The sequence below is a fragment of the Amblyomma mixtum genome, chromosome 3 (assembly GCF_055824585.1).
Source record: "Amblyomma mixtum isolate Tamu chromosome 3, ASM5582458v1, whole genome shotgun sequence".
NCBI lineage: Eukaryota > Metazoa > Arthropoda > Arachnida > Ixodida > Ixodidae > Amblyomma > Amblyomma mixtum.
Window position 1 is genome coordinate 116,811,293 of NC_143014.1, and position 254,412 is coordinate 117,065,704.

Consider the following 254,412-nt stretch of genomic DNA (forward strand, 5'->3'; position numbering starts at 1 on the left):
GCTGGGCACGAATACCTTCAAATGATAAAATATTACAGCTAAGTAATGATGGCGGCCTCAAAGTAAACCGCTTGAACTCCCACTTGGACGATGTCTTTCTCCGTATCAGCTTATTTTTACGTGTTGATTGCAAGAAGAAACGATAAGGAAAAGCCTTAGCCATCGCGGATGCAGCTCTCGACCACGCGCAGGTGCTGTGCTTCTAAGCTGCTGTGTCGGAAACAGTAATCATGCGGGCGCATTGCGCGCTCTGGGAACCCTGGGAACGAGGCGGCTCACATGAATGTTCGAGGTTTCGTCAGCCGAGTAGGTGAGCCGGAAGTTCCGGGAAGGTCCACGAAAGATGGGCTGGTATCCTTTCATGACATTACTAACCATTTCAGACTTGAGCGGAGGATTTACCCACCCCCGGACAAGCAATTGGTGAAGGCACAGGAATGCGTCTGGCGACGATTGCAGACTAGATGTTTCTTCAACCCATACGTGTTGAGCAAAATCTACCCGGACATTCAGCCGGAGTGCAAATGGTGTCAGGAATTGGCAACCTATGACCACATATTATGGAGCTGCAGCATAGCACCGCCACCGGCGGATATTATGCGTGATCCTTCCCTCGAGCAGTGGGAGGCCGTGTTGGTCAGCTCAGACCCGGTCGTCCAGACCAGGGCCGTGGAGTGGGCCACCCAGGTCGCCGTAAGCCATGGGCCATCTAACACGGAATCGTCCACACATACTCTCTGACGAAAATAAAGTTTTTCCATCCATCCATGCGCGCTCAGTACGAAGTAGCAGACGACGCGGCGAAAGCCGCGCCTATGGATTCCACTGCGCCTGCGCGCTAGTTACCCAGGCGCCCGAGAGAGGCGCTGCGCGGACGCCGGCTGTAGAGTTACTGTATATGCTACCAAAGGTAGCATATGCAGTAACTCTAGCCGGCTGTGGGGTGCCTCGATGCCACCCTAGCCGGCTGCCCTGAGTCGTGTTCAAACTGAAAGTGGACGACATCAGCTATCGGGAACCACGGGGGGGGCGCTGCCCCCCCTCCCCCCCTCCCACCCCGGTTCCGGAGTTCCTGATATAGCTGTGCACGGGCTCGGGCCGGCCCGAAAGCCCGTACCCGGCCCGGCCCGCGGGCCGGGCTCGGGCCTTGCCGAAGTCTATTCACCCGGGCCCGGGCCGGGCTCGGGCCACGGTATATTTGACTTGGACGGGCCGGCCGGGCTTCGCGATCGCGATTGCTCCTGCGTGGCTCCAGCCGCCCTACTGTTGCAAGGTTCGGAACTAATCTCCACATGAATGTTCTTACGAGCCCAAATGACACTGAATAAAGGAAGGTGAGGTGTGTCGAACCGAAGGCACTCGCAAATGTACCCTCCGCCACGCGTTGACGGGGGCCGAGTGGGAGGGGTGGGGGTGTCATTATCACATGTACGGGACAACAGGATTCTCGCTCGTGTGGCAACAACGACGTGTTGTGACCATTATCTTCTTGCTCTCCATGGTTACCTGCGTAGGCGCATATTTTAGTTGCCGTCACGTGAATGCACGGAGGTCGCGTGACTCGATTCGTCACGGAGGACAGCGAAATCGGGCATCAAACATGTCGCTGGCGACTCATTGGGGTCGCCCCCTCCGTGACCATTCGAGTGCCTCCGAGAGTCACCAGAGTGAAATTATCTCTTTCTGTTTCATCGTCACTTCAATTTCTGTTTTGCAGGTCGGGCCGGGCCCGGACCGGGCCTTAACTAACTCGGGCCGGGCCCGGGCGGGCTTACGTTTCTTCAGTGTCGGGCCGGGCCGGGCCTCCGTCAGTAGTTTAGGGCTCGGGCCGGGCGCGGGCTGAAATTTTCGGCCCGTGCACAGCTCTAGTTCCTGATCCCAGGGCTTGCTATGAACGTGAAGAAATGATACTAACGCATTTTTCTTACGCCGACGGCCGGCACTAGGCAGGTCGGCCCCGAGAAACGCGCCCCTACGTCACCATGACGCTGGCTCTCTGCGAGCTGGTATGCATTGTGTCCCTTGTCAGTGCGACGCGTAGCGTGCGGCCCGTCGTTGACATCGGTTGGGCGCAGGCGGCGAGCTGCTGTCGGTCGTTGTTATGCCGTTCGCAACGGCGCGTCGTGCTCCGGGCAAGTATACCAGTCGCGCCGAGAGCCCGTGGCACCTCTGCCTGCGAAATCACCGACCGTGAACCTCCCAAACCCACGTCGTGGACTCGACTCCTCATCTCCATTGCAAGAGGTGGGTTGACTAGCAGTCCCCTCCGCAAATTATGCCTATTCCCCTTTCACGCTAGGGGTGAACACTTTTCTGCAGCGAAGAACATAAGTGCGGAGCCGGTGCGCGCAACGACAGCTGACTAGTTCGTATCGAGTTCATGTAAAGAGAGAGTGGTCGAGATGGGCTGACCTTAATCAGCTCGATTCCCTGATTCAAACCACCGCTGTCGGGTTGCTGGAGGCACGGAGGACGGAGAAGAACCGAAACCGGTCCCAGGTCAGTGATTGATCTATGACCACGTGATGCAGCGTAATAGAATACAATTGCGTCTGCAAATCATTGACAAACTTTATTTTACTTTCTAACTTTTGCATAAAGCTGTTATTTTAGGGCAAACGAAAGTTAAAGATATGTCTACGTTTGTAAACGTCTTAAGATAACGTAGTCGAGTAATGCATGTGCCGGCCGACGGTGTCGCATGGTCGTTTCACGAGCGTAAAAAGACAACGATTTCAAACGGGCTTTACTAAATGCAGACTCAATACTGCGCCGTAATATTTTGGAATCAGCTTGCCTAAGGTATATGGAAGCAGTAAAAATTAAAACTGGGCAACTTCATTTTCTTTTCACAACCCCTTTAAGGTTGCCTATGATTTGGTAGGGAACGCCCGAGCACTGATGTAGGAGGGCTCCCAAGTGCAAGGGAGGGTGGGGGATAGGCTTCCAGAATTTATGATTGAACTAGTCATGAATGGTTAGTCATTAACCAGTCATGACTAGTTAGTCATTACTAACTAGTCATTAGCCAGTCATCAACTAATTAGTCATGACTAGTAAGTAATTAAATAACAATGACAAATTAGTCATGGGCAATGACTAACTAGTCGTTAACCAATCATCAATTAGTCATGGGTCATGACTAACTAGTTGTTAACCAGTCACCAACTAATTAGTCATGGCTAGTTAGTCATTAAACAATCATGACTAGTTAGTCATGAGGGAAATCCACCCCCCAGAAAGCTCCTGCCATATCCCTCAGCTGATAGCTGGCAAATGATCATACACAGTGAAGACAAACAAGTACAAGCCAACATCGCAGATTGGATCCTCGAGTTGCCCCTTCATGGAGGTCACCTGGGGCGAAAGTGGGCTAACGACGACAGAAAAGCCTAATAAAATTTATTCCGCCCCCTCCGCTAAAAATTAGTTTTTGGTGGGTTTAAGGGAGACATAAATGGATGAAGACATGAAATTAAAAAGCTGTTGTGCACTGAAGTGAATGGCATGGCGAAAGAGAGCGGGTGCAACTAAGTACCGTACATTCTAAATTCTAAAGTCAGTATATTAACTTATGAGAGCAGATGACAAGATATTGTCCACCATTTGTCCATGAATAAGAATGATTGACCAATGAAATGCTTACGGCTCCTCCCACCTCGGACTGCAAAAAGAAACAAGGCTGCAGAGAGGAACTCTAAAAAACAAGGATATGCGCATAGTTTTGCATACCCCTCTTCGTCGCTGCAGGTTTTTGCACTAGCAATGAACCAACTTGCCAATTTACCTTTCCATCCTGGTGATTGGCTTCGCTGACGGAAAGTGTAAATGGGCCTTGATTTTAATTTTCATCACCCATCAGGGCACACATGGCCTCAATATTTTCAGAGAAGATCATGACAGCCCAATTTATACAATGGACTTGTTTATTTGAAATGGTACACCTGGTCAAGGGCCCTTTAAAAGACGTATTAAGTCTGCCACTCTGGGTGTGGCACTGGTGAGCACTCTCAAAGTTAGGCTACCATTGTCCTATAAGAGTGGTTCTCAAGCCTGGGGGTGCCAAAGGATCCTTATTGGACCAACAAAGACGAGTGGCACTCCCACAGTTACGGGGGGCAGGGTGTTAAACTGACCAACAGTGCTGCAACTATTTACGACCATGATATAAACTTGCCTCGTCATGTAAAAAACAATTTTTTTTTTCTTTCTTCCCACTCTATTTTCTTTACGCTACTTTGTTGGTCAAATACAATTATGATAACAGCAGTAGCGGTGGCCACGGAGATAGAAGGCTTTTAGGAGGCGCAACTCCAGGCCCCTGCGGCCGGCGCGGGCGGCCAGAAAACGTCACAGTGGAGGAGAGGAAGGGAGGTCGGTTTCCGTGGCGCGCGGTAGATGGCGCTCACGCGCGGTGCCCGTTTGGGCAGCGGGAGGCACCGCGCTGCGCGGTGCATGGCGCGGTTTCGGGACGGTTCTATCTCCGTGGGGACGGCAGAGGGTGGGAAAAAAAAATCAGTGCGGGAATATATTGGCGGGGTGTTACAGGGAACCCCTCCGTTTGTGGTCTGGGGCCGCTGATGGGGTATCAAGAATGTTGCCATTCCAGCCGGCTTGCACGGAGAACGGCGGCTAAGTAGTTGTAGACGCCGTGCTTGTAGCTGTGGCTCAACTAGCCAGCTCACGGACGGGCTCACAATTTTTTTTTTAACATTGCACCGCTCCCTTTTCATCCCCTGCGGTCAGAGGGACGCCGAAGCGGGCTTCCAAACGCTGTACTTTCCCTGTAAGGCGGGTCGAATCCCACGATGGACGAGCCCAGCTGGCTCCTTATCTCCCCTGCCTCTTTAGCTGCAAGGACACCACAACGCTGTCACTGCTAATTGGGCACTGCACGTATCGGTACGGCTTCGTGTCACCGAGCGGCCTCTTTCATCTTGTTGTGGAGAGGTTGCCTGAGATGTCAGGCTCTTCTATTTGGGTCTTCGGGTCAAAATAGGCTAACACAATGCGTCGCTGCCCCGGTCAGACTGTCTTGAGAACGGCGAGGAAGACAGCCCTGGTTGTGCACAGTGACGGCTGGGAAACGCCCCCCCCCCCCCCCTCCCTGCAGAGGAGCTCCGCCAAATCTTTTAGCAGCTTCGGACACAAACTGGCGGAAGACAAGAAACCAAGAAAAAATAAATAAATAAGGAATACACTGTAACACGTAACACCCTCGAAACAGCGAGTGGGGTCGTGTGCTCTAGTCTCCAGAAGCTGTGTGACCGGCGTGGTAGAGTGCTCGCGCTCGAGTCCTGGTCTATCTCCGTGGACCTGGTACGTCTTACTGCCTCGCTATAGCATACGATGGGACGTAAGTGCTTTGTTCCGAACTGCAATAGCGGATACAAGTCCTGCAAAGAAAGTGTCATCTCCTTCAAGGCTCCCAGTGACCAGCAGCGATTGGAGGCATGGGCTAGGGCGATTCCAAGAAAGGATCGGGAGCTGAAGCCCTCTGACTACGTCTGCGAGAAGCACTTCACAAGTGATATGATCAAGCGCAGCAAGTATTACGCAGAGCTTGGAGGTGTAGCAATCCTAGACCAGCCAAAGAAACCGGTACTACATCCTGAAGCCGTTCCATGCATTTTTCCTGGATGTCCTCCCTACCTATCGTCTGCAAGGAAAAAAAGGAAGCCACCGAAAGTCCGGCAAGACACCGAGAGTCCCGGGGAAAAAACGAAGCGGGCGAAAAATGAAGTGTCGGATGATCAGTCTGGGACATGGGGGAATATTGCCGATGCTTTCAACTTCGACGAATCAGAGACAGAGCATCAGGTACCATCTTCCTTTCATGGTTTTTCCGAGCCTGCGGCAATTCCTTTGTCTCGGCATGCAAATCCTGAATCCTCTGCAAATGCGAGTGCCAACCAAACAAATCAACCAAACGCCCAGAGTACCGTGGTCCCAAGTCCAGCATGCAGCGCTTTAGTTCAGCCTCACACGGACCTACAATTTCAGACAGAAGCACAAATATGCAGCTCATCAACGGTGACATGGTCGGTGAGCAAACTTCTGAAAAATACGCAAATTGCATTGCCGGGCCCAGATTGGTATCGCCATGATATCAGCATAGAAGGCATCGAAAGTATTTGTTTTGTCCAACTGAAGAAGGTTCCAACAACACCGGTTTTCGTGAACAAAAGTCTTGAACTGGTTGCGTGTCCAGCAGGCGTGAAGGTGAGCCACTGTGTCCTTGAGCGTGAAGTGAGCAGCATGGTTGTCCCAGTTGATGTCAGAACTGAGAATGCCGGTGGCGCGGGCGCACTAGACGTCGCAAGCATGGTGGAAACATTTAACCAAAAACGGGTATGTCGAGGTGGCCCTGCGAAGCAAAATTTTCCTGGAATTGTACTAGAATGCGCCTCTGTAGACAAGACTGGATTCTGGAGGCACAATAGGTGCCCCCTTCTCCTCAGTGATGCGGAAGCACAGTGTTCATCATGCCAGGCGTTATCAAACACGCTACGCGTCCACAAGGCGCGAAAAGAAAAACGAGTGCAACATTCACGCGTAAGACTTCTGTTGAGTTCGTTGAAAAAAGAGAAATTAGACAGATTACGGAAGCAACGCATTGCCTGCTACCGCTCAAAAATGAGGCTGCAAAAAAGGAAGGAAGCACTAGAGACTGAACTACTTAAGTGCAAGGAGCACGTCAAAACACTAACAGATAATGAAATTGGAGACCTGGCACAGAAGGCGAACCTTCCTGAAACGCATCGCATGCTCCTGACGGAGTGTGTAGCAGCTGCAAAGGCTGCGTCAAAGCACGGTAGGCGCTATAGTGACAACTGGCTCCTACTGTGCCTTCTTCTTCATATCCGTACACCATCGGGCTACAGATTCCTTCAGGAGAACAATATACTACCTTTGCCCTGCGTTAGAACCATAAGAAAATATATTGCCATGGTAGGAATGAAGTGCGGATTTGATTCAAATTTTTTTGAGGCACTCAAGAAAAAAATGGCGGAAAAATCAGAATTTCAGAGGCATGGAATGCTCCTCTTTGACGAAATACAGGTGAGAGAAAGAAAATGTGTAAATTCCACAACGCTGACGTACACTGGCCTCGTTGACCACGGAGAAGGTTGTGGAGAGAGCTCTGCGCTGGCGAATCACGGGCTTGTTTTCATGTTTTGTCCGTTTGGGGAAAACTATGCGCAGCCAGTGGGCGTGTTTGCCTCGAAAGGAGCCACAAAAGGCACAGTTCTGACCCAGTTGGTCATCCAAGCCATTATAATGCTGGAAGAGGCTGGCGCCATTGTCGATGGCATTGTATGCGACGGAGCGAGCACCAATCGGAAAATGTGGACCAAGCTTGGCGTAGACGGAAAACTTGAGGCTCCAAAGCACTTCTTTGAGCATCCTTTAAATGATCAGAGGAAAGTCTACGTATTTTCTGACGTACCACGCCTTTTCAAGTGCGTCAGAAACAGGCTGCTGAAGCAGCGACTCTTGAAAGTCAATGGAGAGTGGGTGTACTGGACTTATTACACGGCCGTATACAAGGAAGACAGCAAGAACGCTGGTGGTCTCAAGGTGTGCCCTAAAATAACGAACCATCATATATACCCATCACACATGGATTTGATGCGTGTAAAACTTGCAACGCGTCTTCAGCCGATCTATGGCCTCAGCAATAAAATATTACAGCGAAATGAAAGTGCTGAATGCTGATAAAGCTGCTGGTACGATTGCCTTCACACAGAGAATGAACGACTTGTTCGATGCCATGAATAGGCGGCATCCAGGTGAAGGAGTGCGCAGTGGAAGTCGCGACCTCTCTCTGATCACGGAAAGCCTGCAATGGCTGAACGCGTGGGAAAGTGACCTCCGAAGTGGACTCATAACAAAAGATATGTTTCTCACCCAGTCAACTGCTGAAGGCCTGCGGGTTACGTTGTTATCAACGTTAGACCTCGCACAATATTTGCTCACTGAATGCAGGTTCAGATACGTCCTCACTGCAAAGTTCAACCAAGATCCACTAGAACGATTCTTCGGGAAAACTCGTCAAGCTGCAGGGGAGAACGACCATCCTGATATGCCTACATTTTTGCAGCTGTACCGGATGCTAAGCCTGTATAGCTTGCTGAAACCACCCAAGTTCGGCAACTGCGAAGCCCGAGAAGAAGGACCGGTATTGAATTTTTCTGCTTTCCGGGAAATTTTTAAAAGCGATTCGGAACGATCACCACTTGATGACCTAAAAGAGAAGTTGGACGGCATCATTAAAACCGAAGAATGGGAGTGCGATGAGGTACTGCGCAGTGACAACAACGATGCGGAAGTCGTGAACGCAGTTTTATATTATGTGACAGGGTTCCTGACTAGGAAACTAACAAAAATGTTTCCCTGCTCAAAGTGTAGAGCGTCTCTTTCAGTTGCAGTGCCAACGATGAAAGAAGCCTCTTTGACACTCTGCAAAACGAGGGGTGGACTCCTGCACCCAAACACCAAACTGTATAACCTGCTTCGCTGCGCAGAAGACTTTTTTTCGAAGAATATGGATGACTGCGATGTCTTTTGGCGCACCATCGACCATGTTCTGGACACCTTTAATGTAACGTTCCCTTGCCATGAGCATAAAAATGACGCTATCGCGAAGATTTTGCACTACTACGTCGCAATGCGTATGAGGCAACGTTGCATTGGGGAAACACGGGACACTCAGAAAACAACAAAAGAAAAGAAGAAAATGTCAAGGCTTTGTAAGGATTGAGACCGTGGAGTATCAAGCATTTGTGCGAGTTGTGCCCCACAACGACTTCAAGAAGCTCCCAATGCCAGGCGTCTGCGAACCATCAAAGTGCAGCACAGACACGAGACTGCAGTGTTAACTACTTGTGAAAGACATGTGGAAAGTGGCGCAGAAAAATAACTGATAGAAATGATTGTCACCGTATTAACTGACGCCCTCAATGTATATATGTAAATAGATTTGTACATAGTGTACCACTTTCCACAATCATTTCATGTGGTGCGTCCCCTCGGAGGGAATGTGAATAAATGCGATGCCTTCGTATATTGCTGTTCATTTGTCCTATCTTATATGTAGATTTCACACTTTGGCGCTGGCTGAATTGAAAGCAACATACGAAACCATGAGAAGTTATAAAGTGCAATGATGTATTACTTGCAGCTTACAATGAATTTAGAGAACAACCTGGCACTGAATTTTATTTGACTGATTTGTTCCGACTGAAGAGGACACGCGAATCAGCAGGCTATGATGTAAGTACGTGTTGCCTTATGACCGATGCTTGCGCCTGGAGCATATTCACCTCTTCATCTTTTTAGCTTAGCTGCATGCCTCTCTCTTCTGGTCCCCAGGTCCCTGAAGGTAAGCGCACAAAGCTAAAATGCTTTGCATGCTTCATGTGTATCCAACGAATTTTCTTCACGACCGTCAAGTAAAAAAGGGCAGCCATCGCGCGCGGCACTGCCCACCAATAGGCGGAAGAGCGCCAAGCCGCAGGAAACATCAACGGTTAGAATTCGAATGTAGATTGCCTCCCGTACTATGAAGCCACGTTTTACCGCACGATAAATCAGGGCAGCATGACATTATTGTGAAGAAAATTTTGGTCGCGCAAATGCTCTCCCGCGGAAGCACTGCAATGCGCGCGACGGCGCGAGCGCGCGTCGTCCTCGGGAACCTGACGAGGGCGGCATCCGGCGGCGGTCGAAGGAAGCAGACAGCGCCTGTGACTCTCCGCGGTCGCGGGAGAGAGGCGAGTTTCGCCTCCTAAATGCTTCTATCTCCGTGGCGGTGGCGCGGTGAATAGCACATGAATAAGAAAATGGAAAAGAGGCAGTAAGTGTTGTGGTGATGAGCATGCAGTACCAACAGTGCTGAGAGTTCAGGTCTTTTGTCATGACTGGATGGTGCCCGACATATGTGGCCCACTCTGATCGGCAGAGCTGGGATGCCAAAACACCCAAGGAGCAAACGCTTTGCAGAACCCTATTTGAGAAATGCTGGTCTGTAAACACTGGAAACGCTGGTCAGTGCTGTGCCTGTCTACTTCTTTTGTCCTGTCTCAGTCGTGCTGTGCTTTTAACTGATGATGGTCTAGAGTACCAAACACAGCAAAGAAGCTTTCCGAGCCCCAGTTATTGCAACAGCAGTTGCTAGCAATAAGGATGAGCATATAAAAAATGCGGCCACTAGTATGATTTAGCATGCTGGTCATATGCTGAATGAGACCATAGATCACAGCATCACAAATAACATGCAACTTCCTACACTGCCACCAAATAGCAGTCGCAGTGATTTTTTACAAGATAAATAAAAAATACAATGAGGCCTGGTCGCAGCTGCAATCTTTTATTTCATAAATAACGGCTTAATAAAAAACGCTTGCTTTTCACTTTTTTTTCAATGAAGACGAGAGCAGAGTGAGAAGGAGAGTGAAGGAGAAAGAGAGAGAGAGTGAAAGAGAGAGAGTTGGGGTTTAAAATGATGCTTGTATATATATATATGTATATATATATATATATATTGTGCCATGGGTGGTAGTAAATCATAAATGTATATAACACGGGTAATCCCCATCTTGGGGTGGAATGAGTCCCCATTCCATGCGGCAGGAAAGGGTAGGAGGAGAAGGCAGGGGGCGCCTACTATCGGACCAGCCTCAGGCACTTCTTGAGATTGTCGATGGTCACCTGCTGCTCTTGGCGCTCCTCGTCCAAAGACTTCTTGCTCTGATACAGCTCCTGCAGCGAGACCCAACAACCATGCTAAGCACTTCGAGAATAACAGACTATCTGCAAACAGACTTTTATGGTTAGTCCAGAAAAATAATAGGCTTCGCGATGCAACAGTCAGTGTGAGTATTCGCTGCATTATTAAATAAAAGTTTCGTATTTATGATTTCTGTACCGCACATACGTTAAAAATCAGAAAGTTGAGGTCTGCTTTGGCAAACCAATGGAAAGCACCATCTGTGTAGCAGTGGCACAATCTGCACATTAGGCATCCTTGTGCAACACACTAAATAAATGCTGAATGTGCACCAGTGCCAGTGCTTTTTAATACCTCTGTCACATGGGCAACGGCAATGCCCCTTGAGCTAGTGGTCAATGACTCAATGGGAACTGGCCGGTGCCACACAACGGTTTTCAATGGCTATTGATGGGGATAGACTTAATGGAAGTTTGAAAATGATTACTGGCATCTCTAGGGCCCTTGAGAACAGCCGCGCACTTATTAAATATGAAAAAATACTGCAAAAGCAAATTTTTTTTATTAACGACAAAACTTTAGACTACATTAAGCAGTTTATAAACAAATTTTTATTTAGTACACAAAATGGCAGCTCTGCAGACTGTCAGTTGTAAACAGACTGAGGCTACTGATGCCATTTTTGTTGTGCACCGCGCCTCTCCGTTTCTCTTGGTTGCAACTCTTGGTGCCCTTTGCAACAAACGAGACCAAGAAGATAACCACAAGTGCAACAACGATAGCTGTGAACACAACAAAGAGAGTCACTGATTTGTGGCAGCTTGACCGGCGAAAAAAGAATACTTTGAAAACAATGTCTGTGTTGTTGCCTATTGTCACCTCGCCATTTCTGTCTGTAGATTGTATCTGCTTTTCTGAACAAACTTTCAATTAAAGATAGGACTTATTTCAGTATGTGGCTCTTGGTTTATTACTGCTTCTTATCTTTTTACTAAATGTTGCTCAATATCATCTGTCCGACAGCACATTCACTACTCAATGACTATTGAAACTGGCCGTGTGGCAGAGGCACATCTGGATGGCTCTAAAAATTTTGATGGATATTGACTAACTGGGCACTGAGATTGCCCATGTGACACGGGTACAGCTCTTAAACCTTTCATCCTGATCTAAGCAACATGCATCACTGCTTAGGCTTAAGCACTATACATGTGTTCTATGCACAAAGCTCAGTTTGTAGATCACACAAAGTAGACATCACTCGTTACCCACTTAAGTGAAATTTAAACCAGGTTTTTGGAATTATTATCCCAACTGTGATGAAATTCAGAGGATGCAGCCCATTCTTGGTCTACCCAGCAGTTCTAGAGCACCTGTAACGAACTTCTTTTGCAGGGAGCACTGATTCCCTAGTAAACCTGAGAACTAGTCAACTTGCCCCAGCTTTTTTCATCTGACGATGAGCACATGACGTGGCACTGTGAAGTACATGCACCTACCTACTAAAGCCCAACCCGGTTCTCTTTTGCATGTACAATACAGTGTACAGACAGGTTTTGCAAGGTGTCGGCTAGCTTTTCAGTGACATACAGCAGCACATAGGGAATCTGAAAAGCTTTGTTGAGATGTGCTTAATTTAAAAGCAATGAAATAGGCATCCATTGCTTCAGAACTTAGAACACCAATTATTCAAAAAGTTTCAGGTACCAAGTGCTCCCCAATGGATTTCAAGAGTCAGCTTCATGACCAAGTTGCACTGTAGGTTCCCAATGCCTTATCTCCTGCCCTACCAGTTAATGTGTATGATGTAGAGATCACATTCAATAGTGAACCTTACCGTTCATATGAAAAGTAGCAAAGCTTTTGACAGAACTGCAAAAAATAGTCACAGCCATGCAGTTTTCATCTCAGAAACAGTCGGTGCAGCCGCAGCCCAAGTTTTCCTTAATAAATTTTGGCCATTTCGACGAGTTACGTGCACTGGAGAGGTTGCTTTGCCTGCAAGCTTCTCGAAAGCACATGCATTTTGGCTTGATGTAGCCAAAATTTGTTGGGCCACAGCGCCGAGAGTAACAGCGTTTTCGAAATTCTAAAAACTGATACAGATATTACTTACGGTGGGATACCCGCCTCTCAATAATTATGGAGCCTAACAGCAATGGTTAAAAAGTTAATTATTCAATATTAGTTAACCAGCCCACTAGTTAGCATGTCTTAGCTGTATTCTGATGCACTACAGCACTGACAATGCTATGGCGAAAAAAAATTGCTCTTCTAACTCTAAAAGCCTATTTTTAAAAATTGTGTAAAGACTTAGGTGAAACACCCTGTATATAAGGACGCTTGCAGGGAGGTGCCTGCAGAAGCCATGGAAACAGATAACAGACTTACGGCCATCTGAACGCGCAGCCGCTGGGCTTGCTCTTGGAGCTGCTGCTGCTCAGTGCGTAACTGCCGCTCCCGCTCTGTCAGCAGTACCCGCTCCATGTGGCGTTCTGCATCAGGGACCCCGGACACATTTATTTCGCTTTGCCAACACTTACTTTAGATGAAACACACCAAGCTCGAACATGATAATGAAGGGTGGTCAGTGAGTGATCATTGTGGGAGGGAATCAGTGCTACGACAGAGCACACTAAAAGTGGGTGGATGCCTCCAAAACCACTAGTTCTCATGCCATGCCCTAGAGCTTATTCCTCCCTGTGACCACAGCAGGCAGAAATGAACAAGTGTTGTCATGCACAACAATTAGATATTCAGCGGAGAATTAGGTCTGTTTACAATCATGAGTTAGGCACAGCAATGATTATGCAGCAGCACCCCAAACTTTATGGATAACCCAGAAAAGGTTGTCACAAATAAGGAAAAAGATAAAGAATGCAGTGTGGTCAATAAATAATGAACTACATTCTGGATGAAGGCAAGACAAAGAACAATGTAGCCTATCAGATGAATTTTTTCTATTTGTTTACTCAGAAGGACTTTTGGAGCAGGAGACTAAGCCTTAACAAATGCAATGGACAGTTGTTCCATGAATTAATATTTAGCTGTTCCAATCTTGCAAGAAAATCCAACCAAAAACAAACACATTTCCTTCAAAAGAGCTTTTCGGTGATGGAGAAGAGTGATAAGGCTATCAACATACAGTAGAATCTTGGTGATACGAAATTCAAGGGGCGGCGAAAATTTTCGTATCACCCGAAATTTCGTATCACCAAAAAACGAGCAAAATCCGTTTTCGAACCTTCCAAAACGCACGAAACATTTATTTCCGTTGAAAGAAGTCGCGTATGTCCTTCTGCACCTTCTTTTCCGCGAGATCTGACAGCAGAGAGCTTTGAAAGCTGAAAAACTGGGCTGCTGTGTTCTCCCGCACAGACTTGGAGTTCACGGCGCGCCGCAGAATATCGAGGGCGTGCATCGTTTCTGATGGCGTCGGCGGTGGGTCATCACTGCTTTAGTCGTCGTCGTCTTCGTCACTGCTTGGGATGTCAGGCTGTGATGACGCTTCCTCCGCGATGTCTTCCACTGTGCGGAGACCACAGGTGGCGAGACCGTCGTCCGCGGTGACAAAATCGTCGACGCAACAGTCGACGCCAAGTTGGTCCCAGACAGCGGTCGGAATCGGGTCTGGCACTTGCGAGGCGGCAGCCACGGCGGATTTAAAAATCCCACACTTCGCGAAACAATTGGCGACAGTCGCAGGAGTGACCCTATCCCAGGCCATTGCGACAAAGTGCATGGCATCCAGAAGACTAATCTGGAGATTAGCGTCTTTCCGTTCAATCTTCGCGAGGAGGCGGCACACCAACAAACCCTTGAAATGGTGTTTGACATTTCTGATAATTCCCGCATCCAATGGTTGTAAATGACTGGTTGCGTTCGGGGGCAGGAACACCACCTTAACACTCTGTAACGTCATTTGTTTCGGATGGGCGGTACACTGGTCCAGCAACAAGACAATTTTTCTGTTTTGGCAAGAAATTTTGCGGTCAAGGTAGGTGACAAATTCTGTAAACAGAGAAGACGTCATCCACGCCTTTTTGTTAGCCTTGTAGACGCAGGGCAATCGACCGGCTGCCTTAAAGCATCGAGGCTTTTGGTACTTGCCAATGACGGTCAGCGGCATCTTATCTGATCCGTCGGCGTTGCAACAGAATAAAACTGTTACACGCTGTTTGCTTTTTTGTCCGCCCTGGCAGGCATCGCCTTTAAAGCACAAACTTTTTTCGGGCTGGAGATTGTAGAACAGCCCTGCTTCGTCTACATTAAAAACATCACGTGCCTCATATCCTGCTATGTAAGACGGCAGCGTGGTTGTCATCCAGTCTTCCACAGCGGAGGCGTCGACTTTCTTTCCTTCGCCACATACGGTCTTGTACGAAAGGTTATGCCGTACCTTGAACCGGTGAATCCACCCACCAGATGCCTGGTTCAGGCACCAGATGCCTGAAAGTTATCAATGCCCAGCTTGAGTGCGATGTCCGCTGCCTTCTCGCGAAGCACTTTTCCGTCGATGTTGACGCCGGCCGCCGTGACCTCTCTGAACCACGTTAGAAGAACCTCTTCCAACTTCACATGGTGGGCAGTTTTCGCTTCTTTGGAATTTATCGCGAAGCGCTGCACATTTTGCATTATTTGGTCGCGCTGACCAACGATCGTGGACAACGTTGACAGCGGCAGGCCTAGTTCCTTGGCCATGTCAGTGCGCCTTTTCTTGGGCTCTTTGTCCACCTTATTTAAAATTTCCAATTTGTCCTTAAAGGTCAGCGCCTTCCGCTTCCGTGACATTGCAGTATCCTTTCACGTTGCCGAGATCGATGATCACAAAACGACACGCTGTCAACACGTTGTCTGCCTCAACAAACGAGTAAACGAAACGCACGCTGGCCGCTGCAGCAGAGACTCGACTCCGGAAAGCGCAAGAGTGGGGCGACGGAGAAATGTGGAGAGGGCCGCATCCGGGCCGTGCGCACAACGCCGCCGGGCTGCTTGGCCAATAGGGAGCAACAACGAAATAAAAAAAAAAGTGGCGGAGAGGGGGGAGAGGGAGACTGAAGGAGAAGGGAAACGCTCCTTCGCCAACTTCTCTGCTGCCGCGGGTTCCCGAGCCGGTTCCCCCACCCCGCTGTTTTGTTTGTTTTTTTTTTTCTTTCGCGCGTGTGTGCTTGATCCGTGTTGCTCTGCTGCGCACGCTTTTCTCGCTGTGCGTGTGCGCGGGCCTCGACGGTCATGACACCGAAGTTCGTATCACCCGTCGCGAAGAGAAAAAGTGTTCGGAACATCCGATTTTTTGCCCATTGAACGCAATGCAATTCGGCCGGGGAATTTTATGAATTCGTATCACACCAAAATTCGTATCAGCCGAGTTCGTATCACCGAGATTCTACGATCAACTCAGACAAAAAGTATTAAGACATGCATTCTATCAGCATCTGCCTTTTAAAATATATTTTTCATTTGTGCACTGAAGAACAAAAGCACGAATTTTCTTCTGTTGCTTCTGGAAGGATATTCGAAGATAACACAGTTTCATCTGCGTTGAAAATAGCATGGGGCTGGTAACTTGTAGTGACGTCGCCTCAGGGTTCTTGAATCCACCTATTCACAGTGTCGATGTCTATGGCTCTCACCAGTGACTGCCTTGCCGACAATTTCGTGGCATTCTTTAAAGCGCTACAACCAACCGAAGCCACTGCAGAAGTCGGGTCTCTTGTGAACAAAAGCAAAGTTCTTTGCTTTCTGCTCAATCATGGGGCCGGGAACCAGAATGTTTCGCATTGAACGTCGAGGAACCATTTGTACATAGCTACCTCAACATCATACGTATCTGTGCATAAATCTGGTGCCACAAGCAACGGGTTTCTTCTCCGTTTTAGTCCAAACGTCAGTCTTTATCTTCAAAATGGTAATCAGTGTGCTTCTCGGAATCTTGTACGCTGCAGCAACTTTAGATATCTCCTCACCTCGTTCAACAATTTGCTGATTTCCAGCCTCATGAAGAGGTTTTGTCATTTCGTGGCTGCCATCACGCATGCTCACAGAGACAAAGAAAACCATGCAAAGTTGCCAATGGCAGCAAAATGCACCCTACACGTGAACTGTGTGAAAACGTAGGCACAACCAGTGCACTGGTGTAATGTGCTGAAAACTGGCTGGCTACGCATCTGCCGCCTAGTCATGGAAAATCTGCGTCATCATTGGTCTGCACGCACTATGTAGCACTGTGGCACCCACAGGTCCATGTGAGAAAGCTAACCTCTGGAAATCTGCTGAGGGAAAGCCAGCTTCCTGAGTCAACCGGTGTTGCCTGCAGTTCGATCTATCGTATGTGAGTGGTAATTTTTGTACTATGTAGCCGTACATTTTCCCATACATTCACATTGTAGCTTCACGATGCTCAGAAATTACTTAATATAAAGGATAATTCGATCTATCCGAGTTTGATATATCTGGGTTTGACTGTATTTTAAATACAAACAAGTCAGGCTGTAAGGAAAAATTTGTAGAAAGCTAACCAAACAATAAAACATGGCACCAAAGCTGGGCATGGTCAAAAGAGTGCACTCACCCTGGTTGTAACGTGAGTAAGCTTCCATTATAGCTTCAACACCAGGCCAATGAAAAGGGGCTGACACTGGCCCAGCAGAGCCCTCTCCACCTTCCTCTCCAGGTTCTGCTAACACAGGCTCTTGGACTGGGTTTGGCGCAGCCACCAAAGGTGCTTTCGTGTGAAATATGGAGTAACTCGGCCGCTGACGGCGTTTTTCTGCTCCCCAGCAAAAGACAAAACAGCAAAAAAGAAAAAGGTGGAAGTGTTACAATCAATTCTTGTAAGAAACAACCTCAAAGACAGTTGAAACTGTCAAAATAACAGGGGTGATGAGGAGCCAACAGATGGAAAGAGCCACTCACTGAGCTGGTGCAGCTGCTCGTGCTGTTGCTGCTGCTGGCTGTGTTGCAGCACCGATTCATGGAATTCGTGGACGAAGTCCCTGCCATACTGCTTTCCCTGGAGAGCTGCAGTGCAAACATGCAAACAGTCAAGCTAGAGGTGACAAAATCCTTCTCCAAATTCTATGTGATCCCTGCATCATACTCGGTGTGACTTGCAATGCCCCGACACCAATCATAGTGACAGTTCAAAGCAATGTGAGAGGGACTACACAGATCTTGCTTGCCCAGCAGCCCACTTTGCACCTGCAGACACCTTCACTTTGTTTTATGGTTTATGGGGGTTTAACGTCCCAAAGCGACTCAGGCAATGAGGGATGCCGTAGTGAAGGGCTCTAGAAATTTCGACCACCTGGGGATTTTTCATGTGCACTGACATCGCACAGTACTTGGGCCTCTAGAGTTTCGCCTCCATTGAAATCTGATCGCCGCGGCCGGGATCGAACCCGCGTCTTTCGGGTCAGCTCCAAGCGCCATAACCACTGAGCCACCGCGGCGGGCTCACTTTGTTTTAGTTTGGCAGAGGTATTACTAATGAGACTGACAAGCCCATGCTTAAGTTATGGGCTTTACAATTGCAGGTAAAAATTAGACGCCAAGAGTGAAAGCAAACTGGCAAGGAGGGGTAAGCAGTGTACAAACAGCAAAGTGTCCATACTGCTTGGCAGTGTAACAATGACTGGCACCACTACTTAAGCTGTGCAAGAGCATATCAGCATACACTCATGCATATCACATCACATCTACACTCTTATCCGAAACTATGAAAGAGCTCAACAAGTTATGTGACATCCTTACACAATGACAACAGGACCACTAGGCATGAGGGCACTTCAGTGCAAACATACGAACAGAACCTTAGTAGATAAGTCATTTACGAGACCTACTCAAGAAAAAACAGATTTTTACTGAAAGAGTTCCATGAGATTCCCCCCCCCCCCCCCTACTTTTTTTTACGGTTGTGTTTGCAGCTATTCACTAATTGCCCATTTGTAACTGTCACCAATATAACCTGCCTCACCTAACGTAAGGAAACATATTTCATTGACCTAGAGTAGTCAACTTTTGTTGTCTCTGGATAGTTCAAACTCTTGCTTTTTCCATACGTGAAAGTCCCAGCCATCACCCAAACATTTCTATGTAAGGAACGCCTCACTTTTCCTGCACAAGGTATCTGCTAAGAAAGCATTCAGAAACTAATGCTTCATACAGCGTTTACACAGGCGTGTTACAAGGGTTGATGGCAGCAGATGGTCAATACTTCAAATGTGTATTTCAGTTATACAGTATAATCTCGTTACAACAGATCCGGCTACAACGGATATTCGGATATAACATACCGATTTGCGAAGTTTGGTCGGTTTTCCTCTTTCTTCTATTGACTGAACTTCGCTTACTGCGGATTCGGCTACAACGGACACTCGGATAGAACGGACCAGAATTTGGAGATAATTTGAATTCGCACTTCATTACAGCGGACTTTTTGGCAGTAAATGGGGCTTATTTTCAAACGGTCCTCGGACCGCGGCCGGCAAAAGCAATGATGGCGGGTGCCATTTTGCTATCGCCGTCTACAGCTGCTGCGTACCAACAAACTCCGAACGTAAACTGTCAATGCTCAGCTCGCAGCCGCGACTCGCCGAAAAAAAAAAAAAAAGAAAACAGAGACTGACTTTAAACATAAACCAACACCTTCTGCTCCGCTTTCAGCCAGACTGGCCAAGCAAAAATTGCCTGCTGCACGCACCTCGGTCACTACTTTTTCGTGATCCAGTGCTCACTCACCTTTCTTTTATGGACCACTGGAGCAGTACAGTAAACTTTTCTTAAAGCACTTTTTCGACGTACAGAGGCGGTGAAAAAAATTCAAGCTGTGCAGCATATACGCGCTGCTCGAATTTTCGTTCGTCGCGTTTGGGACCGGGTGGTAACGAAAAAATGCTAGAATCGTCCATGATGCAATGATGGACGACGACCTAGGCAAGCAAGAGCGATGAAAGGAAATTTGAGCAGCGGAGCGCGTAGGCGTCACGCTGTTCACGATTCTTATCGCATTTTTATCTGCTGGTCCGCGGTCGGCTGACATCGCGGCATGCGCCTCAGAAGGCCAACAGCTGGAAGGAGATTGAAAGCGATAAAACAGCGTATCTGCCACACTCGCGTGCTCTGACTTCCGAAATAACTACTCGGTAAACAGTAAGCCGAACAGACAGAGATAAGCAAACTGCTAAAGACAGTGCGCCGCGCGGCTGGATTTCGGACGCACGCCTCGGAAGTTACAGGCTGCTGCACGCTGCTGTGCGGAAGATGGCCCTGATTGCGCACGTTTCGTATTCACGCAGTGGCTTTTTTTTTTTTTTTTTCGCTGTTTCCGGAAGTTATTGTTAGCGCACGTTTCGTATTCACGCAGCGGCTTTTTTTTTCGCTGTTTCCGGAAGTTACTGTTAGCGCACGTTTCGTATTCACGCAGCGGCTTTTTTTTTTTTCGCTGTTTCCGGAAGTTATTGTTAGCGCACGTTTCGTATTCACGCAGCGGCTTTTTTTTTTTCGCTGTTTCCGGAAGTTACTGTTAGCGCACGTTTCGTATTCACGCAGCGGCTTGTTCAGCCTGACCTGCCCTTGTGCTTGCAGCGGCTTCTTTTCACGTTTCGCCTGACCTGCCCGCGTGCGTGGTAGTTAGTGTGTGGACAGGATGGATGCGGAAGATTCAGTGACTGCAGGGCCTTCTCAGGCTTCGCAGTCAAAGAAACGGAAGCAAATATCCCTGAAGGAAAAGCTGAAAATTATTGAGCAAGTCGAAAAGGGGAAGAAGCAGTCGGACGTCGCAGAGGCTTTTGGCCTATCGAAACAGACCGTCCACATGATCATCAAGAACAAAGATGCGATCCTGACAAAGCAGGTGACCGGCGACCTGCAACCTAAGAGGTTTCGATTCCGCGAGGCTTCGTATCCGGACGTCGAAGAGTCGCTGCTGGTATGGCTCCGTGACGCCCGTTCTCGAAACATACCCGTGAATGGTTTTCTGCTACGGAAACGGGCGGAACAACTTGCCTTCGTTTTAGACCACAACGACTTCAAATGCAGTGAAGGGTGGCTAAACCGTTTCAAATCGCGGCACGGAATCGCCTTTAAGTGCATTTCTGGAGAGTCGGACAGCGTCGACGACAGTGTGGTGGCGGGCTGGAAAGACCATTCGCTGCCGGGTCTGCTTGCGGGCTACGCTCCGCGGGACATTTTCAACGCTGACGAAAGCGGACTTTTCTATAAGCTGAGACCGGGAAAGACGCTTGCTTTCTCTGCAGATTCATGTCACGGAGGGAAACAATCCAAAGAACGTGTGAGCATTCTTCTGTGCTGCAATATGGATGGGAGCGAAAAAGTAAAGCTCCTTGTCACAGGAAAATCTAAAAGGCCTTTGTGCTTGCGCAAAGTGCATGTTCCTGTAGACTGGGAGTCAAATAAAAGTGCCTGGATGACAAAGGACATCTTCAACAAATGGCTGCTGAACTTTGACAGCAAGATGAGGAAAGAGAAGAGGAATGTGGTACTGTTCCTGGACAACTGCTCGAGCCATATGCAAGTACCAGAGCTGCAGGCCACCAAAGTGCTGTACTTTCCTCCTGGCACAACATCCAGAGCGCAGCCAATAGACCAGGGTGTTGTTCACTCTCTGAAGGCCAGATACCGCACTCGCCTTGCAGAGCGCCTGCTCTATGACATGCAGCAGAAGAGGGAGTCTGTGATAGACTTAAAATTTGCTGTACAAATAATTTCAGCTTTGTGGGAGCAACTCGATGCAAATATTATAAAGAATTGTTTTCATAAAGCTGGATTTGTTTTGAGCAACAATGAGCCACCAGCACCTCTGGCAGAGGATCCAGACCAGCCAGATCCAGTGCTATGGGCAGCTGTGCAAGAAGCATTCGGCACGCAAGACTTTACGGAGTATGCGGACGTGGATGCTGAATTAGTCAGCACGGAACAGTTGACGGACGACGAGATTGTTGCCCAAGTCAGGAAAGTGCCTGCCATAGAAGAGCAGGAAGATGAAGAGGACGAAGGTGGCACTGTCCCTCGAAAGGTTACCACCTCCGAAGCACAGCAGCACATCGAAGGCTTGAAATCGTTTTTCGAGCAAAATGCTGCACCTGACGAAGTAAATCGCCTTGTGCTAATGGAGGCACGATTAGTGTCAAAAGCTGTTACATATTCAGTTCAGCCAAAGTTGACCAACTTCTTTCAGAAGTGCTAAGTGGACAATAAAGCTTTTGTTGTCGGCAGGCGGTGCTTGTAGTTTATTCTGTTTATAACAGACTGATGCGTGGTTATAGACCAAAGTCTGTTGTAACAGTATTTGGATTCTACAGACTTCCCTTACAACAGACCAAAACCCTGGGCACCATCGAGGTCTCTTGTAATGAGATTATACTGTACTATTTTTTTCCATTGTGTTTTATTTACCCCTTTAGACAACAAGTCATATTTTTCAGCCCCACCAAGGCACAATGAATGCATGTTGACTGTACCTTGCACTTGGACTGATGAAGCAGTATTTCTAAAAGTGTAGCTGCCTCGTTCGGAAACAAACGATTATTTTTTGCCATTATCATCAAGCACAAATGCTGAATACTCTGCTGATGGTGTAGCAGTCTGAAAGACTAGAAGTGTGTTTTTATTTTTCAAAGATGTCATGCATCTGCCAGCTAATCTCTACTAAAATTATTTTTCTTTGTCCGCTTTGAAGTGTACAGCATCTGACAAAAACATCACCTGCAACAAAAGTGTGGCCGGTGGTCAGGCAAAAAAATTTGGTGTGCATGACAGGGACACACCACTTGGCAAACAACAACAAAGTGTTACATGTGCTTATGGCCAACATACTGGGGTAGAATGGCCCTCCAAACAATGTGGCAAAAAGCACAAGAAACACAAAGAAGGTGCACTGCCATGCAGGCACTTTAAGCTGAAGCAAAGATTCCATGAGCAAGAAAAAGCAAGTCGTACCACTTTGAACAGAAGGAAGCTTGCGGCTGGGTGGTCCATCAGCGGCAGCACAGACGCCATTCTGGTGCGACTCCACACTTGCAGCCAGCTGCCGCTTCAGAGCACGTCGCTGCAGGTACCCAGCTGAGGTGATGGCTACCACAAAAAACAATAAGTCTTGTGAGCCACTAAAAGAGACAGCACTTTCTTCAATAATGCGGTACACGACCAATGTGTATTTCAGTATCGTATTTACTCGCATAATGGTCGCACTCGCGTAATTATCGCACTCCTGAATTTTGTTGTCAAAATTCAATTTTTTTAATTCCCCGCGTAATGACTGCACCCCAAACTTTTCGCTGAGATTTGTCATGTGCCAAGCCTAGCCGATGATGACCGTGCTAGCCATCTGCTGAAAGATGGCACATGCAGATGACTATCTTGCTCTGTCAGCCACCATTTTTGTTTTGATGTTCCGCACTGTTACAGCGGCAGCGGCCTGTTTGTTGACCTGCAGTCATCCCGCAGCAAACGCGTTCCGACACATCATGGGCAGTCTAAATGCGGTTACAGTTTAAATGTGGTTAAGCTTAATCACAGTTTGTTGTTACAAGGCTTGCCACAGTTGTGGGTTGCAGTGCAGCGAGCGGAACGATGCGGTGATCTGGAGTGAAGTGACATTTGCAAATATCTCGCAGCGCATTTGGTGCAGTGTCGAGACTGCCTCCACAGCCAAATACATTGCATTGCCGCCCGCAAGCTGACCGTGCCAAGGCAACATCTCTAAGCGGATCCCTGGCGCCAGCGTCAGAAAACCGTGCTTTTCTTGTTCTCATAAATAATCATCCTGGGATAAGGGGATGTCAAAAATGAATCCTTCTTGAGGATCGCTGGCCTGTACTGAGTTAGTAGCAGGAGTAATAACTACAATAGAAGCTAGTTTTATGTTCGCAGACGCGTAGCAGCTGCCGCTGTTGCACCATGGCTGACCCGATCTGCTTGCACACCAGCCCAGCTGCTAAGGCATCACCGACATCGATCATATATATCTTTCTTTTAATATGAAACAATGAGGTTATGGCAGTGCCATAAGCTGGTAAATTCAAAAGCACCGTCCACTGTGGCTTCGATGCGAAACAATTAGGCCTAGTGATGATGACTAGGGAATAGCACACCAGAGCGCCATCGTTCGCCATGCTCACGGGCGGCACCATTGCGGTAAGCTCGTGGAATACGGTGCTGCGAGCATTGCGAACGTGATGATGCGGCAGGGACCGGACATTTTTTGGCGTAACAGCGGTAAAATGCGTAGCTTCAGAACCGAGGGACGCTGCTGTTGTACGCTGTTGCTGCGCCTTCGGACGGGATCGAAGGCTGCATAAAAGCAAAGGCAGGCAAAGGCCATGCTATGGAGCTAGACTGTAACCCATAGAAAAAAGCTTATCAGATTGATACTTTTGCACTTACATACACACCATTGTAGCTCTGGAGAGCGTGCATTTTTGTTCACTTATTTTGCATGCATCAATGCTTTAAAAGGCCTAAAATAAGCTTAACTGCTTGAGGGGGGAACCTGGTCTTGAAAAGAAAATTTTGTTAATCTAGTCATAGTTATGAAACTTTCAGGGCACATGTATTTTTGTGCGCTGATTCTAGATATGTCATTTCATTTCATGTAAAACAATTCCTTGAGCACTTATGCAATTTGTATGCAAGTATTTTACGAAGAGTTTTGAAGACAATTTGCACCAGGAAACTCGCTGAAATGTATGCTATTGGGTTCTCTTGATATCAAGGAATGCAATAAGGGTAAAATTATCATCCTGTCTATCAGAGAACTTGAGTTATAGAGTACTAAAGCTGCCACTTCAGAAACAGGAATATACACTTTTCTTCTCATATCTGAAGCGAAAACTTCAAAACCCTATAACTTAAGTTCTATAACAGGCAGGAAGACAATTTTACCTTTATTGCATTTCTTGGTGTCAAGAGAACCCAATGACATACATTTCAGCAAGTTTCCCGCAAGAAATTTTTTTCAAAGCTCTTCACAAAATACATGCATAAAAATTACATAAATGCTCAAGGAATTGTTTTACATGAAATGAAATGACATATTTAGAATCGGGACACAAAAATGCACCTTCCCTTAAGATTTCTTAACTGTAACTTCATTAATAAAATTTTTTTTTCAAGACCAGTTGAAGGACTATAGACGCCAAATTTTTACTTGTGTGTTTTCTTCTTGCAAATAATGCGTTAGACACTGTTATACATGGAGCACCCTGTGGTATTCGTGTACGACCGCTAAATAATTTACACCTGAATTTTTCCTAAACACTGCTTTGGTTCCATCAGCCAAACGATAACTGAGATGCGTGGTTGGTGTTTAGGCCATATGAGGCATAAAAAATTGCCTATATAATTGCTGACAGGTCATTTGTTGTCATTCCAGGCCTTGGAAGAGGCTGGATTAAATGTCGTAGTGAATTAAAACTACATATCAGCGATTATGTTAGTTTTTCTAGTGGATCACATTGAAAAAAATCAACTTGACGTCATAGTCATCTTTCGGTTAATGAAACCGAAACAGCATGAGAGAAGTTCAATTATAAATTATTTAGGAGTTGTAAGTAAATACCACCCTGCAATCCATGCAGTCTAATGTCTAACAATTCGTTTCACACAACAAAATGCGCAATAAAATTAGGTGTTTAAGTCCTTTTGCTTAAATAATGACTTCAGCAATAAGTTAAGAAAAAGTATACCACTACTGCATGCAGACGACAAAGTCATCAAGTCACAATTTTCTGATGCCCTTGCCAACTAACATGTGACGCAACAAATGGCCGGTCAACTGCACTGCACTGGCTGCAATCCTTTGTAGCAGCCATTCTCTAGTGCCAAGTACAAAGTCTTCAAGTCTTAGTGCACAGTAGGCAAGAAAAAAAGCATGGCAGCATGCCATTAGAGAGACGTCCATTGCATACCTGGTCTGTGACTAGTGTTGCTGAGGGAGCTCTCCTTGCAGACTGCACCGTTACGTTGGGATCGCTCCATTACTATGGCACGCCAAATTGTTTCTCGGTCTGAAATAAAGGTGAGGGACATAGCTTACTCTTCTCTTTTCTGACCTGCACACCCCAACAGTCAGTACAGTAGCAGGGCTACTCCCTGGTAGTATGTTGATGCAACAGCACAGAATATACAAAATCCTTCATTTGACATAACACAATTCAAAAACATCCAGCTGGGAGACAACAGAATTTACAGCATAGAATGATTACTTTGCCCATTGGCAGTTTGGAAATTGTAAAAACCATTTATTTCTAACCCCACCCTTCAAATAATACCCAAAAAGGTCTTTAAAGTAATAAAACGAAATGAAGCATGTCACAATCTGAATGCACTTTTTCCCACCATACCAATTCAGACTTGAATAATAAGAGCACTTTCTTGGCTTTCTTACCATCTGCAAGGAAGAAAGACAGTCTCAGAAACAAAATTTTTATTACTGAAGTCACATTACACAAACTTGAGGTGAATATGTATTTCTTGGTGCTGATTCCAAATAGGCCATTAAATTTAAAGTAAAACAACTCCTTCTTTCAAGTAATGTCATGCAAGTTTTTGTGGCAGATTTCATAAAAAGTCTGTCAGAAAGAACTTGCTAAAATGCATTTTGATTTCCACCGATATAAAGGTGCAATAAAAAAAAAACAATTATCAGCCTCCCGTATTTTGCATTTTTAATGCACTAACCAAGGATTCAGCTTCTGAATGAAACGAAAATAATAAAAATGAGTATGAAAACCAAGAAAAGCTTGGTACAAGATAGTGAGATGAAAAAAAAAATAAACCTGAGAAAGTCGCAAACAAACAAAACTGTTTGCATTGCTCCAAACTGCTCCTAAATCACTAAAAGCATTGCTAAACAAATAAATACTACAGAAGGCATTCGGCAAATAATCTAGCTGCACTAACTGTAGTAAAGGCCTTTGGCACAAGTGTAAGTACAGTGCAAGCAGCTGTCAGTGGAAATTAACAACAGTACTTCTGCATTTGACCTTTTTTAAGGTACTACATGTTCAGCGGGTGTACACCTTTACTGGCATCTCTCTCTGGCAAGTTTGCTTGGTTAAAATGTGAGAACTGTTGCAGCCAGGCAAGTGGCTTTGACATAAGTGCAGGGCTTTCGCATCGCATTCTACACAAAGGCTGGCAATACCAGTCTCACAGCACAAAACAGCGTGCCACACTTGCCTTCATTGGTCCCAGAGGATGAGAGTCCCAACAAGAGCAGGAACTGACGCTTAAGCTGCTGGTCAGGCTCCCGAGCGTTCCTGCGAGGTGACAGCTGGCCAGACAACTGCTGTTTCTGCTGATGCTGCTGGCTAGCTGGTGCTGGTGTCTCCTCCTGATCCACAGGCTTCTGAAGAGGCGGCGGTGTTGTACAGAATCGTTCCTCGTTTCCGTGCAGTCGAGTCCAGTGTCGCACAAACAGCTCCAACTCCAGCTCTAAAAATGCAAGGCAACCAACGTGCAAGGAATCCTGCTATTGCAACTAAATGCAGAAAAGAATGTAAGATGACCGTGCAATGCTAAAACTCCAAATAATGATTTCATATGCTATAGCATCCTCCTAACTCATTCTGGGATTTTGGAGTGCGTTGAGTAAAGGTCAGCTTGCCTACATTAGGGTGCAGGAGTCAGAGATGCTGCTTCCCCTCCATAATATGGCTTGCCTGTCACATTGTGCGGCACAGCACAATGCAGGCAAAATCGGAAACCTAAGCTGGAGTTTGCCCCACGATGCTAGTGCTGGATTTCTCCCCTGTTGGAGAGATGCGACACCACTGATCGCTACAGCTCCGGCCACTGCTGGGAAAGCTGGTGCAACACATCTCAGTGAACACATGCACGCGCTGCAGAACATGTGGGTGGGGAGAGAGAGAGAGGAAAGGCGCGTGCAAAACCTGACCTGCTCGCCAAAGAAAAGGGGTTCTCATGGTTGCATTTTTCGATTCCTGGGCTTACAATAGAGCATCTGTCTTGCATGCGTTTCATGGGGAGGACAGACCCATGCAAAACAAGCACTTTTGCCAACCAAGTGTTTTTTTTTTTAATTATTATTTTCGTATTTTTCAGTTCCTGGGCTCACAAATAATGTAATTGGAAACTTGTTTTTATATGTGCTCCAGAAAGTAAGAAATAATTATTATTCTACAGATTGTGACCAGTGCATGCTGCTTCGCTTCAAGTCCTGGAAAACAAGCTGCCAACACTGTTTTCAAAGTGAGCGTACGGGGCGTGGAATACAGCTAGCGTGGCACGCAGTCCCTTGTTTAAACGGTCGTTCTTCGCTCTTTCTAACGCATATGCTCTCCTTTGCCAAGAGCATGAACATGAAATTTAAAGGCGAACATGAAGTTTTAGAAGAAGCGAGGCCTCAGTGGCTAGCAAAACAAAATCCCATATAGGGTTAACGCAAACTTCAACACACGACCAATCAAGCAATTTTACCGCGCTGGTTCGTCATTCTCTTTGGAAGTGTCTTGGTAGCCTTGAAACTTTGAGTGTGTATCTTTTCACCCGGAAAATGTAATCTACGAAGAAGACTCCTCAGATATTCGGAAAATGTGAACACATCATCAGTCCCCCAAGGCAAGAGGCAAGAGCAGTAGCTGACACAATTAGGCTGGTGCTATTTCCTTGTTTGGCTTTTCGCAAATAAACACGCTTCAATGGAGGCAGCGTTGGGTAATTGAGAAACTGCATAATATCGAGGAATTTGCTTCATGGAAGTTCATTACATCAAGGTTTAACTGTCGGATTATATAATAATTATGCATTGTTTGCTTGGCTGATGATCCAGTGTGAAGAGTAAGCACTCAATTCGAATAAGTTGCTCAAACACATTTGAATGTACAGTCGCCGACCGTTTATTCGGACCTCACGGGGACCGCGAAAATGTCCGAATAAACAGGTGTCCGAAAAAACAAATTCAGAAAAAAAAGAGAAAGAAATCGTTTATTTACATGCACCGGCTGATCCCGGGCTGGCGTTACATATGTCTCCTCGCCCAACGCCGCCTCTCCTCCTCCTCTTCTCCGTTCCTTCTTTCACCACCTCCTCGACTTGCCTCCTCCCCCACATCGTTTCGAGAGCCGTCGGGCCTCATCGCATCTGCACCGCTGCGTGCTACCACGGCGTTCTCGCGGGCTTGCTGCCACCGGCCTGGCGTTGCATAAGTCAATGCTCACGCGTGCTTCAACGAAAGGTCTTGATACTGCTACTCAGGGTTCAACAGACCCCTTTCGATGACAAAACGCCGGCTGTAAGCCGCCCTAGGCTAATATCGCATCTCCAGCGCTGCGTGCTACCACGGCGCTCTCGCGGGCTTGCTGCCGGATAAACAAACAAAGCGGCTCCTGGATTGCCTTGAGATGGCTTACTAAGCTGCGGCCGGAACTGGTGTGGCGCGCCACCATGCGGCGCGCTACCGAACCACGCGGAAACGATGATGATGAGCGGGAATTTGCAGTAGCGCCACCTCGCAGGGCAGCAAGGAGGCTCAGTTCAAAACAAAAATGGCGTTGAGCGAAGTGAACTGCGCGTCGGTGAGCGTCGGTGCGGCAAGTGCTGCCGGTCGAGTTGGCTCAAGGAGTGTCCGAAAAATCAAACGAGAGGCTGCAAGATGTCCGAACTTTCGGCAGTTGTTATACATTACGGTCTATGGGGAGAGTGGCGGTGCCACGAAGCAGTCTGAATAATCGAGCATGTCCGAATTTTTGGAGTCCGAAAAATCAATCGGCGACTGTAAATGCAATTTCAACCTAATAACATGAAATACCCTCATCATTACCCTCATTACATGCAAATGTGATCCACTGAAAATACCATTAAATCTTGTTTGATGATGATGCATTTTTATGGCACAAAGGCAGCTTAGCCAAAGAGTGTCATGGAACAAGGGTCTTTTTTTTTGTCTACACGAGGAGATGGAGTCAGAGCACCCCAGAGAAGCTGCACATCAGGCCAGTGGAAAGCTTGTGTCCCTTGAAAAATCAGTGGGCACCCGACACCAGTGCGGATCAAACCCCCCACCTCCTGCATACGAGCCGTACGCTCAAGTGCCGCTAAGGGCCACACTTTTTTTTGACAGTTTTGGTGGATTTCGACCCCTACCCGAAAACATAGTTTAACATTTCAGTTTTCAAGCTGTAGTCTGGGGAAACTACTTTATTGTCCCATACAGTTTGACATTCCATGTGGTGCCTAGGCACTTATATGGCGCCCACACGAATGCAGCCCTTACCAGCACATTTACGGTAACTAAGCCACGGCTGTGATATCTTTTTTAGTGTACTGTGCCAGGGGTATAACATAACAAGATGTGTAACAAGATGTGGTATAACAAGATGTGGTATAACATAACAGCTTCTAGTAACCTCTCTTCAGTGAGATTCAAACTTACCCTTTTTCTTCAGGTGATTTGTCAGGCCAAAGTTGTTCAGAAATTGTAATTTCTGAAGAGAAAAGACATACAGAAAAATCCTTGTGAATAAAGATCTCAATGTGGATGACGCTCAATAAACAATAAGATTATTCTATATTGCAACAGTGAGCCGCTGCACAGCTGAGCCACTGCACAGGAACATGAAATTAAACACTTAATCCCAGACCTCCTGTTCTCATGAGAATGTAGCAGCAAAAGCTTCCTAGAACCAACTCCATTGTTGGCTTTGCTCACATGGTCACTTTTGTCACAGAAGAAAGTCAACTATAACAGAACATAACATTACTCTGATAAACTTTGATTACTTACTTGAGACTACAGTGACAAACTGCCCTTGAGTGGCGTCACCACAGGAATAGACAAACACATAAAAGACGAAGCACAACGCTGACACTGTTGTCAGCGTTGTGCTTCGCCTTTTATGCATTTGTCTATTCTCGTACTGACGCCACTCAGGCTATGTACCAATTAGCTCAGATAAGACCAGTTTTGCAGTGACAAACCTCATTTATTAAAGGTTTCAACACGTCATTATGGTGATGAGCAAGAACATATTTATTTAAGCGTGTACAATCTACATGCACTGAGATGACAGAGCTCAAGATGAGACAAGACGAGAAATAAAGATTACAGAAAACAGATACATTAATTAATCAAATGAACAGATAGCTTTTCGAGAAAGGAAGACTGAAAACAAATCCCGTGCATAACGAATAGCCAGGGTACTTCTCCGTAGCTTGTAGTTTTCATTAGAATGCTCACTGCATTAAAACAGTCCTGCAACCACAAACAACTGCATCTATATTTTGTCAGCATGAGATCACAAAATTACCAATTAAGTTTCAAAACAGTATCTTGGCACTGGCTCTAGTGCTAGTACTTACACCGATACCATGATATATTAAAGGGACTCTGAAAGGGGCTTTAGGGTATGCCTGTGATGTTAAAGGATGCCGCTTCATGAATATCCTCCAGCAAGAATTTTTTTTATGCGCTTTATAGAAGCTGAGTTATTGGTAGTAAAAATTTGTATTTCAGCGTCTTCGTGCCTTTCCTTCACCTCTCGTCACTTTTTGCATACTGAAAGGTCGGTGCTCCTCCACCTGCCCCACCTCTGGGGTTGGGGCTTCCCGATCCGCCGGAGTTACGCCGCTTATTGGCCATGGTAGCTGCCTGAAGTCTGAAAGAATCTAACCAATAGCCATCTCTGAACTGGTATACGCAGAAGGGGTGCGACAGAGGAGGGTGAGAGCACGAAAAAGTCACCAGAAAGGGCTCGCCAGCCTTCGCGCTTGATTGTGGATTCTCTGCTACTTGCAGAAGTGTATTATTTGGCCCAGGTGTTCATGACAAGACATTGCAGTGATTGAGCGATCTGATGTGATCTCCTCACAAGGTGTTTCAGAGCCCCTTTAAAATGTGACATTTGATTGTAACCAAAAGGCTAACATCAGATAACGAAATTTTGAAAAAACAAACTCATTTCATGTTTAAGTCCATGCATTAAGTTTCAACAAAAGCAGAAGGAAGAAGTTGTCTCTCACTTTGGGATTGAGATCAAGACGTAGTGGGGGACCTGACCAGACAATGGGCTTTTCCTGTACAATTTCCCACTCACCATCTGCAAACATGCATGGAATGAATCACACTGCACAATAACTTCGATAAGGCAACACAACAAGGTACAATGCATGACAGAATTGAGTAAAATTAATGCACCTATAATAATAATAATAATAAAAAAAAACATGGCAGAGACAAACTACAAGTTGTCTAGTTTAAGACTGACTGAATGCAGAGACTTACACATCACGGATGTTTGACACATCGCTTAGATGGCCTCTCGCATTGAATCTGTCACTAGAACACAAATAGTGTCCACTTGTCAGCTTTTACTAAACAGTCATGCTACGCTCATCAAAGTCCTGCCCTTCAGTGAAGGATCAGCTGGACCAGCCAAGCTATAGCCACCTTCCTAAACACAGCCCTCACAAATAAACAGCACAGATTCTTAAATAAACCTTGTATGACTTACTAAGCACAATAGTTAAATGTTGGGGTGTGCAAACAGTACTTTTTCAAAACCGAATCAAATATGAATAGTGCAATTAGAAACCAAAATGAATATGAATAGAATATTTTAACGAATATTCACACAAGTAACGAATTCATACAGAAAGATCAATCACGCAGAACAGCAAAGTGTTAACAATCACGCAGAACAACGAAGTGTTAACAGTGGCACTGCGGTAGGGCACTGTCACTTATAAAGCTACAGCTGTCAAAAGATGTGGCACTGATCTGCATTAGGGGGTACGCAACATGAAGTCAGTGTAACTTTATGACCGCCTTGTTAACATATAGAAAAATTATTTTTGCTACCGGTGATTACAGTGAATGAACTAATGCCACATCTCAGCAAACGATTGTGGCGAGAGCTATGTACGAGCCATAGCTTCTGAGTTCGGGCATCAAGGCATGGTTCACTAAACCTGCCTGAGCCCTGCCGAGATGCCCACTCTTGCAGGCCATGTATGAACATGAACAGACTGTGTCGTGGCATTCAACCCTCAACCCGCGCAAAGGGGTCGTGGCAACATGCCGTGCAGCGTGGGGAATAGGTCGTTTTTGAAATATTTGTAGAAGAAAACTATGGCTTGCCTTATTCGAACATTTTGACAGTTACTCAAAATGTATTAAAAAACTTGAGAACATATTTTATTTGTTTCAAATAATTCTGAAAATGCACTATTTGATTCGTCTGACAAATTGAATAGGAGAGTATTCGATTCACTATTCGAAAATTTCTAATAACCACACTATGCCAGTGAAATGCGGTACTACTGCTGCATGTGAAAAAAAAAAAAAAAAAACTTGCTCTGGAGGCAACTCCCATGATGAATAATCCTTCTTCACACTCAAGGTCAAATGAATGATTTTTAACAATCCATCGTCCACGTGTCCTATCCCCACCTTGCCTGTGCTGGTTAAAAGGAATATTTACCAGTGCCAATTCCGACTTATCCATCTAATACACATGGAATACAAAAATGCTCTCTTCAGGCAACCATGACACCATAGCCCCTTCAGACATGCATTATGTTCCAGTATCGAGCAAAATTTGAAAATCTGTGGGTACATACTTGAACCCCTCTTTAAAACATGAATGGCTCAAAAACTTTAGGAATTCAAGCACATCGCACACTTCCACACTAATGGAATTGCAGCCGTATTTAAAAAAAGAACACATTTATGTCCAATTAATTATTTTCTTTATCATCCGAAACAGTTTCCGCAATGAAAAATTAGCTGCAGTGCCCTTTAACAAAACATTCCACCACGTGAGAGAGGGAAATGACAGCACCAGACAACACTTCCTAGGTGGGCTGTGCAACTTGGCAACGTTCATCTCTATTTCTTGGTTTGGAAAAGCGATTCTTATTTCCAGACAAGAAATGGCTTTGCTATTCTGTTCAGCAGGGATTTCAAATGTCGCCCACATCGCTGACTTCTTGAAAACAATGCTAAACATTTCGAGAAAAATTTTGAGAAGTGCCACCCACAAATGCGGACACCATGCCGCAAGGGGATAGGAACAAAGTTTGCTGCCCTTAAAAAGAAAACTTTATATTGAGTCATATGGCTTATGCTTAGAGCAATGCCATTATTAGCAATATAAGTTATACATATGATGTTCAAAGTCCAGACACTCACCCTCCTCAGAGTCACTTTCGACTGAGCTCCTCGCTCGTGCTTCCTTCCTGCGCTGCTCAGCCAAATCTAGTAAACTAAGTATTGGCGGGTGCTGTTCGGTATGCCGTTGCTCTGATGTCAAGACATCAAGCCGGACAGGTGACTGCCGAACTGGAACAGGACTTGACGCAGAAGATGGTGGCGGAGACTGCGCTAGCGGAAGACTCGACCGCACCGAGGCAGCTAGTGGTTGCCGAACAGCAGAAGGGGCCATGGCAGACGTGAAAGACACTGGCAGTGATTGAAAGTTTTCCTTTGTTACCTGCATGCCCCCAAGACAGACCAATCCCATTCAGAATGTGCAAGGAGCTAGGCAGAAAAGTTGAAACAGCTCTTCATTCAAAAGAGCAGCGACTAGTGCTTATTCATGTTTAATAATGCTTTGACCATATCAGAAAAATAACATTGTGTTTGGCCACTTCTATCTTTATTTAATGTTTATGGCACACTTTCAAATTAAGCATATAAAGTCTTTGAACTACTGTTATGAAATGTCAGTGCATAAACTGTAGCTGTTGGGGTCTGACTAAAATAGTGCAGCAAAAATTAGCAGCGATAATCTACCAGCAACAAAATTCCAGCCCATATAAGCCTCAGGCTACCCTAACACTGCCACTTAATTTTCTGCCATCTGCACGTGACGACATAGCAAAAGATGAAGCTCACTACAAAATGAGCAGAGACCTGCAAGTGGTGGAGAGGTGGCACATCATTGGCCAATGGCCGCCAGGGCTCTGCACTGGCTGGATGGCTCAGATGCTCTGCAAAGGACTGCTGAGGAACGAGGGGACCTGGTGGTTGGGCAGTGGGCCCAGAGTGGCTTGTAGCCAGATTCAGTGGTGTCAAAAGTGATGGGGGGCTCCGCAGTGGCTCTAGGCCTCCTCCAGGATGAGATGAAGCTTCAATAAAGCAGGCAAAGAAGAACCAGCTTAGTGTTTTAGTCAACAAATAGCACAGTGTGCACACGCACTTTTCTGTACCCATAAACCTGGAACCAAACGCTTTACAGACAATGAAAGACTGCAAATCGTGTGAACAAGAAATTGACTGAACCCTTGTCAGTTTCCAGCGGGCAGTCCTAGACACTGCTGATAGTTACCAAATTATGCCCAATTGTTTTTTATAAGCCTTCCAAATACCATGCCTGCATATACCTTGGAAAAAAAAAAAAATTGTGGTGGTGGCGGTTAACTCTGAAATGAGATGGCATTACTGTGCTCATCACAGGGCTTACAGTACAGTAGAAACAAAGTAGGCTGTGGCTCGTCGGGAGCACAGGCAGCACACCAACCCATGATTTGTATACGGACATTACAAAAAACACACATGAGATGTGAGCAGCATCCCGCTTGCACTGCACACAAAACTGCCACACTTTTAGCAGAATCCTTTTACTTTTGCTCCATGAAGCAGCACTAAGCATGAGCATCGCATATCATCGGCTATCAAATGGCCGACACAGGAAAAAGTGTGTACCACACATTAGTACCGAATGCCTATCAAAGAAAGGCAGTGCTAAAGTGATACCCCTGTCACATGGGCATTTTGAAGGCCCTCAAACCGATAGTCTATCTACTCAAATGCCACCACTGAGCACTGCTACATGGGCAGTTTCAATGGCCGTCGAGTCAATATTCTATCGAGTAAACGGAGCAGTGCGGAACTCTATCAAGATTTCGAGGGCCTTCGAGCATTGCCCAAGGTTGCTAGCATTGCTTCGATAAGTGCCAAAGCACACTTTTGTGCATGATGTGTTCATGGTACTAAAGTATGAACTAAACTTCAATTCAAGCAGTAAAATATTAGACTGTACAATAATTTAAAAATTGTATAGGTCTGCTTTAAAGCATATTAATTTATACTATCCATCACAGAAGGCAGAAATGGCAGCAGTATCAGTGTTGCCAGAGTGTTACAAAACTGCAACAGCAAATTGTACAAAAGGCACCGTCTTTCCAGACAGCGCAAGAGGCCTTTAATAATAACTGAAACCTCCTACGACTCCCAAAAAATGTATTTCAACATTTAGTTTAGATTTGTAAAAATATTTTTGTTATTTGCACAAAATTGAAAGTATCAACTGGTGCGACACAAGATTGGCACAAAACACGTAAACCATTTCAATGGCCATTGAGATCTGCCATATAGCAGCGACACAACTCCTTCAAGTTCGATAGCGATCGAGAATCTCAAAGGCTCTCAACTCGATGGTCATTGAAACTGGCCATGTGAGAGGGGTATAAGTCATGCGGAAAAAAGGCAGAGTACCAGATGTGCGCTTCCCAAACATATGAACACCGGGATGCTCAGCGGACACCCTTAATCCTTGCACTGTAGTAAATCAAGTCACTGCTAACTTACAGAAAAATAGCTTTACAAATTAAATAAATGAATTCAACATCAATCTTCATACCCACTCTAAAGCCAATAGTGCAAATTACAAGAAGTACATTGGAGTAGTTTGCAGCTATCATATTCAGCATACATATCAATCATATTCAGATATTGGGCAGTGGGCAACATATGACGCATGCATGTATCAATGGCAGTCGAGATGACAGACAGGGTAGAAAAAAAAAAATGCTCACCAAGGGATGGTGGTGGTGAATCCGAGGGTCTCTTTGCAGACTGAAGCAGCAGGAGCCGTGACTGTTCCTCTTTGGACTCCTCTGTTCGCGGGGGACCCACGGTCAGCGATGGAGGTGGTGGCTGCTGTTGCTGCTGTGGCGGCTGTGGCTGTTGCTGCTGCTGCTGCTGTTGTTGTTGCTGCTGCTGTTGTTGCTGCTGCTGCTGTTGTTGCTGCTGCTGCTGGGATGGTGGCTGCTGCGGGGGCGCCTGCTGTTGCATCGGATACCGGTAGAAGGGAGGGATGGCTGGGGCTGACACCATAGGAGCCCCAGTCCGCAACAGGTTGTACTGGTAGAGTGGGTCCTCCAGCCTGTTGCCCCCAGCAAAACAGTCACCACACTTACAACTTTGGTCTTGCCTACATGAAGCAAAGCAGAAATAGGCTGCAGGCTACCAGCTCTTTGCCACACTTCCTTGGGCTGCCAGCTCACCTGTATGCAGGATGTGCAAGGTGTGGTGGCAGGAATGGTGTCGGGTGGTATGGGTAGGCACCAGCCTCAAAGGGTGACATGGGATGCAGTGTACCCAGCGTAGGATGCCGTAGCTCCTCGGCCGAACCACGGTACGGCTGGAAGCCCCGGGGGCAGTCTTCACCATTTCCCGAAGCACCCTTGTGCGCTGCGCCGCTTGCACCACTCCTGTGAATGTGAACAGACAAAATTACACAGCCTTAAATGAGAGTCCTCACATGTTAGTTGCTTTTCCTAAACTCCTTTTTCTCCTACATTCTAGGCTCCTTTGTGCCCACCTAAAGTGCATTACTTAGTGTTGCTTTCACAAACTGAATTTTCTGCATGCAGCTAACTCAGCTTGCTGTTAACAGCAACAGGTGTTACTATTTATACAGGTATGCCAACAGCACCATTTCCACAGTTTGATATAAACTGCAACTGTCTATTCACCTTTTGTGCTGTCCATAGCAAATGGCAGCAAGAAGCAGTACGCTAACTCTTTGCTTAATAGAATCCTGACAGAGACAATAAAAAAGCTAAAGAAACAAGAGTTTTTGTTCCAGTTCGCAAGTGGTAAAGATAGCAGCAAAAACCGTAACTGTCACAGAAATGCTCTGAAATATTACCTGAAAACCACCAAGCTGTATATACCTTGATTTATACAGTGGACTCATGTGACTCCAACTTGCAGTTTATTCAAACTGACACTTAGGTCCTGTCAACATTATGCATTAAAAAGGTTTCCCTTAATTCAAATTCTGCATAATTCGAACAAATTTTCAGCCCCCTCTGAGTCTAAAACTAAATACAGTCGAGCCCACTTATAAAGGCCGCAGTTATAATGAGCACTTGCTTATTAGGAACGAGGGCGGTGCTAGCGTCAAAATATACATTAGGGCAATGACACTGCATCTAAGGCACAATGAACAAATGTGGCTGCACAACTCGGTTACGACGAACAAGGAGGTACTGCAAACTCAGCCACGCAGGTGAAAACCACCGCTTCTTCCAGGAGCAGAGAGTGTCTCCCAGCTTCTGTGTCATACCCTACCCCCCATCCTACAGATGTAACACTGTGAATTAAAAAGCAAAAATAATAAAAACAAATAACAAGCAAGAAAATACAGGATGTATGGAATGCCAACTAAACTTTTTACCAGATGCACCTGTGAAAAATGCATGTCTTGAAAGACAATGCCTAGTGCTGGTGAAAAGTGCAGTAAGCTTCGTGTTAGCGGTTTTCCGTGCACAAGCACGAACGGCAGCAGCCGGTGGGTGCTGTTTTTCCTCTGGAAGGCTCGCAAGACGCCATGTTTTGGAAGCTATGTTTTTGTACGTTACATGCAGGACAGAAAGGCCTGAATGATGTGCAACTTTTGTTATTTATTCAACGAGTGTGCCACTAGGCAGTAATTTAGAGGGATCATGGGGATGACAGGCAACTTGTTTGCCAAGTGGCTTGTTGAGTTCGACCATGACATGGTGAAAAAAAAAATAGAAAAGTCTTACTTGTGCTTGACAACTAAGCGGCGCGCCACATGCAGCCTTCCCTCACTGCAGTGACATTGCCCTTCTCCCGGACACGACAAGCAAGACCAGCCACTTGATATGGGCATAATTCACGTGTGCAAGGTGCCCTGTCGGTAACGCATTACCACCGCATACCAATAGCAATTGATCAACCAGGAGCCACAATGTCCCAGTTTGAATTTCTCTGCTCCCCACCGTGGAATGATAAGGTCCCGTGGAAAGAACTGACTGCAGAGTGCATTAAGAATTGCTTCCGTAAGGCAGCGTTTAGGGACCTGGGAACAATAAAAGATGCTGTTGTACACGTTATCGCACGCATGCAGATTTGTGACAACACGTCGTCGATGAGCAGCGGTGATGTCGCCTAGGGTGACTTCGTGCATCGTACCAGAACTAGAACCTCTTAGTTAACCTCTCTATTTACATAGAAGCTACATGAAAAGCTATGAAAAGCAATAAAGGAAAAAAAAATGTTGAAAGGAAATTACAAATAAAAAATGGATTCTGCATGGTGTCAGTACTCTGATCAAACCACCTGTATCTCTCAACATCCCATGAACATCGGCATATTTTTTCAAAACAATACGAGCCAAAGCACTCACCCACTGTATGTGTGTGTCACACACAAGCTCTACAGAATTAACAGGAGCCTGTCATGGGTTCTGGGTCCATGCAAAACCAGCAAGTTGCCAAGATGCATGGAAGTGCATGGGAAAACACTGCTACACCACCAGAGGAAAGGGAAATGAGAGCTCACGGAGGTCCAGGCAAGTGCTTGCTAGAGAGGTAGTCTAGGGAGGACAAGGACGAGTCTATCTTGTTCGCATGGTCCAAGCGGTGGCCGTGCTGTGAGCTGAGGCTGCCCAAGTCCAGTGCCTGGGAACACACAACATGAGATGCTCATTGCAAACACCATCATTGAGAGGAAAGCCACACCCCCAGCAGCCCACCACAAGCACACCCAGCATACCCTGCTTGCTTCTACAGCTAAGCAAGCGTCTGCATAATCAGCCACCAGAAGTACAGTTTTCGGTGACAGTCATGCAGTGGACACTCAGGTCTGACGAACTTCCCGACAGCACCTCATGCTTTAGCAGAGTGCTGGCTCCAGATTTCAAAGCACAACATTTTCCAAGCAGTTCCTGCACCGTTCCCTACTTATCAACGGTCAGTAAAATGTTACAAGGCATCCTATCTCACAACTGCATTGTCATGTGGATGGCCATTTCAACAATGACGATGCACAACAGCATCGTCCATTATTAAACAATAGGGAAAGAAAGGAAGGAAGTCTCAAAGTGAAAAGGTCAAACAGAATGCACACACCTTCCTCGCCTCCATAAGAAGGCCAGATGGTGCACCAGACATAACCGGAGGTGAGCCACATGTCATCGGAGATGGTAATCCGTAGGAGGAGCCTCGTTTTGGAGTTAGTGACCTTGAGTTTCCCCCCGGTATGGCAGCCACGGGTGCAGAATCCTTTTCTACAGTGTAAGAAAAATTTGCAATAAGCTAAATGCTGATCTTAAAAAATTAATCAAACAAAATCACTGGCACAGATGCTGTAACAAAATGATGCATTTAAAGAACAGCAGCACTGTATTAGTCATGCATATTAAAAAGCAATTGGGAAGATATAAAAGAACTGAAGGTCCCTCTTTCGTGGATAAAGAAGAGTGTAGAATGAATGCAATGGCTGGAGACAATAGTTTTCCACAGTGCTGTAATCATAATCTACACCATGAGACATCAATATGAAGCTACTATTTGTGAACATTCCCATTATGAGCAGCACTAAAGCTCTACGAAGCACCAATGCATCCTGGAAGCCAATTTGTCAGGCTGAAAGAAGCAATGCAGTGCCCCAGCATAGAGATTTTAAGATGCTGAAAACAAGTGAAAAATGTGACTTCAGTAGTTAAGAGCAACACAAATCAGCAAACAAAACAAGTCATTTTTGTTTCAATTCGAAACAGTGAATTAGGTCCCAATGCAATGATTCAAGTGGCCTGCTCTAAGCATACGGCACCAGCAGGGCACCAAGAACTAAAACCTGATAACAGTCTGGAGTTGGGCTAGTTGGTGAATATTAACCACTTCTCTTTCTCCCATATTCACGCGCTGTTCTCAGTGATGTTACCTAAAACCTACCTTAATGGGGACAGAGCACTTGGCACAGCTTTGACCTCCCTCTACAGTTTTTGTGGGGGTTTCATATGTCTCAAATGGTGACTAGCATATGCACAAAATGCCAGCAGTAACAGAGTTTTTGACTCTGTTGTAATTTTCTTGGTAGTTTAGGCCAAGAATGACACAGTGGAAGCCCCGATTTTGCAAGCTACTACTGCAACATATATTACCACCAATTCATGCGGATCAGCTGGTCAAGACAATCTTCCTTTTGCACTACGACAGCTTTGCCTGACCATCCTATGTGCATCATTTTCTCACTACTGAAATCACTTCTAAAGCACATTGCCCATCACCTTCTCCATAAATGTGCAGTAAAGTTGGTAAATGACAGTGGATGCAATATTTCTTGCATGAAGGAATAGTCATATGCTTCTGCTTCATATGACAATGTAAAATTCCATTTTGTAAGACTGCCCTTATGCTGATACACAGGAATAAAACTTAGTGAATACTGGCAGGAAAGTTCCAACTCTATTACCCTCTACCAATGCAAACACCTACCTGTGGTATCTTGGGCCAATAAAAAAAAAACAGGGTTCATTATTCAAGTGGCCCTCTTACTGTAATCAAACAGCCAAGACTAATGCCACCTAATCATAACTTTGGAATATGGAGGACAATACCACCACTTCCCAAGGCTCACACTAATGGTACATTCTAGCTCTCTGAACAGAAGGCTACGTCGCCAGCAATGCAGATGATGGCTACCTCAACCCACCTCCAATGCTATTTTTGTGAACTTGACAAAGACAGCTCATGAAGACTTTGCATATGTAGGCTGTGTCAGTGCAGGCCTTACTGTAAAATATTGCTAGCCCAACTGATGTTTGCATTTCGTACCACAAAAACCTTGTTTTGTTAACTGAATGCCGTACCGTGCTTTCTAAAGCCCTCTTGAATGCCATTAACATTGTCAATTTGTTCCTTGTTTTACATCTGCGACAGCTTCAAAACCCACGCTTTGATGGCTACCATCTAAAAACTGTGGTGTATTCGCTCACCGTGCATGTGCTTCAATCCTTTCCAGTTAGCTTCCTATGATTTTTGAATGGAAAAGCACACAGCTTCCCATGCTGGAATAAACTGTGATGTGAACAAAGTCTAACTTTGATACTAATGCGAAAGATAACTAAATAACTAAAACTGGAGTATAAACTGACCATGCAAGAAAAGAGAAAAGCGAATTTCTCAAGCCCTGACAACACTACTTTAGGGGGTGTTAAAGAAGGTGTGAAGACATATAAGCTAAATTATATTTTTCGTAAAAATACTTATGGAAAGCTAACAAACACTGAGATTATTTCAACAATGTTCAAAGTCAATCATGCTAACAAGAAAAACTTTACACACTAAAGTGAGTAAACAACTCAAGTAAATAGAAGCAGTAAGAAAAACATAACTGCATAAAAAAAAAAAGGGAGAATTGGGCAATTTCTTACCAAGCACAGGGTCAACAGCCTGTTTTGCCAATTTGCGTAGTGCAGCTGCGAAGCTTGAGGTGCGGGTTGCACTAAGTGCCAAGCTGGTGTGGCCTGGCTTCGTTGCGGCTGGTTGTAGGGGAGGTGGCTTCCCCCCTGGTGGTGGAAAGCCTGCCACAAGGAAATAAAAATCAAAATGTAGCCAAAGCACTGGACAAGCAAGGGCAATGAGAGAATTTTTTTGCTTTACACAGCAAATAGTGCATATAAAAACACCAGCAGGGCCCAACTGCAGCAATTCGTTTCTGACAGCAGGGCTGCCACCACATGCCAAACCTCAGGTTGAACCTAAGCAACGTAATGGTGCAAATATGCTGTGCGTGTAACTGTGTACCACATGTCATGTGTGAAGTTGTGGCCAAAAATCGCATTAGTGAGGACTGCTTCTGCTCATCTGTGATCAGCCTAGGTGGAATCATGCTCGTTTTCAAATTTCATGAGCGACTCAGTTCTCTGCCGACAGCTCCTATGAGACAAAGAGTCATTCACTGCTCAAGAGTGTAAAGAAACAAACAAGATACAATGAAGAAATCACTGGCTGTTTGAAAATGTTTGCCATAAGAACAGCATGGTAGATAGATGATGTGCACTTTGGAGATAATTTAAACTCAATGACATCAATAATGAAGACACCTGTACAGTGGGTGAATGGCAAAACTATAGTGTGTTTAGCCCTAGAGGTGGACAACATCCAACAATTGTTATGCTGCTTGAGCAGAAAACAAGCCAATATGACACTGACTAGCGGACATGCCAGTCACTGTCGCTTCAGCTTTGAATTAAAAGCTCTGCCCTTTTGGTGTTTATTCATGCACATGATATTATCCCTTTCAGGTGCCATTTTTTGTTTCCACCAACAAGTATTTTTTTCACCTTAATATCATATTCAGACCTGAATAATGACAATTTGTTAGTTTTCCAGTGCAAAATACCAGCGGATCATTTTTTACAGGGATGTTTAATATTTTTTACTAATTGTTACAGTAACTGGAAATAGTAACGTCGAAATGCCAGGAATTGCCAGGTAAACAGCTGAGGGATCGTGGAATGTTTTTCTGTTTTCAAGATTCACATTCTTGTAGAAGCAGAGAACAACAACTGATTTTAATACTCATGGCAAAACCTGTGCATACAAATAGCTGACTACGTGCTACCGAGTTCACTGTCATTATGGTATAGAAAACCAACCTATCTGGGACATGAGTGATGCTAAATTCACTTGAAAGAAAGAAATCCTGCTAGGTGCAGCACACGCTCAGAAAAAGAAAGATGAGAGTTCGCTGCGCACAAGATTGTGTACAAAGTGCCTTAAAGGGCTATTACTCACATGTAGCTATAAATATTGGCAGACATTTATAATTATATGTACAGGTTGAAAGAGGGAAAAACAATCGCCTTCTTCTGCACAATTTTTTCTTTAAGCAAGCCTGCCATATGGACTCAGTTTGCTCATATGTGGTGGAAGGAAAGCATGCAATGAATGTAAGGTCGTGATGGTAATTTATTTCCATCTGGTTCTATTCGATTCTTATGAACCACCAATCTAAGTAACTTATTCCAGGGACAGCTAGGGCATGGTACAATGACAAAGGCCAAAAAGAACCAGAATGAAATGGGATTGAACTGAAGTCATTATCACCCTGCCCTCTTTGGGGATAACAAAGCACCACACCTCTGCCCAAGGACTGCCACTACTGAACCAGTCATACACACAGCTGTTTGCACTTGAAATGTGCCCATCATCTATGCCCTGCGTTGTTTGTTTGCAAAAAAAGTCAAGGGTTCACACAGGCCCTTTTAGTCTGGACAAATCACCTTTTTAAAAATGAACTTGGAGCATTACAAGTTATGGGTGGTCATCTTTTTTATGCGTTGACTTTTTCCTTAAGGTATAGTACTGCCCATGCATGCTCTTATTGTTGGTCGTGACTTGCCCGTGAACTATGCCGACGTTGCAAAAAGCAAAGAAACCGCTTACTTAGCCAATTATGAAGATTCCCAAGAAGCTTTGTAATGACCGATTTTTCATGTTCCTTGTTAAAAGCCACCAGCACGCGGCCTTATCGTTCTGTTCGAAACGCGAGAGGCGACCAGCTTTCTCTGGAGCGGAATAGCTGCGCGCAACTGTTAGTTCTACGACGTCGGAAGCCTTATCTCGAAGGTTCGTCGTCACCTTTAAATTCAGAGCGACCGATGGCGACAACGATTCTGGTCTTCGATAACAGTCGAGCGCACTTCCCGCTATCGCCATCGCCGAGCTCCACAGACGTCGCCTGCACGTATTCCTTCCGAACTACCGCCGTTACCACAACGCAGCATCCAGTAGAAGTGCTAGAGCCAGGTGGAGCTTTCCGCCCAGACTAACCCCTGTTTTCCAAAAGTACAAGGAGCCGCATACCTTCCATGGTCTATGGCACGAACACGCAGAAGAACGGTCAGAACGTGCTCTCTATGGGTCCTGATATCGAACACTGCCGCGCAAATCAACGTCACATATCCGGTCAAAAGTTACTGACAGTGACGTCAACATGACGAAACGATAAGACGCCACCGCTTGACGCGACGACGAATCAGTCAATTACAGCACGGTGGCGCCCCGAGGACATTTATTTGCAGGGCAAGAGGCCGTCTGCTAATTTTTAGTTGAAAGATTTAATTAAGAAAAACGCAGCAAATAAATAACCGATGTTTTATTTTGCCAGAAAGCTGGGCTTAAAGTTGAAAAATATTAAGGGAAACAAAAGGGTATGAAATTTTGCTATTAAATTTGTTGGTGGGTAACTTTCGCTGGCACGGGATGCGCTGCTCTGCGCGAAAACAAACAAGAAGGGTATGAAGTTTTGCTATTAAATTTGTTGGTGGGTAACTTTTGCTGGCACGGGATGCGCTGCTCTGCGCGAAAACAGCTGAATTCACGCCTATAAGTTACTGCTTCTAACGCGGAGTCTAAAATCAAGGCACTGTGCGGCTGACTAAATGCGCAGAAAAACCTGAACGAAGGCAGTGAAGGCTATGGGTCTGCCGAGCAAACTTACAAGGAGCGCTTGTTACGAAATCGGCGAAGACAACTTGTTGAAATCTGTGTCGTTCGGCGCTTACGATCGATGACAAAAGTGTCAAGGGTGAAGTGCTGCAGTATGTGATGTGTGGTTGCCTACTTCTTTTCCCCTTGAGAAACAGAAGACGACCACGAAGTGTGATTTGCAGGGCAAAGTAAAGTTCTTTGCCAGCATAAGCGTGCTTTGTTTATATGTAGCTGTGGCACAGGGAAGACCGCGAGAACCCACCCCTTCTGCGCGCCAACTTAGTAGATTTCCTCTGACCTGCGCCGCACGCATTTGCTCACCGACGGTTGTGCGAGGCCGACGTGCGCCTCGTTACCAACGGCAGCTTGAAAGCCGCCGGTGGCAAAGAACCGCAGTGCACACAGCACCTGCCGCTGCACCGACAGCGCACTGGCACGCGCACCTCCCAGTTCATCGGCGACTTCGTCGCACAGCCATCCCACAGTAGGCGCATTTGTTTTTCTCGGGCAGGCCGAAAGCTCCGCCCACCTGCCTGCATCGCCATAGCAACGCGTTCGTTTTTCGCCTATGGCAGCCCGCGGGCTACTTGGGGCTGCGGGGAAGGCAGCAGACGACAGCTGCGCGCCGCGCCGCGCTGCCAGCCATGTTGTGTTAGACTCTGTGTGCATTTTGCGTACTTTTCGTGTTCTTGGAGGACGATATCGTGCGTTAAATTTCACATGAGCTCCGTAGCTGCTCTCTGAGCCATCGTAAGACTTTTATTCTTGCATCTTTGTTATATTTTCTTGAAATAAGAGGTTCTTGTTCGCTTGTTTTGCAACATGCTGTCTGTGCGCTTACCTGAAAGCATCGCATGTGAACCACTCGTATACTGGAGCAGCTATAGCGCTTGTTGTCAACATTTTTGCGAAGGCTTTCGTATATCTGCCTCCGCAACGAGTTGGGCTACTTTGTGCGAACTTGACCGCGAGCAGTAGCGGCGAGCATACCCCCGAACCTGAGTTCTGTAATGCACCTACGCTAAGATGACAGTACGGTCTTCAAATCGACTCAGTATCATGAGCGAGCGCACGGCGTTGCTTCGGCGTCGTGCCATGGCTTGCGTCGTCTGCTAGTAGATGACAGCGCCCAGGTACGGTAACCGAGGGGGAGCCCGGCTCTGGTGGCGAGTCCGCAAGCAGCCTATGGCAAGTAGGTCATGTGACCATGACGCTGTTTCCTGTCAGAGCCGAAGCCGAGACCTGTCAGCAAATAGTCCGGTACTGGAAAAACAAATGCGCCCAGTCTGATTCGCCAGTCGAAAAAGGCGTCGAAACAGCTCGTCCGGCAAGTCAAACGCGTCTTCGTGCGCCCTCCTTCGCCGTTGCTCGCGCCGGCGCAACCCCCTAAAAGCGTACCGCCACCGTAGACCGCCGCCATTCTGTCACAAACGCAACGGTCAAAGTGACCGCCTCGAGGCGATAGCCCCAAAAGCCAGCCTTTTGAAAGTGCTGCAGAAAAACAGCGATGGCCCAGTTCGTTGTAGAGTACGGCATTAGTAAACGGCTGATGGCAGCAATACGTGCAGCTGCCGGCTTGAGTGGCGACTTGACGACCACATGGCGTTTTCTAGCAGCTGCCTTTTGCTGCGGCTGTCTTACTTTATAGTTGTAGGGGTATTCACAACAAAAGTGCACAAAGAATTAATACTTATGAGCGATTTGCATCTAGCGTTGCACTACTGTCAGTTGCCCTATTTTTGAGACTTGGAGAAACCGAAACAACGCCATGACAAAAAGAAATCGGCTTTTAAATCATTAAATTTTTGCAAATTCCTCATTGTTATTCACAAACAGGAAAGCGCGTATTTCACCGTGAACCAGCTTTAGGTAATAAACCTGTGCTGCCATATCACTCCTCACACTCAACACTTGTAAAAAGATCCATCGTCAATCTTTGGCTTCAGAATGCTCTCCGAAAATCATGTACGCATATGATGAATTAAAGTTTTCAAGAGCAGTCCAAAAGGCTGGTTACCCCGTGAATGTACAAGTATCTGTTGAGGGGAATAAGCTTCTCAAGAAGCTGAAACCCGAAAATCAATGTCACCCTCGTCCGGGTACGTCTCGACAGACAAAAGATGAGGTCAAAGGACGAATACAAACGTGGTGTTCTCGGTCCCTAAAAAAACTTGCTACCTTGTGCAAACTTCGAAAAACTAACAGCAAGCCACGTGGATGCACAGTCAAGCACCAGACACCGTACGTAGCGTGCGATGGAGGAGTCGTGTACCAGATTCCCCTATCTTGCGGTAACAAATATTCAGGGCAGACAGGAAGGTGCCTCAATGAGCGCCTAATGGATCATGCTCACAATATCAAGAATAGGAAAGGAGGGAAGCTCGTTGAACATATTCTTTCGTGCCAGACAAAAACATGCAAAGCATTTCTGGATAAATGTGTCGTCATGGCAAAAAACAGAGATAGGTTAACGCGAGAAACCACTGAAGCTGAGAAGATGAATAGTTCAGGGCACACATGTGTTAGCACGCCTTCCATCTTTCTCGGTGATAAATAGCTCGCTTTTTTGCGAACGCGATAAGGTTGCGCAAAACTGACTACGTGCTTTTTCTGCCGTATAAATGTGCTGCTCGAGAACAATAAAGTTTGTTGGAAGTTAGCGCTCGTGGTATTCCTTCTGTTCAATTTTGTCCTCGTCCTTGGTTGCGCTACAGTGTTCTGACACTTTCAAAAGTCCGTCGCATCTGTGTGAGCGGCAACATCTGTGTCAAGACGAATATGTCTGGCATTCGCAAGAACCCGACAAGAGCAGGTCAAGCCAGTCTGTCAGGAGGAAATCTGCCTGCCAGGCTCGTGTAAACATTTGCAGGCCAGGCTAAAGACAGGCCGCTTTCACGGGGCGCGTTGACTAGCCCGACCAGCCCGGCAAAGTGCATGTAAAGGCTTTTGAGTCGAGGTGTCATGTTAACGGCTGGGGAAAGGAGAAAAAATTAGGAGACACTTTGGCGACTAAGGTGATGCAAGGCGAAAGCCTGAGTACAGCATTCTGTCACGAATGTGGTTGTGAATGATGATTCGAGTAAAGTGCCGCCAGCGAATGACGCGTCCATTGGCTGTCTGCTTGTGTCACTGATGTGTGGTTAAGATGTTAAGCTCCGCCTGTAAGAGTGGAACGCGACAGCGTCTTGCAACGCTGCCAGGGAGTCCACAGAACGCCATCACCCATTCGGCTCTGCGCCTTGCTAGACGGTAAATTTGTTTTTGAGGAAAGGAAATGTATATCTCTCGCATACCTCGGTGGACACCTGAACCTCGACGTAAGGGAAGGGAGGAAGATGGGAGTGAACGAAGACGCCGTATTAGCTAGACGCGCCTTTGGTCATTCCAAACTATTGAGCTGGCATGGCGGAGTGACTAGCGCGCTCGTGTCGCACTCCGGAGACCCTGGTTCGATTCCCCAACTCGACGAATTTCGTACCAGGTTTTATTGATTTATGTGGTCTGACTAGAAAGGTATTAAAGGCTAATTGATATTTAGATTATTGCAATTCCATCCATAACGTTCTGTCATTCACCTGTCAAATGTTGGAACTGTCAGAATGTTTGACACAATGTATATGAAACGTGTACAAACGTCAAACTGGTTTATCTGTTTTCCCAGCCAGCGTCCTGTTCGGCGGACGCGGTTGTTGCGACGCGCTTCTCTTGTTTTCTGTTTTTTTTTTTCCCTCTTATCTTCTAAGGCGTCTCCGTTTGCACGTGGCAGCGGCGGGGCCGGTGGTGGTGGCTCGGCTGGAGCCACGAGGCAGGCCCATGCACTTTCCTTTTCCTCCTTCTCTCAGTCGCAACAACAACGTCCAACTATTAATGATAGTTAAGCATGACTCACATTTCGTGATACTAGTTAATGCATGGTTGTGTGGTACTTAACGTGACCTTAACTAGTACACTGATTAATTAGTGTTAGTTAAGGTACACCCGCAGTGCACAATCCCACATGCCACTTAACTGCTACTAACAAGTCTTGCTCACGACAGTATGAGGAATTAAAGGCATTCGGCTTAAAATTCGCGCGCATTGACGTCACGACCATTTCGACCAATCTGAAACGCGACAGGTCTTGGTCACGACAGCGTGAGACATTAAAGGTTTTCGCCTCAATAGCGACCGGTTTGCGTCGGCGAGGTCATGCGAACGCAGAGTCACCGAGTCGGGGAGGCCTTGCACAGCATGACGCCTGAGTCGACCCGCTCGTGTCAATGCTTCAGACGCAGGCGGGCAAAGTACCCGCGCTCCACGAACGGGTGCACGCTGTACAAGCGAAGCGGATTTTGCGCCCGCCGGAGGAGGCATGCGAGCACGCGCGAGCGCAACGCTGAATGCGTACCCCAGCGTACACCCAAGGCCGCTCGATCACGGGAGATCGAGCGGCCGCGGTGCACCACTCGGAGTACGCGGGTCTAGAAAGGTGCGGACCTTTTCATCGGTAACATGCAAATATCAAAACACCTGCTCTCTGTGCTTTTGCGAATAGGTGCAGAGAGCTGCCGCTCCCACCGTGCCAGGTGCACCGGTATTCTCCCAAGAGCTTCGGTCTCGCCGGGGCAAGACATTTGTGAAACATCTGCCGCGTTTCAAAGCAAAGGAAAATTGACATGCACAGCAGGGGGCGTCGCAGACGCGTTGTCGACCCCGCAACACCAAGCTAAATGCCGGGCTCTGAGAAACCGAAAGCACTTGGAGTGAGAAGCACATGACAACGAACAAAAATGCAGTGCAGCTAGGATTATTTTACACTGTTTTCACAGTAGGAAATTACACGTTTATCAGTCTAAAACAAAGGAAAATATTTCATTTTTAAAGTCTCTATTGACTTGGGAGGAAGGAAATATACCACTAAAAATAGTAGCTGCAACATAACACGCCCCATTAAGCGCTTGAAAAGGCTGGAGCGTATCTCGCTCACAAGCGTCCTTCCCACCATTGCAATCGTGGCTGTACAGCTGCAGCGAGATGCCTAGCCCGCTTGAGTCTCGTATAAAAAGTGCAAACCAAACACAACCGTCCTGACCTCGAAAGTACAGCGACTAACCCCGTATAATCGTTCAACCACATACGTTCGCACGAACCCCTCACGCTGTTACACCTCTACAAGCAGCACAGAACGAAAAGTTGATCACGCAAGTAGTCCGCAGCGAAAGCTTCCACACTTGTGAAGTCGGCTAGCGCGCGCTAGAACAGCAAACTTGTAGAGACGCCTTCCCGCGCTCGTCGTTTCCGCTCCACTACTTGCGAGATGGAGCTGAGCTCAAAAGGTGGCTTGACCTTCACCTGCAGCCGCTGGAAACCCCTGCCGCCCAACTGCCAAGCTTCCTTAAAACGTCACGCTCGCGAATGACTGAGGCCCCAACCAACGAACGAAACAGACTGAAAAATTCGGTGGGGCACTTCGCTCATACTTAAGTGCGATGAGGCGAAAACCATTTTATTTTTTAATAACATTGATTAATTTCGCGTTACGACATACTACGCCATGTTAATGACGTCAACAGATGTCGCTTGCCGACGACGTAGCAATGTCATCTGCGCAACGATCCAGATGGCCCAGCTTCGCTCGGATCCACGGCGAAGCGCGCGCTGCCCAGACGAGTCACGCTGTCTGACAGCGGGAGAGCGCATGCGCGGCGGCGGAACCACCGCGGCGAGTGACGTCGCTAGTCACATCGTCGGTGATCGGACGTACACGCCGGCGAGTCATTTCACCTTAAAAACAAGCGAAAATATTCCCAGGTGGACGAATACTATATTGGGACTATAAAAATGAAAAATAAAAGTGTCCCGGACCGCGCCACTAATTTGCCTAGACGGACATAGATTATATTGGGACTAAAAAAAAAAAGAAAAAAAAGTGTCCCAGCCCACACCTGCCGATGCGGACATATGTTAGAAAGGGAAAGGAAGAAAAAAAAACGTTACAGGGCACTGCAGAAACCGCATCGGAGTAATGCGAAAGCATTGACGCCTCCTCGGCACTCGTCGCCTCTCTTGGCTCCTACTTGCATCTTTTTATATAGCACACACAATTGTCCAGTTCATTGGCTTACCGATCACGTATCAGTTGTTTATCGATCACTTATAAGTTACTCATCGATCACTTATAAGTTACTCACCGATCACTTATCCGTTACTCATCGATCACATATCAGTCACTTATCGATCACGTATCGATCTCTAATCTATTGCGTAATCATCTGACTGAGGGAATATGTGCAATTCGTTCAATTCCACCGCGCTTCATCCAAATTTCGCGCCGCGCGTGGCTCCGCCCACCTTTCCGGTCACGTGGGCCAATCACGCGGTACATCACGTGGTACCGCATTTTCGGCGATTCAAATTTCGCGCCACTCCCAGCCCGACCACGCCCACTTTTGGCTCTAACTAATTAACTAATTACCCAATCGGCACCAAAATTTTTGCGCCGCATCCCCACATCATCCTCCTCCGATTATAACCACTTCTGAGACGATATCTCTCTACAGTTTCCCACAATCGCTGCGGACACGGTTTTAATGACAGAAAGCCCTCCGCTAAAATTTGGGAAATCAGTTGAAATTAGCAATAATTAGTATGTGGTGCATTTCTGCAGCTTTAGTCCGAGTTGTAAGAAAGACCAAATCGGAAGGCCTGGGAACAACTCGAAAGACCAGAGACAGAAAACTATACAGCGATAGCTGTTATAAACCCGTTACTTGAGCTGAGAGCTGCTGCCGCAGAAGTTGTCTGTGTAACCGGAGGGTGGTAACCAGTGGAAGGAGGAGGGTTGCACTGACGTCATGCATGACATCAGTGGAACGCTCCTATGGACGCGTACCACGCTGAGTGGTCCGAACCCAGTGACGTTACGGTTGATAGCGTTGTTCCTCTCCCTCGCAACTCCTCCTACTGCAGTGACGACTTCCCGAAACACATGCATAAAGTTCGCTTTCAGAATCGGGCATTGGTCCAACACCTCGAACATATTTCCTGCCATTTCTCAGATCCTATGGTTTCCTTCACGACTTTCAAGGATTGGGAGAGAAGTGCTACCTGAAAAGCGGATATGTCCGGAAAACAATAAAGCAGTCTCTAGCTGTACACATAGGCCTACGCATGTCACTCGCTCCTAAATTCTTTACCTCAATATATCGCAAAAAGAAACTATCTCAACAGGTGTCGCTGAACGTTGCGTTACACAGTGGTAACCATCTAGTGATTTTTTTTTTTATCTAACAAAAGTCTTTCTATTTCTCCGGCAACACCTGAGAGAAAATTCGCGCCCCTTCTTTTCCTGACACAGCTCGCTTACAGTGCTTCCAAACATTTTTATTGGACAGGGCCAGCTGCTGAGAACATGCTCACATCGAACTTTGTATCCATAATCCATGTAGTAATGGACACATGGCGTGCGAACGGTATGTCGTTAATTCTCGACACTGGGCTGTAAGGACCAAGCGGCTTTTCAATATTTCTTCCTCTCGTTTCATGGCTGCTTCGCAGCATAACTACCGATCCCGAAGTCAAAAACGATTGGAGGCAGATAACTGGCTGCGCTTAGTAGCCATAAGTCAATAATATCTGTTCACGTGTGACGACAGCCATGAATGCACCGACGGAAAATGCCCACGTGAAGGCGTGCAAGGTGCAAAAGAGAAAAGATGAGAGCCGCTTTGCAGAGTTCCACAGGAAGTAAATGGAGACCTTTGCAACATGCCGACGAAGTGAGAAGACCATCTCAAATCGATTAATTATTTTTCCTTCTTATTGAGAAGTGCTCTCTTAGTATACCTGTATCACTCATTGAATAAAATTCAAACTTTTTGCACAAGCTTTTTCGAAAGAGAGCTCCAAATGTGATCGCAGGTTTGTGCACTAAGAAAGCAGTATGCCTCAATCACTAGAATTTTTCACCAATAAGAAATATTTAAAATAACTTGGTTATTACTGTATACGGGTTATCGAACGCGCGCTCCAGTCTTCATTTTCGATAACTAACGATGAGTTACCTCTTTTATCGACGTAGTTATCGACGACTTAGCTCTTTTTTCCAATGAGCAATTACTCCCTTGTTATGATCAATCACGAATTATTTTTCAGTAAGAGATATTTTTTTTTTTATTTTTAAAGTTCAGGATTTTTGTGAAGAACATGCATAGGAAGATTCCCAACCTCCCATGAGATTAATTATTCAATTTCTGAAGCGTCCTCATATGTACTCAATGTGACTGTACACTTCTCACACGGCTTCCAATACAGCTGTTTTGACTGCTTTATCTTGTAACAATTCGTCATGCAAACAAATTGAAAATTGGTTTGGTTTTTGAAGAAAGGAAGTGGCGCAGTAAATGTCTCAAATATCTCGATGGAAACGCGAACCGCGCCGCAAGGGTAGGGTGGGAGTGAAAGAAAGAGGTGCCGTAGTGGAGGGCTCCGGAATAATTTCGGCCATCTGGGCACTGACATCGCACAGCACACGGGCAGCTTTTTTCGTTTCGCCTTCATCGTAACGCGGCCGCCGCGGCCGGGTTCGAACCCGGGAACTCCGGCTTAGTAGCCGAGCGCCCTAACCACTGAGCCACCGCGGCGGGTCAAATAATCAAAATTTGGGCCTTCTCCAGCGCTCGTGATTGCAAATCAAGCAAAGAAAAATTCTCCCACGCTCAGTCGTCCATCTTGAAAACGGTTTTAACTGCTTATTTCGCACGCCTGGTTTCAGGTGGCGCCACACAGCTTGTCGCGAAAGGTTCGAAACAAAGCTGCAGCTATTCGCGGCACAATACATCACAGTAGTAACTGAGACCGAAACCAAAAAAAGTTGCGGTACACACAAAACCTTTCTGGTTTTGTCCGTACGTACACATATGGACACGCCGTGACCGAAGAGGATTAAGTGCTTAATCCGTCGATCGTGACGGCAGCACAATGTAGAAGTGTGCAGAAAGGACACGTGGAATTTTAGTGACAACAGAAGCCTCCCGCCCTCCACCTATTTTCTGCCCCCCCCCCAGACTGGTCTAGCGGCCATGGTGAAAAAGTGTCCCTGTGCAGAAAAGCCGACTTCCCGATTGCCGTGCGCATGCCGACGGCTGCACCACCTGTCGGCAATCCCGCGAAGCGTAGGGCGGGCCGCGTCTGACAACTTACGTCTTGTAGAGTACTGATTAATAGCGAATATACGTTTACGTAATCCTCCAGTAACGAAAAGGAACACAATAGAACACAAGGAACACGCACATACACAGAGAGAAAAAAAACGACCCAGAAACGCTGTCCTACGACAACACGCGCTAAAAATTTGTTGACGAATTAATTTACCGCGAGAGCGTCAGTACTACCTAGTCGGAAAAAGCTGTCCGGCCTCGGCGGCCGTTTGAAGCCTCGCGACCGGAACAAACGGCCGCTCCGGCAACCTAGGTCACATGACCTCGAGGCGTCATGACAGCCTTTCCACCGGTTTGTGTGAAAACTGACCGCCATGGCAAGTGGCAACTAACGATTGACCGCGAGCGGTTGCTCAGGGGGAAGAGCAACCTGGGTCGCACAAGCACCACCGGTGGCAGCACCCGCCGTCGCAGGGCAGTGGCGCATATCGCTTGACCGCTGCACCAATGATCCAGGCGTGGTACGACGACTCCCAGGGATCTACGAATGTAAAGTCGAGATTGACCAAATCCGCATATATGGGCATTAACCCACTAACGTTATCCCGCCAAACCCTGAAGGCGGAGCTTAAGTCTCCCGTCCAGATTTTTTTTTTCTTGGCTAGACTGGTGCACGACCTCCAATTCTGCAAATACGCCATGCCCTCTGAAGTAAAAATGAGAAAAGTTTATTAACGTATCTAGTTAACTAGCCAGCTAATTAAAGCCATGTGGTGCCCGCCGTAGCCCCCCATATTGCCCCAGGGCTAAAATAGATCTAAAGCGTTACTGCTTTGTTTTTTTTTTAATTTTGGACACTAAAAAAATCCCAGTATATAGAGGAAGGCTCCGGATTAATTTAGACCATCTGGGGTTCCTTGACGTGCGCGGACATCGATCAGCAGCACACAGCATCCCCCCACCCTCAAAGCCGCTTTGAGGGGAAATGCACAGATCATCGCCAGCCCCATCCTTCACGCTCATGTCGTGGACTTTCCGGTGTTTATTTTTCACAAAAATCGGCGAATGTTTCTTGGTGTTTATTTATTTTCGGGAAATGGTGCTTCCCGGTTGGTTAACGCGCACGGTGTAAACGCTAAAAGCGACGGTGATAACCTGCGAAAAAATGCTCAAAGTTCATAAGGGATGTTAGAAGCAAGGAGCATTAACTTTTTTTTTACCTTATAGGTGCACATGTTATGCACAGTTCGTTGTTGTTATACGCTTGTTGCTGTTGTTGGCATGGATGTGGTAGCATGCTTGTGTTGACAGCACCCAACTTCGAAAATGCTCGTTCAGCATTAACACCTCAGATGTTGAAAGGCGCTCGGAACAACACGGGCTAGTCGCGCACATGTACAGTCGGGGACAAAAGTCTCTGGACCGCGCGTTCGGTAAACGAAGCCGGTACCTCTCTTATTAGCCGCCGGCTGGAGACCCCACTTGTCGAGGTGAAAGAACAGGATTTTGAATTCCACCTCCAGAAGTGTGGAGCTATCGGCTTTTTATACGGAACAAGCGGTCCAAAGACTTTCGTCCACAACTGCATAGTTTTCAAAACAATGGAGCGACGACGACAACACCGACCCTATACGACGGTTGCATTCGCCCGCACTACCGAGTCTGTAGGTCTGATCGTAGTACGCGAATTAATCTGGCAACTCCGTTTTCCGCAGCGGTCAACAATTTTGACATCGATCTGGTTTGATTTATGGTTTATGGGGGTTAAGCGTCCCAAAGCGACTCAGGCTATGAGGGAAGCCGTAGAAAAAGGGCTCCGGAAATTTCGACCCCTTGGGGTACTTAAACGTGTACTGACATCGTACATGGGCCTCTAGAATTTCGCCTCCATCGAATTTCGACCGCCGCAGCTGTTACCGAACCCGCGTATTTCGGGTCAGTAGCCGAGTGCCATAATAACTGAGCCACCGCGGCGGCTGACATCGATCTGGGGTTGGCTATGAAGTGCAACTCATAGTGGTTATTCCGCTGGATGTTCTTCATCCACCTGTCTGAGAACCTAGTAGAGTGCTGTAAAAATGCTTCGAGCTACATCCCTAGGTCCTCATCTGTCATGTTGATTAGGCTGTCCACGCTTGAGTGTCCTGCCGGTGCCTGATTCCACTTCTTTAGCAAGAAGATAGATCTGACACCAAGAACAGGACACATCTCGTATACCAGGTTCTTTTCCGACTCATCTAAGCGCCTTCATGACCTCCAGCAACCGGACCAGATACCTCGCACAGAAAGGCCATTCTCGGAAGCTTCTGCGCATATCCTGAAGTTTTGACAAGTGCTTTGAGCATTTGGCACCTTTCTGTGACGACACCGGTGCCCTTGAGAAAAGGCAAAAATGGGTTCTAATGCTGCACGTCGGCGAGAGCCTGATAGGAAACCATCAGAGCGGCTCACTGCGGAGAGGATCTTTTCTTCAAGACGTCATAATTGATAGAGCTTGAAGTTACGATGTAGTACCTGACAGCTCTCCGTGAGAGCCGCGACCCTGTTTTTTTTTTCAGCGTAACGAGCAATCCTTTTGTCCATGAGATTGGCCAAAACCGAGGTTTTTTCGCTGTTCCGAGCAAAATGGTTCTGCGCATCATCAGTAAAATTCGCTACTAATCACAGATAGTTTCATAGAATCGCGTCGGCTGCCTGGGCTCGGCCTTGCCCACTCAGCTGTCTGAAGGAGGAAACGGCGACCTTCTCACCGACGTGGGTTTCAAATATTGGCAGCGCTGTTCCGAGTGCCTCCTCGGCATTTTTATGCTTTGAAAAGGAATGGAGTATAGGAAAGTTACTCGGACTCGTGCTTTTCGGCTCTAACCAAAATCCCCCCCCCCCCCCCCCCCCCACACACACACACACACACATGCGCCTCCTCATGCGCTGCCGTGCGATGGAGCCGAATAAGTCGTAAGCTAAGAACGCAGGAGCGCCCTCCCACAAGCCATATCGATTCGAGACGCCGAAGTTCGAGCAGCCTCAGCCGCTACCAACGTGTGAGAGTGGCCGCAATCTCTTCGAACATTTCGCACAGCGTTAAAAAGAGATGCTAAAAATAGTCATACATGCAGAAATTGCATCATTTCGGGCGTCTATTGGTGCGCCACTAATTTCCGACACTTCATGTTTCTCCGGCTCATTTCAGGTCAATTCGCCTTAACCTCAGAAAAATGAAGTGAAAATACTGTTGTTTTCCCACAAGCTCTACCTTTTTTTTTTTTTCTTCAGGCCCTTCCCGCACGTTCGCTAGGACGCCACAAAGCTGGCGCGCAGTCGCGACAGCTCGTCGAAAATTGGTTTGGTTCATGGGGTTTAGCGTCCCAGAGCGACCCAGGCTATGGAGGGACGCCGTGGTGAAGGGCTCCGGAAATTGCGACCGCCTGGGGTTCTTTAACGTGCACTGACATCGCGCAGTACACGGGCCTCTAGAATTTCGCCTCCATCGAAATTCGACCACCGCGACCGGGATCGAATTCGCCTCTTTCGGGTCCGCAGCCGAGCGCCATAACCACTGAGCCACCACGGCGGCTCGTCAAAAATTGTTCTACGATTTTTTTTTTTAAATATTGGGATCGATATCACACCAAGAAGGTTCAAAAACTGAGAACATGTGAGTTCTTTTTCCATTTCTTCCTCTTCTTTCACCCTGAACGCTCATGAGCCCGTATGAACTGGACCGGAACCCAGAAGTTTCACTCGAGCCGAACCCGAGAGGCGTGAAGCCGAATGAGAAAAACAAGTCTTGGTTCGACACTCCGGAGTCGACGCATATTTGTGCGCGGGCAGTCGAACTCGCAAGCACAAAAAGCGAAATGCGAGACGGCAAGTCCTTGGCAAAGCTCCCAAGCAGCGCCCAGAGCGCCGGACAAGGAAATTCCCGCACGCAGCGATGCTTGCCCGCCCTCCGACACATGCGGCACGCACCATCGCCTCCGGCGCACCGCTGGCAGTACGTGCCGCCACGTGACGCCACTCGACCTTAGCGCTAAGAACAACGGGGCACCGTCGCGCAGAGACGCAACCAGGTTCCAGCGGATTTGGCGGCGACATCTCGCCAACTGTGCCGTACGCTGTTTTAGGCGCGGCACGATTTATACCGACTCGTACTTCGCGCTGCACGAAGCCTGCAGTTTCGTTCAAGAACACAGAAACACCATCGCCGGAAAGAGGCGCGCACCGTGCAGGTCGCTTGAGAGATCAACCAATTCGCTAAATAAATAGCGCTGATACCGGGGCTATAGTTAGGACGAACGATGGACAGTTGTGAGCCTGGAAAATTTTACAGCAGTGGAGGCTGCGAAGGACAATGACAATTCAAATAAAAGCTGCTCACACTTCCTCTTGGCCTAGCTAACTCTTCCCTGACCGCGAGAAAACCGGGTATTTCAGGGTGGTGTTCGTAAACAAAAATTAATTACCCACAAATTTAGACATTTTGCTTTATTGCAACACATCGGAGTGTACCTAATAGAGCTCCCTCTTTAATCACAAAGAAAAAAAGAGAATAAGTACTGCGCATCAAGATGAAAAAAAAATCTATGATTGGCAAAACTTTAGACGCGCAAAAATAGCAATATATTCAGTTGCAAAATAGGAAAATAAGAACATATAATATACACGTTTCGTGCGTTACTATGTCAGAAATGAGTATTCAAAGCTAGAGAACTCATGCCAAGCTTCCCAATGAGTAAAAAAGAAAAAGCACTTGCTCGCAAGAAGCGCTTTGGGCTACTCCGCAGTGCAGTGACCAGATAGGCCCGAGGCTGTCTTGGAGAAAACTCGACCCGCTACACTGCTGGTGGCGCGGAATCGTCCAGAACATGCGCGGTACCTTCGTAGAGGCTCGGAAAGCCGCGCATCTCCTCGGGACGGTGAAGACAAACGTTACAGACGGGCACCTGTCTAAAGTTCGGGCTGGGCGGGGCAGTCACATCCGTCCGAACTAAAATCAGACGAATGGACACCATCTCTTCAAACAAAGCTGTCGGTTACATTTACAAAGCCAAGCGCCGCTGCTCAGCAGCGTCGGCGCGAGACGAGGACGCCAACCTTGGACGCCATGTTTACCGTGATCATACCGCGTTCACAACTTTCCCAAGAAGTATAAAAATACCCCCCCCCCCCCCCCCCCCCATACGGCTGACAAAAGAACCGAATCCGAAACTGAAGCGCTCTTCTGAAACTGAAGTGGCTCTTTGAAATCCCTGACTTTTCCATGTTTTTCTCTATTCCAATGAAAATTCGCAGACCACTGAAGAGGATTCCCTATTCTCTGAAACAGCAAACGCTGCACTAAAAATAGATTTGTTCTTTTTTGTTTCCTGAAGGAAGTCCATCTTCAAGCTGTGATTTATGAAGCAACCGTTCCTTCTTCTATTCAAGCTCTTTAATCAAGATAGCTATACTCTTCTTCTTCCGAGCCTTTCCAATACGGATTTGCGATAAAAAAAAATCGGTTTTGAAGCGAATAAGCGTAATAACAATTGGTTGCAAACATTATAAAATATTATCGAATAGCTCAAAAGTCAAAACAGTGTAAATTAAAAAAAACGCATTTTCACGTAAAAATCAATAGAAATAAATATTCGCTGTTGTTGTCGTCATAAAATGGCACATACCTAAAGTGGGATTGGTCATGACCACGCGGTGACTACCAGTTTTGTTTGCGGCAAACACGAGATGATATCAAAAATTAGAGCAACTTAGTTTCCGTGACAGAGGCGGAAGAGGGTGGTAAATGGGCTTATATTAAAGGGGTGGAGACACCAAATTTTGAAGCTATAAAAAGCCTGCTATGGGATTCCTATGTATGCAAGGGTACTCAAAGCCAGGTGTTGGACGCAACAAACGTTTAAAAAATATTTTAAGTCGGTTCCAAAGATTACCTAAATGCTCACTCTCACGATCTAGACCCATCGCTAGCGCCATCAACGCTGACGTCACAAGGGGGTAAACAAATTAAAGTTTTAGTGACGTCATACCAAAATACAGTGACGTATGATGAGCGGGGCACAGCCGCGTGAGCGCAGTCGACGCACAAGCGAGCCGCATTTGCTGCTAACCGCCACTCGCTCGGTTTGCGGCGCGCCGTTGCGAACAGCGTCGCAGCGTCCGATTGCAGCTCGTCGCCTGCGTCCGGCCTGCTAGATGTCAACGGCGAGCCGCTCGCGACAAACTCAACGACGGGAAGCGGCAGCCAATGCGAGCCCGGAGAGCGGCAGCGTCATGATGAAATAGGGCGCACTCCTTGGAGCCGGGCGGCCTGCGCCAGTCTTTGTGCCGACCACCGGCATCCGAAGAACGCGACAGTATTGTTTGTTCACGTTCATAGCAAACCCTGGGATATATGAATATTAAAAATGCATCGTTTCTGACGATCGTTGGCAAATACCGAGTTCCTGATAGAAGCGATGACTGCGATGCAAGCAAAAATCATCCCATAGCCGGTTTTGTGCTGCTGCTACCTGGTGCGGTTCGCCTGCCGTCTGCTAGCTCTGTTGCTGAAGACGTCATGGAAATCGAACATATCTTTTATTGTGGGACGAGTTCACAGTAAAGGGGTGCCGAGCGGAGCACGTTTCTGAGCGCTGGCCAGTCCCGAAGCGCCCTCAGCTGCGGAGTCGGATGTGAAACCAGCTTAGGCCTAGCGACGACTAGGGCAGTCTGGGACCAGCGCGCAGGTCGTCGCCCGGCGTTGCAGCAGGCAGTGTCGTTGCCGAAAGATCCACTTTTAGTACAGTCATGCTGTCGTATCTCGAATCTAGGAAGCATCCTTACTGGTAGCATGGCTGTTTTGTGCGGACGTGAAGTACGCCGTGCCTGCCAGCCTGGATACCGTCTGCCGACGTCATAAAAGCGAGCTAAGGAGTGTTCTTAACGTAAATATTAAACCATGTTACAAGCAAAGTGAAAAAAGTGTCATTTATGAGGATCGCTGACCAATACTGAGCTGCTGGTAGAGGTAACAACGGTGATATGAGCAATTTTCTTGCCAGAACCGCCTCGCAGCTGCCGCTGGCCCGACGTTGGGGTCCGGCTCGCCTGGCGCACGCTAGCTCCGCTGCCGAAGGTGTCGAGGAGATTGACCATACTATTATTTTATTGTGAGATGATGCTGTTGACACAAACTATTTGTGAAAAGTATTCTTTTTATTATAGCGCAGGCGACTTCCGAAGCGCCGGCCGCTTGCGAAACAGCTAGGCTATAGGCCTAGCGACGACCACGGCAGCCAGGCAGCAGCAGAGCTCGTCGCCAGGAGCGACCGCGAGCGGTGCCGTTGCCGAAAGCTCCCAATATAAGCAGGCATGCTTTGTCGCTGCTCGAGTATAGCTGGCAGTTCTGATAACAAGGCGATTTTGTCTTTTCTTGTGATATTTGTACACCATCCCAAGCAGCGCTCAGGTACTGCTGCACGGCGGCGAAGTGTGACACCGGTTGTGGGCGCAGCTTGGGTAGAGCGGCGCAGCGATGCTTACTGGCATTTTGCAAAGTGCTTCGCATCCTCACGCGAACCCGCGAAGGCGATATTAGCGTGCGATAAAAAAAAAGTCGATGTCCTCACTCATTGGATTCAGATCCGTCAGAATCCGAGCTGCTGGTACTAGACATGCTGTTGTTTTTTTCATGCGCTGGTCAGCACGTGTGTGAGAAAGCAGACGATGCAGCAGTAGGTGCGTCACAACTTTTGTGGACCCACGTGACCAAGCGAAGTAGTTGATCTTCCCCCTCTGTGACGTCACTGTCCAACTCGGCGTTCCGAAACCGAAACCGAAAATCGTTCACCTAAAAATGCGATAACAAATTATTCACTTTGAATATATGAATCTCTGAGTGTGTATCATGCTTCCTGGAGCCATAAGAAACGTTTGAAACTAAGAACGCGCGAACCACAAATTTGGTGTCTCCACCCCTTTAAACGTAGGCTTTCCAAATAATAAATAAATTTGTGAGAGGTAATGAAAAAAGAAAAAAAACAGCAGCAGACTACAACGCGCTACTTCAACATGGAAGTGTGATGGAACACAGTTTCAACGCCACGCTCTTGATAGAGCTGATGAGGCTGCATTCATGAATACTGTTAAGAAGCCAAGCTTTAAAGACAGGTGAAAGCAAACACTGTCATGCCAAATTACATCCAGTGGTCACATTTTCAACTTCTGCTCCGGTTTTAGTCAACTCTAGCGCATTGCATGACCATGAAAACTGACTGGAAATCCCTTTGCGGCTTCGAAATATTGATTGTAAGGTTACGTCACTTTATCCACGACAACAGGGAACCAAACGAGCTCGCAAAGCACAAGAAGCCGAGAAGTAGACGACTCCTGCCGCCATCGCTACGCCGCCGCTGGGCTTAGAGGCGGCAAAAAAATTGCGAGGACACTTTGGCAATCAAGACGTACTGAACTACAGACCTGCACAAATGGCATTGCTCCAGCGCGCATGTTCTAGTTCATGCCTTTTGCCGCTAGGATAGAAACATTACGGGCGGCGTGGCGCTAATATACACCTTTTGTGAAAATGGCCTCGTCCATCATTTTATTTCAAACAGGGCACATTTGTCGTTTGACGACGCAATCATCATCATCCATTTATCTATGCTAGGCACGGTGGTGCCGACGAAAAGAAAGAGGAGAAAAAGGAAGACGTTTTTTATACTCTTCCAGAACGAAAAAAGTCGTTATTATGGCTATTTTCATTGTTCATGTTAAGACAGCAGAGAAAGACGAAACAAATGTATTAAAAAGCGTGCACAAAATAGAAAACGATGATGATGATCATAGCAGACGAACAGGTCAACCGAGCGCCCTCAATGGCCAAAAAGCTAACGAAAGTTGGCGCACGCTGCTCCATAGGACCCCACCATGTGTGCACGTCTGTAGTTCAGTAGGTCTTGTTGGCAACTAAAGTGTTGAGAGACGAAAGCCGAGGACACTATGCCGAGACGACTTCCGGTGTATGTGACGTCCCACCGTTCCCGTGGTTATATCGATACCGAAATTATACATCTTACGGAGATAAGGGCTAATTACGCTTAATTACACATTTTTACATCTAATTTGACACAAATCCGACGTTTTTCCGACCATTCTGCGACAATTTTCATCATGCCGTGACGACCTCCAGTGGACGTGACGTCACCCGTTCCCGTGGTTATATCGACGCCGGCGCTATTTCGACGCAATTTCGACATTTTTGCCTATAATTAATTAACTAATTAATCTACAGTCATCAAACTTGGCGTCTAGGTTCATTTTTTCCTTCTCTATCTGAAGCAACTATTCGTTTTCTCCTATCCTTTTTAGTTCCTGAGTTTACATGAGTTAAACGCTGCCAAAGGTGTGACACCCTCTGCTAACGCACGACAGTATGAGCCATTAAAGGCTATCGCCTTAAAGGTGCAGTGAAGGGGAATCTGAACCCGTCTTTTTGCTGCGGGAACTCGATCTACACGTTTCGAGCATTCTTAGAAACTTCGCCTTATTGCCCTGTGTGGCCGATTTCCCTAATTAAATCGAATTAACGTCCGGCTCCCGCCTTTATTTTTTGAATTCTCCCCGTACGGTGGGCGGAGTCGACCAACGCGTGGAGTGCCTTTCAGCCAGCTCCATGGAGGCTTTGCTTTCGCTTTATTTTGTTTTTTAGAATAAGCCCGCAGAAATAAAAATACGCACGGACTATTTGCTACTACGGACTACTACGTATTACTCCGCCGATGGCAGACCGGCAAGCCGCCACGGGACTGGGTGAAAGGCACTCCACGCGTTGGTCGACTCCGCCCACCGTACGGGGAGAATTAAAAAAAGAAAGGCGGGAGCAGGACGTTAACCCGATTTAATTAGGGAAATCGGCCACACAGGGGAATAAATCGAAGTTTCTAAGAATGCTCGGAATGTGTAGATTGAGTTCAAGCGGCAAAAAGACGAGTTCAGATTCCTCTTCACTGCCCCTTTAAAAGTACGCATGATACGGAGTCACATGAGAGCAGCTCAGTTGCCCATCCTGAGTTGCCGGCTGCCCCCGTACCTTCCTGTCCGTTTCCGTCGCTGGCACCGCTGCAAGAATGATCCTGAACGAGGATGCATAAGCGTGGCGCCTCGTATGTGCTCCATTTCTGTGGGTGGTAAAAATTTTACTGCCTTACACTCCTGTTTACGTCCCTTCTACACGGGAGTAAATAAAATACTCAATATTTATGGAATAAATAAAACCTCCTTTGGGTGCGCTGCAGGACAAGCCATTTACTCCTATTTGGGCGTTTTTTTTTTTTTTGCTAAGAGTGTATAATTTGGTCACACTTAGTAGCGATGCCTTTTCGCTAGTACGCCTATACATAAAAACTTTTCACTTGTTTAGCTTTGCAATAATCGCCTTCTGTGCGTGCATGTCTCCTGTCACGCGTTTTTTTCTCTGTGTTCAGTATGTTATTTTCTTGAGGTAATCATCATGTGCTTTTTGAGTTGAATGTTTAATTCTCTTTTATTTTGTCTATCTGAGTTTAATGATGACCTTGCTGTCCGCTGCTGCCAAATAGGGGGGCAGCCGCTCGGTCAAGATATTCACCGAAGCAGTCCCCTTTTTTTTTTTTGCTGCTGCTCTTTTCCTTTTGTAGACAAGCAAATATTATTATTAAGATATTAATCTTGTAGTTGGAAGCAGCACGTGCAGAGAAGTCACTAAGCAAGTTTCCGCGCAGTTCCCAAAGCAAGTGGTGCAGGGCATTCTATACTGCTCCTAAGTGTATCGTGGGAAAAGTGAAAGCGTGGGAGCGCGCGGCAGGTACCCTCCTCAAACTCGGCTTGTGGCGATGCCCGGCGGCACCATCTGGGCAGCATTGCAAAGCATTAACGCGGAAAGAAGCTGCACGCAAAAACCGAGATGGGGAGGGGAAAAAAATTGACGGTCGATTTGCGTAGTTAGGCTGAATGCGAATTAGGCGCGCTAGCACTTCGGTTTTTCACTTCGCTTCCGGTGTTTGGATCCACTGTTCAAGGACGGAAGATATTCAGTTACCGACAATGGGTTAATGCCGATACACGCGGCATTTGTCATTCTCGACTTTGCATTCACAGACCCCTGGGCGTAATCATACCACTCCTCGCGCAGTGGTGCAACGCCGCTGCTCTTGGACAGCAGGTGCTGCCACCGGTGCGGCTAGGGTTGGGTTCAGACCCAGGCTGTTCTTCCCGACCTAACTCTCGCAACTAATTGAACTACCACCTGCCACGGCGGGCAGTTTGCTAGGTGTGTGTGTATGTGTGTGCGTGCGTGTGTGCGCGCGCGCGCGCGTGTGTGTGTGCGTGCGTGCGTGTGTGCACACATAAATATCCGTGTCACACACACATGTGCACATACATAAATATCTGCGTGTGACACACACACAGATATTTATCACTATCACAAGGACGCATTGCCGATAACTATGATACTGCTGTCGAAATGTTCCGCATATTGTGTACGTGGGCCGGCAGGAGCGTCAGCAGCTATGCTAACACTGCGCACGCACGCACGCACGCACGCACGCACGCACGCACACACACACACACACACACACACACACTACGAACTGTGAATTCATAAAATGGTCTGTATATCGATGTTGTGCTGCACGCTCGATTAATAACGTACCACAGAATTCTAGTCAATAAAGTCGAGCCAAAACCCTCCCACACATCAGCGATTTTTTTTTAGAAAATGAAACGGCGCAGTAACTGTCTCACTTCTTGGCGGACACCTCAAACAAACCGTGAGGGAAGTGAGGAACGTGGGAATGAAAGCAGAGAGAGAGAGAGAGAGAGAGATAAAGAGGTGCCGTAGTGGAGGGCTCCGCAATAATTTCGATCACATAGGGATCCATAACGTGCACTAACATCGCACAGCACACGGGCGCCTTTTGCGTTTCGCCTCAATTTTGTTTCCTACAGAGACTGTTTTCAGGGCCGAGGGTGAAGCAGGCGCGGCGCGGAGAAGGGGGGAACACGTCTGTCGCTTCCCCATCTCGGCTCGTGCGGCAGGCTCGGCGCATGCATGGCTCAGTAAGGAATCAAATATATTTTCCAGCGCTCTTTCTGTATATTCTCGCCGAGTATAGTTCTTTAAAAGCACATGTCCAACATGAGCCTTCAGTAACTATGCCTTTGTGTCCAGTCTAATCAGATTCGGCTTCTACATTTAGGCTGTGCAGGAACGGTGCAGATTATAAAAAAAAAAAAAGTTACACAGTAGACTTGGGCTGAATGTTTCGGAGCCATATTCTAAAACATTACATAGCAACTCCCACTTCACTTACGATAGTGTATAATGACGTCCCATTGTTTCAGCTCTTTCAAAAGAGCAAAAAACGTACTTTTTTTGTAGTTTTCAATAAGTACGCTTGCCTGCGACATAAGTACGAAATAGCCCCCCTAGTAACAGTCACAACCATCCAAAATAGATGTTTGTATGCACACCATATCAAGCTGAGTGAACACTCAAGGAAAGCGATTACGGAGCCCAACACGCTGCAGCCCAACGCAGCAGGAGCCAGCCGCACAAGCCGGCTTGGGAGCCGAGTAGGCACAGCGGCAAGACTGCGCCACTGTTGTAGAAACAGTGCGAACAGCAGACAAACCAACGGTAAGAACACGGGACCGGGGCTTTGAACGGCAGGCCAACGCTTCTTCAACGCCTATCCTATGTTCTTTAAATATAATTTTTTTTTTTTTTTTGAGGAAAGGAAGTGGCGCAGTATCGTCCGGAAAATCTGATTATCACCCCCGCCCACTTACGTGGAGGAGGGGACACAGTGTGTTAGCGCTGTTCGGTCCATTGTCTCCTGGGAACCAGGGAAGTGAATGGGACAGAACTCTCACCCCCGTCAACGCCTATTAGGGAGAGTGTGCACTAACCATTTGTATCCTCATAGGAAAAAGGGAGGAACGGCAGGTCTTAAAATTGACATGCGAAAGACCAAAGTAATGTTCAACAGTCTCGCAAGGGTCGGCAGTTCACAATTGGTAGCGAGGTGCTGGAAGTGGTAAAGGAATATGTATACTTAGGGCAGGTAGTGACCGCTGATCCGGATCATAAGAGGGAAATAACTAGAAGAATAAGAATAGGATGGAGCGCATATGGCAGGTTCTCTCGGATCATGAATGACAGTTTACCAATATGCCTCAGGACAAAAGTATATAACCGCAGTATCTTACCGGTACTCACCTACGGGCCAGAAACGTGGAGGCTAACCAAAAGGGTTCAGCTTAAGTTAAGGACAACGCAGCGAGCTATGAAAAGAAAAATGATAGGTGTAACGTTAAGAGACCGGGAGCTGGCGGAGTGGATTAGGAAACAAACGCGGGTTAATGAGACATTAGTCGAAATCAAGAGAAAGAAAGGGGCTTGGGCAGGGCATGAAATGCGAAGGCAAGCTAACCGCCGGTCCTTAAGGGTAGCGGAGTGAATTCCAAGAAAAGGCAAACGTAGCAGGGGGCGGCAGAAAGTTAGATGGGCTGATGAGATTAAGAAATTTGCGGGAATACGGGAATACGAGTATACGTTGTCTCCTCTTTCTCAGCAGTTATTCTGTTGAGTTTGTGCACGGCGCACATTTGTGGCAAGAAGAGTGTCGCGTGCTGATTTAGAGACTAACGGGGCGTTTTCAGGACTAAAGTTGTCTTTACTCCCCCCTGGACCGATTTTTTTTTTTTTTTTTTGTAGACCATACTGCGCCTTTTGGGCTGCGAGCAGCTTGAAAACCTGCCCCTCCAGAGTTTCTACCATCGCAAGAATATGGCGCCTCGTGGTATACTAGGTTGCTACTAAAAAGCCTCCTGTATGGCCGAGTGCACATTAAAGAAATCGAGGTGGTCGAAATTAATTCGGAGCCCTCCACAACGGCACCTCTTTCTTTCTTCCTTCTTGCACTCCCTCCTTCGTCCCTTCGCTCGCGGCGCGGTTCGGGTGTACACTGAGAAGTGAGACAGTTACTGAGCTTTTCTTCCCTCAAAGCCAGTTTCCCTCATGGTGCATTTCATCTCAAGTCAAGTCAACTTTATTCCAGACATGTAAAGAAAATCACATGGCTGAGGAGGAGGGAAAAAAAGCCGCAATATTGCGGCTTGACAACGTTCCCTTCCCCTAAACTACATCGGCGGCAGGGATAATGAAAGCATATAAAGCATATACATACAAAGCACTTAGTTCACAATTTGAACATAACAAAAAAGAAATCGAGAAATTAAGAATGTACGGTTTATCCGCAACCGGAAAAGCAATCAACATAATGACCACCGAGAGCGACAGTTATTGCGCCTTTATTCATACTAACCAATTTCCCCCAGTCACCGCCACACATCGGCTGTAGACGGTCACGTGACATTCTCTGCAACGCACGCCGCGCCAGGTATCCGCGTCTTCTGACGTCTCTATAACTGCCGCTAGCAATGGACTGGGCTTTGCGTCTGTGTACTGCAATGCAGATTAAAAAAATACGTGAGGGCTAAGAGCGGCGCACGTGGGCGATGTTCAACACACGCTTCGTACTCAGGAGAGACACGAGAACCCAGAAGGGACGCCGGCGGTGTCCAGTTTGCGACGCAGACGCCATCGATGGCTGCGCACTGTTATGTTCCGATTTTCTAAACCAGCAGAAATGTACCGTCTAGATTTCTGTGCGCTGAATTCGTTTTTATTTCCCACAGTCGGCCTTGCGCATCCTTGGTACGCATTGCCGCCGGAGAGCTGCGGCTGGCGCCAATGGTGCAACCAGCAGCAACGTCACCGCCCTGTCACCCTTACGACGATGCCGAACCAGGTCCTGTTGCTCGCTAGAGTGCGCTGCGACTGCACCGCGGTGCCTCGATGCACGCGCCCCCTCGAGGCACCCTATAACCGCGGGGGTGCACTTCCACGGCGCCCTCATCACGCGAGCTCAAGAGGTCGCCCCCGACTGGAGGAACACCCTGGACTCACCCCAGCCCTAACTAATCCCTTCCATTTTGTGGCAATGAAGTTGTAACCACCACCCACGGCGCATTTTTCTTGTCTCGCACGCTTTCTTTTTCATCCTGAAACAAAAGAAAAAAAAATGGCCTCACAATGGAAAGCCAACCTATGCAGTTTTCCTGACTGCCACACTGACCACGAAACCTTCAGCGCCAACTGCATAAAATCAGCACCTAATCAACAACACGCAAAAATATTCCCACATGCACAACATGACAACCAAGAGACATGCCTGCCATTACTCACATCTTTATTCAAATCGTAACTCACGTTTCGTGGGACAGCCGGTATATCACCCCTGGAGCCACATGCCTCTTGCGCAGATGTCGAGCAACAAAAGCAACGACTTCAGCCTGTTCTTTGCCCTACACCACTAAGAAAACGAACACAAGTATAACTAACTTATCAGTCAGACTTTTCAAGACTTAGGAACTATGGTAGCCCTTTTCAGGTCGCCTTCATTATGGCCTCGGTCAGACAACTCCCCGAAAAGGGCATGAGCTGGGGTTTCACCTCACTGCTCGGCGTGTCCGCGCTGTAGACCTTTTTCAGGTGCGCGCGGCCATCTTTCGACCGCAGCGCCGCCTTGCGTCTGGCCGATTTCTCCGCCATGTTGGCTTGGGTGGCCGCCGCTGCAATATAGGCAGCGAGTACTCGCCGCGCTGTTCAACCTAATCTGAGTGTTGATTTTTGCATGATTTTGACCTGAAAAGTCTTGCACTGTATGCACTGAGCAGCTGTGAACAAAATGGCCCGTGCTTCGGCGAGCGGCGACGCGGATTTTTCCCTGCAAGTTGTGCTGAAAATCGACATTGGAGGCGCGCTTCTACGCCAGTGTGCGCAATTAATTTAACGGCTTTCTGGTATCTATAATGGAGACATTTATCAATGCGAGCACGAAACTTGCTGAGCGCTTTTAAGTTGTACGAGGTCTGTTAGAAAAGTATCCGACCTTTGGCTGTAGAAAAAAAAAGGACGGCAGGCTTAACTTGGTCAAGCCTGGAGAATGCGAAGCATCATCGTGTCGCGTAATTTGGAGGCGCACAACCACAGCGACGGCGCGAGGTGGGCCCCCGTTTCTCCACTGTCGTGACGTCATCAAGTCACGTGGTGTGACGTCATGTATCACGTGATTTGGAGGCGCACAACCACAGCGACGGCGCGGGGTGGGCCCCCGTTTCTCCATTGTCGTGACGTCATCGTGTCACGTGGTGTGACGTCATGTATCACGTGATTTGGAGGCGCACAACCACAGCGACGGCGCGAGGTGGGCCCCCGTTTCTCCACTGCCGTGACGTCATCGTGTCACGTGGTGTGGCATCATCGTGTCACGTGATTTGGAGGCGCACAACCACACCGACGGCGCGAGGTGGGCCCCCGTTTCTCCACTGTGGTGTGACGTCATGTATCACGTGATTTGGAGGCGCATAACCACGGTGAAGGGCTGAAGTGGTAGCTAAAGTAGTATGCTTCGCATAAAACTTGCATAACTGGAGCGTTGCAAACCTAGCCACCTTCAATGTAGTCTACTTGGGACTCCACACACTTCTCCCAGTGGTGCTGCCATTGTGGGAAATATTCCGAAAAGGCCCCTTTCGGAATGGAGTTTAGCTCAGCTGTCGTTGCCGCCATAATGTTCTTCCTTGTCTGAAATCGCGCTCCTTTCAATGGCCTCTGGATTTTGGGAACCAGCCAGAAATCGCAGGGGCCATATCAGGAGAGTAAGGAGTCTGTTGAACAACAGGAGTCTGGTTTTTCGCCAAAAAAGTCAGAATCAAGTGCGAGGAATGTGCAGGAGCATTGTCGTGATGGATGCGCCACTTTCCTGCTGATCTCAACTCCGGTTTCTTGCGCCGCACAGCATCACGTAGGCAACGGAGGACATCCCTGTAGTACTCTTTGGTCATTGTTTGACCCTGTGCAGTGCGCACTCGTGGTCTGCCACACAGAGGGAGTCAAAGAAAGCAGTCAGCATCACTCTCACATTGCTGCGCACTTGGCGGGCCTTCTTTGGTCTTGGTGACGTGAAATGCTTCCACTGTGACGACTGGGATCTAGTTTCCGGGTCGTACCCGTACGCCCAAAACTCGTCACCATTGATTATGATGTTGATGAGGTCGGGGTCACTGTTTGTGGAATCCAGCATGTCCTGTGAGACTTCAACACGAAGCTGCTTTTGCTCCACCGTGAGCAGCTTCGGCACGAATTTCGCCGCAACTCTCTCCATGGCCAAATATTCGGTGATAATGGAATGTGCAAGAAAACTGCTCACCTCCACCTCTTCCTCAATTTCTCGGATAGTCACGCGACGGTCCCGCATCACCACAGCGTTCAGTTCGGCAATGACCTGGTCATTTCGGCATGTTGATGGCCGATTGGAGCGTGGCTCGCTCTCCACCGATGTGCGGCCATCTTTAAATCAGTTGTAGCACTGCTTAATCTGTGTGCTGCTCATAGCATCTTCACCGAAGGCCGTCTGAATATTCCGAATGGTTTCCACTTGGCTGTCGCCCAGTTTAAGGCAAAATTTGAGGCAGTAGCGCTGCTCCTGTCACTCCGCCATTTTCCTTGCAATAAAAAACCGACGAGAGCACTGCGCACTGCCTCACTCAAATGCTGCGTCCCAGCGACTGACGCTATCGGCAGGCGGGAAAAAATTCATGCATGCGCACGAAGGTTCAAGGCCGCCTGATGCAAGCGCGCTTGTTTCATATCCATAAGGTGTTCACAAAAAAAAAAAATAAAGTCGGATACTTTTCTAACAGACCTCGTATTTATAATTATAAAAGAAAAACCGCTCCGTTCCGAGCTAACAGCAGTGTTGCTGTCAAGCGCTCAAGTGGTCTGCTCTGCGTTGCGCCGGTGAAACGAACAGATTAAAACTGCGTTCGACCGCGTCTTTCACTACATTTTTCCTCTGCACTGTCCTAAAAAACGGTACGTTCTGTAGTGCTACATGGAGAAGGCACCGCTGGAGCGCATAAGCGCACAGAATTCTGTTGCGGCTTTTGGCTTTGCATAAATTTCTTGATTACTTCGTACTAACGGTAAAATAACTGGTGAAGCGTGCAAATGTAGGGTGGTCCACTCTTACAGGGTGAACATGCGAGTGTGTGGTCGCGCTCTTCGGAGCGCCAATGCATCCGTCGGCGCCGCGCGCGTCGAAGCAAAGTGTCGCAGGAACAGAGGAAACTGGATTTGAAGCTTCGCGTCGTCTGAAAAGATGTAGTAGAGAGGCATGTGGCCTTCGAACGCGATGTAGTTTATACACTCGAAACTGGTGCACCTGCTGCGACAGTTCCTGAGGGGCGTATCTGCTTGGTCCGTCTCGGGTGCAGCCTCTGATTAATGCCGAAAGAGCGAAAAAGCGCGTGCGTGTGGTCGGGTGGGCACTGCGCGCCTGCTGATTCACGTCCCTAATAGGCACATTTTTTTTAAACAATCGGCACTTTGCATTATGACGTCAGTTTAAAATAGTATTTGGTGAAAGCATGAGGTGTCACGATGCAAGGTGGACACGTCAAAGCTGTGGCCTTCAGTTTTTTAAGTCCTGCTGGTTTATTGATATTTACTGCAAGCAAAGAGCTGTGGCATTTGTGCAATGCATCATGGCTTTCAAGTACTGTCAAATAGCTAAGTTTACAGTGCCGTTGTCGTTAATAATCAGTCGCCAGTGTCGGCAGTTATAACAGAAATGTTTCACGTAACCCGCAGTGCTGCTGCATCATTTGCCCTAATTATTACTTATGTTTTGATTTTGCAAGGGTCACAGACGACACATATCTTAGCGACATCAGCAGTAGATGCTCGCGTGTAAGGTATGTGTAGCTGAAACATCCCGCAACCGCACTGCCGCCGTGGCTCTCTGTGTTCTTCACACTGCTCCGCTTCAAGCCGCCTTCGCTTCCTGTAGTTGTTTGAACCGCAGACGATTGCGCAGTGGTTTCCCGAAGCCCTCGTTTTAGCTTTAATCGCACATACACCCAAATCGGGCTGCTACAGCTAAGCAACCGCATACAGTAAACACGGAGAACCGCAGAGGACGCACGGGACGCACGGACACCGCCTTTCCGAACCAGCCAGAGAGGAGGAAAGCAACATGGCGGTGTTCGGCGCGCTGGGAGCGAGGCTAAAACTGAAAAAGGTCTATACGGGTTCTCTGTTTCAATCATGACGTTGCCAGCGCTTGTGTGTGCTCGCATCGCATCATAGAGCTACGGCTGAGCGTTTTGAGCTAATACAGCGGTGGAACTGACAAGAGCCCTCCTGCAGCAGCTTCTGTAGCAGAAGAAATTGCACTTTGTTGCAGAAAAAGCAGCGCTTTGTACAACGAAAAAAAAAAGATGCATTTTGTAGGAAAACTTCAGCTCTTGCAGCTCTAGCAGCACAAGATTTTTGCAAAATTTTGGCTTTTGCAGCAGACAAGTTCAGACGTCCACTATTATTACAGCAAAAAAAGAAAAGCACCCTAAACAGATATGCCCTCATTATAGCGCTTTTAAAGCGAAAGCATTATATCGCTTATCAGCAGCGAAACGCGATGTCCCATTATGGCAACGGTCGTTAGATAAAACGCATTTTATGGTGAAGGCCTTCCTGGTAAAGGACTTTAGGTTGAAGGCCTCCATAGTAAAAGCCTTTAGGTCGAAGGCGTTTACAGTGAAGGCCTTATGTGAAATGCCTGTAGGGTGAAAGCCTTTAGGGTAAAGACCTTTCGGTCAAAGGATGCTTTCGCCTTCATAGCACGTAAGGACCTTAAGCGCCCACCGTACCTTTTACTTTGAAAGACGCCCTGAAGTCAGCAAATGAAAAAAAGATTTTTGCTCAACACACTGATTTTAATTCAGAGTGAAAGACAATACATGAAAAAAAAATCAACACAAAATGGAAAGAATGACGCCCTTGAAACTAAAGCCCCAGGTACTATTTCTTGTCTTTTTTTTTCCAATTATTCTAGCTTGGACAATGCCACCGGCGGAATGACATCGATAACGCTATTGAACGGTGCACAAACTGGTGCACGGATGGCGTAACAGAACGAGACAGCTCGCAAACCAAGCGAGAGGTGGCAACTCGGGTTGCATGACTTCACAACGCATGGAGAGCAGCGCTGACAGAGGAATTACACCCAAATGTGGCTTTCTCGACGAGACGTAGCCCGCTTGTGCTCGCATATCAGCTTCGCTAAAACTCAGCCCTGCGATGGGATCAGAAATGTCGCATAAGAACAATAATCAGCGGAGTGATTTCTGCAGTAGTATTTTCATATCAGCCCACTAACAACGCTCGACTGATTTTGGCATTTAGCTTTGGCAGTCAGTTAAAACTCCGCTTTATGTTTTAAATCGTTCCCAACAATGGCGGCCACATCCGAAGACATTCGAAGCGTGCTTTCACAAGAGAGCCAGACAGCCCGAGCTTCACAAACGTTCGAGAAATTTGAAAATGATGTTCCGTGTGCTTACGCGCGGCTTAAATTTTATTGCTGTTGCTGTTGATGCAGTTCTATCGAGCAGTGAGGAGAGCGCACACAATGGAACTCGCGAAAACACAACTATACACGGTTTTGTCCTTTACAAACAAACATGAGTGCTTCCGGTATCGATGGCGCGACGTTTGAAAAGGTTAGCGCAGGTGCAGACGACGCATGTCGCGCTGGTCTGGATAAGGCAGCGCGGCATGCGAAGCATTCCGCGCAGTGTTTGATGAAGCGCCGCTGCAGGTCGTGCCCCAGCTTTTGGATGCTTCTCTTTTTTCTGTTGGGCAATTGCTTGCTCGAAATATGCCCCCTCTTCAAACAGGAAGTGTCCTGGGGCGAAATCGCAGTGTTGCCACTACAGAAAACGTTTGCAACGAGAGACGGCGCGCGGGTTGGCTACTAGGCTTTTGTTTCTCGTGTTGCGCTTTTTCTTATCCTAAAAGACATTTCCAATAGACAAATTGTGCAGGGTGAAAGTGTTCAGCGCGAATGTATGCGCACGCGTGCCGCTTAACACCCCCCCCCGCACGCGTGCCGCTTAACCCCCCCTCCTCCTCCTCCTCCTCACACCCCCCTCCCCCCGCCCGCTGTCCTCTGCAAGTTCAGCTTCCTACGCGCGTTCACGGCCATCTGCCGGCTGCGTCGCGGCATGACGCAGCCGGCAGTTCCACTTCCACTTTTAAATCCACAATTCCTCCACTTTTCAATGCACAGGTAGCACAGGTTCCCGCTCCGCTGAGCAAACGCAGCTTGCTGCGTAAATAGAGAGTTTTAGCTGAGCGGGTTTGTGCGCTCGCTCCGCTCTGCGAGCTAGCGGGAGCGCTACTGCGCATGCGCGAAGCGCTCAGGCGGGAGCGCGCGAGCGGAACGGCTCCTCCGCCCCGCTCCCGCGCGAGCCAAGCGGAGTCCGGAGCGGGCCGACGAGCGGGCCTCGCGCAAAGCCTTCTGGGCTCGCGCTAGCCGAACCAAACGTAAACAATCAACATGGCGGCCACCAGCGCGGGTCTTGCCGGATACTTTTTGGCATGGCGAAAAGATTGCAGGCGGTGTCGGATAACTTGCGAACGTAACTCGATCACGATCGACGCTCGCTCGCGTAGAGGATGAATGCACAGGCTAGACAACGCTACAAATGCGTACACGCGCACGCTGCGAGGGGTGACTTGCGTGGTCTTGGCTTGGCTCTCGCAGTGGCAGACATTTAAATTTTTTTTTGTAATACGAAAGCTTCACTGCTAAAACAAAATCACTGTTGTTACCAGAAAGCATACAACAAACGTAAACAGCTATCATTTATTTATTCACGCATATATCAGAGAGGCTTACTTATAACCATTTTCTGGCAAGTCCAGTTACCACCACTAGGAGGCGCAACGAGTCGCCTCGCTTGAGCGGACGGGGAAGACGCTGCGCTAAAACTTTACTCTTACGCGACGCTCCGCTGTGGCTCCGCTGGGAACTGCGAGCGGAGCGGACAGTAAACCCGCTCAGCTAAAACTCTCTATATATGAGGGACGCCGTAGCGGAGGGCTACGGGCAATTTCGACCACCTAGGGTTCTTTAACGTGCACTGACATCGCACAGTAGCTGCGTAAACGGCTTCAGGCGATGAAGCAAAGGACTTCACCAGGCACCAGACACTGTGCTCAGTTCACTTCAAGTGCTTTCGGATACTTCCGATCTCAAATTAACTGCGTGCGTAGCTGGATAACCCCCCCCCCCCCCCCCCCCAAAGCGCACACCCGCCGCGGTGGCTCAGTGGTTATGGTGCTCGGCTGCTGACCCGAAAGACGCAGGTTCGATCCCGGCCGCGGCAGTCGAATTTCGATGGAGGCGAAATTCTAGAGGCCCCTGTACTGTGCGATGTCAGTGCACCTTAAAGAACCCCAGGTGGTCGAAATTTCCGGAGCCCTCCACAACGGCGTCTCTCATAGCTTGAGTCGCTTTGGGACGTTGAACCCCATAAACCAAACCAAACCAAACAAAGCGCACAAAACATCAGAGAAAACAAAAACTTAATAACCAAAAAATCGAAACCGCAGAACAGTCAACAAGCCACCAGATGTCAATCCGAAGCCGTTACCTTCCCGGCATGCCTCGGGCGACCATGATAGATGAAGTGCAGGGCCGCCAGCTTTCCTCAATAGTTTAGTAAGAAACTCTATGACAAAGTTTGAGCTATCGCGATCCGCTCGCTTCGGGGAGCCACAGGTATACCTGCACACGCGCGCTTCCAAGAGGCCCCTAGTGCATGGCCATGAGGTGACGCACATCTGGAGCTGCGAAGGGGCAGTTGGGTCCCCATGTAAGCGGATCATGACAGGGGAACCAATGCCGTTCTAATGAGACGTCGAGACTGTTGTAGACTTCGCGACCATTAAGTGGATGGGGCCTATCCTCGCTTATCCGCATAAAGAAATGCATCTGACGTCATCGTAGTTAGCTTGTTTGAAAACCCAGTGGCGGCGATAGCTGTGCTACTTCAATCCTTGGCCTTTTCTAGCTCATAAGAGCTCCGTTTTCAGTGGAAGCAGCCCTTCTGTCACCACAGGGCAACTTCAATTTGTCGCGGCTGTCTCTCTATCCGCACCGAAGTCGGGATACTCGTGACGGCGGCGCAGTTTCTGTCTTCACGTGTAGTGACCTGGTAATGGTACCCTCTGGATCAGCCTTCTTCGCTTCGTCACCGTCCATCGACACCCGCGAGCACGAGCTAACGCAAGGCGGGTAATGTTACACTAGAATATTCTTTTGCACCGCGATCCACTGCCGCTACTGGATGCCACAGCGTCAAGTGCCGTGGCCGTCGCACCGACCACCGAAAGTGCGGCTTCAATCTGCAAGAGAATTCCGCCGACAGCGAAATCACGTTTTGGAATACCGTTACCGTATATCAGCGTCCCCGTCGGGCGCTCCTTTTGCGCTTGTGCCGCTCGCAGGCGAAGCTCCTTGTATACGATCCCTAACGGTTGCGAAAAGCTTAAGCGTTCTACTTACTGCGCATGCGCGCGGCACAAGTGCGACGCTTGCGCCCCACGGTGGCGGTGACAGTAGGAGTATATGCGCTAATGATATGCTAAGACGATCTAATATACTCGTTTCAGCTGCGCGATGGCGCCTAGCAGGCGAAACTAGAAGGGGGCTCGTTCACATAGCTCTCTCCACTTTGCATCTATCATGGCTGCTATAAGACGTGTAACTGATACTGATGCTATACTACTATTATTACAATTTATTATCATTACCATTATTATGTTCAATATCAAATCATTCGCTCCTTTGTCTGTTCTTACGAAGGTCACTTTCGCCCTCGCCTTCAGCACTGCACGTTACTCCACAGCACTATTTGGAAACTGCTCTGTGCATCTTCAAAAACGCGTTGATGCTATGCTAAAAGGATTTTTAAGAGTGTAGTGCACAACTGCACGTTCCCAAAAGATGTATCCTTGAATTAATTCCTTAGAATGCCTTCTTTTCGTCTTGTTTTCGTGCAGACTGTCATCTCACGCTACTTTTGGAATAATGATGTCAAGAATGTCAACGTCCCATGTCGCACATTAAGAAAATCCTGCGATTTATGTACCACGTCACTTTGCGCACTTTGCTAAAGGACACGAGCGATATATATATCCCGACTGTTTTCAATCTCCTTCCAGACGACTACCTTCCAAGACCAAGCTAAAAAAAATTTCGTTAAGAACTTAAAAAACTCAATTCTGAAATCCTGATATGACAACTCAGATTGCCTGAATTAATACTGTTATCTGATACTCGCTTGTACTGTCTTGTTTATCTTTATTTTGCTTTGTGATATGCATCTCTTTAACAGCACCTTGATTATTTTCCTTCGATGTTTTATCTGTATCTGACTATCGCTGGCTGTGTCTGACTGCATCTGTAATGGTTTTATTTTGGGTCCAAGTCCAACAAGCCTCACGCTGACTTTGACGGGCCTGCCTCATTGTGAAGTTGTATGTGAATTGTGCAAAAAACATTATTATTATTATTATTATTATTATTATTATTATTATTATTATTATTATTATTACCTCATCGTCGATAAAAACGCAGAGAGCGGTGCGCATTCACGCTGTTGGCATACGAACACATTCGAGCAGGAGGCCTTACTGAACTGTCACATCTTCGCTTTCCACCTTAGAGACCCCCTTCAAGAGGTATTACGTAAAGTGTGGTCAGTATATTCAACAATAACAAATGCAATCACTGCCTTGAAATATAAGCGGTTACAGCATCTAAAAATGCAGAAGGACACATGATGCCGGCGATGTCGGTGGGGACGGCGTCCCGGTTCACAACAGTTAGGGGAAAAAAAGAACCTGGAAAAGTTTTAATACGAGACAGAGGACGGGCAATTGGCAGTGCGGTGAGATAAGCGGGTCGGAAGAGTAATGTAAGGTTTTTGATTTAGTGAGCGATGGGACAACTTGTGGAAAGGCTGGCAATGAGGCGGCGAGCCGTGAGGCTTTCAAGACCAGAATTTGTCTTCAGAGATGAAACGCTGATAGCATACGAATATGCATAATGTGCAAAGCGAATGACGCGGTGTTGAACCGATTCGAGTGCGTCTGTTAGGTCTATTTGGTGCGAGTTCCAGATGGGACTGGCTTACTAAAGTTTAGGTCTGATGAGGGTTTAGTAAGCCAGAATCTTCACGTGTTGCCGCAAATGACGAAGATGGCGTTTCATGAATGCAATAGAGCTCTGATGGCAGATGATACGATGCGCCATTAAGCCTGAGGACACCATCATCATCATCATGATTGTGGCAACCTGTGCTCCCCAAGAAAGATGGCTGCAAAGGGTGAAACCTAAACGACTAAACGATATATGAATTAGCAACTTCATTGGAAAAAAAAGGGGGGTTGCGTTGATTATGAAACGAGACGAGTTTGCATTTGTTAGCGTTTAGCATCATTAAGCAGAGGTTGCACCATTCGAGGACACAGATAAGGTGGTTACGAAGCAGCACAGCATGCGACCGCGGTTTGCGGTGACCACGGTGATCGCGGCTCATGCCACTGCCGGCGCAAAGAGCGGCTCGCGGTCGACGGCGCGCCAACACTGGCTCAAACTGCCGCAGGTTGGCCCGCCGAAAACTTGGCTTTCATCCAATGTGACGCTATCTCGTTAAGAGCAGCAGGCACATGAGATACTGTAGGTAACGGTTCAAGCAGACAATGTTTTCGATTGAAACCACGCAACACTGCCTCCTCCGTCGGCAAAGATGAAACGCGCGCTCCCGGACGACGGCACCGGGCGGTCGGCTGGCTGGCACAGGTGCGCAGGCGGCCTCGCTTCCGGCGCTAGTCGGTTGCGCAACACTGGCGGCAGCTGGCGACGGAACCCGCAGCCGCCGAGACGGGGGCGCCTGCCATCGGCTGCCGCAGCATTACGCCGCAGGTCTGAACGAGCGCGTTCTCGTGCGGCCGCAGCGGCTAATATTCTGGGGTCATAGCGCGCGGGGCGATGGCTGTAGCCGTGGCAGCACCGCACTACATGTGACAACAACAAAGTGGGACAGCCGACAGGACGTTCGGCGAGTTCAAATATGCCGAGACCTTCGGAAGCAACACAGCAAGCAGCTAAGACGGTCAGGGACACTTTTTCCCTTCTTGTCTGCTGCCTAGGCTGAGATCAGGCGCAGCAGGTGAGCGTCAGTTTTTGGCTATGACGACGATTATATACAGCTATCGCAGCAGACAAAAAAGGAACAAGTTGGAGAAGCGAAAAGCCAGCGCGACCTAGCAACCACTATGCACCGAAAGCTCGACTTGTGTATAGCTGCTGGCAACCAGCAGAAGGCAGGTCGAGCCTCCAGCGCAGGCGTGCCTCCAGCGGCCTAGAGCATGAAAAGAATCCGGGTGCCAACCATCCCTGTACCTCGGCTTCCGAGTAGACCCGATGGCGTGCGGCTAAAGGCACAGGCAAGTGCGCGCGACTCGAACCTGTTCGGGAAACCTCCACGAAAGAGAGCAAACGAAAGGCAAGTGCAAACGTTCTGCTGCCTGATCCACAGCAGCCTCCGACCACGCGCCACGGCCTCCAGATGCGTACCACGCGATATGTTGCCGTCATGTGCGCAAGACGACTTCGGCGCCTCCTTGTCAGCGTTGCTCTGCAGACACTAGAGAAACCAAAGACGCCACAATCCCCCAGAGACCGAAGGCGCGGGAGGTGAAAGCAGCTCCCGAGGTAAGCGTGCCAGTGGGAGACAGAACAAAAGGGGACACATGAGCCGCTGGGTGCTACGAAACGCACTTTGTGTCTATTGAACATCAAAGGCAGGCCAGATGACAAAGAGGGACGAAAATGCAGTCAAGACACAAACGAGGCGAAGCGCAAGTGTCAGCTCCACGGGTGTTCCGAATCAAAGAAAAGCCCTGAAGACAAAGCGCGGAAAATTGAACACGTGCGTTCAAAGGCTAGACTCAATATCGTCTCCTGTCGCACAACATGTACCCGCTGCGGTGGCCGTGGCTTTGGCTTTCGGCTGCTGATCCTATAGTCGCGGATTCGATTACGGCCGCATTTCAATATAGGCGAAATGCAACGAAAAAAAAAAAAATGTCCGCGCGCCGTGCGATGTCAGCGCACGCTGAAGAACCTCACGTATAAACTAATTCGGAGCCCTCCACTATAAAACATCTCTCACAGCCCGACGTGTCGCTTCGGGACAATTTACAACTTACATCACCTCGAAATTTACAACTTACATGCACCATGTCCCGGATCGTAGGAGCTACTGGTACTGTTCGTGTCGGCGTGTCGATGTAGCAGCGGACAAAACGCGACAGCCTCTTTTCAACCGTTAGGTCTATTTTGGGCTGTGGGCAGGTTCGCGCCTCAACTCTATTTTTCAACAAATAGCAAGTAACAGTTGCCAGGTGTCTCCCATGGCCCAGCGTCAAATATGGCGGCGTCCTTGAACCTACCTGTGAACCACACTGTTATCAGCGAGATCTTAACCTCTCCTCCTCTGATGCGGGCACCAAGATTCGAATAACGCAGTTAAGGGTGCATCGCGTCCCACACGCAGCTGCACTACTAAACGGCACTTCTTTACACATACTTCGTGTTGCGTTGCATGAACATAGAACTGTAATAGAACACAGTTTCAACGCTGAGCTCTTGATTGAGCTGATGAGGCTACATTTTTCCTGAGTAATATTGAAAAGCCAAGCCTTAAAGAAGAGGATATGAAAGAAAACACTGCCATACCAAACTACACTCAGGGGTGTTTTCATTTTGAACTTATTCTGCTCTGGTTTTCAGTCAAATATAGCGTTGTGCATAACCGTGAAAACTACCCAACGACTCCTTTGAACTATTGATACTAATGTTCCATCCCTTCATCTACGAACATAGCCAACCAAACGAGCTCGTACAACAGAAGTTCCGAGCGATACCGATGAAAAGGCCGACTTTCTTGCTGTCCGCTGGCAGGTATTTAATCATCAAAAAGTAATGTCAATTAAAGTCACAGCTATATCTACGTATCTGTCAGCAGGGAGCAATGGGCAGCACACTGCATTGTTCCGTTAGCTGCGACTCCTAACTGAGTGACAAATGATCAATTCACGAGAAATGGGCGCATAACTGAAAACTTTTGAACGACCAAATACAATGCACGAGAGGACCTACATTACAGAAGGTGAGGATTACAGAAAGCACGCGTGTGCGAGTAAAAAATCCTCGCGAGATACAGGAACGCTCAGGTACACGAAACACTTTGGTTCACTCAAGAGAAAGAATTCGACAGAGGTCTGTCTGGTTGTGAAAGTAAATTTAAGTAAGAAATGAACGCCAATCAAGTTAAGGCCCATCTCCATGGGCGCATCCGAGGCGCACGAGCGCAGCGCCTACGCGTACCAGCGTACGCCGGAGCCGGTCTGCGCATGCGCGACGCGCAGACGCGAGCTGGCGCTGGCGCTTGCCAAATATCTGTCCATGTCAGATATTCGCGCCTCGCTCGCGCCGGCGCCGGAAGTGGCCGCTGGTTTGCGGTCGGTGTAACCAATCAGAGAACGCAGTTCTCTCGGCATCCGGTACGGCCCTTCGCGTCGTTTGCTTCGCCGAGCCGAGCTGAACGCGGTAGCAGCGACAGGCCATCGAGTTGTATATGTTTTCCGACGCTTGTCGCGGTGCGGCGCTGGGCGCGTAAGCGCTGCGCTGGTGCGCCTCGGATGTGTCCATGGAGATGGGCCTTTAAGGTAACTTGACGTCTCGAAGCCTACTCGGTTCCTTCATCAGGTGTGACTGGAGGCGAGTTGCAGCTTGGCTTACCGCTCCCTCATAACACTTCCCTTAAATTAAATTGGCTCAAGCTGAATGAGGAGAGCCGCGCAAGGACGACTGTGGCGGCCGCAGCAAAGGTGCGGAAACTGTCAAGTGGAAATTTTCCTGGCTGTAAAGCTCGCGGTGCTCCTTTTTGTGGTACCTAATGTGAATGCTGATTCACTGCAGGCTGCTGATTTGAGGCGACTCACTCGAGCAATTATGGTAAGCTCCAGTGACAGCGCCACCGGAACGGCTGACACCGCGGACTTAATCTGAGTCAGTTCATGGAACGCATTGAAAGAACATTTCACGGCCACGCAGCCTGCAAATCACGTAGTGCACCATTAAATCTCAAGTAATGCGCCCTGGATGCACTTAAACTTCTTCGCCAAAGTCGTGTTCCGCAAACTTATGAGGGCAGGTGCATAGGGCCCCGCATGCGGCAGTGGTACCGCGCGGTCGGTCAATCTCAAAAGGAGGCCCGCCCTATCTCGACGGTGCAGTGTCGGCGTGTTCGCCCAAGCTGCGAAAAAGACTCCCGGACGCGGCGGCAGCATTTGGCCAAGTTCGGAGGAAACGCAACGTAGTTCACCCAGAGTTCATCCCAGGGCCAGTTGGCGAGGCTGGCCCTGCCTCGGCGTATGCCAAGGAACATGACACACACACGAATGGGGGGAACGCCAGTTATCGGAGTCCACCTCGTTTGTACGGCACGGTACGGCAGAGCGTTTTTAACGAGCGAAGTGTGCGCTGTCTCATCGGTCATCGTCTCGCTGACGCCACATGTGACGCCTTGGAGTTGCGATGTTTCAACGCTCAAGTCCCGGAGGTTTTAGCTTTCGTTTCACTACACCGACGTAGCTGTCAAAGGTTGTCGAAACCGCAGGGAAAAACAAGTTACGCAAAAGCAGGGACCGAGTGCGCTCAAGGATGGACGCACGCTGTGCAATACCGCTGGGAGCCAAGGCGGCTCTTTCGAACTGCGACCACGAAGGGGGAGCCCATATTAGCGGCCTCTGAATATAGCACGGCGGCGCCGCCAGCGAATCACGACGCAAATCACGATACTTTGATTTGCACCTGCTGAAGCCCCCACTCGAAAAGTTTGACACAGCCACCGACGAATGTGGAATACTCGACTATGGCACCGTGCAAATTTTGTCTAGCGCATCCCCTCCGTCTGCCAAGAATCACCGTGTAAGCGCTCAACAAATCGAAAAAATTCAGGGGGCACTTTGACTGTCTAAAGTGCGTACACGCGAAAGCGTTTTCCGTACCACCTTGACTGCCTCTGTGGCACTGGTGATGTCACCACAGTATGACGTCAAACATATTTATTTACTAATTACGAAGTAATGACAAATTATTAATTACTAATTACTGATTACTAACTGAAAACTAATTAACTGCTAATTAATTATGCTAAAGCTTCGCCTTTAGCAGTGGAACGCGACAGCGTGTTGTAGCGCTGCCAGGGAGCCCACGGAACGCCACCACCCGTTCGGCGCGATGCCTTGCCCTTTGAACGCAGCGCTTTTTGAGGAAAGGAAATGGCGCAGTAATTCTCTGTCATCTCGGTGGACACCAGCTAAACCGCACCATACAAGAAGGGAGGAAGTGGGAGTGAAAGAGAAAGAGGGGCCGTAATGATGAAAATGAAAATTGTATTTGAGGAAAGGAAATTACGCAGTAACTGTCACATATCTCGGTGGACAACCGTCAAAAGCGTGACACCTCTGCTGACAGCCTTCTGTCGCCAACGATGAGGCATTAAAGGCTTTCGCCTAAAAAAATATGGTCAGGCAGGCTGCCCACGAAATCCGCGCTCTGCAGTCGGTGGGAGACACTCATCTACGACACAGGGAGAGCAAAGCCACGACTTCGACACGCCAAGGTCACCACATTCGCGTGCCGCGAAGCTATAAACAGTCGAACCTCATTATAACGAAATAACGGATATAACGAAGAAATGACGATTCCCCTTTGAAGCTCGGTCAGCACGGGCTATAACGAAGTAATCGCCGGGCCCCTTCAACTTCGTTATAACGAGGTTCAGCTGTACATACAGCCCACTGCGGCTACATTCCGCTCCCCACTATATATATACACGCAAAATTATCAAACAGAACCACGGCGGAAATTATGAAGGCTGAACGGCTAAATACGCTGCAACCCTATTGAGAAAAAAAAAACATGCATATGGTGTTATTAGACATGGGCCATATCGGCCATATGGGCGATATGGGACATATGGGCGATAGGGGTCATATGGGCGATCTTGGTCATGTGGGGTACGCATTTTTCGAAAATGAGGGAGTCATGGCCACATATTCCAATTTAAGTGGTAACTCGTGAATACACGTATAAAATAAGTAGAACGCAATAAAAAATACGAAAAGAAAAACCGCGCCACAAACAGGTTTCGAACCAGCGACCTTGAGAATCTCAGCTGAGCACGCTAACCATTCTAGGTCAATTTTTTTTCTCTTTCATGGTATTTATTCTACACAATTATGTATTAAAGGTATATATATATATATATATAGAGAGAGAGAGAGAGAGAGAGAGAGAGAGAGAGAAAAGCGCACTGGAAAATTTGCCTTATTTCCTCACGCCTATGGAAGATGTGCATTTTCGCACTGAGTAGTTTTTCTGCCAAGTGAACACACTGCAGTCCTAGCTATATCTGCTGGCCTTGCAAATGTGCTATATTTTTGCGGACTATCAGCAGGTGTCACCGATGTCCTGCATCTTTATTGAGCATCGGTTGTGGCAGAACCATCTGAGGATGTCATTTCTCAATGCTAGCTTTCATGCCCCTTCAGAACTCACGTAATTCTTGCTACGCACAGCTGTCTGAGTCATCAATTCCTGGCCTAACGCGTCATTTAGCTTCACATGCGGCCAGCGGAGGAGCGGCGTCGAGAACACACTTCCGACTCAGCATTCAGAGGCGCGCAAATACACAAGAAACCACGGAACGAACCACAGGCTGGTACAGTCTTTGTCAAAAGTAACCAGGCTGCACGTTTTTCTTCTCAGTCGTATATTAAAGCTATTATGCAAGCCCTCAAGCTCTAAATCTGTTTATGGTAAGAAGAACCCCTCTTCTCACCTTCAAATAACTTTTTGATCTTTAGGGAAGCCGTGAAGACTCTGTTTACGAATGCGAAGCAAACCATGGAGCCTGGTTACTTTTGACAAAGACTGTACACGCGCGATGGTGCCACGGTACATCATTGTTCCAGGCCATGCAGATTTCCACCGCAATAAATCAATTGACCCAACAGGTGATTCAAGTTTTGTTAGCCGAACCAGGGCTCATATGGGCGTATAGGCACATATGCCCATAAGACCTCATATCATCGCCCATATCAACTACACTTGCTCCCCTATGCCCCATAAGAAGTGATATTGGTGCCCAGATGGGAAACTCATGTGTGTCCCATATGAATTCACAAGTGTCCCATATAAATTCATGTGTTCGCATACGAATTCATATGTGTCCCATATAAAACAATTTGGGACTTTTTCATATGGAAGATTTTTTCTTGTTTATGGTTTATGTGGGTTTAACGTCCCGAAGGACGCCGTAGAGGAGGGCTCCGGAAATTTCGACCACCTGGGGTTCTTTAACGTGCACTGACATCGCACAGCACACGGGCCTCTAGAATTTCGCCTCCATCGAAATTCGACAGCCGCGGCCAGGATCTAACCCGCGTCTTTCGGGTCAGCAGCCGAGTGCTATAACCACTGAGCCACCGCGGCGGCCCTCAATAGGGAAGAAATGTGCGAGATGTGCGAGTAGGCCTTCGATAATGCTGCTCGAGTGAACACTAAAGGTGTTTCTTCGCACTGCTTCTGCAGTTTAGCCTTTGTCCGTAATGTCATTTCCATCCTCGCGCGTGTGTCCTCTCTGCGTTGCAAGGTACTACCTTCAAACGGCACGCACGCCTATAGAACCGACAACAAGCGCAGCATGTATCAGTAAAGGGCTGTTTCACATGATGCGATTGTAGCCGCAATGCAGCGCGATTTCCGACGTTTTGCGACAGAACGGCGCGTCGGTGTCGTCGCACAGAGTTTGCGACGGCTTCCCGACGAGTTGGTCGCACTGCCTCACCGTCGGCACGATCGTTGCGAACGGCCCAGCCGCCAACCAATAGGATTTCAAGAGAGGCTGGCTGCTCGTATTTACGTATCTGCAGCGCAAAAAAAAAGCTAAAATATTTCACCAAACACAAAAATGCACGACAGCTGAGCAGAATCAGCCACGATTCTAAAATGAATGCATAAGATTTTTGACATTTAAATTCGCCAAAGAATTTTTTGCCGATGGAATGCCGCTCGCGCCGCACCGACTGATGTCGCTAGCATCACTGTGAAATAGCGTCTGCGAATGGCGTCGAAACGACAATGCACCAGGGCCGTATTTTGTCGTGCGCGTCGCACTCTGTGAAACAGCTGCCTTATGACCTGAATGAAATTAACGACCCCAGCACAAATGGGAGATGTACGAAACGCCGACAGTAGAAGGTAAGCGTCGACACCTCCCGAGCAACCGTATACCCATCGAACATATGCATGCGGCCGCAAGTCACGAGAGCGCAAAAACTCGCACGCACGTAACTACTCTGCAGAGGATATTTGCCCGTAGGGTACCAGTAGTTGCTCGTTTTCGTTCCACACAGCTCTGTTGTTCATCGGACATTTTCGCCCAGTTAAGACAGGGCAGAAAGCGGGCATCGGTCCGCCAGCGGCACCCGTGCGGATTACACGCGCAGAGCTCCGAAATCGAAGGGTGGCAACAAAAGCACTTCCCAGCGAGCGGCGCACGCCAGCCCGAGGGGGCGTGTCGCGGTGACGCGAACCGAGGCCCGCGTGCCGGTCCGCGAGAGGGGCGCCGGCCGCAGGTTCACACGCGCGCGGCCCACGAAAGGAAAGGGGGGGAGGGGGGGTAAGCAACCGTCGCTCCAACCAGCGCCGGCCGCGTTGCGCGGCGGCGCGCGGCGACCGCAAGGCTGCCTGCGCTGCGCTGGGACGAGTCAGCCAGCGACCACGTTACGCAAAAGACACAACACCGCGCAAGCAGCGCCCACAAAAACAAAGCCCGGAGGGGAAAAAAAAGGAGGGGGGGGGGGGGGGGGGGGGGGGGGAGGCAGAGGACACCGAGCTCCCGGCGCCGACGGAAACGAGGTTTGCGCCCTCCCGCCCTCTCACCAATATCGATCCCGACCGCTCGCCCTACGACCTGCGTCCGGGTCGCGGCCGCCCATTACTCAAACCGAGCTCGCAGCGCCCACAGGAGGCGACTGCAAAGGAAGTGCCGGCCAGCGCCAGCGGCGTTGAGCGCCTCGGCGCCATGCAGCGATGCGCGAAACAAAGCCACCTCCCTCCCCCTCGGTCGCCGCTGGCACTGACTCCATCTCCGGCGCAGGGAGCGTAATGCGCTGAGCGTCAAGCACCGCCAAAGGAGGCACCCACGCCACGCATGCAGCAGGGCATACGAGGAAGAATCCCGCGAGACACAGGGTTAGACTACCGCGTACGACTTGGACGGAACCCCGAAATTCGAGTGCCCGAGCGAACTATAAGTTCACCCTCGGTAAGGTTAAGAAAAATTGAGGCTAGAAATGAAATTAAAAAAAAACGAAGCCAGAGAATGGTTCCCAAAATTAAATACGATTTACTGTCAAGCAACGCTCCTCCCGTGCTTGCAGAACTATGCACATGCATAACTGCCTCGGCGATGAAACCGTGCAAATCCTCCCTCCGTGTCTGCCGAGTGGAGAAATGAAACAGAAACCGCACCTAGAGAGAGACATTTTATATAAAGGCAATGCACCGGATGAGAGAAACCACGCGGTAAGCTCAGATGGGCGTGAACGGCGCGCCGATGCCACAACGCCGGAACACGAGTCAGTCTCGGAATGATAGCGCCTCGAAGCACGAGACACACCGAAAGCGAGCAGTCACAACGAGCCGCTACCATCAGCCACCGAGCGGCAGACGAACGCTACCCAGCAAGCATCGCATGAGCGTAGCGTCACACGCCAGGCACTGGCGGGGACGACTGTAAACATGGGCGACGGATATGCCCGACCGTGTTTACAGCGCGGCATCGCGCGTCCCGCCGAGGCAGGCAATGCCGTGCGGAGAAGCCATGCCCCCGGGGAAGAGGATGGGAGTAAGGGGGGTGGGGGAGCACACGGCGGCTCACCTTGAAAGGCCAGGTAGTCCCCGAATCCCAGCGGGGCCCGCATGTACAGCCCATTGGGGCAGCCGTACAGGTTGTGCACCGACATTCAACCCAGGGGCGAGCGGTCCGCGATCAGCGCCATGGCTCCCCGTGCTCCGCACCACCACGTCGCCATCGCTTTCCGCATACACTAAGCAGCACGACGCTGTTTAGCCAGCGCGAAGGAAAAAAGGCGAAAGAGAAAAAAAACGGGGAGACGCGGTGGCAAGGGGGAGGCAGAGTCAACGCCGACGCACAACACTTTCTGGCTTCGCTGTCAGCGTTGCGAGTACACGGGAGAAGCCGCACCGACGAATGGAAGGCGGCGCAAGCGTCGCAACTTCCCTTCTCAGGCTTGCGGGGCTAAGTGGGCATGCGAGCCATTTGTTTGTGTGCGCGCCTTGCAACCGCAGCTCCACCTCCCCTCAAAACGTGGGGTTTTCAGGAACAGAAGCGGGTTCCCCAAGCACTCGACAGATGGCGCTCTTCGCGCACCCACGGGAGAGGGCAGCGAGGGAATGGCTCCACGATGCTCCCCAGTGTCCCCATACAGGCGGCGCTATTCGTTCTCCAGAACCTCGTTTCATAAGCAGTAGCCGTTCAGCGCCGGAACCCAAATAAACAAAGAGTTCGTGTGTGGGTGGCGAGTGCACAACAGACACGGTTTTCCTATGTTACGGTGGAAGGAAAATGAATAGCGTGAAGCACTGGCATGAGCTGCGGCACTTTTCCCACATCTCTCGCCACGCAGGGACAGGTCTCTGCAGCTTTCCATAGTCGGATACAACTAAGAACAAAGCGGCAGATGCCTTTCAAAGGGCGCCCTCCAGCCAATGGCGTCGACAAATTTTCATGACATTGCGACTAATCCGTGGTTAATCCTAAGTCACGCTAGATTAATCCCCTGTCGTGCTAGCATGACAGGGGGTTAACCATAGATTGAAAATCATGAAAATCGCTGAACGCCACTGGACGGAGGGCCTCCTTTCAGAGGCATTTGCCGCTTCGTTCTTGAGTTATATCCGACTACAGTGCGGCATAAATGGTCATGGAGGCGAAGCAAACTGAGAAACGAGTATAAGAAGAACTGAGCAAAAATAATCCAAAGCACTGTAACGGCGTCACTTTAAATGTGAACTCCCTTCGACCACTTGCCGAGATACTTCCTTTTATTGCAGAAATATAAGCCCCAGTGCTTATAGCTTCAGCTATAATATGCTTCAGCTCATATTGGAAGAATGAAAACGCGTGCGTCTAGCAGTCGGATCCAGACGGTTACTACGGTAAGTCTCCAACACGGGTTACAGTATAAGCGCACTGGAGCAAAATTCTATCTTCCTGGTCACCAAAGCTGGTCATTGCACTGAAAGTGTGCTGGTTTCACTTTCGACGCCACGACCTCCCGGCGTTCGTCTGTTGAAGGAAGTACAGGGATCTTTGACGAAGAAGCGCAAAACACAACTACGTTAGAAGAGGGACGATAGCCTGCACAAGAGCTTTGTCGCGCCTAAACCCTAATTCGGATTCGATATAGGGGTCGCTTCAGCGAATGTTAACCAGAATTTTAAATAAATAGGCTTTTTCATATATTTTAATGGCTTCTGCGGAGTTGTACTACCAGTGTTGGCGGATGTCAGAAAACAGATGAATTATGTTAACTGGTAAGCTGGTTAATCATTTCCAATAGTGAACTTTCTAACTGTTACAGTCAGGCGCTTGATTACTACTGGATATTTGTAGCCGGCCATTAGTAACAGCCATTTCGTAAACGCGATTTCCCTCGGCGCTACGGCTGAATAAATTTCGGCCACCGCCCGCACTGTCCTTGAAGCGCGCGCCGCGAAGCAAGGCGCATCACTAGGCGTCACTCTGTGACGCACGTGCCACGTGACCTCTGATCCACCTGCACTGCCTTGCTGCAGCCACAGTCCTTCAATGCTTTTTTAGCCCACACACGACAGAGGAAGTCACGTGACACGTGCGCCACGGAGTGACGGCGCAGTGATGGGCCTTGCTTCGCGGCGCGCGCTTCTAGAAAGGTGCACGCGGCGGCCGAAAATTTGTTGAGCCACAGCTCCAAGGGAAATCGCATTCACCAAATTCAAAAAAGTGATATGGCTGTTACTAATGGCCGGCTTCAAATCTACAATAGCAACCAAGCGCCTAACTTCAGTTCAGTTCGGAATAACTTTGTTGTTTCAACCGGCTCCCTAACCTACCCTCTCCGGCACGGCACGCAGGCCTCCGGGAGAGGAGTAGGCTAGAATCCTGGGCTTCTTAATAGTTAGAAAGTTAACCATTGGAAATTATTTAACCAGCTTACTGGTTAGCATGATTCACCTGATGGCTGTCAACACTGGTAATACAACGCCGCAGAAGCCATCTCAATATCTCTACACACCTTCGCTAGAACAAGAGGTATATGTTGTCTTCGAGTAAATGCTCAGCTGCGAGACAGCGCTTGTGTTGCGTCGTCTCTATTCTGGTTTCGCTCCTCTCATATGAATGCTATCCAACTCGCCCTACCCGGGTGAATTGCAGATACTGGCGTCGTCGGCGCCACTCTTCCAGGACTGACCGGGTTTACTGAAACCTCACAGGGGATACGAGCGTCGCACCGTCCAAGACCGCGATAAGGAGGAGATTATACCGGGCTGAATGAGCGGCCGTCGTGTTCATTTTCACTAAATAAAAATATAAATTGGGCTAGTTGGTGCCCACTACCGCACTATTCGTTTAAACTAGGAAAACCACCTCTGCCTGAGTACATCCAAACGAAGGAATGGTCTGAAATCTCACATACGCAACTGAGGCTATACTTAAAAGTTTGCTGCCGACCACAGGGCTGACAACTTCCTCCACCCCAAACAGCGAGGAAAGCTTAGAAACGAGGGGTAACGAACTATTTAAGCAGCGACAAGAAAAGACACCCCATGACAGTAGGGGCCGAGGCCATTTCGCCAGTCCACCTATACTCGCCAAAGAGGCCTGCGAGAGACAAAGTAAAGCAGCTCGACGACACAGCTCAGATCAAGCGTTTTCTCGTCCAATACATGGTATTAGCAAAGCTTGCCCATACAATCGAGAAACTTTGGTATTACCACCAAACAGTGATCATTGACTTTGCAAGCCAACTCAGCCGTCTGTCGCGTTTGGCACACAGGACGTCACATTTTCAGACGCGCAACAAACAAGGCACGCTGAAACCGCAGTATTCTGCGAAGATGCTCTACAAACGCACTCAAGAGCAATTCGCCTCTTGTGCAGAGATGTGAAGGCCTGAAAAAAACACTGCAATTTTGGGGGGGGGGGGGGGGGGGGGGAAGCGGTCTTTTTCGTTTTTTTTTTTTTCAGACGAGAAAAAATGGAAAGAAACATCGAAAATTTCACAATGCAATTTCAAGGTTTTATGATTGCTTGCTTTTAGTTTAGGTTTTTGTTTTTGCTTAGAAAACCATTACAGCGTGCATCGTTGAATGATTGGAGAGCAGTCGTCATCACCAGTGCCAGGTAGAGCTTTTAAAACGTTCGTGCTGCGAGTACGCGCGTTGAAGGCCAGGTCACATATATAAGATCCAGGCTTGACTTAAAAACACACTAATACTTGAACTCACGGCTGAAGTAGACCAAAAATGGCTGCAAATTCTACAGCGCTACACACATCGCATAAAAAACATATGCTCCTGTTCACGCAAGCGGTTTTAGCCAAATACAGGCCTGGCTTCTTGATTTCCAACGTAGCAGAGTACAGGATATCCGCAGGAGTTTGGTCCAGGACAGGTGTCTTCAGCGAAGCACGTGGCCCCATCTACCTGGTGGCAAGGCCTTTGCACCAACCAGCCGCTAACTCGTCTGGCTTGCCGACTGCTGCAGATACCACCATCATCCGCCAGCTGCGAACGAAACTGGTCACGTTTCGGAAACATCCATGCAAGGATTCGCAACAGGCTTTCAGGGGAACGCGTTCGAAAGCTTGTGTATGTGCAGTCAAACCTAGCTGTGGACACAGCTTCAATCCATGCTGCTGGGCGTAGTGCCTCATCCAGCGACAGTGACTCCGATATGGAGTGACTTATAGATCAGTTTTCATGTTCCCTTTCTCGGTGAAATAGAACAAGTTCATTTCACAATATGACATCTATAACTGCATATTCGACTGAACTTCGGAGCATTATTATTGATCGCTGTGCTGTTGCAAATAAATCTGTTTTTGACATTTCCAAAAATTCCAATTTTTCATGAAAAAAATCCTGAAAAAAAAAAACTTTTTTTTCATGCCATTCAAAATTTCTTGAAATTTTACATCTCTACTCTTGTGACCCCAAGCCGGCCCACTACCTTCCGGCCATACTGTCCGTTAGTTCGTCCGCGACTCCGTCCACGCATGAATCACAGCGTTCGCCGCCAGCAGCGGCCCCGAGCTGTAGCACTGCGCTGTTCCGTTTCCCTGCTCTCTTGCCCACACGGCTCCGCACTTTCGCACAAGCTTGGTACAGATCAGCCCCTTTGCATCTCGCATGTAGTCGAAAAAGCCGCCAAGGCGAGAAAGGGGAGTTGCTGGGGACCTAACAATCGTGGCCGTTATTTAGATTTATTTACTTGTTAACATAACATACGTCACCGCGTTCGTGTCGGCCTACGCCGCGCACCGGTCGTTCCCGGGATCGACCGACGAAAGGCGACCGCAGACGATGGAACCATACGAAAATAATCATCGGATTATCTCACTCTCGAGATTCCAGCAAAAAATGGAAGCAGTTCGATGACGTCATTCCCAACGCCACGCCACAGCTCGAGGCGTTGCCCCTCAGAAGCGAAATGAAGATCTCCTTTATCTTGGTTATCTTGCGCGCGGGGGGGTGGGGGGGGGGGGGGGGGGGGGGGCTGTTAGGCGCAGCGCCAGCACGGCAACTCTCTCCTCCTCTACTTGCTTTCTACTTGCTGCGACGCCAATAAACGAGTGGACGCTTCCTGACCTACTCAACCATCCGGCCGAAGGGACGGAACCGAGCAAAGTCGGTTGCGGCCCACGAAGCACCGTCACGGCGTCGAACGCTGCGCGATACCAGCGACACCGGACCACGAATGACGTACCCGCTGGGAGATCATCCGCAGCCGTTTCGTTTTCGTAACGCACGCTCGCCTTTTCTGTTTTGTCCGCTTCACAACAGCGTCAAAATGGCGCTGTTCCAATAACGTTGATTAACCAATTACACGGCACAAAATCGGCGCGGAATACCAACGAGTCAGGCGTTAGCATCCCCCGTCCCACCCATGCACGCACGCACACACGGTTCTGGCAAAGAGAGCGACCCCGCCACACTCGCTGCTGCCCGGCGGACAATGTAAAAGACCGCTCGATAGAGCGCTGCTTAGCATGCCGCTGCGGCAGCCACGACGACGCGGCGCTACACACCACCGCACTTCGAGTTAATCTGAAAGCACAAAACGCATGCCCCGCCGGCTCTGTGCGGCCGCACAGCGGGACGCCGACAGCTGCACGCGAAGCACGAGAGACCGGCACACTCCCGACCGGACACGGTAAAAGGCGAGCATTTAACGAACAAAAAAAAATGCACTTTTCTGTGCCGCAGCCCACGTGCTTTTAACGAGCAAGGCGTCAAGGCCGGAGAAGAAAAAAAAAAGAATAATTACACGTGGAATTTCAAAACTGCACATCATAACCACAGCGGTCGGTGGAAACAGGTTAGTGCTCCTCAGCAGGTTTACTCTGCAGTGGCGGATACAGCGGATACATTTTCGCAGATACAAATCCGCAAAAATGCAGGTTCTCGTCCAGGAAAAAAAAAAATAAAGCAACGCCTTCGCGCCGCCTTTTATTCTATTCGGGGGCATTATTCATACGTCCCCCTCCCCACTTGGGTGGCTCAGCGAACAGCTAGCAAACCGCTTCACTGGCAAGAAAGCCTGTTGTGTCAACCGGTTCCGCTTGGTAGCGAGCCAGGAAAACACCTGAGGCCACTCGGCATCTTCAAACATCATCTCTAACGAGGCCGACAGAGCTAACGCGCTCAAATGAACAGCGACACGCGCGCCGCGCCCGCCACGTTTAAAGCTTGTTCTTGAGCAAGTCATTGCATTGTCTACGGTTCCATAAACTATGCTAAAATGGCCGACACAGGACAACGACACGGACATGCGCTGTCCAAGTCGACCGATTCTCCGAGGCCCGGCAAACGGGCCTCGGAATGAAATCGGCAAACGTGCTGAGCATTACTGTTTGTAAATTCCTGGTTTCGGTTGCGAACGCTACAGCGATGCGGGAACCGACCTAACAGCACTCGAACGCGACGCCACCGAATGTATTTATCAATGCAAGGAAGTAGCCGCCAGGCGAGCGATATGTGATCCAGCTGCGTCGCCGCTACTGCAGGCACCATCGAGCGTAAGGTAGTACCTACGTCGTCGCCTGAACTGACGGCGTGGGAATAGGGAGCGGGCGGATGTACGTACAACAAAATACACAACCAAGCAGCGCTAACAGCGAGGGCACAACGAAGCTAGCTAGCCGGCTTTGCTAGTGCTACAAACTCAAGCAATGGCTTGCCCTAGGGTAAGCAGTTCGAGTGCGCACAACGCGGAGAGAAATCAGGGTGAGCTAGAGAGCTCGGAGGCTTGAAAACTTGGAAAATATGTCCTCGGGATGCCATCGGCATCCTCTACACTGCAAGGCGTCGTCGATCCATGTCCTCGCCCACGATGAGCAACGAGCGCTGGCTCACAAATGACGAGGCGAATCATGGGTGAGTCAGTCGTCGCTACTCAACGCAACTTAACAGCTGACTTAGCCACTCCGGAGAAGTGCTTCATCCAATGGACATCCTGGAGCTCATCTTATTCGTTGGTCCCGGTACATGTGTGTACCTGGCTTTTTTCTTTTTATCCGGCAACTCACACGGCAAGGCGCTAAAAAAATTTACCACATCTCGGTTTTTCAGGTCAATAAATACGCAATGAGCCAAAAGAGACCAGCCACCGGGGACGGACTCGGCACGACACAGCAAAGGATCGCCGCACTTGGTAGGCAGGGGCGGACGGCAGCCGAGGTCAGTGAAGTTTCCGAGTTAGCACACGCGCAAGGTTGTCCCTGCGTTCGTCTCTGTCATGAGTGGCGCAATGCGTTGGATATATGTGCAGTTTTAGAAGAGCGCGCCCTCCGATATCGGCTGCGTTCCTACGAATTCGCACGTTTCGAAGCTATCGACGCGATAGTGGAGATCTAAACCGTCGACCTCGGAAGGTTTCCATCCCATCGAGCGAGCCGCAGCCGCGCCGCCGCACCGGGTCACGCACGGTCGAAGGCAACTGAGGCTCGCTCGAAGGGCGCTCGGAATGAGGCGTTCGCCGTCAGTTTAACGTGGGGTGAGCCTTCAGGAGGCGTAATAATGAAATATTCTGTAGCAATGGTGTAATCAAAGCTACATTAACGAAACATGGCATGAGTGATGTGCAGACGTAGCAGCTACAAAAAAAAATTAAAAAAAAATTACAATTTTTTGTTTTACACATTTGCCCCCTTTTCCTCAGAAATGGCTCATAACAAAGCGCTGACATTGGCAGTAGGGAAAGGCGTGTTTACGCTACATAACTGGAACAAGAATCATAAGCCTATAGCAAAAACTACATTATCTAGAGCTTTTTCTTTTGTTTTAAATGCATTAATTCACTGAATGAAAATGCAGAAAAAATTCCAGAAAATAGTTTTTTCTGTAGGCTTATAATTCTAGTACCACTTCTGAAACATAAATGCATTTTCCACACAGCTAATTTCAGCGCTGTGTTACCAGCCATTTATAAGAAAAGAGGGCAAATGTGTAAAAAAAAATTAAATTGAAATACATTTTGACATATTCTTGCAAATTTTAGACTTTCTAACTACTACTTCTGTGCATTAATGTCCCAAGTTTTCAATAGTGTAGCTTTGATAATACCATTGCTAGAGAATTACTCCTAAAGTTTCACCCCACCTTAACCCTTTCAGGCCTAGTGGTTCCAATTGTGATCGCCAAATTTAGAGGCCAGTAGTCTTGAATTGAGCGAGAAAGTCCTGTTTTTGCAGTAGTTCCGACATTTACAATTCATCATCATATGTTAGAGGCCTTTCACATGATCGACATATGCTAGTAGGTAGGAAATCGATATAGAAACTGCGCATGCTTTGCTGTCACCATCGCATGGCACAACGTCCTCCCTTGCACCATGTAGAAGAAAGAAAACCATATTTGTTTTTCTCTAATCACGAGGAAGGGTACAGTAAGCCTCACGTTACTCCTTCAAAACAGATTCTTTCGGCAAAACACATTTACAAGCACTAAAATATTTCGCAAATAATGATTAAAAATGGAATCACTGGGACCTGGAGGCCCTAACGCAGAATAAGCAGAGTGGTCATATATGAGCCGCCTGTGACTATTTGTGTCATGTAAATATTGCCTCTTCCACAGTCTATACGTAACAATGAGTTTTTTCCTTTGAAGATGATGTCTAATTTAGCACAAGCACTATTCAGGTGGAAAGGAAGAATTAAGATCAGCCAACCAAACGTGTTCAGGTGTCAATTCATCCGATGAAGGAGAAATAGCATTCATCGCACATGTATCTACACATGTAAATAAGAATTTATGCCACAAGGCACAGAGTTGCAATTAAAACAAAAACAGACAAAGCATAACACAAAAGCATTGAACCTTTATGGAATATCACGTATGGCAGCAAACTAAAAACTGCAGGTCGATGCAGAACCACGTGGTTGCACAACTACGCCAAAATTTGAAAGCCATCCAGCTTTCAACCTTTGAAAAGCCAACCAACTTGCCCAACAGTTTGTGCAGTGTGATCAAAAAGGCAACCATAGAAAAATCCGTATTGTGCACGAAGCACGATACTGCTGAACAAGGCAGAAATCATGAATACAAACCCTCACCGCAAGGAACAGTTTCACCGTACAAATACTTCAAATGCTTTTGCATCAACTCAATCTTTGAGAATTTTGCAATACAAATTTTTGTTCCGTGCAGCAAACTAGATGCTGTGAGCTCGAGGCCAGAAATCAGGATACTGGGAGTGTGGTTTCCCTGCCCCTTACGTGGCATCTCTCAAAAGAACCAGTGCTTGTCTTCAACCAACTAAAAAATTCCACTTGCACAGAACCGCATACTGGCCCACGCACAATGAAAAATTAGCAACAAAGGTACAAGCTGTGTGTCATGTCATTCTCACATATTCTTGGTAAGAAGTGTGGCATCCTATACTTCAGGAAAGACAAGCATAGTTTCAAAGCAGTTGATATTTGATTAAATTTTCAAAGAAATCACAAAACTAAGCATTTTGCATCCACTAAGTCCCACTGATTCCATTTGGAATCATGCAAAAAAACTATAAAGAATTGACTAAACTTCTGATCTTTCTGATCTTCTGATTCTAATTTTCTGATCTTTTGGAATTATCCTCCCCCTACACATGCTAGTCTGAATATCAATTTTTTATACTGAACAGTTTTAATCTGGGCTGGAAATGGCTAACGGAACCTGTTTCATGGGCACATAGCTTCCATGTAGATGACCGTTGCAAACATGCATGCCCCTCGGGAAAACATACACAAACCATTTGAAAGCATTTCTAAGCTATGCCGGTGGGGTCGTGTCACCAAAACGTGTCTGCAAAATGTCCGCAGCAATTGTGAAGTTCTCAGAAGAGGAGGTAGCATCAAACGAGCGGTTGTAATCGAAAGAGGATGAGGTGAGGATGCTGCACAAAAAAAAATTATGCCGATAGGATGATTAGTTAATTGGAGCCAAACAGTGAGTGGACGGGAAAACAGCCATGGAGGGCAAGAGTGCAAAAATAAGCAAAGGAGTGAAAATAAAGTGTGAAATGAATTGAAATGTATTTGATGAGTGATAACTAATTGAACAAAAAGTTTCATTGACATAGATAAATTAATTCATTGACAAAGAACGAATGCCAGCGTGTCGATATTTCGGTACACATTAAAGAATCCCAGGTAGTAAAAGTAATCCAGAGCTGACCACTTCAGCATCCCTCATTCTTTCTGCATGAAATCAGCAGCACGCCTTTAGTATGCAAGGGGGGGGGGGGGGGGGGTTGCGCAGAGGCACTTCAAAACGGAAATAAATGCTCTCTTTCTGCACTCGACACCGCCACATTCGCTTCGTTCGGTACCTTCGCCATCCCACAGTTTTGGCACATAAAAATCGATCAAATCGGTCAGTCAGTCAACCAATCAATCAATGACAACCTCAATCAGCTAATAAAGAAACTGTCCAAGGCAAGGTAGTTCAGCCTGTTGTGAATTGAGTCAGCAAATTCCAAAGGTGAACACTGCTGTAGGAAAACTCTGTGTGTGTATTTCCTTATCACTGACGCGACTGCACACGCACTGACGTTAACGGACACATAAGCCCCTCATGGAAGTTTACCCCCGTTAGGCAGCGGAGCTTCGGCGAGGGCAGTGCCACGCACGCCGCGATAATAGATACCTTTAGCATACCATGTACCGTGTTACCGTTACCGCTACCGGAGTACCGGGAGCCCGCCCACCGCCGCTGAGCACGCGCTGATTGGCCCCGATGCTGCAGGTGCGCGCGCAGCTCGTGGGTACGTAGCGCCATCTGGCGCCGTCAGGCGATTTGCGTATGCGCATTGGCTGCGCGCGGGCTCCCGGTACTCCGGTACCGGTAACGATAACACGATACACGGTATGCTAAAGGTGTATAATGCCTGCAGAACAGAGGTCAATTTTGCCATCGTTCTTGTCCCCATCGACGCAGAGTGCCGGTGCGACGTTGGCATCTTTAGCAGGAGCACTCACTGGGGCCAGACTGCTAAGGTGCAAATATGACGAGGTCAGACGCGCATTTTTTTTTTTACTTTCGGCTGTTGCTGCAGGCATCGCAGGCAGTGCCTACAAATGACACTCGTTTCGTGCCGCTGAAGCCAGCAAGCGGGCGCCAACTCATTCCGGCGGCATCGGTATCGGAGACGGCGCCGACGGCGGCCTCCCCCAGTGTACCACACGCAGAGGCAAGCGAACGCCGACGCTAGGACGGGCAAAGGCCGCTCTTGGCACGCGACGCTAGCTCGACACCACAACGTTCACCCCGCGAAACGAGCACCGTCGCTTCCCGCAAATCAATGACGTGAGGTGCGTCAAGATGTTAGGGAGAGTTCGGGGTCTCGTTAGACAGTACGGTCTTTCGCCATATGATGATCACTCACTGCTCTAGAGCGGTTTATTTTAGCAGAAAGGCTGAAAGGAATACACGAGTTCAGCTCAAAGAGCTTCTATATATCACCTAGAGGGAAACCTGGCGCCACCGTCTAAGCGCGTTTCTTAAAGGGCACTTTCGCCCCCATCGAAACGCTGCCGCCGCGCCCTGGTTCGAACCCGAAAGCGGCGGTACCATTTCGGTTTGGTTTGGTTTATGGGGTTTAACGTCCCAAAGCGACTGAGGCTATGAGAGACGCCGTAGTGGAGGGCTCCGGAAATTTCGACCACCTGGGGTTCTTTAACGTGCACTGACATCGCACAGCACACGGGCCTCTAGAATTTCTCCTCCAAAGAAATTCTAGCCGCCGCGGCCGGGATCGAACCCGCGTCTTTCGGGTCAGCAGCCGAGTGCTGTCAGCAGCCCGTGTGCTGTGCGACGTCAGTGCAAGTTAAATGTGCACTGAAGAGGAATCTGAACTTATATTTTTACCGCTGGAACTCTATCTACACGTTCCTAGCGTTCTTGGAAACTTCGAATTATTGTCCTCTGCGGCCGATTTCCCTAATTTAAATCTGATTAACGTCGGGCTCCCGCTTTTTTTTTTTTTTTAATTCCCCGGAAACGGTGGGAGTCGACCTTTCAGCCAGTCCCGTGGCGGCTTGCCGCTCTGCCATCGGCGGAGTGATACGTAGTGATCGGCGAAAGCAGAGTACACGCGTATTTTTATTTCCGTGGGCCTGATCTGCAGCTATGTAGTCTCTGACTAGACCTATTTATTCACGGAAACCTAAAAGAAACAAAATAAATGCGAAAGCAAAGTCGCCACGCGACTGCCTGAAAGGCACTCCATTCGTTGGTAGACTCCTCCCACCGTATGCGGGGAATTAAAAAAAAAGCGGGAGCCGGACGTTAATCCGATTTAATTATGGAAATCGGCCGCACAGGGCAACAATTCGGAGTTTCTAAGAATGCTGGGAACGTGTAGATCGAGTTCCCGCGGCAAAAAGACGAGTTCAGATTCCTCTTCAGTGCACCTTTAAGATGTCCTACAGGGGGTCGAAATTATTCCGGAGACCTCCTCTACGGCCCCTCTTCCTTCCTTTCTTCTCTCTCTCCCTCCTTCCTCCCTTCCCTTACGGCGCGGTTCGGGTGTCCACCGAGATATGCGAGACGGTTACTGCATTATTTCCTTTCCTCAAAAAGCAATTTTATTGTTATTTTTATCCACCGCGGGAATGTCAGGAGGCTTGGCCCTGACACATAACTACAACTGCAAAAATACAAATTTTCGAAAATTATATAATCAATACGGAATCAATTAATATAGGAATCAATATGTCCTGTAATAAAATATGCGTACTGTACACTGCAATAAATGAGCAGAAAAGCAGGAAGGCGTAAACGAGCACCGAATTTACCCATGGCGAGAGAGGGCTTTATCTTCATGCCGCCAAACATAGCGCGTGGAAATTATTTTTTTGCGTTTAACAGACAAACTTTTTAGAGCAAATATTGTTTTAAAAAATGTTACTGCTTAAAATAGTTCTTTTAGAAGCTTCCGTTTTCGCACTGTGAAAAACAAACATTTCATTGGTGTAGTCTTCCATTGCGAGTTCGCGCCCTATGTCCGTGCATAGGCTATGTTCGTGCCATGAGAAACTTGCCCGAGCCCTCACTTTTCTATGAGAAACTAGTATGCACGCACTAAGTGCCGGCTCTCGCCATGTCCTGGCGCTGCGCTAAGATTTTGCTAAGAACAACATGAATTAGGAAGCGCTAACCTGTACTACCACAAGTGATGGCCGTGTTCATGCTGACAAGTGCGACACGCGGGTATCTGCGTGATTCATGAAGTGGAAGTCGTTCCTGCATGCAATGCGTGGCCACTGCCAGTCTTCGAAATGAACCAAACGCAATCCTCGCGCAGACTGCTGAGTTGATGATGATGATGTGCTCAGGTTTAATGAGTTCTCAATACACAAAAAACCTTGTTTCCTTCTTTCACCTTTCAATGCACAGGTAGCACTGGCTCCCACTGAGCAAACCCAGCTTGCTGTGTAAACAGCTCCCAGCGAGAGGGCAGACAGACAGACTTATGCCTAGCAGGCACCAGACACTGATCAGTTCATTTCGAGTCAAGCGCCTTCGGATGCTTCGGGTTTCAGATGAACTGCGTGCGTAGCTGCATGGATAACTACACGACCCCAAAGCCCACAAAACATCAGTAAAAATTACAGGATTGTATTTGACTGCTGAAGAGCGGCAATGCGAAAGCCTTTCCCTGTCCTCTCTTTCTCCCTCCAAATTTTTAGGACATTTTTTTGTTTTTATTATTTCGTTTTTTTTTTTTAATTTGAGCTTTTTTGCCAAGAAAGGACAGTTTAGCCAATGTATGGATTGTCATGTGGCTAGCGTTGGATTGGCTACGGATCTGTCTCGTCGGACGAACGCCACTGATGAGCAAGAAATGCTTTCGCATCAAAAACTATAGTAGTGAAAAAACTGAACCAAGAAAATCCAATCAGTAGCACAGTCAACAAGCCACCAGATGTCAATCCGAAGTGCTGTCTTCCCGGCATGCCTCGGGCGTCCAAGTGGACTTGGAAGAAGGAAACCTCCCTCCATGATGATGAAGTGCACAGCCGCCAGATTTCCCTCTAGTGAATAATAAACTATGGTTCAGATAGCCGAAGTATTTCTCTATCCCGCACCGTCGTTTTGAGGTTCATTGGCGAGGAAAGCAAGCGGACGCTTGTGTGCTCGCGTGACAACACCCGGGACTTCAGAAGGAGAGAGGTAGGTAGGTAACAACCTTATTGACTCATGAGAGAATCATGAAAGGGGGGGGAGGAAGCAGTACGACGATGGGTCCTCCGGACGCTCCAAGTGGCCGGGCACTTTTGTTCTTCGGCACTTTTGTTCCTCCCCCACTCCCCAGCCCCGGGGAAAGAGGGAGAAGGGGGGCTCCGCGCGTTAACGGAGCAGCTGTGCAAGGCCTCAGCCGCTGGCGCTCCGTCTAAGCTCGAGGCTTCCCAAATAGTTCCGGTTTTTCAGCTTTGCTAGTGAAGCAGCGCTTTCGCGCTAAAAAGAGGAGTCTGAGGAAAGGAAATAGCGCAGTAACTGTATCACTTCTCGGTGGACACCTCAACAGCGCCGTGAGGGAAGGGATGACGGTGGAAGTGAAAGCAGAAAGAGAGAAATAGGTGCCTTAGTGGAGGGCTCCAGAATAATTCGATCACCTGGTGATCTTTAACGTGCACTGACATCGCACAGCACACGGGCGCCTTTTGCGTTTCGCCTCTTCGAAACGCGGCCGCCGCTGTCGGGGTCGGACTCGGGTACTCCGCTCAGTAGACGAGTGCCCTAACCACTGAGCCACCGCGGCGGGTAGTGATGACAGAGAGAGTGAAAGACAGAAGAGAGAAGACGCGCCGCACTGGAGGGCTGCGGAATAATTTCGATCAGCTTGCACTCTGTAATGTGCACTGACTTTGCCGAGCACATGAGAGCCTTTTGCACTTCGACTCCATTGCAACCTGAGCGCCGCGGCCAGAATTTGATGACGATGACGCATATTTATGGCGCGAGGGCAGCTTTGGCGCCAAATAGCACCATGGCACATGGTGTTTCGCTCTATTGAAGGTGGGGGTCAAAGACCCATTTCCTCATCATTTCACAACAAAGGAGCCAAGCACCTGGCCAGCAGAAAGCTTGTATCCATTGTTTCGCCAGTGGGTACACAGTGGCACTGAGGATCAACCCCACTTTCTGCATTCGAGGCGGATGCAAAAACCATTAGGCCACTGCTGGAGTGCAAAAACAGCCAGGCATTTTTCCCGCGTCCTATGGCTCAGCAGCCGAGGAATGACTGAAGCAGGAAGTGAATCAAGGAGGGAAGGTACGCCATAGTGGACGGCTGAATAATCTTGACCACTTGGGGTCCTTTAACATACTCACATCATAATGCAGACAGGCGTCTTGCATTTCGCCTCCATCGAAACATGTGACTGCAAATTTTTACGAACGCTGCAGAAGACAGAAGGCCGAATTTCATCCCACATCTTTGTTCTGAGCAGCTCCCTGCTTCAGGAGGTGCTGCCATGGTGGTAGCGAGCTTGGAGTGCACGTGCATAACGCGGACACTAAAACAACCACAATCAATTGCACAGTGCTGGATTAGACATATGGAAACTACCTACATAGTGTCGACTATCTAAATTTAGCAGCATAGTTCAGTTATGTGCTGTTGAGTGCTGTGATAAATTCAGCATAGTCCTGGAAAATGTGTTCGAGCAGTGTGACTCTGTATGTATGTCTGCAGCAGTGCGTGCACTGTCTAGGCTGTCACCACTATTCCTTTGCAAGATACAGCAAAGAATTAGGAATTATAGCAGATTTAGGAACTGTCAACCCAGGAAAAATTTAATAGTCCTTTTTGCCGGAACTAATGCGATAACCTTCAAATCGCGCACAAGACAGTACACTGCAACACTACTGCTAAATCCCTTGAGCGTGCAGCATCGTCGGTGCGGGAACTGGCATATGACAACATCTGTGATCCCCACCCTCCAGCATGCTTGCGCGGAATGAACATCCCATCCCAAAAGGAACGTGCCGCCCATTTATTGGTCGCATTCCACCACCGTGCACAGCTGCAAGGTAGGGTTACTGGGAGAGCTACGGAATTCATGCATGGGGAAACGCTACGAAAGAGTGATAAATACGCGGCTTTACAATTACTTGGAATATAATGATCTGCTACCGGATACCATGTTTGGTTTCCAATGAAAATATCGACACAGAATGTACTACTTCAGCTTAAAGAGGAAGTACCAGAACTGATTACCAACTACAGTGAAAGCATCATACTTGCGACAGACCTCCACGGAGCTTTTGACAGTATCATTCATAAAACGATTTTAAGTACCCTTTGCAAAAAAAATTGCAGAAAGATTTTCAATTTTGTTAAAGCCTTTCCCACGGAGAGAATGGCTACGGTCCGAGTAAGAAACTGCTATACAGACAAGAAAGTCACCCCAATAAGATTACGCTACAAGGTTGTATCGTATCTCCACTGCTATTAAATATAGCCACGATACCGCTGGCTATGGAGGCACAAAGTGAACAAGGTATAATCAAAACAGACGATATTACATATGGAACCAGATTTGGATCTACACAGAAGAAGGAGCAGAATCTGCAAGAGGATACCAATTTCGCATGATGCAGTGTGCCCTGGATAAATCAGAATTTATTTATACACACGCCAAACGCTACCAAGAGAAAGAAATTAACATTGTAATAGATGCCAGAAAAATCAAGCAGACAGACAAACTAAGGGTACCTGGCATGTGGCTTCAGAACTATGGGAAGAGAGATCACAAGATCAAGACAATCACAAAATAAATCAAGCAAATATGCAAAATGATTCGTAGAATAACAAACAAAAAGAAAGGACTCAAGGAGGCAGATGCCATCCACATTGTCACAGCACTCATAATCCCCAGGATAACCTGCAGTCTACCATATCATGCACTCAATCAAGAGGAGATCAACTAGATCGATGCTCAGATCAAAAGCACCTACAAAATCACTATCGGGCCCCACTAGAGCAGCTACAAGCAAGATAATGGGTCTAGAAATTTTCAACATATAAAGAGAATACTGTGAGGCTCTGCTGACAGCACAAATACTCCACCTAGAACAATCCAAAGCAGGCAGATGACTATTAATGAGTCTAGGGTACCAAAAAACAGCTAGGAGAATGGTGTGGACCATAGAGGACATTCCGCAAGACATATGGAAAACCTTTCTGGTCAATCCTATATCCAAAAACATGAGTTCAGAACGTCACGTAGGCAGATGAGAACCGAGGGCCAAGGTGTTCAACTCCAGGCTTAGCCGAAGCCAAAACATTCTTTATGTGACTTCTTCATCATACAAAGAGAAGAGAGCCATGGCCATAGTGGACTACAAGCGCACAGAAGTTGTAAGCATGACTATCAACACCACAAAAGCAAAACAGGGGAGGAACCAGTCATGAACTGCACCGGGAAGAAATACACGATATCTGATTCACAAATAGCTTGTAGAAGCTTCCTACAGGGTAGAATCAGCAAAGTAGCTGCAAGGCTTTAAGATCCAAGTAAATGGCAGACCTCCCATTCATAATAGTATGACTGTCCAACTCTGGTGAGTGGCCCGTGGGTGATGAAAGTTTGATATGCAACTGCAAATGTTGGCCAGGGACATGTGCAGCTGCTATTCAAACAAGTGCAAAACCTTTGTTCTCTGTGTCCTAAATGCTTTATTCTAATGCAAGTTGCTACACATGCAACTAGTGAAAGTACACCAATGAAAACTGCAGTCCTGATGCAAAGTCCATCAAAGCTCACAGGAGTGTTTATATAATACAATATGAAACTCTCAAGGATTTTAAACACACAAGCTTTAATGGACTACGTAAGAGCATGACTCTTGCAATTCATCCAAATAATATTTCTTGATATCTTTCATTGTCTGGCAAAACAAAAAATATATTCAAGCCTTAACTGAAAAAACATATTCAAGCACAAGTGAAAAAATACATATAAGACTTAAAAATGCATGAATTTTTCAATAAGTTCTTTTTATTTGTTTCCCAAAAAGATATCCAGCATTACTGCTCATTGATCACTGGACATTTTGTTTCCCCAAAGAGAAATATACCACTTACCAGCATCGGACAATGTCTGCTCCTGGCCTGTTGGGGACGATCCTTCACTCTGTAAGCAGCAGAGAAAACAATAGTTTAAGTTTGACGACTGTGGTAAAGGTGTCATGCTTAGCCTGGTATTAAAGACACTAAACTGAATTTCAATTACGGCTGCATGTAGCAGCACAAGCTGTACTTGACAATATCAGTGTTTTCAGGCACATGCTGAGCTTTTTATTTGTTTGCAAAATGAGAAACAGGGAAAATCAGTGGCAATATTTTAGGCCAAAACTATAAGTCCTGAATGTCATTTCGGTATTGTTGGTTTTCCCCTGTAATGCCCAAAGTATCAAGTACAGTCGAGTCCACTTATAACGAACCTGACGGTCATGGTGATTGCATTCGTTGTATTTGAGGTCAGGCAAAAGTGCCGTTTCTTTCATGAAAAGATTTATTACGCAGGTCTGCTTCTTCATGCAAGCCCTATAACGCTTTCCAAGCACTCCGGAGTGGTCATGTGCTTCTCGCCAAAATCACTTCTGCCATCGAGCTGCTTTAGGGACACAATATTACTAATTGCGATATGAGCATCTGTGGCAACTGGTGGTGGGTTGGCCTCTATGTCTCCGATCCTTGACAGATTTTGTATGTGAGTGCACAACATATCAATTTTGCTGCCTGTTGTATGCGCTTCCACCTGACAGCAGAGCTAAAATTGAGGAACCGGTTGGGCCAGAAAGCACACCATGTGACTGGCAATCATAGTTGTCGAACTGCTGTCTTTGCTTGATCACCAGCCGCATGCACTTCTGCACTTTAAATGCTGCCCTTGTTTCGCAAGCACCACATGCTTCTGCTTTAGACTAACCAGCACACATACATGCACCGATTGACACTGTAGCCCATTGGTGCGCACTTGGTCGGCGGTTTCAATTCCAATTTTTAGTTGCTTTTCTGATGTCGCCACATTGTTTTAGAAGGGGGTCGGGGATGTCTCAGAGCCAGAAAACGCTTTTCGGTCTGTACACTGGCGGGAAGTGCGCATTTTCAGACTGCGGCACCAAACTTAGGCGCCTCCTCATTTGCTCAAACCAAATGTGTTGTCATGGTCGTTCGTAGTATCTGAGACGCAGTGCCAATGCTATGATACATATCTTGACGGTAGCACCACCCTCATTCACAGTAAGCGAGCGTTCGCTATAACTGTGGCTGTTATAAAAGGGCTCGACTGTACATTTAGGCTCTTTTGTTATAGCTTTTTTTAATTCCAGGAGGTAAATATCATGGGCTATTTTTTTTCTTCAAATTTAGGTACAGATCAGGCATTACAACAAAAAGTACCATAATTTGTTTGTACAGGTAATTTATACTGGCCAAGATAACTGTCAATTAGAGCTCAATTCTTTTTTTGCGGGACATAAAATGCTCTAATTTTTGCTCATCATTTTCTTAATGGCAGGTTGCATCACGAAAGTATGTACCAAACCAGACAATTTTCATTTCTGACTTGTTACATTTATTTTGTTACATACATTATAAGACACATTTCTGGATTTGTGCTAGATATATCTGCCTTTGTACAGTGCAAAAATTTCACTCCACAACATGGCAGCAACTCAAAACAAGCAACGACTGGAGCAAGACCAATACCAACAGCATGGGTACCACTTCACACGATACCACTATGATAACTGGTCAGTAGTGGTATTCCAGTCTGGTTCTAAGAAGTATTTTTCGAACTTATCCTCAAATTAACCCATTCTATGGATAAAGCTTTAGAGGAGGAAGAAAATCATCAGTAACGAACTGATAACACAGCTTTAGAATAAGAACAACACATTCACTAGTTTCTGTGCGATGCTGTCAGCTTTGTGCATGAGTAAAATAAATTTTCGGTAGAAATCAGATTTAATCCATGTTTCAGACAAATTCTCCAGGTGTAAGAATCGGGTAAAACTGGGTTTTACCTGAAAGCAAAGGGTCCTAATTACAGACTGTATTAACATCAACAATTTTCACTTCTGCATAACAATATATAAAATTCTCATAGTATTAAACAAACTGCATTTCCCAACACATTTCTAAAAGCAAAGTCAGCTACCATAGATGCAGAAAGCATGCTGTAAGGTCACCAATAGCAAAAGCCAATCCTCCCAAGGAAACAGCCTAAAATATAAACCAGGGTACGCAATGCTACATCAGCAGGTTATGAAATGATTTTTATTTTTTCGATTTACTCTGTGCACGTGCACAAGTACATGTCCGCAGTTTCATCCTTTTTTAGGATATTCAGAAATTAGCCTAATTTGCTTGCTGTACAGCGACAGCTATATGGGCAACGTTCGGCATAATCACGGCATCATTACTGTCGTCTGCGCCCCCCCCCACCCCAATCTGACGCCCTCTCTAGCTGTGTTTGTCACATCGGATACCTGCCTTACTCTGTATGTCGCACGGTCACGCATGATGCACACCAGAGACACACCACTGCCCTCCGCACTGCACCCCAACCCATACACACTCCGACAAGAACCAATATTTTGCACCACCCCAGCTGTCATTGAAATTCACATTAACACAAAGGTAAATGTCCAGGGAATTTTTTTTAAATTTCAGTTATTATTCCTCTCAACATGGTATCCGGTTATTCCTCTCAACATAGTTCATTTATGCAGTGTTAGAGCCATGCATGTCAGAATACTGGATGTTGAGAGCTTTTATCGTACATTTTTGTTGCCTGGGCATTAGAGGGCTAAGCATGTTGGCTTAGCCAACAGTCCACGCAATCTAGCTACAACTCCTGTCAAACAGGCGTTTTCAACAGCAGTTCAGTTGACCATCAGTTAAAGTGAATGGCTGTTAGCAGCAATACCCACTACAGAGGCTCAGTGGCTTTGGCCAAGTTTGGCTGCTGATCCCGAGGACGCAGGATTGAATCCCGGCTGCAGCTGCCGTATTTCGATGAAGAAATGCAAAGCCAGCAGTATGCTATATAATGTCAGTGCACATGATAGAACCCCTCAGGGGGCCTGTATTAATCTGGAGCCAACTAAAGCGCCTCTCATAGCCCATGCATCACTCCAGGATGTTAAAACCCACATTCCACATCAAATACAAGCAATGGCAACTACCGTTGAGATCTCAAAGGCAGTTCAGTTCAACTGAAGTCAGGAGCCTCAGTGGGGTAAAAACAGAGAGGAGTTGAGGTAACCCCTTGCTGCGCCATCATGGTGCAGCTGACCATGCTTGCACAATGAGACACAAAAATTAACAACTCACTTCTTCAACAAATTTGAAGTCTTAAATCTTTAAAAGCAATATTACACAATAGCGTATACAACTTGTTCGGTCAAAAAGCTGTCGCTGTGACTTAGGATTGACAGGAAGGCCTCATAAACATGAAGGAAATATTCCCAGAGCACTCAAATGAAGAAAGAAATTCGCCGACATTGGGGCTCGAACTCAGGCCCTCTGCATGCCAGGTGGGCACGCAATGCATATGCCACAAAGGGTCGGTTCAAGCGTGTTAGAGGGGCACCAAGTGAACACATTGCAGTGTGTATGCCAGTGAGGTGTGTTGGGGATGTGCACTGATGTTATAGTAAATCTTAAAAAAATAAAACAGAAGGAAAAGGCATTATTGCATCTACTCTTAAGGCAAAGCTTAAGCCTCCTCCTAATTTTTTCACACTTTTCAGTACCCCGATCAAAAAAAATTGCAGAAATCCTCAGGCACCATGGTACTGGAAGAGTAACGGCTAGCTATCAGGGGACGTGAGTGACCAAAATGGCTATTTTTATTGCTGGGACCATTTTCGTAGCGGTTTAAAAACACAGACATTACAACTACGACAAACACAAGGGACACCCACTTCCAGCAAGCGAATACCAACTAGCCCAACTTAAAATTTTAAAGGAATATAGACACCTAATTTTCGTGACACGTTTTACTCTCTACAATGATGTGGAAGACATTACTATGCGTGAATCACCATATGGTAATCGCCTACGACCGCTAAATAATTTAAAATCAAATTTTTCTGTCATGCTGTTTCGGTTTCGGCTTCAACAGCTGAACGATGGCTGTGATGTCAAAGTGTGGTTATACGTGACGTGAGGCATGGAAAAACGTTAATATAATCGCTGCTTCGTCATTATAATTCACTACAGTGCTGAAGCCAGCTTTCCTCAAGAGAATGCAGAAGCAGCGATTATATCGACGTTTTTCCATACGTCACGTGACGTAAACCACACTTTGATGTCACAGTCACCAGTCGGCTGTTGAAACCGAAACCAAAACAGCACGACAAAGAAATTTGATTATAAATTATTTGGCGGCCGTAGGAGAATAGTGCTTGGTGATTCATGTGTAATAATGCCGTACGCATCATTACAAACAAACAAAAAAACATGCACCGATAAGTTAGGTGCCTATACTCCTTAACGAAGGCTATTTTTCGGTTAAAAAAGATGTTAAAAGGGTGTGCATAAAAGTGGGGCCGCTGCTTTCGCTCTGGAGTCAGTAATTTGAGCACCATAATTTTGGCTGCATTTCTTTCTTTGAAATGCTGCGTGAGACAGAGGCTTTTAGCATAGCGGAAGCATACTAGCACAGACATATACCAGTTAACCAGATACTTCTTGCACACACGCAGTGGAAGGGGCGTGGCCAGGCGAGGCCACTGCGCGTGATAGCCAGCGTGTGGTAAACCAGTATTTGTCCCTGCTAGTACATCTTCACAAAACTAAAAGCCTCTGTTAGATAATTAGCATAGCTGAGACGTACTGGCAGAGACGTATACTGGATTATCGTATGCCTGCTGCGTATGCACAGAGGTTGGAACCTGCCACTGCGTGTGCACAGTAGCCATACAGTACTCCGCTATACATCTCCGCTATGATAAATCTCTATTGATATGTACAGATCACCACGCGGGATTTGTCTGGGCCTGATAAATAATTTTTAATTCAATTATTTCTCTCAAACTGTTTTGGTTTCGATTTAAACTGTTGAATAGTAACTCTCATGTTACATACGAGTAGACACAACGTTGAGATTACGTGAGACATATAAAAACTTTAATACAATAGCTGCTTTGTTATTTTAATTGCGCCAAGAGCCGGAATGACAATAGATGAACCAACAGTTATTACATCGCAATGTTTTATGCCTCACGTGACCTCAACATCGCCCATTGTCTGTGACGTGATAGTCATCACTCAGCTGTTGAAACTGGCTGAAAGCAAGATTAAGTGAAAAATTTAATTAAAAATTTTTCACCACGATGTAGCGAAATTCCATGTGACAATTCATGCTCGCTGTCTTGTGCATCATGCCAAAGAATTAACATGCAATCAAATTTGGCGTCCCTATGGGTTGAATGGGTCAACAGACAAAATGGCGGCCAACAGACTCGCCACGCTGGCCAAGTCTGTGGCATTTCGCACTGCCATGTCTGCTCAAATCATTCGACAGTTTCTGTCCTGGCTAGTATTAAACCCAACTTACAGCTTTCACTAATCGCATGGACGTAAATGAGCAAACATGTCTTTAAAAATTGGAGTTCAGTGATATAATCCACGATATTGATCCTTCCTTCCCAGTGCGACAGAAAGCTGGAATAACCTCCCCGAACACATTGTCATTGAGGCTAATCCTTCCATATTCGGACAGCTCCTAATCGACCATCTCAGCGAAAAATAATTTTTCTGCACCCAATGTCAGCTTCCAAGCCCTGCAAACTGACCGGCCTGTTCTACTTCCAAAGTTGTAATCAGTTTTTGTTTATATTCTGCCACACTCTGTCATGACTTGATTATTTGAATTTGTTACTCGTCTTTTTTCGTCCTGTTCTACATTTTTTTTTCTATTCTATATTTTTCGGTATTTCTATATTCCTTCTATATTTATATTCATGTATGACTGCTGAACACCCCTGTAGAACCTCCCCCCCCCCCCCCCTTAAGTAATGTCCTTAACGGGACCTTTAAGGGTTAATAAATGATGATGATGATTGTGGTTAAAGTTAGAAATATTGTCTTGGCACTCTGATATTCAGCTGCGGCACATGCAAAGCACAAAACTTGTGCAGAAATTACAATTCAGTGAACATAATCCACGGAATTATGTTTCAAATTAGAAATACCAAAATGCAAGCATATTGCATTTTCTGCAATGATCCTGAGGCTGAACTTCAGTTTCGCGAATAACTGGTTGTGAGAAAGAAAAAGTAAGTGTTTTGTTCTAGGTGGGCACTTCAACCACGCTTTGAGGGAAGAAATCAAGGAAGTGAAAGAAGGAAGAGAGAAAGAGGCGCCGTAGTGGAGGGCTTCTGAATAATGTCAACAACTCAGGCTTTTTGCATGTGTACAGACATCGCACAGCCTACTGGTGGCTCTAGCTTTCAATTCTAACAAAACTAGACCGCCATGGTCAGGCTTGATCCCACGTCCTTTGGCTTAGCAGCTGAACGCTCCAACCACTGAGCCACAATTTCAGTCTAATGTCAGTTGAAAAGTTTGCGTGTTCAACTGAACATGTAAGCCAACACCACTAAACTGGGCCAAAAGAAACTGAACTTAAATCTTGCCCATCACGCTTTTTTTTAAATGGTGATGGGCAATGCTATGAGTCATGGTCAGGGTGGAAAAATGCAAACGCCTGCATTAAAGGCACTTAGTGAAAAAGTGCATCTAACCATATATGAAATCATCCTATATATGATGTATTTTGGTCACAGCAGTAAAAAACCACACTAAACACCTCAGCTCACATGAGTGTCTTCCATTACTCCTTTTAGCCCCCCAACAAACACAGTTTTAAACTGTAGCAAAATGGTCTTTTAGTACCCACGCTGCCATTTGTTGGCAAACCAAAAGAATGCTTTGGATGAGCCCTACTCACCTTAAACCGGATGCAAAGTGACAGAAAACATATGACACTACGCTGGACTCATGAGCCAGAAATGAAAGTAAGCTGATGACGAGCCTGGCTCGTCCAAGCTCACTAAAGGATTAGAGCCAATAAAAGTGAGACCCCTGGTCACACCTTATGAATAGGAAATATGCAGCACAACACCAGGCTTTGAACATTTCAGTCATGAACTGCTTCAAGCTAAAATTACCAACATCTGGAAGTCATCTACAATCATCCAAATTTCTCTGTGGTTACCATAAATTTTATCACTAAAGATCAGTCGTGCCCTATTTTGTTTCAGTAGATCACAAGAGGCCCCACTGCAATGCCATACTTCAGGAGCTCTTGCTCTCTCGTATTTTGCACCTCTTATTATTTTACACTTGCACTCAAAATATATGGGAACCAATTCAGATTGCTTACTGAAATGAATAAATGCACTTTAAAAATTGCAATAAAATAAAGAACCAACTCTAAACAATGCAAACTGTGCTCTCACCACAAACACAGCTAAAAAATTCCCTGATCAAACTACAGCAACAAGTGACAGTGTGTTTCTAGGAAATTTTCATTCACCTGGTTCTCAGAGTCAAGTTTACACATCAGTCACAGCTAACTATCAGACAACTATCTATCATACAAATGCACCCACCTAGCCTAAATGTACTGGCACATGGTGCATCAAAAGTACTAAAGGGCAGTAGAATGCCCAAAATAGTCGCAAATTGTGGTATTGTTATGAAATGGGGAGGATGCATGAAACAAATCAATAACTAAGTACTCCTCTATATAAATCATTAGTCAGAGACAACTCAAGAACAAAGTGCCTTTTCCCCGTCAAAGCACCCCCTTCCAGAAAATGGCGTCAGCTGATTCTCATGACCCTGCTAGCGTGACAATGCAAGGAGGAAATTATGGAGGGGTGGAACTATCCCCTTTCATCTGCCACTGCCTGCATTGTCACACTAACAGGGTCATGAGAAGGGGGTCCTTTGACAGGGAAAAGCAGCTTCGTTCTTGACTTGTACCCAATGTTTCATTGCCAACGCCATATCTTCTGGCACTCTGAAATGCTCAAATATTGATAACGAACAACCACTCCACTTTTGCAGCAGTTCTGATGAGCTTGTCCGGTCTGTTCCTTATTGATAAAATGATATTTAATGTGATTTGGTAACAATTGATCAGGAATTACACAAATAAATTACTTTTTAGCCATAGCAGCATCAAAAATCCATGCATTGCTTGTAAATCAAAAACTAAAATGCATTTCGAAAAACAAAAGTGAGGCACTTTCCACAATATCTTGTATTACTAATACTAGCTACAAATAGCTGCACTATCGCACATGGTCTAGATGGATACATCTACCCCGATATTGTTGCACATAAATATTCAATTACTGCACATTAACAAATTTAGAAACATTTACTTTAGAGCACAAGTTCATGTTGTAGCACCGAGAGCCATCATTAACACGACTAACCGCATTTTTTCTCTCTGCTGTCACAAGCATGAGATTAGACATATCCACTACCAAATTTACCATACAACCCTCCTGATTACTTGGTTGGAGACCAGCTTTAAGGCCTACTGCATTCCAGTGAACATACAGGCCAGGCAACAGACAGACTACTACGAGTCGCAGTACATTTCGGCATGGCACTGCCTGTGCCAGAAGGATATGGGAGCTTGTGCCATGTCTGCTGGCAAGATGAGGCATACTGCAGGCAAATGCTCACAACGAATATTTTGATGCACATGCTTATTTAGGAATTCGAAAAAAACGGGTGTCTTGCATAACATTAATTACTGACCGTGCAGTATATGCACGTTGTGCACTGCAGTGAGCAGTCCAGCAAAAGCTTCATGGGCAATCATCCCTGCACATTATTTTCAACCAGCTGAAATAAGTACAGCTGCAAAAATAGAACATACCAAAAGCCACAATTTTTCTTTTTAAAATGTGTACTCTAGTCTGTATGAAAAAAAAAAAAAGTATACTAAATAGTTTCACTGCCTACCCGACATTTAGCCCATGTTTGAGATATCAGTGCAAATTTTTCAAGCACATTCTTTAAAACATTTCACAAAGCAATATCAAAACTTGTTTTTTGTAATGTTTTCTTTTTAGAAGCAAGTCAAAAAGCAGATCAACAATAAAATAAAATAAATCACTTAAATAATAACCCCATGTCTTCCTTGGTAGTTCAGCAATAGTAAGTGGAGGGGCACATCTTCCATCCATTTTTAGGATCAGTTCCAATTCAAAGTTGCAGTTCATGTCGTAGTTTAGTGATGTCCCAGCATTTCTCAGCTCAGTCATATGGCCAAGAATATTAAAGGTAGTTTTATGATTGTAGAAGCACTTCTTAAACAGTCACAGCAACCTTCCTGCTGGTCCCTATATGCTATTTCCCAGCTACTCCTTACTACAGATAAAAGCATAAATAGTTCCCATCCAGCCTCAGTATAACATAAGTTTGCCACATTAACTGGCCAGGTGTTTCTGCAAGGAATGGCAGATATATGGATGCAAGACAAGCTTAGCACGCACTACTCAGTTTTAACCTTTAACCAGCTATAGAATTGCAGCTTTATAAAGGACATGTTCATATTTTGGTTGTGCACACTTCTATCTCTCTATTCACCTCAGCCCTTACATTTCAAGGGTTGTTTGTGTTCTTTGAGACGCAAGACAGGCATATACAGGTGCTTCAGAATGTACTAGAATTAAACAGCAATATGTATTGCTGTGCTGGTTGGTACACGTCGAGGGACAAGACAGTGCTCCTACAAACCACAGGAAAAAAATACATCCAGGTACAGCACATATGTCAACTATTCATTCTTGTCCTGGATTTGAGCACTGTCATGTACCTTGACAGCAACACACTTTGCTGTAGTTCGTATTCCTTTCGTTTCTGGCCTCTAACTCAAATTCAAAAGCAAGTTCTGTGTACCCTCACCGTTCTCACTTCCCTCATTTTCGTCCCTGCTATTTTGACAATATCTTACCAATGACTATGCTTGCTTTATTCTATTGATCACATACAGCGTGTTTCACCTAAGACTTTCTGCAATTTTTAAAAATAAGCTATTTAAATTAGATGCGCGCTTTTTCTGGCATAGCATTACCAGTGGTGTAGTGCATCATAATGCAGCTAAGACGTGCTAGCTAGCAGGCTTGTTAACCAATATTTAATAGTTAACTTTTAAACTATTATCGTTGGGCTCCTTAATTATTCAGAGGCATGTAGCCCACAGTAAGTAATGTCCATATCCGTTTTTAGAATTTCGAGAACGCGATTATCCTCGGCGCTGTGGCCCAACAAATTTCGCCTACATTGCGCCAAAATACATGCGGTTTGAGAAGCTTGCAGGCAAAGCAACCTCTCCAGTGAGCCTAATTCGTCGAGATAGCCAAAATTTGTTGGGCCACAGCGCCGAGGATAATCGCGTTCTCGAAATTCTAAAAACGGATATGGACATTACTTACGGTGCGCTACATGCCTCTCAATAATTAAGGAGCCCAACGGTAATAGTTTAAAAGTTAACTATTATATATTGGTTAACAAGCCTGCTAGTTAGCACGTCTTAGCTGCATTATGATGTACTACACCACTTACAATGCTATGCCAGAAAAAGCGCGCATCTAATTCAAATAGCTTATTTTTAAAAATTGCAGAAAGTCTTAGGTGAAACACCCTGTATAATGATATATATCGGATATGTACAGTCAAGCCCACTTATAATGAACCTGTCGATCACATGGATAGCGTTTGCTTTCTCCAACATTCCTAGTAACTGGACTTTCCATATTAAAGCCGAAATACACCGTCGGGCAAAAGCGCAGTTTATTTGCTTAAAAAGTGCATTATGCGCATCAACAAGGCAAATCTCATCAGGGCACTTTTGTCATATGCTTCATACTGAGACTTCAGCTGCCAATAAGTTGCTCTAGCAGCACGAAATAACTAATCACCATTGAAGCTTTCATGAAAACTGGTGTTAGATCACCCTTGTCATTACCTCCATCAGATAGGAAATAGGGGAGTTCCCATAATTGGCGTCCAGTAGCTTCTTTTGTTCGTGGCTCTGTGATATTGGCATCAACATTTGCACCAACACAGTCATCCCAGGCGACATTGGGTGCAGCCAGCTATGCATCAACGATGCATTGTCACAAATCCGATTTTGAGATCATGCATCGTTCCCGAGCCCACGCAGTGACAAAAGTAGTGCAATGCAATGCCTGCACGTAGCAACAGCACAAAAGATAGACAGCCGACTGGGCATGCATCGCCTGCCCAGTGACCGGCTGGGCCAGCAAGGAATACTACGTGACTAGTATTCGAACATCGTAAATTTGTGCCATTGATTGATCGGCGACTGTGCACTGTGGTCTCGATTTCAATGCAGCCCCTGTCTCACGTCAATCAGGCTTCTGCTTCCCATTTAGGCCCTTTTCCCAGCTGGCACACACAAACGCACGCATTGACATCGTAGGTCTTGTAGCTTGTCAACGTACGCTTGGCCAGTAGTTATTTACAGCTTCAATGCTGGCTCTTGTTTTGGTTCTTAGGTCGCTACGTTCTATCTGGGCGGTGTTTCGAGGCTAGGCGGTGTCTCAAGTTCCACATTTGTGGGAAGCGGGAGTTTTTTTTACTGTGGAGATCAGTTATGGCACCCCCTCGATCGCTGTAACCAAGTGTTGCGGCCAGAGGAGTTCATTGTATCTGAGACGCAATCCCATTGCCCTAATACATGCATTGATGGCAGCTCACCATCGTTCGTAATAAGTGAGCATTCATTACAACTGCAGCCGTTATAAGTAGGCTCAACTGTATTCTACTAGTCACTGACATAAGTAGGATATATCTATTAGCTCCAACACCTACCTACTGTAGGAACTAACAGAAGCTAACAAGCACTAAGTTTTTTCAGAGATTTCATTTTTGAATAGCCTTTATACAACACTTAAAATTCATTTTATCACAATAAACATTTGATAAAACTCATTTACAGCCAATTATGGCTTCATTACTTTGTAAATTCTTTTTCTCTTCTGCTCACAGAGATTTTTTCATTATACTCTTTAAACGATGTCCCATCAAAAGTTTTTCCTTTCGAACCTCCTGTTGAATACTTTTGTTTCACAATTTACAAACTCTCTTGGAATAAACTTACCAGACGACTGAAAGGAAAGCTGAAGAGCTTTAAAAAACTAAGCAGAGTGTATGTGACTATGTAACTAAATAAAAAAAAAGTATATTTTCCAGATTACTGCATTTATACCAAGCCTGAAATTGGTGTTAAATACAAAATTTGAAACCAGAACTGCTTTCCCTTGAATCAGCACACACTTAAACAAAAAATTTGACAACAGACAAAGCTAGGGTGAGGCAGTTGAAAAGGGACAAGAAAGTAGTGCTTCAAGTTTAGCTTTTATGAACTTTGAATTGCCTTCAAAAATTCCATAAAGATCGCCTTTTCTACGGCCATATATGAAATCCTTACTCTGTGACCTGACTAAAAGAAAAAAAAAAGCTGCTTGCTCCTGCTTCTGTGCTCACTATATCAGCAAAAATAGCTTCTGTTTTGACACCACTACATCACCCATTTGTGCACACTTGATCAGCTCATGACCACAAGCACAACAAGAAGGCAAAGTCAATAGAAACCACGATCATGACCCTTCTGACTAAATGTCACTACACTATAAAAAGTTTGAAACTGGCCAGACATTGCAGGGACTGTCAAAAGTTTTAATGTTTTCATGCCATTCAAAGTATTGGGATGAATAACCCATCACCATATCAGGTCTCCATTATGCATCCTGAGCAGTTAATGGCTAGTTTACCCACAGCAAGAAGTTAGACAACCACAGTGTGTGACAGTAACAGGTAGAGGTCAATACTGCCTGCTTCTGCAGTATTCAGTATTACTTTTTGTGGAAAATGTGTCAGACAGATATAATTAGCAACCAAAATGAAAAAAATTCCTGTTGCATTGTGTCCTTTCATCGTATTAGTAACACCCTTTGTCAATACTGGTAACAGACTACACAAAGGACAATCCCAGATAAGTGTGAAGAGGAAGGTTCCAAAAAGCATAACTGCTCCACCATGAAGCACCTCTCTACTCTACACGGATATGAAGAATAGCCATTTACATTACAGACAAGTTTACCATGTACTATTGGGGACAAAAGTGGTATACCCCACGCGGCGGGAGCCAGAGCAATGGAAAACTGCGGCATTTTGGCGAGCTAAAGCACGAAACATTGAAACGAGCCAAGCGACATGCCCGCTGATAATAAAGGTCACGCAGTGGCTGTCTCAATCCCAGATGCTGCCTGTAGATGGCGTTGCAACGCAGTTTTCCGTTGCTTCGGCTCCCGCCGCGTGGACTATACAACTTTTGTCCCCCGATAGTACATGTTAGGCTGTACCATGTCACGTTGGGTGTGAAATAAAATGGGCCTGAAATTACATATGTCTAACATCTGTCCGCAGGCAAAGGCATCCTGCTTAAACGCCTGTGCCATTTCACAAATCCACAACCTCAAATCAGGTATGCAGCCCAATGTAAAGAGTACATCAAAAATGAAACTCAAGCAAAGGCTGCTCTTGCCCTATACTGCTTCAAAAAGCTGGTGAACAAGAGCCTATATTGTATTGCAGTTCTGAACCAGAGTCTCGCTTGATGTCAAAAAATACCCCTATCACCCAGCATAAGGAAGGCTGGTCATTTCAGACACAGTTGCCACAGCTTATTAATGAAATAACATGTGACCCTGCAAACAAACAAACACTCTTCAGTGCCATGTTTACTTACCAGGAGCAAGGCTGGCACTGTAATGGTCTTCAAAGAAAGTTAGGGTGGATCAAACTCAGTCTATGAGCTGATTTGAGACAAGGTCTCCAGATTAGCTAAAGTTTACGCAACCTCTCGTGAACATTTCCCATCACATGACTTTTCCCTACCTATTTCAAGGTTCTTTTCAATCCAATCCTTTTCATCACCACAGGGAATGCACAATAACAGTTCTATATTCTAAGTTAATTCCTGCATGATGCAATAAACAGTTTCATGTCTAGCTGCCACTAATGAGAACTGTTGTGTTGTGTTCAATCGTGCATAAATAGCTAAGGCTATCATGTGTAAAGCTCAAGCCACTAATGATAAGGTCTGACATCACACTTCAAACGTCATGTTACATACAACACAACATGCTTGGCATAATTGACCAAAAATGCCCGATTTCGAATTTTCCCATAAAAGCAGTACTGCAATGCTTCACTAAGCATGTTGAATAGTGCAGTAGTCTGCAAACTCAGGTTTGCAGACAGGCCCTGTCGCAGTTTGTACAGCTGCTTTAAGGATGATCAAAAGCAAATACATCATCTTTCAATTTCTCTAATGGCACTCAATAACGACTAGATACATCACAAAAGACGGTTTCTTTTTTCCCACTAAGTTCTGCTGTTTCATGCAATAGGCACAGACCGAACTAATAGATTTTAATGCGTCAAAGCCATATCACGGCTAACAAGCACACAGTTATGGAAAGCTCCAAATTAATCTCAACATCCGGGGGTTGTTTAAAGTGCACTTGAACCCATAGTGGTCAGGTTTTGTTATACAGCAGCAGTTACAAGGCACGGTCCGAGGGTGTGCTACTGCAAGAATATTCTTGAAAACACTCAGTTAAAACAGAGGCGGGCATCACAATCAAGTGCTTTCGTCATGCTTTTCCCAACCGTACCCTTCTCCTGGATTACTTATCCTGCATGTTGGTGAGTAACCTCTACAAGCATGATCCCTCCTTCCCCTCCTCCTAAGTGATGGCATGACCAGACAGCTTCGCAGAGGAAACAACATCACTCTCTGCTACATTAGCACATCACACACCAACCAATTAAAGTGCTTGCATCTTTGTCATGTAGCGGGTGGTGGTGTTTTGTCAGCAGCAAAAGAGGAAGTGGTGAGGAGATTAACTAGGCCAAGAGAGAGTGTGAGCTGCCTTTATTTGAATTTTTACTGTCCTTTGCAGCCTGCACCACTTTTAATATTTTTCAAGCTCACAACTGCCCATTCCATTAACTGCACTTTTTTGTTTTCAACATACAACCAAACCCAGTGAGAGGAATGGTATGGTACGGCGCATCACAGTATAGTTTTGGTTTTATGGGGTTTGATGTCCCAAAACGACTCAGGCTATGAGGGACGCCATAGTGGACGGCTCTCGATTATTCAAACTACTGGGGTTCTTTACTGACATCGCACAGTACATGGGCCTCTAGAATTTCGCCACCATCGAAATGTGGCCACCGTGGCCACGTCTCTCGGGTCAGCAGACGAGCACCATAACCTCTGAGCCACCGTGGCGGCTAGGTATGGTATGGTATGACAGCATGGTGTGTGGTATGGTATGGCATGTTATGTGGGGTTTAACATCCCAAAGCTGCACATGGACTATCACAGAGGCCACATTGGAGGGCTGTGAGTTAATTCTGACCACCTGCAGTTATATAAAGCTAGCAGATTAAAGTGCACCAAAATCTCAGTACATGGACAGTTTTGCATCTGCCTTCATTGAAAAGTGGCCACCGCTGCCAGCAATCAAATCTGAGAACTCCTGTTTGGCAGCAGAATACCATGACAGGTAACTTTCAAAAAAGCTAATTTTTTAAAAATAAAAACTGAAAAGTCCAACCCTTAGCTGCTATAAGGAAGTAAGTTGGACGGCTAGCCGACAGAGATCCATAAACGTAAAACGCAATCTATACGCACAAGCCAATGTTCAAAGAAATGCAAAGGAGGTTGTGTTGTCAACTCAACATAGATGTACTGGACACAGTTATGGAAACGTAACAAACACTGGCTACTAATATTTTCAGTTTCAATCAAAGTGACTATATTATTTATTTTAGTGCAATAAATCTCCCATTTTTCACCAAAGTGGCAAATGAATATGGCCCCCAGTACATAATTGTTTTCTGTGACCGAACAAACTGGTACCGACTTGAGTATGGCCACAATGCCAATGAACTACAGCCATGATGAGATCCTGCAAGCTGACCCAATCCAATTGCCATGATTAGTTCAGTGGATGCTATGACCAGTGAAGCACTAAAGAATTTCAGATGTCACAAGCAAAGTATAACACTTTTGACTTGCCGATCAACACATTTTGGTACAACAGCTAAGGAAAGCTCTATAACTGGTACTCATAAAAAGATGTTTAGCCTGTAATAAATGAGGGCCAGTCTACCTTGCAAACTGAAACCAGTGAAATCACCAAACCACAGCTAATTATCCATAGCAGCTATGATACAAAACTGCTTTTACACTGCAAATGTACACATAAGTTTCAGTGCATCTGATCTTAGTCACTGAACACCACTGAGATTCATTACGGCAAATTCACACTGGAAACGCATGTCCAAAACAAAAATTAGCAGCTACGTATTACATTCAACTACTATAATTACCATCGACAAATAAATACTAAACATGGTAGCACAAACTCAAGCCAACTATTGCATAGAAACAAAACACAGCAATACATATAACAAATTAAGTTTTACAATAATTTTCCCTTTCTGTTCCAGCACTGATGCATTCTTCAGAGACATCTTGGTGCCATAATTTAAAGAGTTAATTATATGAAGTTTAATGGCACAAAAGCAACTAAGGCTAGAAACCTTAAAGAAAGTTACCAATAAATGCTTCACTGGACTGCCCTCACAGCATTTCAGAAATATATGTGGTCTCAATAATCACCGCAGTATGCAGCAAGTAGACAGACAACTACAGATACCCAAGTGTAATAGTGAGTCATAAAAGGTTGCGCACAATTGGAGAGCAGTATATGCATTCATAACAATCTGCAGAGCACCTGCATTAGCAATCAAGCTTTTGCAATGTGCTCAGATATCCCCGTCCCAAATAAAATGCAGTAAAGCCAAGGAAAGAGAGTCAGTAAAGCAGTTCATTATTCTGGCTCTTTTTCCTCCAATTCTGCATCAGCACACAGGACGAATTGCAATTATGCATCATGCTAAAATAAGAACTCACCCAGGATGCAACACATGCTGGTAGAATCTCATATTTGGACACTGTCCACTGGAATATGTTTTATAAGCATAAGGTACTATGAAAGCTGGCAGATGATTCCATATGGATCTCAGCTGAAAGTATATGCAAGCATTTGCACTTCTGTTAGCTAAGCAAGCAAATTAAACTACAAAGAAATGGCAAAGAACACAGTTCAAGCCACTTCTTTTTTTGAAACGAAACGCGCCGGTAAAAGTGCTGCTGGAATCAACAGCAAGCATTTTAATAGGCAGCCCACAGAAAGGACAACAGAGAAGGAAATACTTTAGTGGGAGGCTCTGATTAGAATAAAAGTTCAAAGTCATCTGGAATTTTCTGTCATTTCTGTCGCTGGCTGAACCCTGGCAGCCAACTTAAATGTGTCATACAAAAAGCATAAATACCAACCCTGGCTTCTTCAGGTGGCGGAGGCAGGACAATCCAGTTGTACTTGCGCATCTCTACTGGGACTCGCATGCGCTCATAGTCTTTCCACTGGGAGCTTAGGGATTCGAAGCAGGTGAGGCATGAGACTACTCCATCCCGAAGGGTGAGCGCACCTGCCGGCCTTGGATGCTCCCGTAGAAATGGGAAATCGCGCACAGTGAGCGTCCGCACCCGTCGCCGGTAGGTAGTGATGCCACAGATGTAGCAAACATAGTGGTGCGTGTTGTAGCGGCGTGCTACCCTGGCTGCATCCTCTGGATGCGGCGAGCTCTCGTAGGCCAGCCACTGGGCCATGAGCGAGTGGAAGCAGAAGGTGCACACACGTGCTGTGCCAGTGCTGTCGAGTGCACCAGGGCCCGCATGCGACTCAAGAAAGGGAAAAAATGGCCCGGGACCCTCACGGCTGCATACGGGAAAAGTCTCGCTTGTTGGCTCAGCACAGACAAAGCAGCTGCCCTGGGAGGCTGACGGTGGTGATGTCAAGCCAGCCGTATGGTAGCGCCGTTGGACCAATGGCAACCCTGCACTCTCAAATGCATCCCACTGGAGCTGTAGCTCAGCACGGCACTCAGCACAAAGGAGAACACGGCCCTGGTTGTCCATTGGCCGTGCAGCAATGGGTCGCGCCACGTCGCGCAGAAAAGGAAAGTGCGGGCCTGCTGCCGGAGTGGTGTCGCAAGCGACCAGGCTCTCCATGGGCCCAATCTTCTCACACAGGTAGCAGCCCAGGTACTTTGTCTGCGGTGACAGCAGCTGCTTGCGGAGGACACTCGCAGGCGACGACGACGCCACGGCCGAAGGCGTCGTCGTCCCCCCCTCATGCAGGATCTTGAAGTGGCGCTTCGACTCGGGCACGTTGGAGATCTCAAAGACACGCAGCTGACGCTGCAGTGACTTGTTGCACATGGAGCAAACCAGAGCTCGGCCTGTGGCCGTGAGCGGCTGAGCACCTGGCGGAGGGGCCACAGTGCGTAGGAAAGGAAATACGGGCTGCTGGTCAGGTCCAGGCACTGCGCTGACCACGCGCTGTGCGCTTACCGGGAACTCGAGGCCACACGTAAAACAAGTGAAGGCGCGGGACGGCAGTCGGTAACGGCGCTCGGAGTGGGGCACCGTGTAACGCTGGTACGAGTCCCACTGCTCCAACAGCGACCGATGGCAGGATTCACACGCCTGAACACGGCCAGCCGAGTCCATCGGCTTGGCACCCGGCGGCAGGGGATGCGACGCCAAGCTGGGAAAGAAGGGGCAATTAGCGATGGGCTTGGCATACACATTGGCTAGTGGTCCGTTGCGGCTGCAGCTGCCGCAAATAAAGCAAGTCTCATTGGTTGCTGACGCAAGCGCCGTGGATGCGGCAGGTGCTCCTGGAGCGGGTAGACTCAAATCTAAAGCAGCAGTGGCAGCGACGGGAGAGTGGCGAGAACTCCGCTCCGGACTTTCTTCTTGTGCCTGCATGCTGGGCTCCATACCAGCATAGGGTCCGTTGTCAGTGCGCTTCAGCCAGTACATGCGCTTGTTTCGAGGAGTGCCATTTTGCTCGTGAGCTTCCCACTGCTGCGTGAGAAAAGAGAAGCACACGGGGCAGGCGAGAACGACACCTTCGGACGTCGGCCGGTCTGCGCCTAGGGGTGGGATGTGCGTTTCGAGGAACGGGAAGTAGGGGCCACGATCTCGCGGCCGCGAATTGAGCGGGTACTCAGCCCCAGGACTGCTGCAGACATAGCAGACGCCCTCGGTTGAACTCTGGGCCGAAGATCCAGGCTCTTCTTTGACACGGACACCGAAAGCAGTGACAGACATCGCGACCGTTGCCCGATTGGCGCCCGAACACTACCACTTCACTTTCGTTCAAGACAGAGAAAACATGTTGAAATCGACAGACAGCACAAGAAAAGAGCTGTCCCGAGGGGCCAACGACCACCGCAAGATGACGGCAGGATTATGCGAAAATCCTTCAGCGCATAAGCGACGTAAACACGGTACGATTTCAAGGGCGCTCGGCAGCTTTCATTGTCAAGTGCCGCACACAGAAAGCCCAACGAACCCCGTGACTATCTTGCCTTGGTGGTGGTCTGGTAGCTTCCCCGTGAGTAGCAGCATTGGTCCACTTCTTGACTGAAGTTTTAGAAAGTCTGAAAAACATCCCAGACGTCGGTACACAGCACCAGGGGCCAGCTTGTCGCCGTAAAGTTCCGTTCAACTGCCCGCGCCATGCTTTGCGTACAAAAGTCGGCGGCCATCTTGAATGAGCCGTCCCGGCAAACACTGCGGCGGCGCACGTACTCCCACAGATCGCACCCCTGCCTGGAGCAGCAGCAGACGAGACATCTGTCCGTCCGTGGTCCGTCCGTGCTCCCCTCTCTTTCTCTCCCTCCTCCCCTCCGCCCTCCGGAAGTTTCAACTTCTGAGGCTTTGAGGGTTTTTAGGTTTTTCCTTTATGGCATCTTGAGCGCTTCCTCCCGGGGGCCTCTCCCCGTATTCTTGTCTTTATTTCAGTCGCGGCCACTCGTAAATAACGCCGCGATAGGCGTTAGAGGAAAACCGGAGTCGCCCGGTTTGTCGAAAGCACAGCTGACGGCTACCCTTTTGAGCTGATATCCAGGCCGCGGCGGAGAATTCGTCGGCGAACACCGCTCCTGCGTTATCGGCGACGTTTGATAGTCCCACACACACCATGGTCGCACATAAAAAAAAAAAAAAAAGCGAGCACACACAGGCTTTATGGCCTTATCGTGAGTGTGATGCGTTCAACAGCGTTTCAAATCGTCGAAGCCATAAAAGCAATGGAACAACACAATAAACATAAAATACAACAAATTATTCGTAAAAAAAAAAAAAAAAAGTGCGCCGCCCGGGAATCGAACCCGGGTCGCAAGAATGGGAATCTTGCATGATACCACTACACCAGCGGCGCACAGCTGAAAGGTGCGAATAGAGTATGAATTTATAGTGTTCAAAACAACGTTACAATATTGGTGTGTAATTTTAGGCGGATTTAAATACTTTTTGCTTTCAGTTATATTTTGCCTTTTAAAGCTTCTTGTACGCCGTCAGTAAGCGACTGTCATCATAATGAGGCCACTAGGACTCGAAAGCTATGAAAGCAGTTCATCGTTCATCCGGCCAATCGGCTCGTCTCGTGTGAATGCTGCATGATCGGGAGTTTCGTCGTGTGTTCAGGCATAGCTTATTTTGAAATGGTTCATTATTGGTGCCTCGTTCTGTTTGTTCTCACATCCGTGATCTCGTGTCATTATTATTTTTTATATATGTGTGTGACAACGGTGTGGTTTGTCGCTCAAGTTTTCTGAGGCGTTTCGGGAGTTTGCTTGCTTTTCGGTGTGCATTTTTCGCGTTTGAAAAAAAAAAATGCCGTTGTAGATTCTTTTCTTATGGTTTCAAGGCAAAATTAAGGAACTGCTGCGCATGCGTTTGATGACAACTTGTGCTATTGATGTTGTTTCCAAGTATGCACGCCTTTTCAGCGTTTACTTGAAGTGAACAGCCCTCTTTTGCCTCATTAGTTCGCGTTATGCACGGCCAATTTGTTCTCCATGCGTAACTTATTTTATTGTTTATTAACGAATATACTGCATCTGCCCATTTGCTCGGGTGTGCATACCCTGCTGTGGAAACATGCGCACCCGTGTCAATTGGGACTGTCCGGAACACAGTCTTGCTGGCGTGAAGGCATGAGGGCATCACCTGAGCAGTACGACAGTACGGCATGCTCGCGCTAATCACACGACTTGTGGTGCGGCAGTGACGTGCTGAAAAAACATCTGTAGCTGGTGGAAGGAGACGCTCTTGAAAACGGTTAATACATGTATACTGAAGAGCGACAGTTTGTTCTCCCGTCGATGTTGATGGGTCCAACTAGTTTTTCTTTGCTGCGCGTCACGCTGCGAGGCCGCGCTGCCTTTCTTTCTTTGACAAATGGCAAAATGTAAAAGCAAGGCATTGAACATCTTGCCATTGGAAAGGTAATGAAAACAAACAAAAGGACAATGCCTAAACGCGTCAATACAAAGTAAAAATGACATTCGCGTTGTGTAAACAGCAGCGCCAAAGAACGCGTCATGCAGAACTGCACACTCGGACTGCTACTCTTGACTGCACACTCCGAACTGCGCGCACCGTCGACATACAGGTGAGCAAAAAAGTAAACAGCGTTGAAAAATGACAACGTTGGCAGATGAACCGCGGGTGGTGCGAAATGAATTAATTCGAGTGCGATAGGAGGAGTGCCCGGACGCGATCGCTGCCCGGAGGGTTAGCATGCATGCAAAGAAATAACTTTCAGCCGTTTATTTGCGGAAAAGGCGGGAGTGAGTGGGGGCACCCCAAAAATGACCGGCAGAGCGGGTATGGAAGGAATGTGACACACATTCAGCCAAACTGGTGGTGTCTACACTAGCGTGCGAACATTTCCACGAACATGACCGCCGCTCACAACCGCGCCACCGTGCGTGTCAGAACAAGCTGCTACGACCTGCCAAATCGTTTGGTCTCAACACACTTGTGGCGCGCAAATGGTCATCGTACGTCCATCATTCGGTGCAGCTGCTCTGAAAGGTAAATGGTAACTCGTTTGCCGAGCAGCTCCTTTCAAAGTCGCTGTCGCAGGAGCGAAAGTGTGGGAAAATGGGTTTTCAAGGTTCTTGCATTAAGTGAAGCACTGATACTTTCCTCTGGAAAGTGACGCAATTAAGGGGGAAAATAAATGACTGATGGACCTAACCACTGAAAATATGCAAAATGCATGAAATGCTTCCTCCGGAGGTGTGGCGCTGGCACTCTGAAAGAACGTGCTTGCAGAACTCTGCGGCCCATCTTCAGCTACTACTACCGCGTTACTGGTCTACCCAGCAGAAGGCTCGTACACGCCGCATTCAACTGCAGATCGATACTAATTAAGCTTTTTTGTGATTGAGAGATACGTACACCATTGCCAATTGATGTGCCTAATTATATATACACCAAAGAAGTTCTGCTCGGACTGGCTGAGCTAAATTTGAAATGCCCCATCAAGGCACCGACTTGGACTAGCCACTGGTACAAAACTATGCTTGAACGTTCATGCGCGGTAGTATGTTTCTTAATTAATGTCGGTATGTAAAATAGCAAACTAGAAGAAGGTCTCATCGTGAAAGTAAAAAAAAAAACAATCTACATTTGTTCTTTTACGAAGCCCGAAATTCAAGTAGCGTTCGTATGTGTTCAAAGCGGGGACAAAAAGGGGGGGGGGGGGGGGGGGGGGTTAAGTCAGAAGCCTACGGCGCCAGTAGCTAATTCTCCCCCTACCGTGTCCGTCTGAAGTCGGGACGGGTTAGGAATGGCGACAGCGGGTCGCGCGCTTCGGACGCTGTCCAAGCCCGCGGGGATTGGGAAGAAAGACCGCGAACAGCCATGTCGGGGCCGCAAGGGGCCGACGACCGTTTCCCGTTGAAAGGAGATTCTGGGGAGTCAGTGAGGTCGGCGACTTCAGAAATAGCTAAGCAGTACTTACTGGCGCCTCTAGAGTCGGGCTCTGGCGAGCACTGGGCTCCGCCTACTTGTATGTGCAGTGCCACTGCACCAGTATTGGTTGGAATTGGGCGAGAGCCGGTTTATTAAAGCTCCGCCCAATTATCGAGGGGATAAGAACCGCTGCAAACAAAGAGCGGGAGGAGCGCGCCGAGTCTCAGTCTCGGCCGCTTTTCTACAGCCCTTTTTCAAACCGCCTTTCTTCAAACCGCCTTTTTTTAGCCCGCAAGTTCTTGTTTTGCTCCGTCTCCAATAAATCAGTTTTGTCTCAAGAAGTTTGGAATTGCTGCCCCAACCGGCAACGTGTCGCCGGACGAGCGGACGAAGTACCGCTGACCAACGTACGATCAGACCAACCGGCCATATCCGACCTTTTCTTTAACTGGGGGGGGGGGGGGATTTGTTGATAAAAGCAAGGTCTTTACGACAACCACTTGTAGAGCCAGTCCCCCCACGTTCTATCACTACGTCTTGGAATGCCCACGTCTAATGTGTGTCCCATCACCCACCCCAACCTCCAGGAGACCGTCCCAGCAAACCACAAACCTCTCAGAGACGTCTAGCTAGACATCTCTGAGAGGTTTGTGGTTTGCTGGTGTCCTCCTGGCCACACGAGCCAGAGCACAGCTCAAGCTGATCGACTGGGCCAGACTGCAGGGAGACCCGGGCTCTTGAAATGAGAAGCCCTCCGGGGAATGTTTTCACTTTTCTATGAAATAAGGTTTGTTCTCTATATCTGCTTACGCAAGATTGCCTCCAGCAAATCAATCCGCCCCATCGTTAATGCCTTGCGCGAAGCACTTTCCCCTCTCTCTGGAAGTTTGACCTCTCATGAGACAACCTGTATAATCTCACCATGGCTTTACGAAGACAGTACGAATTCGTTATCGTTTAGTGCAGGAATGCATTATAGTGGACCCTCGATTAATACGAAGTCGCCTAATTTGACATCCGGTACGTTTATCCCGCCAACATCGACTGTATTAAAAAGTTCCCCTTCATTCGAACTCCGCATATTTCGAACATATTATCAGTGACATTCGTTCACCTTATTACGAAACGACTGCATATACGTTCGCGGTTTTCTGTCCTGCATAGCGATTTTCTTAGGCCCAGGTTGGCCTACGATAAAGAGCACCCAGAGTGAAATCAGCGCCACGTATAAGTAGCGTACATTACAAACATGGCGGCTTGGGTAGCAGGATAGGTTATCCATGTGTTATCCAGGAGGGTTTTGGAGAACAGGAAGAGATAGAAGACAACGAAAGCCTCGGTAGAAAATGAAGGCTGGTTGATGAAAGGAAAGGCGCAGTAACTGTCCCATTCCTCGCTGTAGAGAGAAAAAACCTTATTTGAACTGAGGTTAGAGCATGTTCAACTTTCTTAGACGAAAATGTTGAATATTGGAATATTGTAAGGTGCTGTTATGGAAATACTGAAGGTAATGCTACATTCTTCCTATGCTTTGCAAAATATTTCTTTTAAAGTTCCATCACTCGATCGCATCGAGTAGTTAAGATTTCTGTAGGAAACCAGTGGGGAACGTTTTTGTCGATAGCGAAAACGTTAATAGCAAAATAATGCAAGCCTGCTGAGGGCAGATCTGCGCATATATTGACTGTTATAAAGAATTCTTACAAGATATGAAAAAAAATGCGTTCATAAACTCTTTCCCGCTGAAAAGTGGTGTTGTCCAGAATTGTAGGGTATGGGAGGCCCCAGGGGTTAGCGATATAAGTCCAGGGCCTCATCTGCTGCAGATATATCCGGCTGACCCGGGCGATCAGGTAACGCGCTGTCGTCCAGGGCCGTGCTCGGTGGACACCTCAACCGCGCCGTGAGAAAAAGAAGGAAAAGAGGAAGGCGCTGTAGTGCAGGGTTCCGGAATAATTTCTACTATCTAGGGTTCTTTAACGAGTGCTGACATCGCGCAGTACACGGACCCTTACATTTCGCCTTCATCGAAATGCGGCCGCCTGAATAGAAAATGCATTGGCGTCTGTGGAACTCCCGTGGGAGGAAACAACGGTAATCCGTCACGGCTGCTTTGTATGGAACCACAGTGGAAAAAGGTGGAACAATGTTCAGGCGGGCTTGGATAGTACACGAACATTCTTGAAAAAGGTTCAGCAACCCTGCACGAACATGCAGGCACTCCAGTTGGTAAGCTTCACAACATCGCAACGCTTTTCAGGGACCAGCAACGAGGGCGACGCTTGAGCTCCACAATAGAGTGCATGCAACTCATACACTCACCTCCGAAACGGAAAACGTTAGAAAAAAGATCACGAACATCCAAACAATGTTTGACCGAAACATTAACGCAACACTGTTGTAAATTCAGTACTACCTCGAAACCTTGGCGCGAAGTGCACTTGAGCACTCCAGCTCGGTAGCGCTTAGCGCTGCGAATAATTATCAGCTAAGGTTTCATAAAGGGCTGGTACATATTGCGAGGATAAAAAAAGTTGTTGGTGGTCACCGCCCCCCACCCCCCAGTGAACCAAGAATATTCGCCGGACATCCCATTTAAATCCGAACGTCCGCAGCCCAGATTGGATGTTGACGGGATGTTTGCGGATGTTTTATTGCCAAAGAAATACTACGCTAGGTTTTGAGCCTTCAGCGTGGTCCCGGCGGTAGTCACGTTTGACCTTTAGACGGCCTCCAGTTTCATGACGCGTGGAAGCGCTCGCGTCTGTGACGTCATACCGAGGTATGAGAGGGTGTTGGTATGAGGCCCTGGACTGGCATGACGTCAGGCCCTGGGCCTGACGTCATGCCTCATCTTCAACTTAACAAAATTTTCCATTTGAACCTCTTAAAATGCGCCTGCCTCAGCTTGCATACATAGCGCAAAAATTTCATTAAAAAACATCACTTATTAACCACCCACCACTAGCACATAATGGACACACTTCACACTTTGGCATAGGAGGATGAGCCCATGACTTCAAAAGATTAGGGTGTGAGGTGCATTCTTGTTGTGCTATGTTCTAGTGCTCTATTTTAAGGCGGAAGCCTTTAATGTCTCATCGTTGTAAGTATACGAGTTGTCGACAGAAATGTCACGCTTTTCAATTGGTCGAAACGGTCGTGACGTCACAGTGCGCGAATTTCAAACGGGGCCAATTGTACTTTGGCTAGTAACCACGCAACCAATTAAAGGGATCGTATAGTGATGCTCCCAGTAAGTGGGAATGAGTTTAGTTAACCGCTTAATTACCCAATTAGCCTAATTAATATTTCTAGTCAGACCAGATAAATAAAACCGAGTAGGAAATTGGTCGAGTTCGGGAATCGAACCGCGGTCTCCGGAGTGCGAGACGAGCATGCTAACCACTCCGCCATGCCAGCTCTTTTTTTTTTGTCTTTATCGCCTGTTTTGACAGATTACAACAGATCATAAACAGATGTTCTGCGCTGCACTCTCAAACATCAAGAGCGGACATGTGTTTCACTCGCGTGAGAAAAAGATGAAGTTATCGAGTTGATGGGAGAGTTGTGTTCCCTGAAACGCCATGCCAGCTCGATAGTTTGGAATGAACAAAGGCGCGTGAATACGGTGTCTTCGTTCACTCCCATCTTCCTTCCTTCCCGTTACGGCGAGGTTCAGGTGTCCACCGAGGTTGCGAAACAGATACATTTCCTTTCCTCAAAAACCAAATTACCGACGAGCAAGGCGTAGAACCGAACGAGCGATGGCGTTCTATGGACTCCCTGGCAGCGTTGCAAGACGCTGTCGCGTTTCACTCTTATAGGCGAAGCTTAACAACACATCAGTGACACAACCAGCAACACCGCGCGTAAGGCTTTCGCCTCACCGCACTTTAGGTCAACAAAGTGCATCCCTGAATTTTTCGCCCTCTTTGTGGATTGCAGTTCTTGTCAGATTAATTAGAGCTATTAATTATTAAGAGTATCTTGCTGCCAATATTTCCAGGATAGCCTGCCTGCAGGATGGCATCACCGTTTTTGGGAAAGTTGTGTGCATGTTAATTGTTCTTCGGGTGTTCAGATAATACCAAGGAATTGCTACTTTCAACTTTATATATGTTTTAGCAGCTGCCACAAAATGGTCCAAGAAATGTCCGTTTCCGAACATCTTAGGGATGACAGGGTTGACAATGGGTTGTTCGACAAAAGTCTGAGCACCCGAAGTGTAGTGACTAGCGGATATCATGCGCACGTTAAATGCGGTACGGGAAGTTCCATGGACGTCTCTAGGTAATTTACATCCTAATTTTAGCATCCGAAGGACGTCGGAATATCCGGCATGGACGTTCATTCGGCCGCCTTTTTTTGCATAGCACGGTCCCAGGGATGTCTGCAGTTCCTATTCGGGATCAAACTTGGCGTCCATCGGACATCCGGTAGCGAACGTCTTTCGTAGATTCCTCGGACACCGGTGGTCCATTAGGCCTGAGTGAGCAGAAATATTTCTTGTTGGAAAAGGTTGGACTAACACTTGAACCGGTGGTGCTCAGTATAAGGCTTCAGTTATAGAAGGTGGTATAACGTCTAAAGAAATTTCAAATGGCTCTACACCGTTCCCACAATGGCAATTTATTAAGTTTCCACTGCTCAAAAAAAAAATAATACAGCCCGAAATTTCGCTTACATCGCAGGCAGCTCCTTGCGCGGTAGCCGCGCGCCTGTGAGTGCACTAATTTGCTGTTTCTAATTTTTGTTTCCTGTGCGTAGTTTAGACCACAAATAGTTCCTTTTTGGTGCAAACCTACCGCCTCCCCCGCCCCCGCCCATCGGGTGCCCCCCCCCTGGAAAAATTTCTGCGGACGCCCTTGCATACAGGCGTTTTGTGGGCTGCGTTGGGACTAATTTTGCGTAAAGAAATTTCAGGGCACCTTCGCACGCACAGCACAGACCTGCAAGCATACGAATCTCGCCGCTCTGCTTTCAATGCCAGCATGTATTGTCAATTTCCGGAGCCCTTCACTACGGCGTCCATCATAGCCCGAGTCGAATAAACCAACCATATTGAAATGCTCGACTCCCCAAACTGCGGCCACCAGGTGGAGAGACCGCCGCCAAGTACGTTTCGAGCCCCTATAGTCTTTGCTTCGGCATCCAATCCCCTCGAGGCACGCCATCAGCATAACCCATAGATGAAAACATCCTCGGACCGTGGCATTTCTCCCCTTCGCCGTACACAAGACACTGCAACGATTCCAGCAGTCTATAGTTTTTTTTCTTTTTTTTACCGTTTGTAATCTCCCATATCTTTCGCTCATCCCCTCCCCATATGTATGGTAGCCGACCACACGCGCATATACACGGTTAACCTTCTTGCCTCTCCTTTCTCCAGAGGAATGTTTCTGGGGTAGGTCTACCCACTGTGGCATACCTTCTTCGCTGTTGTATTCATGGCAAACTGCGGCACTTCATCAAACGTGTATTTAAAGCTTGGTGAAGTCCGATCGAGTGTTCGTATATTTCTTTTCGCGCCAATGTTAATGTTAACGCCGTAGTGCTGCCAAGGCAGGGGTGGATTTATATCGGTCACGCCATCAGCATAACCCATAGATGAAAACATCCTCGGACCGTGGCATTTCTCCCCTTCGCCGTACACAAGACACTGCAACGATTCCAGCAGTCTATAGTTTTTTTTTTTTTTTTTACCGTTTGTAATCTCCCATATCTTTCGCTCATCCCCTCCCCACATGTATGGTAGCCGACCACACGCGCATATAAACGGTTAACCTTCTTGTTTCTCCTTTCTCCAGAGGAATGTTTCTGGGGTAGGTCTACCCACTGTGGCATACCTTCTTCGCTGTTGTATTCATGGCAAACTGCGGCACTTCATCAAACGTGTATTTAAAGCTTGGTGAAGTCCGATCGAGTGTTCGTATATTTCTTTTCGCGCCAATGTTCATGTTAACGCCGTAGTGCTGCCAAGGCAGGGGTGGATTTATATCGGTCACTCTTGAGGGGTGTGGGGGCCACCATGAATTTCTTTGACTTATTTCGTAAAAAAAGAAGGGGGGGGGGGGGGGGGGGTTCAAGTAGGCCGACCAATATATTGCATCGAAATGACTACAAGCGATCGGTACCACACGAAATAGCTACTCGAAGTATTGTTCGGACTGTTATACTCTTGCGCTACCACTGGCTTCCGCTACCCCATACGGAAGCAAGGAGCTGATAACAAAAATATGCATAGGCAGGCATCAGATGCACATTTAGTGCGCATTTGAGTTGGCTTTCCCGTCGTAAGACCCGCGCCGTGGCGAAGCCAGCTCCGTCGATCTGAGATTCGGCTGAGCTCCTGAAATGTGCGATGGAACAACGGTAACAGCTATAAGATGCAACATGGATCATTCGCATTAAAAAGCAGTGCTCATTGCCACTATACGTGGAGTGGCGAAATGAAGGCTACACACACACACACACACACACACACACACACACACACACACACACACACACACACACACACGCACGCACGCACGCACAGAGAGAGAGAGAGAGAGAGAACGCCAATTTCGATAATTCGAATTTGAAGGGGTCTGAAAATCTGATACAATCAGCCGGCGCTGGAACTCAAGGGCTCGATCGGAACGAAGGGCTGATGCACTTCATTGAGCAGCTAACCGCATTGGATACGTCATGGCGTTGTTGTAACCGTACTTCGGACCACGTGGGCCCGATCAAGCCGCTACCGTGAACATTCATCGAGGCCTGCTGTTGTAACCGTAATTCGGACCACGTGGGCCCGATCAAGCCGCTATCGTGAACATTCATCGAGGCCTGCTGTTGTAGCCGTACTTCGGACCACGTGGCCCGATCAAACAGCTACCGTGAACAATCACCAAGGTCGACAACCCCGCGACGACCATGGGAAGTGGGATGTTTGGAATGCCCCTCCGAGCCTCAGCGGATTAGTGTAGCAAGAATGTCGAGGGCCATTGTCAGCAGAAACCCCAGCGACCACAGCGGAGATGACCACTATAGCGGCGACGAAGGCAGGCGAGGCCCAGGAGCTTTTGTCCGAGCAACCACCGTGAATGCGGAGGCGACTTGGCGGCGCCGGTCACGCTGGCGGATAATTGAAGAATTCTGTGTCCCCGACTCGCGTTCTGGGAAATCGGCGGGGAGGCAAGTTCATTCCCCTGCTGGAAGACTTCGGGAGGTTCCTTTCCCGCTGGGCTGGTTGAGTCAGCATTCTCCCCCTCTCATCGACCCAGCTGCGTTAGAGTGGAAAAGCTCGCACCTGCCCAGCCGTGGGTGGTGACAAGAACGTCCCCTTCGGTCCATCGGATTGGACAGTGCTCGTCGACCATTATTCCCCAGCCAGGGATCTGGGGAAACCGGACGATATTTAACTCGGCCGTGAGTGTGGCCGAGAAGCCTGCTAGCTCCAGTCGACTACGGTTGACGAAGACGTTGCCCTTCCACTGAGAGCCATTCTCAGTCCCGCTCTATGTAAATAATGTAAATATGTGAATACAGTTTTTCCTTCACTTCCCCTACTCCCCGTCTCCGGCCCACGTTTCCTTCCTCCTTCGGCACAGCGGCGGTGCTCTTGGATCCGATGCCTGGTGGGACACGCTTCTAGCATCGGCGAAACATATCAACTGGTGGCAGCGGCGGGATCTTCCACGCTTGGTCCTGGCTTCAGCAGTGGTGAGCGCTTGACTTTCTTTAAGAATCTGCCAGGCTTGATAACTCTGGAAATTTATCACTTCCTGTAGATTGTTTTTCTGCACGTGCTCGCTTATGCATTTCACGTAGCAGCTTGTATTGAAAGTCCTCGTTCGGAAGTTGCCATGGATTTGAGCAAGCTAAAGAAGCCAGAGTTGATGTTGCTGTGTGAAAAGCTGGGTATTGAGGCCAGGAAGAGTCACAGAAAGCCGCAGCTGATTGAGGCTATTAAGGAATGTGGTGCTAAGGAGGAGGGTGACAAAATTTGGGAGACCTGGGAAGTCATTCAGGAGGGAATCAGGTACGCTAAGGAGGAGGCCGACAGGATTGAAAGGGAACGCAAGGAGAAGGCCGACAAGGTTGAAAAAGAACGCAAGGAGGAGGCCGACAGGGTTGAAAAAGAGCGCCTTTGCCGCAAGGAAGCCGCTAAGAAGGAGGCTGACAGGATTGAAAAAGAACGCTTTTACCGCAAGGAAGCCGCTAAAAAGGAGGCCGACAGGGTTGAAAAAGAATGGCAGGAGCAATGCCGTAAGAGACTCGCTGAGCTCGAGGAACTACGAAAACTAGAACAGCAGGAGCTCATACGTACTACTCAGTTTCTCAGACAGCGAAGGGCCCGAGATCGGTTGCGGACTTTTCAGAGAGGCGAGAGCTTCAGAACGTTCCTCGCGAATTTTGAACAGGTATGTGCGGAGGAGGAACTAGATCAGGGCGAATGGTCAATGATGTTGCTGGCCATCCTTCCTTGCGATGTCAGCGCGGTATTAGCGCGACTGTCCGATGAGGATGCCAGAAACTACGACAAAGCCAAAAGTGCCCTCTTCCGATACTTCGGAATTCGCATACAGACCGAGTCTAAAAGCCGAAGTGATAGCAGCGGGCCGCGCTCCCGTCAGTGCGTCAGTGACCAGCCAAAGAGCCTCGCTTGGTCAGCTACGCACAATGTAGTTGCTCAGAAGAACAGTGGCAGTCGGGAAGTTGATGTGATGATCTGCGGCACAGGGCGTCGTTGTCTGTCACCTGACAGCGACTGTGGCGCTCCAAGCCAGAGCGCGGCGTTAGCTGAAAAGCGCGATGCCGCGCAGATTTTCCTTGCAACCCTGAAAGGCGTAGGCGCAGAGCAAAAATGTAGTCCTCCAGAAAGCAGTCGCGCGCTGAAAGCGGCAACTGCAAGTTCTATTGTAAGCGAGGAATGCGTCTCAGCGCTGCCTCGAAACCATGATCAGTTCAGCGATGAGGGAACGACAGCCGCTCGCGACCGAACACCAGAAATTGAGTTATGCTCTACTGAAACCAGCGTGTCTTTGCCCATTGCCCGCGTCGCGATCGAGAGCCCGCTCGGGGTGCGTCTGACCGAGGCAGCCATCTCCCAAAACCTGCCTAAGCAGCATCCCTCGATTTTCCCTAATCGCTTGATATGCTGCCCCAAGAAAAAGGCCTTTGTTTTGGAGATAACGCTGCGAAGGTCCTTACCATTTCGAAGGCTCGTGAGGTCGCGGCGCCAGCAGAGCACGTGGTTGAAAAGGGCAAACCTGAACCTGTAAGCCCGAAGCCTATAAATTCTCACAGTGGTGAGCCAGAGCCGGCTCTAGTAAAGACTGGCGATGAAACGGACGCCGGCGACTTAAACTGTGACGGCTCCGCGTTACCTAACGGCGAGCCAGCCCAGGACTTACTCACTACTAGCACAGGGGTAAAGAGTACCGATAGTAGTGCAGGCGATAGTGAGTCTTCCGAATCAGGCGCAAGTGATGAGCTGGGGCTAGGTGAGGAATTGAATACCGATCTAGTGTTGCCCCACTCAGATGGCTTTCTCGAACTCCTTCGTGTGGACAGAGAAACGTTCACCGCTGAGCAAGAGAAAGACCAGTCTCTACGCAACTTGAGTCACCAAAGTGACATAGGTGTGTCACGGAAGAACATACCTTTCCAGCTCCGTTCTGGCCTGCTGTACCGCCAGTATAAGGATAGGAAAGGTATCCAACACGACCAACTTACTGCCCGCGTCGCGATCGAGAGCCCGCTCGAGCTGCGTCTGACCAAGGCAGCCGTCTCCCAAAACCTGCCTATGCAGTATCCCTCGATTTTCTCAAATCGCTTGGATGTGCTGCCCAAAGAAAAGGGCCTTTGTTTTGGAGATAACGCTGCGCAGGTCCTCACCATTTCGAAGGCTCGTGAATTCGCAGCGCCAGCAGAGCACGCGGGTGAAGAGGGCAAACGTGACCCTGTAACCCTTATAAACTCTCACGGTAGTGAGCCAGAGCAGGCTGGATCACAAATTGGAAATGAGGCGAACGCCGACGACTTAACCTGTGACGGTTCCGCGATGGCTAGTGACGCGCCCCGCAAACCAACAGCGAGGGTTTCCACGGAGCGGCAGCGTAAAGAGGTGGCCAAACGGGAAGAGTTAATTAAGGGGAAAGTGCGGCTCTTGTTGACTGCTCGACTGAAATCCGAACCGCGTAGCCGCCCCAATTTGGCACCTCGGTGCTCAAGAGTTCGCACCCGCCCCGTGGGAACACAAGCCAAGAGAACGCAACGCGCGAACCCGATCCGAGAGAGACGGATACGCTGGCACGGCATTCGCACTCGTTCGTTCCCTTCTCGCATTCTGCTTTCTGAGCGTCAGCTAAACTTCAGAACCGCGAGACTTGGACGAAGAACAGTGCAGGGTCCCAAGCTGAAGTTCCTAGCCTTGTGTAATTTTGCACCTGCTAGAGTAGCTATCGGACCGCGGCCGCGCAGGGGGCGGCTGAAAAATAGGAACCAGTAAATTCCCTGAGTCGCACCGCTGTTTGCGGGCGGGTTCGAGGAATAACCCGTTCTTGAGTTGAATGCTTGTCTCTTTTGTTCATTTAACTCTCCTGTACAGAAATGCAAGCTGAAATTCCTAGCATTATGCAATGTCTCATCTGCTAAAGCAGCTGTCGGACCGCGGCTGCGCAAGGGGCGGATATGACGCATAATCTCATATTGAGTTTAATGCTTGTTTTTTGTTTTTTTTTGTTCATTTAACTCTGATACAAAAATGAGAGCGAAATTTTGGAGCTTGGCATTGCGGGACTCAGTTTACATGCGTTTCAGAAAATTGCGAGGTAATGACAACGCTGATGGCCTCAGCCGAAGCTCTCCCGTGTAATGCCCTTTCCTGACTCCCCAGACGTTAATCCGCTATGCAAATTTGTATTTTGTTTTTTTTTGCTTTAGCGGGAATCATTTTGTCTGTTTTGTATGTGTGTTCAGCAGCTCCACCTTCCCTTCGTGCTCTCACGGGCGGTGGCTTTCTGTGACATAAACCGTGCTACGGCACCCCCCCAAAATTTTAGAAAATTTTCCTCCCTTTTGGCTAAACAAGCTCTGTGTATTCTGGTTTGGTCAAACATGTCAACTTTCGGAGGAGGACGTAAATTTCACGCTACAGCTCATTTTCTCTAAAGAGATTTTGTTGACCGAAAACAGCTTGGCGGTTCTTGAAGTCAGTTTGGCGCTTTCTGCTTGTTGGGCTTTGGACTTTGCTGGTTGAGCTCGTTACAGCTGTCAACGAAGCAGGAAGAACCTTTGGGCCCAGCTGTGACCAAAAGCCGAACGGACACAACTCCAGGTCTCTGCGCGCAGCAGCGTTGGCTGCAACCACTACGAGACCTCTTCGGGCGGCGGACGTGCTGTTGTAACCGTACTTCGGACCACGTGGGCCCGATCAAGCCGCTACCGTGAACATTCATCGAGGCCTGCTGTTGTAACCGTAATTCGGACCACGTGGGCCCGATCAAGCCGCTATCGTGAACATTCATCGAGGCCTGCTGTTGTAGCCGTACTTCGGACCACGTGGCCCGATCAAACAGCTACCGTGAACAATCACCAAGGTCGACAACCCCGCGACGACCATGGGAAGTGGGATGTTTGGAATGCCCCTCCGAGCCTCAGCGGATTAGTGTAGCAAGAATGTCGAGGGCCATTGTCAGCAGAAACCCCAGCGACCACAGCGGAGATGACCACTATAGCGGCGACGAAGGCAGGCGAGGCCCAGGAGCTTTTGTCCGAGCAACCACCGTGAATGCGGAGGCGACTTGGCGGCGCCGGTCACGCTGGCGGATAATTGAAGAATTCTGTGTCCCCGACTCGCGTTCTGGGAAATCGGCGGGGAGGCAAGTTCATTCCCCTGCTGGAAGACTTCGGGAGGTTCCTTTCCCGCTGGGCTGGTTGAGTCAGCATTCTCCCCCTCTCATCGACCCAGCTGCGTTAGAGTGGAAAAGCTCGCACCTGCCCAGCCGTGGGTGGTGACAAGAACGTCCCCTTCGGTCCATCGGATTGGACAGTGCTCGTCGACCATTATTCCCCAGCCAGGGATCTGGGGAAACCGGACGATATTTAACTCGGCCGTGAGTGTGGCCGAGAAGCCTGCTAGCTCCAGTCGACTACGGTTGACGAAGACGTTGCCCTTCCACTGAGAGCCATTCTCAGTCCCGCTCTATGTAAATAATGTAAATATGTGAATACAGTTTTTCCTTCACTTCCCCTACTCCCCGTCTCCGGCCCACGTTTCCTTCCTCCTTCGGCACAGCGGCGGTGCTCTTGGATCCGATGCCTGGTGGGACACGCTTCTAGCATCGGCGAAACATATCAGCGTATGCGGTCGCAACGAAAGATACACGGAAATAAAAAGGGCGGGGGGAAAGGAAGGGGTGACGGACCCGACGGATGCCCTGCCTTGACATAACGGTGACAGGGAAACCAAAAAGAAATTGGCTAAAGGCAAATGGTTGGTAGTCGCCGGTCTTGAGTTAGTAGCCGATGTGCTCGGCCAAATAAACTTGGGCCAGCGTCGGGCAACAGCTGACCAACTGCTATGTTGGCCAATGGATGGCAAAAGGCAAACAACCAGCCACTGGTAAACGCCTGGTAATAGTTGGACGCCAATGCGTAGGCAAGCAAGCAATACCAGGCCACCACTGGGCACCAACCATGTCGGGTAAATTTTGGGACAACTGTGTATTACTGGGGCACAGCCGCTCGTCTAAACACTACATGTTATATCTTGACCATACATGTAACAGCCGGCAGAATATTTTTCAAATATACAAAGTATGAACTTCATTCATGAAACGTGCACTCCACACGGTCGTGTGCCTGAGAACATCGTTTCATTACATTTGCGAAATGTTCGCAACAAAGATTGCAGAGTGAACTAGCTATCACATTTTTCTTAGATATCTGCCATGTGGTCCACCAAGTGCATTTATCATTTGTGTCATCACAAATGAATCAATCACAGAATCACAAATGAATAAAAATATTGCTTAACAAGCAAGAGCCACTGGCTCCGACAGGAGGGTTTTAGATTTGGATTATTACCTCGTGCAAATTCTTTGATCGGTGGATGTATGCTCAGCATGTTGGTGCCACACGAACTCCTGGTTTCTATTCCTTGACCTGCATGTTGAGTCTGCTTATCGCTAGACACTAGTCTTTGTGACAGCGTGGTACTAATATTCAGATTTCCCCTGTAAATATGCTGACACTGGGCCAATCAACTACTCCATTGCTGCAGACCTTTATTTTTCGCGTTTAAATTAAAGTAAATGCGAATTAGGCTTTCTGAACATTTTTCACGTATTTTGTAAAGCTGCCATTTGGTGTACTCACTACTATAAAAGGTTATTTATCGTTAGGTCGTCGTAGGGCTGAGCATGACCCGGCGTCGGCAAGCGGTGATCGGCCCATGCAAGGCCAATGTCAATCCCCAACAAAGGTCCGAGCTGGTTTGCCGAGCTCGGGCCATGGATGACCTGGTTGGCTGCCGGACACGGGGTATCCATGGGTCATACCTGCTTTCCCCCTTGGGGATGTATTACAACCATCGTAAAAAGTAAGGAGCCCAAGGTGTTGCTTCTGGGCCACGCTGCGTGTTTCATTGTAGATCACCAGCATTACAAAATTTCTGAAGGTGTAAGGAACTCTCCTATTTGAGTTAGGGCTCCCACAAATACTACAAGAGCCACACTACAATGCTTAGAAGTGCTTGCCCCCCTTGGGCTACTTACTTTTGACAAAGGCTGTACGTAACGCACGCTGGGCAGTGAGAACACAGCTGGCAATAGGCGGTACCAGCAGCAGCTAGTTCTTTAAGGGGCTTCAGCAGCACCGCAATAACAGCACGCTCAGTCACGTGATCAGTTGCCTAGGTTACAAGCACATGACCACTGGCTGCTGGACCAGAGCATGGAAGTTAAGGTGGCCAGCATAGTCTGGAGTCCAGATGCTCGCCCGAAATGGCCGGTGGTGAGCCGGTGCGCTTTCATGCCTGCTAAGGCAGGCCAACACAACGGCTTGTTTGAATTAACCATTGCATTCGCTGAAACGTTTAACTATGGTGTTTTTGCCCATCGAAATACACAGAGTTCTACAGGGCCCGCGGCGTCAACTTGAATTAAGAGAGCTCATATCGAGATCTCACCCCCGCACGCACTCAAAATTGGCTATATTGTCAAGAAAAAGATCAGAGGCCACCTTACCGATTCGTTAACGAAGGAAATGCGTTCGCATTTAGGTTGTCGGTCTTGCTGTCTACGTTGCAATTCCGATCTCTTTCATGCAATGAAATTCGGTACCCTTCACCATCATTACTTTATGTAGACACAAACACAAAGCCACTTCTGACAGACACTGACATGCGGTCTCCCTGTCCGTTGAGTTTCTGGCAGACGGACGCTCGGTGCCCCACCACCGCACATGTACTCACCATCGTTTTCCGCCAAGAACCGCTTGAAACCAGATTTTCCTGCCATTTTCACATCACGCCACATTTTGGCACCAAAACTGCAAATCCACCCACTATGCCAGCTTAACCCATGTCAGGTGGGCATACTACTAAATTTTGGAGGTGGGCCAACTGCCATATTCCAAAAAAAAAAATTTTTTTTTAGGAAAGGAAATGGCGCAGTACGTCTCACATCTCGGCGGACACCTGAACCGCGCCGTAAGGGAAAGGATAAAGGAGGGAGTAAGAGAAGGAGGAGGTGACGTAGTGGAGGTCTCCGGAATAATTTCGACCAGCTGGGGATCTTTAACGCGCACTGACATTGCACAGCAGAAGAGCGCCTTTTGCGTTTTGCTTCCATCAAAACGTGGCCGCTGCGGCCGGGTTTGAACCCGACAACTCTGGCTCAGTAGCCAATTGAGTGGGAAATTTTGGAGGTGGTCCAAGTGCCAAATTTTGGGGGTGGGCAAAGTGCTAAATTTTTGGAGTGGGCCAACTGCCAAACTTTGAAGGTGAGCTAAGTACCAAATTTTGCGGGTGGGCCAAGTGCCAAATTTAGTGGGTGGGCCAATTTGCAAATTTTCTGGAGACGGGCCAACTGGCGAATTTTTGGGTCCTTCAGAAGCTCAAATTTGACGCCGCTCTCCGATAGGGTTCCAGTGGGCTTACATGATCCCGTTGACGTCATCTCCCAATTGACCAATCAGGAAATTTCGTAATGGAGAAACCAGGTGGTTTTTGCAAGGCTGACCACCTAAATGCTATTTCATTAATAGCACCAACACTCTGTATGTCCACAACACGAATCTCTTTTGATCAGTGTTTCAGGAAATTAAATCATGTACTTTTTGCTTATTCTTGTTGTAAGCAAACGAATTTCAGAACACTGCAAATCATTTTGTTGTGGGAGCAGTACTTTTCACATTTTTAAATGCCACTGATAGCACAGGCTCTTGAAATAAATTTGGTGCATAACAGGACTTGTGCATATCAGTGACAAGTGGATAACAAAGCTGGGTGACACAACATCAGACTATGAAATTCCCTTTGCTGTTAACCACATTTTCATTTGAGTTTCCATCTGGAATAAACACTATCCATTCCATCTGCATGCAACCCTCCTTTGTTCAATCTGCTTCTGCTTCCAGTTCACTCCAAGTGTGCTGAGTTCCAATCTCTAAACAAATCATCCCAAAATCATCATTTTGAGACCTTTTTGATGACAGCCATATAAGCGGCTGAAGATGCACAATGAATTCTACACTTCTACTGGAAAGAAAGCTCTCTAGCAGTATCCTTTGCTTTTTAGTTTCCAGCTACAGAAACCAGGACATACTGATGAAGCACACACCTGCAGTAAGCTAAGCCAACATGGTGTTTATACCAGCAAAAGTGCAGAGGTTTATAAGATCACTGTAGAAACAAATCTGGCATATATGGAAGCCCATGATGCTAGCAATAATAAAACACATCTTTGTAACAGTTAGGGTTCTATAACAAGATGTATTATTCAACTTGTACATATTTCGATCACTACAGGATCAACTGACACAGAATCACATGTATAGGTGTTGCCCACAATTAAGAACAAGTAACACAAGTGGGACACAAGAAAAACACACTGCAACAAAAGCACAGTAGTCTCAACATTTAGATTGAGCATATTAACAACGGCATATTTCACATTTAAGCTGCTTGAGAAAATACGTAGAAAGCTGAAAGGAAAATTGTCTTTAAGCAACTTGCTGTTTCCCTTCATTCACAGTGTTAAACGCAACTCTAGTAGATTTACACAAGCAGATAAAGAAAAGAGGTATGATAAACATTAATTTTCCTGTTGAAAATATTACTCAAGAATGAAAATTATCACGTCTATTCAATATGAACACTACTGCAATGTTACAGGGTCTGAGTAGCCACCTCCCACTTGAAGACGAGTTAAAAATGTTATTAGTGCTTAACAGAAGCTGCATCACTGCTTTAAAACAAGTAACAGTGCATTTGTACACAAAATTAGGACAATCTGGCCCCATGTTCTAAAATGACACCTTTCATACAGCTTCCACTGAAAATAATACCTGCCGCTTTCGCACAGAAAACTTTTGAAAAAAAAAAAAAAGGTGACCAAGGAAGGTTTAGTTAGTGACTAGCAGTATACTGGAAGCCAGACCATTCTGAACTACTGCCCACACTTGCAGCCTGTCACAGCATGTGCACAGAGCATGGAACATGAACATTAAATTGCGTTGGTAAAATTTAGGCTGACCAGAACTAGGAAAGGACCATTTTCCTTGTGTAGCTCTACTGCATTACATGGTAAACAAACGTCTACATGAGGTACACATGTGCTCAACAGGAGGCAATAGTCGTTAAAAAAAAAAAAAGGCAGCAATCAGAGGAAAACTGTTCCTTCACGAAACTGTGCTCACATTGGAAGATTCAACTGACCATGTATTGCACGGAGGACGACTGATAAAAAAAAAAATGCCCGAGACACTTTGGAAGACTGAAGCGCCACAAACCTGCAACTAATTATTTTGACACACATGAACAGCACAATGGATAAGCATTCATATCCTGCAATGTTGCATATACTTGAATCCTCAAGAATTATTGGAGCATTACACTGCACCAGTTGCTTTCAACAGTATGCTGCTGGAACATGCTCTCCAACGAGAGCAATGCACTCTATGCTTTACCAGTGTGCTGTGCAAAATTGACTTTTCCAATATATAACAAAATTACCAAGATGATGCTGTAACTAATCACAGGTAATGCATAGACATATAGTGCAGCTCCTGCGGTAACTACAATTAACCCTCTTTTTGCAATCAACTAGGTGCAATAATCCACTTTAGCAAACAAACATCTATTAGACTGATTAACTTGACTTTTCTCGCACTACTGTAAAAACATGTGAAAGTTGTAGCCACAATCAGAGAAAAATGCGGATATTAAAGCAATTTACACCTCTTCATATGACAGTTTAGCATGTGTTGTTCTTTAATCTTAATCAGCTGGTTACTAAAGAGATGAAAAGTATTTAAAACCTTAAGAAACACTGAAAATCCAATAAAATTGCCTGCCTAGAAAACGCTGCATAAAAAGCAGTACTATGCATGCTGCACAAAGCAGTAAAAATTTGCACATTAGTTAAAAGCCAGCTGCACAGCAGTGCAGTGCAGTGGGTGAGCACAGCTTGGGTGGGCTTTCCAAAACATGCGCAGCGCAGTAGCGTAAGCAAAAATGCATCTGTACTGGGAGAACAGTTTGGTTTTTCTGATCACACATTACACCAGCAAAATCATTCCAGGTCTTACTTATATAAAGTTACAAGCCACCGAAGTGAGTATGTGGTTAAAGCATTTCAACAAGCCCAAAATAACTGAAAAAAATTAAGGTGGTAAAGGTAAAAGTACTACTATTGTAAGTCTTTTTTCACTCATGTCATTGTGTATTGTGTGCTCTTTTAATGTGAAAAGGATGAAAAAAAAAAAGTTGCAATCAATCACTGTAATGCAATTTCACCAATGTAGCTTTACAATTACAACTTCTGGCACTGTTACAGATGATGGTGGCTGCTAGAAAGGCAAAGGCTCACTCCTGTCGGCACCAGAATGCCGTTAGTCCCTCCAATAAGCAGTCCACAAAAGCTCAACAAAGGTAACCCTTATCACCAGCTCAATGTGCACCTTAAGCTGACTTGCTCACAAGTTCAACAGTAGCAAGTTATTAGAGTGCATTGGTACATGCTCTAGATACTACAGTGATTAATCTATACAAAGATAAATGTTTTTTTTTTTTCTTTGAGCAAGGGGAATGTCAAAACCAAGCAATACATCAAAATACAAACAATCCTGAGAAAAACCTTTCTGAAAAATTCAACAGCATAAAACGTCAGTAAATGGGATACAACCAAAATATAATAATGGGTGCTGAGCAAAACATTCTTCTATATTAGGAATTGGAAGGGTTTTAAAACACTACACGTCAAATATACCATGTTGCAGTGGAAAACTACACAGAAAATTTTCAATGAATTTCTTGGACAGAACAGTGCACAAAGCATATTAGGTATGTATAATAACAAACAGAAGACAACTTATACTTTGCTAATGTGTTTGGACAATTTAGAAAGACCAGAAAGTTTATAATTCTTTGAGACACCACTAGCCAGAACTACAAGCAAACTGAAAAAATTTTCTTCAATTAACCTAGCTTCAGAAAGTTAATCTAAATAGAGAACACGGTAGCATATTGCAAACATCAGTTTCACTTCCCTCCAGACGACGGTTTATGCAATAATAGATGAGCATCAGCCCCACAGAAACATACCTTGATATGTATGGCTACAGTTGTGCAGTGGCCTTATACGATTTGACAAAAAAAAACAAACAAACTTATTTCACAAATTAAAATGAATGCAATTAAGCCTTGAAAATAAGAAAACAGAGTGCAGTATTAAATATGTTCTAGTCAGATGGTCATAAGGTGCCTGATGTTACCTGGTGTAATGAAAAATGCTCGCAGACCTTAAATATTTGTTAATGGCATTTGCAAATTTTTTCATCCTGCAAATGGTTAACGCATATCAAATGGCCAGGTCCACAAATGCTTCTGCTAAAAATCGCTTGCCACATGTGAAATTTTCCTGCCATGGATAGAATTGCATCAAGTCAGGTGACCTTAAGAAAACTTCACATATTAGGTGATGCTCCAATAATTTTTTTATGAGAAGCAAAGTGAGGAGGCTACCAGGATGTGGAAATACAAATGCTTGAAGCATTGTTTTTCAGTAATGCAAACAATTAAAGAGGTGTAAACCACTAGTCAGACATATTTATAACCTCCTAAAAAGTGGCAGTAAAAGAAAAGAAAGCACAGGAGGTGGGACAGAAGAGGAGAGCCAAATGACATGGCAGCTGCTTAATCAACTAGCTGCACCACTCAACAGAAAGATGTGAAAGCTATATAGGCCTGAAAGGTATGCGGCTGATGCAGCGATTTTGGCTGCTACTTCAGTCCCGGTTTTTTTCACACCCTAGTGTATGCAGCCAGATGACTGTGTCACTTAAACATTTGAATCACACATTTAACATGCTTGTTGCTAATTCAAGAAATTCGGTGAATTATCATAATGCACGATACTGCATACTGCAAGACAGTATGATGGCAATAAGCTTGTCACTAAAAATATGCCACGTATAACAGCACATTGCACAGTACCTGGAATGTTTTGTCTGTTCAACTACACAACAGTGTAGGAAACAGGACACTTAGAAGACAATTGTAATTTACTCTGCACTAGAAGACTTAAATAGTCAAGTGAATCTCAATTTTTGTGGAAGAAGTGCAGCATATATCATGGGCTGCTCTGCTGTCTCGATATTTGCTTTCAGTTCCCGTTGACAATAGAAATGTAGCTCTTAATAAGCACAACAAAAAATCTACCCTGCAGTCTATGTTACAAGTTGCTGGTTTAATTAAAGTCTTATAGACCAGGGTTTCGAAGATTGAGGGAGCTGAAATGGCAATGTAGCTCTTTTTAATAAGCACAACAACAAAAAACCTACCTTTCAGTCTACGTTACTAGTTAATGGATTAATCAAGGTCTTATAATAAAACCTGGGTTTCAAAGATCATGCTGAGTGACCATACTGTTTTTCATACTGATGAACATCATCTGAAGAGCAGAACAGCAGGATAGAAAGGCTGCAAAAGATAATTTTCCACTGCAACACCAGTAAGAGTCTATGTACTGAGGGAGCCAGTAATGCTGCAGCTTCCAGTGAATCAGTAAAGTGCAGCAGTAGGGACTAGAAATCGGGGGATTCCCACAATACATAGCATTACTGAAATATTCTTTTCTTAACTACAGAAAGCTGTTACTCAGGAAGTAAAAGCTTCACTATTTTTTAGTAGCCTGAAAATACTAAAAATGTCTACCTGTTGCCAAGTTACGACAAAAATAAAATAAAAATAAAATAAAATAAAAAATCTCAGCAGATGAGTGAAAATGAGCTGCCATGTTCAGCTGGGGCACACCTGTGGAGTTTGGTTTGGTTTATTGGGGTTTAACGTCCCAAAGCGACTGAGGCTATGAGGGACGCCGTAGTGAAGGACTCCGGAAATTTCGACCACCTGGGGTTCTTTAACGTGCACTGACATCGCACAGCACACGGGCCTCTAGAATTTCGCCTCCATCGAAATTCAGCCGCCGCAGCCGGATTCGAACCCGCGTCTTTCGGGCCAGCAGCCGAGTGCCGTAACCACTGTGCCACCGCGGCGGGGCACCTGTGGAGTTTGTCTCAATTCTCAACACCACACTAATTCAGCAGCCCATGAAGAATGCGAACTGTGTGGATGCCTCTCGGCCTGAAATTTAAAACTGCCACCATGCACCCAGTCTTACGCACTCCAGATGACCACATCACAAAAAGCAGGTACTCTAAAAGCAACAACATTAAGAACACCAAGATTGTAAACAAGACACTTTAAGAAGCGCATGCGTAGCCTGCCTGGCTACAATTATCCAAGAGAGTGGTTTCATAATTTTGCATTTGTGAAAGATCACTCGTAAACGTGCACAAAGATATATAGAATTAACAAAATTGGCAATGCACAAAAAACTCAATCATAAAAGTGCACTAGAATTATTAGTAGGATCAGAGTAAATAACAAATAACATGGTGCTTCTTGGGCACACTATGTGGGCTTTTGCTGCCAACTCTCCATGTTTTGTTCTACTGTCACACTTCTAACCATTTCGTTCGGGCCTTTGAAGGCATAGTTTAAAAAAATAGATTTTTTACCAAGCCGTTACATTATAAAAATAAGCTTTTAGTCCACACAGAAATAATCCATAGCTGGATTAGCTGCCGAGGAATAGTGCCCCCAAGATTCAAGCCTTTAAAATGAGTAGCACCAGGCGCCAAGCAAGATTTTTGACTGAAATCAATGAATCCTGTCCTCAGCCAAAGAATATTGACATGCTATGGCTAAGCAATGCTAGTGGCACTTGTTTCTTTATTTCATGGCATCAAATGAAGCCCCTGAATTTGAACATGCATAGCCCCAGCTACACAAGGCTTAACAAAACAGGAGAGTTGACTTGGTACATAACTAAGAGCAATACCATCTTAAAAAGCAGCTAAAAAGGAGGCAAAATGCACTCCCTGTGAAGAATGCTTCTATGAAGTACAGCTGTCAGACATGACACACACAGACAAACACCCACACTGGCTTTTCCCAGTGCAGCTGGTTGAATCTCCCTACAAGACAAAATATGGCTAAGCTGCGCAGAGGAGATGAGATTAAAATTTGATTTATGATAAGTACTGCTGAACAGTTATAGGCTGTACGCAAAACCTCTGCACAAGCCTTTTTTCATGACTCCACAACATCACTTATTCTGGTTATCCATAATCTCTGTGCAGGTGCAACAGTAATGCAGCTCCATCGGCCTCTTGAGGTATGTACAGATATACAGAATAAATTCACCTATTCACTCCAAAAGTGACTTGATCTTCACAGGCCATACAAAGGTCCAGTTATTTACAGTTAAAACACCAACCACACAGAAAACAAGGCAAATGCTCTGACTTAGGCACAGTTCATCTCGCATCTTGAGTTCCATGGGTTGACAAAAACTGACAGAAGCATTTCTGCTGAACTAACATACTCCGAGATGCAAAGCACTTTCGTGAGGTCCGATCACAGCAAGTGCTAATAATAAACCTATAATGTAAAACACACAGCAAGGTATCAGAGTTGTATTAAAAGTCAACAAAGCTACACGACTAGGTCAACATGTCCAAGCAAAGTAGCGTCTCCAATGGAGAGTGCCAAAGGCACAGGGGACATTTTAAAAGCATGTCACACAAGTGTCAGGAAGAAAAGGGTTAAAATATATGCGACACTTGTTTGCTATCATGCTGCGCCATTCCAAAAATACGCATCTAAGCCACAGTTCTCCTTAAAAACACTGAAGAACATTACCAAGCACACCAACTGCCACTGATAAGGCATCAGAAAGACATCTGACAAGGGCTTCAAAAATGCATCTTGCCACCTCAGCAACTTAATATCGTTCACTCCAAGACTTGCATGGCAGCAATTGCTCAAAGATGCTTCACAGCATCATCTGAAGGTAGGTGTTCTAGGGAGAACCAAGCTATTGGCAGATGACATGCAGAGCCACCATGAAGTTTTCCATCCAATTCTACCACAGAAGAAGTGGGAATCATAAAACGACATGTCAGGACCCAGTCTCAATAATATGGCACTGCATAACGGCATACATATACAGCCAGTGCAAATTCCTGTGATGAACAATGAAGGCAGCAACCCCAGATTTCTCTATGCTGGCCAGCTGTAGCAACAAAATGGCCAATGACTGTCCGCAGCACCTGCAAGAAGAAAGCATTAATCACATATAGGCTCTTCAAGTGCAAGGTAAATTTCCTCTTGAGACTTTTGAGAAGACCCAGGTGGACATCAACAGAACGCAGGCAGCACCAGCTAGCCACCCAGTGTATGATCTAGACAGCCTACCAGGCTACAAAAGGTTGCATGCCTTATCAATAATCTAAGCAGTGCAGCACACCAAGTGGTCAGTATAGCTGGAAGGCATAAGCAATATTCACAAGAGCTAGGTAGCTAGGTTTTTCTGCTTAATGGAATCTGAATGCTGTGAAAAAGAAGAAAGAGAACAGGGTAAATGCCTCACCGAGAGTGATTGCCCAAGGGGGTGAATGAGAAGCCATCATGCTGACGCCTGGCCATTAGGAATGTCGGCCAGCAGCTGCACGAGAAGGGGTGGCAGGTCACTTACAGAGCCGCCCCAGTGCCAGCCGCATGGGATCAGTGGGTGGCTCAGGCCCTCTTGCACACGCCGGATGCTGCCTGCATTCACAGATTGTAACAGAGAGACAGCCACAATAAAACAAGTCTGTCGGGTCTCTAAGAAACAGACAAGGAAAGGAAAGTGGGGAGAGAGAGAGAGGCTGGCTTGACTCGGGACACAACAGTTCCTTCATGCAAAATATGTGAAAGAATGAACATTTTGGAAACTGCATAATTGCAAACTTCATGATAATTCCACACAAAAATCTGTGTAGCACTGTAAAACCTTCCTGCCTTTATAAGATGGTATGTTATGTGAAGTTTAAGGTCCCGAATTGGCATATTTTGACTCTGAGAGATGCTGTAGTGGACAGCTCTAGGCTCATTCCAACCTCCTAGGGTTCTTGAATGCGCACTGGCATCACACAGCACACTGGCAATTTTTCATTTTGACCCCATCAAAATGAGATCACTGCAGGTAGGATCTCATGCTGTAGGCTCAGCAGTTAAATACAATAGCCCATCACGGCGAGTTCCTTTATGATGAGAGGCTGGTGCCACTATCACTGCACCCAACAAACAAAAATAAAGATTAAAAGAATATCAGAGAAAGAAATGCTCACACAACAATTATTGACTACGGTGATGCGAAAGCTTCCACATGCCTGCCATAAACAGAAACCGCTATGAAGCAGCAATTAAGTTCTGCTGCAAAAAAAAAAAAACCTGTGTATAATAAGGACCCCCATACAATACAAGGTGTAATTTGGGGATAGGAAAAACGAGAAAAAAAAAAAAGTTGTCATCCACGTATAATGCGAGTAAGGAAGGGCAGTCAGCTTGAAGGCGTACCGGAAGTCGCGGAAGCCGATCGCCCTCTGATTATTTGTATACGCCAGCGCGCCGGATACGACGAGTGTAGCGCGAGTGGCAGGTACAGAGGCGCTCGCGCTTGCCTCACTCGCGCAGGCGCACATGCTTCAGAAGTGTACATCGAAGCTTTGGTGATCGTCATCGCCAGGTGTACCGGTACCATCACGCACGTTAGATATCCCGCATTTCCTGAAATAACAACCGGCAAGCTCCTTGGAAATTCTGGCCCAAGCGCCCGCGATCCGAATGTACATCATGGTTGGAGAGGCCCGTGTCCGGTGGCAGTAACATGCACGCTCTCCCTACCTCATGCAGACAATGTAGCAGCGCTTGACGCAGTGCCGATGCTTTCGACAGCTACGATTACTTTCTTTTTAAAAGCAGCCGAGTGCTGCTTTCGCAGTCCAGATTTCATGCAAGGTGCGACCTTCCTTTGCGTTGTGATGTCAGGTCAGCGTAGTGAAGTGGTGTTGAAATAAAAACTACCGACCTACGTCACCGCTAGATAGCGCCTCCTCTCGCTGGAAGCATGATGGCAATGGCACTCGCAGGGCAGGTTTGCGCACCCTGTTGAGATCGAATGCGAACGAGTTCTCCAAACTCATTCGACGGTGAATGTCATTCGAAGCTAATGACATTAAATCTTCCTGTGTAGCAGCCGATTAATGACAACAGGTTCTAATGTCATTCGATTTGAATGACATTAAATTTGCTAATGTCACCTCCATTGAAATGCGACCAAGGTTCAAACAATCTGCAGCACGCCTAACTTGAATAGTTGCAATCACAGCTGCCAGATACATCCATAGGCAGTCTGCAAACTTGCATTGGTGACTACAGTGTGTTATCTACTTTGTTTAGTCTTTGTTTAAAGTTTGTTACTTTGTTTAAAGTTTGCACTTACCTCCTAGTGATAAGTACTTGATAATAATGGCCAACAGTTTAATTATTCAACAGGTAATGCTCTTTAACGTATACGGGTACAAGCAACATGAAAGGAAACACTTAAAAGCTTAAGAATCAATTTTCTGTTTCAATTCTAGTACACTGAACTTGAAAACGCATAGCAGGGGTCACGCGTTCAGACAAAAATTACTAGGAAGAAATATACAAAAAAAAAAGGCTTTCCATGCATACTTGGGGACTAACAGATGAACGCATGTTAATGTCATGCCCTTTTTCGCATAACTTGTATCTGTACAATACAAATATTACAAAACTGTGTGCCAATTGAAAGTCTGCTTCTATCAGGTGTTTCAGGGAAGACTAAGTAATTCTCAAAAACAGGTTTTTTGAGGTAAAAATATGGCTTTTTCAGCGTAGTATTACCAGTGTTGGCGGACACCAGAAAACCGGCGAATCGTCTTAAGTAGTAAGCTAGTCAACTAATTTTTAATAATCAGCTTTTTAACCAGTAGAGTTAGGCACCTAGTTGCAATTAGAGATTTGTAGCCGGCAGTTAGTAACAGCCATATCAGTTTTTACAATTCCAAAAACGCGATTACCCTTGGCACTGTGGTTCGACAAAATCTGGCTTTTTTGACTAGTTGAGTGCAATGGAAAGGTTGCTTTGCCTGCATGCTTTCTGAAAGTGGATGTATTTTGGCACGATGTCGCCAATTCTAAAAACTGATATGGCTATTACTAACAACCGGCTACAAATCTCTAATTGCAACCAGTTGCCTAGCTATGATAGTTACAAAGTTAATTATCAGAAATTAGTTAACCAGCTTACTACACAAGACAATTCACTGGCTTTCCAGTGTCCACCAACACTGGTAATACTATGCCACAAAAGCCATATTTTTACCTTGAAAAGCCTATGTTTGAAAATTACTTAGTCACTTTTTTTATCGTCAAACTACGCACAAAAACAACAGGACACAAAAAAAGAACGACAAGCCCTCGGCCGTGTCGTTCTTTCTTTGTGTCCCGATGTTCTTGTGCGCAGTTTGACGACCGAAAAAATGAAGCACCAATGGGCCCAATGTTCTACCTTACTGAACTTAATTGAAGTCTTCCCTGAAGCACCTGGTATAATGCAAGGCATTAATCGTAAAGGTGAGGAACAAGAAGAAACAAAGTGGCCACAAGTTACACTAATTCTTTTTCAGACCTGTGCAAAACTTGCGCAGCTTGTCGGAGCACCAGATCTGCGTTGTGTCATGAGGCTTTAACTTGCTCGGCCATAGCAGATGGAACCCCATGTCTGAAAGCATGCGCACCGCTGCGCAAACACAACCATATCAGATTATGATGCCAGAAACAGGAAGCACAGAACCAACAGCCGAGGTTATAAATGAGAAATTAATTTTTAAAGCCTTTATAAACCACAAAAACACGGCAAAAATGAGTGGCATGTGATGGAACCTCTACAATTAATACAATTAATACAAAGCTATTGGAAAAGGAGGCAAACACAGCATGCCCAAACTACAAAACTACTGGAGGGACTAAAACAGCACTTTTATGCTGAAAGCCATTTTTTTCCTCAGGCCATTATGGATGTTTGTAATAAGTAAACTATGGACTCACTTCAAACTCATCCAAGGCAGGGAGGGATACTCAAAAGTTGATGCAAAACTTGATACTGCCTGCAGTGATGACACAGCACAGATAAACTAAAATAAAAGTTCTTCCTATTGTTTCTCGATTCCTCCCTGATGCCAAATAAACAGCAGAGCCAGTTTTCATGACAGCTCACCATTCTCAGTGGGTGGAAGATCTCCCATAAGAAGAATGTTGTCCTCCCCTGAAACAAATGCACACTGAGTGAACATTTGCACTGGTACATCACACACTACAAGCCTCCGCCAATCAGTGTAGCTGCAAAATTCACATGAATGACTGGCTAGGTTTTCTAGAGTGCCATGACCTAGCTAGGAACTTCAGAATGCATGCTCTTATTACAGGAGGCATTCAGCAACGTGCCATCCTGGGCTGTAGCTTTTTCCTAGAGGGGGTGAACTTGAAAAATACAGCATTCATATGAAAGCATGGAATGTCTTCTTTCCTAGTAGCACATCATTTTTTGACATTTCCGCTACCAGTGGAGATGTCTCATTAAGGGGAGATGCGGGTCTTAAAATAAAAATTTTTATTATTAGGGATATCATAGTAAAATTAGGCGCATATATGCATTTGTTCCTCCTGTTTTTAAAAAAGTATAAGTAGTTTCAGTATATCTCGATTAGTTCCCCCATTATGAGAAAATAACTGAAGCCTAATTAAGTTATTGCTTATAGGTCATTAAGACACTTTCCCTCATATTTTTTGGCTGCGACTGAAATGAAGCTGTAGCCAAACTTCTGTCATGCGAAGCTATGCAATTTGTATTGTTATTGAGGTAAAACAAAAAAAATGTTCAGTTACATCGTAGCACCATAACTGTAAAATAAAATGAGGTGACTTTATTGGTCACAAAATTTGATATTTCAACTCAGCCATAAAAAAAAAAATAGCACAGCTCCATAGTTTAGTTTTTTCTGAATTCATCAGTATGAGATTAACTTGAAATTGCACCGTAAACCATAATAACAACTTCCGTAAGGCTAGTCATGCTGGCAAGAAACATGAAGCTGAGAAAATCACATTTGAAATACATGCGCCAACCATTCACAGGTTGCAGCACAGGCCTCAGATAACGGCAGAATGTGGACGTTCTAAGAGGAAGAGCGGCAGCTTTCAAACGAGGCCAAGATGGAGGCCATCGGGGACATGGTTGCAGGGAGGCGCGAAGTTTGGCCACCTTTAGCTCCAAAATCACCATTTCGGCGCTTCAGAGGTGTCAAATATACAGATTTTTTAGTAGTTGGAGCTGAATTAGACCTTGACAGTTTACAGGTATGTACTTTACAGTACACACTGAACCCAGATATGCCATTTTTGAAAAAATGAAATTTTTGCATTTTCGTTACTGTTTCAAGACTCGTGTCTCCCCTTAATTCAAACATCAAAGAACAAGAGATTTTATGCGTAGCATATTGCAATCACTCAGTTCAGCCCTTGGGCGCGGCCGGGCAGCCACCAAACCACGTGACGTGACGTCACGTGGTTTGCAGACGTCACCAAAGCACCTAAAAAAATTAAAAAAAAAAAACAAAAACAAACACACACAAAAAAAAGAACGGCTGAGCATGGTGGCGGTTGCCACCGCCCCGTTTCAAAGGGGGCGCTCCTATCCATCCATCCATCCATCCATCCATCCATCCATCCATCCATCCATCCATACGTCACAGAGGAAAAGCTGCTGAGAAAATCGAGTGCCGCAAAGCAATACCTCGCGCAAAAAGACCACGCAATATGCAACGCATTCTTGGCTTAACCAAGCTAAGCCTGGGCATCTTTTTTGTTTGAATTACCAGAAGTTCACATTAATGTGATCCAAGGCTAAACGTGACTGACTTTATGGATATCCATGCATACAAATATATATGAAAGAAGCCAACAGTCACCGAAACCAAGTAGCATAGGGGAATGTAATTTGTGGGCTTATTCAATGGAATATTAATAATGAAACTGTTTTACTTTTGAAAGATAATTGATTAGAAAGCAGAAGAAAAAAACAATCACACCTCACCGATGGGATCCCAACCTGCGACCTCTGAATTTCACATCCGGTGCTCTACCAACTGAGCTACGGCGGTGGCTGTCCATTCTTCTGCCTTTGGGGGTACGTTGCATGTAACCTAACCCTGAGAGAGCTCACCAGCAGAACGGCAAGACACCTTCGAAAGAGACTAAGTGCTGGCTGTGGAATGCCGACCCAAATGCAGCCTTCACGACCCGTGGCCCACTTAGCACTCGCGTACTGCTTTTGCCGAACTGCATGCACAGTGATCAGCTCAAATGCTATAGTGAACCGAAGGCGTGAAAATGAAGCCACGCTGTTGGATGCCCCAGTGCGCGGGCCACGCTCTGTCGTATGCATTTTTCTTGTTTTCTCTGGCCCAAGATACACAGTTCCAAAATTCTAACTAATGAAAATTGAGGCCGATCAAAGCGATCGCTGAGAAACAGCCACAGCAGTGCACATGGGCCACAACTTCGCCCCTTAAAGGGACACTGAGGAGAAATTTAAGTTGGTTTGTATCGATAAATTACCTGCTCCTGATTACAAAAACGCCACTCATACTGACAACAAAGCTCTTGTAACGTAGAAAAGAGCAAGAACCAAAATACAGGTATCGCTGCCACAGGCCAAACTCGCAAGTACAAGCCTGATGACATCATAGGACAAGACAGTGTTGCTAGAACCAATGGTTCTAGCAACACTGGGACTTGAGAAGCCATGAATCACTGAGGCTGACAAACGAAGGTTGCGCGGTTGAATACTAAAGTAAGTTTTGTTTTTAAACCAATAGTGTGCTTTTATCACACAACGAAGACCGACAAAAGACAACCTGAATGTTGTAAGCGAAGAAAATCAATACTTAGCGGCTCCACAGGCGGCCAGATGAGTTTCGGTATATCATGGTGCTTCGTGTCTATGTGCTCTGCATGCCCGCGTGGTTTCGTTTTTGACGCGCCTCGATTTACAAGCGCGGAACAGCAGAGGAACTCCAAGTGCTGCTCCAAATGCTAGTTAACTTTTGAAGGAGCCTGTTAAGGTTGGTCAGATGAACACCACGGTCGATGAAAAACTATGAAGGCACGATTTTCGGTGATCGTACAAGGCAGTTTGCAGTGTAAAGAGCACCTTGAGTCTTCGTACGCTAGCCCGGCGAAACGTTCCTGGTTGTGCCAGTCAACTTTCAACTACTTGATGCTCTGTGGGGCTGAGGTAGCTGAAGTGCACGCCGAAGTTATTAGACACTTTTAGCATACCGTGTACCGTGTTCCCGTTATCGGTACCTGAGTTCCGGAAGCCCGCGCACAGCCAATGTATGTGCAAATCTCCTTGACGTCGCCAGATGGCGCCACGTGCCCGGCAGCTACGCACGCGCCTGCAGCATCGGGACCAATCAGCACCTGCTCACCGGCGGTAGGCGGGCTCCCGGTACTCCGCTAACGGTAACAAGGTACACGGTATGCAAAAGGTGTCTATTTGCGAGAACTTCGTTGACGACTTCGAGAACGGGATCCATCGTAATGCTGGCAAAACGCCGGTGCAAACGTAAACGAAGAGACGGTAGCGACGGCCGCAATAGCCAATAGATGCCTTCAAAGTGCAGTCGGCGGTAGCTCTCATTTCGGCTGCTGCTAGGCCGCACCGCTAGCCGCCAGAAATCACGGAGTCTGCGTTACGTCATGTGCACGTCATGTTTCACGTCACTTAGTCCTGTGTCGTCATAAGAGAGTCCCAAGTTTGAATCAGCGGCGGGAAAAACTTTTTCAACTTCGAATCCAAATTTCTTAGAAATAAATGCATCTTTCGCTGCCGGCCAAGTGGCAACAAAGGCATGAAATGCCGAACTATCTGATTTTGCTATAAAAAAAATATTAATAGAGTTCTCCTCATTGTCCCTTTAAGCTGTGCGTCGCGTTTCTCATCGCAGTGATCTAAAATGAGAGGATTGCTGCCAGTCATGTTTACAGCCAGTTGTCAACTGCATGATCGTGGCATGACGCAATGACTTCACGCATGGTGCTACACTTCGTTTTCTGACCTGTGAGTGCGTAGCAGCTGTGCCGTGGCGGCATCTCTAATTAGCTGTCAGCGCACTGATTTTATGCATTACCGTGCGCGGGCTTTTGCTGTGTGCTGGCAGTCAATTCCATGAGAAAAAATCAAGTTAATTCATGTGACATGCACAAGATGCTGCCGCCTGGAAATGTTGCGATGTTTCGCGGCGAGTTTAGATGAAATAGAAGTTTTTAATTTCTGATGTTTACGAGGTTCGAACAGTGGAAGTGCAGTGCAAATCAAAAAGCAAATACTATTCCCACACCATTTGAGGTTTCAAATATTCGCACACTCTTGATTTGGCTTACAGGATGTTATGTCCCAAAGTGACTCAGGCTGTGAGGGACGCCGTAGTGGAAGGCTCCTGATAATTTCGACCACCTGGGCTTCCATCAAAATGTGATCGCCATGGCCGGGATCAAACCCGCGTCTATTCGGTCAGCAGCCAAATGCCATAACCACCGAGCGCCTGCACACCTTTAGTTTTTACTTTTACAAGCATTAAGATTTAAACAAGAATGTAGGTATAACTGAAGAGATTAGAGTTTGCACGTCTGCACATCTCTCAAGCATGTGCAGCAGTGGAACTTCGAGCCAAAAGGCAGCTACTTACCACGCAGTCTCTGGCTGATAACTGCCACAAAGCTGGGGAACAGCAGGCTTATGTCATGCGCCTTGAGCGACCGCAGCAGAATGCTTACAATCACAAACTCCAGTCCAGGTGCCTGTCGCATGCAGAATCAAGATTCCCATATGGACACTGTTCCTGACATTGGCTCACATTCGGAAACAAAGGGTAAAGAAACCATGATTGATGACGTAAAAGCCCTTGCAAAGTAACTGGCAATATAAGCTTTTCTTGCCATACTCTGAATAATGAGTGGTAAAGCAGCCATGAGCAATTTGAAGCAGGGCTTGTAAGCAAGCAAAATGTCAACGTGAAGCACCTTCTCCATGTCTTGTAGCTGCAGCTTGAGGCTCAGAAGTAAGGCAAACATGTGAACTTATACTCTTGGATATAAAGATGCACACTGAGAAGCAAAACCTAAATACGTCACAGCACAAAAAATGAAAAAAATGGGCAACCCATAGCTGAAACTGTCAGAAAAATAAGATAGCAATAAAAAATTTTAGCAGCACTGCATTCATTTTTCCTTTCGTACAGCCCCTAACAGCTACCTCCAGTCATTTTCTCTCCAGCATTCCTTGCCTGTACTTAAACTAACTGGGGTTTTTCAGTAATTTAATAGCTACATGCACCCAGCGTAAAATTTAGACCACAAGCAAGCAAGCAAGCAAGCAAGCAAGCAAGCAAGCAAAGGCCTACCTTGAAACGAGCAACACAAGGACATGGGCCGGTAAGGCCATTGGTGGAGTCCAGGTCAACTGCATAGCACTCGCAGAGTCGAAGGCCTTGGCGGCTACTGAACAGGAAGCCCGAGAACTGCAAGCATAACAATGGCCACCAAGAGTATTGTTGTAGTTTCATGATTATAGCATCAGCATATGGAACTGTAACGAAATTACCCCAAAAGTTGGTCAAATATTACTAACCCATGCTTAATCTGCCATCAAGAGTTCCAAGAAAAATTTGTCAGGCTAGTAGTTTTATAAACGAAAGGAAAAAAACACTTGACAACACGAGTCACAGATACCAGTTAAGAATGCTGTTCTGAGGAATACCACATACTGTTCCAACTACAGCAACTTGAAGACTTTCATCAGATCTCTTTGTTTACACTATTAGCCCATTTGCATTAAAATTTGCAAAGAGCTGCTTTGGGACGTTAAGCCCCCATAAACACAACAAGGTAAAGCCAACCTTAATGCATCCCAGTCAAGCCCAGACCATCTAAATCATTTCTATTTCAGCACCGAGGAACGTCTGGCCAAGGTTTGCCTGCATGTGGCACACCAAACCACCCCCTCAGCCTAACAGCAATATGTCTAGCAATACTATAAAAGCCCACATACAAGATCACCCATGTATAGAGAGTGCAACAAGAAAAGACAATGATACTTAGGGAAACAAGGAGCATCCATGGTGCACTAAAATAAGCTAGGCCAGGCTGTGAGGGGTACTAGGCTCACCACTGCATGCACTGGGAATGGTCAGGGATTGCGCACAGAACTGCAACCCATGCACAGCTATAGTTCCTCTCTCTATTCCTACCAGGGAAGCCTGCCACCAATTTTTAAAAATAGGGTTTTTGAGGTAAAGACAAGCTTTCTGTGGCATAGTAATATCAGTGTTGGTGGACATAAAAAAAAACAAAAACAAGTGAATCATGTTGTTAACTAGTAAAGTGGTTAATGAAATTCTAATAGTTAACTTTTTAACTATTACTGACAGGCACTCGATTGCAATTAGAGACTTGTAGCCGGCTGTTAGTAATAACCACATCAGTTTTTAAAATTTCCAAAAAGCGAGTACCCTTGCCTCTGTGGCTGAACAAATTTGGGCCACTGCCATTCGGAAAAAGCGTGCCTGCGGTGACCGCAGAGCGATGTCCATCAAAGTCCATCAAATCGCAACACTCCATGACGCATGCCCCGCCCAGGCTGGAGCAGTGAATTGGAGAGGGGCAGGAAGGACCACAATGCAGGCGGGACAGAGGCACATGCTGCACGGAGTGTCGCGATTTGATGGACATCGCTCTGCGCTCACCGCAGGCATGCTGTTTCCGAATGGCGCAAGAAATGACCCAAACTTGTTGAGCCACAGCGGCAAGGACACTTGTGTTTTTGAAATTTTAAAAATTGATATAGCTATTACTAACAGCCGGCTACAATTCTCTAATTGCAATTGAGTGCCTGTCAGTAATAGCTAAACAATTAACTATTAGAATTTCGTTACCCACTTAACTAGGTAACAGGATTCGCTTGTTTCTTTATGTCCGCCAACACTGGTATTCCTATGCTGCAGAAAGCTTCTATTTCTCTCAAAAACCGTACTTTTAAGAATTAACGACAGGCTTCCCCGAAGCACCCGGTATGTTTCACACAAAGCATATACAGTGGTCACATATACAGAGATTGATTATACTCAGGGAAAGGACTTTTTGGTTTAAACCTAAAACAAAAAATAAAAGCATGCTGAATTTATTTATTTTTTTAGCTTTTAACTGAAAAGGTCAGTATTCTTGGCATGCAAGGCATAGCTACCTGGGTGTTGAGTACAAATTACATTCAGTCAAAGTTGAAAATTAACCAAGTAAGGATGCCAGAGGCATGAGAGACGTTGGTATTGTCGCATAGACTGCACAGCTGTGCGACTGGAGAAATTTTTTCCCCTTGCTTACATGCCTCTGCAAACCAGGAAGCACCACCTCCTAACCGCCTGCTAGCTACAAGCACTGTCTGTTCACTATCATCACCTGCTTAGAGCACTTAGTCAGCTAAGTAGGTCTATCAACTGCATTTAGGATACTGACATGAAACCACGCACGGTTTCGGAAAACTATCGTGTTCTGGCTACCGCGATGATTGAGCCCCAGTTCCATCGCTGTCATCAACACGCAGACCACATGATGCCTCACCCTCTTGCTCAACACGGCATGACAACACAAAAAAAAACTCAACCAGGTTCTTAGGAGTAAACTTCCACTTGCGTTTTTTTTGTCCACCAGCTCTCATTAAACTTATGCTACTTGTTTAATGATGAAAGCAATTCCTTCTACAAACACATCTTCAAGTGAAAAATTACTGGTAAATTATGTTAATTATCGGAAAAGGAACTGTTCAAGCTGACAAAAATGCCGAGACAGACCACACAGAATTGCCACATTAAATCACCAGAAAAAGTCAGCAATTCATCCACCGAAAAAAATATTTGCCGAAAAAAAAAACAAAAAAAAAAACGAAACGCGCATTCTGAAATAGACACCAAAAAATAAAACCCGAAATGTCCACCCCTAATTATATACTCTATATGCAGGAGCTTTAAGTGTACTAGGTAACATAATTTTCCAGGAAAAAAAAAAGGGTCTGGTACACGGGGCTAGCTGGACTCACGTTTCAATGGGATGGTTTATGGTTTATGGAGGTTCAATGTCCCAAAGCGACTCAGGCTATGAGGGATGCCATAGTGAAGAGCTCCACAAATTTTGAACACCTGGGGCTCTTTAACGTGCACTGACATCGCACAGTATACAGACCTTTAGAATTTCGCCTCCATAGAAATTCGACTTCCGCGGATTTTGGGTCAGCAGCCGAACACCATAACCACTGAGTCAGTGAATGGGATGGGTTACACAGGGCAGCGGTATTGCACTAATGTCAGACCAACAACGAAACTACCGATACCTAATGTAGCACTAAACAAAATTTACTGCAAATGCTTGTTTTCAGCAGCATTTGCATGAAAATAAGCCAGAGTTAGAGTTATGTGCATGAAGAGTACCTTGAAGTGCCTTAAACACTGAGATTATGCATGCAATGCTCAGAGCACAAGGTCCATCTCAGCCAAATACAAGTTTTAGAGAATTATCAAGGGCTTGCATATTAAAAAAAAAGTTTGTGTATGCTCTTTGATGGCAGCACTGATCTTAACAACCACCACCAGTGCTGCCAGTGATGGTGTCATAACGTCAACAGCATGAGTGTGAAGCACTGGTAAAAAGAAACAGCGTAAAAGCTAGTGGTGACAATGGGCAAAACAGCTGCAAGCCCACACATGTCACACAGCAAAAATAAACAAAAACGAAAAAGTCACTGTGACATAGACAGAGTTCCATTCTATGCTTGCACCTTTACAAACGTGCCTAGAGGCTTGTAATGGCAAGGCAAGTTCAACCATAAAAATGAGGGCACAATAAGGGAAAAGTGGAGGTACATTAATAACAAACACAACTACTGCAAATACTTGCAGCTTAACTGTTATTTATCCTTCCAGAAGAAAGTCTTGCAGCAGAATATTTAATGAGCACTGAAATCAGCAGTGAGTAGAATCTTGCTGATACGAATAACATGGAATCCTAAGAATATCAGGATGACCTGAAATTTGTATAATAAAAAAAAGAATAAAGTCCCTGCGCTGAAGCACGGTAAATGCATTCACACAAATCTATTTACAGCAGAGGAAATCCATTTAAGGCCGCATGCCCCCGCTCGGAGTTAGTTTTGCGGCTGGCGATCGCGGCACTCGTGATGTGTGGGCCGTGTGCAACCGCTCAGTGCTTGCAGTTTGCACTGCATGCTGCATGACTGTTGATCTCAACAACAGCAATGTGAAGCCAGCATTGCTTGCAGGTATGAGCATATCTCCCGCGTTCGTATGATCCACAGAGATGGGATAGTGTTCGGAATGGCCGAAATTCTGCACACTGTACACAATGCACTTCGAAGAGAGAATTTTATGGATTCATATCATGCCAAACTTTGCAAAATCCATTTCAACACCACTGAGATCCTACTCTAACACAATTTTGGCTGAAAGGGGCCCTTGATGACCTAAGGGGCCCGTTGACACTGTTTTGCTCAAATATTCAAGTCTCTGTATAGCATACGATAACTATCCTGCCCTCATTACTAGTTATCCACAGATTCAGCATTCTAGAGCAAAGTAAACTATGCTGAAGGGGTCCCACAAACGTGTTAATGTTTGCCCACCTTGGAAACTAAGATTCATGTGGCTCAAGTTACATCAATTGGTAAAGTTGGCACACAATATTACAAGCCGAACTTACTAACACACTGGCATGTATCGAAAGGTTCGGTAATGTAGCATTAGTTAAAAAGCAGCCTTGCACTGCATTACTTCTATTGTCCTTTGAAGTTCTCAGTGGGTGACAAAGCTTTGTCACGAGTGCTACCAGTGCTGGTGTTGAACTTGGCATGTACCACTCACCAGGCCCACAGGTCCAGAGGCAGGCAAAGGTGTTGCCTGATCCCACTGGCGATCCTGGGGCTCCCACGAAGCTACTGCACTCAGCTGGGGGTCATTCAGCTCTTGCACTACCTATAAAACCCAGACAAGCAATACAGTATTCCGCTTCCAGCTTGGTTTCTCAAGATTTTAGCCTGAGCTAGTTAGTTCACTGCTATCAACAGATTAATCCAGTGCAAAGGAACAGAAGCCACACAACACAGGACAGCACACATCCTGTGCAGCGTGTCCTTTTTCGTGTCCTCATTCCTTCGCACTGGATTAATATGTCGACTGATTTCCGTCTCCAGCTTTACATTGTGCACAATATAAGACATTTAACACATCATTTCTGAGATTTAGTTTGAACAAGTGTGCCTTAAATGTGGAACGCCTAGCTTGGGCACAATTTTTTTTTTGTAATGAAAAACTACTAACATGCTTGAAAACTATAATGTTCTAGCTTCTATGCACGACGACAAAAGGAATAAAAGGAGTTTACAAACAATTCCGAAAAATGTGTTAGTAGAACAATATGGCAAATTTACAGAAAGAAAGGTCCACTGCCCTATAAGTAAACTTTACAAGCAAAACCAAGTTGTTAGGCGACAAGGACAGCAAACATCGTGAACAAATGTGAAAAGTTGTGCTCAGGCTACAACAATTCACAAGTGGACATACCAAGTCTAGCGCTTCTCTTGAACAAATTTCTTGGCAAGCAATAATGGCAATGCTGAAAACAGAAAGATCAAACAAGGAGCATTCAGATATCCACACAATATTAGGTTCTCAAACTTTAATTGCAAATACTTACACAAGTGCAGAAGTGCACTATTTTCTTCTGACAGTCTGCAACGCAGCATTTCAAGCAACTTAACAATCCCAGCAAATACAACTTGTTAGGAAGTAAGAACTCAGAGTTGATGACAAAATAACATATATCCTGTGCCACTTTATTTCTATGTATCTTGACCAATATAACTTTGTTGGGAAATATGCTCAACTGCTTCAGTCATTTTGGGATGCAACAAACTTTAAAATATGAACACATTGTTTTCTCCCCTACAGTTCCCCAACGTTGCTGCTTTAGGCTGAACTGATATGGGTGTCCATAAACATGACCAAGAAGCTATGAGTCCTCTCCTTATAGCAAAACTGTATGAGAGATCTAAAAGCACTGCAATGAAAACAATGACTAGCAATCAACAAAGTTTACTTATGAACATATGAATTTATAAAAATTAAAACGGTACCCTGGTGATCCTCCGACGCCCCTAGACACAGTGTATTGCCTTGCATTATGTATAAGCAGGGCACTTCACTTTCGGGTAGCACCAATTTTACCCAACTTTTACAATTTTTCACCTTGAAGAGGTTTCTTAAAAATCGGGCTGATCCCGATTTCTACCAGAGAGTGCAGCTTCTACAGAACACTGTTTTAAGCACAGAAAATTAAAACACCGCAAGAAAGTCAACAGACTACTTACACTTATTCCAACAGACTACTTACACTTATTCCATAGGAGTGTTTTCAGCCAGCTGCTGATTTTAAGCCTTTTTTACCCCTTACTATTCCTGACATGGCTTAATTTTAAGTTAGTTAAGTTCAAAAAGTGCACTATAAAAGTGACAGACCAAGTCGCTTAGCAGCATAATAGTACCAAGCACTATCCCTGTTAAAGAGTGCTGTTCCAAGGCTATTCTACATTTAAAATGTACGCTGGTGTGTTTAACTGTATAAAGACAGAAATATATGATTTTATTAAGTTTATAGTAAAACTTTCTGATTTCATATTGCTCATGAAAATATTGAGCAAGAAATAGAGTATTTTATGTCGCAAAAAAAAAAGAGTGTTGATGAACACTCTCAAGGTTAGATTACTTGTAAACGTAAATACCCCCGAAAGCAGAAAATTTGACAGCCGTCGATGTAGCTCAGAGGTGGAGCACCGGACGCGTAATTCGGAGGTCGTGGGTTCGGATCCCACCGGCGGCATGTGGTTGTTTTTTCTTCTGCTTTTCTAATCACTTAGCTTTAAGCGATAATATATTCAGTAATATTCTAAATTGATCAACACCACAAAAATAAATAAATCAATTAAAATCCCCTCCCCCCCCCCATATGGACACTATGCTCTAGAAAAACACTATGAATATGGACACTAGGCTCTAGAAAAACCAAGTGAATAGTAGCACATGGAGAGAATGTAATATAAATGCACTTATACTGAAAATGTACTCTATGCATGCATACAAGAAAGGCCACCATAGAGAACAGCATTTCTAACGTTTTTAAGCTAAAGACAGTTTGTGTAAATATTTGTTAGTTCAACCAAATATTTTAGGGAAGTTTTGTATATAGGCTTCACATGTATCAAGCAAAATGATGTGGTCCCTCCACCATTATCTATAGGATACTGAAAATGAGTGTCTCTTTCAGCAAAACCTGCAAAAAGTAACCAAGTGATCAATTAAAGTTTGGTGCTTTCATGAATCACAAACTATAAGGCTTGAATCTGAATGTAAGACATGTTGTATGACTCCACCCTGTCATAACTTGAACCAAAAGCGATAATGGGCAACTCAAAAAATGGCAGTCAAACATCTACTTCCCCTCTGAACAATGAAACAAAAGAAAACTCGTCTCATATCAGACACTCTGGCGATGCATTCTTCTGACATTTATCTTATCTACAATGGAGCTAGCGGATGCGGCAAGCATGACGTCAACGTCTGCACCCCGACAGAGATTTTGATGCAGGAGTTCCTGGAGAAGGGACGTATAAAGATTCCTAGGTGAAGCAGTGAAAAACAGCTCATGTCGCAGAGTTAGCTAATAACTCCAAAAGAAATACTGAATGATCTGCACATAGCTGTCACAATTGAGAATTTAACAAAAACAAACATATATAATGAATGATAGCCTATATTTTTCCAAACCTAATATACTTTGATGCTATTTAGTGCTACATCTTTGCTTTGCATAACAATGACTCATGGTGCTCTCAAGACGCATGTTAACCACTTGCTAATCTGCAATATACTAATTATTCGAGTTCCTCTTCATGCCCCAGTGATGCGCAACATAGTATTTACAGCTTCATGTAATTAAGCATATTCACAGTTGCTTTAATAAAACAACCCTAAAAAAAAATCTTTAAATAAAACATTGGCTTGCTGATGACTGTTTCATTAGGACTTTTGATAAGAACTGATAGTTTTCCTTTGACAAGAGTAGCAACTGTCTTTTCTTTTCTCAGGCACCAAGGAAGTAAGCACACATTTTAAACATACAGCAAAAAATACGAGATCCCACAGTGCACTGCAACTATACTGCAATGCAGAGCAAGGCAGGGTTGGTAAGACCTCATGGTAGGAGTGCGAAAAAAAAAAAACACAGACAGGAACAGTAAAAGTCATACACATCATACCCTTCTACAGTTCAAATTTTTATTTTTTTTTAGACTACCATGAAGGCTTAAAAAAAGAAAATGTTACTACCTACATGAAAATGCTTTGGACAAGAAAGCGTGCTACATGAAAGCAGCTGGCGCTGATAAAGTTTTTCCTTCCAACGAATCCTGGCAAAATAATGAATTATCTAGCGATATACTATGGAAGCTTGTATGGTTACACACAAGAGAGGTAATAACAGGAGAAAGCTAACCGTTTATAGCATTCTCCGTCATGAAGCCAGCGTGATCATTCTCTGCTTGTTCTGAGCACAATAGGTAACTGTACTGGCCATGTTTTCATTCTTACTAAGGCTTGCAAAGGCAAGTAAAATTTAATTGAAAATAAACTGTAGGCAAGCATTCTGTACCGATTGCTGTTATTTACCACAGGAAATAATTGGTGGTTTCATTTAAGTCAATGTAAAATTTTTTAAATACTTTACATAAAGCTGAGACATTTCACCAACCATAACTGCATTTACGCATTTCCCACCTTTCTTGCTTGTGCTTAATTTACTAACAGTATTTAATCTGCAAGACAGCAAGGCTTTCCTGACTCATGTAATAAGCATAGACTGATGTATTCCCATTATCACTTCTGTCTCCTGAATGCAAGAAGAGTGTGCAGGAGCCAAAGAGGAGACTGCCCTGGAGACATGACATGCACTCGGGCACTACTGGTAAGTCCAGCCAGTGCAACGTCTATATTTCAAAGAATGAGGCACCAGAAATGTGTACTCCAGGTACTTTGTCCAAGTGATTACGACTCTAAGTTTATCATGAATTGCAGCGGAAGCCTGAATTCCACTGACAACTGGTTAGACTTTAAAATGGCAGCTCTGACTGCTTACAGTGCCATGCATATATATGCAGCTTGTAAATGCTTTACACCTGCAGCCTACCTCCATTTTGTGGCAAAACTTAGCTGTTAAAAATTTGAAAAAAAAAAAATGCAGCAGTAGATTTAAAATGGTGATTATTTGAGCTGGCCGGAGTAATCATAACCGGAAAAAAGATAGCAGGAAGACTCTCACAGTGCCTCCTGCACCCTTTTTTTTGGATCAACTGAAAACAGCAAAGGCTGTTAAGTGAATATTAAAAGAAAAAAATCCAATACAAAGCGCACAGAAATGAAACTCATGCTTCACTCAAGCACAGGTGACTGCTCCACTGAAAACTGAATCCCTGAAGATGGAGCACAGATGAGAATTTATGAAAGAATAAAGCAAGATAGACGATATGAGTGCAAATGCTCAGACATCTTTGCAATAAAGCATGACAAGGTTTCCTTAAACGCTGTCATTCCCAGGTAAGAACTGTACTCTTGATAAACTAGGCACGTTAATTTACCTCGTAATTTACTCATTTTTTCAAGACTTGTCCACTTTCTAGCCACAACAGCTTCACGGAAGAGTGCACTGACCCATTCTCCAGAGCAGTGCGGCAGATTACTTCGAGCACTCCTAGGTTAGATGCCTTGTCACACGTGAGGCCAGCCAGATTCCAGAGAGCAACCCAGAAGGCACCCGCAGGGCCCGCCTCCAAGCGGGCAGCCAGCGGCCGCTGGCTCAGGGGTGCCACAAGCCGATACAATTCCATATCCCGCAGGGGGCTGCGCTGGGGGGCACCCACTCGTGGGGACCGCGATGATACAGGGGGCCCACGCCGCACTGTGATCTCAGAGCGAAACATCTGAAAGAGGCAAGAATACAAGAGTCATCTAGCCTGCAACATAAGACAAAAAAAAAGCCAAAGCTCTCAAAACTGTACCACTAGTAGTTTCCTTTGCTTAATGTACAAAGTAGAAACAACGTCACCCTGCAGTGCTACCCCTGCTTTGTATACATGCAAGACATTCACTCACCCATATAAGTTGAGGTTCAGAAAAATGTGACAGCACATGTCACCTTTTAGCAAGACGGTATACCTCACACTCAAGCATTCCATTGCATATTTACATAACATACAATGCTATGTCACCACAGTACTTAGCATACTCCAATACCCCACAGTTTAACAGCTTATTAACATTAACAATCAACATCCAAGTAAAATATCAGTCACGAATCAGGCACATTACAATAGGTAGAATTACACAGTGCATAACCACTGTGCTGCTATCTGTTTTCATAAACACCAATTTTCACTTCATGTGAGCTACTTTTAGAGAAAATCTCCAAATGAACCCAATTAAATCTAGCCTCCCAGACAAATATAAAAATGTAGCCGGATTTCAGTGCCAAGAAGCAACACGACTCCCAATTGTCTCACAAAGTAAGATGCGTCTGGTAAACACTAAAATAAACTGCAGACTGTCATACTTGGAGACGTGAAGCTCCAACGCCAGAGACCAATGCCAGATCTTCAACCTTCTTAAATCCCCCAATGGCCTGGCGGTAGTCAACAATGTTGCGTGCAACGCATCGCGTCACACCCGGAAGTGTCATCAGCTCCTCCTCTGTGGCAGTGTTGATGTTCAGGAGTTCCCAGCGCAGTTCTGTGTCCAGCACATGGAAGGTGGCACTCAGGTTGCGACTGTGTGGGCTGAAAGGCCTGCACAGTGACGACAGCCGGCGCCGTCTTGTGCTTCCAGTGGGATGTGCCTGGCCCATTCCGCTGTCGATGGCTACACTCCTACCGCATTGTGCCTGCAGAGAGAGGTAGCACTGCCTTTAGTTGGCACGATGTGCCCTTAAATGCAAACATGCACTCAGGCGCACTAAGATAGCATAGAATATACTTTCTACTTGAAATGAATGGTGTATAAGCAACGAATTAAGAAACATTCTCTGCAAAGCAAGACATATTCTTTATCAAATGTTCTTCACTCCCTGAGGGGCGAAATAAATTTGCTCAGAGAAAAATTCCCTAAAGCATAAAACATGGTCAGAAGACTTCTTAAACATGAATTAGAAAAAAAAATCATGGAAGATTTTACACATTTCACTTCACTTTGATTGCATCTAGATTTTTTGCCACTGCACCTGGTATATAATGGATTTAACTGCATTAAGGTCGCATCCACAAATACAGGGTGACTGAATAATACGTGATGCGAAAAAACAACCACAACTGTTCAACGCACAAATGAAATGGGGTGCGCTTTTTTTTTTTTACCCGAAAGCACATTCAATTCCGTACAACAGCTTGTATTTCAAGTTCAAAGTATCCACCTTATGCTTCAATACAGGCTCCTAGATGCTTCTCGAAATTCTTCAAAATAGCCGCGATACCTTCTGGAGTGATTTTGCTCCAGGCCACGTTAAGAGCACGGTTCAGCGATTCATTGGATTTGCACTTGAAAGAGTGTGCTTTTTTCTCCACTATCCCTCAAACAGCAAAGTCCTACAGACTGAGATCAAGGAAATTTGACGGCCAAGCTACCTTTGTCCAGAAGGTGAGGAGGTTTGCCTCACACCACTCGGGGGTCTTCTCTGCACAGTGTGCTAGAACCCAGTAAAATGTTCCTTGCATTCTCTTGAGCCCAGGGAATGATGAGCCCAGAGAGGATTAGTTCGCAGTGTGTCTACATGTTGATTTGGCCTATTTTTCACAAAAGCAAGCTTCGTCTCCTCAAGGCCTGAAATCTCGCCAAAAATCCTGATGTTCTTGGTAAAACGGGTTTTTTCTACTCACACAATTGGCAGAGCACCATTTGGATGCAAGCCTCATAGATAGTGCAAATTCCAGGCCAGTTCGAGAGTAAAAAATTCTTTCATCGCTGAACAGAATCTGGTTCGGGGCTTCAATGTGGCTCAGCTGCTTCATCATTTGGCAGCTTTACAGTCTGGAGGCCTTCATCTGGTCCCTGAGCAGCTGTTCTTTTGTTAATTCGTGCACTTGGAGTTCTAGGTCCGCTTTTGACAAGTAGCTACATGGTAGAGTTGCTAACTTCATGCTCCTGAGAAAGTTTTCTAATGTTTTTCAGAAGATTCTGCTGGATTTTTTTGCACACGGCCAGTTTCATCTTCCGGATTCTAGTTGTTCGAGGTCTTCCACTCTACTGCTAGGTCTACTACTCTACTGCTGGTTCTTGATGTCTCGTGTCTTTTAGAATAGGTATAAGACATCAAGGACTTGCACTTTCAGCAATTTAAGCACCTCCGGAATTAGCATTGTCTGCCTGTGATGCTTGACGATGGCGTAGAGTCGCTCTTCAGAGACCATTATTCCTGAGCAATATCACAACAATAGCATTAAAAACAGCAGTTGTATATGTAAAAAAAAAAAAAAAGCTGGAGGAAAAGGAATAAAACAATATTGCTACACAAAAATGCGAACAAATTTAAAGAAAATATCATTCAAAGCGCGTTACAGTACTTTCGGTCACTCTGTATGGACGCAGCACCTGAAGGGTTAATTGGTGACTTGAAAAGAGCAGTATACATAAATTACTCCGTCTCAAATGGTCCACATTCTAACAGACTCGCAGGCGGCGTATAGGCACTTTCTTCATAACACTCACCCTAATTCTTCTGCCCCTCCCTATTAGAGCCCTTCATTAGCTCCACTACTCATTCCTTCCTGCTTGTCTGGGTCCCTGGGTATGCATGTCCCTGGTAACGAGTGCGCTCACACGCTTGCCCAAGAGTACTCATACCAGGCTGCCAGGGAGGCCTGCAGCCTACCTCAGATGGAGCCTTTTGTCTTCGCTGTCAAGTTGGTCGAGCTTTGCATCGCTCACCAGCATTACCCTCCACTTCACCTCAACCTTACCCGTAAAGAGGCCGTCATGTGGGGACAGTTGCAGACAGGCGCCTACCCTACTCCCCTGTTGCACTCCTACATCCACCCCTCTCTTGGCCCACCACGGTGTCCTCACTGCGGAGAACATCCCTCCCTCTGCCATAAGATCTGGCAATGACAGGCCATTCCTGATCTCCCACCCATCCCACCAGTTCCCCTAGGAGGAGCGGCTGACCGACCCCCCCAACAGCCACCAGCAATGGCTGGGGGAGTGCATGGTGGCATGGCTGGGGGAGTGCATGGTGGCGGTGGCCGCCACATATGGGGCCCCGGACTAAGAGCACCACCCAAGGGGACTTCATTTTCAGTCAATAAAGATTTTTTTTTTTTTATTTATCCATGCCTGGAAGTGGTACCATTCAAAGCATGTTCAAAAGCATGATGAAAGAATAGCATACCATATTCCAGTGCAAGCAGCAAAGTTTGTTGGTTTGGTTTATTGGGGTTTAACGTCCCAAAGCAACTGAGGCTACGAGAGACGCCGTAGTGAAGGGCAAAGTATTATGACATTCCAACAAAACCCAGAAACTGGTTCTGAATAACTGAATAACACCTTTGTAGAGCGTATTGAGCTTTTCAAGCCAGGCTGCACCACTGGTTTTAAAATATATGAATCCAAATGCATGTACTGTGAGAAAAGGGGCACAAATGATAGTTCCAAGGGTACAGCTATGAGGCACACCACAATGAAAGGCTCCAAATTATTTCAGACCACTGGGGTTCTTAACAGGTACTATAGTCAGGTACAACTCAGGAACGAAGCGGCAAATGCCCCTCATAGGAGCCCTGTCAGCCAATGGGGTCAACAGGTTCTCCCCATCCCCCTTGACTGATCCCTTTGGATCTGCCACCTTGAAATCCCAAGGGGTGGCAGATGAATGGGGAATAACCACACCTAAATGAGATTAAAGATGAATGAGAAATAACCATGCTAATCGAATTAACTGGGGCATCATGAAAACCGGTCGACGCCATTGGCTGGAGGGCCTCCTTTGAGGGGCATCTGCCGCTTCGTTCTCGAGTTGTATCCGACTAACATCATATAGCACATGGGTGTTTCTGCCTTTTGCCTCCATCAAAATTCGCTAACAGCCAGAAAACACATTGATGTAGAATAAACATAGCAGAACACCATAGCCACAGAGCCGCTGCGGCGGATGGAAATAAGGAACAAGCAAGCAAGAAGCTTGCATCACTGACACCTCCAGTTTCTTTTTTTACTTTGTGTCATGAGGAATAACTGTACAAAAGAAGAAAGATGCCAAAATTTCCTCTTTAGTACAGTTTTGTAAATTTTAATGTGGTGTTCCAATAAGTATTTCAACAAGTTCCTACACACTTCGCCCACATAATTTAAGTAAAAGCTTTGCGACTCAGTGCTGGCGCACAAGTTGGCAAACATGCAAAAAATTTAATCAGCAAAATCTTCTTGCTTCATCACTAAGAAAAAATGGCTTGGAAAATGAGTTTACGGTTAGAATTACGATACTATGTGGTCTTACGAATGATTATATACTGTTTCATGAGAGGCGAAAGATACTGTCGATAGTAAGATTTTCAGAATAGTTTAAATATTGCATATTGATGTTACTGAGAGCAACATATATGGCACAGTGTTCCTTCTGTTAGAACAAAGATTTCTTACTCAACAAAAACACTTCAGTAAAATTACACATTCTTGTACCAGCTATTGAAAGAAAAAGCAGCAGCACAAAAATGAGTTTAACCAAGTTACTTACATTCATCAAGCCCACTATTAAGCATTGAAATATATACTTAAAAGGGTACAAAACAGATGCCAATGCTTCACTGAAGGCAAAACAAACTGCAATGGCAGGTTCCTTTTACCTACAGTGAAAAGCACAGATTCCTGAGCACAAACCTCTGAGTTTGTACTGACCTCCCCAGTGGCGAACCACGACAAAGGTCACGACAACAACTTGTCAACAGTAGCATGTTATCTTATTATCAGACAGTTCAGCGTCAAACAGCCTTGTCAGTCAGCTGCACAGATCAAGTTCTGAGGTGCCCACATGTACATTTCTTTATCAATTTTCAATAACATGGCACTCAAGGCACAAAAGAATATGGTATTTGTGTAATAATCATTAGGCCTCTAAACAGCGTTTCCCTTTCGACTTCCTGAAGTGCTTGCAGCTCTTTTTTTGGTCATTACAGAATGAAATCCTTAAAATCTTTGTACTTGCCTATGGGCTCTCAGTAAAAACAGCAGCACACATATTCATTTGTATAGAAAATACTAGATCATGCAAGAACACCTATAAGACACCTCTCCAACAAGAAGAGACACCTATCAGGAAGCTGATGCCAAATAACGTGCCCTACATAAGCAAGTAAAAATGTATATTTGAAGTGCACAAAGAAATTATTCCAAATACCACTTTGACAAAAAACTAAGCCCCCTTGTTACCAACTCACAGGTACATCCTGTAGGTAACCACAGGGCAAATATGTTACTTGACAGCATAATTAACTGTGACAGCAAAGCATTGAATTTGCGCATGTTGCTTCTAACTGCTACAAGTGAAAACAAAAAATAAACTAAGAAATAACTCAAACCAGTAAATTAAAAATGAATGAATTTGGGAGATTCGGGCTTTATTCATGGCTGAAGGATGAATGTTGTTTCTCTTCTGTTTACTCAACAAATGGTTGAGCAAGTGATGCTTGTGAGAGGACACAGCGCAAGGATTCCCTAGGACTGCAGCATAGAAACAGCTTTTTTGCTTGAGTGACATGTGAGAAGCAGAGTTAGCTGAGTCACATATTGAATGACAGTGGGGGAAGCCTTGGGCTCAATTTACTGCTGTAGAAAAATGCAAACACTGGCCCATATAAAAATCATTCCAAACAGACTTTTTTACAACCTCTAGAGACATGAGCTAAACTGCCAAAAAGAGGAGGTATACCTATCTTCCTGCACGACACCCATGTAGCAAGCAGACCAAGCAACAGACTCACAGGGAATAGATGTAGGTTCCAAATATGGAGGCACGAAAAAAACCCATCTGATGAGCTGCAACTGCAGGGTGCAAGAAACTTTTTGTATAATAAGCCTGCCTTTCTTTTAGCAGCCGTAGAAAATAAACACAATTTCCATTAAACATTACCTTGCAAAGGCTGTTTAAAGGAAAAGCTTCTCCCCTAAAACTACAGCCAAATTACAATGCTGTTGCAATGCGTGCCGCCGCTCTCACGTTTCCCATTGCTAATAATGGCTCCACTGAATGGCGGTTTTAATTCAAAAAGTGTAAGCTGCCAGGGGCAGCTTTCAGAGGAACAGTAACAGACAACACAACACATTATAAAGCAAGGGTAAACGCTTAACGCTAACTACCATATCCTGATAAAAGCCACGATAACCAAGGGTGCCTCGGGTACGCCGAGGCAAACTAAGCCGTCAAATATAAGCACTTAATATTAGAGTCTTTAAGTTAGACATGAAACTTTACAGCAGCTGCATAGTTTAGTACTAGAGCAAATATCAGTTTTGGCAAGTTCTGCCCTTAACTTTCCAACTGATGATCAAAGCTGGAGGTTTGCAACCTGCACTCGAGGAACATGCAGTGAGAAACGCTGTTTACAAGCGTGAACCAATTCTTTGGCAAGATTTACACTGCTTTCCTGACAGCGAAAAAAAAAAAATACGCACGAACTATTGCACGGCCAGACCGTCCGCATAATGCAGGACAAATTTAACTGCCGGTCAACAATAGACTAGCGCAAATTTGTTCCGCGCACATAGAAGCCTGTGAAAAATATTCGGCGGTCAGGTACTACAAGAACTATGAGCAGCGACGCTCACAAGCAACGAAGCACATCACCTCTTTAAGGATGCGCGTGCACAGACTGAGGTCCTATTATACGAAAGCGACAGGAACAGAAACCAGTTTGATCGGAAAAGTCGAACATTTTCCTCACACGGGTTCAGCGACTTCTATGTATTTTCTTTCTCTCTCTGCACGACGACGCATACAGCCGACAAGGAAAGATTCACGACATACGCACCGAGTGCTGGAATCATCGCCTCCGGTGCTAGGCGGACATCGCGGCGGTCAGAAACAACATATCATTTACTGAGGGATATACAAACTGTCTTTTTGTATTCGGAATAGCTTTAAAATCACTGATAAACGGTCCCAAGAAATAAGTCCGTGATGCTACCGACACTCCCACCCTAAATCATCAAGCGCGCACCTCAGTACACCACACCAGCTGACATTTTCGACCTTCGCGACACCTGCCGGGATTTTCTTTTTGCTTCTTCGAACAGAACCACGGTTACTAAATCACGACCAATCACGGTCAAGCCGCATATATACGTTAATTTTAGCATAGTAATAAAATGAAGAAGATAAAAATAAAACAAAACTAGTAATATAGATACATTACCTTGTAATTGCCAGCCGCCTGTAAATGTCGAGAGTAAATCAGTCCACCGACTGTTTGGCTCATATTGCCGCGGTAATTTCAAGTCGAAACACTTGGCCACTTGGCATTCACGAAATGCTGCTCACGAGCTGATATCGAACCTTACATTACTATGAAGTCAATGAAGTTGATAGCTGCTTTCAGTCAATACAAAATTGAACCATTCCATATGTTGCATTCAAATTTGCACATAAAGCCGTCGTCCCATCTCCCAGCTAACAGGACCCCTTTCGTTGCGTCGTCCAATCTGTCAGCCTATACCCTATTTGTACTCCTTTTCCTCTAAAACTGCTAATCATTCCAACAGTTCACCACCTGTGTCTTGGCCACTCCCCCGTAGTGGGTATGTGCCATTCTACTTGAGGCCAACCAACCAACCAATTCTGCCATGGTTAATGGAGGACGCTTAGCTTCGACTTCGAGAGTGGAACGCGACAGCGTCTTGCAGCGTTGCCAGGGGGTCCACGGACCGTCATCGCCCGTTCGGCGCGACGCCTTGCCCGTTGGACAAATCGAAAATTATGTTTTTGAGGAAAGGAAACGACGCAGGAGCTGTCTCACTTTCTTGGTGGACACCCGAACCGCGCATGATACGCAACCCCCCGATTCCCTCCGCGAGCTAGGCTTTAACTTAACTAGTAAGTTTATGCTGCACGAAACGCTGAATCGTATGACACCATCCGGAACATTCTGTGGCAAACGATTGGCATGGTACGATTTTTTTCCGATGCGCGGTGCTCACAACTATACTCGCAACTACTACGACGGCCACGGCTTTTCTACCGAACGAGCTGTATACGCTGTCGCGTAAAAGACGGCAAAAGAAGCTTTCTTGAATATTCTTCTCAATGAGAAATAGCACTTAAACAGTCTAGAAATGTAGCGTTAGAAATGTAGCGTTAATTTAAGGGAGTGAAGAATCTGCTGGGTCATTTCATGATGCATGTCTTTTTTTTAAAATGCTTGTTCCTACTTCAGTGCCAATTCTGTTTTGTTCCTGGAAAAAGAAAACTCGACTTGGAGTGATTCTTTTCATTTTCGCAGGATAAATCAATGATAATTCAATTGCTGGCCAAAAGTTCCTCCTCAAAACATCACGCTGCTCACTTGGTCAAGACAGAAATTCGCTGTAATCCCCATGCGCTTGAAGAATAAAGACTTGGCCACAACTGCCGTGGCATCTCAAGAAAGTTGTCTGCAGCGTTGAAACAGCATTCACTTTTGTAGAGATTGCAATGAAGCACAAGACAGGAGGGTCTTAATATCACCAACAGCCAACTGTTTTTGTGCACTCTTATTAGCATTGCCACAGGCCTGAAAATAATACTCATGGTGTACTGCTTAGCACCTGCTGCTGGCCCCCCCAGGCAGCAATCCAACCTTTTGTCTTTGACTAAGCAACATATACTGCCGCGTCTGCAACAATAGCCGCTAGGCTATTGCTCGGCACGCAAACAGCTCGGCACGCAGCTCGTGCGCCATGCTGGTGTTTTGAAACTGGCGTTCCTCTTCGGCTGCCTCTGTGCTGTTGCAGCTTCTCAGAACTTCTTGGTGTTGGCGTTTCCCTGCCGTCTAGGCAACACCAACTTCTACATGACAATATGATGTAATACCTGTAGCAAATTCTTTTGTTTACCAGTAACTTCCCAGGTATTGATCAGCATGATTAAATGGTTAACACATACCAAGGGAAATAATTTTATTGGACTGTGACAATTGACTAATTGAGTCACACTGCACAAGAATCTGCAGATACTTAAGAGTTGATATTAACAAACTGTTCAGACCTATCACTTCCCTTTGAGAAATAAGTGATCACATCCATGTTACTTCCCCGTTACTCCAACACATACATGCCACATAGAGGAAAACACAGTGAAATAATACAGCCTGAAATAATACAATAAAAAGAACTAAATGCCTTCCTTTCTTGTTCTGAAGTTATATTTCATAAGCAATCTATTAACAATAAGTGGCTTATTTCTGAGAATTAAGTAAATTAACTCACAAATAAATTTATTCAAAAGATTATTTTCTTTGCTTTTCTGTGCAGACATACCTACCACAGCAGTCACATTTTCAATAAAAGGACTTGCATTCATGGCAAAAAAATTTAAACTTTCACCATCCTCTAAAACTGATGACATTAACTGACCTTCTGAATAATGTAGCACACATCCACAGCATTGTTATCTTTACTACTTTTGCATTCACTTTCTACAGGTCCCATGCCAGACATCTGGAAGGTGGGAAAGGCCATTCATATCTATAAAGCAAGTATAAGAACTGCACATTAAATTATCACTCCATTTCCTCGACTAGTATGCCAAGTGAAGTCATGAAATGTGATATAAGCTCAGATAATGGGCTTCTGAAATTTTAGCAATTTTTTCAGCCTTCACATCAAGTTTGGTGACGAATTCCATTTCAAAACCCAACTAGAACTATTTTTCCACAATATGCAAGTAATCTTGACTTAACACTCAAGTCATTGCTTAATTTTTTACTTAAAGTATGCCAAAGCATCAGATAAGGCACCAAGGCTTACTACGAAAATTTTTAATGCACAAATCCTATTTTACTTAAATGATGACAACAATTTCTTACAAACTGCTCCTAACACGTGCTTATTAACAGACAGCCTTCTAGTGTCTATCCTGGCTTCTCTCCGTTTCTATCATATACAAACAATCCCCTTAGCATATGTTTTTTTCACCAACATGTTTGCTGGCGAATGTATCAGTTATCACACAGTCACTGAATTTTTAACCAACTGCCTGTTAAAACTAGCTTTCACAAGTAAAAGTGATGCAATCAAAGGTTAGCAAACCTTAGCCCTAACAAATGCCAACTCATGCCCTACAACTACAGTCTTTTTCATTTTGTTCACACAGTCAAAAATGTTTGTGTGCAATATTTGCAGTCATTCAGGTACTAGGTTATTACCTTGTTGATTGATCTGTCTTGGAGTGCATATTGCATTCCTTTCATCAGCAAACAAAATAATGGGATATCTGAAGCATCACCTGTATCAATGTCCTAAACAACTAGTTACTTGCCTAAAAATTCCTTATCAGACCTAAACTCAAATATGCGACAGCTTCCTAGAACATAGGATGATTACCTACAGAATGACCTTAAATGACTTCACAATACTGTTAGATTCATTCATTGTTCATATCCTTACAGCACCAGTGCATCATCTTTGAAAGTGAAAGCTTCCTTCTTAGTACCAGTTTTTAACACCACTGTACTGCAGCCCATTTTATTTCAAAATTTTTCTATACCTTGCTGCCCCAAAAACCTCACGTTCTACAGTCAGCAGCAACTGTTTACAGTATGCGAGTGTACATAAAAAATTTATTTCGATGCTGTCAAGCAAGCCAATAACCGGCAAGTATGAGGGAATCTGCATGCTCCACCTGCTGCTAACACCAGGTACCGTATTTTCCGGTGTATAAGATGCGGCTTTTCTTCAACAATCTTGCTGGTGCGCCCTATACAAGGGTGCGTCTTATACGCGAATTTTTCGGGGTTTTTTTTGCGAATTCAGAAATTACTCAGGTTCATGCTGAAGCTTTTTTCACTGAAAAAATATCGCTGCCAATAACGCGATTGTAACACGGTTAATACTTCAATACGAGGGGCCGCCGTGCGCAACTTCTATTTAGGTGAACTTTATCATGAAACAGCGGGGATAACAACTTCTGGAATCACAAAAAGGTGGCCATTTCGGAGGCTCCAAGCAAAAGTAATGTGAAATGCCAAAAGATGGCGACAATCGTGCTTCTCGCCATTATCAAGACAAGCCGACAACTGTGTTTCCTCTGAGTACGTAGTGCAAACAGAATGTTTCAGCCACGTCGCCTCCAGAAATGGGCGAACCATTTTATAGTGCATCTGAAGATGAAGACTTTGAAGGTCTTAAGTAGAAATAAAATGTTGTTGCGGACATATGGGAGAGCTCTTTTGTTTTTCTTTCTTTTTTGCTAAAACCTGGGTGGGTATGGCGTGAGTGTTGCCTTTTTCTATCACTTAGCGTTGCTTAAGAATTTCTCACAGGTACGGTGCATTCGCGATGGTCGCACAAGCGTGTTTAATTAAGCCTCACTAGCCTAACTGGGTAAACTGGGGTGCGTCTTATCCACGGGTGCGTCTTATGTACCAACTTTTTCAGTGACAGTCTGCATATATGGCGGGTGCGTCTTATACAAGGGTGCATCTTATGCACCGGAAAATACGGTAACTAAGTTCTGAGGCAGCATAGCAATGTCTTTTTTTTCAAGTACATGCATCTTATGAACTTTTGAAGCTGACTTTACATTGCACACACATGTCCCAATGCACAATTTGGATGTTTCATGGCCATGCTCCCAGACTGCTATAGTCTCAGCCTTGTTTTAATGAGTTTTGCATTAAAACATCAATTCTGCAAAAAATGTCCAGTGTTGGCCTGCGAAGTCTCGGTTGGCAAGAGGCAAAATGGAGAAAGGAAAATCCTCCTACTCATTTTCAGAAAATGAGTAGGGAGGGAGATAAAGTGAGAGAGGAAAGAGGAAGATGGGGTGGGAGATGATGTGTGGCTAGAGGGTCACCGCACTCGCCAATCAGAGTCGAGAAGTGAGGTGAGTATTTTTATTGGAATGCTGATGTGTTATTCTCTTTTTGTGTATATTACCTGCGTTATTGTGATTTTTTACCTTGTTTTTGTGAAGTATTGATTTTATATTTTCTATATTTTGTATTTATCCGCTAACTATGTTGTAACCATTTCTTGTATTAATGATTTATCGAGGGTCCCGGTGCAGTCTTTGACTTTGGGACCCTCGTCTGTACATTTATGATGTTTTGTATATTTTTTGGGGACCAATAAAGCCTAACTTTCTTCAAAAAAAAAGTTAAAAGCTCACTCTCTCAGGAACACACATGGCAAAATTACCTTTGAAAAGTAATTAAATTATATTGCTATTACTTTCCTAGAAATATTGCAGAAGCAATTAAATTACAAATTACTGGCCTCAAAAAGTAATGACATATTACAATTACTTGCCTTAAGTAATGAAAATTACTCCTAAATTACTTTTTAGTTTCGAGGCTAAAAAGTTGCGCATTGGTCATAATTCCTGCAAAATTTTCAGATTCTTTTGTGTGCACCATCACCGAGCTTGAAAGTGAGCATCGGAAATTTTGGCCCTCTTTGAAGGAAGGTAGCCCTAGTCCATTGAACAGCCGCTTTGCTGACGTAGATTAGGTTTTTCTCTCATCACTCTTCAATCCAAAGTGCATCATTCAATGCGTAATATGGTCCCACCCTCCGCCTGATCTTAAAAAAATTCATCCGTGTAAACAGTGGGAGTGCATTGACTGTTTGCGACGCTCATCGTCCCGGAAGTGCACCGGAGTACAGAGAAGCTGCCATTTATGCTGTATAATTGATTTGTTCTGGAGGCAAGTTGGTGGAAATAAATTGCATGTTGCAGTGACGCTGTTGCCTGTGTTGCACTTGAGTTAAAAATAGGGCTTCAAATCCGGACACAAAAGCTAATTTTCCCGAAAAACTCACAACCAAGCTTCTGCGACGACATCAGTTGAGGCAGTGCAGCGACGTTACAGTATATTATGGAGCAGTCTAGAGAGAAGTGTATGGCATGCCATGGTCATGGAACTCTCCTGGTGGCCCTGTGGCACATTTGTGTGCGAGATCGTATGCAGTGCACGAAGATGCGCAACAGTCCTACGACTGCTACGTAGACTCTTCACCAAGGCAGTGCTGATGATCGCGCGCACTTCAGCTTTCATCCGCTTGCACCACTTCCCTGGAGTGCTGGCTATTACTGGTTACGCGTTTTTCAGGCGAAAGCCTTATATGACCCATTAGCAATGATACCCGCCATCGTTGTCGGCATCCAGGAAAAGTGGTCCGCAAGCAACAATGACATCATCAGCAAGGAGAAAAGTTCCTTCCCAAGGTGCAGAGAATTAAACCATAGGACCTTGAGATAGCGAGGCAAGCACGCAACCCATGGGCCACAAAACGGCATTGCTTCTTGGCGAATAATGGTTAATTTATTGTATGCATTGCCTTAAGACTATATGTGTCATTGGAAAGGAAGGAAAAATATAAATTAAAATGAATGTTTTCACCTTCAAAGTATGAAAGTAGTCTTAAGTGCTCTCCACAATTTATTCTTGCTTGTAGACGCTCAACCCCACAAACGCGAGGCCAAAGCATAGCACATACTAGGAGAAGCACAGACTCATTACTCAGAAAAAGTAATTTCACTACTAATTAATTACTTTTGCGTGAAATTACTGCTCCAAAGTAGTCCATTACTTACTAAATTACCAGTTCAGGAAAGTAATGGAATACATTACAAATTACCGAGAAAAGCAATTGAATTACAGGTATTTAATTACTGCCATGTCTGCTCAGGAAGTCAATTTCATGTACAAAATTTTATGGCAAACAAAGCGCTCCCTCCAAGAGTGATTTTACATTAACCTTGGCAACCAGTGTTACACGCAATAGTTTTTTTATGCATACAGGGCTTCTGAATTATATTATGCTCATTATATAACTACTAATTCACTTGTTTTACTTCTACTTAAGTTTCTAATTAGTGGTTGAAGTTACATGTGCACTAAATGACAAGTCTTGCTCTTCCTATGTTCTCCCCCTTTTCTTGCCTTCTCCTGCATGATTTTTCAAAAGCACTCATATGGGCTTCGTTTTCATGCACAGCGATGCAGAGATACCTTTTCAATGAAGGATACCATGAAGGATGAAATAGCCTAAAAATTATTTGACAGGTGTCACTGTGCATGAATACCCATTGATTTTTCATGCCAGCTTCCCCAATACAAGAGAGTTCGTCTATTTTTTAACCAGTGAATACAAGAATCAAGCTTGCACTGATAGTGCATGTATAATAATTTTATTGCACATCCACCCATATTGCTGTGTTAAAAAAAAGGAGGCAAGCACACTCAACAAACATACTGTATAGTAGGCAAACCTCCTCAATAGTGCACATTATGCCACATGTCCGATAAAAGAAAATAGATATTTCTCTTATACATAAACAACCATCACATCTTCTAATATATGTTGCATGGACCAGTTTGGTTTGTACTGTATACAGTATAAATAATATCCTATATTATATGTCCAAGACACTGTTGCATGTGAGTGACAGAAGTGCCTTAAGGCATCCACAGCTGACGAGCTCAAAGGACAAATTAACCACAGAACCATTACATTAAACACAAAAGAAAGAATCCGATCTTGTTATAAAGCTACCAGATTGCTGCAGACAACAGTCATTAAAGAGCCAGAAGCTTTGGAAGAAAGAGGCTGGCAGCTCTAGCTGCACTAACAATAGCTTCTGTGTTCCGCCAGAACTTGCATTCTCCAAACAAATTGTTCATGAAAAGGCAAATTTTCTTCAAGCTAGTAAACCTTGGGCTGATGCACAAACACAGCCCCAAGAAAGTTATCCATTTGCATCTTGCAGCACTAGCAAAAATGATATCAGTGAAAAGCCTTATTTCAGATTTTCCATATTAAAGCCATTACAGACAGATAAACAGCCTTGAAACACAAGCAAAGGGTGCAAAAAGTCAAACAAAAATTGTTGTGACAAAACCAGTAAAGAGGAACACGCACTTAATCCCCTGAAAGGGTGAAATACAAGATTTAACTGTTCAACACCAGGAAGCACCACAAGAAAGTCAACCCTTGATAAAAGGCACTGAATGGTCCAAGAAAATACACATACTATTGCTAGCACAGTTGTATGAATATCACTTAGTGCCAGTGCTGGGCATTGTAAAAGTCATATAAACAAATTATCACACACCAACATTTGAGTAAAACATTTGTGACTACCCAATCACTGTACACATATACTCAGTATCTGACAGCATTTTGAGCACACAAACTATCAAAGAGCTGCAAGTCTGCCACAAATGTAACAGACAGCATTCAGACTGTCCATATAAATACTGTTCCTACATCACTTTAAAGCAGGTCACGAGCAAACAAAGAATTGCAGGCCTGTCCCAAGTGTTACAGTGTTCACACTCAATATAAATACTCTTTCTACATGCTTCGTGGTGCCTGCAAATACGTGGCATATTCCAGGATTAAATGACACTTTATCTGCCAAATGAAGTTTATCAGGAATAAATGCACACTGTAACTGCTCTGGTAGTGCAGACATGGCAAATTTAGAAGTGACTCATTAGAACAACATGCACTAATGTGCTTAATGTTCACACAGGAAAAAACAGCCCCACGTGAACGGGGACATTTTCAATACATTTAACGATATGAAAACTCACATGCAAGCATGTTCCCTGAATATATCTTCATAATCAAGAAATGTACTTTACTCTATGCTCCCTATGTTGTATGCCATAAAAGTTCTCGAAATTCAAAAGGCAAGTCATGGACCTCCCTTCCTAACCATGTGCTGGTCAGAAGTTTGAAGTTTCCGCTTTAGGCCACAAAAAATGGAAACCTTTACTTTTGTTCTATTAAAGTTAAAAATTCATCATCCCACAGTAAACTCAGAAGCCTGTCAAGCAGTTTCTCATGACAAACTGCAGCAGTGACCAGTAGTTTGAGACAAAAAAATACAGGAAATACAATGATAAAAGAAAGCACTAAATGAGCCACATAATTTCTGCTGCGGCACTCCAAATGAAAACTGAGACCATACTTGTACGTTAGTGACATTGCAAGTATTTTCATTTCCCCAAGAACAAATCACATTTACCTGTATATGTCATACAGCTACACATATGAAACATGACCCATAAAAGAACACAGAGAAGTTAATCAGCAAGTTACTCGGCAAGCCAAAGCACCTTCAGGCTTGCCCCTCCCTTGTTCACTTTGTGTGAGTCAAGAAACCATCTGCCTGCCCTCTCTATACCATGGACTCCACGCTAAGTTAGTTACTTAATCAGCCTTCCTAGTGCATCTCTTGTTGGCAAGTTTAAAAAATGGTGAGACCAAATTTAACTAAGTCACAACTAGTTTACTTTTGATATTGACTGGTAATCATTACTGAAATAACTGAAATTTCAAATCACATCGAGATTACACCTTGAATAGGTAGCGACTCAAATAAAACAATGCTAAAGGTTACAAACCTGCAAGAGCATACAAAAATGTTTCGAAGGCCATTGTATGATCACACAGTACTTCTCCTGATAGCTCCTAACAGTTGAACTACAATTTATAAGGTTGACATGCCCACTGAATTGTTACCTGGTTGCTATACCTATAGCTTCATATTGCTAGTCCGCCGCATAACAAACTTTCAAATGAAGTGCTTCTTTTAGGCAAAATTACAAGTGAAAAATAATCACGAAAATGCACATACAACTGTACACTTCTCAGAGCCCTATATAAATTGAAGCCAAGAAAATGAGTAGTTCAACATAGCATTTGCAATGTCACTGATGAGTACTTCAAAATTTCTTTCAATTATCTACAGTAACTATAAACCATGGCAATGAGCATCCTGTGCAAGCTCCCCTTGCATAAACCATGTGCATGCAATGTGCGGGCAGTGACCGTGAGAAATCCACTGTGTACAGCATGTAACCGAACATCTCCACATAACGTGAGTACAGCATCTACCCACTATTAAAAGTTTGCCTACAATAGTGAGCAGATGGAGGAAATACTCCCATTGAATTGCATAAATCGGGCAAAGTTACAAACAACTATTACTTTGTCCAAACTAACAAAACAGCAAAAACAGCAAAAAATGGATTGAGCAACACCTATCTTGTTGCTGTAGTGCCTAAAAATGGTGCTCAGACACATTTCCTCTGCACTAGATATTAAACACATACAACTCTCAACATTGAAGAACACTAATAATGAGTAATAAAGCTAGCATACAAAGCCAACAAGACAAGCTAGCTGAACCTACGAAAACAGCAGCAACAGGTCTACCCTAAAATTGAAATAAGAGCAAGCAATAAGAACTACATGTAGATGCAAAGCAGTGACTGCACACTACAACTGTGTAGGCCCTGCCCATCACTGGTGTAAAAGTTTCAAACAACTTCTAAAAAGAACGAAGAACCTTCCCTCAAAGCAAGCTTTCAGATCAGAAAGTTTCATTTTAAACTCTTTGGGTTATTACTCAAAGCAGCATACAGCTGGCCTCATGTAGTGCCATCAGTAAATTAGAAATTTTGGCCTGACACAACTGCAAATGACAAAGCAAGCGATTCTTCAAACAAATTCTCAGGAGCTACGACCCTGTGCTTCCATCTCATTAATACAATATAAAGACCCATAATTCACACCCTTCCTTTGCTGAGTAACAAATGTGTAACATATATAGGAGCTGGACTTTTTTGAAAATATGGAGGACTTTTTTTTGGCGTTTATTTCACAGGGCAGTTTTAGATTTTTTGGAGAATATTATTTCCTCAGGATGAATTATCATTTTTATTTTTCGGTGACATAATGCGGTATTTGTGTGCAGTCAAAAGTCACATAGATTTTATCTTTGCTTTTTTGTCAGCCTGAGCATTTGGATTTACCACTAATTAAAACACAAATGGTCCTTAACTATTTGTAAAGCAATAATAGTGGTGCTTGCAGGAAGAAATACTATCTGTCGGAAATAAAAAAAAAAGCAATGGAAGTTAAATGGCAGAACTGTTAGACACAAACACAAATGGAAGTTGATTTCTAAAAACTTCTTGGTTCTTGTGCTAAGTTGAGTAAGAGGGTGGGGCATCACGTGGTCTATATGATGATGATAGCAATGAAACTGCTGCTTAACTGCCATGGTAACAAGAACATGTCACTTTTTGTGATGCTTATGCATAGATTCAAGTGTTCTTACATGCAGTGAAGAAACCTCCTTAACCAATTAACTGCCCTAAGCAGGTAATGACAGTGCAGAGCACTACGCTAGCAGACAATGTCTGGCGATGAGGCGGAGCCTCCTGGTCTGCACAGGCATGTAAGGTAGCGGAGCAATACCTCAAAGCACACAACTGCCATACTTAATCCAATGGTACACTAGATCACCATGCCCCTGGCTTCAGCATTTCATTAATTTTCTCCTCTGACTGAGTGTAACTCCTACTCAATAGCCAGCTAGCTGAGGCATCTATATCAAGGGTAGTGATCTTTTTTGGTTAAAATCGAATTTTTAAAATTGAATTTGGCAGACTTTTATCTTCTTTTTATTTTTTCTGTTCAAATTTAAAAGTCCAACCACTAAACATGTACACACTTTGAAATGTTATTTTAGTGTACTTCATCATACAGAAGCCTCAGATGGGAAAATACAAATGCATGTTTGGTGCACTAAAGAACAAGAACACTTCACAGCATAAAGATGGGGTACTCCAAACATGGCAGCCAAAATGTGCGTTGATATCTGACAGGATGGTCATATTAAGCCACACGGCAGATTCAAAATGCACACTGTTTGTGGCAAGTTTCAAGCAAAGAGCTGAAGACAGTCTTCACAAGTCAGACGTGCTTGTTTCCCATGTTTCTGTACCAAGACGTGCGGCTTTGTTCCTGAGTTTCAGCAGCACTTTTTGCTTGCATTCTTTTTGAGGCTCAACTTCAGCTCAGGCTGCCGTACGCCCTGGGCAACTGGCACCTTCATGGCTTTAATTTCACAAGAAAACAAGGCAAGTAATAATAAGAGCAGGTTAACAAGATGTTCATTACAGGCACATAAAAAAACTGCAACTCTGATAAGAACATGTAGTTGCCATATTCTCCCTTCACAGAGAAACATTACCAACTGAAATTACAATAAAAAACCTTGGGGGCCTTCTTTACCACATTCTCAAAGAATAAAATGCGATAGCATGTAGGTTGCCTGCTGTGGTGTCCACAATCAGTGTCACTGTTCTTGCGATTTTCCTGGCAAAACTCTGGTTGGAACCTGTTCCAACTGCCCGTATATGGTATGCATGAGTCACCACCGTTTAGAATTTCAGAACGTTCCAGTGCCTTCCACTGGATTATCGTATACGATTATACTAATCCATCCCATTAATCCACCTTAATCTATTTTCTGGGGTGGACCTACTTCCAAAATTTTGGAGGTCTTTACGAATTTTGGGGGGTAGGCCAACTTCCAAATTTTGGGATTTTTCACATTTTCAACTTTGGTGGTGCCCCATGACTGGTCCAGTGGTGGTCAAATGGTGTTGACACCAAGACCCTCTCAATCGCATTCATAGATCGTGGGGAGTCCTCATACCCCCATTAATATTAACAACAGCTGTTAGCAGCGCTTGCGGTCATGTCATCTTCTGTGATCTGTCTTTCGTTTGCACTAACCTCTTTCAAAAGCACTGGCACTTGTGTGTACAGCACTTGGCATTTGGCAAGATGTACAACAGAAATTCTGCTTCTGGATGGAGAATTATAGCATGTAAGGAGGAGAGAAGGAGGAATTTATAAGTATGAATGCGATCTTTGTAAGCGCTGTGGTAAATTGTGGGTTGCTTTTCCTTATGCCAGTGCGGTTAAGCACTAGTTGCAACACTTGGCAATACTTGTCACTTAGTTCTGTAGCAGGGGAAGTCTGCCATCTCTGCCAGTGTTTCTGCTCATAAGTTTCACCTTGTAGCTGACCATGTGCAACTAGCCATTTTTCTACATGATAACTTGTAATGTTTCTGTCTATGACCAAACGTTATGTTGATGTTGCGCTAAGCATTCCTTTTTATTTTGATCATTGCAGGTGGGGCTTTCCAACACTTATAAATGCTGTACTGAACAAATGCCCATACATTGAAAACGTAACATTTAAAGCTAGCAATATGTGTTGGATTCAGACTAAAATTTTTTATATTGGCAATGTCTATACAGTACATTTCAGCAAAAAGTTTTAGGGTGGAGTATATTTCTAACAAGACAGTGACAATCTCCTGCGTGCAGCAATAAAGTTTTGAAGAACTACTGTACAGCTTTCTCAAGTCACACTTGTTGCACACGGCCAGCTAGCAGGTTAAACCTGCGGGCAGAAACACCTGCACACATGGGAAACTCTATTAAGGTGGAAGGTATCATAGGAGGCCAAGCACATCGCCAAGTACTCAAGTTACCTCTTGCATTACTTTTGCCACCTACTGGAATATTCTAGTTGGTAGAGTTGCAGACGGACCAGGTGAAATTTTTTTTTGAGCTGCAATGATTTGAGTAAACCAAACAACTTCACAACTTTCCTCTGCAGCCATGTAGACTATACTGCCACTTATAAGTGGATGTTTTGTTCCAGAAACCACCATCTGAAATAAGGGGGTCAACCTATCTGTGGGGTCTAAAGAAGTTTCGGCAAGCCGTGGGCAGTATGTGCCTTGCATGCAGCACATACTGCATATATATATATATATACAGGGTGTCCCAGCTAACTTGGACCAAGATATATAAAAAAACTAAGCGTTCTTCAGAACTGAAATCGCGTGGATGTTGTTGAGGTTTATCTAAAGTTACAGTACCATTTTTTCGCTCTTCCTATTTGAATAATTAGTCGAGATAAATAAATTAACTTTTTAAATATAGCTTGAAAAGTTCAGGCGTCAATAGGAAGGTTGTGGAGCTCCGCAAATATCGTCCAACCCAGGAACTTCCAACGAGATAGACTTAGCGTGGCCGTTTTTATTCGGGAAAAACGAAAGCCCGCGGAGTTTAAAAAATACCACGTGACAGAACGCTCCATGCGCCCGGATGCGCCGCGATTACAGCGCTCTCATCCGTGCTTTGTAAGAAACATCACCCGCTTCGGCCCTTTCGTGCTGCCCAAGACAGGGCTTCACGATGTGCTTGGTTCCAAGATAAGCGCCAGTGGGTACGGGCGGCAATGGAATGAAAGCGCGGCTCCTGTTTTTCAGCGTAATTCACACGACGTTATCAGGCTTGTTATATGCTTCTTTGCTTGTTGGGATCTTGCTCCCGAATTCAAACTCATGAGATTGTCATCGTTCCTCCGCATGCATTCTGCTAACGTGACAGCGCAATTATCGCCGCAGAAACGGGAGCCGTGCTTTCTTTCAACTGCCGGCCATGTCCACTGACGCTTATCTTGGAACCAAGCACAACGCAAAGCTCTGTCTTGGGCAGCATGAAAGGCGCGAAGGAGTGATGGTTCTTACAAAGCACGGATGAGAGCGCTGTAATTGCGGCGCATTCGGGCGCACGAAGCGCACTGTCACGTGGTATTTTTTAAAACTCCACGGGCTTTTGTTTTTCCCGAATAAAAACGGCCATGGTAAGTCTATCTCGTTGGATGTGCCTGGGTTGGACAATATTTGCGGAGCTCCACAAGTTAGCTGGCTCTGCGCAGGTATGGAAGGCATAATGGAGTGTCATTTCATCGCCTTTGATCTCCATTCGCCTCCTACTGCGGGCCTTTTGATTGCATTGTTACATGTTTTTTTACTTCGAGCTATGTGTGATACCAACCGCCTTGTGGGTGGAGTGTACACATCGGCTTATATTCAAAGGAAACCTTTTTTCAGTCAGCAAACGCTGCCAGTTTGGGGGTTGACTCATTTTTGGAGTCCACTTATATGTGGCAGTATACGGTAACTGAACTGAAGTGGATGTAAACTGTAACTGCTTCCTTGTTAGAAACTTAATCCACTCAGATGGATTCCCTGAAAGTATATTGGAACAATGCTGCACCTGCTTTGATGTTGATCATTTTAGCCCTGAATTGCCAATTGCTAGCTTCCCAGTAGGAGCACTTGGTGGTGCTACTGTCTTAATATGGCAATATAGTGCCATCATTGTGACCCAGGCCAGAACGGTACCCAGACCAAAACAGTGTATTCCATTATAAGAATTTCTAAAAGCTGTGAGCTTTATTTTGCCCCCACCGCAAGACACCGCAAAACCAATGACCTCCAATTAATGCTGCCCTACGCTGGCTGCAGCCACCTCATTCACACAAACTTCCTAATTTGATATGCCACATGGCTCTCTGCTACATTTGCTTTCTCTTGGTTTCCACTCCATTAGCCTAAGGAACCACCTGTAACCTTCTCCTTGCAGTACATAGCCTACTCATGTCAATTTCTTCTTCGATTTCAACTAGGATATCTCTAACATGTATTTATTTCTGACCCATTCTGCTTTCTTTGTGTCTCTTAACATTACACCAAGCATTTTCCTTTCCATAGCTACCTGCGTCGTCATCAGATTAATTTCAACTCCTTTTCATCAGCCTTCAAGTTTCTGTCCCATAGGCGAGTGCTGGCAAGGTACGAAAGCTATATACTTTCCTCTTTACGGATACTGATAAGTTGCTATGCATTAATCGAGAGTACTCCATGCCAAATGCATGACACCCCATTTTTATTCTTCTAGCTATTTCATACCCGTGGCCCAGATTTGCAGTGACTACCTGTCCTAAGTACTGTGTTTTCCACTGCACTTTCCCAGACTGCTTAACATATTAGTCTTAGACCGACCATTCTGCTCTGCCTGTTTGCATCTTCAGTCATGCTCTGCAGTTCTTCTCCTCAGTTACTTAGCAGGGTAATGTCATCAGCCAATTGGAGGTTACTGATGAATTCTTCATTAACTTTTATCCCGAACTCTTCCCACAATAATTCTTAGAATATCTCCAGCAAACATGCAGTGAACAGTAGTGCAAATGCCCCTGTTGTGCTGCTTCCCTATAGATGTTTTCCATCACCTTTACATATGCCTCTTCTACAACATGGTTACGCAACGCCTGCATGATTGTTGACATTTCTACGAAATCAAACGCTTTCTTGTAATCTATATAATTATGCTATCACCTAACTGACGGTATGAATATGGTCTATTGTTGAGTACCCTTTCTGAAATCCACCCAGATTCTGTGGTTGACTAAAGTACAATTTAGTTCTATTAACGATCACCTTAGCAAATACCTTGAAGTAGGGGCACGACTTTTCAGTTTTTATTTCAGAACACAAGATTCAGTTTTTTTCGGCGAATATTATTTTCAATGAATGCAACACCGACTTTTTTCGGTGATTTAATGGAGAAATTCTGTTCAGCCAAAAGCTACTTGAAGTCTATCTCATTTTTGTCATCCTGAACAATTTATTTACCAGTAAATGGTAGTAGTTGGAGCTGTGCATATCGTCATTGCCATTGTACGATATTGCCATCGTCATTAAAGGCAACTCAAGTTAAATGAAGTTAAATGAGATAGCCAGCAGACAAAAACGGAAGTGGAAGTTTATTTCTAAGAACTTGATTGACATGTTGGCCTGTCACCCTGGGTAAAGTGTGAGGGCGGGGCAACACGTGGTCTGCATGTTGAAGGAACTGCCGCTCAATAGTCGCGGTACCCAGAACATACTTTTCGTGAAGCCCATGCACGGTTTCATGTGTGTCCTACATGTAGCTGATTAACCTACCTAACCAATTACCTGCTCTAAGCAGGTGATGATAGTGAAGAAACAGTGCTTAACTAGAGAGCGAAGAGGAAGTGACACTTCCCAGTCTGCAGTTTAGCTACTGGGCTAAAACACTGACAGCTTTATGGAGAACAAGACAACAGTTGCATGCAATAAACATGTATTTCTTCATATTATGCAGATGCTTAGCACAATCTTTTGCTGCATATTTCTTGTAATGGTTGTGCCTTTTCACTCACCAATGCCCATGAAGAGTTCTTGGATATTAGTGGCCTTTAGAGCACTAGTCTCAACAAAAACTGCTCCATGCTGGTGGGCATATGACTCGCCAGCTAAGGTGAAAAAAAAAAAAAAAAGTTCAATCAACACCTTGGCACAAAAATAGCCAAAAACTACACCGAGCACCCTTTAGCAATCAAGCTCCTGCACACACTGTCCAGCGCGTAGCCATTTCACCTCCAATATTGTTACTCCATGCTCTTATCAAAATACTTGTAGGTATTTATCACACATAAAACATCCCATTTATTACGACCAATCCTGTGACATTTTGCATACAATATGAGTTGTGTTCATTCACAGTGAAAAGCTGCCATTACCTCCAAAAAAATGGACTGGGATGGCCACAAAGTGTATGGTTTTTCTTATGTTTCTTATGGTCATAAAATGGCGCACTGAGAATACGTACAATAATTGTAACATTCCTTCAACAAATGCAATAAATTTTATAAATTTTAGCACTCCAAAGCAAAGTGGAATACATGGCACATTTTCTCATGACAATATGGTGGACAGGTCAATAAAAATAAGCAACCCCACTTTGAAAGGGTAAACGAGGTTTTCTTGTGGACTTGGCTGCAATAAGCTATACATCTATTTGCTTTTATGCACTGAAGACCACAAGTGAAGTATCTGTATGGACACTACGAAGCATGAAAAAATTCGTATAATTCAGCAGTTTTCAAGGACACATATTACAGCAACGATTACTTCTCATTCTGCAGCAAGGGATACACCAAGAATGCAACAACCTACAAGTAGGGTGTCAAAGTGAATCGTTCTTTGATAACACTTCAGTTCAAGTTCAGCTGAAGAAGAGAAGAATAATGATTCACACTAGTTAAGACGAGTTTACCTTAGCATGCTTAAATTAAATATACTGACAGCAGCAAAGTACAGTAAATTTATTTCTGCAAAAAAACTTAAGTAATAGAAGAAAGATGTGAAGCACCTTTGAACTGCTTAATAGAAAACAATAAAATGCATAAAACACTACAGTATAAGAATTGCAGATTATCACATACCTATCAAGCACCAAGTAAAGCATTCTGTTCTGAAACGTTAATGATTTGTAGATTGTTTTGTACCAAAGCAGCATTGGGCTACGAGGCATGGCACGGTGGAAGGCTCTGGATAATTTTGACCACATGGAGTTGGTTGGTGTGGACCAAAATTTCATTACATGGACATTTTTGTGTTCTGTTTATAATTAAAACTTTCCAACACTCTTTGACATTTTAAACGGTACTTGATTTATAACAACTCACTGATCACTTTAGTAAGAAATAAAAAAAAAACTTCCGCTAGGCGATTGAAACAACATTTTCAATTCTATTCAATCAAAATGCACTTCTTTTCAAAAATTTAGTTCATGTTAAGTGAAACATTCTACAAGCATTTAAAGGTCATTCACAAGTTAGAGACTTTGCAGATGACCAATTAAATTTGCTTCAACTTTATTTTACCACGAAGAACACGGCATACTGACCATGTTCCTTTATCAACAAACAAACCAAGCATTTACCAGTGTGCTTCTTTAAGGACCGCACAAGCTTCTTGTCCAATTTGCTCTGCACGTGGTGTGGACTGCTATGTGCAGTACCAAATATCATCATGCTGGTGCCAAGACACAAGAAAAGGCTGCCAAATATTACATGCAGCAAGGGCTTCCCATGTACCCAAGAAGATGAAATGACATTCCCCAGAGAGCCCAGACTGGCAAAAATGGTGCTTTCCCATTGAAATTGTAAAATACTGGTCTGTTGCTAGGTTACCCATTGCTACAGAAATAAAAGGAATGCACAGGTAAAGCAACTGCTTGGTGGTCTTGACAGATTATGCTTGAAATGGGTGCTTAGAAAATGGAAGGAAACATAAAAAAAAAAGAAGCAATGAGCTAGAAATGAAATGACTCACTGGCCAAACTGACTTCTCGATGATCTTCCAAGTCACACTTGTTGCCTGCTATACCCAGGGCAATGTTTTGCTCCCCATGCAGCTGTAACTCTCGCACCCAACTTTGCACTGCATTGAAGCTATCCTGAAACACACACATATCAGTAATAAAACTATATGAACACACAAGAAGCATGCTACAAGTGACAAGAAAGGAAATTCACCACTCAATAAATTCTGTGCTGTCATTTCATTCAAGGTGTAAGTCACATAACACTTTATGGCATCACAACACGAATTACTAAAATTTGTAATTGTAACAGCACTACACATTGTACTTGCTAAGCAAATTTGCATCTCCGCAGTAAACAGCAGATGCTGACAGTAGAAACACAGCACATTGCATTACATACAGGAAATACATAAAAAAAACTGCACACAAGCAATATCAGCGAAGTAGTTACCATTGATGTGATGTCATAAACAATGACAGCAGCTGCAGCACCTCGGTAGTACATTGGTGCCAAAGCTCGATACTGAAAAGAAATGCAAACATTTTATGGCTAAACATAAGCATCTAACACTTGAATTTAATGTAGTAAGACAATTACAATTAAGCATTAATGACAATTTACATGTTTATACATGTGACATGCTTATGCAATGACATCGTATTTGATATGAACTCGGGTGTGGAATGTAAAGCAGAGAACAAGTAACAGTGATTATAAAGTGAAATGTAGCTGGGGCATGGCAGAGGGTCAGGTGGGGAGATGACATCTTAGGAAATTTACTCGTACAGAATGGCCAGCTGCCCCTGGACAGGGCTAACTGGGGCTCTATAGGAGAGCTCTTTTTGCAGCAGAGAAAGCAATTTGACTGCTACTGCTGCTGATTATACAACATGTTTATACAGCCTGAAACAGAAAAATGCTAAATGCGGCCAAGGCCTTTGAAATGCCCACCAAAAATTACTGACCGTATCCCACCTGACTTCCTTGGCTCACAAGGGGGATTGAGAAATAGCTTGGTGAGGGTTAATTGACAGACAGTTCTTATGTAGCAGATGCAAGGAATAGAGAATACAGCAGATGGTGCATCTACAGACATTGTGTGTCTTAGTACAGCATTCCTACACTGCCACCCTGAACATGAGCTTTTCCTGCCAACAGTGTCCCAAAGGTGAAACCATTGACAGCAAACCGTATCAGTACCTCAATAAACCAGCTGCTTTGTCCAGAACGAAGTTTTCATTAAATTTTAGAATTCGTGCATTTGTATGCCGCACTGCACAAGTACTGTTTTCAAACCAGTCAGAAGCATGGGAGCCAAAACAATCTACTGCTGCCCCCAGTAGCAATGTCACTTCAACAAAATATACATGAACAATGCATTTTTTAGACTTCATTGGCAGAAAAATGGGGCCAAGGCGGAGAGGGGGGGGGGGCACATATCCCCCTTAAATCCACTGCTGTACTAGTGTGAAAAAAGAGAGAGGGCTGACACTATTCATGCTTTTTCATGATTACATAATCATTTCTAGACACAAAGACATTATAAACAGTATTTATACTAGTGTATTTAAAATTCTTTAGTGCCATGCAAAAATTATTCACAACATCAAAAGTGATGCGCTATGAGCCTCACTGGCAGTTCAAATATTAAAACTTGCGGTCACATCCACTTAGCCAACTTAGCTTTCATTACTGGACTTAATTCTGTCATGCTAATTCTGCACAACTGGCTTAGAGAGTGGTATTTCACTCCATAAAACAACCATGAGACTTTCACTGAAATATCTGGAAATAGTAAACACACCTTTCCAAAGATATGACAACAAAAGATGACGTTTCGGGGCCTGTACGGATCTTTTGTTAACTGTGAGTACTGAGAGCATCGGCCGTGGCTTATATGTAAATTATTTAGTGACAGTGTAGACTTCAAACAGGCTTTCATGTGTCCTGTTAAAAGCATATTTCATATTGTGTATGAGCAGTGATCCCCGGCAAAGGTGTGATGCTGTTTTTCTCTGATGTAATGATAGATGCTTTGTCCCTAAAATTACCTGTAAGCTCAGCAGAGGGCAACTCTGCAAAATGTAGTTTCAGTTTCATCCTCAAGCTCTGTTAGAGACCATTTTGTACTGTAACCTACAGTCGAACGCCTTTATAACGAAGCGTTTGGGACCTCCAAAGTTCTTCGTTATACAGGTCACTTTGTTGCAAAGGTCGCGCACCGTATCGCATGCAATAGACCAAGCGTAAGCAAGTTTAGCAAAAGAAAACCTTTATTTAACTTGAATTCAAGAGATACTTAATGAAAGAAGTCGGTAATTTTCTTCTGGATACTTCGTCCGATGGAATGTGCAACCGCAGCCTATCTTATCACATCAAGGTTCACGGAATGCTCCGCGGCAAAACCCGGGAGCGATGAAAGGTACAGCTGCAGAGCATCGAATGCCGCTATGGCCTCTCTTGTCAAAAGTTGTTTCGTCTGCAGGCTCTTCATCACTGCTATCTTTGTCAGCCTCCGCTTCCTACCCGTCCTTGATTGCTTCGACGACGTCTTCAGTAGTCACTTCAGAGCAGGTCATCACGTCATCGTCAACCGCGACGTATTCGTCAGCTGTCACACCAGCTGCTGTGTTGCAGGAAGCGGCGTACGAGTTGAGCGATTCCTGGAGCTGTGCAGCAGGACAGGAACAGTCGCTGTCATCAGCACGCTCGTCAGGTGTGTCGCTAGCGCTGTCCTGAGCTGAAGCAAATCCAGTCTTCGACCAGCAATTACGCACGACGTCTGGCGGGACGCTCCACCAAGCACTCATAATCATTTCAATGGCTTGGCGAATGTTTACCCTAGTTGGTAGCTCAACCTTGTGCTCCAGGTTTAACAGATTTCGCTGCAGCAGTCTTGTGCGGTAGTGCGCCTTGGCCGACCGTATTATTCCTTGATCTAGTGGCTGCAAGAGGGAAGTAAAGTTTGGTGGCAAGAAAGTTACATCCACGTGCTCTAGCACTGGGATCTTCTTTTGCGCGGCACAGTTGTCGACAACAAGGGCAATTTTGCGGTTCTGCAGCCGCATCATTTTCTTCACTTGCAAAAGCCAGGCTTGGAACAACTCCGCCGTCATCCAGGCCTTTTTGTTGGCCACATACTCAGCTGGAAGGAAACACACGCCTTTGAAGCACTGTGGTTACGCAGACCGTCTGACCACAAGCAGCTTCAGCTTCGCCATACCTGCAGCGTTACAACAAAACAGCACGGTCAAGCGTTGCTTCGACTTCTTGCCCCCTTTGCAACGATCTGCCTTCTCGCAGAGTGTCAAAAGAGGGCAGTTTTGTCTGCGTTAAATATATCTTCTGGTCTGTGCTCCTGCAGCACCTTGAGAGCTCTGACTCACACCAGTTGTCGGCAAGATCGCGCGGTGCGTCGGCTTCTTCTCCTGATATGGTTTTGAATACGATGCCATGGCGTTGTTTGAATCTCCGCAGCCATCCGCTCCTTGTTTTAAACGTCTCTTCAACACCAAACGCTGTAGCAAACTCCTTCGCTTTCTCACAGAGCAAAGGCCCGCTGACTGGAACTCCTTTCGCGCGTATGTCTGTGAACCACATGTAAACGGCGGCGTCAACATCATGGAAAGTGGCTGCTCGAATCTGCTTCCGTGACGGGTCTGTCTCACGTTGTGCCACTTGCGCTTGTATTCTGTCCTTGTCTTTAAGGAATGTTGACAGCGTCGATGCACTGATCCCATATTTGTCACCTGCAACGTCTTTCTTTTTACGGCCACCTGCGACAGCACTGACAATTTGCAACTTCTCGTCAAGGGAGAACTGTCGGCACTTCGATGTTCCTGAACTGCTTGAATTCATTGCGGCAATCCTGAGACGTAGCAACAAATGCTGCTTCAAACGTGCCGAGCAACGAAGACAAAATGGCTAAAACCACGTGTGCTCAGCTCGGTTGCAAACGCATGCACACGCTCAAATGCAGGGAGAAGGAATGTGTCGGGAAGCGCTCGCTGAAGGTGACCTCATTTCGTCGATCGGTACAATATGGCCCGCTGCAGCAGACAGCTTCATCAGCGTGTTTGCAGTTGTTGTTCATAAAGTTTGCCATTGGTGGTTTCTACGGCCATAGCTTAGTTTCCTACACCTAATTGGAACTCTTTATACTTAGCGCCGTCGCCGAGCGAGAGCTCGGAGATCGTTGTGCCTCGTTTTGCTTTTCTTCCGGAAGACAACGCTAGTGCTGCTCATCAAAATGTTCGGCTGCCCGGGCCGCTGCGCATTTTTTTTCTTTGGTTGGTGTGGCGGTTACCACGGCGACTGCAGAGTTCGGATTTTCCCACGTGGTTTTGCTGCCATGTCGAGCGGTGCTCCCCATGTGCACCGCGGCTTTATCACAGCTGTGGAGGGCAATGGCGGTGCCGCTGCGCATTTTCGTTGCAAAGCAACAAATCAGCCGTCAGGGGTGCCTAAATTTCTTCGTTGTACAGGCAAATTCATTGTAATGGTCTTCGCTGTAGAGGCGTTTACAATACATATGAAAGATAGGAATTCAGCCGGGACAAACGAAATCCTTTGTTATACAGGTCGTTTCACTGTAGAGGCGTTCGACTGTATATGAGATCATGTCCTTTATTCTTGTCCATTTTTTATGGTACACAATCTTGGCATTTCCAAAAAGTGCTGAGAACCACTAAAACAGTGCATGTACTTTTAAGTTTGCTAGCTGTCTAGATAAACTATAACACTACCATAGGCGTGCACAGGTTTCTCCAAAAAAAGGGGGGGGAGGAGAAGGGGGGGGGGGGGGGGCGGGTAAATTTCATTGTAGCGCCCACTTATGTCTTCTGGGTAGTAGGGAACAATATAGGACCATAATTGCGCCCACCTCTACCATGTCTATTATGGAAGCCACTGCCCCTTGTCCCCCCTCTGCACACACCTATGAACAATAAATTAGCAGTAACCTACTGTATCTGCTGGGTAACAACAACAGAGCTACACAAGCTCAAATACAATGGTTTGAATTTCTTAAGCAATAAAATGTAGGGAAGCCAAACACATAAAGATTCTGTTCTGAATGTGCAAACAGACAGCATGCTCTACACACCCTTTCTTGGCCAGCAGTGTCCCAGATGTTAAACTTGAAGGTACGATCATGCAACACCAGGTTTTTCATCATGAAAGATGCCCTAAAATGAGAACATATAGCGATGAACACATTATGTGCCCACTCCTGAAGCACACAGAAAAATAACTGCGGTGTGATGAAACTCTTTGTGAGTGCTGCTAGCTTTGGTAAACTTTTCCAGGACTCCCTGTTGCCATAAGCACAAAAAAGAACTTATGAGCCTATTTACTCATAACAGCTGCTGCCTATCCAGTTCCAAGTGATTACGTAATTTTCTTGCAACATTCATAGTGCTGGCAAACAAAATAGATTCTTGTGCCTTAAAAACAATTTCTTTCATCAATGAATGTGCACTGATGAGCAGAGAAAAAGACCTGTGAAAGAATTTCCATTCATGAGTGCAGATAGCGGGTCGCAAGTGTGAAGCATCTCTCTCAGGGTATTATCTCAACATATCTTCCTTGTATCAAGCAGCAGAGTATCACAGACATGCATAAAGCAAAGGGGCGGGGGGAGCACGAAACACGAGAGAATGAAAAATGGAGGCAGCACTTCTGAATAGTTTGTTTTCCTCCTACAAGTGAAGATCTCTATGAAAACTTAATCTTCAGGCACTGGAAGTATAGTGCAGCTACTTTGAACTAAAATGCACTAAGCAACGTCATGTGGACATAGGAGGGCTACGTTAATTTGTGTTTTGAATACTCTATCATTACTTACCCAAATAACCAATGTTTACCTCTTAAAACTAAGAAAACGATGTGCCCTAGTGTCCTTGACAGCAGTGTCAAGCCATAACAAAAGCAGAAAAAAAGTATAATTTTCTGTCAAATGAAACAGGACATGAACGTGTATGTTTTCCTTCTCAAAAGTGGGTTGACCTAAATAATTCAATCGGCTTTTACTTCAGTCAGAGTGCCTGCTATGGCATGTTTAAATTTATTCCTGTGCCTTAGTTGCAACCTTAAGAGAGTTAAAAGCTGACAAGGAGTACAAAGCGAAAATCATGCCAGTGGCCACAACTCGCTTCAAGAGCTAACAAATTCAAATGCTGCAATTCCTGAACAGTTCATTAATGACCATGTCAGACAAATCCATCCACTTCCTACAACACAGCCTGGCTGGTCACATTAAGATTTTAAATGGGCACTTGACATATGAACACAACAACGGCAGGGTAACAATCCTGGTGCAATCTCTTTGGCTAAGCAGCGACTTTCTCTGCAATGAGCTCGACATTGGTCTAAAAGAGCTAGTACCACTAGTAATTTATTATGGGCCATCTAAATTATTAAAAACAATAAGGACTCAGTGTGTAAAGCAGGATAAGCACCAGTGAGGCTGGATGGCATGGGAATTTGTTACTGAGAATGAAGGAAGATGGGTTAATTAATTGTGTCATAAGAGAACAGACATAGTGGGTTTGTCTCGCATTCCCTTTATTCTTGCTATGTTTTTCCGTGACCATATGCTCAGTTTAAGGATTGCTTGCAAGGCACTCATAGCCTCTTTATTAACTGCTCTGTGATGGCAAATGTCATGCACGTGCGCCTTCTGCAACTTCCTCAACTTGGTAAACTGATACTCAAGAGGTACTACGAAACCTTTCTTTTCGGCGAGGTACCAAACTTTAAGGTATGAAAAAAGCTGAAGATAATGTACTACTTCACCTGAACGCCTGAACCAGCTAAAGAACAGGTTTAAGCATTCCTAGCTCCTATGGGGTGCCGGAACTGTACGCATACGCCTACTGTCTGCAGTTTTTTTTTTTTTTGCTTGCGTGTGCGTGTACGTGTGACAGCCGCGCTGCAGCGACTTCGAAAAATGCCCTTTAAAATCCTTGTTGATCATTTCTATATTTAAGGTTTCCCGCAAGTCCGTAAAATACGCCAACAGCACCAAGCGATACCCCATACACGGCTGGCTCAATACAACAAACAGCACGAGAGAGGTGCTATAATCGCCCTCAAAAGCAGGCATATGAAGACGACCCACGTTATCAAATGCAAACCCACCCTATAGTGCTCTCCGCGCTGGAATTGAACGTGTTGTACACGAACCGCTGCAGGATGCTGGACTTCCCAACTCCGGAATCCTGCGAGCAAAGGACCCGGCCGGGCAATTTTCTTGCAGTGAACTCCACAACAATGCTCGAACATGACCGTCAAACCTATATCGAAATGCATTAGCTCAAGAGAAACGCGTAAAGTTGGTTTACACAACTCCTGGCATGGTGCAACAGGCTGCGCGCGCAAACAGCTGACTGGTCGAAGTTTCGCTTCAAACCAGAATAGCCGAACTATCAAAACGAAAAGCACGCTTACCCCAAGAAGACAGACTTTCACTTCGGTAGTGGTGTTCATCGCTGACACTGACTCCCTTGAGTGTCACTAAGATTTATCATTATCAATTCTGAAAGCTCAGAACACCTCCCCGACAGCTCCACCGATCGATGCGCCATCTGAGGACACAAGCGTTTGCGGGTAGGTAGGCTGGAAACTCTGATTGGTCAAAAATGCATCACGTCATACGCGTGACGTTAAGGGTCACGTAATATTTAGTGACGTCATGTCCGGTCGGGGACAGGCATATTTTTTTTTAGATTTTTCTCCGCCTACGCTTGTCAGCGGACGGCTGCGCGCGCGGAGCCGAGAGGCAAGGAGGCGGCGTGCAGCGTTGTCTCCTTGGCGTTCCCCTGTCATGTCTTTCGACCACGGTGTTTCGACCCGCCGGTGGCTCAGCGGTTACGGCGCTCGGACCCGAAAGACGCGGGTTCGATCCCGGCGCGGGTTCGATACAAACAATACAATTTCTTGGAGCGTTATAAGAGGGAAAACTGCACGCAAGTGCTGATGGCTTCAACCGATTGTTGTAGGCAGGAAAACTTAGTAGGATTGTGACGTTCCCGCACATCGGGGGTCAGTCACAAAGCAACATAATTGTTGTTGCTATCTACGGGTTCTGCTGAAGCGAGGAGAACTGAGCCAACACACAACACCTCCGAGTCAACCCTATTTATTCACTCTCTGGGGGTTCCGCTATGATTCGAACAGCATTTAAGACAGTACACCTACCCTTATAAATACCTCAACCGAAAAACTTCTTCAACTAGGCCTACATAATACGATAGGGGAGCTTATCGAGGCCCACCGACAGACACAATACATACGTCTCGCGAGAACCACCACCGGGAGACACATCCTACACACCCTCGGTATATGCATATTAGTCACGGATCCCACACAGCTCCAGATCCCCCGCCATATTCACCGCGAACTACTTATCAAACCTCTCCCCAAAAACATGCACCCCTGGCCATCACACGCACGGAGGCTCGATATATACTGTCAGATTCTAAAACTGCCATACTATATTTTGCTCGCGGGAGAGTTCACGTACGTCCCTGCATTTCGCATACTGGACTCCCTGGCCGCGCACCCGACCCGCCATGTGGAGCTGATATGGGTGCCTGCCCACTCCGGGAATCCCGGAAACGAGGCCACCAACGCATTAGCCCGAGCTTCTCTCAACCGGGCACCGGCGGCCTCCGACCTGGGTTTCTCGCGGGAGCGCATGCACTCATTCAGTGAAATGACGCAGGCCTGCAAAGCCGAGCGTCGGCTCTACCCCCCCCCCCCCCCCACCTCATCCCTCCCTCGACAATTACCATCATACACTTTGGAGGCGGCTTCAAACACGCACTTTGCCCTCCCCTTGTATACGCTCGCGATATCACCCAGTTCACACGAACCCTTCCTGTACCCTCTGCCACCCCCCCAAAGCCACTCTCGACCATATTCTTTTCCTCTGCCCGGCGGATCCTCCCCCGCGGGGCCTGGAGCACCTTACCACTTGGAAGGCTTGGGAGACCCTACTGCGCTCCGAGTCCGAGGACCCGGCCAAGTAAACCATCGCCACATGCCGGGCTGCCAGCGTCATGAGCCTCCGGGACATGAACGTTTGAGTGCAGTGGGGCCGTGCGGGGGCCCAAGGACCGACGTGTCTAAAACTCCCTTGTTCCAAATAAAGTTTTCATCATCATCATCTCACCATTGTCTTGTATTAGGAGTCGATGCAGTCCGGCTAACATGTGCCTCGCTCTCGGCTGCTCTGGCGGGGTGGTGTTCAGCCTGGTGACGGTCCCGTGGTTGGGCGAACTGGCCCGGCGACCGCTAACGGAGAGGGGGGGGGGGGGGGGGGGGGGGGGGGGGGCTTCAATCTTGACACTGTCGAATCTTCCCAGGCGTCTCGGCTAGCGGTACTCTGACGGGTTGAGGCGTCAGGCTTCTTGGGCGTATCGGCTGGCGGTCAGTTTGCTACGGACCCCTGAGGTCCGCGGCTTCGCCGACTACAGACCAGCGCGATCTCCCTCCGTTCACGTCGCCCGTCTCTGCTCGTTCTCTCCTTTGTCGCTTCTCTCCGTCGCGTCTCTCTGATTGGATTGTAAAACATTTATTGCGTCGAGAGCAGGTTGCGGAGGGACGTACTAGATGGCCGCTAGCCCGTGGCTAGCGGCGACCTCGTTGAGGATCCTCTTTCTTTCTCTCGGTGTCCTCCTCGCCCAACGTTTTTCCGCCGTCGCTGCTGTTGCGTTGTGTCTGCTCCGGTAGCGGACTTAACGGGTAGCGAAAACCAAGTCAGTAGTCGAGCTGCAGGCACTCGGGCATCGGGGCTGACGCCGATGCAGAGACGGGTCGAGGAAGAGAAACTTAGCAGAGATTTATTTACATGGTGATCAAGGAGATATCGGTACTGAAAACGAGCACTGCGGCTCCCTTGTCCCTAGGTCCCTGGTTGGGGAATTTAGCTCGATTAAAAGTGTCCAATCATTGTAGTTTAGGTCACGTGTACAGTCTTCGGGAACCGCCCACCAGGACGTCCCCGACACACTCTCGCCACATCCGGCAAAATGTTGTCCCGGCCGCTCTTGCAGCAGTGATGACAAGCACGGAAGAAGATCCAAGTGGGGGCCAAGGCCAGACACCTGAACTGCACAGCTCTCCGTGAGGACGGAATGCCGAAGCTTCACTCGCGCTTGGGTTCCGCACAAGGCAAGAGGAGTAGTCTCTTCACAAGCGCGAGTATACAGGCGTCGTTGCTCGCTGTAAACATTTCGCTGTAAACAACCTCTGCCGCCTCCGCCGTGATGGACTGCCGAAGCTCCCCTCGCGCCCACGGTTCCGCACAAGGCAAGCGGAGAAGTCTCTTCAGAAGCGCGAGTACACAGGCGTTGTTGCTCGTTGTAAACAGCTTCTGCCGCATCCGCCGTGAATCACGCAGACCACCGCCGTCGCCGCCGACGCACACGATACCATGCTGTTGCGGCCCAAGTAGATGACCGTGATGAAACTTCCCAGGCAGCGGACGGCCATCTCCACACCGCAGTCTCGATGCACAGAGGAATTTGAAACGTAAGAGCACCGCGAGCCCGTGGGATCAGCCGGAAGGAATTTGCGCAGACAAGCGGATGTCCATCCGAAACCCACTGTCTCGAAGCTCGGAATAATTCGAAACGTAACACTGCTCATGCAGCCGACCAAGGGCGCCCGCCGATTCCCCACGAAGCCGCGGCCGTTACGACACGAAGGCCGAGGGCCCCGTTGGGGATGTGTCGAAGGGGATCAGGTGTCCCTCGGAGGGCAACGGTTCCCCTGAACCAGCGTCTCGCCTCCTCTGCTGGGAGCCCGCCTGGTGCTAGCCGCCGGCCTCCCCCGCCACCTCTAGCCGTTACGCGGTCTGTCGGGGCCGCTGCTAAGGCCGTCTGCAGGCGCGCATTCGCGCACACACAAACGCACAAACGTGCTTGTCTGCGCGCCAAAGGGGGGGGGGGGGGGGGGGGGGGAGTTGGGGCGCACCGCAAAACAGGCCGCAGGGATGTCTGTGGTTGCGCTGGGCTCCCGGAACGGAACGGCCTCTCCTTTAGCCCTCTGGCTACTTTGCACGTCTTTCTGTTGCGCCCGCCGCATTCCACACAACAGCCTTCGCAGACGGGGCAGGGCGATAATTTTGAAGCCAGACACAGTGGCTCTGGTGCTAGTCGGTGGAGTGAGTTCTTTTGGGCCATGCCTAGGCCTCCCGTACACAGTCCTTCACAGGATCACCTCCTGTGTTTTTCTTTTTAAACCTGGGTTCGAGCAGTCCGTCTTTGCCGATTTCAAAGGGGATGTTTCTCGCTTTGTCGGCACAAAATTGCGCCAGAATCAAGTCATATTCAGTAAACTGCTTTGTTACCGTTGTGGGAAGCCTGGTGGATCTTTGGCAAATTCTGAGCGCTTCTTTGTGGGTCAGTGCCCTGTCTCGTGGAACAGTCCACTGATGTCATTCTTCGTTGAATGTTTGAGCTTGGATGCCATTTCTGGAAACCAGCCCTTCAACCCGGTTCCAACCTCATCTCTTCCTGCCCAGCGGTCGTGAACGCTGGCCATTCGAGATTTTTCGGGCCGCTGAGGAGCTGTTAAGATCGGAGAACACGGGCCTGGGAAGAATTAGTACCGGACGTGACTCATCGCAAAGAAAAGATGCGGTGGAAGCAGCGGCGGAAGCAGCGGCGGAAGCATAGACGACGGTGGCAGCGGTAGTGTGGCCGAGTCTGTCCTCGGGTCACCGGACAGGGTGGTGCTACGCAAGGTCAAGCTGAGGCTGATAATTGAAAGACGGCGGTGTCCTCGACAGAGGTCTCGTGCTTCGGCCATCCGGCGGGGGAGTTCGAGGACGTTCATTCACCTGCGGGGAGACTGCAGGAGACTCCTTTCCCGTGGCGGCAACTCACAGAAGACTTGCCCAGTGGTCAAGGTGACGCATCAGTTTGATGACTCTGTCTTCTCCTTCCCATCAACCTAACTGCGAGAGAACCCAGCACCGCCCCCTGCCATGGGAGGTATCACCAGTGTCTACATCTGCCCACCTGGTTGGTCATCGTTCTCCGAACTTTATTCCCCACTCAGAGATCTGGGGAATATGAACCCTACTTAACGGGATGTTGTTCTGTGACCGGAGCACTCCCTTCTCGACTGTAAATATGTAAAATAATCCTTCTGTACAGTTTCCTCCATAGCGGAGTTCGACACGGTCCTTCGGAGCCGGGACCTGCGGGGCTGAACGAGTCAGCCATCTTCAGGCCCCCTCCGTCTTCAACAGTGAATAACGATTTGTAGGCAGCCTAAAGACATAAGGCACTGACGTGAACGTTCATTTTTCACAGCCACAAAGTTCCATACCGTAGAGCGCCGGATAGCGCTTGTCCTGCGTCGTTCTTCCGCTGTGTTTGTCATTGTAGGCAGCACTGTTTGCTTTCTCAAGTACTATGCACCATCTATCCCAAACTGAAGTTCTAAATAATCTTTGATACTAGCAGTTCCGAATTCAAGCGTTCTGCAGGATTTGAAGGACCGATGCTAATATAAGCACACGGCCGATTTTAGTCCCAAGAAGCTGAGGACTCATTTTGTGCATATGTAAATGTAAACAGCTAATCTATCTGTACTATTATAACTTGCATTTTCTATTTTACCTTTTGTGTTGTTCTTATATTTCGTGTCGTAGTGCTGAATGTCGTAAGTTTTGTATGTATTATAGTGTAAATTGATACTGTATATCTGCTGTCAAAGTGTTTTCTTTTTCTTTACTGTAATGCGATTGTAATGTGTATCTCTTATGTCGTTTGGTGTACCTTCCACGTTCTTTTAAAGTAGCAACCTGTTTTTCTTACATTCACTACTGTCATGTAATGGTGCCCTGGGCCTTGTCAAGCTGCGTGCACAGCTTTTTGCCCATTGTGACCAGCCAGATTTTTCTGTTAAATTAAGTGCATTGATGTATTGATTCATTGATATGCAACTTACAAATGGTTAGAAATGAGGGGAACATGTGCACGGGACGGAAAGCGCGTAGTCTGCCAGGAAACATTGAGGTGGCCCCGAGACCTTTAGTAAGGACGACATCCGTTTTGTGCCTCTTCACTTAACAGCGACAACACGGCGTGTGCAGTCCTCGTGGTTTTGCCCGAGCTGTCGAAGCAATCCTCGGACGCGACCATGTTTTTATTTAAAAAAACACAAGGGATCAAAGGCGTGCTGTATGCAGTGCGATCGCCTCGTGGTTCCATTCACGGTGAACAATCGTCCGGCAAGCCCGTCTCTTTGGACGGATTCAGGAAACGACTGAAAAGAACAAAAGTAAGGAGCGAACAAAGGTGCACTGTACACAGGTTAGAACGCAAAGAAACAAAGGTAGGCGCTGCACTCGGTTAACCCATTCATCGAGGCCTATATATAGCGTGACCTTTAAAGCCGATTTCGACAAAGCGCGAGAGGTCGCTAAAGAAACAATTGTTGTAGCTAGGCCAAGCGCAGGTCATAACTTCTCTGAAGCCGCACTGCACTTGGCTAACCCTGCAACGAGGCCTAGCGCGGGTTCTGATGTCTGGTGCCGATTTCGACAAACAGAGGGAACACGGCCGTGAGACGGGGATGCCCTCAGTCTGCCAGGAAGCAATGAGGTGGCCCTGAAAAGGGCCGTTTGGAGGAGCACTTCAACGTCGACCTACAGCTGCGTGGCGGCGCGGTGAGCAGTAGGCCCAGCCGTGGTCCGTCTTGTGCCCTTGTGACGTTCCCGCCTGTCGGGGGTCAGTCACAATGCAACACAATATTTGTTGCTATCTACGGGTTCTGCTGAAGCGAGGAGAATTGAGCCAACACACAACGCCTCCGAGTCAACCTAATTTATTCACACTCTGCCTGAAGGTGAAACTGGGAGTTCCGCTCACCGCTGTCTTGTATTAGGCGTCGGTGCGGTCCGGCCAGCAGGTGCCTCGCTTTCGGCTGCTCTGGCGGGGGTGGCGCTCAGCCTGGTGGCGGTCCCACGTTTCGGTGACTATGACGGGTTGTGGCGTCAGGCTTCTTGGGCGTCTCGGCTGGCGGTCAGTTTGCTGCGGATGCCCTCGGGTCCGGCCTCGCCGACTACAGACCAGCGCGATCTGCGTCCGTTCACTTCACCCGTCTCTGCTCGTTCTGTCCTTTTTCTCTTCTGTCTCCTTGAGGACTCTCTTTCTTTCCTTCGGTGCCCTCCTCGCCCAACGGTTTTTCGCCGTCGCTGCTCATGCAGCCGACCAAGGGCGCCCGCCGATTTTTCCACGAAGCCGCGAAGGCCGGCGGCTCCGTTGGGGATGTGTCGAAGGGGATCAGGTGTCCCTCGGAGGGCAACGGTTCCCCTAAACCAGCGCCTCGCCTCCTCTGCTGGGAGCCCTCCTGGTGCTAACTTGCCGGCCTCCCTCGCCACCTCGAGCCATTAGTAAGGCCGTTGCGTTGCAAGACACTGCAGGCCTGTGGGCCCGCGAACTCCGGGAAACTGTTTGTGCCGCGAGCGTTCCGGCCTACCCTCGGCGCCGCAGGGTGCCGGCCACTTCGCGAACGCGGGGCTCATGTTCAGCCGAAGACGCACTCCTCTCGAACTTGACATATTTATGAGGGTCACGGCTGTCCTCTCTCTTCTCGCATCGGAACCCGGGGTGGTCTCTTCCAAGAACCGCGGCTTGGTCACGCGACCACGGCATTCGAAAACTCGGCCGTCAACGGACAAAGCGAGTCTTCCTCCAGCAGCGGAAGAGAACAAGCCGCTCGGGGAGCCAGTATGTATTTTCTAAGGGCCTGGGGCCCTCTTTTCTTTTGGGTTAAATTTCCTTAATAGAGACCCAACTCCTAGCCTTCACCGAGTCCACAGCCCGTACCTCGCAACAAAGCCGTCTGCAGGCGTGCATGCGCGCACACACAACCGCACAAACGTGCCTGTCTCTGCGCCAAAGGGGGGGAAGTTGTGGACGCGCTGCAAAACGGGCCGCAGGGATGCGTGTGGTCGCGCTGGGCTCCCCGCGCGGCCCCTCCCCTTTAGCCCTCTGGCTACATCGCACGTCTTTCTGTTGCGCCCGCCGCATTCCACACAACCGCCTTCGCTGACGGGGCAGAGCGATAACTTTGAAGCCAGACACAGTGTCTCTGGTGCTAGTTGATGGAGAGGGTTCTTTTGGGCCATGCCCGGGCCTCCCGTACACAGTCCTTCACACCCTTTCGCTCCACACCGACGACACCGGTGCACGACGACGTACACCTCTCCTGGTCTTGCCCTCAGGGCCGCGACGATAATCACAGACATCTGATCGATGCCCCGATTTCTCGCTACGTGGTAGCGGTCCGCGGCGAACAATGACAACTTCGGCTTCCGAAAAGCATCCAGGAAACGATACTGCAAAAAAAAAAGTTACGTTACAAGCGCCGCAATTTGGTGAGTCCTCAGTGCACGAGAAAACTTGCGACAATGTAGTTTAGCCCTTACCTCGGGGTTGAGAATGCGCACGCCCGACAAGCGCGCCAGCGTGGCTGTCAGACGGCGGTCCTCGAAGCGCGCCTGGTGCGGATCCTTGTGCCGCAGCAAAAGTTTAAATACGAGCACCACACTAGCCATGTGCTCCTGCAGCAGCAGAATGAGGTCCTGAACTCCTTCACGCTGAAAGGAAACCTAGCTGCATGGACTCATTGATGGCACACTGCTCTGAGCGTATTTCGCACAGCGGATTTTTATGCGCTGCACGACAGGGGCAGAGAGGCTGCAGCGCGAACACATATAGCATAGCCTCTTTATATACTGCGCGTGAAACCGGGCTGTTTCTGCAGTCCCAATTCAAAATCAAACCACGCGCCAGTCGAAGCTCGTCGGGTTCCTGCCACGGAATCTTGCCCCCACTCCCCTACCTTGCACCTGCAGCTTCAAGGCGGTTACCGCGACGTCATCACAGTTGGTCGATACCATTGCTTGGATGGCGCTTCTCCTAAGGCGCGTCTACCGTTTCACTGTATTTTTTTTTGCCTTTCCGGCTGTGAGCAGTAAAGAGAGGAATCACGTCGGCCGTACTGCCGTGCGATAGCACTCTGGCGGGAGGCTGGTCCAACCATGGAGTAACAGTTTTGAGGGATTCCTCACAAAAGATTACTTTTTTTTTCTGCAACCGCCGCGGCGCTCGCGGTGCACTACACCACGCAGTGCAGTGCTCTTCCTGTTTCCTTCTTCCGTGTGCGTTCAATTTTGTTTTCAGTATGAGTATACCGTTGCATGGAATTGAAAGAAAAAAGTAGTGTACGCTAGTATTCTGGAGTCCCCGAAGTTGTATTAGTGGTTCCGGCGGGCCGCTATGAAAACGAAACATTTCTCACCTGCTTATTCAATTAACCAAGTCAATTTTATTACTTTTTTAGTTTTACACTTTAGGGGCTTAATGGAACAGCGGAATATTTCCCTGCAGATAAACAACTTATTTTTCACACATTTTCCTTCTTCAAGAAACACTCCACTAACAGTTCTTGATTGTCATCAAGGAAGCTTTGTGGTCGGAGAAATAGATGGATATATGCTCGACTTGCAAATATACACCAATGCCTGGTTCTCAAAGACGAGGTCTATGGAAGTATTTCGCTAAGGTTGTCACATCCGTCGGAGACGTACGAGCGAGAGGAACGGGATGTTGTCCCGCATAAGAGGGTAAGAAATTCCTGTTTGTTTTTATATGCACATTAAAGTCCCCGCCCACTCTGTCACCCTGGCAGGCGGCAGTTAATGGTTGATCGCGAGAGTTCGGTTGCCGTTGTCAGCGCTAACGCATGCAGCATGCAGCCCACATCTCTCTCTCATTACCGCACGTACCTTTGAGCGCGATTCAGGCGTCCGCTGATCCAGGGAGCGTTATGCGAACTTCCTTTCCTTAAGACGATCGGAGCGTAAAACGTTGTCAACGCCAGTGAACACAATGAGCGCCGACGGCCTATGGCTTCAGCACCACGTTTCTGGCGCAACGTTGTCAATGCCTGCAGCCCATATCTCTCTCTCATCGCTCCACGAAGCGCGATTCAGGCGTCCACTGACCCAGGGAGCCAGTAATGAGCACTTGCTTTCCTTAAAATGGCACAACGTTTTCAATGCCAACGCATGCAGCCCACATCATAAATGATGTAACAATAGCACACAAGGAACACGAGGAACGGAAAGGAAACGACGCAGAGAAGCGCTATCTTTGCTTAATGTTGTCACATAAATGCAGGTAAATGACAAAAACGAAAAGAAAAGCAGCACCGTCATCTACAAAATAATAGGAAAGAATAACAAACATCAACGCAGTAGATATGTATACGCAGAACTAATGGCAAATAAAGCCTAAATTGTGCAGTTTACCCCCAAAAATGCACTAGTGACCATGTCTGTCCGTTCATCAGTATGAGACCTGGGCCACATGGAGCGTTTGTGGCACGCGCGGCCGTGCCGCCGAGCTTGGCTGTCATGGGCGCTTCTTGCGCTTGTGGCGGTACAATTGTTCGGCAGCGCGGCCGCGTGCGACAAACGCTCCATGTGGCCCAGGTCTCATACTGATGAACGGACAGACATGGTCACTAGTGCATTTTTGGGGGTAAACTGCACAATTTAACCTTTATTTTCCATTACTTCTGCTTATACATATCTACTGCGTTGAATTGTTACTCTTTCCTATTATTTTGTAGATGACGGTGCTGCTTTTCTTTTCGTTTTTGTCATTTACCTGCATTTATGTGACAACATTAAGCAAAGATAGCGCTTGTCTGCGTCGTTTCCTTTCCGTCCCTCGTGTTCCTTGCGCGCTATTGTTACATCGTGTATGTGATATGCTAGATCTATTCTCAAAGTGATGAAAGAGTCAAATAAAGAAAACAATTTTTTTGTCAAGTGGGTTTCCGAAGAATTCGTTCTTTGGGTAATTTTTCACTTGGGGATTTTATTTCTTAGTGGGCGCTTCCTCAGGGCACTTTTTTTTTCCGGGGATGTATCCTCCGGTACATTTTTTCCTACACCCCTAGCTAGAAGCTGTACCAAATTTCTGAAACGTAAGCGCGACTGAGCTTGTGTGCCCGGATGCCCGAATACTTTACGCATCACGTAGGGCCCACTAATATTTAATAATCCAAATCATGCAGCTTGGGAAACAGATGACCTTTCCTTTGGACCTCAAACTTATGTTCCGTGGCAGCCACATTTGCCATATGTATTCCCCCCGTGCTAACAAGGAGCTACTGAGATACGACTCCTCACACTCCAAGGTTGCAAAAAGAGCCATTGCGTCTCTCTGTTTGGAGTCGGAGTTTCACAAGTCGTGCCCTCATAGCATGCAGGAAAGTCTCGACTATCAGTTTTCCCGCCTCTTGGCGGTAGGCTTCCCTGGTCCGGTCATATCTGCCGTCGCTGAAACCCTCCTGCAGAAACAAAAAGGCGCCCAAAAAAGACCTGACTACTCGGCTTCAAAGCCGGTTGTGGTCCCCTATGTGCACCAGGTGTCTCATAACCTGAAGAGAGTGGCCGGTAGACACCATGTACCTTTGGTGTTCTCAGCCCCCAACAAGCTATCAAAGCTTTGCTGCCGCATTTCTGGCGTTTGTGAAAGGGGTTGCAGAAAAAGGCATGGCACTTCCCATGTTAAGTGCGCCACAGGAGTGGTATACAGCTTGCCCCTTTCTTGTGGCTCTTCCTATGTAGGCCAAACTGGCCGTTGCGTTAATGACCGGCTACGGGAGCATGCAAAAAATGTTGACAATAATGATAAAAATTCAAACCTTGTAAGGCACATTTATTTATGCACGTGTAGGGCAAGATTTGAGATGACCAAGATTCTAGGCAGGAGTACCAATGTAAAAGCCCGGCTTGTCTTAGAGGCCTTCCATGTTAAAAAACTATCTGATCGCTGCGTAAGGGATGCTTCGTTGCAGATCTATGATGCTGAAGTTTCATATCTTGATTCGTTTGTATAAAAATGCGGTCTTTGTGATGTGTGTGCCTGCTCTACCTTTACGCATGCTCTGATTTTCTGTATATATGCTGTTGTTGTTTCACCCCATTAAACAGTTGGTAGTTGCGCTCGTGAACTGTTGTATGTGTTTCTTTCTGTGTCCTGTCTGAGTAGTTGCGCACTTCACTTATATACTATGCACAGATATCTGCGCCCCGCTCGCGCCTGCTCGCGCGTCGCGCCTTCCGCATGCGCAGACAGGCTCCAGCGTACGCCAGTGCGCGTAGGCGCTTCGCGTGTACGCCTCGGAAGTGTCCATCGAGGTGGGGAGCCGGAAATCCCGCCCGTGATGCTACTTAAGAGACTGACTAAATGATGACGACAACCGACGGCATCAAGGCTAGCTCCGACTGCGGCAGGCAGGCGCTCGTGAAGACACTCGTAAACAAAAAAGGCGCTCGTAAACAAAAAAAAAATAAATAAAGAAAAGCTGAGCATGGTGGCAATTGCCACCACCCCGTTTCAAAGGGGGCGCTCCTATCCATCCATCCATCCATCCAGAGCGCATAGTCACTGCCTCCGTGAGCAGCACGCGCTCTTTTTTCGTCATTGGCACTGAACTTAGAGGCACGTTTCCTGCCGTCAGCGGCTTCGAAAAAGCAGCACGGTGATGACGCGTAATATTTCCCTTCCCGCTCTGGCTCGGACAAGAAAGGACCGATGGCTTATCGGCTTGAGATTTATTATTTTTCACCGGAATCTCCATTGGTCCGCTGCCAGCTGTCGATTCGGTTAACAGAACGAACAAGGCTGCTGCGATATGAACTCTGAATGCGCGTTGGAATGGCAGGGCAGCTTCAACCGCGATACTCGTTGACCGAGGAGGTGCCGATGGTTGTCGTCTTTGTAAAAAAGAATGGCAACGCTCGCCTCGCCTCTATAGACTCTACGCCTCCGAGAATCCTGGACGCCCGGTTCCGCCACATACGATGTTCGCTAAAATGCACAAACTGCTCCGGACCACAGGATCTGTGCTTCATTCAAGGAAGGCAGAGGGAGTTACCCTGAGGGAAGAATTCGAGACAAATGTTCTCGCCTACAGCTTCGTGCATACCCCGAAGCCAACATCCGTCAAATCGTCGAGTTCGTTGGATCCGCCCGCTATTCAGTCTGGAGAGTGCTCAAGAAGCATAGTTTTTATCCTTACCACATAAGGCTGCATCAAGATCTCAGTGAGGACGATTATAAAAAGCGGTATGAATTCAGCAACTGGGTGTTGATCAAATGTGACGAAGACTCGGACTTTTTTAGGAAAGTTCTGTGGACGGACGAGGCCCACTATTGCCGTAATGGGGAAGTCAATGTACACGGTCTGATCAGAACCCGCACTGGCTCCGGAACACCACCACCAAGACCTGTGGTCAGTGAATGTCTGGTGTGGCATTTATTCAAATCGAGTAGCGGGGCTCGTGGTTTCAGTACGACGGGGCGCCTGCGCATTTCTCGTCGCATGCAAGGAATTGGCTCGACAGCAGCTTCCCCGAACAGTGGATAGGGCGCAGTGGAATCATGTTATGGTCACCCGCCCTAACTCCATTAGACTTCTTCCTTTGGGGTTACGTCAACAACGAAGTCTACGCAACTGAACCCGAAGACGTGGCAGACCTAAAACAAATAACCATCAAGGCATGTGCGAATATATCCCCGCAGGTTGTGAAACGAGTGCTGCAGTCTATGAAGGGGAGATTGGCATGTGTGGCGCTTGAAGGCAAGCACTTTGAGAATTACTGATGCATAAAACCTAGCCACCGAGATACGACGGGGCAACAGTCAACGTCTTTTGAAATTACTTTGGATGAAAAATAATAAAGCACAAGCAAACAACTTGCACACCGTTCCTTTCTTGGCCGAGCCAGAGCGGAAAGGGTAATTTTGCGCGTTATCACCATGCTGCTTTTTCAAAGCCGCTGACGGCAGGAAACGCGCCTCCAAGTTCAATGCCAATGACGAAATAAGAGCGCGTGCTGCTCACGGAAGCAGCGACTATGCGCTCTTCTCGAGCGCCTGCCTGCCGCAGTCGTAACTATATAGCCTTGGTGCCCTCGGTTGTCGTCATAATTTTGTCAATCTCTTACGCAGTATCGTGGGCGGGATTTCCGGCGCACTGTGAACGTTCAGTTCCCGAATCGGATCCGAAAAGTCTGAAAATTCAATCGCGAATATCTCAATATCTGTTGCACTTAGGGACATGCTGCAAATTGTATTTGCTTTGAATCATTACAGTCGCCAAAACTGCATTGCAATATACAGCGTAAAGTGAAGAGTTAAAAAAATAGCTAACGAAATTTGGCTAATTAACTTTGAACGCTATTAACTTTGAACGGGGGGCTTATGGGGCTTCAGCCCCCCCCACCTCCGAAATTTTTTCGAACTGTCACGCACGCTGACCAAAAAACCACCGGCGCCGGAAGTCATTGTGGATTTTGTCACCGACAATGTCTTTTTTCAGACCAGAAGGGACATTTTGCCCCGCCGCGGTGACTCAGTGGTTACGGCGCTGACCCGAAAGACGCGGGTTCGATCCCGGCCGCGGCGGCTGAATTTCGATGGAGGCGAAATTCTAGAGGCCCGTGTGCTGTGCTATGTCAGTGCACGTTAAAGAACCCCAGGTGGTCGAAATTTCCGGAGACCTTCACTACGGCGTCCCTCATAGCCGCTTCGGGACGTTAAACCCCAATAAACCAAACCAAACCGGAAGGGATATTTTGGCGCGAACATTGCTAACTCGGATTGGATTTCGTGGCAACGCCCATGCACCTGGAGTCACGTAACGCAAGGAGCCAGCACAAAATTTCAAGGGCCTATCGATGGCAAGCGGGCTCGCCGCGGCATTTCGCTGCGGCTGCGGGGTCTACGGAGCCACGCATTTCAATTCCGAAACTTAATGGGTATAGAGTTCCCATAAACTTTTGACGCGAAAGCTGCACTGACATTTCAAAAGTCGTGCTCTGGAGTTTCAAAACGGGAATTTTAATTAATTTATTATTGTTATAAAATTTTGACGCCAAAACTGCACTCACTTTCTTAATCTCGTGCATCGCACCATACAACGAGACAAGCCAAATCAACACACTATCAGACAAGTTGCAAAAGCACGCAGCGAGGTCCGATGAAACGAAGCGTTGTGGTGATTCATTTGTGCCGTCATGCCACAGAAGAGAATATTATCCATTTTAACTTCGCACTTCTAATGTATATTTTGTAGAATTCCTAGTTTATACATGTGCTCGCTGTTGCGACTAAAATTTCGGTGCAATTACTCGCAATACATGACCGGTGTCAGCTGCTGCTGCGCAGTACACTGAAATGAAGGACAGCGTCATTGAGATTTTTCCCTGGCCGTTGCATATGTACAAATATGCAAAGGTTCTTGAACGACAAAGATTTATTAAACTTGCCCTCTACTCGCTCATTTCATGGCCTTTATGTTTTTCATATCAACGGCATGCACTGCTTTGCTGATTTCGAACTGATATAGTTCTAGACATTTTTTTTTTTTTATTCGAGAAGTCTGCCATGAGGCATAAGTTGAGAAAAGGGGGAGTGGAATGTAGGTTTCAGAAAGTTAGAAGAAGGAGTGTAGACCAGTTTCAGCGAGGTACTCGCATAGGCTGCTGGTGAAGTGATTGTCCATAGTTCTAGACTTCGTGCGATATTTTCTTTACTAATTAAATACGCAAAAACATGGAAGCATTGGTATTAGTTATGTCTGCCATTTTTTTTAATACATACGAATACATTCTTTTATTTAAGAAAATACATATTTCACTTGTCTAGACAGTGCGTAGCGTTAACTAATACACAATGACATTCATTGTCAATGGCAATGCAGTTATCATTCATGCGTTCGATCCCTCCACAAATTCCATGACGAGCCCGCGCTGCAACATGAGCCCCCCCCGAACAAAATTTCTGACTACGCCACTGGTCCTAAGAGCCAAGGCACTATGCTCGTTCAACAGATTGGAAGTACTGCGCACCATTTGGAAGGCGGTGATGGTGCCGAGACTGACTTATGCGAACAGTGTGCTGTGTGTCTCGTCGGGGACCCGTGAATTTCTGGAGCGGCGACAAAGAGAGGTGTGACGGCGGGCTCTGGGTGCCTGCCGTACGTCACCAAACGAGGCCGTGCAGGGAGACGTGGGGTGGTCCTCCTTCGAGGCACGGGAGGCGACGGCAAAGCTCAATTTAGAGATGCGCTCGAGGACTCTTGGGGAAGAACGCTGGGCCCACAAAGTACAGCGTTGTCTGCTGTACTCTGGTATGTGTACGCGCTGGAAGAGGAGGGTACGAGCGTTGGGGAGCAAATACGGTGTGCCATTGCCTACGATCACTGACACCGAAGGCACCTGCTGGAGAAAAGGGAAGGTGCGGCAGTGTGTGGTGGCGACGGAGACAGAGCTGTGGAAGACCAGCGCGGAGGCCAAGCCAGCTCTCGGATTGTACACTGCGCACAAGCGAGAGATTGCGCAGGAGCGCTTCTATGACAACTCCCTTGGCAGTGCCCTACTCTTCGAGGCTCGGGCGGGGATGCTGCGCACGAAGAAGTGGCAAGCCCGGATTGCCGGCCAGGTAAATGCGGACTGCTTGTGCACGATGTGTGGGCAGGAAGAGGATACGATCGAACATGTGGTTCTGTTTTGTCGATCGCTCTACCCCTGCCAACCGAGTGGATGTACCCTTCCGCAGGCGCTGGGTTTTGAATCGAGTCAACCGACAGTGGGCAGTGCGAGTGGCAGCGAAGTGAACGAACAGGAAGCCATTTCCAAGGCCAGGGCGGTCGAAACAACAAAGCACCGCCTTGAAAATTGGAATAGGCTGAAGCGTTAGATGGTGGTGACGACACGGCAGGACAGACTCCGCCGTAGCGTCAGAAAGTTGGCTAGGACTTTCGTGTAATGTCCGCCCGTTATAAAGGGATAAGCCCCACATCCAATCCAATCCAATCGTTGGCAAAATACTAGACCTTGCGAAAGCGCATGACTTCCGGCACTCTTTTTTGGAGTGCAGAGCGGATAGCTAGGGCCTCTCCTGAGTTTTCCTTTTTCCACATGGCTGATTATAAGTTCACCGGTCTGCTAACGTAGCTGTTACACACCAAAAAGGGAGGAAACGAAGCAGCTATGGATGGATGGATGGTGTGAGGATGTGGAAGATTGCAGGTTGAATTTACACATACACTAAAGGTATAAGAAATAAACGAGGCGGCTTTTGTAGGAAAGGAAACTCTAATTTCGGTATGGGCGTGAAAAGAGGAAAGAGACAAGAGAGCAACGCAACAAGAGGAAAAAACACACGGGAGAACAGAACAAAATCCTCGCGAAAAATACAGGAAAAAGAAAAAGGAAAGTGTGCCTTTCCTTTCAAAAAGGAAAGGCGCACTACTTGTCTCTCACACGAGCATCGAGCGGGGAGGACTGGCTGGGTGTCGGGCCCCAACAAACACAAAACCTCCTCACAAACTTCAAAAAAGGATGGAATGTCCCAGTCCAAGTACAGCATTTATCAAACGATTCCAGACCATAGAGGCAAGACATACAAACACAAGCAAAAAGGCAGTGTTCCCACTAAAGGTCTAGACACGTTTTTTTCGAGATTTTTCAGCAGCAACAAAAACGAATTAATGCATTTTAGTCCCAGAAAGGTAACTGGGTATAACGTTTTCGGGACCAATGGTTTTCAACAAGAAATAAAAATCGACTCCTCGCTCTCTTTTCTCTCCCTCTCGCCACAAGCTGCGGGGAGAGAAGGTTTTGCTCTTGCACTCGTCGTTTTGAGAGATGAAACAGCAGTTTCATTCGAACAGCCGAAGGAAACGGTAAACCCCGCATCTCTCTCGGCGCATGCGTTTCTCGCACTTCTTTCTCCACTCGTTCCGCTCTATGTCTGCCACTTAATTGCTGGTCAAAAAGGGTTTCTCATCCTGGCCTAACTCTATTTTTCAGTCTGCAGTGCCCCAGTAGAGGATGATCGGTTTATACTGGTTTGGTTTGGTTTATTGGGGTTTAACGTCCCAAAGCGACTCGAGCTGTGAGGGGCGCCGTAGTTTCGACCACCTGGGGTTCTTTAACGTGCACTGACATCGCACAGCACACGGGCCTCTAGAATTTCGCCTTCACCGAAATTCAGCCGCCGCAGCCGGGATCGAACCCGCGTCTTTCGGGCTAGCAGTCGAGCACCATAACCACTGAGCCACCACGGCGGGGCCTCGGTTTATACTCACTGCCTAATTTAGAATGAAATTAGGCAGCGGTTTATACTCACTGCCTAATTTCATTCTGTTTAACCTTTCATACATATCTTCGGTGACAATGCTGCAGTGAATGCTTGACTGTAAGTTTTCCGAGTCCCATATATATGCACCTCGCACTTCCATTCTCTATTAATTGGTGGTGGTAAAACTTTATTTCCCACAGTAGGGGTCCTGAAGAACACTCGGCTAGGCGCCAGGTGTAGAGGGCAGCTCCCACGTCGGCACAGAGAGCCCGAAGCTCTCCGCCGCCTCGCGGGCCTCCTGGACAGCCCGAAGCTGGTCGTGTATAGTGAAGCACTTTTTAGTACTTTGTCCCAATGTTCCTTGTTCTGGGCGTAGGCGTCACTTGATGCACGACCACACAGCATATGGGTCAAGTCTACACGTTCACTGCACTGTTCACACACATGTCCGTTGTAGTCTGGGTCGATGTGCTTCATGCGCCAGGGGTTGGGGTATGAGTTCGTTTGGAGCAAGCGTGACGTGACCGACTGGCTGCGGGTTAATTTCTTATCCGGGAGGGGAAACGCTCGTCTGCCTAGATAAAAGTGCTTAGTGAGCTCGTTGTACGTGAATAATTGACGGGGGAAACCGGAGGGACGCGGCCGATGAGCTCTCGCGCCGCCTCGTGTGCGATCTCGTTGAGATTCCGCAGGCCACCCCCTGAGCTGCCCATGTGTGCCGGGAACCATACGATGGAGTGATCGGTGATGTTACTTCCACCTAAGATTCGTAGCGTCGTCTTGTCTATTCCGCCCTTGGCGAAAGCTCGAGTGGCTTCTCTAGAGTCGCTGTACACAGTTGTGAAGCTCGAGTCTTTGAGAGCTAGTGCTATCGCTGCTTGTTCAGCTACCTCTGGTTTCTTCGTGAAAAGTGTGAGTGAGTTACCCGTTCGCCCGTGTCCGTCGACTACTGCTACCGAGTAGGCATGCTTTCCCGGTATGTACGCTGCATCCACGAAAGCTGTCTGGTCTGGAAACCTTGCCGCGTCCGCAGCGAGGGCTTTGGCGCGGGCGAGTCTTCTTCCTTGATTGTGGATCGGGTGTACGTTTCTTGGGAAGGGGGACACTTTAATTGCTTCTCGCACGACTTTAGGTAACTGCAGGACGTTGTCCCTTTCTGCTATGGTGTTCAGGCCGAGCTTGACGAGAATCTCTCTGCCCGCTTTAGTGCTTGATAGGCGTGCTATCTGTGCCGTGTGCTGTGCCTCGATTATTTCGTCAAGGGTATTGTGCACTCCTAGCTGTAAGAGTAGATCGGTGGAGGCATTATCGGGGAGCCCCAACGCTGTCTTGAAAGCTCGGCGTATGTGTACTTCGAGCCTTTTCCGATGTACTTTTTTCCAGTTGAGCATCGCAGCCACGTATGTGATGTGACAGAGAACAAAAGCGTGGACCATTCTAATGGCGTTGTCCTCGCTCAGTCCCCTGTGCCTATTCATGATGCGCCGAAACATCCGGATCGCGTTTGCAATCTTGATCGTGATGCTGTCCAACATTGCCGAGTTGGACCCGTTGCTTTCGATGATTAGTCCTAGAATTCGTATTTTGTCAACCGTAGGTATGCGATTTCCATCCCTGTCGTGTAACTCTATGCATGGAGTGGGGTGTCTGCGCCAGTCGTTGGACGGGCGCCCTGGTCTTGGGGGGTGGTAGATGAGCAGCTCCGATTTTCTGGAAGAGCAGCGAAGTCCCATTCGGGCGAGATGGGCTTCGGTAACCGTGATGGCTTCTTGCATGCGAGCTTCCAATTCCGTATCGCTGCCACCGGTGCTCCAGATGGTGACATCGTCTGCGTATATGGTGTGCTCCACACCAGCAATTTCACCCAGTGCGCGAGAAAGCTTTGTCATCGCCAAGTTAAATAAGAATGGTGAAAGTACTGAGCCTTGCGGTGTTCCCTTATCGCCCAGCTCAAAGCTCTTCGAGACGTGCTCGCCTATGCGGAGAGTGGCCGTTCGATCCTCCAGAAATGCCTTGACGTAGCGGTAGAAGCGTGTTTCCAGATTGTGGTCAGATATGGCTTTGATAATGGCTTGATGTTGGATGTTGTCAAAAGCTTGTCCCACGTCGAGTCACAGCAGCGCCTTGGTGTCTCGTGTGGGGCGATCCAACAGACTTTTCTTGATTCGTAGCATAGCGTCTTGCGTTGAGAGACCCGGCCTGTAGCCTATCATATTGGAGGGGAAGTACTCCTTTTCTTCTACGTATTCCGATAGTCTATTAAGTATGACGTGTTCCGCTAGCTTTCCTAGGCAGGACGTTAGTGAGATCGGCCTTAGTTTGTACTCCCTTTGCCGTTTTCCCGGTATCTCTGCGTCAATTCGGAGAATATAGTGGTCATTGCCAAGGTCGATGCCCGAGTTGTGCCAAGCGCATTTCTCTAGACCCCGGACAAAAGTGAGGTCCGGTGTGGTGTCTCGACATGTGGAAGTGCCACATCTGGTTGGGTTTCCGGGTCTGTGATCAGCGTGAAGTCGAGATCGGAGGCTGTCGTGAGAAGGCGATCTTCCTTGCTAGAGGGATACGCGTAGCCCCAAGCCTGGTGTGGGGCGTTGAAATCTCCACCTAAAATCAGCGGACTATCTTTGGCGATGTGCGCAATCTTGCCCAGAATGCCTCTGAACCCTTGCCTCGTATCCTTAGGGCTGCTGTACAGATTTGTGAGGAAGATGCTTTGCTTGTTCCCTACGTGGTCGTTCGGTATGATCTCGATCGTGAGGTGTTCTAGACAGCAGGCTGTGTGGCGGATGTCATGCCGAATGTATGGGATCTTCTTTCCAATCAGTAAAGCGACGCCTCTGCCTTGCTCGTTTCTGTGGGCTTCGGCCTTATAGCCCGTAAGGGACAGTTCGGTTGTGAGTGTTTCTTGTAGCAGGATGACGTGTGGCTTCTCGGTTTCTGATTTGACCATCTGCAGGAGGACCGCCCTTTTTGAGGCGATCCCCCTGCAGTTCCATTGCCACACGCGGAGATTGCGTGTCTTATTTGGCACTGCCATGTTGACCGTTGTAGCCCCCTTAGCTTGCAGTGAGACCATCGCGAGGTGGGCTTTGCGTTCCGATGTGCTGTGAACTCATCCTCTCCATCGCCGGTATTACCGTATTGTTCAGATACATTTTAATTTTCTGTACTCGCGTGCTAAATATGTCAATTTTCTCTTTCATTCGCACCATGCTCTCGTGCATTAGCCTCATAGTTTCGCTCATGGCGTCCATGGCGCCCTTAACATTTGATCGCACGGCTATTCGCAGTTGCGTTACAGCGCGCTTCTTAGGAGGCGGGCATTCTTCGCGTTGTTCTTCCTGTAGGAGAAGAGCGATGATAACTGCGGACATCAATTGAGACTTCAACCATGAAAGCGTGGGAGAATGGATTGGAGTTTCACATACTATACCAGGGGCGATCGTCGGTGGGCACGAACGCCGCGAAAACCGTGAAAGGATAACTGCTGCGTGTGCGAGTACCAGTGGAGTAAGAGCCGAAGCACCGAACGAGTGGTGTGAAAAATCCGTCATCTTAGTACTGTGGGACGGTCGGGTTGGCGGAACCTGGCTTGGAGGAGGGGATCCTAGTCGAGCCCCTGTAGGTTTTCCCTGTCTCAGACGGTCGGAGATTGCCCACAAAACGTTCTCTGTGGTGTGGGAGTACGCTCGACGCCGAGGGCCCACTATTGGTGGACTGAGTGCTCGCCCTTCAAGGAGGCCTGAAAAGGAACTCAGGTAGTGCACTGCACGGGCTCGGGCCGGCCCGAAAGCCCGGGCCCGGCCCGCGGGCCGGGCCGGGACATGATTTTTTTTGCCGGTCCTGGGCCGGGCCTGAAGTTTCGGGCCCGGGCCGGGCTCGGGCTTAAAGCGGCGGACCCGAGTCGAGCTTGGGTCCGTACAGAAACGGCTGGTGTCCGAATATTCATTCACTATCGCAGAGTGAAGTACACAACTGCGGCATTGGAGCAGCGACACGGTTGAGCTATGGGTTATAGTACGCGCTGAGAAAAAAAAAAAAACTAAGCTTTACTACTTGACTTATTTATTTGCTTATTTCCACGCCGCGGTGGCTTAGTGGTCAGTGCGCTTGATTACTGAGCCGGGGAACCAGGGTTTGCTCCGAGGCTCGGCGGCCTCATTTCTGTTAATGCGGCAACCATGACAGCCATGTACTTTGTAGTATCATTGCTCGTTGAAGAGACTCAGGTGGTCGAAATGATCCGGAGCCCTCTGCTTCGGTTTCTCTCACAGCCTGACTCCCCTTGGGCCCTTAAGCCCCAAAAACATAGCGTTTATGTTATAGCTATATTTTCTCGTGTGAGAAAATTCACGAAGTAAAGCGCATTTGGTTTTCATTTTGATCAGCTGACCGGAACGTCTCGTAAATTAAATAGCCGCAAACGCTCGCGACAGTTTGTAAATCTCATCTGATAGCCACATCTATCCCTCCTCGCTTCTTCAGCCTGGTTGTCAATACAAGTGTTTTGCCCTGTAAGTTATCACGTGGTTCGCGCGTTACCTTCTGCTCCACCAGTAAGAGTAAAATTCAACCGTTCTTAATTGGCCATTGATCGTTCGTCATCCCAAAACATACCTATACACTATTAGAAATGCATTCGGGAAGAACATATTAGTTTGCGACGCTTATAGTCTTCAAAACACACACCGTGAAATACTCAAGCCTTTTAGCATTTCGTTTCTGCTGAAAGGCGACCAGTTCGGCTATGAGTTCAACATGTGAGATCGCGTTCACTAAAATTGTCCTCCCACTGCTTGCTAGGCAGCTTTACTGTTTATACTTCCGGGCGGCAAAATATAACTGATTAAAATCATGGGGGGAATGCAAAGTAGTCTGTTACGCGCGTATGCAGCCCTTTTTATTTGGCTCTCGGAACTTCCTAGTTTATCTTTTGCGCACCTACACGAGATCACTGTCCAAAAGACGGGCCTGGCGAGCACTACTCTTAATCACTTCCTTCTGGGTTAAAAAGAACCAACTTTCTGCAAGCCAAACTGTTTTCAGAACCTTTGTCGGCCAGTTTCTTATCGGTCTAGTAGCAGTCTACTTGCTCAGAGTGAGCAGTATATCTCAAGCGTAACTGTGAAACGGGCCGGGCCGGGCCCGGGCTGGGCTTCACTTGAGGATTCACGGGCCGGGCTCGCTAGAGCGATAATTTAGCGGGCCTGGGCCGGGCTTCAGGTCTCGGGCCCGGGCCGGGCCTCAGATTGAGGCCCGTGCAGTGCTCTAAACTCAGGATCAAATCAAATCAAATCTGGTCAAAATTCCTGCTGTCCCCAATCCCACCTAGTTCCCACAACCCAAACCAATTTCCAATTTCCCATTCATTTGCCCATCCCTTCCGCTACTTCCCAGGGGAGATCAGGGGAGTCTCCCCGGGCCCGCTCCCCCGGTTGTGGGTCGCTACAGTAGCTTTTTCCCTTTTATTTTATTTTTCCACCCACGGTTGTGAAATTACATTTTGCCTACGGGCCTATTCTTTTATTTTCAAATTGGGTTAAGCCTGTTGTACGTATGTGGTGCAGGCAGGGGCTTATTATTTTTATTTCCTTTTGGTTGCCCCAACCTATACTTTGCAGGAGAAGAGCGGGGGGGGGGGGGATCCGACTGTGCGGCCTCTCCTCAGTAGGAGAAGAGCAAGCTAGGGGAGGAAATAAGTGCATGGATGGATGGTAGGAAGCACAGATGGGTCCCCACGGAGGGTGTCAGGTCTGAGGCCTTCGACCGTTGACGATCTGGGCCTCTACTGGCCGGACTCATCACACATACTTCCGGAGTCTGAAAAACGGCGAAAAGCACTCGACGGCGAGTAGCCGGCAGGTTGGAAAAGCCTCCTAGTGTTGTGGAGGAGCCCCAGGTAGCTACTGACCCCGTGTTAGGTTTTCCTGTCTCCGACGGTCGGAGCCCGTTGCGTATGGTGGGTGGTCGGGCATCCCGTGAGTGGGGCCGCACCATTGGGCAATATCGATGCTCTCCCTGCCCTGGCAGGCCAGCAATGGAGTCGAGACAATCGAAGGATATGAACAAAAATCTCGCTGTCCCCATTCCCAGCCTTTGTCCCAACCTATTCCCTACAACCATTCTTCCCATCCATTTGCCCATCCTCTCCGCTACTTCCCAGGGGAGATCAGGGGAGTCTCCCCGGGCCCGCTCCCCCGGCTGTGGGTCGCTATAGTAGCTTTTCCCTTTTATTTGACTTTTCCACCCACGGGTGGTGAAATTACAATTTGCCTACGGGCCTATTCTTTTATTTTAGAATTGGGTTAAGCCTGTTGTACGTACGTGGTGCAGGCAGGGGCTTATTATTTTTATTTCCTTTTCGGTTGCCCCAACCTATTCTTTGTAGGAGAAGAGCAAGCTAGGGGAGGAAATAAGTGCATGGTTGGATGGAGGGAAGCACTGATGGGTCCCCGCGGAGGTGTTAAGTCATGACGCTGAGGGCCGGGGGGCCGTTAGGCCGACGACCTAAGCCTCTACTGGCCGGACCACATCACACATACTTCCGGTGTCTGAAAAACCGCGAAAAGCACTCGACGACAAGTAGCCGGCAGGTTGGAAAAGCTTCCTAGTGTCGTGGAGGAGCCCCAGGTAGCTACTGCTACTGACCCCGTGTTAGGTTTTCCTGTCTCCGACGGTCGGAGCCCGTTGCGTATGGTGGGTGGTCGGGCATCCCGTGAGTGGTGCCGCACCATTGGGCAATCTCGATGCTCTCCCTGCCCTGGCCAGGCAGGCCAGCAATGGAGTCGAGACAATCGAAGGATCTGAACAAAAACCTCGCTGTCCCCATTCCCAACCTTTGTCCCAACCCATTCCCTACAACCATTTTTCCCATCCATCTGCCCTTGCCTTCCGCTACTTCCCAGGGAAGTCTCCCCGGGCCATTTTCATTTACTTTTCCACCTGCAGGTGGTGAAATTACAATTTGCCTACGGGCCTATACTTTTATTTTGGAATTGGGTTAAGCCTGTTGTACGTACGTGGTGCAGGCAGGGGCATATTATTTTTATTTCCTTTTCGGTTGCCCCAACCTATTCTTTGTCTCTCAACCTCAACGAGTTGGAGAGTTTCCATATCGGTTGATGGCTCGGGAGTGCGCGTTGGTTGACTGCTGTTCGCTTTACCTATCTCAGTTAATTCGAGTTTTAGCTTATTATAAGCGGCTTTTAGCTCTCTTAGTTCCTGTTCTAACATAGCTATCCGTTCTTTATCTGGGTTGCGGGACTCACTTTCCTTTGGAGTGGTCGTCGTAGCGCCTCTGACCTTGTCCGCCCACGTGCCTCGGGGCAAACGTCCGCACGGTGTCCGAGCTTGCCGCATACGTAGCATGTCTACTTGTCGGCGATATAAGTAGCAGGGTACCAGCGTGGGTCCATATCTAACGAAGTTTGGGACGCGAAGTCCATCAAACACAATGATCACTGACCCTGAGTTCTTGATTCTTTTCGCCGCTAGTGCCAAGGGGTTGCGGTCATTTACGATGTTTCTTTCAATCGTTCTGTGATCGTCGGCAGTGTCAATGTATCTGATTACCCCTTTGCAGGTGTCGCTTGGGGCAGTTTCGTAAGCGCTGACTGCGTACTCTTTTCCGGCTATACGGATAGCCTTTATATCCGCGTACTTGTCTGCATTCTCTCGAAAGGGCGTGCTCGCCACCATGATGTTTTGCGTAATATTGGGACATATAATGTCCTCCGTAGTCTGCTCAGGATTAAGTTCAACTGCTTCCATGAGGGCTTTGCTCACTAAGATAGGTCCGATCTTTTGTAAGTTCAAGCCGCCCTTTGGGCGAAGCACTATTTTGATATTGTCTTGCGGTAGGGGTGGCATGCGTGAGGCTCTTATCACCCGGTTTATAATGTTAGGAGACGTGCGAGAAGAGCTCACCTGGCCGTCGCTTGCTTTCTGTGAAAGTTGCGCAGTGGATGATTGGGCGCGTTCCTTCTTCGTTCTCCGGCTGGTCACCACTTTCCAGCCCATCTCGTCCTCTTGTCCATTAGCTGTTGCTGAAGTAGTCGGCGCTGCTGGTAAATCCTCCGCAGAGCTATCCATTTCCTCGGTAGAAGTTGTGGGGTTTTAAAATAGGGGAGATATAATCCGTTCTCCCCGTTTAACCGCGGCTGACACAGTTCAAAACCGCGCGGACCCCACCCCGTGGTCGCGAGCACTACCGAGCGCACGCCGACCACGGCGAGCCGTGCTCTGCGGGAACAAAGGAACGACACACTGGCTGACACAAACAAGGCATTTATTGCTATAACAACAATAACGCCAGCTAGCAACAAAATACACTGAGGAATCGAGGATGTCCGACTCACCAGCACGGTTACGAGCGAATGTTCGCCCACGGTAGGGCAGAGGGAATATCTCCGAGGCCGGACGGGACGAGCCGAGGCGAACATGTTTCCACACGAGGTCGCCGCCGGCGAAGATCGGAGCGGCTCGCGAAACGTCCACGAGCTATTCCGGCGCCGAGCAGAAGAGAGCCAGTCTTCCCCCCGCGCGAGAGCGGCAAAACACGCCATCCGTGGCGCTGGTGTCGATGCGACGCGAGCGCCCTCCCCTGTTAGTTAACCCAACTAAATGGAGTGCGTTGCGGGGGAGCTAACCACAGTAGGGGGTGCAATGCGGGAAAGTGAACGCAGGGGACGAAGGCGTCCCCACAAAGTTGCCATTCTCTTCCTGTCGCACCCGGAGAAAAGGGCGGGTGGCGTCTCGCCGAGCTAGCGCGTTCCTGGACCGACGCGCAGCAGGCGCGTCGGCTGAGACGCTAGCGTCTGGCGTGCGCGCCTAGGCGCAGTTCGACGGCGGCGTGGACACGGCAGAAAAGTACTTGTAGATTCGTCAGAAATTATGGCCCACCTCAAAATCTGGTATCCACGGATTCCTTGCAACCTCACAAAACTGCTGGTGCAAGAATTTCGGCGAAATTAGATATAAATCGCTGCGGGATCATGTGAAGATGACGAAGCCGATGGGGGCACGTCCACACACCTCGGCGACCGCAGCGCCATCCCCTCTATTAATTATGATGAGGTCATTTTCTTCACATAGGTCTAATAACAGTTTGTTGTTGTCATCCGTGTGCCAATCGAGTTGTTCAGTCTGGGCAGTCATAGGCCTTATCAGGATGACCTGTCCATGAACGGACTCTTCGTTGTAGTCTTTACTCTCTCTCTACGTCTCCGCAAATAAACTACTCTTGTCCACGTGCTTTGTCCTGCCACTGTGTCATGGAACCAGAACATGTTTCTTTTACATGTTGCTTTTACGCGCAGCCAATTTGCACCTTGTCGAATATAAGCGCACCGATTCCTCACCCCTTTCTTGATCCTGCATTTCACAGCAAGTCCAGATATGCGGCGGCATGGAGAAGGTCTCTGTCCCCGCCGCGTCGGCCTCGGCATGCGATTTCGCTTCAGCTGACCGCTTTTAGCTGCGCCGTTTCTCACTCTGCCGCTTCCCTGAGTTGGTCAAGCGCCTCTACGCATTGCTGCAAGCGGCGTTCTCCGCGTTTTCCCATTCTTGCGCTGCCTGTGTATATCCTGTATTTGTATGTACATAGTGTATAGTGCCGCCCTAACCTTATCCTTCCTACTATCGCTACCTCCTTTCTTTCACTCTCTCTGTTCTTTTATTCCCTCTAGCCGCAGCTCATGATCAGGTGCTTCAGGTTTCGATGGCAGATGCCGCGGATAGCAACATCTGTTCCTTCCATTTTTATTTTTATTACCAATAAATAGCCACTAACAACAACTGTCTAAGCAACCACTCCGAAAGTGGGGCGCAGACACCTACGGCTTTTCTCTCAGACAGGCCAGTACTCCGCTCCCAGTCAGCTTCAGTCACGTGATCAGCTCGAAACATCTTGCCCCCATTCCCTTCTCCTCATTCAAACATCGAAAATAGATTTCGAAAGTCGCTGCCCCTATGTTCATCCACTGGTTTACCGCGTACATTAGTGAACTTGCGCTACATGAATTAAATTAGTTGTGCAGGCTGCACCAGCTCCCTCCTTATCGAACCTGCTGAAGTGCAGTGACAACAATGAAAATACTATGGCAAAAAACTTGATGAAAATAATGGAATTTCAGTTTCTGGGGCATGTACACGCGATATAGAATATGCCCCCCGATCCCCGATGTCCGGGGATGGGGTAGGAGGTAGATTTGTAGTTGTTTTCTACTAGGGCATAAATAATATCCGTAATTCCAGAGGGGGGGGGGGGGGGGGGGGCAACCGCCCCCCCTTCCGGACGCCCATGGCCGCACATCGTTTGGTTGCAGCGAGCTAATACTCGTGTCTATTTTCACACGAACGTGAAGCACGTGATTTTCTGCCGTGTGTCTATAGTCCGCTTCATGAGCGTTGTGACTTTCCTTGCGGCAAGCCGTGCTCGACCTCGATCCCGCGGTGGTTTAAACTCCATCTACGCGAACTTTCGCGAGAAAACAAAGCTGCGAGCTGAGTGCTTGCCTTGTATTCCCCAAACAATGAACGTCGTTGTTTACCCGCAAGCGAATCGCTCACGCTTCCGAATTTTTCAGCTGCTCGGGTGTCCATCATCAAAATAATAATAATAATAAAAAGATTCTATCCTGCAGCCAAGGGCACGTAGAAATTTTAGGCCTACGCTGGTACAGCGGTGATGACCAGCACAGCAAGCCTACAGAGGCGAAGACATATGCTCCACCGCAATGCACGAGGGAAACAAATTGGTTTTTGAGGAAAGAAAATGGCGCAGTAATTGTCTCACATCTCGATGGACACGCAAACCGCGCCTTAAGGGAAGGCAGGAAGGTGGGAGTGAAAGAATTAAGAAAGAAAGAGGTGACGCGTAGTGGAGGGTTCCTGAATAACTTCGACTACCTGGGGATCTTTAAGGTGCACTGACATTGCACAGCACACGGGCGCCTCGCGGAGAAAATCAAGGTCGAGGGCATAATCCGGAAGGCCGACAAGGCCGCGGCCATTGGGCTCCCGCACAACACGTCCATGGAGAGGTTGCTGGCCCTTGGTGTTGACAATTATCAGAGCTTTGCTGGGTGCACTTCGTCTCCCAGCTCGGACGACTCACTTGCGCCCTACACGCCCGACGCTCCCCAGTAAACCATAAAACGTAACATAGACATCGGCGAGATATTTACGCTGTACATTAGACACCTCCATTAGACATCCATTTTAGTACCGTTTACGAAAAATCTACGTACCTACAACATGAAAATTGGGGTCCAGTTCACGTTGTAAGTACGTACTGCAGACATCATGCTCGACATGTATCAGATATTTGTGAACATGTAAGTACGCCCAGTCTACGTAGTCTAGACGTCTATATAAATAGAATATGACTATACATAGATCAATACCCAGGTGAAAATTTCTAACTGGTTCCAGCCCAACTGTTTTAAGGGACACATTTCCAGTTGTTGCAACTGGAAATTTGTCCTTAACCCAGTTGCGACTGGAACCAGCTGCAATACCAGATGCAGCTGACACCTGTTACAATTCCAGATGGAACGGAGACCTACTGCATCCCAGCCACAGACTTCCCTATGGAGTCGTCGGGACGTCCAAGCACTCCAGCTAGCTCAAATACAGTTGAGTAAGCGAGTACATGGCCATCACGGGAGCCCAAAATACTGCAGATGACTTCCGAGTGCGTCAGTGTTTTATTGCGCTCGGCGGTTTCACTGAATCTTCTCGTTGAGCATAATCGTCAGGTTTACAGCTGCAGTGGCATCAATACTCTTCTGCCGAGCCCAATAAGTCAGGGTTGCTGCAAAAGAAAGCATAATTGTTCACTTTTATAGGTGACAATAGAATAGCACAGCAACCACAACCAACAAACCCAGTAATTTACACCACTTTTACCGACGCAAGTCTATGAAGCCTCAAAGGTTGCCCTTGCAGCACTAAAAGGCAGTCGTGCTGAGCGGAGTGTGCTTGCACACGCACTTCGGCACATAGAGGCCAACTGCATACATCAGCAGCCTTTGTTTCAATGCACAGCGAGTTTGGCAAAACAGCCAAACGAGTGAGTAAGAATATAACGTGCCGATAAATGCGTTAGAATTTTTTCATTACGAACGCAAAAATAGCATAAAATACACTTCAATGAGTAAACTGAGACTGAGTATGCACCAGGAAAGGTCACGATTCCAGCCGGTGAAAACGACTTGTAGTCCTAATTCGTACTGACGGGTCCACTTCGCCGAGTAGTAAAAGCAAGCAAACTGTCTTCCTTCAGCTCCATCAAGGAAAGAACGGTTGAACAGTCTGCCAGCAAAAATAAGGGAATAATTAATTCTGTGTCGAGGTTCTTCAAACACAACGTTCCCACGGAACACGATGAGGAATCGCACACGTCGTGCGCTCTACCACTGCCGCCATGGCTGAACCTAGCCTCGTGCGAAACTGACGCATATTTTGTGTCGCCTCTTTTTTGTACTTAGTAACAGGCTTGCTGTGGCACGAAAAATAAGTTAATAATTTTTAAATTGTAGCATATTACTTTTTTCACAGCTGCAATCGCCATGTGCAGTTTGCGCTATTATTGATAAAATACGATACGAACTACAACGCGATGGCGGCGTAGACAATTCACCGCGCTTTCCCCGCCGCCGCCTGTCCGCGGCAACCGAACAGGCATATGGGCAGCGCATGTAGCATGAAGGCAAGATAACCAATTATCATTAGGGTAACGGGCTGGATTCAGAGAGAATGCAAGCACAGCAGAGAGGATCAGGGCAGGTGGCAGATGAGGTTCGGAAGTTTGCTGGGATAAGGGGGCCGCCGCTGGCTAGGGTTAACTGGAGAAATTTTTGGCCTGCAGTGGACATGATTACAGTGTTGACATGATGATAAAAAGCGGGACTCAAGAAGTTTATTCTCAAGAAATATGAGGTCACACATTCAGCTACACAAATGCCTAAGCTTTCCTCAGTTCAACATTCCAATAGTTAGTTATCATTGCTAGAGCGATTAGCAGATTTAACACGTTTTTGAGAAAAAATAACTCCCAAAAATGGAACTGAACCAATTTTTGCACTTTAAATAATTGGATAAGTTGAATAAAACATGCTTAATCAGAAAAAATGGTTATTATATAGTTCTGGCTGCTAAATAACAAAAAAGTTTTTAGTGTGTCCTCACTTTTCAGTGTGGTTGAGATAGCTTGCAGGCTGTAGCACAAGGTATAAATTGAATGTAAGAATAGTAATGAAATAACAATGCGAATCCTGACCAAAGTGACTGGCATTTCAAACCAACTGTGTACAGTTGAGTCAGAAATCTGATGCGTGTGCATTCAGATTTGTGTTCACTACTTCCCGTATTTTTCTTCTTTCTAAGTAGGATAATGTTGCCGTGAAGCGAGCACGAAACAAGTTCAAACAACATGAAAACACAGGCAGCGCTGGTCATGCCTCCAATTCGTAGTCAACAGCGATTTCCAACTTTAAATGCAGTAAGGCAACACGAAATATCGAACGATTGAAAAATATGGAATTCTTAAATTATATATCTCACTTACATACCCAGGACGTGACAAGTAATATCTACGAGGAGTTTAGATTAAGGCAGATATAATGTCGTGGGTACGTCTCTAGCTTTTCCACGAAAGAAGGTTGGTAGATAAGACGTCTGAAAGATTTTGCTTTGGTACAAAGACGTTCAGACTTAATCTGGGCATCTATGGGAGGTTTGTGGTTTGCTGGGTCGCGCACTACATGCCAACGCTGCGTACGTGGACGCGGCGGAGTACCGACAAAAACCGAAGTGAGTGAGTGAGTGAAAACTTTATTTGATCTTTCAAGGGATTCGCGGTTTTGAAGTCCCCGTCGTCTTCTCTGACGCTGGCGACTTGAGGCTTCTCGTCAGCAAGGGTGGGCCCCTATTCCAAGGCTCCACTGAGTCATGCTGCATCAGTCGCGTGCTGCACTAAGGCCCTTTGGGCCGCGAGCTCGCCGCTGGTGAGCCGACTCTCCCATTGCTCCGCACTCGGTTGTTGTTGTTGGTGGAATGCTTTGTTGCGTTCGCATTCCCACGTGATATGATAAAGTGTAGGTGTGGCATCGCACCTAGGGCAGGTGGCTCTGCATTGTGTCGGGAACATCTTATTAAGTATGTGTAGGTTAGGTTAATCTGCGCCAGCTGGTCGCTTCCTCCTTTGTTAGGGCTTTGTGTGGTGGTGGATATCTAATTCTAGCTCCCCTATGCAAGTGCAAGGTCTCTGCGTATCCCCCCTCGCAAGCCTGTAGGCGGAGCTCCGGAGCATTTGACTGCCCTGCTCGGAATGCGTTACCTCGAGCTAGGCTGTCTGCCCTTTCGTTCCCCACTGTGCCCGCGTGGCCCGGGACGTGGCCGTGGCGTGGCCCGTTGCCGGCCGCAGCAATTGAACAGACCACCTCCAAGCGGCGCTAGCCTAGGTCAGCTATAGCGTACACGCCCGCTGATATTAAGGCGAAAGCCTTTAATGCCTCATACTGTCGTTAGCAGACGCGCCGGCAGTCGTGTCGGCAGCCGTGTCGAAAGACGCGTCGGCAGCCGTGTCGGCAGATTTGTCCGCCTTTCGGCCTCACTGCTTAAAAAGAAACTGCGCCGAGGGTGGGAATCGAACCAGGTCCTTTGGCATTTGAAGCGGAGACGCTACCACTCCGCCACGAAGGCTCAATGTTCGAACATGAATAAAGGCACATCAATAAAGGCACATCTAGTGAATGCATGGGTTTCATAAATAAAATAAGTCAATAAAGAAAAAATAAAAATAAGATATGAAAATAAAAATATTAAGCAATTAAAATTAGAAAAGGACCAGAAATAAAAATAAAAACAAAATATGAAAAATAGAAAGTAAATAAAACAAACAGTGCGCCAGGAAACGCTTGCGCCTTGCAGCACTTTAGAGAGCCAAAGTGCCCCCGAATTTTTTATATTCAGTGACTGCTAAACGGCCATTCGCAATTTCGCGAGGAGCTGCATCACATGCACCTCCCTCCGTATCCTCCAAAACAACCCTCTTCCAATTAGAGAAGTCGAATTGGTATAGGTTCCAGCCCACTCGTCAAATCCGGGGGTGGTGGTGGTGGAAAACATTTATTTACAGATAAACTTCGGGAGGAGAGGTATGAGCTGACCCAGAGGGGGCCAGCCCTCACAAGTACTAGGTGGAGGTCCCTACTACTCCCAAGTTCGGGACCCCAGTGGCGTCGGCCGCTGCCCGGGCTCGCGCGACCAGTGCCCGTCGGGCCTGCAGGTCAGAGCAGCCGAGCAGGGTCGCCTCCCAGTCCTCCCGGGCTGGGTTGGGGTGAGGGGGGATAGCAGGGTTAGAGGGGCAGGCCCACACCATGTGGTAGATGTCCGAAGACTTCTCCGCACAGTGCGGACAGCTGCCAGAGAAAGAAGGGTCGAAGTGTTTGAGAGCTGCCGGGCAAAGCAAAGTATTTGTATACCGTATTTACTCGCATAATGCTCGCACTCGCGTAATGCTCGCACCCCCCACATTGGCTATCAAAAATTGGGAAAAGATTTTTCCCCGCATAATCATCGCACCCCCAAAATTACTGCCGCGAGCCGTCTGCTTCTCGTAGCGGTCGCCATCTATTGACCGCGGCTACAACTACCGTATTCACTCGATTCTAACCAACCCCTTTTTTTCACGATCGCGATGCCCAAAGTGAGAGGGGGTGCTTAGATTCGAATTTCGAACGCCTTAGATGCGACTGAGGACCACCTGGTGTGGGACGACGAAGAAGCATCGGAAGATGAAGAAACCGATGCCGCAGAAGCCAACGATTCCAGTGTCGACACGGACTCTGATCCAGAGTAGAATTGCCTGATAGACGTACGCAACGCGAGTAGTGACGGGAGGTTGCGCGCGGCAAATAAAGTGCTTTATCAGCTTGAGCTTACGTTCACCTTGTACTTTCATAACGAAGGGAAGTTCCGCTTGAAAGTAATGTTTTCGTTATATTTACAATAGCGGACCTGACAATCCCGATCTCGCACCCATTCATCTTTTCATTTAACACTCCGAAACATTTGCTTGAAAATTTTCCCCGCATAATTATCGCACCCCCAAACTTCGCGTTGATTTTCAGGGAAAAAAAGTGCGAGGATTACGCGAGTAAATACGGTATAGGCGAAGCAGAAGCCGCTCCTCCGCCTTTCAGAGACCTTTACACGGGCGGGGATAAAGACCATGGCCAAATTGATAAAGTAAAGAAATGTCTTTAAACGAGTAAGCTGGAGTGAATTCGAGTTCCTGATCGTCGGGGTCGGAGGGGAATGTCCGGTGAGAGAGCGCGCGGGCGGCGGCGTCAGCTGCCTCATCTCCCTCAGGGCCCATGTGAGCAGGAGCCCAAACGATACGCCGGTGAGCGGGGTCCCCGGTATAGACGCTGTTTTGGAGAATGCGGTAGGCTAGATACGGTACCCAGCCCTGCTCGACGTTCCGACATGCCCCTCGCGAGTCGGAATTAATTGTTTTTGAATTTGAATGAGATGCAGCCAACGCAATGGCGACCTCCTCCGCGTGTGTTATGTCACGGGCTCGGAAAGTAAGGCCGTTCACTGCTTTGGATTCGTGGACGACTGCGGCCGTGAACCATCCCCCATGGTGGGGGCCGGAGGCATCCACGTAGAATACGCCGGGTTTATTTATTTATTTATTACCTCAAAGGCCCCGGTTGTGGGGCATTACATGAGGGATGGGCGGATTACATGCAGATTATATAAAGATTACAGAGTACATAAAGATCAGGATACATAAAGATTACAGGATACATAAAGATTACTGATTACATAAGGATGGCCTCAATCTTTTTCTTGAAGTCGATGCAGTTGACGATGAGTACGGCTTCCGGCGGCAGATCGTTCCAGTCCCGAGATATGACAAAAAAAAAAGAACGGAAATGAGATGTAGTTCTTGCAGCGGGTGGGTATACGGTTTTGATGTGGTTGTTGCGGCTAGAAGGACGATGAGCTGTTGATATGATAGATGATCCTAAAGGTGAATGATAGAACTTGTGGAATAGGCATAGTCGAGATATTTTTCTTCTAGTTTCAAGGTTAGGCAAGGATGCTCTGGATTTTAAAGAAGACACGCTAGTATAGTAAGAGTAGTCACAATAAATAAAACGGATAGCGCGGTTTAGAACTTTTTCAAGGATTATAGAAAGGTTAAATTGATGAGGATCCCATACTGCTGATGCGAATTCAAGTTTAGGTCGGACGAATGTTTTATAAGCTAATAATTTGATAGAAGGGGTAGCAAAACCAAGATTTCGACGTAGGAAGCCAAGGGTGCGGTTAGCGTCGTTAGCGATGTTCGTGATATGCGAATACCATGTTAGGGTATGAGTTGAGGTGATGCCAAGATACTTACAGGAAAGGACAGATGATACTTCAGAACCGAAAAGAACATATTTTGAGGGAATATGGGATTGCCTGCGATGAAAAGAAATCATACATGTTTTAGTAATATTAAGGGACATTAGCCAATGCTTGCACCAAGTTTCGATTTGGGTTAGATCAGTTTGGAGGGTGTCAGAGTCAGTTCTGCTGGTAATAGGGCGGTAGATTACACAATCGTCGGCAAATAATCGGATGTTCGAGTTGACGTTAGAGGGAAGATCGTTAATGTAGATTAGAAAAAGCAAGGGTGCAAGCACTGTGCCTTGTGGTACACCTGAAGTAACCGGGGAAAGAGGTGACGATGATTTGTTAGCGTAGACAAATTGCTCTCTGTTGGTCAAAAAATTTTGTAGCCATTTTAACACCAAGTGGCTAAGGTTAAGACGTGAAAGTTTTAGTAGTAATCTTTTGTGGGGTACCTTATCAAAAGCTTTTTCAAAGTCAAGGAAGAGCGTGTCAACGGGAATGTTTAAGTCAAGATGAGAGCTAAGATCATTAATAAAAAGGGCTAGTTGGGTGTCACAGGAAAGTCCTTTTAGGAAGCCGTGTTGGTTAGGATGAAAAAACTTGACCGAAACTAAAAATTTAACGATGTGAGAATAAATAACATGTTCCATTAGTTTTGAACAGATGCTCGTAAGAGAAATAGGGCGGTAGTTTTTACATGAAAACGATGAACCTTTCTTGGGACTGGAACGATCTTACCGATTTTCCAGTCTTGCGGAAGCACGCCTGATGATAATGACTGTTGAAAAAGATGGCACAAAATGACACTAACCACGTTTTTAGTATTTTTTAGCACTTTAGAGTTCAAGCCATCAATGCCAGATGACGATGACACTTTCAATGATTCAATTAGTTTCCTAATACCATTGCTATCGAACAAAATGTCTGGCATAGCTGGATGATCGAAGACAGGGAAGTGCGGTAATTCGCCGTCCGGTTCGTTAGTAAAAACTGAACAGAAAAAAGAATTTAGAACGCGACAGACATCATGTTCTGAAATGGGATTATGGTCCTCATCATGTAAAGTAATAGGTTCAAAAGAAAACATTCGACAGAAGTCTGTCTGGTTGGGAAATTTAATGTTAGGAGAAGGTAAGTGACGCCAACCAAGTAAAATACAGGAAAAACACGACGTTTCGGGACCGGCTCGGCCCCTTCTTCACGGTGTGACTACGGGCGAGCGCAGCTTGGCTTTTTAAGCCCCTGTGTGGAGGACCTGCGGGTCAATGGCCGCAGCCCATGGACGTAGGATGAGGGGAGAGTCCCCAGGGAACGATTAACATTCTCTCGTGTTTGCTGTATGTGCCACGACTCGAGTAGAAGCCTCCTGCGTGGGTTAGCTTCCGTTTCCAATACAATGGTGCTGTCGAAGTCAATTGGGTGGTCACACCCTTCACAGTGTTCGGCCACGGCGCTGCGTTGACGATTCATGTGACGGACGTCCGCTTTGTGTTGGTTCATCCTTTCCGCGAAGTTCTTCGTTTCCCCTATGTACGACGCCGGGCAGACGGAACACGGAATTTTGTACACGACGCCCTGGGCCTTTTCTCTGGGCTGCCGGTTTTTTGGGCGGGGGAGAAGGCGACCGATAGTGCTGGTCGGTTTGTGCGTTGTCAGCACCCCTTCTTTTCCGAGAATGCGACCGAGCGTCTCGCTCACGCCTCTCACGTAGGGGATGCAAACACGTTTCCGCTTCTGGCATGCGTCTGAGGAAATAATAGACCGGATTTTGTTTTGCCTTTCTTGTTTCCTGATAATGCGCCGGATGAATGAGCTTGGGTAGCCGTTCTTTTGGAGGTCAGAAATGACTCGGTTCTTCTCCTTCCTTTTATCTTCACTTGAGGAACATATGGAGTCGGCTCTCTTCAGTAATGACGTCACGACAGATGCTTTGTGCGGGATGGGATGGTTCGAATCGAAATGTAGGTACCGTCCTGTGTGGGTTGGCTTCCTGTGCACCGAGGACTGCAGGCCTTTGTCGTGCCTTGTAAGTAGGACATCCAGAAAAGGCAGGCTTCCCTGCTGTTCATGTTCAACAGTAAATTGTATGGCCGGTTCAACTGAATTTAGATGACTCTGGAGGTTTTCTATCTCTGAGGTTTTCACCACACAAAAGCAGTCGTCTACATAACGGAGGAATAACTTTGGCTTGGGATTAAAGGAGGAGAGGGCCCGGCTTTCGACGTCTTCCATGGTTAGGTTAGCCACTGTGACTGAAATTGATGCCCCCATAGCAGTTCCGGTTGTTTGCTTGAAAAATTCTCCGTTGTAGGTGAAAAAGGTACTGCGCAGACAGAGGTCGAGAAGGCGACATACCTCATCGACGTTGAGTGGAGTTCTCTCGTGCAGCGTTTGGTCGTTTTCGAGTGCGCGGCGAGCAACGGACACAGCAAGGGGAACCGGTACGCAGGTAAATAGCGACACCACGTCAAACGAGACTAGGCTTTCGTCTTCCTCCACGGTAAGGTTCGAGACAAGTTTGACGAAATGCCGCGAATTCTGTACATGCGTGGGTGTTCTGCCGGCGAGCGGCGCCAGTACCTTGTGCAGGTAGTCAGAGAGACGTCGCAGAGGAGACAGGGTGAAGTCTACAATTGGCCGAAGGGGGACGCCAGGTTTGTGAGTTTTAGGTAGCCCGTAAAAACCTGGAGCTGAGCCGTTTCTGGAGATGAGGCGGAGGTAAAGCCATTTGAAATCAGGATGCCGCTTGAACATCTCTGCCAGGGTTTTGTTGAGTGTTGCCTGAGTGTTTGAAGTCGGATCCTTGCGAACCTTCTCATACGCCCCACTGCTCAAAAGGGCTGACGCCTTCTCCTCGTAGTCGCGTCGGTCCATCACCACTGTAGAGTTGCCCTTGTCTGCCGGGAGTATGACGATGTCGGTGTCGTCCCTGAGACCGCGTAGGGCTTTTCGTTCCAGTTGAGACAGATTGCTCGGAAATTTGGGGGGTACCTTGGCGATGACACCAATCGCTTTCAGGCGGACCTCTTCCCTGACGTGCGGCTCCAGGTGCTGGATCGCATCTTCAACAGCCGCGACTAGTTTTGGGAGGGCGGGACCAGATGATATGTTGAATCCATGTCCTTTTGCGAGAACAGAGGATTCGGGCGGTGTTAAGCGACGGGAGGAGAGGTTCTTTACAAAGCCAGAGTTATGGGGGTCAGGCTGTTTCTTCTGCCGCTGCTGTAGGGCAAACAACTTCTTGTTTTGACACTCACGATGTTTGTTGGCTGCAGTGGAGGCCGCTTCCATGGCAAAGGCGTCCACCCGCGGGAAGAGCTCAGGCATCCTGTGTTCTAGTTGGCGGCGCGCGAAGAACCGGTCCAGCTCCTTTTTGCGGAGAACGGAATGGCACTCGTGTATCCGCGCACTTAATAACTGTTGCTCCGTTTTGGACACCAGCCGCAGGCCTTCTGCGGTGGTTACAGGGCGCTTTAGGCGAAGGCTCACGGGTATCACATCCTTTTCCTTGCAGGTCTTGTTGAAGGCATCCGGACACATCTAAACTTCAACTCTCGAATGATGTTGGACACCCGGCTGCGGGATCGCAAAATCGCGCCGCCCGACTTAGAACACAATTCATGCCTGACTATCGAACGAGCGCTGGATTATAGTAGTAAGCGTCAGGTGCGAAGTGTCGACCGCAAACGCGGAGTCTTCGGCGTGCGTGCGACGCTGGCAGTCCGATGCGCTCCATCCAGGCTGCTCGCTCACGCACGTCTCTAGGAGTAACATGCCTGAGTTCAACACCTCGCCAGTCACTGGGTTTGCAGCCGACAACACAGCAAGGCGTATTCATCTTGGGCGGTCGAAAAAGGCACTGCTAGTGGCTCCCGAACTCGCGACAGAAAGAGGCGGCAGAGGTAAATTAAAACCATATGCGCGAAGGCAATGCCCTCGCTCGCGCTTGCCCCAGGGGGTCGCGCGGCAGCTCGAGCAGACGATTTTCACCGCTACCGGAAGTGTGCCCGTGACGTCGAAGCTGCGGCGGCTCTAGCGAATGACAGCGTGTGGTGGCCTGCCGACGTCATGGGACTAGTGACGTCTATCTTCCCGGTTTTGGTTTCAGAATTGCTCCCTACGAAGACACCAAGCGGCCCGCGAATTTTGAAAAACACGGTTTTTAAAAATTCATAATAAATTGCCGGCTGAGTTCCGAAGACTCATACTTGGTGTCAATGCTTCTGAGCATCACTTCTAACATTTGCAAGCGGCTTTCAATTCTTTTCATGGTCCCTTTAAGGCGCTTCAGATCGTTGTGAAACCACGGTGACAATGATTTTTCTGTGATCGTGATAGTAGGGATGTGCTTATCTATTAGTTGATGCATTTTGTGTATGAAAAGAGACCAGTTAGTTTCTACTGACCGGCTTGAAAAGTCATGGACGAACCACGCCCCAAAATCGGCTAGTTCTGTGTTCATGGCAGCGTAGTTACCTTTGTCGTATAATGTAAGTGTTTTTTTGGTTTTCTTCAAGCTTGGGACTTGGAATGAAAATGTGCTTAGTATAATGGAGTGGTCACTAAGTCCGGGTAAATGAAGTGGCGTAGAAACTTTATCAGGGTGGGAAGTGAGAATGAGATCGAGAATGTTGGAGGAATGATCAGTTTGCCTAGTAGGTTCAGATACGACTTGAGACAAGCCAAAGGTTAGGCACGTGCTAACAAAGTCACTTACAATGTTATTTTTTGATGTAATGGTGGGAAGATCGGACCAGGTAATGTCAGGAAAATTGAAGTCACCATAAAAAAGAATGGGAATGTGCTGATAGGACGTAGTTATTACGCGGAGTGCTTCGTGTAAGTGAGCAACAAAGGAATCAGTTAGATCAGGGGGTCGATAGCAAACACCAATGATAACAGGAGGGAACGAGGCATGACACTTAATTAAAAGGAGTTCGAGAGGGGAATCAAGTTTAATCTCGGAACAAGGATAAGAATGATGAACACCTATTAGTACACCTCCTCCTCGCCTATTAATTCTGTCGCGTCTAAAGATATTGAAATCAGGAAACATGGAAGTTATTTCGGAGTCCCCTACTGTTGAATTTAGCCATGTTTCGGTTAGTACAATTATTTTGATCTCCGTAGTGCGTATAAGACTTTCGAGGGAATCTAACTTCGGTACAAGGCTGCGAATATTAGTGTAAAGAATGGACAAAGGGCGGAGCTTAGGCTTTTCGGGAGGATTACGTAGTAGCTATGGGGTGCGGGGAACAACTTCATTTGAAATATGGTCATAAATGTAGGTAGTGCTGCCGATGATTAACTTACTGTAGCGGAGTTTGTATTTTTCACTTTGTGATTTACCAAATGCAAGTAGCTGTTTCCTGGCAGAGATGGTAGTCTTCGAGTAATCTTCCGAAATACTGTAGGAACTGTTCTTTAGTTTGCTAGCAGAGGAAAGAATTTTCTCTTTTGTTTTGTAGTGAGCAAAGTTAACAATGATTGGTCTGTTTTTGTTGGCATCAAATTTTCCTAGTCTGTGAGCTCTTTCAATGTCTGTGGGGCTGATTGTTATATCTAGTTTTTCTTTGCATACCTTCGTGATCAAGTTTTCAGATTCAGCCCATGTTTCAGGGTTAGTGTCTTTTAATCCAAAAAATAATAAATTCGAGCGGCGCACCCTGTCTTCGTAATGCACCAGCTTAGACATAATGTTTGATATTTCACCGGCATTGTGCTCCGAAAGTTCCCGAACATCGCTGATATCTGTTTTTATTGCGGCAAATGTTGCGCAATCATCTTCAATCTTCGCTGGTCTGGTTTTTATTTCCCCCAGCGCTTTGTCGTTTTCAGTTAACGTGCCACGAATTGTTTTCATTTCTGACAACAAAGATGCTTGGCCAGATCGCAGTTCTTGCAAAGCCTCCATTATGTCAGAGTTATCTTGCGGAGCAGCGCCGCGGGTGTTGGGACCCGGGTTAACTTCAACGTCACCCGACAAGATCAGCAGTTGACGTATGACGCCAAGACATTCAAAGGTAATTGCGACACAGCACTGTGGGCTCGGCAGCACTAGCAAGGCCGCATAACGCGTACGCCGCGCAAATAGCGATTGATCATACCTTATACTGCACAACAAAGAGGCGACGTAGGTGAGTGTACGTTGGCATCGTTGCAGTGCTGCCGAGACCATTAAGCGTCGCGGGCGGTGGTGCAGTCCTTAAGTAGCTTGCACGCTCTGGTGACGTAGCCATGCATGCTGGTTATCGTTGGGAGGAGGGTGGGCGGGTAGACTGGCGCATGCGCCGTACTCGGGCAGGAACCAAAGTTGGCGTCCGTGCAGTATTCCGTGGTAGGTCGGCTGAAGGGGGCACGAAGAAGGCACTGTGCCGACTCGAGCGAGCCAGTTGATTGCGGTCCGGCCGGGATGGAGGACGGAGTGTCGGAGTTCCGGGGACAAGAGGACGATGTTCCCGGCTGAAGAGTGCTGCCGATGGCTCCTCTCGCGTCAACACCACCAGCAAGCGGACTGAAAGGCACGAGCGCGAACACCAGCATCTGCACAACAAAGAGGCGACGTAGGTGAGTGTACGTTGGCATCTTTGCAGTGCTGCCGAGCCCATTGATCATAGTGGCGGGCCAGGGCTCCCGCCCGCGCCAGGCGCCGGCCATTATGGTCCTCACGGTTCATGTTCGCGGGAAGAGGGCTCACGTGGAGGGCGCATCTCCACTGGGATGGAATACGTACGCGCTCTTCCATGAGAGTGGTGTGTTGGAGGTGTAGTCGGGCAAGGAGGCGGCGACCCGACGATGTCTTCGAGAGACGTGTGTATTGGTTGGTCAAGTGGGCTTCCCGGAGCTCCCGAAATGTGTTCACCATGCCCAGCCCCAGGAGGCGCTTGTTGGAGGTGTTCACGGGGAGGTCCAGAGCCCGCTTAATAATTTTGCGGAGGATGACTTCAAGTGAATCCTCGTCTTGCTTCCGCAGGTGGAGGTATGGAGTCGAATATAGAATTCGACTGGTTACAAATGCATGCGCCAGCCGCAAGGCGTCCTTACATCGTAACCCCCCGCGCTTGTTAGAAACCCGGCGGACTAAGCGGCCCACCTGGTCCCCCACATGACGGAGTTTGGCCAATGTTGTTTCTGACCGCCTGTCTTGATGTATAAAGAGCCCCAGTACCCGGACTTCGATTTTTTCAGGGATTGGACCTGTCTCAAGAGACAATGAAATTTTGGCTGTGCACTTTGGTGAGGGGCGTATGTGCACAAATTCAGACTTTTGGGTGGAGCATTGGAGGCCGCAGCGGCGAGCATAACGGTCCACTATGGTCGCCGCCTCCTGCAGGTTGGCCTCAATGTCTCCAAGGCAACCCTGTGTGGCCCACAGGGTGATGTCATCGGCGTACAGCGCATGCTGTACACCGGTGACAGCGCCCAGCTGGGCCGGTAGGCGCATCATAGCCAGATTGAATAAAAGGGGAGAGAACACCGCGCCCTGTGGTGTACCCCTGGTTCCTAAATGAAAAGGGCCATGCTGCTTATCCTGGATTCGAATGTAAGATTGTCTGTCTGCCAAAAATTACCGAATGTATTGAAAGGCGTTTCTGCCGCAGTTAGTTTGAGAGAGGTGGGTGAGAATGATCTCGTGGGTAACGTTGTCGAATGCTCCCTTCAAATCCAAGGCGAGTACGACCTTGTCATTGTGAGGGCATTCGACGGGGTCGAGGACAGCCCGATTGAGTTGTAGCAGGACATCCTGTGCAGATCTGTGTGGGCGAAACCCGAACATGGTGTCTGCGAAAAGATGTTTGGATTCCATGAACTCGGACAACCTGTCGCGCACCATCGTCTCCATGAGTTTGCCCACACAGGAAGTCAGAGAGATGGGGCGGAGGTTGCCCGTGTCGATGGCCTTTCCAACTTTAGGAATGAAGGTGACCAGGGCGGCCTTCCAGTCGATGGGGAGTGGTACTTCCCCAAGCCAGATTGAGTTAATGTAATTCAGTAAAGACAAGTATGTCGGGTTGGGGAGGTTGGCTGACAATTTGACTGCAATTTTGTCCCGAAACGGAGCGGTGCCACGTTTCATTTTTGCCAGAGCCGCCCTCAGGTCATGGAGCTGGAACGGTTGATCCAGCTCAACGTTCTCAGAACCTGCATAAGAGTACGCCGGCCCGCAGGGGTCCTGGGTGGTGCACAAGTACTGGTCCCGGAGCTTGTGCGCCAACTGAGTTGTGTTGCCCTGAAAGCTGTGTATGGCTCTTTGGAGGTGTTTTTGAGTTTCCGTGCGTGTTTGCGTGGGGTCAATTAGGGCGCGAAAAAGTCGCCACGTGTTCCGGCTTGATATTTGCCGCGCGGCCGTGTTGCATCGTGCCACCCAGTTGGAGTCGGCGAGTTGGGCCGCATACTCAGCCGCTCGTTGAGTGAGCTCGGCGATGCGAGCTTTAAGTTTCCGGTTGTGCTTCTGCCGGGGCCACCGACGGACGAGGCAATGCCGGGCCTCCCAGAGGTGGAGCAGATGGTTGTACACATCAGAGACCGCCTCTGAGAGTTGAATTTGAGTTTCGAAGGAGCGAACGCTAGAGACCAATTGTTCTGACCAAGCCTTGTTCATGTATTGGTGTGGCAGTGTTATAATTTTGCCTGAACTTGGTCCAATCTGGGAGTCGGGCTCGTGTTGTTGGTCGCGCGAAAGGATAGGTCCTAATCGTAATGTTCAGGAGGCAGTGGTCGCTGCCGAGGGTTTCCTCGGTGTTGATCCAGTCTGCGTACTGAATGTTGTGGGTGAAGGTCAAGCCCGGACACGTATCCCTTGTCACGGAGTTGCCTATACGAGTGGGATGGATGAGGTCAGTGTGAAGAGTGAGGCCCAGCGTTGACGCAAGCTCCGCCAACTTCCGTCCCCGCTTCTCTTCACGGCAGTAACCCCACATCCGAGAGGGAGCGTTGAAATCGCCCACAATCAGGAGGGGGTCCCGACCCGCAACTCTCAGCGCGCGGCTAAAGAGGTCCGCGAATGATACATTCGGCAGTTTCGGATTGCAGTATATATTGAGTATGTGTAACGGTGGGTCCTGCTTGCGGAGTGGGAGGAGGGTCACCATTACATAGGAGTATTCAAATTGTATGTCTAAGTCGACCTGGTTGGCTGTATAATTTTTATGAACGCACAGAGAAGACGAGGGGTCCTGCTGGAACGTCGTATAATTTGTTAGTGTGGTGCTTTTCCCTGGCTCTTGGAGGGCAACCACCGCTGGCAAATGCTCAAAGGTTGATAAGAAAAGCCGGAGGTCGGCGCGCTTGGAACGGGACCGGAGCCCCCGACAGTTCCATTGAGTAATCGTAATGGGGGAAGCCGATTTGGAAAGGGGGGAGCGCCTACACCGAGGGTGTCCCGCCATGCTCAGATTTTGACGTGAGAGGTGGAAGTGAGGCTGCCCCCGAGCCAGATACCAGGGGCTGAAGCTCAGCACCTGGAAGGGGGCAGCTGTCTTCGTCATCGTGAAGGTCATTGACTCGCCGGGATAATCTGGAGGGCCGACCAGATACGCGACCGGCTCTGCGAGAAAGGCGGTGGTTAGTCGCGACGGGTTGAGCGATCATAGAGGGGATAGCCTCCATGACTCGAGCGATGAGGCGTTCCATCGCTGTCTCCAACAAGGTGTCAAATTTGGCATTGAGACGGGCTTCGGGTTCGGCAAGGGAAGGTTCCAGAGCCGGTGTCGCCGCCGTCTCGCTCTCCATAGCCTCTGTGTCGGGGTTACTAGGGGGATGGGGAGTTGTTCTAGCCTCTAAGGCTTCAATTTTGGCAAGTAGCATCTCATTTTGGGCCCGGAGAGAAGCTACAAGGTTGTGGAGCTCAGTGTCAGCTACTGAGCAAGGGGGAGGGGAGAGGGGGTGGGAGGAGGAGGCAACCCTGCCTGAACCGCTCACCTGTTTGCCATTTTTGACAGCGTTGGCCCAGGAACCGGCCGCGCCATTCTTGTCTTGGGAGCGGGCTTGCTTCTCCCGGCCGCCGTGTGGGGGCGGTGGTGGCACTTGACAGCCCTTGATAGTGCAGTGTGCCGCGCGCGCGATTAGTCTGAGACAGGACGCTACGTGCGCGTGGCTATGTACACAGAGTTTATTTCTTGTGTAAGTGATTGTGCGCAGTGGCCGCTCGCGCGCACTTATTTTCGGACAATGCTTGGACATTAGCGCGCGAGCGGCGCGAACTTGATTACCTTTGTATTTTGTAAATAGTGTACAAAGCTCTCCCCTGTCCTTTCTTGCTGTCGCTCCCCTCTATACTTCTCCTCACTATCCTCTCCCTTTCCCTTTCGTTTCCGCCGGCTGCAGCTCGGGTGCTTAAGACATTAGATAGCAATTGCCGCGGCCGACAACACTCTTTTGCTTCACTTTTTTATTTTTAAATAAACCACTACCACCACCAGCCCTTGACGTCCTTCCCGCTGGTAGGCGTCTGTCGTTTTGAAGCGTCGCTGCCGACGCTACCGGGGTGACGTGGCTGCCTGCCCGTCACGCTGGATTTCCCGCCCTTAGGGGCGGCTGGCTTGCCGGGACGGTATTTTGCAGTGCAGTCCCGCGAGTTCGTGGCATGGCCACCACCACAAACTGCACACTTGGGCATACACTGGTGAGGGGCCCGCACCCCCTCTTCTATGGGTGCCTGCTGTCCACACAGGCCACACTTATCTTGTGCTGGGTTGGGGCAAGAGTCTGCCCGATGGCCGACAATTCCACACAAGCTGCAGGCCGGAATAGTGCGCAAATACGGCTGCACTGAGACGATTTCAGAGTTGTAGTGGACGTATCTTGGCTTCACCGTGCCGGCAAAGGTGAGCCGGGTCTTGTTTGAGTTGCCGAACTTGCGGATATCCAGAAGAGTGCCGCTCCTCCACTGCACGCTAGGTTGAAGAGATTCGGACGTCTCATGGTTGGCCACCGTAATGACTCCATGGCAGACGTCCTCTTCATGTTCTTTGAGATGGCCGGCGAGAGGCACATCTCCTTTGGTCGATTTTATGGAAAAATCTCCCAGCAGACGGTCTGCGACGTGGGCGTTCCGGGTGCTGGCGAGGATCAAATTTTGGTCCTTGCATAAAAGGAGGCTCAAATCGGACGCCTTACGCGCCCCGAGGAAAGCGCCGAACGCGGCACCGAGCTCGCCGTATTGAAAGACGTCCCGGATGGCGAATGACTTCCGGGGCTTTATGACGATGACAAAGTCATCTAGGTGGAATTTTGGTGAAGGCTTGGGCCTCCACTTGGTAACTGGGTTGCGGCCCTTTGGGCCGGCGTCCTTCGCCTTTTGCGAGGCGGGAGCTTGGCGGGTAGCAGCAGCCTTGTCGGTGGTTGGCGTGGCGTTCGCCGCTATCTTGGCCTCGCGTCTGGAGCGGCGCTCAAGCAGGCGCAGAAGATTTGCATTGCGGATCGAGTCCGCGGGTGCCGATTTGGGTTCCACATTGACGGGAACGGTCGACCAAGACATGGCGTCCGGGTCATAGCCGCGTTGCAGAAGTGTTTCTGCCATCTTGCCGAAAGAAGTGGTTCCCTCACAGCCGAACGCCGGCGCAGCCGTTAGGCCTATAGCGTCGGCGCCGGAGGCGGGAAGGAAAAACCGCTTTAAAATTTGTAAAAGGGGGCCCACCTAAATGAATTTGGTGTCCACGGGTGCCGATGAACTTGCCGAATCCAAAGGGAGCGAAATTGATGGGATCCAATGACTTGAGTCGTGGCTCCTGTCAAAAAATGACGGAGCCGAAGCGCCACACGTCTTGCAGACGCGACACGCTCCGACGAGTGAGCAAAATCCGGGGAACGAGGCGGCTCACGCGCAAGCCGAGGTTTCGTCGACCGGGCAATGAGGTCGCCCTCCGAACCGAATTTCACTACAGACCGGTTGATTTCATTTCATGACTTTCGCTACCGCGGAAAAATGGACGATTAGAGTGTACTGAAAGGAATTTTTTTTTCACAAGAAGTAATTAACACACCCAGCGCTTATTACAATGCATGAAATTGTAGCTTATTATTTACACTTCTGAATGAAACAAACAGCAGAGTTCTGTTTGCAAAAGTACATGAACAAAAATGACCGGCTGCACTGAGCCAGAACTTGATTAGAGGAAAACTGGAATATACAAACTGTTGCACATGTTTATAGCTGTCATTATTCCCAGTTTCAGCTATGAGGAAAAATTATTGCACTTTCTATGGCCGGTCAAGTACGGGGTCATGACTGTGGTGCCACTGTGAAAAGGAATCAGGGGTGAAGATGTGCAGCAGAGGTAGACTGACAGGTGCTTGGCATAACATCTGATTTTTGTTCCTGTCTTCTTCTCCGATAGACGAGCTTGCCGTTTCTTCTTTTTTGATCAATTTTGGCATTTTCCAAGTCTTGCCAATATTTTCCAAGTCTTGCCAATAGATGCTGCCGCCACTGAATCATCCAGGTCCACTACGTGCAAAAAAGAATACGAACAAACAAAAAAGCGAAAAACCAATTTTAGGAAATTATTTTTTATGGCAGAAGGCCAGAATAGATTATTCCAGTATTTCAGTAGAGAGAGAGTCGCGGCAGGTCAGCAATTCCAATGTATATGACGATTCCAATGAACTTCAGCATCTCCAACGGATTCACGTCTTCCCATGAGCCGTCACGCCGAGCGTATGTTTGCCTGTCCAAAATCACCATCCGTGCAAACTTATTAGTGTTTTCGCACACGCTCTTCATCACTTCCGCCGTGAAGAGCACAAAAAAAAATGTCGAGGCGTCGAGTAATCTCCAAGCGCCATTCCGCAGCGATGCGCCAGTACGGACACCTGGCTGTCGCCTTGGTTGAAAAACACGACGCGACCTTGAGCATTTGGCAAACTGTCTTCGCCATATGTTGTGAATACCCTGAAGCACAAAAATAAACCACTGTCATCATTACAAACCGCATGAATTGCAGAAAACAGAGAGCGAACGAAAACAGAACTTACTCGCAAGTACGCGCTGACGTTCCAGGCCCAAGTCTCGCTATCGAAACCGAAATTCGACGTTTATACATCGTTGCCTGACTTTTGTTGCCGCTGCTTTTGTCGCAAAAAAAAAAAAAAAAATCGAAACCGGCCGACATGCTCGGCGTCAGCTTTCGCCATGGAGGAATTTTTCCTTCCTCCAAGGCTGTCGCTTTGGACGCCATGCGGACGCCATTTTTTCGGGCTGACGCTGCTGCGGCCGTTCAAAGTTTTAGTTTTCACGGCGCCCCCTTATGTCGAAACGCCAAAACAAAAACTGAAATTGGATTGGATTGAATTAGAGAAACTTTATTGATCTAAAAGATCAATGGGGCGGGATGAATAGCCCCCTAACTAGGGACCCTGACGGAGGGCGACCTTTCCCACCCAGTCCGCAAGCTTGGCTTGCGTGTTCTTGTCAGGCTCCCTCAGGAGCCCAAGCCAGGCCTCCCGGGAGGGAGCCGGTAGAAGGTCTTTTGGAGGTGGATTTCCCTTACAGTCCCATAGGATGTGTTCGTCTGTTGCTATGTTACCGGAATGTAAGCAGT

General features: G+C 46.9%; 4 protein-coding genes and 1 non-coding gene across 7 annotated transcripts; all 5 read right to left on the reverse strand.

Annotated features, from left to right (window-relative positions):
- Positions 1–10,356: 10,356 nt before the first annotated feature.
- Positions 10,357–127,209, reverse strand: LOC149351524 (uncharacterized). The gene is made up of 18 exons (XM_089580889.1): positions 124,799–127,209; positions 107,392–107,440; positions 42,184–42,333; positions 39,878–40,035; positions 39,309–39,427; positions 37,001–37,207; positions 36,530–36,879; positions 34,626–34,840; positions 33,903–34,203; positions 31,733–31,809; positions 30,147–30,198; positions 26,933–27,187; positions 25,660–25,758; positions 22,691–22,825; positions 17,648–17,752; positions 17,304–17,501; positions 13,124–13,227; positions 10,357–10,764 (listed from the first exon to the last, which is right to left on the reverse strand). The coding sequence occupies exons 1-18, from the start codon at positions 126,638–126,640 to the stop codon at positions 10,669–10,671; spliced, it is 4,512 nt and encodes a 1,503-aa protein (XP_089437015.1). The 5' UTR covers positions 126,641–127,209; the 3' UTR covers positions 10,357–10,668.
- A 474-nt stretch (positions 127,210–127,683) lies between these two features.
- Positions 127,684–127,754, reverse strand: TRNAG-CCC (transfer RNA glycine (anticodon CCC)). Its single transcript has one exon. It is a non-coding gene; the product is annotated as a tRNA-Gly (tRNA).
- Positions 127,755–146,268: 18,514 nt separating this feature from the next.
- Positions 146,269–179,444, reverse strand: LOC149351526 (endonuclease/exonuclease/phosphatase family domain-containing protein 1-like). Of its 3 annotated transcripts, XR_016290613.1 has the most exons (12): positions 179,224–179,444; positions 172,770–173,096; positions 171,872–172,140; positions 167,675–167,726; positions 166,976–167,086; positions 162,455–162,571; positions 161,741–161,852; positions 157,207–157,254; positions 156,619–156,729; positions 153,514–153,689; positions 151,080–153,193; positions 146,269–150,830 (listed from the first exon to the last, which is right to left on the reverse strand). XR_016290613.1 is itself a non-coding variant. In XM_089580890.1 (11 exons), the coding sequence occupies exons 2-10, from the start codon at positions 173,058–173,060 to the stop codon at positions 153,550–153,552; spliced, it is 1,251 nt and encodes a 416-aa protein (XP_089437016.1). In that variant the 5' UTR covers positions 173,061–173,096; positions 179,224–179,444; the 3' UTR covers positions 146,269–153,193; positions 153,514–153,549. The 3 variants fall into 3 exon arrangements, 2 of the variants coding, with proteins under 2 accessions (XP_089437016.1, XP_089437017.1); XM_089580890.1 differs by having other exon boundaries at positions 146,269–153,193; XM_089580891.1 differs by lacking the exons at positions 146,269–150,830; positions 151,080–153,193; positions 153,514–153,689 and adding an exon at positions 157,038–157,096.
- Positions 179,445–186,559: 7,115 nt separating this feature from the next.
- LOC149351527 (ras-related protein Rab-31-like) lies at positions 186,560–205,847 on the reverse strand. Its single transcript, XM_089580892.1, has 7 exons — positions 205,710–205,847; positions 205,401–205,480; positions 203,365–203,446; positions 198,711–198,782; positions 198,268–198,391; positions 196,311–196,403; positions 186,560–191,308 (listed from the first exon to the last, which is right to left on the reverse strand). Exons 1-7 carry the CDS (start codon positions 205,746–205,748, stop codon positions 191,223–191,225), a joined length of 576 nt encoding a protein of 191 aa, XP_089437018.1. The 5' UTR covers positions 205,749–205,847; the 3' UTR covers positions 186,560–191,222.
- A 6,012-nt stretch (positions 205,848–211,859) lies between these two features.
- Positions 211,860–218,621, reverse strand: LOC149351528 (uncharacterized). Its single transcript, XM_089575613.1, has 5 exons — positions 218,385–218,621; positions 216,552–216,647; positions 213,712–213,882; positions 213,456–213,621; positions 211,860–211,999 (listed from the first exon to the last, which is right to left on the reverse strand). Exons 1-5 carry the CDS (start codon positions 218,619–218,621, stop codon positions 211,860–211,862), a joined length of 810 nt encoding a protein of 269 aa, XP_089431739.1.
- Positions 218,622–254,412: the final 35,791 nt, after the last annotated feature.

Bases quoted from the DNA above. Each gene is read 5' to 3' on its own strand.
- LOC149351524 (XM_089580889.1), bottom strand. From the start codon at position 126,640: ATGTCTGTCACTGCTTTCGGTGTCCGTGTCAAAGAAGAGCCTGGATCT. The intron at 40,036-42,183 runs GTAAGAAATTGC...CTTACACTGTAG, and splicing joins GGCTGTTGACCCTGTGCTTG to AAAAGGATTCTGCACCCGTG. The intron at 34,841-36,529 runs GTGAGCATTTTT...GCTTTATTGAAG, and splicing joins TTCACCACCACCATCCCTTG to CTTCATCTCATCCTGGAGGA.
- LOC149351526 (XM_089580890.1), bottom strand. From the start codon at position 173,060: ATGGGCCAGGCACATCCCACTGGAAGCACAAGACGGCGCCGGCTGTCG. The intron at 161,853-162,454 runs GTAGGCCTTTGC...TGCATGCGACAG, and splicing joins CTTGTGTTGCTCGTTTCAAG to GCACCTGGACTGGAGTTTGT. The intron at 157,255-161,740 runs GTAAGTAGCTGC...CATTTGTTTCAG, and splicing joins TATCAGCCAGAGACTGCGTG to GGGAGGACAACATTCTTCTT.
- LOC149351527 (XM_089580892.1), bottom strand. From the start codon at position 205,748: ATGAACACCACTACCGAAGTGAAAGTCTGTCTTCTTGGG. The intron at 198,783-203,364 runs GTGTGTAGAGCA...ATTTCTTTTCAG, and splicing joins ACACTGCTGGCCAAGAAAGG to TATCGAGCTTTGGCACCAAT. The intron at 196,404-198,267 runs GTGAGTCATTTC...TTTTCACCTTAG, and splicing joins TCGAGAAGTCAGTTTGGCCA to CTGGCGAGTCATATGCCCAC.
- LOC149351528 (XM_089575613.1), bottom strand. From the start codon at position 218,621: ATGCCACACCAGACATTCACTGACCACAGGTCTTGGTGGTGGTGTTCC. The intron at 216,648-218,384 runs GTAAGGATAAAA...TTGTTTCTGCAG, and splicing joins TCTTGATGCAGCCTTATGTG to GAGGGTTTCAGCGACGGCAG. The intron at 213,883-216,551 runs GCACGACTTGTG...GTTTCCTTTCAG, and splicing joins CTTTCCTGCATGCTATGAGG to CGTGAAGGAGTTCAGGACCT.